The following is a 288,358-nucleotide window of genomic DNA, read 5'->3' on the forward strand; positions in this document are numbered from 1 at the left end:
CTTCCGATCCTGCGATCCCAATCGCTCCATCTCCCCGGTTAACGTACTCATATCGACGAGTTGATTGAAAACTCAACCGTCTCGGAGTAACTACAGAATTGTTTGCTCAGCCAAGAACTGGAAGTGTCCCTATGTCTCGAGCGGCGCGCGCGGCATGGACGAACAGCGCTCATCTTCTGAGCTGGTTTGTGGTAATTCCACGTCACCATGACGAGTGCCAGCACCGCTATACGGCAGCAATTCCACCACTCTTGTAATAACTCAACCACAGTGCGCGCATACTTGTCCACCACAAGCATGCGCGCAGTGGCGTCATCGTTCACGGATCAAGGCTGCAATATTTCCGTTGTCAATTCGACCGCGTGGTTGTAATATTTGTTTTTAAAGGCTTTGCGGGATGGCGGCCGGTGGTAATGGAAGAATAATAACGACGGAATGTGCAACCACAAGAAATGGGGAGGCCCAACGAGCGGACCGAGGCGATGAGTTCATCCCGATTAGCGCGGTTGGCTACGTACGGTGCGAAAGAAGTTCAGCGCACGTACGTACACAGAGCATGTGATTTGGTTGACTCTCGCAGGACAGGAGCTCAAGGAGATGGCGGAAACTTGGGGATGCCCTTCGTCCAGCAGTGGATTGACCCTGGCTAAATGGCGATGATGGCGATGACGAGGATTGAAAGACCTACCGTGCCGCGCGCGCCACGTGGCAGGACACTTAGCGCGCGTGAAGGGTTGAGACGCGGGTGTTGGTTGGCAGGTGGAGACAAGTGTCTCTCTTCCGTGTGCCCGATTAGTGCGCACGAGGTTGGTGACAGTGACGGGCAAACTACGCAGCAGGGAGTCGCGAGGGGGGGGGGGCACGAAGCCGAGAGAGAGAGAGAGAGTCGCGTGGCTGCGCTGTGCGAAACGAAGTCGCGGGCCGAAGGCTCGTCCAGACGTGGGCTCTGCTGCAGAGAGAGAGACAAAGGGGGAGAGAGAGCCGTGACGAGGAAGGACTGCATCTGCTTCGATAGAAGCGAGTTCGTGGTGTTGGCCGCAGGTTCCGTGGCGCCACAGTTCACAATCGCCATCTGCGTTTCATCCTGGAGGAATCCGATGAGCCGTGAAGCTCTTTGTCGCAGACGGCCACGTCCACGAGAGCGGTGGTCTGGGCTCGGGGTTCAGAATGTCCCCGTCGGAAGCGGTGGCCCCCCTAGAGCATGCGCTGGGGTCGCGATCCGGGGTTCAGCCGCACTCTGATCGGATGCACAAATAAAACAACGGCGATGCAAATCGACGGTGCCCTTGGCCGATCGCAGCGGAGCATTTCTAGCGGAGAGAATTTGAACGTTTCGGGTTGTTTGGCTTTCGATGAAGACCACTCCCTGTTGGTCCACACACACACAGAGAGAGAGAGAGAGGTTGCCCAGCGCCCGGTGTGGGATGAAGAGGCGAATGGGAGCGATTATCAAGGAGTTACGCGACGTTTCTGCCCGGGCACAATGTGATGCACTGCTCACTGGAGATTCAGAGTGACCAAGATGCGATTTGTCGCGTGATAACACGACGCCGAAAGAAGGCGACTTATAAAACGTACTCCGACTGTGCAACAATAATCACCTCTCTCCATCAATAGCGTAGCTACCCTCCGTAAAGCATATTATAGACTGTAGGGGGCTTGGGGCAAGTGTTGTACTGTTAGCGAGCACCGATTATGGCTCCCAGGCGCTGATTATTGTAACGGATCGTACCAGCTACTAATTTTAAGGCTGAGTTGACCTAAGAGAGGCAATGTCTCATGACCACAATCACCCCCCACCACCCCCACCGTTTAGCCTCCTCACAGTCTCCCTCCGCTCGCACTCACTACACTCACCACACTCCCTTCTCATCTACCTATGCTCACCACTTCCCCACCTCCTGACCACGCACCCTCTTCTCCTCACCACGCACCCTCTTCTCCTCACCACGTCTCCTCCTCTCCTCACCACCAGGGTTTCTGTCTACAGGAGCGGTCGACACCAGTGGTCATTATCTGAACCGGTCATGGGACTCCTCTAGGTCGACTCAGCCTCAAATGAGTACCCGGTGCGGTGTGCAGTAAATATCGCCACTGGAGAGACAAAGGCGGTCGGGCGTGGTGCTGGCCACCCACCCCCTCGTGTGCCACAGTTGCCGGCCTCCATCATCGCTACTCGCTAACAGCACTTGCCCCTACAGTCTGTTGAGGCTACACGGGGGGATCTTTGCCTTTGGTGGTGTGGGGGTAGTGGTTGGCAGTGACTGGCGGTGAGGAGGGTTAAGAAGGTGGGGGGGAGTAGGTGGAGGGGTGGGGGGAGCTCCGCTAGGTAGCGAAGGGGTTGCGAGTGAAGGGGGAGGAGAGTGAGAGGAGGAGGAGGAGGTGGGTGGGGGGAGGGAGGGAGGGAGGGAGGTGGGTGGGGGGAGGGAGGGAGGGAGGTGAGGGCTGGCTGGGAGAGTCGTGGGTGGGTGGTGGCTGAGATGACTTGGTGTGGCGCTGGGAGGAGTGAGAGGAGGAGGAGGCGGCTGCGTTACACGCGGTGCGAGCTGCGTGCGAAGCGCACACGAGACCCGGAGCGGCGTCCTGGAGCCCAATCCACCCCCAGCACCCCACCCCCCCGGCACCTCGCTCCGACTGACAACCAAGACTACGGACCATCCGTTCCCCTCGGCTCGCTGTGGGACCCGCGTGGGACCCCCCTCTCGTATCCCCTCGACCTCTCCCGGCTCCCACCCGCCGCCCCCTCGACGTGTGTGGCTTCATTCAGTGCGGAGATCTTGAGACAGAGAGAGAGAGGCCGGTCCCAGCTTCCCGTGCCTCCGCTTGGCGCTGCTGCTGCGTTTGTTGCTGTTCCTGCTGGAATATCGAGTTGCATGGACGGTGGCGCGGGCTGGCGGCGTGCGTGGGGTGGAGCTGTGTGAAGGAGAGAATCCGAGGCCAAGGTAGTTAGAGTCGAGAGACAGAGAGAGGAGGAGTGGACCCCGCGGACTCGCCACTGCCGAGGGCTTGAAACTCTCGCGCCGTCTGCGCGACACCGCAGCCTCACTCCACCACCTCCTCGTCCTCCTCGTCGTCAGCAACCTCATCGTCAGTCGGACATCCTCCCCCTGCCACAGCCGACGGACCACGCGCGCTTCCTGTGCCCGACCACCTGTTGGACTCTGCACGCCGCCCAGGTGCCGCCACCGTCGGAATTCCGTCGGTGTGCGACACGGGGAGGAGGCTCTCGGCTCTCCAGCCCCGCGCCCCACGAAGCTTCAGCGGCGAAGAGAGAGGGAGAGAGGGCTCCGTTGGCCGTAGTTCAGTTGCCGCCGGTGGGAGCTGCTGTTGTTGTTGTTGCTGCTGGTGGTGGTTGGTGGTGGTGATGGCGGAAAGGATGCGGTGTGGATGTACGAGCCGGCACCTCCTGCTACTCGCCTTCCTCCTCTTCTCGTCGGCGTGGTCCTCCTCCTCCTCCTCGTCGTCGTCGAGCGGAGGCGCCCACGCCTGCCCCAGTGTGTGCAGCTGCGCCGGCACCACCGTGGACTGCCACGGCCTGGGGCTGCGCGTCGTGCCCAAGGGGATACCCAGGAACGCCGAGCGACTGTGAGTGTCAACCCCCCCCCCCCCTTGTTATCATCACCCCGCCACCTCCCGACCCCCTTTGTATCCCCGTGGCAGTCTGTGACTTTGGCGAAGTTGATTTGCCGCGCCCCACCTTTGCCCCGCCACGCTTACCAATCTTCTGTTTGCTACGTCGAAGTTGAAAGTGGCGACTCCGCTGCACGCGTACCGGTGATTGGTAAACAGGTCCCCGGCTCGGCGGCGTAGATTAGAAGCGAAACGTTAGAGACATCTGCCGGTCTGTACGTGTGGCTCACTTCACCGGAGGAGGAGAGCTCCGATTCAAATTACGATTGTGGGTTACGATTGTGGTCGTGGCGGCTAACGCACTGCGCCACCATGAACATTGTGAATGTATGGGTCGGTTCTGGTCTTCACGGAGGTCGACTCAGTCTCAAATGGGCACCTGGTGCGGTGTGTACAACCTCACCACTGGGGAGACAAAGGCGGCCGGGCGTGGTGCTAGCCACCCACAATCTAGTGTGCCGCTTTAATCTTATTAGGTGTTACTCGCTTACAGCACTTGCCCCAAGTCTGTTAAGGATATAGGGGGATCTCTGTCTTTGCGTACATGTGTGTTCCACAACAACGAGCGGAGCGCCGGGCGGATAAAACGCAGCAATTTGGCAGAATGGGGAGCACAGGTGGTGCATCTGCCAGTTATCTGAGTCGGTAAACCCACGGCACCTGGGTCTGTCCCGTAGCCTCCTTGCCCACAGCTAGCCTTCGACACTTCACGTGGCAACTAAAAGTGCACCTAGCCTGGCACAAGCTCCGTGGTGACGTCACTGCCACGTCGGGACCGAATGGGGGCTGTTGTCGATGGTGTTGCACGTGTCACAGACAGCGATTGGCTATTAACCAATTACTAAATCATCAACCGCACGCAGCGCATAACCGCCTAAATATGTAATTAAACAATCATCATAAATTTTGTGTTTTAAAAAAAAACATTATAACCGCCTCATTCGTGCAAACTGCAACTCTCAACGCCGAACGGAGAAGATGGGGTGTGATCCACACCACGAACACCGCAAAACAACACCATCATCTGACGAATCGCCCACGACCTGCACGGCACCTCTTCACCCCTGGTCGTGTTAGCACGGCGACGTTTGCTCGACGTGGACAACGCGGGACCCCGCGAGTGGCGGCACGTGGGGGCTGCAGTTTGGGAAATTCTGCGCGAACCCAAACACGACGCCCTGAATCTGGATCGAACCCTCGGCGTTGTTACTCATTGGTATTGACAACTCAGGCTACGCCCCCCCCTACCCATCACATTCTCTACCCCCCTCCCCCCTTTTTTATCACCACATCATCTCTATTCCTTTAGTTTCATCCCGCGGGCGGTTATAGGATTTGTAACAGGTGACAGTGAACGTGGGGGTGTGGAGCGGTGGCACAGCGGTTAGCGCACTACGCGTTCTGAATCCGGCTAATTGAGTTCCATTCCTGGGCGGCGCTGGCGTGAGTGTCGAGTTCTTTTTGGGCACCCCACCCTCCTTTACCGATAGGCAATGATTAGCGTGGTGAAGTATGGTTAATAACCCCCCTCCCTCCCTTCCCACGATCCCCACGGCGTGGGTAAGCCCTCATCCAGCAGTGGATTATTGACACATGGGTTGTACATGTATACCGTGTGTGTCGATGATCCCCGCCGGTAGATGCTGGGTAACTTCGGTCTTAAGTTTGAACGACACTGAGTATTCCACTTGCAAGTATTAGACCGTGGGTGTAGTGCTCAGGATTTGAGATTGATTATTCCCGCTGAGTCTTGGCCATGGTGTATGTTTGTTCATATGGGAACGTACGTGGCGTTGTTACAATTTAATGAGGACAGTCGGGAATGGCGGAGACTTAGGGAAACCTTCATCCAGCGATGGATTGATCATTGCTGGTGTTGCTGAAGATGATGATGATGGAGAATATCAGTTGAATGCGTCAATGATCAGTTGAAGTAGATTACAAGCGTGTCGGACTGATTCCACTACCCATGTCAAAATCATATTCCTCCAATAAATAGTTCCGATACAGCGTGGTGAAGTATGGTCAAAAACTCCCCCCCCCCCCCCATGACAGACACGGTGTGAAAAGACCTCAATCCAGCGTTAGATTAGCAGCAGCACAGTATTGATAATGAATGATGATAGGGGTTACAGGTGGCTGGAAATAATCTCTGATTGTTGTGCAAACAGCGTTTTAAGATAGCGGCAATTGCGACTGCCGTGGAGGTGTTTTACTCCAACAGCGGCGACGACCTTTAGTTACCTCGGAAGGCTTTACTGAGTCTCAAGGCTCGTTTGCAGGTGGATGTTGCGACACTGTGAATGTGTTGGTCAATTCTACTCATCAAGAGAGTTTGGCATCGTGCGTGTCGGAGAGAATCTGAGTGAACCTCAGCAACTCACACTATGCGCCCACACACTCCGCGCGCTCAGCACCGATCGATTCAAGAATCCATCGCTCCTGCCGGAATGCCCTGGTGGCCAAGCAGACCGGGCCGCTCGATATTTCTCTCTCTCGACACTACACCTGATGGTTCTCAGGCAGGTTCCAGTCCAAGTGCTAATCAGACCCCAAATCAGACCCAAAATCAGACCTCAAATGAGACTCCAAATCAGACTTCGAATCAGACCCCAGATCAGACCCCAAATCAGACTCCGAATCAGACCCCAAATCAGACCCCAAATCAGACCCCAAATCAGACCCCAAATCAGACCCCAAATCAGACCCCGAAACAGACCCCGAATCAGACCGCGAATCAGACCCCGAATCAGACTCATAAATCAGACTCTAAATTAGACTCCGAATCGCTGCTTAGCTTTCGAGAAGGGGCGCATTGGACGCGATTCTGCTGGCAGTCATTGTACTTGCAGACATACGTGCGCACAGACAGATTAATTGGTAGCGCCTGTATCCGCCCAGGTACAATCATCATCACCACGCAACGTATTTATACAGAAAAAAATCTCGGCGTTTTGAAATGTTTTAATTATTGATTATCATTCAGCATCATCACCACCATTATTGTTGATCCGTGGTCTTATCCACTGCTGGATGAAGGCCTCCACAACGCCGTAGCCACCCCCTCGCGAATCCAGACGCGATGGTTTGAGGTCGTAATTTAAATGAACAGAGGAGAGCGATACACGGAGAGAGAGATAGACGAGGGGGTACGTGCGTGGTTAGTGGTGGTGGGGGGGTACGTGGTATGTGTGCAAGTATCCATTCATCACACGAGCCACACGTGCACACAATGGTGATAACGATGACAACATACGCACGGTGATGGTGATGAATTACGATGACGATGATGATGGTGGTGGTGGCGGCGACTTCCTCGTTCACTACGCATCTGTGCGGCATCACTCAGCCCACGTAACTCCCCCCACGCCCCGGTCTTGTTTACGGAAGATGTCATAGTGTTGTCATCCGTTTGTCCTTGTTTTATGAGCGTGGTGTGCGTGGTGTGCGCATGTACGTACGGGGAGCGGTGGCGCAGCGGTTAGCGCGCTGCGCTACGGAACCCGGCCAGTGACGAGGATATGTTACCGCTCTTGGGTTCCTCCACGAGTTCGACTCGGCCAGCCCTCAAATTGAGTGGGATGCCAAACACATCGCCACGAGGGAGACAAAGGCGGCCGTGCGTGGTGTTGGTCACTCGCCACCTCGTGCGCTGTGTGCGCAATTTGGTAGGTGCTCGCTCAGAGCACTTTCCCCAACAGTCCGGCAAAGGTTGTAGGGGGGATCTGTGAAGGTCACCCCCTACAGCCTTGCCAGCCTGTGGAGGGCAAGCGCTGCTAGCGAGAGCCATCGACGCCGCTGCTGCTGCTGATGATGATGCTGCTTTAGACCCCTCCCAGGTACCTATTTAAGGTTGAGTCGACCTAGGAGTAGGCAAGTGCTTAACGCCACCACCACCACCGCCACCGTCATGCGCTTCTCAGTCTCTCGTAATCTCTCCGAACACACAATGCGCAACACCGACCGCTTCGGCTGCTGATTGAAGGCTGAGTTGATCTAGGGGAAGCCCGGTTCAGATGACCCTCTTAGCCGTGTCGACTGTTGGTGCTGTTAGCAAGCACCCGGCGAAAGAGAGCGACGTATGGCGAACTCCACGCCCGGCCGCCTTTGTCTCCCCAGTTCTTTATGTCCACACACACACACCGCAGCAGATACTCATTTAAGGCCGAGTGGACCTGGGGGAGGGCCCAGCGCGGGTTCAGATTCCGCTCCGCCACGCGATGTGATCCGTGGCCTGCAATCGAACCGCGCGGGTTAGTTGCGTAAGAAACAAAGATCCCCCGTGTCGCCTTAACCGACTGTTGGGGCAAGTGCTCTGAGCGAGTAGCAATTATGAAGGCCTGCCCACGGCGCACGCGGGTGGTCCGGTGGCCAGCACCACGCCCGGCCGCCTTTGTCTCCCTCGTGGCGATGTTTACACGTGGGCAGCGGGTACATAATTTGAGGCCGAGTCGACCTAGGGGAAGCCCAGGACCGGGTTCAGATAATCGTCACGGGGTGTTGGTGGCCGTGGGCGGCGGGGGGAATGGGTTCGTAGCCGCGGCGCGCTCACCGCTCGGCTACCCACAGCACAATTGTCTAAACAGATAGCGCGCTCAGACAAGCCCTGCCTGTGTAATATATGTGCAGAGCAGTGCAGTGTCTCAACATTCGTTCACATCAAAGCATTCTCTTGTGGGGGGCTCAGTTAGGGGGCCGCGGGGGTGGGGGGGGGATGGTGGCCCTAACTTTGAACCCTCGTTTCAGTCTTCTGAGACTCGATTGAAGACGCCGAAACGAGACGGACGGCCGTGATTTGTAGTAAACGCGAAGATCGCGGGTTTCCACCAAAATTGTTGCCTTGTATAGACTGCCTTGTATAGACTGCCTTGTATAGACTGCCTTGTATAGACTGCCTTGTATAGACTGCCTTGTATAGACTGCCTTGTATAGACTGCCTTGTATAGACTGCCTTGTATAGACTGCCTTATATAGACTGCCTTGTATAGACTGCCTTGTATAGACTGCCTTGTATAGACTGCCTTGTATAGACTGCCTTGTATAGACTGCCTTGTATAGACTGCCTTGTATAGACTGCCTTATATAGACTGCCTTATATAGACTGCCTTATATAGACTGCCTTGTATAGACTGCCTTGTATAGACTGCCGTGTATAGACTGCCTTATATAGACTGCCTTGTATAGACTGTCTTCTATAGACGGCCTTGTATAGACTGCCAGTTGCTGTGAGCGGAGTTTGCGAGCGGTAGGCGTAAACAGAACGTTGTCCCGGGCCTCCCCTAGGTCTACTCAGCCTAAAACGAGTAGCCGGCGAGATATACGTGTAGAGGCTAGCTTTGGGGAGACAAAGGCAGCCCCGGACCGCGCCCGCTGCTGGAGGATGTCACCCACTTTCGTGAGCCGTGGTGGCTTCAATCGGTCGGTCATTGCGAATAGCACTTTCCCCAACAGTCTATACAGGCTACACGGGTGATCTTTGTCTTTGTTTGTATTTGCAGGGAGCGGTAGTGCAGCGGTTAGCGCGCTGCGCTACGACCCAGGCCAACATGAGTGACGATTATCTGAACCGGTCCTGGGCCTCCCCTAGGTCGACTTCAGCCTCGACTGAGTATTGAGTGCGGTGTGTAAACATCGTCACTGGAGAGACAAAGGCGGCCGGGCGTGATGCTGGCCACCCACTATCTCGTGTGCCGTGCCGGCCTTCATAGGTGCTCGTTAACAGCACTTGCCCCAACAGTCGGTTTAGGCTATACGGGGGATCTTTGTGTTTGTCTTGTATCTCCGTGTGTGTCTTTGTATGTTTGGTGTCAGTGCGTGTGTCGCTCCGCGTGTCCGCATCGCTCACACGTGCATGCCAAAGACACAGGTCCCCCATGTAGCCTTAACACATCGTTGGGGCAAGTGCTGTTCGCGATCACCTACACCCATTGTTGACCTTGGTGACATGGCAGAGCAGTAACAAGACTAAAATCACATCACATCGCCTATGCTGAATGGACAACATGCACATTGGTCCGAGTCATAGCAACACACACATGTAATTTGGAGCTCTGCAGAAGGGCCATTGCGCGAAACGTCATTTTACATACACATAAAAACAAAATTCTACGTGTTGCATAGGCAGTGAATGATGAATGCGGATAAGTGGGTTTTTAATTCGGGTTTGTGTGCGACTTCAAATGTTTGTGTTTGATGAGATGTGTTAAATAATTGCCTGCCCACTTACCCCTCCCCCCTTATAGTGTGGTCGTGTTCCCAGCGGGTGGGGGGGGGGTGTTGTGGGGTGGGGGGGTGGGGGGGTGGGGCTCAGCGAGGGGGTCGCCTCGACTCCCCCGAGGCACCGAGACCCCCCCCCCTAACAGTGGCACCGATGCAAAGACAAAGGTTCCCCGTATAGCCTTAGCAGACTGTCGGGGGGGAGGCAAGAGCTGTTAGCGAGCATTAGCACCTATGAAGGCCGGCACTTGCGTGCGAGCGAGTGTTGTGGTGAACACCACTGCCCGGTCCGCCTTTGTCTCCCCAGTGCTGATGTTTCCACACCGCACTAAATACTCGGTTGAAGGCTGAGTTAACCTAGGGGAAGCCCAGAACATTCGCCGGGCATGTGAAGTCCCTGGCTGGAGGTTCGTAGCAGAGTGTAAAGCGGCATGTGTATCGATCTGCTTGTATCGATCTGCTTGTATCGATCTGCGTGGACGTATCTGCACGTATCTGTGTGCGTATCTGTGTGAGCTAACAGCACCTGGCCCAACAGTCTGTTAAGGCTCTCGGGAGGATGTTTGTCTTTGTATGTGTGTGTGTCCGTATCTGTGCGTGTATGTTTATGGGTGTATATGTGAATGTCTATGTGAACATACGGATGTGTGTGTGTATATAATTATGGGTATTGGGAGCAGTGGCGCAATAGTTGGCACACTGCGCTGTGAACCCGGCGACCTGCAGTTCGATTCCCGGCCACGGATAACATCGGTGGCGAGTTGATATCTGAACCGGTCCCTTCTCTAGGTCGACTCAGCCTTCAATGAGTACAACGCGCAGTGTGCAAGCGTACGTCCACGTCAGCGCTTGCCCCGATAGACTGCAAGAACGAACGGGGGATCTTCGTTGTCACGAACACACGTTACCCACGTGGAATTCCCTCCGCAGTGCCGTTGCTTCTCTCCTTCAGGGGGAGAGATTTCTATTTGCTGTTTCACAGTCTTGGAACATCAGACCCCCATGGTGGAAACGTGATTCAAAATCTTAAATCACGTGACACAATTTCACCACGAAAGGTCACGCCCCCCTCTCTCATCTCGCCAGTTTCTCGGAAGCTAAGCAGGGGTTGAGCCTGGACATCGCCTGGACGGGTGACCGCCGCGTGTCAAACCGGTTGTCACGTGGTTGGAGAGTAGTAGCAGACAGTAGATGGCAGCAGGACGTATTCGGATATATGCGAAAAAGTGCTTCATAGCTCATCGGATTCCTCCAGGATTCCAAATAAACATTTTCCTGAGATATCATTCGCCACTGACGCATCAGCCGTAGCTGGGGAATCGATCTCTGGTCATCGTGGGGTTCACTGCGCGACGTGCTAACCACTGCGCCACCACTCCCCCGCCCGCAGCCCCCCGCCCCCAAGTGGATATGGATTTGTTTTAATGTTTTAAGGCAGAGTGAATGGCGGAGTGGGTGAGAGTTCTCTTAGTTGTGCTCGTACAATCGTTTTTTAGGGCGATTTTCTTTTTTACCTTTCCTCTACTTTGCACTCTTCTCGTGTTTGTTGTACTGTTTGTTGTTGTAATGTGATGACCCGTCCCGACTGGACATCTGTGATGAAGAGCTTCATAGCTCATCGGAGTCCTCCAGTGTAAATAAACATTCTGCTTCTGACAACACAGCAAGGCACTCGCTGCAAGGGACACCATTAGTCCGCGAGTCCGGAATACTAATTAAACAGATTTCACTTAACGGTACCAACCGAGGTGGCATCACTCCAGTCTCTGATGGCGGTCTCTGAGTGTGGCTCACAACGGTGAGTGAAGTGATAAGCGTTTGAAACGAGTCAATCATTCACTCGAATTTTGCCATTTTAAAGAATAACAATAATAAGATCGATACGACTCAAGATGGTGCTGCTCTACCTTAGGTGGTCCCTACATCTGGCCTGGCCCCTCGACTAATCCCGGGCCCGTGGATTCATCCGTCGATTTCTCGCTGCGTTTAAACAAGCAACCGTGATTCGACGATTGTTTATTACAACAAAAAACTTAATCGGTGTTGTTGATGTATTTTTGTTGCAGCGATTTGAACGCGAACAACATCACGAGGCTTGGCAAGACGGACTTCGCGGGTTTAAGGAACCTCCGTGTTTTGTAAGGGCACGCTCTACGCTCACTCACTCGCTCGCTCACTCACTCACTCACTCGCGTGACTCGCTCACTCACTCATGCGATTAGCTACTCACTCATGCAATTAGCTACTCGCCGACTCACTAATCACCCGTTCATGCGACCCGCTCCTCACTCACGTAATTCGCTCGCTCACTCACCCATCCACTCATGCGACTAGTCATCGATCCCATGTCTGTCCTCGATCTGTCCTTCTGATATAGACATACCACCATTGCCCCCGACTCTAAAGTTTGGCAGCAGACCACTGAAACGAGAGGCTCGATGCTCAGTGATCCTCTCCTAGGGTAGACAAACGTAACCGTGATAATAACTTAGGAGAGACAGAGTTTTTTTTTTGTAATATAAATCTCGGGTCCTCGCGACCTGCACCGCCGCGTGGAGCTCAGCGCGCTAATGTACTTACGTATGTTGAACTTCTTTTGCACAGTACGTAGCCGACCGCGCTGATCGATCTAGCAAACTCACGTAGAGTCGCTCGCGCACTGCGCGCGTTGACCGTGGCGACACAAAGCACCCCCCCCGCCTCCCACGTGTGTTTGCGCCGTCCCCAGCATCTCTCGCCGTTGACCCGCCGCTCCGGGTGTCGACCCCCCCCCTCCCTCCCCGTCGCAGGCACCTGATGGAGAATCAAATCACGACCATCGAGAGGGGCTCATTCAACGACCTGAAGGAGCTGGACAGACTGTGAGTAGCAGAGGCCCTACACGCATCCCCGTTACTCCACCACCCAGACACACAGATGGCCTTTAGCCAATACGTATGTACCGTGGGGGTGGACCGTGGGGGTCGATGGGTCACGCTTTACTGTGCGGGCCCAGCACGGGTCGGGGAAGCTGGGGGGAGCCACGAACGGTTGCCGCTGATGTTAGCCGTGGCTGAGAATCGAACTCATGTCTGCCTGGTTCGTAGTTTGCTGTGGGGCAAATCAAACCACTGCAGCGACGCTGCCCTCCCCCCCATCAGTTTGGCGTGAGCGAGCGGGTGCATGCGTGTGTGCGTGCGTGTGTGCATGCGTGTGCATGCATGATTGCATGCGTGCGTGTGTGCATGCGTGCTTCCGTACGTGCGTGTGTGCGTGCGCGGACGGAGGTTGATGAGAGGGTGAGTAGGTTGTGAATGTGGGGGGAGTGAGGCAGGCCGATGAGTGACAGCACAAGAGACGATGACACTGGGTGGGAAAGGGTCCGGGCCGGGTTCACTCTGCCCATTATTTCTCAGGGTCAGTGAAACGAGTAACACTTTGTTGGGGAAGTCAACAGTGGTTGTCACGTGGATAGACTTGACTCCGCCATATGGACGTGGAATTTCCACCACTGGCAGACTAACTCGGGGCTGTGAAAGAGGAGGAGAGCTCTACCCCAATGGTCAGTTGAGCATTGCGAGCGGCAGTCACAGCTCAGACCCAATGCAGGCCGACGGGAGGAGCAGTGCAGGCAGACAAGATGAGACCTGGGCTCTTAAAATACCACAGGTCAGTCCTGCAGAGCATTCTCCAATTAACCCAGTAATGCAATTAAATAACACAATACAGCATAATTGGTTCATTTGCTTAACATTTTGATTTTGCTCCCAAACTCCATCCTCTCCTTTAAGTCACCACCGCACTCTGCAGCGTTCCCAACTTCTGCCCCGTTGAATTCGGAGCCCCCCCCCGCTCCCCATTACCGCCCCCCCGGCCCCTCCCCCCACCACCAATCAAATGTAAATGAGGACAACATTAGCAGACTTCCCTGGAGAGGCAGGTCACGACGACCTTGGCTGTGCGCTGTCGGCTGGTGCCTTCAAGGGGACGGGGGAACACTGGGACGCACGCTGTCTCTCTGTCCCATTGCAATTTGTCTGCCAGCACCGTGTTTGCTTGAGCTTGCGTGTGTTGCGCAGAGAATGGATACGTTCGAGGGGGGGCCGGGGGGGAGGAAAGCCACGCGTTTACGGCTGGACAGAAAGAGCAGAGTTAGGAAAAAGTGATCGGCCTCGTAAATAATGTGATCTCTACAACGAGGGCCAAATTATTTAAAACACGAATCATCGCGTAGGTGTAATGTAAACCCGAAACCTCAGTTACAAGTTATATAGAATGGCAAGATCTGTAAACATGTCATGCACAGGAACATTCGGGTAATATTAACGCGGGCCGCGTTATACAAGACGGCAATACCTGTAAATGCATAATGCAACATGTGGCTCAGTTTAAACGAGGCACAATTTGAGAGAAAAAAGGAGTAATTTGAGAGAACTTGGCCTTTCCTCTTGAATCGCTACAGAGATAGCAACAACCTTTAAGCCTGGACTCCAACTCAGGGTGCCGGCTCCCCATGTGTGAGTGTTAGTGAGGGGAGTGGTAGTGCAGTGGTTAACGCACTGCGCCAAACACCCAACGACCCGAGTTCGATTCCCGCTCACGGCCACCAACGCCAGCGACGAGTATCTGAACCGGTCCTGGGCCTCCACTCGGTCGGCTCGGCCTTAAACAAGTACCTGGTGCGGTGTGTAAACATCGCCACTGGGGAGACAAAGGCGGCCGGACGTTGCTACTTCCCACGCACCCCCTCGTGTGCCGTGCCGGCTTTCAAAGATGCTGCTCGCTATCAGCACTTGCCCCTACAGTCTGTTGAGGCTATACGGGAAATCAATGGTCTTTAGCCACTTGAGAGACGCCCCTGAAGACGCCAATTGTCTTGCGACGGCAACTGGCCCTGGCTGTACAGCCCTGAAGGCCCAGTCGCAATGGTGAATCGAAGCCGGCGTTATGACGATCCCGACCTTCGGCCGCGACGAACACGCCGACGCTCGCGCGGGATCGGCGCGCCGACGAGAGCCGCGGCGTGCGGCGAGCACCACCGCCGTCGTTACCGCGTTCTACCCCCTCCCTCCTCCGCCGCACCTCCGATTGGCTACGTAGGGTGGTGCGAAAGAAGTTCAACGCACACAGCTCAACGCGGCTCGCCGAGCAGCAGCGAGAGTTTGACGGTAGGGGAAGGCATCTGTGGGGTCTTCCTCAACACCAGCACCCCCCACCCCACCCCAGGACGGCACCGCGATGATGGTGTGTGCTCAGCGCGTGTTCGCGAGCTGACAACGTCAGCGGCCGTGGAATGCAAAACTTTCGCGAAATGAAGAGGGGGGGTGGGGGGGGGGGGATAAGGAGGGGGTGAAAGGAAGACAGAATCCCTGCACCTCCTTCATTCATTTTCTCTCAAACGGAGAGAAAAATCAATTTCCTTTCCAGACCTCCCTCTCTAAACATTTCAACATTCTCTCGCTTGTTCCTGCGGCTGTCGGGAGTCCACAGGTCACGTCGCGTCTTGCGCGGCCTCGCTTATTAAACACCGAATGACCTCCTCCTCCTCCTCCCTTCACAGACGCCCCTCGCTCTCCCTGCACCCCCCCCCCCTCTCTCTCTCTCGTGTCTACACCGACTTCGCATCCCTCTCCTCCCTCTCCCCGGCTCTCCTTTTCTTCCCTCTCTGTTCACTCTCTCTCTCCTCTCTCTTGCCTCTCCCTCTCGCCTCTGTTGCTCCCTCAATAATCTCTCTCCTCCCTCTCCGCTTCTTCTCTCCCTGTTCTCCCTCTCTCCTGGCTTCTCTCTCTCTCTTTTCTTTGTCTCTCCCTCTCTCCACGGTCTCTCCATCGCCTTCCTCTCTCGAACTCTCTTCTTCTCCCTCCCTCTCTCCGGCTCACCACTTTTCTCCCTCCTCTCCCCGACCACCTCTTCTGCTCTCTCCCTGTCTCTCTCCCTCTCTTCCTCCTCTGTCTCTCCCGCACTCGCCTGCCTGCACCTTCTTCCCCTATCCCCCCCCTACCCTCACCCTCTGCTCCCCTTTGCTCTATGTCCCGGAACCCGGTGTTGATAGAGCAGAGAACGTTGCGTGAAATCTACTCTGGTTAAGTTCATTCTTTCGGCTGCCGGTCAGCCAGGTTGTGTGTGCGCGTATATAGGGGTGTGTAGGTAGGTATGTGTAGGGTTGTCTGTGTGTAGTGGTGGAACGCTTCTCTGAATAGGTGCGTGTAGGTAGAGGTGCCACGTACGTTGCGTGTGCGTGCGTATTTGCTGTAGTGTAGCGGTTGGGGCGCTGCGCGACGAACCTGCCGACCAGAGTTCGATCCCGCTCACAGCAAACAGCAGTTACGATTATCTGAACCGGTCCTGAGCCTCCCCTAGGTCGACTCGGACTCAAACGAGCACCTGGTGCGGTGTATAAACATCGCCACTCGGGAAACAAAGGCGGCCGGGCGTGGTGCTGGCCACCCACCCCCTCGTGTGCCGTGCCGGCCTTCATAGGTGCTTGCTAAAGGCACTTGCCCCAACAGTCTGTTCAGGCTAGATGGGGCATCTTTGTCTTTGATCAAAGTGCACCTAGCCTGGTACAAGTGCTGTGAAGACATTGCCGTCGGTGGTGTTATTGGCGGCGGCTGTGTTATTGTTGTGCACCAGTGTGGTCCCTGGTGCAGGGAATAAAATGAACCCCCCCCCCCCCACCATATCCCCCCACAATTTCTTACTCATAGCCCGGGCCCCTCCAGCCCCTAGCCCCTGGTGCAATCGCAGCGCCTGCGCACTCGAGAGCGCGCTGCGCCATTGTCCCAAATCCACTTTCCGTGCGAGCGGTGCGGGATCTCATCTCGGGGTCGAAGCGCCCCCCCACCCACTCACCACTCAACAGCCCAAGCATTTGGCGGCGAGCCAACGCTTGTTATGGAAATTGTTCCTTTCCCTTGCAACATCCTGGAAGCAGTGGGCATTATTAATTAATAATAACAATAATAATTAAAGAAACCCACCCCCACCACCACCCCACCCGTGCATCCCTCTGCACGGCTTCTGCTCGAGTCTGGAGCGTGAGAGCGAGCGGGTGCTGATTTATCTTCCTGCTGCTGAGTGGTCTGCATGTGTTAGAGTGACGATTCCCTCCGCGCTGCGTTCGAGCGTCGCCCCGTTGCTGCGTCCGGCAACCCCAGGGGATTTTCGGCGTGCGGGCGTCTATCGCTTTTGTTTCTTGTCGAGAGGGCGATCCGATGACGACGCCCACCACCCCCCTGTCGCTATCCCCCCCCCACCAGCCCCGCAGGGTCCCGCAAAACTCTCCGAGACGGAACGAGTGGCGCTGGCCACGTTGACCGTGAACCCGAGTTCGCTAAGCCTCGTGCTGACCACGCAGCCCCTCGTGTGCCGTGCCCGACTTCATCGGTGCCCGATAACAGCACTTGCCCCAACAGTCTGTCAAGGCTATGATGGGGGATTCTTTATCTTTGCCATCGCACCGTCGTCGTCGTCGTCATAACCGACGTCGACGACGCTGGCACGGCCACCACGATGGCCCCAGCACCACCGACAGTTGCAGCGAATGAATTCCCTCTTGCCGCGAAACTTGACTTCAGCTGGCACATGGGGCAGCCCCCAGTGGGAGGCACATTTGTTGAACAGGGCGATGTGGAGACCCACGTCTCGACTTCGCCCGAGCTGTTTGACACGTTGGTACGGAATAGCCGCAGTGGCACGAAGCCTCGGGCCTACACTGACCCTGGCTATTTGTAAGTCACGGCAATGGTGCTGTGTTGATGAAGAAGTTATACCAGCAGGTCGGGCCACTTGCCTGTAATGTCAATCTGTGGTAATAACGCCTGTTGTCAGGCAGGGTTCATGTGTGTGGGGCGTGTGGGGGGGGGGGGGGATATCTGCACCGGTTCTCGAACCGTCCCTTCACCAACCCACTCTGACCAGTGCGGTGAAGTATGGTCAAACGACCTCGACGACTCACGGCGTGGGAAGGGCTTTAAAAAAAGTATTTGTTGTATTCCACAAGTTGACTGGCGAAGGGGCCGCACGCACTTATGTAACAACAACGGCAACATGGCAACTCCTGACACTTTCACGTGACGCGAGTATTTTAGAGGCCTTCAGTGCACCACTCGAGTCTGAGACACATTCCACAGTACCATGAACACCACCGCTTTTGATAATCCACGAGGTTAACTCGTGCCCTAAAACACCACATCAATTCCCGAGAAAGGTCATCTGGCTGAAACGTCGAGTCCTGAAAGAGCCTGCCAAAGCGGCAGACGACGGCGTCGCGAGTCTGCGCGTGGCCACTAGAGGGGGCCGTCATTGATTAATGTCACTCGTAGAGACAGCGATGAGGGGAGGGGGGGGGCGGCGGGGCTGACGCATCGACGATTAGTCACGATTATTTAGCTCGCGATGTGGTGAATGAAAAGCACAAAACAATTGGGACGATGACATTTGTTTTTTTAAAGCTCTACAAAACAAATGTCAGAATAATTTCCCCCAAAATTGTACAAATAAATTAGATGGATGTGGCTCTCGTGGTAAAGAAGTTGTGACGGTACGTGCTTTTCAATCTCGAAATTAGAATAAATCGCACCTCGGTGTGTTCTTCTCCGCTCGCGATGCAGCTCGGTAGCTTCACCCCGGGAGCAGGGGTTCTCAACCGGGGCTACGAGGCGGCGGGTACGTGAGGCCATTTATAAATGCGCCTTAAGACTGTCACATTCGTGTGTTTAATGTGCTTACATTATTGACGATCATTACTCGTACATTTATTGATGGGAGCCGCGAGAAACAATTCAATAAGGGGGACAGTCTTCCATATAAATGTTGGGAACCACCGCCCTCGACAATCCTCTTGTTCCCTCTACCACGACCAGCACTGACATCGTCGCTACAAGCCAACGCGCAGGATCGCCAGAAGCAGCGAGGATTTGGCGAGGCCCACGCTACGTCCGGCGGTGGATTGAGCATGGCTGACAATGATGATGATGCTGCTAATGATGAACTTTTCCTCTCAAGTAAAAGTTAGCCCTTTGCTCGCGCGTGGCATTGAGCGAACTAAATCCACTCACTTTGCCCCGTGAAACTTGGGCCACAGTGGATCGTGCATTTTCCTTTTTGTAAATGTGCTAAAAATAATAATTCTTATTATAATGATGTGCAGCTCATTGTGAGTCCACTGTGCCATCAGCACCCAGTACGGCTCACCCCCCTCACCCTCCCCCGCCACCCCCACCCTCGCCCCCCCGCTCAGCCTCATCTCCAGAGCTTCCTATTCTGCACACAAGCGTAAAATGTCACAAAAAGGCGACGTTTATTTTGGCCTGCCACTCGGCCGCGCCCGTTGGCTCGGTGCGAGAAGTGTCACTGTGCCGTCGCCACGCATCACGGTCGTGTGAACATCACAGCGGCCCCCACCCCTGCCCGCCCGCAATGCTCACACACAGACACACACACGCGAGTGCGCGCGTGTGTGTGTCTGTGTGTGCAGGTGATTGTCGCTAATAGGACTTGCCCCTGCAGTCTGTGTAGTCTATATGGGGGATCTTTGTCTCTGTGTTTGTATGTGTGTGTGTGCAATGCCAAACTTCATAGGTGCTACTCATGAACAGCACTTTCCCAGACAGTTTGTTAAGGTTATACGGGGGATTTTTGTACTTGTGTGTATACTTGTGTGTGTGTGTATATGAGTACGTTCCGGCCTTCATAGGTGGTGCTCGCTAACAGCACTTCACCCAAAAGTCTGCCAAGGCTATATGGGGGATCTTTGCCTGTGTGTGTGCTTGTACCTTTCCCCTTGAACTTCTGGAGTTTCTTTATTTTACAGGAAATTAGAGCCGAAGAAAACAGAGGTGAAAAAAATCAGTGGACTTTTTGGACAATATGGTTTTAATATAAATGTATGAAATACCAAAGCTAAACACAGAAGGGCAACAGCAACGGCCTACGGTCACTTTAGTCACGTCTGCAAGACATATGTGCCAGGCTAGGTGCACTTTGTGGCCATGTGCTGTATCGAATAATTGCTGTTATGGGGCACAGCGTGATGGGTTTAACAAACGTGCTGTGATTGGCAGATGGATCAACCGAATTCCCCACGGGCTGCATGTCCGTAACAAGAACAACAACAACCTTCGTTTACCACTTAGTGGTGGTGACGTCGCCGCGGCGCTTGTACCAGGCTAGGTGCACCTCGAGGCCACGTGAAGTGTGGAATGCTCGCCGCTGGCAGGAGGTCACGGGATAGAGCCAGGTCCCGAAGGTTGACTGACTGAGATGACTGACAGTGGCGCCGCCTGTGCCCACCACTGTGCCACACACACTCGCATACAAAGACAAAGATCCCCCCCTCGCACATATAGCCTTGTAGACTGTTGGGGCAAGTGCTATAAGCGAGCACCTCTCAGGCACGCACTCGTTACTCGCGTACGTACGCGTACGCAACGACAGAGCTGCCCGTGCAGCCTCTCAGTCTGCGCACGTACACCGACGCTCCTGCGCTCCACTCACGTGAAGACGAAGCTCTCCCACATCGACGAGGAGACCCGAGCATGGCCAGCACGGCTGGTGTGGCCGTGACCAGCACCACACCCGGCCGCCACTGTCTCCCCAGCGGCCTCCGCTCTTCACAAACTCAACAGCGGCCTGACGCAAACGGGCACCCTGAACATAAAAGCAGCGACGCACACTCATCAAAACGTCATAACCCTGAACGGATACAACAACAACAAAAAACTATTTCTAACGTGCTCCTCCGTCTGCCCCCTCCCCACTGCTGTCGCCCCTCCACCCGGTGACCTCGCAGGCGTTTGAACCGGAATCGGCTTCAGGTTCTGCCGGAGCTGCTCTTCCTGGGCATGGACAAGCTCAACCGACTGTGAGTCACGCGGCTGTCCGGGCACCTTCTTTCGCGTCCGGTCGTGACCTCCTCCTCCTCCTCCTCAATGCTCGTTGGTCGGAGGAAATTCCTCCCGTCCCTTCCCTCCTGCCACCCACGCCCCCCGCCCCCCTCTCGTGCTCGTTCACGCGTCGTTCGTTGTGACGTCGATCGTTCACGCCGTTCGAATCGCCCTCGTGACCCGCGGTGCGGACACCGCACCTCGGCGAGCGCTTGTGCGTACGTACGTCATTTACGGACCCGGTGAGGTCCGCAGAACGCGGCGGGTGGTGCGCGATTGGGATGGGGACCTGCGGCGTTGTGCAGGCGAGACGCGGACTTCCCGTCGTGCCGGGAGGCCCCGTCGCACACCACAGTTCCCACGCTTCCTCGGTTCCCAGCAGCAGAAGCAACAGATGCAGCAGCAGCAGCAGGTGTGGTCTCGACTCTGTCTTGAGGCAGAGCCGTTCGTGTGATAAGATAATGAGCGAGTCACTCTTTGTGCAGCCGAGTTTAAAAAAACAAAAACATATTTTTTCTGTGCCCGCCCGTCCGTCTTTGATAAACACACGCAGAAAAATAGGCGAACTTGAGAAAGTCAATATTTGTGCTCCTGCCGTCATGTTCCCCAGATGCGCGTCTGCATGATGATCGTGATCTCAGGCAGGCTAAAGGACATTACATTCTCTCCTGTCGCTCTGCCCGGCGGGTGATGCTGATGCTGCCCTCATCCTGTGCTCACTGGCTTGTGCCCTCTCTCACCATTGTTTGCTCTTTCGTTGCTCCTGCTATGACCGTCGTTTTCGTGAACTCTTACGCGTGTATGTTGAACTTGTTACGTAGCCAACTTCGCACCTTGCTGCCTCCACCAGCGTCGAGAATTGAGACTGCTCCGTTTCCGCTCTCATCCACGCCACGCACGCAGGTCTAAACGTTCCTCTTCTCTGGAGCTTCTTCTCATCGTCTCTATCCCTCAAGGAATGTGTGTGCCTCCTATCTGCTGCACCATCATCAGTGCCCTCTCTCGCCGGCTTCATCTATTTTCGCCTCCTGTCCAGTCAAGAGGGCACCAACGTTGCGGGCCGATTGGCATTCTAGGGCTACAATAAACTCAAAGGAATTCCATAACCTTTGGAGCATTTGTGTAGAAACACAAACAAATATCCTCAGCACATCGCTCTCCTGCTTGCTCCTTGGCACTGGGACGCTCGGGCGGAAGGGGGTGGTGGGGCGGAGTGGAGCGACGACGACCCTGGGAGCAAGGCGAGGCCTCCTGTGCCGCGTCGGTCGTTATCTGGGCGCTCGCTTGCCTTGCGTCTCAACTCCAAGTTACTCCGCGTGGCCGGTGGCGGGGGGCGGCGCTCGCTCCGCGGCCCCCTTCCCGCGGCGTCGCGGCCACGCAGGCGCACCCTGCGAGCGAACCGTGCGCCTGAATGTTTGCTACCGGCGGTGGGGGCGGTGGCACCTCCGGTTGGCACGGTTGGCTACGTACAGTGCGAACGAAGTCCGACGTGATATATTTTTTCTTGGGTTAGATCGCGAAAATATAAAAATGTGCTGTTAAACCCGCCGCCACCAACCGACACAGCCAACTAGTAAGGGTTGTCATGTAAACAGAACGTGGCCAATTAGTCACGAGTACAGCACACCGGTGTGTTGGAGAGCCAAGCCACAACATTTACAATCTGAGTACGACGTTCTACGTACATACACAGGTCGCTGACCCCACGGGTGGGCGTCTGTCGCATCCCTTGCCCCCCCCCCCCCCCCAGCACACCTTTCGGCGCTTTCATTTCATTTCGAACGCCCACGTGGACCTTCACCAGCGATGTTTGTCCCGTAACATGAAGGAGGGATTCCGCAGAGTCGCACCGTCGGGTGCCGTGCTGAGGGGCGGATGGAGCGAGGTCAGACGCCGGCCGTGGCGCTGGCAGAGGTGGGGGAGGTGGGGTTTGGGATGGAAATTGGCAAGCGGGATTGGCTCATCGTCTCTCTCATCGTCTCGCTCTCTCTCTCTCTGGCCTCGTGCTCTTTGCAACCCCGGCTCGATTCAGAATCTCTATTTGTCCTGGAGCAGGAGGACTACGATACCCGGTGCGTGATGCGTACGAACATCGCCACTGGGGAAACAAAGGTGGCCGGGCGTGGCGCTGGCCAACCGGCCCCCTCGTGTCGCCGTGCGCCGGCCTTCGTAGCTGCTGCTACTCAGCTCGCAGCACTTGCCCCTTACGGTCTGTTGAAGGCTATACGGGGGATCTTTGTCTTTGATGTTTGCAGTGAATCCCCTCGGGGGAGTGTTTGTGTTTTTCGTGACTGTGAGCACACGAGCCACAGAGGGCACCATTTTGCCACTGACCTTTGAGATAAATTTGACATTTTTGGGATTTTACCCGGAAGACCAAACTCCGTTAGTTAAAAAAAATATTATAATAATAACGGCTCAGAAATTTCCTTCCTCGGTTGATTTCGCTTATAAGACCACATGCTGTATATGAGTTGCTTTTTAATTATAAATAGTATACATAAATTATCATTGTTTGCCTCCCTCACAGGCGATGTTTTATACATCGCACCAGGTGCTCATTTGAGGCTGAGTCGACCTAGTGGAGGCCACGGACCAGTTTCAGGTAGTCGACACCAGCGCCGGCCGTGAGCGGGAATCGAACTCGCGTTGCTGGGTTTGTAGCACAGCGTAGAGCGATCCGCTGCACGCACAGAGACACAAACACACACACAGAGACACAAACACACACACAGAGACACAAACACACACACATTCGCATGTGACAAGGAGTAAGGCATAGTACACATCCCAGCCTTTTAAAGTACAGCACTCAACAATATATATATTTTTTAAATTAACTCTTCACCTGTGGAGGTTGTTTCATCTTTATTCTTCATAATAAATATTTTTACTACGATGCAGTGTCTATGCCATTAGACGCCACTGCTGCTGCTGCGTGTGGAGAGAGGGTGGGGGTTGAGAGTGCGGCCCCCCCCCTACCGCCCCCCCTCCCCCACCGCCCCCCCCCTCCCCCCCCCTTCCTCGCTCAACACACGCATGCCACATGTGGTCCCGTCAAGTGGTCCGTGCATTGGCGGCTCGTAAACAAATATTCTTTGGTGGCTGAAATCATCATCATCATGAGCAGCAGCAGCAGCAGCCACGCTCGATCCACTGCTGGATGAAGGCCTCCCCAAACTGCCCGCTGCCCCTCGCGATCCTGCGATGTAACGATGCGCCCAGCGCGCCCGTGCAACGCGTCCCCGAGCATTTCTACCGAGGAGGTGCAGAGTCCATCAGCTGTGTTGAAAGGGGCGCCACGTGTTGAACCCACGTCGTTGTGTTGATCAAGCCGGGAGGTAGCGGCAGAGGACGAGGGAGCCATCGCCCCTTTCCCTAGGCAGGGGGTCGCGAATTCGGGGTCGCTCATTCTCCTCTGCTGCCCCCACAGTCTGGAACTCACTTCCCACCTGCCATCCGTGCTGTCGACTGCCTGTCCCGATTCAAGTCCCCGCTCAAGATCTTCCTTTTGCTCTTTGCCTGACTTCTTCTGTCCCCCATAGGTTCACACAGAGACTAATATACTCAAATAGGGGACCCATACTCACACAGAGACTAATATACTCAAATAGGGGACCCATACTCACACAGAGACTAATATACTCAAATAGGGAACCCATAGACTCACACAAGGGACCCTTCCAGCGATGTGTCCTGCCCAAGGCCACTCGCGAGCACATTTTCTCTCGCTGAATACATTTTCTGTGGGCAACAACACGCGGGTTCGCCCCCGCATCGCCAAAACAAAGGAGCCGAGCCGATGCCTAATGCATCGCGCTCGCCGCTCGCCACTGAGTGCACTTCTCATCGAGCCGTCCCCTCTGATGTTGTAGCCTCGGCTGGGCGCGGGATTTGCATTTTAAAGCGACGCGGTGAAGTGCGGCTGGGGGAGGGGGCTCTCCATGCACGCGCACGTTGCCAAAACGCGCGGAGGCGATCGCCAAAACCGTTAAAGCGAAATGCAGAAATGAAAGCTTCTCGGCGGCGGCGAGTCGTCTCGGCGCGCTTCCACGCCCCTCCCGCTCCCCTGCCTCTCTCCCAGGCTAGTGCGCTACTTCTGCGACTTGGTGGTTTATGAATGAGCGTTTCTTGAAGTTTCAATTTCATAATTTACCGGTGCGTGCGGCTGGGGATCGTCGCGCGACTGTCCAGAGATGGCGACGGCTTGAGGGAGGCATTCATCCAGCAGTGGATCGAGCGTGGCTGCTGCCGCTGCTCGCAAATTTGTATCTTTTCATCTGCGTGGACTTCCGCAAGCCGCAATTGTTACGCTTTAACTCTCCTCGTCGCCTCGTGTTGTTCGGTTCTGCTGTGCAAATCCCCAAAAGTCAAGGGGTGTTAGTGTCATCTTTCCTGTGACCTTGAAGGCCGACCAGAGTGCTTAGCGTCACAAACGCTGCCAGTTACTTGAAGCGCAGCCGTCCGTGCCCACCTCCTCGCCTCCATGGGCACAAGCCTCGGTGTCTTTGAACGCTCTCGTGGCGAGCAAGAGCGCTCGGGGCACAGTACGAGCGATGGGAGGCAGCGCATCTCTTGATGGGTTGGCGCTTCCAATTGGCACGGTTGGCGACGTAGGGTGCGAAAGAAGTTCAACATGCATACGAATTCAGCGAGGTTGTAAGCCACTTGGGGAAAGAGGCGACGGGAGGGAGTCGAGCCTGGTATACAGGAGGTCGTAGGTTCGATCCTGACCCTGATTCCTGTTGTGTATTTGAAGTTTTCATGTCTCTCTCTCCCCTGGTCATGTAGATTTTTTTCTCGTTTCTCTGTTTTTTTCCCCACACATTGAGAATCAACGTGCGTTTAGAGTATGCGGCTGCTATCAATTTCTACACGATGATAAGCAACTTCGTTGAACTATCGTTCGTGATTGCCAAGTCGCTTCTGAAAATAACTATATTGCTTGGTGGGCCTTACCTGGAAAAATAAAAAATTGTTCATAGTTAGGTCCTGCACCACGTTGGTGGTGTCACGCAGCGTGGGCAACATTGAAACGGGGTCAAGACGTGAAGGTCACGGGAACGATCATCGTATTCTGATGGCACGTGAAGTCCTAAGCGACAGAGATCGTACAGCGGGCATAATTAGAGAGGCTCATGGAGGGCAGCCTGAAGCGTCGGGTGAACTGCAGTCGAGTGGCTTTCGAGCAAACCTTACTACGACGTACGGCCAAGCAGCAAGACAAGACGGCGAGAGTGTGAAATCACGATCGCAGAGTCGAGGAGGGCCACTGGTATCGCGACGGTCGCTGCGCACATCCGTCGTGAAACTTAAATACCGCGACGTAGCCAGGAGGCCGAAGTCACCACGGTCCTCCATGATGCAGGCGCTCGAGCCGCGGCTCGCTCACTCCGGCGCGGGGCGCCCGTGCCGCCGTGGCTTCGGCGTCGCTGGCGTCGTCGCTGGCGCTTTGAAGTGCAAACGAGCGGCGGAGATGATGGAGAGCCGGCGGCGGGTCAGGGCGCCACTTGCCGGAGTCCACGTGGGCATGCCCGGCGCGGAGGTCGTGGCGCTCCCGAGCGGGAGAGCGCACGTGCCGTGCTTTTTTGTTTGTTTGTTGATAACTTAATCCGCAGCTGGAGTCCACGGCGGGGGCGGGGGGGCGAGGGGGGGCTGCCTGTCCGAGGGAGTTACCGGTGACGGGCGCCGAGATGGCGATCGCAGTTTCTTTGCGGCGTTACCGAATGCGCGTGGCTGGCGGCGTGTGTGGACGGAGCGACCGGCGGAGCGACGGCAGCAATCCCCCGGTGTGGGTCGAACTCAGGCCGGAGTTCTCGGAGAGCGGGGGGGGGGGGGGGTCAGCGCTGTCTGTGACAAATCAATGGCGACGAGGCAAATCAACATCGAATTTGTCTTGATGTTTGCTCTTTGATAACACTATTGTAACACGATTTTTGTCCCTGGGTAGTAAGTGTTATTTTTTTATTGCTTATGCCTAAAAAGAATAGAAAATCGCTATGATTCCCCACAAACTTTGCTTTTGAGACCAGGACTTTATGTGAAGGAATGACACAAATGCACACTTTTCTGATTGAAAATCTGTACATTTTAAAATATCACTGTCCTGAATTTTTACTTTCGTGACTGCAGGAGGTAGAATAATAATTATTAATAATAATAATTATTTTTCTATCTACGTGACTTTACCGAAAGAACCAAATAATATCACTGTCCTGGTCACAAAAGCAAAGTTTGTGGGGAATAATATAAATTTTTGTACTTTTGAGGCATTAGCAATTAGGAAATAACACTTACTACCCAGGAACAAACAAAAAATGTAGTCACACAGTGTAATTCTAGGCGGATGAAGACGAACATCATTCGCAGGGGATGTTCCGATACTCAGACGGAAGCAGTCGTGTTTTGTGAGTGAGTTAATTGAGGACGAGTTTTTTGATCGGGTGGATTTTGCTGTGAGAGGACGACCACGGAACGGGGAGATGGAGCGATAAAATCAGCTCGTGTGCAAGCACTGAAGGCGGATTGTTACATCAAAGAACCATGAGATATGGCGATGACTTGAAGGGGATTGGGGGGGAGCATGGGGGGGTGGGGCACCCTGCATCCCGCAGTGGATTGATTGTGACTTGCGATGACGATGATGATGATGAGGTTTTGAAAGGTGGATCTCTTAGGGAGGGACAGGAGGACGGGGGGGGGGGGGACGAGATTTATGAGAGAGGAGGAATAAAAAAAATGTATGGCGAATTTTGATGGAACGATTTTCGAGTAGCTCATGTTTCAGAGGGTGGTTTTCACGACGGTTGTGTGTTCTTTTGAAGAGAGACAGAGAGAGACAGAGCGAGCGAGCGACCCTTCTCTGTGCCGCTCCCATTCTGACGGTCGTGTGACCATTCGCCGCTAAATGTCGATCCGCCATAGTTATTGTATCATCATCAACATGGCTGCTGAGCGCAGTTATAATGGGCCAAATCGCCAAGCGGGCTAGCGACGACCAGCACTCCGAGTCAGGTTCAGAGCGTAACGAGCCAATGGACGCGACGGATCGCCGCGGGCGCTGAAGGCACCGAGAACACAGCGGAGCCGTTCGCTAAAAATAACAAAATTCCTGCTTCGTTTACCTCTCGCAGGACGAAACTATAATCCCACAGCGGTGGGGGACACACGTGGAGAAAATAATAGTTTGATTTATAGCATATTCAGTTTATTTATAATTGGAGCGTGGGTGTTTGATTGGCTGCCAAGTATCCTGCGTGGGTTTTAGAGACCTCTCCCGACCGTGTCTCTCGGTTTTTGTTTTCAATCTCGCGTTAATTAATCAAAGTTGATTGCTCCAGGTTAATTTTTTTTTCGTTTGCGCTGCTTAAGTAGCTGGATAATTTGCTCAATTGCCTGGCGGCAAGCGAGCTCAATATTACCAAAACAAGATGTGGAGGTGGCTCTCTTCCCCCCCCCTCCCCCCTGCCCCCCCCCTCTGGCCTCTTGCCCCCCCCCCCCCACTTCAAATCATATTCCAGTTGTGCTGCGGGAGGTGATGGCACTTTCTAAATTCGCAAGTCGAGCGGGAAAGAGTAGGCGCACCCACCACCTTGTGTCCGAGAGAATATCAGCCGCCGACGATGATGCCACAGTTTAACACGTAGCAGAGGGACGCTTTCACGACCAATATTATCCGTAACAGAAGTTTTTTTTTGGGGTTAGATCGTGTGAATATAGATATTTACTTTAAGCCGCCACCATCCGACGCGGCCAATTATTAAGGTGTGTCACGTAAACAAAACATGTTACTAGTTCACTGGTTGTGTGTTGGAGAGAAAACCCTCTGCAACATTTACAATTCGAGTAGGACGTTTCGCCGGTAATTACAACCAGCCTAATCAGGCGGCAGCCTGAATTGTGAACAGAACTACTTCCAAAGTCGCTTCACAAGTTATCCACCAACTAGCGGCGCGTGTTTTGTGTTGCCCTGCAGAGCGGTCCATCGCAAAGCCATCGAAGTGACAATGTCGCACGATAGATACAACACGCACACACTCCCTCCTTCAACACGCACACACAGACATTCCCACGCAAAGCAACTCATGGGAACAGTTGCACACAACAACGGCAACAGGAGCAGCAACAACAGTCGCCGTACACACATGCGCTATCGCACACGCGTGAAAAAATAAATGCGCATAGAATCACTCTAAAACAAATACATTGCTGTGTGCAACTTACCTCGGCCACAGCCCGTCTGAACTCATGGAGCGACGGTGTCACGGTGGCCATGTTACGCAGGGGCCTGATGCAACAACGGCAGCCATGTTGCATCAGGATTGTTTTCCTGGCAGCTGATTGGCTGGAGTAGCGGGAGTGATGACGTAAACCCTAGGGACCACTGACTGCGCGTCCATCTGTTCAATCTGGCTGGGATGCACACGGATACTTCAGGTTTCGCACTCCCGTACCGCGCTGCAGTCTTGGACCCTGTGCGTATCGCTGCCCGCTAGGTTTTTCCGCAGATCTTCTGTACCGAATCATCCAAGTCATCAAAGACGCTACCTCTGAAGAGGGCACTTCGTTGCCCACGGCCTTTTTTTATTCTTTCGTACGGCTGATGTAGATGCAGAACAACATCTAGAATTTCACCTTCGGGCAATCTGGGCTCGGCCACCTCAACGTGACATTGTAGATGTTGTTCTGTGTCTACACCAGCAGCCGTACGAGGGAAGACGACCGTGGGCCATTAGGAGGCTCTCCGAGGTAGCAGCGTGCCCCAGTGCAGGGAGCGGATGTCGTCCGTTAGACCTCACACACTAACCTCGACACCCTCCCTGGGGGGCTCATTACATTAAAGGCGGGGAGGCGGGCCCGAGTGTGATTACAAATAATACTTTTCACTGCAGTGAAAGTTAGTGACCGGGCCAACTCCACATAACACGGCCCCTTTCCAAAACATATTTCACTTCCATAAACATTTTTCTTCCTTTTCATTATTCACTGCCCCCCCCCCCCCCCACCAACATTCACCCCATCACACCCCAGTCCACCCCGATCCTCACGTCACCCACCAACCCAACCCACCAACCACCAATCCCATGCTTTCTCCTGTACATTCCTGGGTGTGATGGATTCAAAGGGGTTGGGGGGGGGGGGATGAACTTCGTGGTAATTTACTGAGAGGCATTTTCCTCGGGCAAAGCGGTTGGTCCCCAATGACGACTCCTTTTGGTGGGGGTAGGTTGTAGCGAGTGGAGTTATAATTAGTTTGTTGTTGTTGTTGTGTCTTGGTATTGGCTGTGCCCGTGGCCATGTATGAACGATTTTTTTTTATTGTTCCAGGTAAGGCCCACTGAGCGAAGTAGCTCTTTAATCAGAAGCGACCTGGCTATCACAATGTACCGCAGCTAAATACTCTAAATGCACGCCGATTCTAAATGTATAGGGAAAAACCAGAGGACTAGGGAGAAAAACCCACGTGACCATGGGGAGAACACGCAAACCTCAAATCTACAGCAGGCATCAGGGTCGGGATCGTACCCACTACCTCCTGTATACCAGGCGAGGTTGTTAACATCTTGCCACTGCGGCACCTCGTAACCACGTGTCTGTCACCGTGAACGTGAGTCACTGCTGCGTCATGTCGTCGCGATTCACCAGCAAGGGCCATTGGGGAGCGGAGAGAGAGAGAAATCCACATCGCCCGCCGCTCACTCAAGTCAAATCCCACCGCGCAGATGTGTAGGCGGTGCACAAATCACGCCCAACGAGGCAGCAGAGCCCACAGCACACACAGCACAGCGTACCGCAAACAAACACTGTACGTACACAGTGCAAGGTGACATCATATGAATGTAGAACTTCTTTAATGCAGCGTTCGTAGCCAACCGTGCTAATTGGAGGTGTGGGGGAAGGACAACAAACGAAACACTGAAAGCAGTTCTAAAAAGATTAGTTTTTTAACTAGATTTTAAAGTGCATATAGCTCCAGTGGCTTCCTAATATCGGGAGGAAGAGCGTTCCAGACGGCCACTAAAGTGCATCTGAAAGCGCCCGATGCAGTGTCCACCTTTGTTCGATGGCTGCCCCTTAAAGGCAAAGCACAGCCGATTAGCATACCACGTACAACGTTTGGGCATGGGTCCTGCCTGGTTTGTGTAAGTACTGTAGTGATACGGGGGGGCGGGGGGAGGGGGTGGCTGCCCCTCACCTGACCGCCCCTCACCTGGCCGCCCCTCACCTGGGAAATTTCCTCACCTGGCCCCCACCTCGCCACCACATTTCATAGCTCGATGAGTGGGGCACCAACCGGAGCCTGGGCCCCCGTGCAGTTGCACCGCCTGCACACTCGACGGCTATGCCCACTGTCTGTCTGTCTCTCTCATCTCCCTCCGTGTACACTCGACCATCCCACACCCAGGGTCAAACTACTTGCACCACGCAGCCGGCCCGCGAGTGCTTTGCAAGGCCACGCATTCCGCTCGGGCACCCTGACACCTGCAACAACACTCCCCCTTTTAATTCGAATCCCTCAGCCAATTTGTGATATACGCACGCGAGCCGCTACACGCACATTTTGCTCGCACACGCACACACATTGTCCGGCCTCTCCCGCTCCGTGCTGAGAAGTGAACACGTTGGCTCGCGGTGTCCGGTTACCCGGCTGCAGCGGCCGCTGTACGTGAGCGGTCGGAGCCTCGGTGCTTCGGCGAGGGCAGAGGCAGAGGCCAGAGAGGCTGCGGTGAGAGTGAAAAGTGGGAGGGGGTGGGGGGGGCAGTTGTGAACTCTCATAGGGGGAGCACGCTAGCCAGCCAGATACTAGCCCTACTCATAGCCGTGATAGCCAGCCAGACACGAGCCCTACTCATAGCCATGATAGCCAGCCAGACACGAGCCCTAATCATAGCCATGATAGCCAGCCACACACGAGCCCTACTCATAGCCATGATAGCCAGCCAGACAGTAGCCCTACTCATAGCCATGATAGCCAGCCACACACGAGCCCTACTCACAGCCATGATAGCCAGCCACACACGAGCTCTACTCATAGCCATGATAGCCAGCCACACACGAGCCCTACTCATAGCCATGATAGCCAGCCACACACGAGCCCTACTCATAGCCATGATAGCCAGCCACACACGAGCTCTACTCATAGCCATGATAGCCAGCCAGACACGAGCCCTACTCATAGCCGTGATAGCCAGCCAGACACGAGCCCTACTCATAGCCATGATAGCCAGCCAGACACGAGCCCTACTCATAGCCATGATAGCCAGCCAGATAGTAGCCCTACTCATAGCCATGATAGCCAGCCAGACACCCTCCCTACTCATAGCCATGATAGTCCAAGTAAATAAATAACAAATCGAATATGTATATTTTTTACGAGTGGTGCAGGTGTTAGCCGTAACGTTTTTTTTCTTGCGGCTAATTTTAGAGCGGCGTGCATTCGCGCACTCGTACATCGGTGTGTAGTTGTCAGCTGCTCACATCTCGGTGCCCCATTGGGTGCTCGTTTAGGCCAAAGCGAGCGAGAGGAAGGCGTCAGGGTGAGGTTGAGACCGGAGCCCTTGCCACCGTTGAAAGCTGTGGCTGGGGATTCGAACTCAGGTGGTTGCTCGCACGTACACAAATACACGCACGTGCTGCACTCACTCACACGCACACAACATAGACGTGCTCGTAAGACGCTTGCACACAAATAAATGCACGCTCATACAAAGACAAAGATCCCCCGTGTAGCCTTAACAGTCTGTTGGGGCAAGTACTGCTAGCGAACACCTATGAAGGCCAGCACTGCACACAAAGGGGGTGAGTGGCCAGCACCACGCCTTGCGGCCTTTGTCTCCCTCGTGGCGATGATTAGACACCGCACCAGGTACTCATTCCTGGCTAAGTCGAGCTAGCGGAGACCGAGGACCGATTCCGATGATCGTCACTGGTGTTGGCCGTGAGCGGGAATCGAACTCGGGTTACCGGGTTAGTGGCGCAAGCGCGCTAACTGTGATACTAACCCATATAGACAGACACACACACACAGACACACGCAGACGCACACGCAGTGTAAACATGGTGGGGACGGTGGGGGTGAAGGTGGATGCCCAATCAAAGCGTTGGCCACATTATGGATTCAATAATTGATGCTTAATGGGAACATCGTAAACCGCGGAGCAGTGGCACTGCGTACCCCGCCCCCCCCCCTGTTCACACCGCACTTGAAACGTCGCATCGCCACAGGGGACGCGGGCGAGTGGCAGCATTAATTGATTTAAATAACAGAATAAATTAACGCGCATTGAATCACCACTCGCGAGGAAAGAGGCTGTGGACGTGGGCGCTCGGGGCAGCCGTGCCGTGGATGTTGCGTGCAGCGACGCGTCATCAATGGCTCGTCGATGTAAGTCGACGCGCGCTCGTTCACGACACATCACGTCGTGAACGCACGCGTCAGAATGGAGTACGTTAGATGGAGCAGCAGCAGCAGCAGCAGAGGTCAGCTACTGTATGTGTAGAGGAGTAGAGGAGAGTGGTGGCGTCGTGTGCGCTGTCCGGTGCGGTGACCTCACGGGACGTGGGGTCGCACGCGCTGGGCAGTGCACGTGACATCACCCCTCCGAGGGTATATAAGGGAGACCCCGTAACGTAAGCGGGGTCACTGGAGGAACGGGGATAGTGGAAGGGGTAAAGAGGGAACCAGGGATAGTGATAAGTGTTAATAAACCCTGGCGGAAGCCCCTAACTCAACCTCCGTCTCCGAGTACCTCCGTCTACGATACAACATATGTAACAGGGGGAGAAAGTTGAGCCACCGAAGAAGCTCGTGGGAGCGAAACGTCGGACATCGTGCCGGATGACACGCGGCGCAACCACTACCCGGGAAAATAAAAAAGAGAACACAGGACGGTTGTTACTTTTGTTTTCCTGAATGAAAACCGCGTTGGCCCCGAATCGCCGCGCCGGTGAATCGGAGCGCGAGAGGGAGAGCGCGCGCCTCGCGAATCCTTCATCGTTCGCACATTCGGTGGCCGGAGGGGTTCGGGGGGGGGGGGTGGCGGGCGTGATTAATTGGAGGGGGGGGCCGCTCGTGTATTGGATGGGGCCTGCAGGGCTTGTTTGTGTAAAAGTAAAAAAACCCGTATAATTCCCCCCACTGATTTAATGCCGTAATGAAAGTATCCCGAGCGAAGTTGCTGAGCGACTGGGGCTGATTTATGCCGGGCCTCTGGCTCCTGGGCCTCGTGCGCTTGAAGTCGTCTCCTGAAAAACGAAATATTTTAATAAACAAAAAAATGTCAAACTTCCTCCACCTAGTTAGCAAACAGTGCCAAGTGCTGCGCTGCACTCTGCTTCTCATCCGGCTGGACGCGCGGGTATTTAACGCGGTTGTGCGAGCCGGTGGGGGGGGGGGGGGTGCTTGAGTTTGTTTTGTTTAATTCCGAGTTCAAGTTGAATCCAGGCTCCTATTGCCGCCGCCGCCGGAAACGTGAACCCGTTTATAATGTACGGGGGCGATCCGTTTGCGGTTACCCCACTAAGATCATGAACCTCAATCCTCATCATTATCAACAATCGTCATCCGCCGTGGTGAGTCCAACGCTGGATGGAGGTTCTCCCCCAAGCTGCCTCCTGTCACGCCTGCTCTATATTTGGAGTTTTGTGGCGTCTCTCTCCACGTGGTCGTGTGGACTTTTCTCCGGGTCCTCCGGTTTTCCCTCCGCATTGAGAACGTCACGCGTTCAGAGTATCTGGTGGCTGTACATTTCCACAATGCTAATCCGCTTCGTTGAGCCATCGTTTGCGATAGCCAGGACGCTTCTGAAAAAAGAGCCGCATAGCTCTTACGAGGTAAAATAAAAACAGAAATAAAAAAGGTACCTCGCCATACTTCACCATTCTGGGCAGTGTGGGTTGGGGAAGGGTTTCGGGAGGCCCCCGTTGCGAGAACGCTTGGCACAGACGGTTGGCTACGGGCCGGAACCGTTGTGCGATTGTGCCAACCACTACGCCACACCGCTGCCCCCGTTCACCAAGCCGCACTGCCCCCAGCCTGGTGAAGTGGGAGAGCGGGGTGGGAGTGGGGGAGGGAATTCATCCAGCAGTGGATTAACAAAGGACCATTCATTAATATGAAGGCGAGTGGACTTCTTTATGAAAGTGCAGGGGGCCGTGATTTTATTTTCCATTTTTAGTTTTCTATTTCACCGCGTGAATATTTTACTGAGAAGTGGAGTGGTAAGGAGTGGACTCCCGGACGCCGTGGGATGCCCTTCTTGCTGCGCGATTTTAAATTGGCTCGCAATCCCGCGGCACACGGAGGGTAATTGATTTCTGCACGCAGAAACGGGCCCGTTAATATCTTTTAATGAAACACACTCGGCTCATCTGGGCCCCCCCGCTCCACCCCCCCCACCCCCCCATTAGTTATCGACCTTTTGCCCGACGGACAATTCCACGGTAACGGAATTACGGTTCGGTGTCACAGGAACGTCGGTCGTGCTGACGTTTTTGGGTGGAGCGAAGCTGATCATCTCAGGATAGATAACAGCGAGGGGGGGGCGGGGGTCGGGGGGTGATTTTATCGTCGCTGTCTGACACCGCACGGCGGCGTTGCTCCTGTAATTCCGTAACCTCGGAGGCGCCCGTGGGGGGTTGTCTGTTCAATAATATTTCGGTGATGCCGTCTCAATTCCGGATGTCAAAATCATTCCGTGTTGTTGTCGTGGTTATTTTAAAGGCGATCATGGTTTTAGAAAATGCGTCGTCACGACCACATCCCAGCGCAGATGACGAGACTGCTCAGTTCATTCGAGTTCGTATGACCTCGTGGGTTGTTGCTTTTCTTTTGAAACCATCATCACCATTTCTCCCTTATCAAGAAAGGTGGACAGATTATTTTACATGTGAACTAACGCCCCTAATTGGTCGACATTACTACGCCCCAGGTAAAAAAAGAAACCCGCCACTTTATAAAAAGCCACTCTCACGCCGTGGAAGTGACGCTGCCTTTGATCCCGAGAGCGGTCGCGTCCTCGCGTCTTTTATTGGTGGTCCTCTCTGACCGCAGTGGGCACGCGTCCCCTCGTGACCTCTCAGTGCCTCGCCTTTTGTGGCTGAACAACCGAGCTCGTGTAACGAGGGGGTTGAGGGGCGGGGGGCAGCTTGGTTGATGCGGTCGGCTGGTGCGGAGGGCAGCGTGGATGCGGAGGCTGGGGGGCAGGGTTGGAAGTTGGGGGGGGGGCCGGGGGCTATAGGAGGTGGGGGAAGAAGGGGGTGATGGTGGTGGGAGCCAGGCCGGGGGCGAGCCGGCTGGACACAGAGGGCCCATGGGCGACCGTCCCCTTGGTGCGCTGTGGACTGGCGTTTGGAGGGCCGCTGGCCGACGGCCAACGGTCCCCTTTGTGTCGACTTCAATTTGAGGCCCGCTCGGATGGACTGTCAAAGGAACTCGCACGTCTCTAAAATAGATAGGCAGATAGACAGGTTTATACACAAGTGATGCTTATGTGACGATTTTTTTAAAGGGAAATTTGGAATAGTATGATAATTTGAAACCTACCAAATATTTATATTTTTTTGGAAAACAAAAAATGGTGATTTGTGCAGTTTTTACAGATGACGGCCCAGTCTAGGAACGGGGCCCTGGCGCGAGGGATGAAATGGGCCCCCATCCGTGCCACAGTGCAGTTGCACCGCCTGCACACTCGACAGCTACACCACTGCCATCACCCCCCCACCCCCCCACCCCCCCCGTGTGCATTTCCCAGCCCCCGCTCTGCTCCTCTGCAAGGCGTGCGGTGGTGACAGCTCTCAGGAAGCTGCGCGCTCGCAATCCGCCATGACGGGCCCGGCACAGCAAAACGAACCTCCGGCCACTTAACTAACGCCCCCCCCCTCCTCCCCCCCCCACCACCACCACTTCCCCTCCTGCCCTCTCTCCGCACGCACTCAGCCTTTGCCGAACAACGGAATATTATCGAAGGGCAGTGGCGTTTTCCTTTTTTTTCTTAATTTTTTTTGTTATTTTTCCACCAAAAAAAAATAGCAAAACAAACGACGGAGGGGGTGGGGGGGAGGTAAAATTATCGGTGCGGCGCTGGGCCTGTGTAAATATTTGACTTTGACATGATGGTGCTTGGTGCACCCCCCTCCTGCCCCCCCCCCACCGACCCCTTCTCTGAGTGGAGTGCGAGTTAAGTGGTGGTAAAATATAATGAAACAAAGCGCGCCAAGCAGGTGTCTGGTCAGCGTCAGCGCGAAAGGCCCCGAGCCAAAAAGATACGCGTCCTCTGGCATCGCTCGATTAGGGGTTCTTGCCAACGCAGACGGGGAGAGGCCGGCTGGAGTGGAATTTGTAAAATGAGAGGTTATGTCAATTAATAACGTTGTTTTTCATGGTAGCGATTACGATAATTGATGGTGTGTAATAATGGCCATCATTTTGATAATTATATTAAAATATGAATTGCGGTCACATTTTCTTCTTCTCTCTCTCCTCAACGTCCTCTTTCTTAATTGCCTCTTGCGACCGCAAAACATTTGCTGGTTCTGCCAGGCACTGGGAAAGATTAAATACCCCACAGAATCTTGGCCGTGGATCTTACATTATTCTTAGCAGGGAGCTCTCGCCGCTGTGAATGGGAATAATGAAGCCCTGGGCTGGGAAGAGAGAAATGAGTAACTTCCTACTACGCGCCAGAAGGAGAAGGCCAAGATATATTCTGCAGCGACTGTTGTATTTACTGGAAAACTTCTCCTAGATTTATTGCATTTTGCCACGCGCGTTTTCCCCCTGAAATTTCCACGCAGTTGTCTTACGACTCTGTTTTTCTTTGTAATCCAGATCCCACCCCCCCCCCCCCCCTTGTAATCGAGATGCCTCCTCTCAACGGCTTCTCACATGGGTCGAACAATAGAACATCTCAGCTGAGCTCGCGCAGTCAGGCCACACAGCGAGAACAGAGACGAAGGGGGCAATGGGCGCGCGAAGCCGAGGTCGGTTGGATCGACGGCCTCGCTATCGACGATGGTGCAGGCGGTGCAATTGCTCCGGTCCCAACTGCGAGCGGGGGAGTGGGGGGAGCATGGGCCGCACCGACCCAGACACCAGGCTACGGAGAAGGGAGAAATTGAGTACGAGGAAGTGGGGTACCCGTTTAATTCCTTTGCAGCGGAGCCCGTGCCAACGCAGCTGAGCGAGCGCACGTGGGAGTTTGAGCGGCGTTCCGCTCGTCCGACTCATCGCCACGGCCCCCTCGTCTGCCTCATCGCCTCACTCCCTCATCTACCTCATCGCCTCGCCCCCTCGTCTGCCTCATGGCCCTCACCCTCTCGTCTGCTTCACCCCTCCCCCCAAACAAGTTGTGGCGGTGGTCACGGCGCTGGCTGGGGGAACATGTGGGAAAACACACAGAGCGGCCCGGACACCCGCGCCGCTGGGCGCCACTCTAAACATTTAACGAAACCCAGAGAGAGAGGGAGAATGAGGATGGAGGTGGGGGGTGGGGGGTGGGAAGGGCAAAAAAAAATTACAGCCGCCCCTCAATCGCTAAACACGGTTTCGAACAAAATAAATTTTAAGAGAGAGAGGAAGGGTCATCCGTTACGGGGCAGAAGCAAACACGCGCGCTTTGGGAAAAGACGCCACGGCCTTCAACTGCCCGCGTGCCGCTCTCCCCGGTCCATTCACGTGGATCGCCATGGCAACTCGCCACCGTACAGGGGGGGGGCCGCCGCTGTGCGACCGTGCGCAGGCCCAACCAGCGGGCCGGCGCGCGAGTCCTGGGGCTTCACTTCTCGCTCGAACATCTCAACGGGGTCGCCAGCAGGCTGGGGTGGGTGGGTGGCTTCGTGACTTGGCAGTGCCCACGGCCAAAACGAGAGGGGTGCCTGGGTGTGGCACTGCCCGGGCACGTAGATAAATTCTGGGTCACCTGCGCAGACAGACGTTGCCTCTTGAGGGATGGTTACGCACACGCATTTTGTGTTGTGTGGCAATGTGTTCATAGCACGTGGTATGTATGTATGTTGAGCTTCTCATGCACCGTACGTAGCCAATCGTGCTAATCGGAGGTGCAGGGGAAGGACAAAAAACTAAACACAAAAAGCGGTTTTAAAGATATTAATTTTCAATCTAGATTTAAAAGTGCATAACTCCCGTGGCTTCCTACTATCAAACGGCTCCAGAAGCGCATCGGAAAGCGAGCGATGCGGTGACCGTCTTTGTTCGATGTCCAGCCAAAAGTTGCTGTTGTGAGGATGACCGGGGTTTTAGTTGTGCGCTGCGAGCAGAAACTGATCAGTTCAACGGTTGCACGCACAAAGGCTGATGGGTACCGAAAGCGATAACTTCAATTGAATGAATCACCGCCCGACAAGATCAAGCTCGGCATCACGCGTGCCCGGGTTTTTGGTGGAAGTAATCCTGGGAACTGACGTCGCCTAATGCTATAATTCATGCGTATATTTTTATAGGGCCGTATTAAACGGTGTGTTTATAGAGATTTAAACAGAATTGTTAAGTGCGCGTTAAGACCTGTCGCGGGCCAAGTGGTTTACGTCTCGGCTCGAGAGAAGCACGTGGCGTGAGGGAGCGCGCCCGATTAATAACGGCCTTCAGTCTCGGAGCTCCACATGGACTTGACTTTTCAAATAATAAAGAAAATAATCATCCAGGATATGCATGGAAACATTAACACATGCAATGTGGTACATATATATAAACACACACGAGGTATTATTAATATTGATGTCATTTTGAGTGTCAAGAAAAGTTAAGTTGGCTTGCTAAGGACTCGTTACGGGAAGGGAACGCGACTGAGATGACGTCCGATGAAGGAGATGGAGCGATGAAATCGGCCTGTGTGCAGGAGCTAGATGGATGGTTGCATTGCCTGGGGAGACCTTCATCCAGAAGTGGATAGATCATTTCCACTCTCTGCGGCATCTCGATTCACGTGCTACGAAGGAGGGCCCTTTCTCGATTATATAATTTTCATTTTTAAGGCCACGGTGTTATTGATGAATGTGTTGAGTTTCGTGGATTAACATTACAATACTTGTATGCTTACGTGCATTAGGGTGCCACTCAACATTCAAGTTTGTTATTTTCAACATCTAGCGTCCTGGTTTTACTCATTTGGCTTTTAAACCGAGCGATCAAAGGAGTTGATAAACGCATTAGAGACTCGTACACACAGAGTCGTCGTAGAGGCAGAGACGAGGAGGGGAGCCGGAGTGAGTCAGTGCGGGAGTGAGTGGGTGGGTGAGTAGGTGAGTGGGTGAGTAGTAGGGTGCCACTCAATACACATTGAGTGGCAGTGTAGAGGCGTAGACACAGAGAAGAGGAGGAGGGAATCTTGATCCCCCTGTGGCTACGAACGGAGTAGATTGAGATCCACAGCTGTTGACTTTTACACCAAAAGTAATAAATCGAGCGGAGGGGAACGATCCCAAAAAACACCGAAACGTCACCCTTCCGTACGCGTGTTGAGTGGCACCGTAACCATGTATTTACCAGATTAAACTTCAACCAGCTCACGGCCATTTTCTGGAGCCGTATCAATGTTACGCCGTCTTTTTTAGGAACGGTGAATCATTGAAACGGCTTTAAAAATAAAAATGGACCTCAAAAGGAGAAAGGAGGGGAGAAGGAGACGGCAGAGAAGGAGGGATGGGAATGGCCGGTGATGGATGCGTCCCGCCGGTGATGGATGTGTCCCGCCGCGCCCGTCGTGTTTGCTCTGCGGCCGCTGCGTTTTGCCGCTCTCTGGCCGGCCTCGCTCGGCCAGCCGCCGCAGATTTATTGGCTGCCTCGGCAATCAATCCGCGATTAACTCGATAAGGGGGCAGGCTTGCTCCCAGCGCGCCATGCGTGAGCCTGTGTGTGAGTTTGTGTGCGAGTCAGTATGTGCGTGTAAGTGCAGGTCGGTGTGTGAATGTGAGTGAAGAGCGCGGTGCTGAGCACGCTGCGCCACCTGAGTTTAATTCCCGCTCACGGCCAACATCGGTGATAAATATCGCAGCCGTTCCAGAGTCTCCCTCCCCCTAGGTCGACTCCGCCTTAAGGCGGCTGGGCATGGTGCTGGCCACCCACCCTCTTGTGCGACGTTCCGGCCTTCGTAGGCGCTCGCTAGTAGCACAATGCTATGTGGGGGGATGTGTGTCTTCGTGTGCTCGTGCGTCTGCGCGTGCGTGTGTGTGTAAGTGTACGGACCACGAGGCTTCTGTTCCAGGCGCAGCGCAACTCCAGGTCGCTGCTTAACTCTCCCTCCCACCAAAACGCCTCTTATCTCTCAAGCTGCAGAACACCAACGTTGCGTGTTCACTGGTACCCCATAACTCTCCGCACCTCCTGCCCGCTCGTTATTCACGTGAGCACTTAGGGCTGCGTGACAGCAGCGCCTCTCTGTGGCGCTTGCCTTACGCGTCGATGTAGCCGGAGCCAAAATATCGCGAGGCAAAAAAAAAGAAAAACCACCTGGAAACGTAAGTTTACGCCGCACAAGTGCTCTATCACCCGGGTAGCCATCTGTGGCTTCTTGAAGGGTTAAAGCAAGTGGCTGGAAACCGCGCGGCACAGAATCATCGCTGGGAGCAGTTGGCGAGCGAAGTTTGCATCATTAAATGTTTACGGCCGCGTGAGCGTGCGAAGGTTTTATGTGGCCACGTGCAACGTCGCCAACGTCCGCGGGCGCCCCGACCCGGCCGCTTCGCTCGTTGGCACCGCTGGCTCAGGGTGGCGACGCGAACCACTCGTACCAACAACGTCTTATGGTCGCCAATTGAAAGAGACAATTTTTCCCAGAACCTTTAACTCAAGCACTTTATCACACGATCCGAATCCCCTTTCTTTAGCCCACGTACAGAAACCGCTAACCCTGAATATGAGGCCCGGAACCGAATGCTGCTCTTGGTGCGTGAAGCAATCATGAATAAGGCTGTGCCAGAGCCCACGGGGCCAGCGCTATGCAAGTAAAATCCACCGTGCGAACGAGGCGGGGTAACACTCAACACCACCGTCCCATGTCCGTACCTCGCAGTCTCACACCTGCAACACGTGGCAAGCCTCGGTGGGGTTACCCATACATCCATTCATCCAGATGCGAACCAGGCTCAACTCCTGGCTTACTTTCTGAGATTTGCCAAGATCGAGCTCATCCGGGGCAATTTGATCGCCGTACAGCGCAGGCGCAAGGTCTTCTGACCGCTAAGCTATCCTGCCGCTAACCAGCCGTGTAATTTCCCCGACTGCCGAGCCCCTCTCCCTTATCTCCCCCGTCTCTGTTATGCGTTCGCGACGCTAATGAGCGGAAATGGCAGACTCTTGTTTACGCGTAAAGTCTCACGTGCGGTTTTGAAAAAAAAAAGTGTTTTAAAGAGGGCGCTCGTTTATTTGCTTTATCTACGGTGCATCTACTAAATGAGTTCCAAGAATACAGTTATCTGCCGCTCGCAGGAGCGGCGCTCACGGCGGCTCCGGGCATCGTGGGGAACGGCGGCGGTGGTAAACAGCTCGGCACTTAGCGTGAAATTGAGCGTCGCTGCATCGTGACTCGCAAAACCACGAGCCGCCCCACTAGCACATTGCTCCCCCTTCGCTGCGTAAGCGAACTCCGCATCTGTTGACCGCGAGAAGTTGGCTGGGTCGCCCGATAGGTCAGTCTCACGGGACAGACTCAGTCCCAAGTCAAGTATCTTCACCTGGGACACGCAAGGCTCGGATAGTTTCTTAGTACGTCTGTATGTATAATGAACTTCTTTTTCCGCACCGTATGTTGCCAACCGTGCTAATCGGAGGTGCGTGAGAAGCACCACAAACTGACAATGCGAGCAGCCCAGAGGGTAATGAGGCAATCGATCGATCGATCGAGTGATTTTTACCGAAACACAACAGAGGAGGCAGCTACGAATATCGACACCCACGACAAAGAGTTAGGGTGGGAGGGGGGGGCAGGCGGGTGGGTGAGGAGCGAGACATGCCAGCCTACATTTTGATAAACGAGACGTTTCGATTACAGCGCCGTCGCTTCGCGTCCAGTGCCGCCACCCCATCGCGGTGACCTCCCGACCCCCGGCTCGGTCCATCACGGTCGTTAAGTGCCGTCAGTCGTTGCCGTAGGTGAGCGTTGCGGCCGCCTCCCTGGGGGGTGGGGGGGGGGGCGGCCGCTAATAGGAGCCAGCGTGGGTCCCGCACACACCATCCATCTCCGCGCCGCTGCGAGCCGTCCCCGCGTCTTCGCTCGCAGCTGGCGACGGTGGCGGCAGCGGCGACGTAAAAAGCTGTTGTTTATTTATTTATTAACGACGTGAGAGAAAGCAAACGAGGCCCCGCGGGGGTGGGGGGGGGGCATAACGATGAGTCGTTAGCGAGGGCCGGACATCGCGCGCTAATTGTCCGACGGCGATTAATGGTGTCGTCTGTTGGTTTTCAGGAATCGCTGCTGTTGTTTATTGTTGCTGGGCGCGAAAAAAGAAGAAAAAAACACCACGCACACACGCACACACGTAACAGCACCGTCGTCGTGATCGCGATTGTTTTGCTTTTGAGAACTAGTTGAGTTGCGTGATGAATGGGGCCTTCATCCATCAGTCACGAGCTCTATTTATAAGCTGGTCAACAGCACGCTCGAGATGCAGACACTTATACAAATAAATGGGATTTGTGTTTTTTAAGGCTACATTTTATACGTGAATGCAGTTGCTCAACAATTAACTCGAGAGGTGACGCCACGTAGCTGTTGAATCGGATCGCAGAAGTGTTTTGTTCTGACTTCGAGGCGGTGCGCATTGGACGTTTGGCCGATCTCGAGAGCGTGGCTCTGCGTGAGAAAACCCACCACGCGTCCGAGGTGGTAACGCTCAAAAGCTCCGCACAAAGATAGGTTCGGGAACACAATCCTGCGCCCGCTGACTGCTGTCCACCTCCCAGTGCGAGGTAGCTGCCTCTGCTCCGGCCCTGCCAGGCCAGGCACGGAGTCCGCAGGCAGCCGGGGGGGGGGGGGGAGGGGGGAGTTTTCAGGTGGCCAGCCAGCACTTTGGGAGTCTCGTCTGGAAAGGTCAAGTCGGTGGGTGGCCATTTGACCCCACTGGGCGCTCCCCTCGGGCACCGCGGCCCATCCTCACCACGGCTGACGATGAAAGTTTATTTCGAGCTCTCTCCCACTCAACCCGCCCGCCCCACAACGACCCCGGGGTCTGCCAACGGTCGGGCGTTGAGCGGTCCCCAGAACCGATCGTGTTCTACCTCATGCGGAAAACAAACGGCAACAGCAGAAACAGAAAAAAAAACTTAAACCTGCCGCCTCCCCCGCCGCGCCGCCCTCTTGCAAATACCCACGTGTGCGTCGTTCAAATAAATACGCGCAGAGTGCTGATCTCAGTCATAATAGGCTGTTGTCGCGCCCGCTGGGGAAGAAAGCTGCAGCGGTGCAAGGCCCGGGTCCCTTGTTTACCCAGGCCGGAACGGTGATAGAATCATTTGTTTTAAAAGTTTTCGTCTATTTTCCTATGTCTGCCTGTGCCATTTTTTTTACTTTTTATGCATCATCAGCAAAACGAGCAACCTGTTTTACTTCTCAAAAACAAACACCTCGTCTGCCCGGGCCGTTTAGACTTATAGTTAATAGTCTTGTGATTTATATACAACTCTGGGTTTTTTGTTGTTGTGTGAAAATAAATGTTGCATGATTCCCACCTGGGATTTAGTCTTGAGACTCTGACTATGATTGAGTCTTGAGACTCTGACGAGTAATGTAGTCTGCGTTATCGGGATCGCTGTTGGGAGGATTGGGGACAGGGAGACCTGAACCGCCGGTTGTTTTCATTTGACCGCACCGTCACCCCCCTGCGCTTCGACCGAACCGCGTCGGACAAACACAAACGACGGTCGCTTAACGATGTCGTTACCTCGTCGATTCTCCCCCCTTCCCCCCCCCCCCCCCCGCTTACTCGACATCGGTGAACGCCGCATTTAAAGGCGAATTATGACCCTGGGACGAAGACGCGTGTTGACAAGCAATAAAGTCGTTAGTCTCCTCGGCTTGGCGGCTCTAACTTTAAGCGAGTAAGCGGTTTGCTCAGCAAACTATCAATATTTTCCTACCGTGTGGATCCAACGATGGTGGGGGGGGCATCTGCATTTGCCAACGTGTCCGTGGGATGGGCACAAAGACAAAGATGCCCCGTGTAACCTTAACAGGCTGTCGGAGCAAGTGCTGTTCGCGAGCACCTAGGAAGGCCAACACGGCACACCAGGGGGTGGGTGGCCAGCATCACGCCCGGCCGCCTTTGCGTCCCCAGTGGCGATGTTTTCACATCGCAGCAGGTATTGATTTGAGGCTGTGTCGACATCGGGGGATGTCCATTACTGGTGCAGATAATCGTCACTTGTTGTTGGTGGCTGTGAGTGTTCATCGAACTCAGGCCACTGGGTTCGTAGCACGGCGTGGCGCTAACCACTGCGCCACTGCTCTGCACCACACACACCTGTCTGCACGAACATCGGAAATGGGAAAAGCTCGCAGCACTGCGGGAGAAAGTCGATCGGTTCACACCTAGACGGATGTTGATGACCCTTTGCAGTCAGCTTTGTCGTCGGGCAGGAAATGGCTTCATTCAGACCAACAATGGGAACGGTCCCGGTCGCTTGTTTTTACCACAATGCAATTTCCCAAATTGTGCCGATTCAGCCTTAAATTACAGCACAGTAGATTGCGAACAGCAGGTGCCCCCAACAGTCTGTTTAGGCTCTACACGATCCGTAACATCACCGCTTCCCATACCCATAAATAGACACACATGCCCATACGTATGTTCAAAGACAAAGATCCCCCGTATAGCCTTAACAGACTTTTGGGGCAAGTGCTGTTCGTGAGTAGCGCCTGTGAAGGCCGGCACGCACACGAGGGGTTGGAGGGTGGCCAGCACCACGCCCGGCCACCTTTGTCTCCACGTTCACGCACGTAAACAGACGCACAGGCGGACACGCCGCTTTGCGAGTGTGGAGCGGTAGTGCAGCGGTCGGTGTGCTGCACCACGAACCCCGCGATGTTAAGTTCCATTCCTGCTGAAGGCCAACGTCGGTGACGAATAGTTGAAGCGGCCCTGGGCCTCCCCAAGCTCACCCTTAAACGATTGCCTGGTGCGGTGTGTAAAACAATAGCACAGGGGAGACAAAGGCTGCCAGGCGTGCCGTCGGCCACCCATCCCCTCGTGCGCTACGTTTGACCTTAATAGGTGCTCGCTGACAGCACTTGCCCCCAACATACTGTTAACGGCTATACGGAGGAAGTTTTGCCTTTGTTTATTCGCTGAACGAGGCACGAGGTTTGAAGGTCCCCGGGGTTTGCGAGGATCATCCCCACAGGAAGTGGGCGCCTTGGCCAACGTGGACAGGCGTCACACTCGACTCACGTGGCCGCACAGCGCGCCGCGGGCCCCTGGGAATCGCCGTGCGGGGCTACGGTCGGGCCGGGGCGGTGGAGTTCGGCGCACACAGTCTGCGACATTCGCGGCCCGGAGCGGGTCGTCCTGATTCGTCTGCGGCGCGTCTCCTCCTCCCCAGATGCTGCTGTCTGCTGTGTGTGGCGGTGTCGTAATCCGGCAATTATGGAGCCGCGTTGTAAACGAGCTCCCCCATCCCCGTCGGGGCTGCACGAGTTGCCCCCGAATAAAGACAAATCTTTCACAAACAAATCAATGACATTGCTGTTCCTGCTGCTGCTGCTTTGAGTGGGGGAATTTCAGTCTATCGGTTGTTCTGAAACACAGCCGTGGGTGTGATAGTCCAGTGACGGATTGAACACAGCGAACATATGCCAAAGATCCCCCGTGTAGCTTTAACAGTCTGTTGGGGCAAGTGCTGCTAGCGAGCACCTATGAAGGCTGGCAAGGCACACGAGGGGGTGGATGGCCAGCACCACGTCCGGCTGCCTTTGCCTCCCCAGTGGCGATGTTTACACATCGCACCATGTACTCATTTTATGCTGAGTTGATCTAGGGGAGGCCCATTACCAGTTACGATAAGCATCACTGGTGTTGATCGTGAGTGGGAATCGAACTCGAGTCGCCTGGTTTGTAGAGCAGCGCACTAACCGTTGCACTACGGCTCCCCACAAGGGAGATACACACACGCAGAGAGAGAGAGAGATAGCGAACTGAATGCCGTTGTTACTCAGAAACAGAGACACGGGAGAGGCATCGGGACAGAGTGAGACAGGTGCGGCAGCAATGCGGCGACGCAGAGGACACGGAGGAGGCGAGCACAAAGAATGTTGCGCGCGTACGGACGACGTGATCTCTCTCCGTGCCACTGTCCAGCAACTCTCCGCAGCGCTTCGCGAGTCCCCGCTGGGTCACCGCTTGCGCGCCGCCAGGCCCGGCAAGCGCTCCGAGCTGGCCTTCTCGTCCCCAGCGGGCGCGACGGGCACTGCGCGTCGCGATTGAAAGCGCCGCAGCGTCGGCCGGGGCGGTCGCCAGCTCCCCGTGCCGGATCTGCCCGTGGGGGGGAAGCGGTTTGTATTTTTTGAGCGCGGGACCGTAATTCGCCTTCGCGGGAGTCGCCGTCTCCGTGGGGAGTTTCTTTCATTCGGCGTCGCGTTCTCAAATCAAGCCGTGCCGCAGACTCGAGGGCCAGCGGGCGGGCCGATCTCCCCTCTCTGACGACGTGCGCCAGGGCCTACGCCTGCCGAGGGAGCCGCAGTGCCCGTGTATGTCTTTGTTTCTCGACTTTAGTGTAAATCCTAAATCGTGGGGTGTTTTTATATATATATTTTATGTTTTTACTACGACTCACAACAACCAGAACAGAAATCGTTTTAAGAAGAAGGAACAAAGCCGGCAGAGCCTGCGGTGAAGCTAATTGATTTTTCGCAGCGAAGGTCTCTGCGTTTTATCACGAAGGAGAGATTTCCAGGGGCTGGCTCCTGGCTCGCAGTTTGGAGACTGCCGTTGGCAGTGACCAACGGAGAAGTCGGCTGTAGCCCAGCCAGGGCCCTTTTTTGTACACCACAATGATCACTCGGAGCCGCGTTTCGGATAAAACGTCGCTCTGCTGTGCTGTACACAAAGTACGCGAGTACGGCACAAATGTGGATTTCACGGGGCGTCTAAATGTGACTGCATCTCGAGACGCTGTACAGGAGCAGCCGACGTGTTTGTTTTATATCGTTCATAAGTCACGAGCAGAGGAAGAGATGGAAGGTCTTTTAAGGCTGGGCTTCAACAGGGCAGGGAGTTGACAGCTCGGATGGCTGGGGGAAAGCGTTTTCAGACTCTAGGGACACCGTGGCGGGATCTCAGCTCTCCCATTTGTAAGGTCATGGGTTCAAACCCCGGCTAGGATTTGACTGAGTGCTCATCATCCCAATGAGGCTGATAATACGAGAACCGCGTTGTGTGAAGTCAACATCGGTTGTAATGTTTACTGACTGGTGCCTGCCATGGGATTGTGGAACTCCCAAGTGCTGGATCAGGGCCGGCAAGAGACGTGAGAATGTATGTTTGTTGAACTTCTTTCGCACCGTACATAGCCGACCGCGCTTGGTTGACTGGGGAGACGCGCACAGAAAAAGACACAAACCATCATTAAGTCAAACAGAAACAACTGCATTTTAGATGATTTAGCTTTGAGGAGAAAAGGCAAATCATCGTTAATTGAACTTTCCACGTTGGGCATCTCCTTTATTCGCAAGTAAACACCGACGCGTTTTTAGGCTTTAATCTTCGTGGAAGAGAAGAAATTCCGGCGGGCGTTGGATCTGGATTCCCAACGCCAGTGATTGACAGCAACAAAGCGAATGGAAAGTGACCGTCAAATAAGACCCCGGCCTCGTAAACAATGGGGTTAACGTGGGAATATGTTCTTCTTTGAGGAGTGTGTTTTTTCTCCCCCTCTTCTCCGTGCTCGCTCTTCCTAGAACCGTTGTCGCCGGTCTGACCAAAGCCTCAAAGGTGCAGCAGACTGCAGGCGGAGTGTGCCATGGATTTGCATCTCGAATTGATGTGCAAAAAATAAACCAAATAAGAACATTCCACTTAACACTTTTATTGGATTTAGGACAAAATCCAAAGTATAGTCGAAGCCTAAGGGATCCTGACCGAAATCCTTTATGTTTAAAATATATATTTATAGGCCTCTGCCATACCCACGTTGGCTGCAACTGGACCCCCTGGCTCCCGTGGGCCTCCCCCACCGGGCCCCCTTCCCTCGCGAGGCCCGGTCAGGTGCGCCCTGGCGGACGGCGCCGCACGGCCTCCACCGGTTCCCACGTTTGTGACGGATGAAGCGATTTGCAGCGTTCCGTTACGACGCCCCCCGCCTCCTCCGCCGCCGCCGCCGTTGTTGCCACGCCGGTTTCATTGCCGTGCCGGCTCTGTTGCCAGTTCTATTGCCGGTTTCGTTGCCACGGTTGACCGTGGTGCACTTTGCTTCTGAGTCACCGCCTCGAAGATCCGTCGCTTCTGTGCCCGGCGGCAATCAGAACCCGAGACACACGGCGGTGTCGCTCGCCGCTCCTTCTCGCTCCCCGTGGGAAGAGCGCCGGGGGGTGGGCGGTGGGGGATGGTGGTGGTGGGGATTACTCCAGGAGAAACCTCGTGGATTAGGAGCTTTGCGCCGCTATGCAGCGCCCCTCGCATGCCGGGATGGGGCGGTGGGCAAAGGTCGGTACGCGAGCGCTTTCGGAATTTCATCGGAGCGCCTATTAATTACCCGCGCTGGCTTCACGAGTTAAAGTTAAAATAAAGGCGTTCATAAGTCCGCTGTTGGCGTCGCGATGGATGTAGCAGTGAGCAGCGCTCGGTTCGTCACAAGTTGCGATTAATAATAATAATCGTAATCGAAAGTAACGGGTGACGCGCAACGTGCCCAAGAATACATCCACTGCGGAGATGGAGCGACGAAATCGGCTCTCGTGCAGGTGCGAGGTTGGATTGTTACAATGCAGGTCCTATGAGGGTTGATGTTAAGGGGTGGAGTGGCCTTCACGCAGAGGTGCATTGACCACGGTTGATGATGTTGACGGAGATTTGCCCAGGAAGATCTCGCTGCGGCTTACCTTCACTCAATAACTCATAGGACACCAAGGGAATTATTATAATTATTCTGATCGTATAAAAGAAAACATGCTCCGTGGTCCTTCGGCTACTGGCGTCCGCCTGTCTTCATCATCATCATTATTGACACTCGCATGACACCCCCACGGTGCTCACCGCACACCCTCATCGCACACCCTCATCGCACACCCTCATCGCACACCCTCACCACACACTCACACACTCACACAAGCTCACACAAGCTCACACATGCTCGCTCTCCACATGCGCACACGCACACACAAGACAAAGATCCGCCGCATAGCCTTAACATACTGTTGGGATAAGTGCTGTTAGCGAGCACCTATGAAGGCCAGAACGGCACTCGAGGGGGTGGGTGGCCAGCACCACGCCCGGCCGCCTTTATCTCGCTAGCGGCGATGTTTACACAGGACCGGTTCAGATGATCGTGACTGATATTGGCCGTGAGTAGAAATCGAACCTGGCTCACCAGGTTTGTAGCGCAGCGCGCTGACCACTACACTACCGCTCCGTACACACACCAACATGCATACGCACACCCACACACATGCACGGGGCCCTCCTTCAATTTCCCCCGGCTCTCGTCCGACAAGGTTATAGACGGAGCATTCCTGTGCCTTGAGAGATACCCGGGAGCAAGGACACGCGGTGTCGGCCGCCCTCCACAATAGTCGCTCCAGCTCCCCCGTGACTCTCCCCTCAGGGAGTGGTGGCCAGGCGTCATCCACCCTCCCCCCACTGAGCCCCTCTCTCTCTCTTGCCACGTCTCTCCCACACCTCTCCCATGTCTCTCTCTCTCTGTAGTCACATGTCTCTTTCTCTCTAGCGATGTCTCTCTCGTGCCACGTTTTTTCTCTGTCTATCTAGCCACATATCTCCCACTTCTCTCTCCTGTGTTCTCCTTCCCGTCCAGTAGACCACTCGTCGCTACGTCCAGTAGACCACTCATCGCTACGTCCAGTAGACCACTCATCGCTATGTCCAGTAGACCACTCGTCACTACGTCCAGTAGACCACTCGTCACTACATCCAGTAGACCACTCATGGCTACGTCCAGTAGACCACTCATCGCTATGTCCAGTAGACCACTCATCGCTACGTCCAGTAGACCACTCATCGCTACGTCCAGTAGACCACTCATCACTACATCCAGTAGACCACTCATCACTACGTCCAGTAGACCACTCATCACTACATCCAGTAGACCACTCATCGCTACGTCCAGTAGACCACTCGTCGCTACGTCCAGTAGACCACTCATCGCTACGTCCAGTAGACCACTCATCGCTACGTCCAGTAGACCACTCATCGCTACGTCCAGTAGACCACTCATCGCTACGTCCAGTAGACCACTCATCGCTACATCCAGTAGACTACTCATCGCTACGTCCAGTAGACCACTCGTCGCTACGTCCAGTAGACCACTCATCGCTACGTCCAGTAGACCACTCGTCACTACGTCCAGTAGACCACTCATCACTACGTCCAGTAGACCACTCGTCGCTACGTCCAGTAGACCACTCGTCGCTACGTCCAGTCGACCACTCGTCGCTCCGTCCAGTAGACCACTCGTCGCTCCGTCCAGTCGACCACTCATCACTACGTCTGTGGCGCACACTACACGTGGCCACCTACTCCAGGCTAAGGGGGACCCGGAAAAAAATATTTGGTGGGAAATGAAGCCCCCCTGTTGTGCGTCAGACTCGCCGGGCACGAGACCCGCGTCACGTCTGTAAGCGAGAGCTTCCGGTAAATGATTTTATTTTTCGAAGGGCATCGGTGTGGTCTCGCCTGCTACGGGGTAGTCAGTGGTCATGTGACCACAGTTGCAAACGTTCAGCAGCAAATTTAAATATTGCATCGGTGTCACTGGGGTTTTGGTGATGCTCCAAAACCTGTCAGAAGAAATGCCACCACGTCCATCAGCTGCAGTGCTGTGGAATGTTTTGCTGCTGTTGCAAATGTCCACGTGCATCTGTATTGTGTTGCAACCCCCCGTCCCTCCCTCCCTCCCTCCCTCCCTCCCTCCCTCCCTCCCTCCCTCCCTCCCTCCCTCCCTCCCTCCCTCCCTCCCTCCCTCCCTCCCTCCCTCCCTCCCTCCCTCCCTCCCTCCCTCCCTCCCTCCCTCCCCTCCATCCCTCCCCTCCCAACTGACCTTTGAGAAAGCATTGAGAGAGCAATCATCCTAAGATGGCTTTCTGCAAATCGGAGCGGGAAAACTTTTCCGACTAAACACTCGCTCGCATAAATCACAAAGACAACGATCTTGATTTGAAGCTTTCGTGACTGCAGGAATCCATGCTCTTTGGTTCTTTCGGTAAAGTCACGTAGGTGGGATAGAGGACGATTGCTTGTGTGGCGATCGAAACGTCATGATCTATTATTATTATTATTTTTTACGTGACTTTACCGAAAGAACCAAAGAGTCAAGCCAACGATCCCGTGTTTTTCATATAACTGTGCAGACTGTTGGTGCGAGCACTGTTACCGAGCTCTTATTAAGCTTACACAGATGAACGAAGGGGTGGTGTGGCTAGCCCCATATCTTGCAGCCTTTGCCTGTCTGGTGCCAATGGCTGCACCCATGCACCATCTAGGGCTGAGTCAACCTAGCGGAAAGCCTAGGACTGGTTTAGGTATATCACTCGCCGCTGATATTTGATGTTGCTGGGAATTTAACTCGGGGAGCCGGCTTTTTCGCACGGTTGCCCTAACCGCTGACCGCATACACACATACACAGGTACGTGCACACTCGCAAACATGCGCTCACACAACACACACGAATACAAACACGCACGCTCACACACATTTCCACCCAAACACGCGCCGCATTCTTACGCTCACATTCACACCTACGTATGCACTCACGCACACTTTGCATGCATTTTTCTTCTTTAAAACGAGTTAAGAAACGCAATATTGTTTACGGCTGCTTCGGCAAACAGCCAATCGTAGGCGCAGCTGAAGTACCCGGCACTCTGCCGTGTTTTGTTAGTGTTTGCCATGGATGCCTGAAATTAAAGGCAGCTGTTTTTGTGATTCCATGAGTCACCAATTTGCTTGATGATTTATGACGTGGTTTAAGTGCCATGGAATCAATATATTCCCCCCGCACACAAACACACACCGAGATGCAAAACGCACCGAGCACACGCTCGCGTGCGTTCTTTGCACAGCCCTCGCGGAGTGAAATTCCTGCCTCTGCTTTAATACGAGGGGGGGGGAGGGTGGGGGGCAGGGGTGGGGGGCCACGGAAGATTTAAATTTCGCCCTAAAAGATTTCTCCCGGCACCGGTACAGAGTGAGAGTGAAACCTCGGCGGGGGCGAGAGGGAGTCGCTTTACTCCCACTCCGTGCGACCTTGCGGTTTCGATTCGGAGAGCGAGCGAGAGTGGAGAGAGAGAGAGCGAGAGTGGAGAGAGAGAGAGCGAGAGTGGAGAGAGAGAGAGCGAGAGTGGAGAGAGAGCGAAAGCGCGATAATGAAAGTGGGAGAGGCGGTGGGGCCTTGGCGAGTGGCTCGCTGGTGTGGGGGGGGGGCGACGTGCCCCGCGCGGCTCTCGGATGGAGCCGCGATCTCGTCTCGCGAAGCGGCACCTGGCGAGATTGTCCTCGCCCTGATGAAACCACTTGGCGAGCCCAGGCCGTTAAGGGAGCCTCCGTTTCGCGGAGCGCATTCGACCCGATTGGGGGCATTCGAACGCTGGGAAAACGAATGGACGTGCAGTGGAAGTTTGGCGCGCAAACCGCACGCCCTTTTTTCTCGCGTTCGAGCGCACGTGCGCTAATCACGCGGGTAGCGTAACCATGATGTTATTTTTATTAGGGAAAAAAACGCGTGTTTGTAACATTTCATTACTGGCTTTGCCCAAAAAAAGGACACAGATGTGGGAATTGGCAACGGTAGGGTTGTATTGTAGCTTCATGGGGATTGCTTTCGGGATTTTGTAGGTTTTTTTTGTTGCAAGAACGTGTGTGAGGTCCTCGGGCGGATGGACGGATAAAGGGTCGGACGGAGCCATTCCCTGGCTCGGCGGTAAGTGGCAGGCCACTTATTGCAAGACAGCGACGTTGAAAAGGGGGCGGGGGGAGGGGATTCAAAGCAGCAAATGAAAATGAATGAGGCGCTAAAATCGCCGTCGCGTGTGCGTGTGTCGTGTCGCGACAGGCACCGTGAGCCCCCTGCCACAGCTAATGAATGAGGTGGCTAATGTGCACACGTTTATAATCGCAAAACGGCCCCTCTGGAGGGAAGCAGCTGTTTCTGGTTGTGTGGCATTTACTGTAAAAGCCACAAAGTGGGGAGTTTTTAAAAATGCATGCAATGATTCATTGCATGCATCAATTACCATCAGTTCTTCGTGAGCTCACCCGCCATACCCGGCATCGGACTCCTGGGCGTAAAGAATCGTTTTGAGGCGAATTTGTTGACTCGCGAACAATGGAATTGGCTGAAGCTAATGAGATAAAAAAAAAACTCATTTAGAAAAGACAGAGCAGTCAGGAAAGCCAGCGTGGAACAATCACAGGAGCGGACCAAGCAGGTCCGCCCTTGGCAAAAAGAATCGGTCACGAGCAAGGTGGCCAACGGAGCGCTGAATGAGCGGACGAGACCTTCTAGGCCGGGGTGGGAACTTTACAAACTGCTGCAAGAATCTGGCAAAATGAAGGAAGCAATGCTGAGGTGCGGAAGCAATGCTGAGGTGCGGAAGCATCACGGCGCCACGGTGAACTCCCGACCTAATGCGACTCGGTCGAGCGGCGTAAAGAGTGGTTCAGCGGCGATGGAGTTGGGTCGGGATGAAGGTCCAAGGAAGAGGGCGGAGGGGGAATCGGAGAGCTGCTCCACGTTAGGGTGTTGGAGTGACTGATGCCCAGGGTGCCGTGCCGTTAATGTTGGCGCATTTTGGGCTGCCCCCCCAGGGCCACGGGGAGAACCGCCGTCACTCACAAAGGGCCCATTCTTCCGCCCCTCGTGAGTTACATGAAAGGGGCGACCACGCACACACTGCGCACGTGCTGTGGGGACTGTATTCCGTTTCATTATTTTTCACTCGACGTGGAAAGGGAACAAGAAAAAAACCCCATGTTCGTGTTTTGCGGACAAACTAAAATTGTATATTAGCCCTCGGCTGTGTACGAAAAGAGAGAGGGCAGAAAATAAGTGGCGTAGGTTAGTAGATAAATAAACAAACTGGAAACGCAGTGGAGAAAAATGGGAAAAAATACCGATGCTCATAATGCATATTCTGAGGTGGTGACGTAACCCTGTTGGCTTGGGCCTTTGTTGCAAGGAATGAAATGGGGGGAACTCCCATTTGATTGCCTCCTCTTCTTCATCATAGCCCTGCAGTTGGGCTCCTCTGGTCCGTGCACCCCCATTGCAGTAGCATCGCCTACACACTCGGTTTCCTTCTCATTTGTCCGAGAGCAGGGCCTTGTGAAGCCCAAGCCCCCCCCCCCCCCTCCTCCACTCCACTTCTGCGTTGTTGTGTTCAAATTAGGCTGCTTTTTTTTTCATTTCTCCTTTCCCCAATGGAGGTCTGAGGAAACCCCATGGACAATCTGAGGAAAACCAATGGCACATGAGGGAAACACAAAGTAAATCTGACGTAAACCCACGGTAAATATGAGGATACCCCGTGGTAAATCTAAGGAAACACCACGGAAAACACGGGGTAAACCCATGGTAAATATGAGTAAAACCCATAGTACATTTTTGGATATCCCATGGCAAATCTAAGGAAAGACTATGATGAATATAAACAAAAACCGATGATAAATCTGAGGTAAACCCACGGTAAATGTTGGTGAGAAAAAAGTACCAAACTGAAATGAGATTCTGACAAAGTTCATGTGGCTGCTATGGTGGCGGCATATCCGTGGGCTCTAAACCTTGGCTCTCCACCCATCGTTCACATCCTCAACCCATCTCCCCCGCCATCCCTCCTCCCACAAAACACGCCAGTCTTCTTCGGCTGAGGGGAGGATTAGCTGCATTGAGAAACCAAACAAACAGTAATTAGAAGCCATTTACTGGAATGCCAGCCTGTAACACCAGCCCAGGACCATGGCTAGTCACTAAATCCTGGCGGTTAAGCCCTCCATGACACCCTTTTAATGCCACTGCATGTCCTGCACAAAGCTTGTTGTGGCTTTTGGTCTTAAAGTTAAGCTCCCTATCGGCTTCTTGCTGCAATAAAACCAGCTGGTGGAACATTGTCCCGAGACGTATAAACTTTTTAACGTGTTCCGCGCGACGTGAAGACAGCAGGCCACGCCGCACTCTGTTTGGACGGCGTAGATTTTGCCACGGAAGATTTTCTTGGGGAGGGTTTTGACGTCTCACGTCCATCGCGGAGATGGAGCGGTGAATCGATGAGCTCTTGGACAAGCGTGAGGTGGATTAACACATCGGAGGACAGTGAGAGGTGGCGACGGTTTAGGGAGGCCATGGTCCAGCAGTGGATAGACCACGGCTGATTATGAACAAATAACAAAATCTTGCTAATAGCCCCCCCACCCATCACCACGGATCTGAGGAAGTTCACTGCTTAGCAATTCCCCCGAAAAACTTGAAGTGTCTTTGCTTGCATTAACAACAACAAAAATCGGGAAACAATTACCGTCAAAACGATTGCATCTGAAGCTTTCCATTGAATATTCACGGTCGTTTGTCAGAGGACGAAAAGCCCCAAATGGTGACAGATTTTCTTACAGCAAAACTGTTGGTGGCCCAAACGATTAAGATTAAGGAAATGTAAAGTGGATAATGGAGCAGATAATCAGGCCCTGGCGAGGCTATATGCTCCTCTTGCACGACGCTTTTCCCGACAGTTAATTGCTCGCGTAAGCCTTGACATATTCCAGAGATGCAGAACTCGCCTAATTACCGCTAAGTGATGGGGCTCCGTCTAAAATTAGTCCTCGCCACCGCATTCCTCCGAGGAGCGACACGCGGCGCTGAGATAATGTTTATCTCGGCGCACTCGCGGCATCTCCGATGTCGGGACGACGGCCTCGGCGAGACGCCTCGACGCAGATCGGAGGCCCGTTCCAATCGCCCCCCCCCCCCCCCGTCCATCCGGCGTTCGAGAGACGCCACTCGCAACCCAGGGACCACGTAGCAACGTCGCTGCGCCTGTCGATTGCCCGCCGACGGGCTCTCCGTGTGCGGCTGTGGGCACACTCCGCGAGTCTTTGGGGTGTGGTGTCTTCGTGAGTCCATGGGTGTCAATGGATGTCTATGGGGTCTCTATGTAAATGCATGCACCTCCACGTAAGTCCACATCGCAAACAATTGGCCACGTGTAGTAAAGCCGCTGTTTGCTTCGATCGTTCCCCTGTGCGAGTCTCTGGGTCTGCGTCTAGAAACCGGTGGCGCGTAGAGTAATGCCGCTACCCATCTTCAATCAGCCGCTGGCAGCGTTCACGATAGTCACCTTGAGGCTGCCCCCTTGAAGCCACCCGTTGGCTCACTCGCCAAACCCTGACACGAGCATAGGAACGTTGCCATGATCTACTCCCCCCCACCCCCCGCTGCACGCAAGAACACCGGCGATCGGTAGGCCGCACGATGTAAACAGGCTTCCTCTCGTCTGACCGACACGGCCTTCACTTTTTCGGAACCTTTTGCCCGCGACTGAAATAGCAGTTGGTGGGTAATGGGGGGGGGGGGCGTGGGACACAGGAGAGCCTCTGTTGAGCCTCTTGCCGAGATTTTGGCCCGACGATGACAGAATGCTTTTAGCTGAATGCCAGGGTTCGCAGAGGGAGCTCATCCCCGCAGCCCGAGCGCCGATACGCTCGGCGTTAACGCAATTAATCGGGAGTGGTGTCGGGACGGTGCCGGGGGCCGGGCGCTCACCGCTCAGCCCCCCAGGGTGTGGCTGAGTGGGCTACTTGAGTGAGCACCTGTTGGGCTCAGGGGTCAGGGACGCTGAGCCGGCACCGTTGAGATCTCTGCGCTTGAATTCGGGTTTCAGCCGCACAAGTGACAAGTGATTAAACCCGGGCTCTCAAGTCGAGTGAGGTGGTGGTGGTGGTGATCTCAGCCCGGTCATCGGTGACTGTGCAAACAAAGCAACAACATAGAATGAAACATGTTTCTTGTGCGATGACTACCATCTACACAGCAGGGCATGTGGGACAGTGCAGTGTTTCGTCGGGTGTGGAAAGAGTTCAGAAGTAGTTCCGTCATGTTTCCTTCCACGGACCGGTCTCCAACAAACTGCTCTGCGATAGTTCCGAGTGGCGAATTCGTCTCACGCCGATGACGCCGATGCGAATACAATTGGGAGGGGGTGGGGGGTGAGATGCGTACACGCACACAGTCAATCTTGATGATACAACACCAGACACGCGTCTTGCGCGCGTCGACCCGCTGATCCACTGCTGGATGAGAGTACACTTTACCACGTTGGTCAGTGCGGGTGGGCCAAGGCAGTGGGGGGAGGGCATCGACGTGGGAGCATCGTACAGAACAACAATGGATATTACAGTGCTGCCCGCAATGTAGCGCCACACACTACAACAACCTTGCTTTGTGCACGGGGTGGTCAGCAATCCGCTGTATATACTCAACTAAACTTTATCCAGGCCCGAATCAGCTTGGCTTCCATGATGTGATGATTTTGGTTGTCATTTACCTGGCCCTGAATAAGGGGGACACGGCTCCCAAAGTACGATGGAACGAGATCATTTGACCAATAGTTGAATGGGGCCTGTGGTACACAAACGTGATAAATAAAGACTCCAACAGCCAGGCAAACACACAAGTGGTCTGTCTCAGTGTGTGTTGGCTGCTGTCTGGGGAGACCCGATGACAAATGATCTGTCCGAATTTTTTTTTTAAATCACAGGCCCTAGGAGTCAAATCTGTTAATTCCACCTTGGTTTTTTTCTTCTATTTTCGAATTTGTAATACAACTTCAGCGCCGTTTTGCGTCGCCAGCCATCAATCCCTCGCGGCGTCGTGTCCTGCACAAGCCCCGCAATCGGTTAGTGGCCTCGCGAGAGCGCGGTAGACGAACGGCGTCTTGGGGGGGAGGCCTTCGTCCAGCAGTGGATAGATCATGGGTGTCGACGATGATGGTGGGTGTACGAGCGTGTGCCAGTTACGTGGCGTTCGTGCTAGCGTATGTGCGCGTGTGCGTGAGCGCACACGCGCACACACACACGTGTGCTAATTGCGTGCTTGCATGTAAGATAATCGCTCGCGTGCATGTCTGTGTGCTTGCGTGTGGGTATGCTAATTGTGTCTTTTCGTGTAAACTAATCGTGTTAATTGTGCGCACATTGTGCTTTTGTTGCGCGTGTGTGTGTGTGTGCCGCTGGAGAAGGAGCCTAATACATTGCGGGACCCGGGCGGGTTGCTCGTTAGCGGTAGAATTAGCGGTCGGTGCAGCCAGCCACCTCCAAATAGGAAACAGTCTTTCATATGGACGAGAAACAGGAAGCCTCATCCATTATCCCTCCCTCCCCCCCGCAGCCACCCCATGAGCCCCTTCAGTGGCTTCTGCTTGACTGTTCCAAGACCGCCCGTGCTTAATTGAAACCCGCTGTTGGCAATCTCTAGCAGTCATTTGTTCTCTTATTCATTTTCCTCTCGTTACTCGTCGTACGCTTGTTTACCCAGGCAAAGCCACGCAGAGTCTCTCAGGCGTATTGTTTCAGGAGCATCCTGCACGGTGTCGTCAGTAGGTGCCCCGATGTTGCTCCGTGGAGAATCCCAGTTGAGGGATTTTTGCAGGTGGTGTCATTTCTCCAACGTTGGAATGTTAGGGTAATGCCAATTGCATCTGGGGATTTTATTTTATTTTATCCAGCCGTTCTTTTGTGTCTGTGCAACAGATATCAACACACAGCCCCCACCCACCCTCAGGTGTGTGGCTACAAGATGAGGTGTTTGTGTTTTTGGGTCACTTGCCCCAGCTTTTAAACTAAAACTATTTTTTTTCTTTGAACCAGCTAAGGCCCTACCCAGCTATATGTAGCTCACAAATTATAGCTGAACGAAGTGGCTTATCACGTGGAAATGTATAGCAGCCAAATACTCTAAACACGTGTCTGTAAAAGCGGAAGGACAAACCGGACGACCAGGAGAAAATTCCATGCGACCATGGGGAGAGAGACAGACAAGCAAACTCCAACTACACAGCAGGCGTCAGGGTCGTGATCGAACCCACGACCTCCTGCCTTACCAGGCGAGGATAGTTAACATCTCATCAGGGTAGGGATCGAACCCACGACCTCCTGCATACCAGGCGAGGTAGTCAACATCTCCTAGCCACAGTGGCGCCCCTTTTGGCCAGGCTCGGCCATCGTCGGCAATAACAGCAGCGGCAGCAGCGGTCACCGCTCACCTCCTGCTGCGCGCACCGTCTTCAATTATCCTGTTCGTTTCATGCACGCATCACCCCCCCCCCCACTCCTCTCCGCAATGATGGTTTCCTCCCTCTCCCCTCCCACCAGTCTCTTGTCAATCAACTTTGCCATCCACTTTCCATAACACGTTAGCGTCGACCCTTCCCGCAGCCTACACCATGTACTCCTCCCCCCCCTCGTTCTCCCCCCTCTGCTGTGACTCTGCCTTCGTCCGCTGTTACGGCATGTGTGGAGGTGAAGTGGGGGGGGGGGGGTTCCTAATGGGAACCTTGTGTCAGAAGGAATGCACGTTATTTGTGAATGTGTGCGTGTGTGGGCGTGTGACATGTAAGCGTATATGCAGCGGCGTGCGTGCACGTGTGTGTGTTTTAAATGTACAGGTAGTTATGTGGGCGTGTGTGTATATATATAAGACAATGCATATGTAATTGTATATCTGTGTGTATGAATGTGTACGTTCGTATGTCGCTATTAGTGTGAGCGTGTAACTTATACGTATGGCGGCGGGGTCGAGGTGCAGCGGTTGGCACACCGCACTACAATGCCGGTCACATGGGTTTGATTCCTGACCAGGGACTACATCAGTGTCAAATCGTACTTGTACCTGTCCCGGGACTCCCCTAGGTCGCCGCAGCCTTAAATGAGTACCTGGTGCGATGTACAAATATCATTGGTGAGGCATTGTCAACTGGGCATTTCGCTGGCCAAATCAACTCCTTCGTGTGCAATGCTGGCCTCAATAGGTGCTTGCTAACAGCACGTGCCCCTGTGGTTCATGCCTAGCAGCGTGGGTAATATTGGCGTGGCTCACACGATGTCAACTTAATTCCTGGATCATCGTTTTTTCACTTCCGACATGAAGCAGGCAACAGAGAGCCAATAAGTGGTTCCTTGTGCGCGTGTTGAGCCTGGGTGTTGTGTTGGGTGTTGTGTTGGGTGTTGCGCCTGGGTGTTGTGTTGGGTGTTGCGCCTGAGTGTTGTGAATGGGGGCTGGTGGAGGCGTCGGGTGGGAGTGTTTGTCATTAGGGGTGAATGGGATGTGGGTGTGTGGTGGGGTGGCTTAAGAAATTCTACTCAGCCACAATTTTTTTGACAAAATCTACCCCGATATTATTCACGAGACCACATCCACCCCATTACTGAGGTCCCCTCCACTGGCTCCCAGTTGAGTAATGAACCAACTGCGGAATCACCTTCACCATCGTCAATGTCCTCCATAGAATTGCCACTGCTGATCTCTCACTCTCCTACCTCTCCCCTCTCATCTCACTCCACTCCCCTCCACGCACTCCCCTTCCTCTCCCCTCTCATCTCACTCCACTCCCCTCCACACACTCCCCTACCTCTCCCCTCTCATCTCACTCCACTCCCCTCCGCGCACTCCCCTACCTCTCCCCTCTCATCTCACTCCACTCCCCTCCATGCACTCCCCTACCTCTCCCCTCTATTCTCACTCTCACTGTGCTTTCTGGCAAAGCAGCCCCCAGGTTGAGCCTCCTCCTTCTCTATTGCCCCCAGTCTGGTATTCCGAGCTATCGGCTAATCACACTCTCGACTCCACGCCTCTGTTCAATCCAGCCTCAAGTCCTCCGTCTCGACCTTCGCCTCCTCTACCGACGACAGGCTGCCTTGTAATTGACGAGGTGTCCCGCTGTTTTTGAGAAGTAGCGTCGTCGAGATGCGGCCGTCGCGTTAAGCCACGACGCACGACTCCAACATGGAAATGTCTCGAACCGTGAATCAGAATTGAGAATCTTCATTTATCCTGGAGCAATCTAACGAGCTACGAAGCTCTGTCTCACAGATGTCCACCGTCAGAATCAAAAGTGTCTCGACCAGACAGAGAGAGAGAACCATGTGGCCGCCAATCGAAGCGCGGGCCAATCCCGACCCAACCGTTGCCGCACGAGAGCAAAAGAGCGAGCGAGTGAGCGAGCGAGCAAGGCACTTAACGGATAATCCTGTGGAGCTTCTGACTGAAACATGAGCGCTGCCCGTTTTAGGCTGTCAGCTTAGCGCACGTGTAAAGGCCCCTCCGTGGCAGCGCATTTAAAGAGCCAGGGAGATCTATGTCTGGCTTAAGCCCGGTAATGCCGCGTGATGTAGCCGAGCGCCTGTCTCGGGAGCGCTCTCCACCGCCGCGCCGTCATTTGTATAAATAACGCGGCCACCGCCGCTGCCGCCGCTGCAGCCGTAGCAGCAGCAGCGGCAGCAGCGGCAGCAGCGGCCACGCTACTGAGGAATGAGGCGTCGGGGGCTGCCACCATTGGCAGCTGACATTAGCGGGAAAATATTTATCAGCCTAACGTCTCGGATAACTGTTTAACGACGACATTTCCCCGACCCGGATTAATGCGCGGCTGCTGCCCACGCGCGCGCGCCAGCGTGTGCTCCATGCGCGATCACGCTCTCCGCCTGCCGTCGACTTTGTTTGCGACCCGGCAGCGCGGCCGTGAGTCCGTGAGGCCAGCGTGGGCAGGGGCGTCGTGAGCGGGCTCCCGTCTCGGAGGCCGCTCGGCAGAGTACGGCGACGGTCCTCTGTGGGTGTCGGCGTTGGGCAGGACCAGCCTCGTGAATTTTTCAGCGACAATCAGGTTAGGGAACTAATTACAATGCAGCTCGAGTCGTGGTGACCAATGGGCTTGCACTGGTTTAATGACTGGGATTTTTGTAAAGGGTAGGCGATATGGTAGAATGTTACTTGCTGGAGAAACTAAACTAAACTATTAAACTTTTTTTTCCAGGTAAGGCCCACTGAGCTATGAAAACTTTTTTTTCAGAAGCGACTTGGCTATCACAAATGAAAGCGCAACGAAAGTGGCTTATCATCACGTGGACATTCATATCAGCCAAATACTCCAAACGCACGTTTATAAAGGTGTGGCAAGAAAGTTGCAACCTCTGGGTTTGGGAGTGGGGGGGGCTTGTATAGGGGGGTAGCGAGTGGGGGGCCACGGCACAATGAGTACCGGTGGGAAGTTTGGAGCCGGTGGGGGGTTGCGGTGGTCAGCTTGTCGGTTACTTTATCTCCAGCTGTACAATGGCAGGTAGTTTGAGAGAGGAGGAGTTCACGCACCTGAGGTCAGGGCCACGTCCTGCCGGCCGCTGCCGCCACCGAATGAAAGGGCTCTCACTCGTCGCTCACGCTCAGTTTGCGGTATTTTATTTTATTTGTTTGCTCGCCGGTACCCACGTGGCCGATATCGGAGCGTGGGAGGAGAGGGAGAGAGTGGTGTATGGACCTGCTGAGACGCCCTCTCTCTCTTTATTTATTTAATTAATTGCACGTGCAATGTGTCCAAATGATTCCGGCATTCGCACGATCACGAGCACGCTGATGCGCGGTGACACCACCACCTACCGCGCACCACCACCCACGGGCTAGGTCATCCGCCACCCATCCCCCAACTCTCCCCGTGCCCTTCGTTTCGATGACCCAAGCGTCATCCCAGAATACTGTGCATTCTCTTGCGGAGAGGAACCCCGTTGCAACGCGTCTGGTAAACTCACCGCTGCCTGCCGAAGACCTTCGCCTTCTGGTTGGTGGGGGGGGGGAAAGGGCACGGGGATATTGTGCCGTGAGCGGTAGCAGAGAAGGCAGGAATTACATTTCCTCGGAATCGAATCCGTCGCATGACCGACGGCGATCGTACATGACGATTCTGACCTCACCCCGCTCATAAACACACTCTGCGTGGAATTGAACACGAGTTCAGCTTTTTTTTTTGTGCTAGTGGCAGCAAAGTCTCGAATTCGTGAGAAATTTGAAACGCTCAAATGAACTTTCTCAGGTAAATTGAAAAATGTTGCCGGCAGAATTGTAGAGTGGGATTGTTTGACAGGGTGGGAGGGAGTCATGGGGGGTTGGGGGGAAGGGGGGCGGCTGAGGTGGGAGAGTGGTGGCTGCGGTGGTGGATGTGGGGGGGGGGGCAAGCCAAGTTCAATTTGTGCGGTTGCGCTCCCCAGCCCTCCCTCCCGCCCCTCCCCCCTCCTTTATACACGGGTGACGGTTCCCCGTATTGGCATGTGACTCTACCCTTTGGCCTGTACACAAAGCCAGTACGAGGGCAGCGTTCATACAATCGCAGAGCCTATCGACCTCGGAACACTGTGACACGAAACAGCCGGCATTTGAATCCAGAATCCTGTTTCCGTGCTGCGTGGCTGCAGATTTTCTCCATAATAGAGGTTTTTGGGTTAGATCGCGTAAATATATAAATGTGTCGTTAAAACCCGCGACCACCCGACGAATTGGCACGTTCTGTTAACGTGACAACCCTTACTAGTTGGCTGTGTCGGGTGGTGGCGGATTTTAATGACACATTTATATATTTACACAATCTAACCCAAAAACCTCTATTATGGATGATATTGGTCGCGAAAGCCTACTTCCATTTTGTTGTTGATGTATAAATACGTAGCGTGGCCTGTCAAGGGCCCAGTTGAAAGGAATCAAATCGGTCCTCTTCTTGTGAAATCCCCCCCCCCCTCTCTTCGTATAGCCCAGCCCCTGGGCACCTCCTGGCCCATGGGTCTCGATGCAGTTGCACAGCGATAGCTACACCACTGAAGTTGAGACTAAATTGCAAATGATATGCAAATGGTGACCTTAAGTCTTAGTCAAATAAGTTGCACGTTCTATTTCTCACAATTCAAAAGAGAAGCCCAGTGCGCCGGAGTGGTCAATGGACACACTTCTGCCACTTCTGGGACTCCGCCAAGCTGTGCATATTCGCATCCAAGTGCCGACAACCAATCTGTTCCAAGCTATCTGCTGGACACGTGGTGTGTGCTGCTACACCCACCCAACCACCCACCCACCCACCCGTGCTGTGTGCTGCTACACCCACCCAACCACCCACCCACCCACCCGTGCTGTGTGCTGATACAACCACCCAACCACCCACCCACCCACCCGTGCTGTGTGCTGATACAACCACCCAACCACCCACCCACCCACCCGTGCTGTGTGCTGATACAACCACACAACCACCACCCACCCACCCACTCGTGGTGGGTGCCGGTCCACTCCATTGTCAATTGTCGCCATCTTCAGCTTCTGCGCACAGAGGTCCATCACCCTGGAACTCACCTACCCACTCACTCACCTACTCATGCACCCACTCACCTACCTACTCACGCACCCACTCACCTACCTACTCACGCACCCACTCACCTACCTACTCACCTATCCACTCACTCACCTACTCACGCACCCACTCACCTACCTACTCACGCACCCACTCACCTACCCACTCACTCACCTACTCACCCACTCGGCTAGTCCATTGGGCCCGAACTCACCCACCCACTCACCTACTCAGCGGTCCATTGGCCTGGAACTCACGCTGCGCGATGTTTGAGACTCTTCACAGACATCGTCTTGGTACTTCCGGTAAAGTCACGTAGAAGGGAAGTAATAAAATAATAAAAATAAAACATAATAAAATAATTCACACGACGTTTCGGCCACAACGCAAGCAGCCGTCCTCAGGTAAAGACCAGGTGACAGCTGTCTCCCCGACAGACTTGGTCTTCACCTGAGGACGGCTGTTTGCGTTGTGGCCAAAACGTCGTGTGAATTATTTTATTATGTTTTATTTTTATTATTTTATTATTTCCCTTCTACGTGACTTTACCGAAAGAACCAAGAAGATGAATCCCTGCAGTCACGAAAGCTTTAAATCGAAATCTTCACAGACATTTAACCAGTTCACTAGAAAATGCAAGACAGGACTGTTTAATATAGATTGAAGCTCGTGATTATTGCGCACTCGTGATAACCTAGCTTATAAGAGTTGCGTGCTTATAAACGTACTAACTTACTTACCAAACCTCACCCTCCATAAATCCCCTGCCCAATGCCCCCCCCACCCCCTCTGCCCCCACCCCCACGCATGCGGGGGTGTCATTAAGGGGTGGCATCATTGTAATGTAGGAATGTTGTGGCTTCTCCCGGACCTGGCAACAAAGGTGGCCTTAGCAGAGGAACCTGCGGTGCACGGAGCGAGCACCGTCGCCGCTGTTTGGGGCCGCGCCGACGGCTTCGATGGAAACCACCGCCGGAGGGTAAAGGGCTAAGGGGCCGTCCATAAATGACGTCACGCACCTAGGGGAAGGGGGGTCAGACATTTGGGACGATGTGTGACGGGGGGGGGGGGGTGAGAAATGTGACGTCACATCAAAATGCGCAACTTTAAATAAATATAGACAACACGTTCTACTTAATTAAATATACTTTTTCATAAATGTTTTCTCCTACAACATCAGAGTGCATCGCCACATTAAATACGCACTACAATGACATTAGTTTAACGCGATTTGAAGCTTGTTTTATTTTTTGGGGGGGGGAGGGCAAAGCTTTGTGACGTCATATTTGAGGGGGGTCTGACTCTTTGTGACCCCATGTGACGAAGGGGGGGGGGGTCAAAAATCGTCCAAAATCGCCCAAAATCGCGTGACGTCATTTATGGACGGCCCCTAAGCTGGGGAGGGGGGGGGGGGGCGTCACAGGGACTCGGCCGAAGCGTCGGTCGCTGCACGGAGAGAGCGGGTCAGGGCGTGTTCGCTTCGTCCCTCCTGCGGTGTGGCCACCGTGAAAACAAACAAACACCGCCACGTGAACGAGCGAGAATGTGCTTATGTGTGAGGGCAAGACATCCGCAGAGGGCAAGGGGAGGGAGGGAGAGAGCGAGCGAGTGAGCAGAGGGGTAGCGGCAACGAGATTGGGAGAACTCGTGACGCTGATTTTGGACGTTTGAAGTTAAATTTGAAAAAAGGGGGATGAGGTGGCGCTGAGGAGCAGGTGGCTGAGATGCACGGGATTTACACGCACACACAAAGACAAAGATACCCCCCGTGTAGCCTTCACAGACTGTTGGGGCAAGTCCTGTTGCCCAGCGGTTATGAAGGCCGGCACGGCACACGTGGGGGTGGATGGCCAGCACCATGCCCGGCCGCCTTTGTATTCCTAGTGGCGATGTTAACACACTGCACCAGGTACTCATTTGATGCTGAGTCGACATAGAGGAGGCCCAGAACCGGTTCAGCAGGAATCAAACTCGCGTCGCCTGGTTCATAGCGCAGCGCGCTAATCGCTACACTACCGCTCGCCATGTGCACAAGAGAAAGGGACACACACATACACACACACGCATGCATGCACACGTACACACTCGCGAACACACGCACACAGCACTGGGAGATGTTCAGTGGAGATTTGAAGCGGTCCATGTCGCAGATCGCAAACTTTCCGCGGTGCCTCTGCAACCCCCCCCCCCCCCCCCCCAATTACGAGTGACCTGAAAACCTTCCCGGCGACCTCCCACGGACAGCGAGAGTTGTTCCCCTGAACCCGCCGATGTTGGGAACGGACCTTTTGGGCCACGCTCCCTCGTGGGGAAGGCCGCTGCCCCGGTCCTAATTTCGAGCTCGTATTCTGTACGGTGGCCAGAGGTGGCCTCGAAGACACCGAAGACCTGAGGCCCTCTCCGACTCTCCCCCATGCTGGCCAAACACGACGAAAATCAGAATAGGTGTTTACCCTTTCTGGCAAATAAAACAGGAGGTGTTAAGATGTTCGAACACCAAAGAGAAACCTTTTGCAATTAACCACACGCAGTGCTTGTGGTCAGCATGCAAACAAACATGCGCTGATAATATATGCATCGTCTTTGAAAATGACAGCCTTCTTTATGGCCTAGCCTCACCAGTGTCAGACCAGAGAACGGCAAAGCCGAACAGTACAAGGCACTATCACAGCATTTGTAGCTCGGGGTGAGCAGCTATATTATCAGAGCATGTTTGTTTGCATGTTCACCGCAAGTAAGTGTGGTTAACGCAGACTTGATTCCTTGCAAAAGGTTTCCATTTGGTGTTTGAACATCTTACCTCCGGTTTTATTGCCAGAAAGGGTAAAACCTCGTCTTATTGTTCATACAACTGATACTGGCACAAAAGGTCCCGTGACACGACTGCATTTGTGTGTCCCGAGAGCGGGGCGAGCGGCGCGCGTGGGTCGAGGAGGGGCGATGTTCACCGAGGGAAATGTGTTTGGTGTTTTCTTAGGGACAAAGGTTTTTAAATTTGCGTCTCAGCTGAATAATTACGTGGGGGGGAAAAAATGAGAAGGAAAAGGAAAATAGGCCACGGTTTCTACTAAATGCCATCCCCCAGTGAGTGTTATCGCCATCCCACTTAAATTTATGTTTTTCTTATTTTTGAGCAATTTAGTTTTTCGCTAAAACAACTTTGTCTCGATCAGTAATTCCCAGCACTGGATTTTTTGTTAGTTTAAATGAAGCCATACAAGCGGAGCTGTTTTTCATTTTTCTAAAAATGCCCTTAATTTACCCAGGAAAGCCAGCCCGGGTCCTGCATCGTGGCGCTTGGAGAGTTAAATTATCATCGTTGTCATCATCATCGGCGGCAGCCGTGATCACTCCACTGTTAGATGTCGTCTCTGTCCTCAACACAGCTTCCACACTGAAGGTGGCTGGTGGATCACGCAATGGAAATGTGCTCTTCACCGAGGGCAAAGCTAATTACGGTCTAAACCAAGAGAGATCAAATGAATACAAATTTAGGCCAGCGGGTATCTAATTTTAGATCATCTCGAAGCAACGGATTCCACCTTCCATTAACAATGACATTAAAACCTTCGGCATAGTTGCAGCTCACGGCCTTGAGTGATGGCGATCGCTTGGAAAGGCCTTAGTCCGTCCGTGCATCGTGCATGGCTGATGACAATGACTTCGTCGTAGTTCAACTCGCGCGCCACCCTGGCCTCCTCCCTGCGTCCTCTCATTGCCGCTGTGATGCTGCGCCCACTGGCCGGGCGTGATCCGAAAGTGGGGGCCGTTGGATCCGACGCTGCCCGTCTGAGCTGGCCAGCCAAGCGCGATCGAACTACGTGCCTCTGATGGCAGCGTGGCCGTAGATATTGGTGCGAAGATGCTGGTGGCGGCGGTGTGTCACAGATGTCGGTGTGACGGTGCCGTTTGTGTTCCACGAGTGATCGCGTGTCATTGATGTTTGCGTGCCACTGATCCTGTGCCACCGGTCTTGGGGTGCCGCTGTAGTTCGCGTATCGTAGATGTTGGTCTGACGGCGCTGTTGGGTTTGTCACCTGCGCTCTAGTTTGTCATCGATTTCAGCCTGCCACTCATCTTAAGTGTGCCACTGACAATTCGTCATTGATGTTAGCGCAATGAGACCTTCATCCAGCAGTGGATTGACAAAGGGCTGTAGGCCACCATTATTACGACATTATAACCTGTCCACCGTTTGCGAGACTCTCCTTTCAAACGGCTCGCTAAATAACACACCGCCTCCCCTGCCCTCGCACGTACCCTCTCATCACCCGCCCTCTCATCACCCGTTCCTCCGGGCAATCCCTTGCCGCGGCTCGGCTCCTCCTCCCCTTAATCAGTTTTAATCGGCGGTCGCGCGCACGGCCGCAGTCAACAACAACGGAGCGGGCAGCGGGGGGCGGGCGGGCGGCGCCCTCGCCCTCCCGCAAAGGAATCGACGGAGGGGCACCGTCGTTCTCACCTCGAGGGCGCCACTTAACGCGCCGTGTGCCGCGCCGGCCCACTGCCCAAGGAAGGGGCGGCCGGTCGGCACGTCGCCTTCAAAAACGGTCCGTGCGATAATTGCACACGTTTGTTTGATGCTGTGGCTGCTACGCTGTGGCGGGGCGGGTAGACACACGGAGATGGCTGTCCACAGGTCAGGCGCGTGATGCCAGTAATGAGAAGCGCCGGCAGGTTTTTGAGCGATGGATCTTGGGAACTTAGTGGAATCTGCCGCGAGTTTAAACGTTTTTTAGTTTATTTTTGTTTTGCTGCTCGGTCGTCCATCCCTTGGGGGGAGGCGGGGCGAGGGGGGAGTTCTCTGGTCACCAGCGGCATCGTGACTCCTCTGATGTTCCCCCTTGGCGTTGTAGTTAAACAAAAAAACGTCGGCCTGCAAAAGCCATCAGAGCCCTTTACGCGTGCCTTAGAGTGCGACTCTGCGGCGTGCGAGAAGGAATTCGGAGGCTTTTCACTCACAATCGAGGACAGGAGCGTGAAATTGCATCAGTGAGTTGGCGCGAGTGAAAAGAGGGTCGCCCGTTGTCCCCCCCCCCCACCTTGGTCCACCGACGGGTCCCGGTTGGTTTGGCAAATAGATTTGGAGAGCGGGCGGCTCCGTTGTCCTCGGCACATTGCGGGGTTAACACACACCCACACCACCCCCACCACGACAGCCCCCCCCTCTCCACCAACCGCTTTGATGTGGTGGCCGCACCGCCACTAATTTCATTAACAGTCGCTCCGTGCAGCCGGTCGTGGATGGAGCCGCTCCTCCGGCACTGTGGGAGCGCTCTCGCGTCGTCGCGTTTCTTTGCGCCCGCTACGAACGCAGCCGCTCGGCAATAATAATGATGATGGCTTCATTTTTTCCAATTGATGGCAGCGTGTCCTGCGTAAAGGACGCGTATTTTAACGTGCGCTTAATTACTATTGAAACCATATGAGCGCGACGCGTGAGTGTGCGCGAGGCGACTACCAGAGCGGGTCGCGGGGCCTTGCGAGCGATAAGTGCAGGCGTTGCTTTCCGGTTAGCTAATTTATGAGTTATTATTGGGCTATTTAGAAACGTTGCTATTTTGTCAGCGGTTTTGCAGTTCTTGGGGGTTATTTATTTTTTTACTTTAAATTCTACAGCAACTACAGCAATATTCCACTCCGATGCACCGCTTTTAACCCAACATCCAGCCCTCCCTCGCTCAATATACCGCGTGCCTGCGTTTTCACCCTGCCCTCAGCCTCATGCGTTCTTCTTTCGGTGTTCGGCAGAGTGCTGAGTGCGTTTGAAAGTGTGTATATGTGTGTGAGTGAGCATGTGGGCATGCGTGTGCTTTGCCGGCCATAGGTGCTCGCTAACAACACTTGCCCCAAACGTCTGTTAATGCTGTACGGGGGATCTTTGTCTTTGTGCGTATGCGTGTGATCTTGTTGCGCGCGTGTGTGTGTACACGAGCACGTGTGTGTCTGTATTGGTACACATACTAGAGAGTAATGGCACAGTAGCAGTTGGCACACACCGCTTCAAGCTTGGTCGCCTGGGTTCGATTCGCAGCCGTGCACAGCATCAGTGCCGAATCGCACTCAGACTCATCCTGAGCCTGCACGAGATCAACGCGGCCTTTACGGCGTACCGGTGCATCGTATAAACATCATCGTACGAGAGACAAAGACAGCCAAATGGGGTGATGGCCTCACCACAATCCTTGACAGGTGCTTGCTAATGACACTCGCCTCTGCAGTCTTGCATCAGGGACATCTGTCAATATTGCATATACCGTGTATATGCGTGTGCACGTGCACATAGCGTGTATACACTTGTGTTCAGTCTGCGCAGTCCACAAATCCTGCCGGTGGGTTTCCCCATCCGGTGCTCAAGGCTGTCGCCCTAATGCTGCTCCGGTTGCCATTACGGATGGCTCGCTAGACTCCCCTTCTGTCACTCCTCGTTAGCGTAAGCTTGCACGCTAATGTCGACAAATGCCAAAGATATTGACGAACGCAGTATGCACGGAGCCGCGGCCAAGGAAATGCGGAATGGATTACACGGACGCGGAGGGTTTGTTTAGAACGTTGCTTCTGCGTGGAACACGGTCTTTTGAACGCTGCCCGGTCCGTGTCGTGATCCGGTCCAGGTTTCCGCACGGATATGCGGAGCCTCGCCCTGTGCAGGGCCCCATGTGGCGGTGAGTGTGTGATATGCGCTCTTCTGCGCCTCTTGGAGAAATTATTTTGACAACGTGGGTTTGGTTCATTTGTGCCGTCTTAAAAAGCACCACTTTCCTTCCCCCGTAGCGACAGGGAGCGCGCAGAATCGGGGGTCTGTAAAGATAGAAAACGCGCAGAGTTGGCGGGGGGGGGGGGGGTCTATTAAGAGCTGCAAAAATTGAAATGGATGCTGGTAGCGAGGTGGCAGGGAAAAACAAATCCCATAATACATCCGCAGCTCCACTGATGGGCATCCAAGAGAGAGAGATGGAGCGATGGAATCGGCTTGCGAGCAGGTGCTCTATTGAGGAGGAACGTCCCGTCGGGGTATCGCGAATTGGCGTGACGGGGAGGGCTCCATCCAACACTGGATTGATCCGGGCTGATGATGATGACAACGACGACGACGTGCAAAGAATAATCGCCACCCCTGTGCTTCATGAATGCCACATGCCGCCTCTGCCACAATGGGAGAACATACGGCGAAGGATTAACATTTGACGCGTGCGGCGTTAATGGTATAAGGCAGGAATGTGGCTCTTTTCGGCTATTTCCTTTTCGGCCATGACCTTCTCCGCCGCAGGATCCCACTGTTCGCGCTGCTCGTGTTGACACAGAGTAGGAAATGTGCTGCTGTGTACTAACGCCGGCCATGCCGTCTGGTGAAGTCGTAGCATATTTCCCGTTTTGGCATCGCTTTAACGCACGGGGCATCGCGTCTCCTCCACTCCTCGGCACCTCGCTCGGCATTCTGGGAAACTGTCGTCCCGTTTGGCGTAACGTCACGAGTTAGGGAATCCGCTTGGATTTCGCAGTAGTGCAACACCGTCACGTGAGGGAACGGATATCACGGAGCTGACTCAAAGTGTCCTCTTCTCCCCAGGATCTCGGCGGTGCCACCTCAGCGAAAATGGTGCCGAACTTGCTCGGCATCCTGGGAAGCTGATGCCCTTCGCGCTTTGCATTCTGAGATTGTGGCAGCAGCGTTCCGTGATAAATGTAGCTCTGGCAAAACTGCGAGGTCAGACAGCCGTGGCATGCTAACAAAGCAGTGCTTAGACATTGGCAGTGCGAACTGTGGAAAGCTGCCACTGCAGTGGAGTGAGCCGGTGGCAGGTATCTTCGTGCGGATGTCAGGTTCGCCGATTGGCTTCCCTCTCGCGTGGAGCACTCACTAAAACTATTACTTCTACGAGTTATTTTCTACTTGTGCTGTCAGAATCGTGTTTTGAGACGGAGGCGTTTTTAAATGGAACTCTCCCAGAGAGCAATGTACCACCTTGTGGCAGATAATGGCCCTGGAAGTTGTCAGAACTATTTCTTGAGTTCCCTAAAGATACCTCTCCACACTCGTGACAAACGTCTTGTATGCCCTGCAAGGAGTGTTCGATGCATGGTAATCAAACTAGAATGTCATCAACCACAATCTATCCACTGCTGGATGAAGGCCTCTCCAAGTTGCAAAATTAGATCATAAAATTCCATCAAATTAGGTAACGGACCAATCAATCATCGCCAGGCTTGAATTTCAAGATTATTCAACGGTTTCCCAGCACCTGGATTCGAACCCAGGCTCTTGGCAGTGCTGGCTCGGCGTCTCGGGTACGATACGGTGTGAGCCGTCTGAGTTCTCCAGCCGCGTCCTCACAATTCTCAACGTTTCCCACGGTGCGGAGTCTCGCCAGGTGTGGCCAATCGGGCTAATCGAGGTTCTGAGCGTGCACGCTGCTCTCACCTTAACTCAATTGGCCACTCTTGCCATGGGAAATGTGTAAAAGCTATGTCGTCTGCTCTCACCGCTTCACCATCTGGTGGTGGGAATGTCGCCTGGCCAATGGGGCCACCCTGCAGCGACGATTTACGGACTAGTTTCTCCATGCTCCTTGCTCTGTTATTTTTTTTCTTTTTTTAGCAAATTGATTTAAAAAGAAAATTCTTCCCCCCCCCTCTCCAATTATATTGCAACTAGCAGCGCTTCATTTCTCACCGATTATTTTACGAGTCGCTAGTTTGTGATCAGTAGCCACAGCGAGAGATATATTGGGCGTGATGTACTTGGCGCGTAAAATATGCAGATTCGGGACGACCTGCAAAGAGGGTTTGATGCTTGCCAATCCAACTGTGGTTTCTTCTTCAAAAAATTACAACTTTGGTGAACTTAAGATGGTAATGTCGTGGCTTTTATCGTGCCGTCACTGGCGAACCAGGCAGCTGACCTCAATCCGCTTGGAGCGAGGTCAGCCGCACAACTGAAGCTCGGATTCGAACCCAGGTGTTCAGCGGCGCCGGCTGAGCACCTCTGACTCTGTGAACCGCCCGGCCACGTCGCGCCCACCGCTCTCGTGAGCCGCGCGCAATCCAGCCGACCGTTCAGAAGCCGTGGAACCACCAGAGGCTACTTACTGCTCCTATTTCTATTATTCTGCTGCTGCTGCTGTTTGATCTCGATGGGAGACATAACAGGAAGTGCCAAAGTACATCCCACACTGCCACCCGCTCAGACGTTAAAATGAACGGATTGTTGTTTTTCCGTTCTTTTTTTTGTATTCCCTCTGCCCCTCCCGCAGCTTTTTAATTTTCCCCATTCAGGGAGGTAATTGTCATTTTTTTTTGTTGCTCTTTGTTAGGCTCGCCCTGTAAACAGAGTGTGTGGTAGGGTCCCTGGCACGCGGTGAATTGGAATTGTTGTGTATGTGTGGGCCCCAAGCAGGAATGCGAGAGACGACTGGCAAATGCTAATGACTTATTGCCCCTTTTTTCTCGAGCATTGGAGCCTTTATCTTGTTATCTGCCGGGTCTGGAGAAAATTCCGCACGCTTAGATTGTGAAACAGAAGCTTATGTATTTCAGCGCGTAATGTGGAATGCACATTTTATGTATTTCTGAAGTACTGTAATTATATTTTGAGTCAGCTCTGCGTTATTTATAATATATTTTTTGTGAAGATTTTTTTGCAAAAAGCACTCGCCCCAACAGTCTGTTCAGGCTATACAGGGGGTCTTTGTCTTTGTGTGTGTATGACCGACAGGGTGCCCTCGCAGGAGAACATGCGGCTCGCAATCAGAAGGTTGTGAGTTCAAATCCCAGTCAGGGGTCGACTTAGCCCATCGTACATCCGCAGTCAATAAAATGAGTTCCACTTTGGTCAAAGTCAGCCGTGGTTTGCCCTTTAGATTGCATCACCGTCCACCCCCTCTTCCCCCCACAGTGAATGTGGAATTTCCCCCAGTGCTCAGGCCTGCGAACTGGATCGATTGAACAGAAGGCCGCTTTGACTTTCGCGTTGACCGAGTAGGCGTGTTCATCGTCGTTGCCTGCCACGCTCTATCCACTGCTGGATGAAGCGCTGCGCAAGCCGTCACCAGCTCGGGGCCGGAGACGCGGCCCCAGCGGTGGCGCGTCCGTCGCTTCGATCCCGGCGGCCGCCCTGGCGATCGCGGGTGGTACAACGATAAAGATCCTCGTTGGAGTCGTTCGTAAAACGAGGCCACTGCGTGTCAGTGGAATTACGTGCGTTGAACTTCTTTCGCACGGTACACAGCAAACTGTGCTAGGCGGAGGAGGTGCGGTGCCACGGTCAAAATTGGTCAATTTGTCAAATTGCACGTCAAGTTGCTCAATTGGGATGATAGAAGGGGATCACTGCCCCCGACCGACAGGCATGCAAATGAGACTCATCTTGGTCTCCAGAGCTCTCACCTGGTTAAACAAACTCAATGTGCAATGCTGATCTGTTGTCGTCTCGTCATGCAACGATCCATCTCACTCCTTTGGATGAGATTATCTCATCACTCCATCTCTGTGGTGGTCTTCCTCTTGGGCAAACTCAGTGAGTGGGCTTAGGGAGTGAGTGGGCTTAGACAGGACACGTAGCCAGAGGGCCATAGGAGGGGTAGGGGGGTTAGGGTTGTCGCGTGTGATAAGGGCGTATATGATTAAATACCCACAAATCCAATTGTTGTCATCTTCATCTCATGAATAACGGAATGTGTGTGGTGCAAGCACGCGTTGTTACAAATATTAATATTAAACTGTAGAATACAGATCTGGTACAAACTGACTTGAAGACCCCCCGCTGTAAAACCCCATTAATCACACGGCTAATGTGTTTCACGCTGCGTGTCACAGTAAACACATGCGGTTAAACACAGATGTTGATTTTTTTTCCATCAATAACCAAATGAAGGACCACATCCTCCAGGGCTTGGCAAGAGAGATGCAGGCACCGGGATTCCTTCGTTAAATATGAATGGGATTTTTCTTGTCTATATTCTTAGGTTTTTTCAGTAAAGTCACATAGGTAAAAAATGTAAATTAATCAAAGTAAAATACCTGAAGACGGGAAGCTTGTGTTGCCTCCGAAACGTCGCGATTTTTTATTTATTTTACTTTCATTAATTATAATTTTTTACCTACGTGACTTTACCGAAAAAACCTAAGAATATGAATCCTTGCAGTCACGAAAGCTTCAAATCTAGATTTTTTTTTTGTCTCTTGTTGGAGAGGGATGCCATTCCGAAATCCGGTCCCCATGTTTTTTTTTTATTTCGCCGTTCTGGGCGGCAGCAATGGATCCATTGCTGCGCTGCCGTGTTTTGTTTGCTGGCTGTGTGGTTCAAAGAGGTCAGAGCGTTGAGCGGGCACAGCTGAGATCCTGGGCTTGAATCGAGGCAAGCTGCCTGTGACTGAACCGAGTTCTCAAGTTTTGTGAGACAATGATTAGTCTCAGCCCAGTCAGCATTGACTGAGCACATGGAATCATTTGAAGCTTTAGTCTGTCACTTTAATGAGGCTAAATATCAGATTTGAGAGGGTCAGCCACTGAACTTTATTCGAGCAGGTGGGGAAAGTGCTGCCCTTCTGAAGTGTGGATCAAGAGGTCACTTCACAAGTAGTTCTGTGATATCTAGTTCCACGGACTCTTCTCTAACACAGGGAGAAGGGGCGGGGGAGGTGTGATCTGAGCGATAACAGTACATCAAAAGAAAAAAAACAAATACATTTTTTTTTTTTTTACAAATTAAATACAATTTAAATTTAAATGAGGTAAGAAATAATGGTGAGATGCGACGCAAATTTCCTCCGAGAGAGCGAGAGAAAAAGATGCGTGTTATGATCTTTATATATTATATAATCAGCGAAGCAGGGCCCACTGGGACAAGATCTCTCTATTGAGGAGGGGGGTGGGGGGGGGGACACTTTTGCCAGAATGATTTCTGAATTCAGCAATCCCGGACGTGTTGAAAACCGAACAAACACGGGGAAAAACATAATTACAACGATGTACAAAAACAATTAACAAATAATAAACACGTACGAAGGAACAAGACGTTACACATATATTTGAAACATATTAAAACGTGAAATATTAACCCGTGCGATGTGTTTTCGGGGTGGTAGCTGCGCGTTGTGCGGCACGAACTGCTGCTTGCTGTTGTGCTTAGTGTTGTTGTCCTTCCCCGCACCTCCGATTAGTGCGGTTGGCTACGTACGTTGCGAAATAAGTTCAACATGCATACGTACGATGTCCGACGTTTCGCTCCACGTGCTGTGGGAGGCCTCGTTATTTACCATTGGAGAGCTGTACAGAAACAACCGCTATCCCTAGTCACCAGTGTGAAATATCAAGTAATCAGAGGGCAGCCAGTCCTATGGACTCGTGGCCTGGGAACCTGACTCCCACCCCCTACGCTTGGGTAGCTGTCATTTTACAACTTACTATTTACCATTTTCGTCATAAATTACCAATCAGTTACTCCTAACGTCAGTGTAATTTCCAAACAATTATGAAAAAAGTCACATTGTTAACGATTCGTGTTGTTTTTGTCACTGAGCAGTTTGTTGCGGCCACCGGTGTTGCTTTCATACTTTAGTCAAGGTCCCAATCAGAAGTCTGAAATGTGAATGCTGCGGCCGGCGCTCATTTCCGTGGACCACCTGAGGTCAGCGGCAGAAATTCCACATTTCCGTGGCAGGAGTATTATCTGATATAGCACCTGAATTGAAGGCGCTTTACAACAATTCAAAAATTGTACCAAAGATCATGGTGGTGTTAAATAACGAGTGTGATTATTGCAAGTGGTCATGGAGTTATGGTGACAGTTAGAACAGGTGGGAGTGATTAAGGAGGGGTGGGGTAGTGATAGGGGTCGGGGTAGGCCTGGTCATCGCTGCGGAGCAGGGGCAGGGAGATGCATGTAGCAGTCGGATGATGTGTGGCAAGGGAGAAGAGATGAGGGTTGTTTTCAGGGAGGAACAGAAGCAGGTTAGCGAAGATCATTGTTTTTTTTTGCTTGCGTCGCTACGTACATGGCATTTGAAACGTGGGGGGAGGGCGGGAAAGGGTCATTTTCTCCGAACGCGTTTCTATCAAGTCGGTGACGCGTCCTGCGCTGGCGTTACATTGCTGGACTCGCGCAATGTTCCCCTTTCATTTGCCGCAGCTTTCGTTGAGCTCGTCAACTGGAAACCTGCAAAGCCTGAAAGCAAAGGGGCCAAATTGCTCGCAGATGTTAAACGCGCGGGTCCCCTTCGCCAGCAATATGCCTCACCGCCCGCGCAATGACCTGCCAATAAAACTTTAATTTCCAAGGTGGGTAGTGGCAAAGCGACGCGACAATGGTTTTTTTTTTGGTATGATTGGCGGCGCGTTTTGAAGGATCCTAATTTGCCCTCGTCGACGGAGGAGGGAGGGGTTTAGATGGGATGCGAAACCAGGCGTTGATGTTGGCAAAACGACCACTGTCTTTTATTTATTTGCTGCACTTTTCTAATCCGATTGTGGTCGTGCCTTTCGGACGTTGTTTCTTCTCAAGCTCTGCCCGCCGGCCATCCCCCAGCAGGCTTGTGGAGGCATCGCAAACTCTCAGTGCTTTATTGCACCTGTGAGCACGCGACAATATATTGATGAATCAATACACTGGTCAATGTATTAATCAATGTATGGATCGATGAATCAATGTTTTCATGAATCGATCAACATCGATTCCTGTGCTTGCGTTTAATTGCACGCATGCGAAATGCTTAATAAATATATTTTTTATTTATCCAAATTATATTCTCACGGATTTAAGGTAGAACAATTAATTGACCACCCGGCGATTCCATGACTTAATGCAATACATTTTGGTGAACAATGCAGCGAACCTTACTACCGTCAGTGGCCGCAGAGGTGACATGAACACATTCCACACCTCCTACCAAGTAAAACATAATTAACATCCATCTTTACACAAGCCATCCAATGCATGTATTGCGAGCTGAATAATCGATATCCATCGGTGCATCGTTCTCTGCCTACTCGTGCTTCATTTTGGCGAACGCAGCCAACGCAACTCGTGCAAACTGCTCGGCACAAACCCAATGCGATGCAAACGAGACGGTGAAAACGGCACGTGACCGCTCGTCGCTTAAAATCAAATTGAAACTTGTATTCGTTGCCGCAAAGACGGCGCTGTCCTGCATTCACGGTGTGCGGTAGCAGCGGTGGCGGGATCACAGCGAAGGGCCGAGTGAGAGGGGGGGGACGTGTGATTGTGTGTGTTTCTGCACTCCCTAAGCTCTTTCTTTCGGGAGCCCGGACGATAATTTATGAGCCTCCAGTGGTTTGTGGTAGTTTGCAGGTTATTCAGAAGCAACGGCTATTTCCCACTTGCCCGCTACGTCCTCTGCCCACTGCACGTGGAGATAAAAGCCCTTTGGCGAGATGCGCCATGTGGAAGGCATTAGGGGTTCTGTAAACTGGCACAGATTTGTGGCCTTTAAAACGAACGAAGAAGAAAGCTCGCCCCCTCCTCCTCGTCCTCCCCAGTGGCCACCTCGAACCTTCGTTTTATCATTCCCCCCCCCGCACCCCCCCCCTCTCCCCGCTTGTAAGAGGCGGGACGCGCGGCTCCCAGGGCAGATGTTTTACTCGTTCTACCCCGGCGCGATCTCGCATGGGTTCGTTCCGGTCTCATCTGGAGCGGCGCGAGAGCTGTGACACGTGTGATTTGCCGTGCCAGGCGCTTCTTTGCCACCGCCGCCGCCGCTGCCCGCCTGCTTTGGTAAAAAAAAAAATCGCCTTTTTAAAAACCCAGCCATGATTCCCGCAACCCGCGGAATCTGTTTGCACGTGCGGCGCACGACGGTGCACAGGCGCTTGCGAATAAGTGAACGTGCCCGGCCTCTGCGGTCTGAGGTTTCTCTCAAAAGTGTCTGCATTGTCAAAACGGTGCGTGTGGCATGCCTGTGGTGGTGGGGATGGGGGGTTGCGGGGTGAGTGGTGGGGGAGGGTGAGACGTGAATCAAAGGGAAGCTGCGTTGCCTTCCTGTGGGGTCACTTGTTCGGAATGAGCCGCTCGTTTGCGGACACTGACGACGCGATCGTCACGCTTCGCGCTCAGCGGCACGGATTTCGCCCGGGTGCCAAATCGCGATGGCGCGCCCGAGGTTGTATAACCACTTTCCAAGCGAGGTTGAAAGCGTTTCATGCATTAGTTCTTCTGTCCGTCCGTCTGTCTGTTGTGGTTGATTGGGGGCATGGGAGAGGGCATGGGGAGAGGGGCAGGATAGCGCTCGTACAGATGATTCAACACGGATGAAACTTTAATGTAAAGTTGTGCTGCTATTTGGGACTCGCCATAAAGAAAACCGGCCACGTCAATCATGTGCTGCCCCCCCCACCCCACCGTGCCCTCCGGCAGAGCCGCTATCCGAGCGAGCTTTACTATCTCATCGCGCCTGACGCAACAACGTCCACCATGATTATTAGTATTAGTATAAGGATCATCGCAAATGAAATAACAGCAAGCGCACGCGCACATTGGAACGCGATTTGTCCTCCTTCGCGTTCGTCGTCGTCAATATTTTTTAACCGGCTCCTTCTTTTGTCGCCGAGGCCGAGATAAGTTGTGGGACGCGCGTGATGACAGCGCAGAGTTGGGAAGCGTCTCGGCTTCGCTCGGAGCGGCCGGGGGGTTTGGGGATGGGGGGGTTTGGGGATGGGGCAGTCCGCACCGAGACACCGCTTCGCCCGCTCGCCCTCCCTGGCATGCGCCTCCAATTACATGGAGGAGCCTTGCGCTTAAATTCGCGTTCAATAAAAGATGAGCTCTGCGGCGCTTTGATTCGAGGAATTTAGCGATACATCGCAACGTGCTTTTTAATATTAAGAAGAAGAAAAGTCTTTGCCACAGGTATCCTCTTTGGCAAATTAAAGCCACGTCGATTTGCAATAGAAATTAAAGCTTGGGTCTGGAAGATGTTAAATGAATATGAACAGGTTATTAGAAACTACCACGACCGATGCCTCTGCAGGAAAAACGCCGTCGTACTGATACAATTTTGATTGTCCTTTCAATAAATCTATTGATTGATAGCAATGTAGACAGACATATGAAGGTGGGTCGGTACACATAGATACACCATTAGATCAATAAAGTATGTAGCTACTGTTGCTACTTGCTAGACATTGGATAGATATTTAAATGTAGATAGGTGTAGAGATAGATTACCTTTATTCAGAGGAGGTGTGTCTTTAACATTTTTAGTTTTAGAAAATATATATTTAAAAATAGTATTTGGCCAGGAGATCTCAACACAAAAGGCAAATCTCCAAAGATAACGCGCTGGCTTACTCCGTCATTAAATTTCGGCTGAACAAAAATGTCAATAACAAAAATCTGGCCGAGCACATACGGTACAGCACCGGGTGGGGGGGTGGTTTCGTCTTTTCTCTCCACCTATTTTTCCGAGGCTTAATCATCTCGCTCGACCAGCGAGCGCCGGCCACGAGTCAGCGGCTGCCAAGGACAAGAGGGGGTGGGGGGCTTTGCGGGGTGGGGTGGGAGGGATGGCAGGATAGGCCGCATGCCCGTGAGACGTGGGCGGTTTTTCTAAATACCTCCCCTCCGTGCTCCGCGCGTGTCTTTGCAAAAAACTAAACTCTTGTTTATTTGAACAGGTAAGACAACACTGAGCTATTCTAGATTTGAAGTTTATGTAGCTCTTTCTTCAGAAGCGACAGGGCTATCGCAAATGATAGCTAAACGAAGTGGCTTATCGCGTGGAATTTTATAGCAGCCAAATACTCCGAAAGCGTGTTTCTGAGTGGAGGGAAAACCCGGAGGACCCGGAGAAAAATCCACGCGACCACGGGGAGAACGTGAAGACTCCAAATATACAGCAGGCGCCAGGGTCGGGATTGAATCCACGACCTCCTGTATACCAGGCGAGGTAGTTAACATTTCGCCACCGAGGAAGGAAATTGTCCGCCCCTAACCCCCCCACCCCAATTCCGAACCCGGCAAGCCCCCACCGCGTTGCTTCTGTCGAGTCACTCGCGGGGTGGGTGACAGGCGGGCACCACGTGCCTCCACCCCGACCCTACGCACCCCGACCCTACCCACCCCGACCCTACCCACTCCGACCCTACCCACATGCGACCCTACCCACCCCCACCCCTACCCACCCTGACCCTACCCACCCTGACCCTACCCACCCAGACCCTACGCACCCCGACCCTACCCACCCTGACCCTACCCACCCCGACCCTACGCACCCTGACCCTACCCACCCCGACCCTACCCACCCCGACCCTACCCACCCCGACCCTACGCACCCCTCCGCCTTGGCGGTCGCTTCGATCTTCGTCGAGAAGTCGGGGATTGGAGTCGAGGTCCTCGCCGCGCGTTTGTGGGTGACGGCCGGCGGGGGGCGGGGGAAAGGGCATCGACTCCCGAGCGGGAGGGAGAGCGCAATGACATACTGGGGTTCGTTGTTGTTGTTACGGTGATGATTGTTTGCTTGGTATGGTTGGGGCGTTTTGTTAATGATAATGATTATGGTTAAATATTTGAGCAGAGGAGGCTGAACGGCGTGATTAAATTGCTGTACGTGTTTTATTTGTGATTGATTTTATATGAGCTTTCGGACGTTTCAATGTTCTCATGAGGAAGCAAATTGTAAATTATAGATGCGCGAGCACATAAACAAAGACAAATGTCCCCCGTATAGCCTCAACAGACTGTTGGGGCAAGTGCTGTTAGAGAGCTCCTACGAAGGCTGGAATGGCACACGAGGGGATGAGTGGCCAGCACCACGCCCGGCCGCCTTTGTCTCCCGAATTGATATCAATGGCTACTGATGTAACTTATGAACTGAGGTCACTGGATCCATAGTGCAGTATGCTAACCACCACACCACCATGTATTATAAAGACACAGGCACACATGTTCATGCAGACAAAGACCCCCCGTGTTGCCCTTTCACCAGGTGTGGAGGTAAGTTCTGTTTAGTGAGCGCCCATGAATGCCGACACGGCACACGAAGGAGATGAGCGGACAACACCACGCCTATCCACCTTTGTCCTCCCAGTACCGACGTTTACACACTGCACCAGATACTTATTTGAGGCTGAGTCGACCTAGGCGAGGTCCAGGATCCGTTAAAATATTCGCCACTGCTATTGGTCGTGAATGAGAATCGGACTCGGGTCGCCGGCATCGTAGCGCAGTGCCGCTACTAACCCCTGCACTTTCCTGGATATTTATTTTGCTAGAAGCCAAGCGCCGAAATTAAATTAACTAGCTTTTTAATAAAATAATAATTTCGGAGTCCAATTTCATTTGGACTCCCTGTTGTCGTCTCAGGAGTGAAGCTTAATTGCCTCGTGATGTCCGCTTCTTCGTCGCGTGCCCGTCAATGCAAAGAGCACGCAGTTGAACTGTAAGGGAACTCTTCCTCGTCCCAATGCAGAAGAATCACAGAGCGCAGCTGGTTGTAGAAAAGAGTCCAGCGTCGCTGGAAAGCTTTTATGGATTGCCTGGCACACACAGAACTGCATGTGTTTTCAGGACATGTTATATGCTTAGGAAAAAAGGGTTTTAATTTACGAGTGCATTGCTCGTATGCATATATTTTTCTCTCTCTCCACTGGTCTTCAGCTAAGTGCACGTGAAAAAGGATGTTTTTAAAGTGTGTAATATTCGAGGAGGTAGAGAGGGCGGGAGGAGGGAGCGAGCTGAGCAGAGAGAAGACTCATTGCCTTATATTCCTAGCACCCACTCACTGTCCCACCCACCAATCCACCCCACTCACCCACCGAACCACCCACACAGAACCTCATCTCTGGCCAAGGTAAGCATGGTACATAGCCAGAAATTAAGTTAAAGACCCAAACCTATTAATTTTTACATTTTAAAGGAATTTATATTTTCTGCCAGTAATTTTTTTTTCTTTACAGACAAGTGTATGTGAAAAAATATTTGCAAATTGAATTTTACAACACCATTTAAATTGTTAAAAAATACACCGCAACGAAATAATGCTGCTTTATTATCCACCGAAGCTTGGCTGATCGCTCAACATTACTTTCAAATGTGTCCTGCAACGTTGCGATGTTTAACCAATTCCTGTTTCGTGGAGTGCTTTGCTCGCAATTCACCTTCATAGCGATGCCGTTGACTTACCCACGAAGGCTCATCCACGGAGTCTCAAGGCTCGCTTGCAAGGAGGGACCCTGCTCCATGAGGATGTTTGAGTGATCCTTTAATAAGTGATTGACATGTGGGGGGGGGGGGGGGGGGAGGAACCGACATTCCAGGATAAAAAAAACCCCGCAAAGCATGTAGGAAGTGACATTGAAAGCAACTTTACACAGATGGATTTAAGAATCCATTGCTGGACTGCCATAATCTCCTGATCACCTCGCAGCAAAAGCATGTCTGAGATATATTTTATGCCAGTATGTGTGTATGTTGAACTTCTTTCACACCTTACGTCGCCAACCGTGCTGATCGGAGGTGCAGAAGAGGGATCTGGTTATCCCTGAAACAGCCTCGCATCAGAGGACGAAGCAGGCTGACACCGGCTTGGCTTCCAATGTTGGGCCTCAATGGAGAGCGGTCCGCCGGCGGGGTCAACCTTTCCTGCACCTCATCGCCTGGCTGCGTTAACGCGTGCGGCGTCACGAGTCCGGACGCGAACGACGCAATGGAAATTCGCTCCTTCTCAGAAAATCGAATCCCCTTTCTCCCACGGTGGTTCTAGGGGAGACGGGGGTAAACGAACGCACGACTTCCCCACCCTCCCACTCCCCACTACCCCCCCCACCACCCCACCCCCCCCCCCCCCGGCGTTTTGTTTGCGCTCCGGCGAGCCTCCCTGGGAAGAAACGGCGCGCGAGAACCTCGAGGTGGACTTGGCCACAGAGAGAAGGATGATGATTTCCGCAATCGCGAACCCCGACACTCCGGAGTCTTGAGAATGACGTTTATGAGCAAACCTGACGAGAGTGAGCGGCGGAGTGCCAGTGAAAACAGCGACTCAAATTAGCTTATTTTCGCTTCAGCTGTGACTTTCTTTTTTGCACAGCGTATATGTTTTGTAAAAAAAAAGTGTTTTTTATATATATAGAGAGAAAAACGCCAACGCCGCGCGCGTTTATTTTGGCATATTTCAGGGTGAGCCACACATCAAGGTGCAGGTTACAGCGATCGCGTCTCGAGCAGCCACGCGGACGACCGTCGCCAAGCGGGTGGTGTTTTAACGCAACGGTGAGCACCGCATAATCCGGACGTCGTTATTTCAATATAACTTCGTAACAAACAAAAATGATCCTCTTACTGTTTTTGCGAGAGAGGTCGTTACGGATGAGGTCGCGGCGGTGTTCATAGGAAGGTGGCGGTTTTGAGTTCATCATCATAAATATCAACATCATCATCATCATAAATACCATCATCATCAGCCACGATCTATCCACTGCTGGATGAAAGACCCCCCAAAAGCTCTGTTGGCTGAAGCCAGAATGTTGGGTTTAGCCCCCCGTGTTTGAGCCGCTGGGTTATCACACGGCCGGGTCCGTACGCGGATGTTTCAGATCTGCGGCAGGGCAACCCAGCACGGCGGGGAGCATCTGGTGGTTGCCTTGGTGCGACCAACGATGCCACCGATTGTCCCGGGGGGGGGCGGCGGGGGTGTGGTTAGGGAAACTTCGGAGTTCCTCTTCGGTTTGCGAAACGAGGTGGCGGCCTCTTCGACGCATCGTCGCACGCACGCACGCACGGATTATTGGCGGCGCGTAAAATACGAACGCTTAGCCCCGACAGCGCCTGCGGGAGCCAGCCAGCCAGTCTAACCCCTGCGCTCGGCTCGCTGCTCCTCTCCCGTGAAAACCGCAAACTCTGGGGAGACTTTCCAAGTCGCAGCAATTACCGCAGAGCCGACCGCTATCGTTACGGGAAGAGAGTTACAAGCAGATAAGAGGAAACGGGACACCACCGCTACCGTGGAGCGGGGGAGGGGAGTTCACCCTGTACTTGTGCTGTAGTCCTAGGAGCAGCAGCGGCCGCCCGGGTGGCCGTATTTAGTTTAATTGTTTGGGTTACTAACGGCGGTGCGTGTGTGGTTTTTTTTTACGTGTATAATATCTCAATTTTTAAAAGGGGGACAAAATTGTGATTTCACATCAAGAGCGCAATTTTCTTAGCATGCTAAAAAGCAATTCTGTCGGGCAGAAATTTGATTAGGCTAAAATGCTTTGGAGATTAAAATCCAATTTTTGCCCGGTTAAATGAAATTCATCTCGCGTTATATAATGAGTCTCAAAAATGTTCTCCAACATTTTCGCTGTTAATTAGGCGAAGCTAAAGCTACGCGGGGCACGTCGCTATGGGTCCCTTTTTCACGGTCTCGGGCCTACCCCCACGCCGTGTTGGTCTGGGGGGGGGGGGTGTATGTTTGACTATACTTCACCACCGGTCAGGATTAGTCTGGGGAGAAGGGGGACTCAGCCGGGAATGGGTTCAGATATTACTGGCCACGTGTCATCATCCGAGGCCAGCAGAAATCGAACTCAGGTCGCCGGTTGTACAACGAACTCAGTGCTCGCTCGACCGCTCGGGAGTAAAAAACAAACGATTGCGACATCTTATCCATGAGAGGTTTGTTGTTGGGTTAGATCGCGTAGCTATAAATGTTGTCGTTAAACCCGTCACCACCCGACATCTTACTTCGCGCCAACGCCGCCCGGCTTTAACCCTCCTTCGTTTCCTTGCGCTCGGTCGTAAGCGACCGGCTAAGGTGAAACATTGCTGGCAAATGTAACACAAAACCTTCCGGGCAGGCTGCTGCCGTCATACACAATTCTCCTCCCGCTGTGTTCTAAACATCGCGGGCCGCGTTAACCACCGCTCCCCCGTGCCGTGCCGTGCCCCCCTCCCCTCCCCTCCCCGCCTAGGGTCGTAGCTGCTTCCGATGCGTTGAGCGCGCTCTTAATTTATCTCTCGCATTCCGCTTGATGCGAAGCTACTGCTGGACGCCCGGGCGCCTGCCCGCTCGCTCACCCGCACGCCGAGAGAGTGGCAGAGAAACTAAACGGCATCGAAAGTTAATTACGGCAGCCCGGAGCGTACGACGGAGGGGCGGAGGAGTGGGTGTCAGCGGTTCTCTGTGTGTGTGTGGAGGTGTCTGTGTGCTGCTTGCCGTGTGTGTCTGTGTGCTGCTCGCTGTTAGGGAGCACAAAGGCAAAAATCACCCGTATAGACTGACCAGATTGTTGGGCCAAGTGCTGTTAGCGAGTAGCACCCTGTGAAAGCCGGCGCGACACACGAGGGGGTGGTTGGCCAGCACCACGCCCTGCATGTACACACACACGTGTGCATGCAGGGCTGGTTCATGAAATTGTCACCCGTGTTGTTATATATTAGCATGTTGGAGCTTCTTTCGCACCGTGCGTAGCCAACCGGAGGCGCGGCGTTGGCCGTGAGCGGGAATCGAACTCAGGTGGCCGGCTTCGTGGTGCATGCGCCACCGCCTCCGCACGTTTCGCGGCGCGCAACACCCGCAGCCCTGGCGGGTGCACGGCCTCCTGCCGCTGCCTCCTGCCACGCTACCGGTTTTTCCCGTTCGTGTGGGAGCGCGAGGCGCCGCAGCCTCATGATGGGCCGTCACTCGACCAATGCTTTTGCACTTTAAATGTTTTTTTTCTTTCAAATATATTTTTAAACCCAGTTGGGTTTCCCGCGGCTATTCCGCTCTCGAAAGTGGATTTTTTTCCCCCTTTCAGGAATTAAGACTGAACCCCTGCTGCGAAACCTCAGGACCGCCTTGGCCTGGTTCTGTGAGCCTCTGGTATTAAGACTGAACGCAAAAAAAAATCCTAAGGGTGCCTAGGTCTGGCAATATGAGTTTTTTTTACATTAACACTGAGCCCTATAAGAATTCCAGTGGTGCCTTAGTCTGGCTGTCTGTCTGGCTGTGTGCGCGCGTGTGTGTACATTAACAGTATGTGAGGGGAGGGGTCGTGTAATGGTTAGCGACCTGCGCTCATTGTTAATAACGCTATAAAATATCTGAGCCGGTCCTGCGCCTCCCATAGATTGATTCAGCCTTTTAATAAGTACCTGGTGCGGTGCGGAAACATGAGCATTGGAGAGGTAAGGGCGGTCGGGCGTGGTGCTGGCCACCCAACCCCTCGTGTGCCGTGCCGGCCTTCATAGGTGCTACTCGCTAACAGCACTTGCCCCCACAATCTGTTACGGCTACACGGGGGATCTTTGTCTTTGTACAGCACATACGTACGTTGACCGCTCGTGCCCACGTACTCATGTCCGTATGATTATTAAAAACGAGACAATGTTGAACTAAGATGAATGATGACGAGCCGTGATACATGCGGGACGTTGTGACGTCACGCGACGCCGAGAGCGAGGGCCGTCGTTTCGCCGCACGACACCTGACCAACTTTAGCGGCGGAGGAGACCGCTCCTCCCCCCCCGTCGTCACCTCGTCACACCTCGTCACACCGCATCTCGTAAAAATGTGTTTGTGTTACACATCACCGCCGCCGGTAACGATCGCGCGCCGCCCGTAGCTCTCCTGGGAGCGAGCGTCGCGAGCGTCTCCCCGCGCCTCGTGTCCGCCGCAGATCCCCCGGCACCTTGACGCGTGGTCGTTCTAAGTTTGCATTGCCGGCTCTCACCAACCCGCATGTGGGCCGCCGGGCGCGGTGGACGCGAATCCCACCACGCTCACCCCCCCTCCCCTCCACCCCGACTGCCGCTGCGTCGAATCGCCCGCTCGCTCGCCCGCTCGGTGCCCACTTTGAAGCGCATACCTAAGCTGCTGCGAGTGGAGCCCCAATTAGTCGAGATTCCAGGCAGGACAATTAAAGGGGATTAGATGGGGGGGGGGGGGGCAGAGTGGAGTGGGCGAGAGGGAGAGCGGAGGAGAGGAGCGGGTCCGGCCTGGCGTCTCGCTGGCGAGACGCCGACAACAAATTTATTGTCCCCTTAAGAAAGGGAGCGAGCAAAGATCATTGGCGTGCGGAGCTGGCGGGGATGAGGGGGGTAGGGAGAGAGGGCCCTCGATCGTAAAGGGATGCTTTTCTGAGAAAAAGGATGCTTAATCCGAGCGTAATTCGCGCTCACAAGCAGCGGCTGTGTACGGCGTCGGTGAGATTCTCGTTCGCGGGGTTCCATCCCCGCTCCCGTGGCCGAAGCCGACGCGGCGGCAAGGACCGCACCGCGGGGCCTTGCGGGGCCTCGCGGGGCCTCGTGGGGCCTCGTGGGGCCTCGTGGCCCCGCCACGCGAAACACAGTCGGTGAAAGCGCGGCGGCCGTGGCCAGCGGGGATTTGGTGAGGCGGTTTTTATTTTATTTGAAGGTTTTCGAAAAATAATAACGAACACACAATCGTCTAATTCTTCGTAACTTCAGAGCAATTCCTACGAGACCTCCGTGCGAGCCAAGCAGCTGCTCTCCGCGAGTGAGAGGGTCCGCTGTAACGGGATCCACTCCACTTTCGCCACTTGGCGAGGTGCGGGATCCCCTGATCAAGACCACGCGCGCTCCCTCGCTCACTCACTCAATCGCTCCTTAGCCCCCTTACTCAATCCCTAACTCCCTCACTTTATCGCTCACTTGCTCGCTCACTCCCTCAGTTGCTCCCTCGCTCACTCACTCAATCGCTCCTTAGCCCCCTTACTCAATCCCTAACTCCCTCACTTTATCGCTCACTTCCTCACTCACTCCCTCAGTTGCTCCCTCGCTCACTCACTCAATCGCTCCTTAGCCCCCTTACTCGATCCCTAACTCCCTCACTTTATCGCTCACTTGCTCGCTCACTCCCTCAGTTGCTCCCTCGCTCACTCACTCGCTCGCTCGCTCACTCGCCTGCTCCCTCGCTCAATCGCCCGCTCACTCCTCACATTCGTCCGTCCGTGCGTCCGTCAGTGAGGAGTCGCTGGCGCGTGTGTGTCGCCTTCGATCGGGTGCCGGCTCGAGTGCCGAGGGGTGCGTATTGTCGGAGCCGCTGAGATGCCGTACGAGGAGAGAGGCAAGTGCATCGTTATTGTGTGGCAGGTGAAGGGTTTATTTTTCATGGAATAATTAGGGAGGGAGGGAGCGAGGGAAGGGTGAGTGGAAAAGATGACTTGTGGCCCGCAAATAGGGCAAACGGAATACACGGAAACGTTCACTCACGGACAGGGGAGGAAGAGGCACGGCGATCTTAAGCCTGCACGTGAACAGAGGGATGGGGTCAGCGAGTGGTGGTGGGGGGAAGTTCCAGTGGAGAAGCAAGCGACTTCCCGTTGAGTGGGCGTTGAAAGGGGGTCTCTTGACCGAAGTCAACGGAGGACTCGTGTGGGTCGACGAGCGCGGTGCGACGAAGTTTTGTCTGTCGGCCGCTGCTTCGAACGTGCCCCAAACCGTCACCGTCCGCTGCCATGCGTTCGCGCGCAACCGGTAAGGAACGGCGATAATTGCAGCGGACGGCAGCTCTGTTTCGCTCGTCGAGCTGAATGAGGCACGAGGCGTTCGGTGGGATTCTGAGGCTTTGGGTGGGGGGGGGGGGCGGCATGAAAGGAGCAAAGATATAGATCCCCCGTGTAGCCTCATCGGACTGTTAGAGCAAGTGATGTTAGCGAGCACGGCGCACGAGAGGGTGGGTGGCCAATATCACGGCCGCCCGCCTTTATCTTCCCAGTGCTGGCTGATGTTTACACACCGCACCACGTACTCATTTATGGTTGAGTCAACTTAAGGGAGGCCTCGTGCCGGTTCCAGATTTTTCACAGATTTTCGGATTGCCGTGACTCGTATAGACGCGCGCTAACCACTGCACTACCCCCCCCCCAACACACGCACTAAATGGCGGTGACATCACGGCGCTTGTGCCAGGCTAGGTGCACTTTGAGGCCACGTGAAGTGTCGAAGGCTCGCTGGCAGGAGGTCACGGGACAGACCCAGGTGTCATGGGTTGACCGACTGAGATGACTGGCAGATGCCAACTTGCTGCGTTTCAGCCACCCGGTGCTCCACTCATAATTGTGAGCATCGCTCCTCTGCCCGCCGTTGTTGCTAGAGGGCGACTACCTCCAAGTGCCCAGTTGCGTTCTTCGCGAGCCTCCTCGACAGAGACCGATTTTGATACAGCTGGTACCAGTCATCGGGAAGTCCACTCAACTCCAAATCCTCCTGTAGCACTTCCATCCATCTCTTATTGAGCCTGTGCCACGCTCATTTAGTCCCCTCTATCTGGCCAAACAAAAGCTGTTTGGGCATGGGATCGCTGGGCATTCGGACTACATGACCCAGCCAAAGCAGCCTTGCCTGCCGAAAGAGCTCACCGATGGGACTGTGTTCAGATTTTTCAGGGATTTGTGAGCTCCGCACACAATCCAGCCTGGTTAAACCCAGGATCGATCTCAGGCAGGGCCAGCCTTAATGACTCTTACCAGCACAGATGTTCCATTCGGGGGGGGGGGGGGGTCCACGTTTCACAAGCATAGAGAAGGGAGGGCATGGCCGTGGCTGAGAGGACCCAAAGCTTAGACACACACATGCACACACACGTGGTTTTCTCATTCCCAAAATCCCAGGCGGCTCCGTGCCAACTGCACACAGGGTATCGCAGGACAAGCGGGAGATGTAGAGAATGCTGCTGTGATTACACGCGTCTCCGCAACAAGGCTCCGATTCACCACGCATCTTCACTGGAGAACACTATCAGCACATATGTGTTGAGCAGACGGTGTTATTACGGCCACCATCTTCATGTCGATCAATATTTTGTGGTCTGCAAAACGAGTACCATTTCCTGGCAAGTCAACAGTGAATATTATATGCTTGTACTGGGCCCTGTCACATGAACGCGGAATTTCCGGTGATGGCTCAGGGAATGTTCAGAGAGAGCGGTTACAATTCGTAGATTTCACGATTAATATCGATTCTTAAGCTCACAAAATAAGTTCACCGAATCGCAGCCACTGGAGGCGCTACAATTGATATTCCTTATCATCAGCATTCATGATCAATCCACTGCTGGATGAAGGCTACCCCAAGCCACTCACGATCTCCCGTGATGTAAAAATCTGCCCAACGCCTGCACTGACTGGCGCAAGAGCCAATCCTAATCGCTACGCCTCATCGGATATCAAATGAAATCACAACCCCCCCTGTGATTTAATTCAATGACCGATCCATCAAATGTTCCAGGGGGGGGGAGGTGATGGCGAAAGGAGGCGAATCGGCTCCAACAGCAATGTGTATTTTTGACGGAAGCTGACATTTACTCCGCCATCGTCGTCCAAGGCGCGTCGTCTACGGAGCGGGATTACTCGGAGCGAGAGCCGTCAGCGTTACACAAATCCACCTTCAAGAGGATCCCCTCCCGACCCACCACCCCCCAACCTTTCCTCTCTGGTTTTCCTGGAAGCTCGGGCCCTCCGATGTCGCGACAAGTCCGCGCAGCGGCCGAGCTAATTGAGTGGCGCTCAAAGGCTGCTGCCCGACCGTCCTCTGGGCGTGACGCCGAGGTGGTTCCCGGTCCCGCCGTGGTCGGCGGTGGCCAAATCGGGGCAGACCTCTGCTCCGCCGATCCGCCCTCGTTGTGACCACGGTGATCGTCTTTGGAGGCCTGCTCGAGGCCCCTGTGAGGTTTGATAAGCGTCCAGGTATTGGGAGGTAGGGGATCCGCCTTTGAAAAAAATGCACGCATTGTTTTACTCAGTTGTTGTTGTTCTATGGATAGTTATGATTTGTAAAAATTACATATGTATACGAATTGTAAAGCAATTACACCGGTCGCGTTGATCACAATACTTCAGATTATGGCAGCAAGGTCAGAATCAGACTTTATACTGGTAGGAACCTCCTGGTTACACCAGCCCACAGGGGATTATTGTGTCCGTCCGTCGTGCAGGGAGGGGCTGGGTGGGGAGGGAGGGGCTGGGTGGGGAGGGGAAGGTGGAGAGGGGCTGGGTGGGGAGGGTGGGACTGGGTGGGGAGGGGCTGGTCACCCCTTGGTGCCCTTATAAAACTCAACGTTTAACCTACTCACGTCGGCTTGTGCCCTCCCTCACAGTCGGGCATATTTGCGGAATACACCACGCCGCCGTTGACCCTGGCCATTGACCGAGCAACCCAACGTTCCTACCAGCTCCCTCCGCAGGAGGAATGTGTTTTAGACTGCAGGAGAAATCTGATGAGCTGTGAAGCTCTTTCCTCACAGGGCTGCTGCCCTCTCCGTATCTCCTGCGCTGGCCGCGGTCACGCAACGGGATGGGAGGTCAATGCAGGGGCAGTGGGGTGGGAGGTCAAGGCAGGGCAGCGGGGTGGGAGGTCAAGGCAAGGGCAGCGGCCGAGCGATCGTCTCCGGAGGATCTTCGGTCGTTGCGCGGAAGGGGGAGCTGGGGGGGGGTGCACGCATAAGTCTCGGAGAGAAGGGATAAAAGGTCGTACCTCGGCTGTTAAATTATCCCAACGTATAAATCTCTTAGTTTTATTTACACTGGAAAGGCACACTGAGTTCTCAAGACTTTCTCTTTTCATCTATTTTTGTTGTTGTTGTAATTTTTGTTTTTATTCAGCGTGATCCTGCTTGGGATGTTCGCCAAATTGCATTGCTTCAGTTATTTTTCACGTCGGAAGACACAAGAGTAGCCAGAGGAAACACACGCGCGCGCACGAGATAAAATACTTCTTCTCACGCTGTGTCGGTCAGGGAGATTGCTTTGACCATACACGCTGGTCAGTGCAGGTTGGCGGAGTGTGGAGCTCCCAGGGTCGTTTTCCGATACCACTCGCCACAGCCCGCGATCATCAAATTAATCGCGCAGCGCACTAACCACTCTTCCACCGCTCCAACCCACCCCACCCACTTGCTGTACTACCTGCTGAAGGCGCCACGATGGTGTCCCTACTGCAGGTGTGGGGAGGGGGCACCTTCTTCACTCGACACGTCACCCTTGCTGACTTCCAAGTCCCCGCTCCGCAGCTTTGCAGCCGTGCCGTGCCGCGCCGCGCGGCGAAGCCGGTGGTTATTTGGACGGTCCGTACGCGGTATTAATCATTGCGGGGGGGTAGCGGCGTTGATGGAGGTGCATGTTTACACGCGCCCGGCCCTGTCTCATTGCTCAGAGGCGCTCGGCCGCTGTATGGCGCTTTGATGTGCGCGGCGTCGGAGGAGGCCTCGGTAACGATTTGCGCAGCCCCCCCCCCCCCCGAAACGTTCTGATCAAAGCGGCCCGCGAGCCTCCGAGCGTCGTGTTTTTCGGAGGGGGGGGGCGGCCGTCGAACTTGAGCGATGACGACCGCCTCTTTGTGCGTGCGTTGAATAAATAAATAAATAACGGCGCGGGGCTGTTTGCTTTGGACGGGGCCAAGCGACGGCGCGGACGCAAATTAAAAAGTTTTCACATTTATTTATTCTCCGCCGGCTTATTGTTGTAAATTACGTGCGAGACACTTGGCGGGAACGTCTGCCAGCGTAACAAAATACACTCCGCGCCGAATCCCCATTCTGCCAGACTCGGTCAGACTCTCCGTGCGGATTGTGGGGTTTTAGCTGGAGGCGGGGGGGGGGGTCTCTTCCCGCCCTGGGGGTCTCTGCCTGCAGTCACGAGCGTCTCACGCGCGCTGGCGAAGACGGCGCACGCGGTTCTTTGCCGGTTGTTGTATTCCCGTCGCGCTGTCGGAGCCGCGTCACGAGACGGCAGGCGTTTCAATCGTTTGGAGCTCTCCCAGAAAGAAGTGCACCTCCTTGTGCACTGGAAAGGGAAATGACGTCACAGACAGTGCTTCTGAAGCCACAAGGGGTGACACCTCGCCCACCACAGCGTCTGTTGACATGCCAATCGGACGGACGTCACTATCACAGCTGGAATGACCAAAATGTTTGTTTTGATTTCACGAGTCTTGATGTGTACAAAGGTTATGGCCAACCGGCCTCGGAGCCTGGTTTAATCGTGGGGGTCCTAACACGAGGATTCGAACCCAGAATCTTAATCCGTTGCTGCGGCTCGCGCGATGATACGGCGCTAGCTGTGTGTCCGTAGATAGTCTCGAGGTGCGTGCAAACCTTTGACGTGTCGATGTCGCCTGGAGTTGAATCGCCGTGGGCGGTTCAGTACGAGCTCCCCGGTGAGACCGGCCACCTCGGTGTCTGCGTTTGGTAAACGTCTCACCCGGCTCACGACTTCATCATGGGGACTACGGCTCTTCTTCTCCTTTGTCTTCCTCGAGTTGCGGATCGGGGGTGCGCCCCTCCCCTCCCCTGCCCCCCACGCACCCCCACGCGACGCTCTGCTGCCGTGCGGCCGGAAGCTAAACGGTGCGAAGATTCTAAATTGACGCTCGGAGAATAATTCGGCGAGCGCTCCTTTCTACGCCGTATAAATAAAGTGGTGGTGGTGGTGGCGCCGTGAGCAGTGCCCCCCCCCACCTTCACCCCCCTCGCCCCCACCCCCTCCCCTTCTCTACCGAGATGCCCGTAGCCAGGCCGGTGCACGCTCACGACAGGGAAACCGTCGTCACCGAGCCCACATTGGGCTTGGCAGCTCATTACCGACGGGGATGCATGAGCCGCCTCTGCCGCCTCGCCATCCTCCACGGTCATTCGGCTTCGTTTGCAAAACGGAGGAACGCACGGCGGCTCCCCGACATTTATTGACGACACATGGACACATATATTACGCCTGGGATTTAAAGGGAGGGGGGCAAGTGGTCATGTGCTTTGCTATGCGTGCAGCGCCTTTTTCTTTCTTCCTGGTGTGTGTGTGGGTTAGTGTTGGGTACGTAGGGGTGGAGAGGTGGTGGAGCGGTAGTGTAGTGGTTTGCCCGCTCCACTGCGCCTCGAACCCGGCGACTGGAGTTCAAATCCCGCTCACGGTCACCACCAGTTGAGTTCCTGGTGCGGTGTGTAATCATCGCCACTAGGAAGACAAAGACGGCCGGGCGTCGTGTTGGCCACCCACCCCCTCGCGCGCTGTTGCCGGCCTGAATAGGTGCTCGCTAACAGCGTTTGCCCCCCCAACGGCGCTCTATGGAGGATCTTTGTGTTTTTGTGTGTATGGGGCATGGTGGCCGTGGTTCCCACACTGCCCGATGAACCTGGTGACCCGACTTTGATTCCCGGCAACGGCTAACATCGGCAGCGAGCGTTATCGGCAATATGTCAGCTTAACATCTGAAACCCAGCATGTGATTGCTGTTGGCCAAACATCCCAACGATGCAGGACCCTCCTGAAAATTAGTCTATAGACTCCGTGTGGCTTTCCTGGGTAAATAAATAATAATAAAGATTATACTACAAGGAAGGATTTTTTGTTGTTGCTGCTCGATTCCGAGAGCTGGGAAGCCCCAACCCCCCCCCCCCCCCCCCCTCGTACATTCAGAAACATTAAACGATGGTCCATAGGCACACACATGGAAGCACGCGCGCGCGCACGCACGCACGCAATCAGCTCCATGCCTCGGCCAGGTGCTCGCATCAGAAGTGCACATCCAGCCCCTGGAAAATATTCTCCGTGAAAATAAATAGCGTTTACAAAAATAATTTCAAGAGAAGGCCACGTCGCAGACATTTGAAATACTCCGCGCGGCTTCTCGTCGGTCCGTCGGTCCGTCCGTTCACCCGGCAGTGAGCGCCACTCCGTCGTCACTAGTCTCGCTTTGCCTCGGCGGCAGTGGCACAGAGGGGGGTGGAGGGGGGGTGGAGGGGGGGTTCGGACGAAATATCGCGGATTGGGGAAGCTCGCCAAGAGAATTTGCTGCATAGCTGCACGGCACGCAAACGCATTCACGACGGACGTGTTTGACATCTATCGCGCTCGTACTTTTCCACGCGTACAGTTCAGCTTGTGCACACACACGCTGGTGTCATGTTAATGATATTTGATTATTTACCCAGGAGAACTTCGCTTTTTCAAGAGGGTTTCTGCTTTTGGGATTTTTTTGGCCTTTTCCATGAACGACTGGTTTGGTCTGTTGGAGGAAACCGGAGTGATCTTCATCGTCAGTCATGATGTATCCACTGCTGGATGAAGGCCTGCCGAAACCGAGCCAGCTAACCGTTTTCATGTATCGGATTCCTGGAAATACTGTTGAGTCTGGAGTTCCCGGAAAAAACCACCCACTACTCGTACGAGCGGACGTCATTCCACAACGCCGTCTCCTGCTAACACCTTGTAGCCCCATCGCTAACCAGGTGGTCGCCCAATTGGTTTATCGACCATGCTTAAAAACCTTGCTCAGCTTCCGAGTGCACGGAGGGAGACGGAGCATGATTCTGGTTCAAATCGTCACGCGAGCGGACACACCGTCAGAATCGACAGCGCGCAGCGCTGTCGGCCTTTAAGATAAGAATCCTTATTGTCGGGTTCTGATGGGAGGCGTCTCGTGCGATGTACGTGTTTGTTGAGAATGAAATGCTCACAGGTTAAAAATAAGAGGTGCGGCCTTGCAATTGCCTACTCACTCCAATGCTGGTGGAAGGGGTCTCCACTTGCAGGAAACTCTAGAGGGACCTTCTAGAGAGAGATCGTTTGGCCTGCTCTTCCACAGTGGCCAGACGTCTTGGAAGAGGTGGGAGTATCCCACACTTTACGCCAACCACACTTAACCCGTCGACCGACTGACCAACCCACTGATCAATTAATTAAATATTGTTACCCATTAAAATTGGACACGTTCGTGGGTTACGTAGGGACGGACGCAACGGGCGGAATGCGTGCAGGAGGAATGACGCCGCTCGGGAGGTTACCCCTGCCCGCCTATCATCTCCCGGTGTCTGCTGACCTCGTGATCAATGCCCGAGGGATCGATATCAAATACAGAAATGAAGCTCAGTCAAATCCTGCAGGGGCGTGTGAACTCAAAACACATTCCTGCACCCGGACAGTGGTTTGGCAGCAGCAGCAGCAGTACCGTTAAATATTTTCATTTTATTTTAGCGCTATTTTTATTCTTCTTTCCTTTCGCCATCTCTTTACGTGCGGAAACGTTAACGCTGGACAGATGAAAATTGTTATTGACCATTCATAGCTGCATGTGGATTTTAGGCTCCGTTCCAGTTCCCCCTCCCCATCTTCGTCCGAAAAACAGCGATGCTATCGACCCAGCTTGTGGTAATTTCGCGTAATGGGTTTTGAAAAAAAGAAGAGATATTATTTTATTTTAAAAAATCTTTCCGCACGGCGACGCGCTGCGGTTCACGTGGACGTCTGCTTCTGATGAACGTCCGTCGAATGTCGTGAGGAAATTCTTAAAAGGACCCTCCGCTATGAATTCCTCCAACGTTCAAAGCAGGAGGAAGTAATACACACGACACGGTGCATTTAAATTACATTTAATTCATCATTAATTGGTGCACCGTAAATCCGCTGCTGGATGACAGCCTCCCCGCATGTCGTGTCCTCCCGTGGGAGTTGGCGAACTTCTGGGGGGCCTGTTCAGACATTATCCGTTGCCACTGATGTTAGCACAGTGCTAACCACTTGTGCCACCACTGCACACTGTTACGATGTGCCCTCATAACGATAATGATGCATCTAATTACGTATCTCGTCAAGACGCTGCATGAGGGAGCAAGGAGTCGTGGAGACACAGCGAGAAGATGAGGGGGTCACCCGCACAGTCAACGGGGGTGGAGGGGTTGGGGGGGGGGTTCCTTCACGTCGGAGACCTCGCGATGATTTCACGCAGCGCTCTTTAAACAAAAATAAAATAAAAGAGAAAACGCTCAAAAGCTCCGCGACGTCTCTCTAACACGCCGTTTCCTCCCCCGCGGATACGACAAACACTTAACCCCGGGCGGAAAATTCACGAAAGCAAACGCGGACGCAATTCGATTTCCCCGAGCGTGGCGAACAAAGGGAGCGGAGGACTCACGCGCAAAATCCTCTCTGCCCCCCCCCCCCCTTCTGCAAAGCATCGCTGCCGGCGCTGTTCACGATGAATCGGGGGGACTTGGCCCAGACAAGGCCTCGGTTGCTTGGTGGCGGCGAGGGGGGCGGTGGGGAGAGTGGTGGTTGGGCCGGGGGGGTGGGAGCGTAGTGCATGGACCCGTATCCATGGTTGCCACGGGGACAATGCGGTGGCACGGGGCGAGTGGTGGCGGCAGGACGAGGAGGAGGAGGAGAAGGAGAGGGGGTGTCCGGCGGGAGCCTTGGGCTGACGGCCACGCAGCTTCCCGGCTGTCGCCGCTGACGGGCGCTCGCTTCCCTGCCGTGCAGAACCGGCTCGGCGTGACCCTCGATCCTGGCCGTGCCGGGGGTTTAGGCGCGCGAGGGGGCAGGAGCGGTGTTCCTAGTTCGCTCCCTGCGTAGGGCCTGTGGTTGTGCCTACACCGGAGAACATGTCGGCGTTAAGTTGTGGCTGATGTACCATGGCTGGAGAGCGAGGGGATTTGTAATTGACGCTAAAGTCTTTGAGAGAGTAAGCCGTTATGTACCACCTGCCGCGGATGCGATGTTAATAAAATACTACATTGGGGATTTTTCGTGAGGATTTACAAATGTATGCCTATATATGACGGTTGCTGAGCACTATAGCGCGAAGCAGCCAGCGATGGAGGGCGCTGATGATAGCGCGGCAGATAACGCCTAACACATTTCTTGACTTGAGCAAGGTTACTGAAAGACGGCAAAAGAGACGATGGGAGGGAATTCCAAAGCCTGCAACAGATAGCGTTGATGATAGCGCGGCAGATAAGACCTGACACGCTTCTTGCATTTAGCAACACGGTTACAGCAAGGGAGCTCAAAAGTAGAAAGGTGCAAAGAGAGGGCAAGCAGTGGCTTGTCGTGTCATTCGGTAGAGGAGCATTCTGTCTCCTTAAATAACAAGGCCTTCACTTTGGCGGGAATATCAAGGTGTGATGACCCAGCCACTATTGATTGACTTTTACCCCCGATCACCGCTCGGAACAGTTTGTATTTAAAAACGAGCCTATTGACTTACACAGTGATCATCTACGCGCGTAGGGGTGGAAATTCTGTGACAAGACCCCCCGAAAGCCGCTCGCGTATTCACGTAATTACTCATCAAGCGTCGTCATCGTTCGAGAATTTCGAGGCCACTTTTCCCACCGAGCACCGATAACTCAGAAGGGGAGCGAGAGAGGGTGGGCGGGGATGGGGGGTAGCCCACTTGAGCCGAGAGTTGCAAATCTCAACGTTAATCACCGGCCATTCAAGAAGGGCACAAAGCAAATGCGAGGAGCATCGGGCGAGCACGCCTGGACGCGAACGCCGCTGCCCCGCAGACATGCGCTCACTCTCTCCGAGCGAGTCTATTTAGCGAATTGACAACTGGCCTTTAACATCGCCGTTGCCGCGGCTACGGCCCCGCAAGTTAAACTTTCACGCGGGGGGCCGTTGCCGGGCCCGGCTGTCCGCCGCCGCTCGAGCTGGTGGGAGTGAAAGCGCCACGTCAGTCACGCGGATAGGCGCACAATGGCGCGGGGAACGAGCGGCGCTTGAGAAAGGTCAAATTGGCTGCTGCTGCTGCTGCTGCTGAGAGCCAGGAGCTGGGCGATGGGAGATGGACCGGTCCCGGTAGTGATGATGAGATGGTCGTGGGACACTGCGGCAGAGAGGGGTGGAGTGGGGGGGGCGCAAGGGAGACGGGAGGACTGGTTGGAGGTAGGTCAGATGCCACGGCGGTTTGTGAAGGGAATGACTGATCAATGAATGCATTGGTTTATGTGTTGATTGCTAACCATGGAATTGTGAGAGCAATACCTCCTCCACACAAACTGCCACCATCACCATCCTTGCCACCACCATAACATTGTCACCACCATCACCATCACCACCATCACCACCACGACTATCGCCACCGTCACCACCACCACCATCGCCACCACCTTCGCCACCACCACCACCGTCGCCGCCACTACCACCAACATCGTCGCCACTACTATGATCATCACCACCACCCCCCTGCCCCACCGTGTCTGAGAGGTACACAAATATGCACAAATGCGTCTAAAATGCTTTGTATGCAGTCATGGACAAGCTTCCTTGACATTCAGGATGCAGTAGAGGTTTGAGGTCAAAAGAGAGAGAGAGAGAAAAACCCTCAAGGTGCCATTCCCACTTGGCTCGGCAGTGGCTGCTGCCAATTGCGCTCGTGTCGAGAGCGAGATGGTGCCGCGTGATGGAGATGACGGGGACAGATCAGGGGCCACGTCTGACGCTCGCTGGGAGGAGAGGGCAAAGACAAAGATGCCCCGTGTAGTCTCCACGGCCCGTCGGGGCACTTTGCTGTGAGCGAGCAGCTGTGAAGGCCGAGCGCGTTGGTGCGGCCAGCGCCACACTCGGCCGCCTTTGTCTCCACACTGCCGTTGTTTACACACCGCACTGGGAACTCGTTTAAGGCTGAGTCGAACTCGGGTATGGCTCGGGACCCTTTCAAATACTCATTGTTGTTCATGAGCGGCAATCAGACTCCGGTCACCATCGGGTTCGAAGCATCATGCGCTCTAACCTTCGCGCCACCGCTCCTCACACTCAGACACGCGCACACACGCACGCACACGGCTATACACTCGGTTCCTTCTGGGGGGGTTCAAGGACCCTTGCTGCTGACCGCAGCCGCCCGCGTCCTCCACTCGAAGGCTCGACGGCCCTCCCAGCGCCATTCCTCCCTGCCCTCCCGCGCCGGTAATTGAGACGCTGATGGGTTATCTTCTGGCGGGCAGCGGGCGCCGCCGTGATGATTGGGGCGTCCTGCCGATGGGATCACGCGCCGCTTGCTGCTCTTTGTTTATCGCCCCCTTGGAGCGAGGAGGGCTCTCGGCTTGTTTGCCACGGTAACAACAAAAGAACCGGCCCTGCCGCTGGGAAAAAAAAGGTGCGCGTCCTTAGTCCGGGGCTTCCAACGCACTTTACATGTATTTTTTTACTTCTCGTAATGAGTGCCACTTTCTTCGATGAGAAGTAGTTTGAAGCGGCGATAGGACGGGTAACAAAAGAAGATGCATATATGTACGCGTCCTTACAAAAAAACGTACACGCTCGGACGGGATCGGGAAATTGCTGTCCCTTTTATGTCGTCGCTTAAATGCGCCGAGGTCGCAGGGAATGAGTTTTGAGTCGAAATTATTCACTGAAGCCACGGGCTCAGACGACCAGCTCACTGTGCACTTGGGAGAAGCTGGTTAAAATCACAGGTGGCCGAAACCCAGATTCCACGGCACTTTATTCTCAAACGTTTTCTCATTTATTCCGTAGCTTTATTACAATTATTATTACGATTCATAATTGTTAAATTTTTATGTTTGGCGGGAGATCGCGCAAGTATAAATACAAGTGGTGTCATTCACCCTCCTCCACCCGACACTGCCAAACAAACAAATTGTCACTTACTTTAACAAAACCGGTCTGTCGAAAGACAACCCACGCAAAATGTGGCAATCTTTTTTTTTTCTACGTCGGGTGGAGGATGGTAGAGGACACCGCTCGGTCTTACACTCAAGCGATCTACCACAGGGAAAAAAAAAATAATTACACATCATTATCTCTGCGTCCGTGCTCGTTATCATTTCAGTATTCCCTGGGTACAAATGCAAAATATTGTGCCCCGCTGCTCTGTAAATGTTTCAGAGCTGCATTGCACAATGCTTTCAATCAGGGATATTGACGTGAGCTCATTGTTTTTTTAAAGTAGGGGGGGGGAAGGCGGAGAAATAAAATGTTTATTGCTTCACGTTTGATTGACATGAGCGGCTGACAGCGCCCGCCTGAATCGGGTTGACGCCAAACTGTGGAGCGCGACAGCGCCGGCACCTCGGCGTTATTTGTAGAGCGCTCGCATCGAAAACTGCGACACGGACACCGCTTCTGTCACAGGCAAAAGACGTTTTAAACAAAAAATTCTGCCTCAATGGTATTATTGTTATTATTATTGAGGAAAAAGTGCAACTTCTGCTGAACTTGCTGCTATTTTTTTTCTTATAATGTTGTGAAATGTCTTTATATGTATGCACAAGTTAAATAATCGAGCCTGTATTTCTGTTAAGTGGGACTAACCCCATGTTTCTTCAGATAATTTGCGAAATAATAATAATAATATGGGAATAAAGTTTGTTTATCCAGGAAAGCACCACTTAGTCTCAAGATTCTTTATCAGGAGGGTCCTGCGTTGGGATGCCTGGCCAAGCCTGCTCCTTGCAATGTTATCATTAACTCCCTCAACATTGTATGCTTGCATAAAAGTAGGGGTTCTTTTGCTTGCATATCTGTAATTTGATGAAGACAACAATTGTTGTCTTAAAAATATTAATTTTTATTTCATTTTTTACCTACGTGACTTTACCGAAAAAACTAAGAGTACGCTTTCAAAAAATTTCAAAAACAGAACTCATTCGCCCCTCATTCTCCTGCACGGCCGTGCCCGCTTGCTGCAATGTCCGGCGTGTTGAGCAGCAGTCGGATTTGGACGCTCTCGAGATTCCAGTTGTAATTGTACGTCTCGTGCACATCTATGATTTTCACCCAGTGAGTGCATCGGTGGAAGCGATTGTGGTGTTCCATCAGGGCTAGAATTATGAAACTTGCCACAGACACAGTTGAGTGAATGCTACTGAACAACTAAACAACTACCTCCGTGGAATCAATATGAATACAAACATTTTGCACAGAAGTGACAGCCGAGTGTGTTCCGTCGCTCTGTCTCAAGCTCACCACCACTCGGTCACAATCCCAATCTCCACCATCAGTGAACCGAGTAATTCGCCCCCCGTGGAGCACGTGTGACACTACAGCCAATAGAGAGAGAACAGGCGAAGGCAATCACCTGCGACCAGCGTACGAGCGTGAGTCGTCCGCACCAGCTACTCATTTAAGGCTGATTCGACCTAGGGAGCGGGGCGGGCACCCAGGGCCGGTTCGACTAATCGTCGCCGGTATTGGTGGCCGTGAGCGGGAATCGAACTCGGTTAGCGGTGCGCTGACCGCTGTGCCACCGCTCCCCAGGTAAGCGCACGTGGTGCTGTGTGGCACCGAGCACGTGACATACGGATGCTCTCCGGGAGGGGACAGGAGAGGTCGCACCCTTGGAGGGACCTCTCTCTGTCTCTCTGCACGTGTGTCTGTGTGTGAGCGTGTATGTGTGTGTGCCCTTTACTCTTAAGGAGCGGTGGTGCAGCGGTTAGCGCCCTGCGTTGTGAATCCTGCGACCCGAGTTCGATTCTCGCTCGTGATCAACTCCAGTGACGAATATCTCAATCGGTACTGGGCTTCCTGTAGGTCGACTCGGCCTTAAACGAGTACCTGGTGCGGTGCGTAAACTTTAGAAGCGAGAAGACAAACGCGGCCGGGCGTGGTGATGGCCACCCACCTCCCACGTAGGCGCTGTCAAAGAGCACTTGCCCCGACAGTCTGTAAGGATACATACATGGGGGAGTTCTTTGTCTTTATCTTTATTACTCAGTGTGCGTCTCCTCCGTGTGTGTGTTTCGCCACGCCATCGCTCCCGCCTTGCCATCTGTCTCTTCACGATGTGTAAACACTGGGAGCTGCTTTTCGCCTTCCAGAGTCGTCGTCGTGGACCACGCTCTGAGCCAGTGTAGCAGACCCCTGCTTGCACCACCCCCCCCCCCCCAGACTTCCCCCCCACCGCCACCCCCCACCCACTCACCCTCCAAAAACACCACCCCTTGTCACGGCTTTTATCCATGATTGAGGTCTAAGCATCACCGCCCAGTGAAATATCTTGCCTGCCTGTCATGTGGAGCCAAACACGGCTCCTTAACGGTCTCCACGCTTCCACAAAGATCGGATCGTTTTTTGTTGTTGTTGCTGCTGTTGTGCCACCGGAGGCGCGCAGCGTAGCGTCGGTGCCGCGTGTTTGCCAGCGCGCGTGCGCTCACGTGGCTTGCCGACTGCGAGGAATGAAATGTTTGCGAGAGGGTGCGCGGGTGCCGAGTTGTACCCCAAAACAGTTTTTTTTTTCTTCGAGCGGGCGCTGATCGCGACGAAGGGAGTTGGGAGGGGGGGGGGACGCGGCCGCTCGTCGTGGAGGTTCCGTTCGAGCCGTGCCGGAGCCCGTGGGCACGTGCTTTTATTCGCGCGGCGATTGCGCGTTTTCATATGTACGTGCTGAAACCGTTGCTTGCCGTGGCCTTCATCAGTCGCTCCTGCTCTTGTTGGCGCCGTCGTCGTCAGGGCGTGATCGTGCAGCCACCGCGGAGGGTCCGCGAGTGAGGGCGCCCTTCGTTTTGGGAGGCGCTCTATGGAGCCACTGTGTGCGCTCCCTCATTGCCGCATTCCTCTTACCTGCCCAAATGTGAACGGATAAATAAAGAATTAAAACTTGAATGCGTCGAGCCAGGCTCTGATTAATACCGTCGTGATAATGGCGGCTCGCTTGTTTAAATTAACGCAGTGGACCAGTGGAGGCTCTCCGCTTCGCCCATCGGAGGTTAAAACAATCGACAGAGGTCACAAAGTCACTCTGCTGCTGAGTGCGGTTTATTGTACGAGGAGTGGGAGCGGGAGCATAGTGGTTACCATCGTGATGTCATCATCGTCATTATAGCAATTGTCATTGTTATCATCATCGTCATCATCGTAAATTGTCATCATTCTTGTTTTTATCATCGTGGCTTTGTCAACATCATTATAATCATGGTTGTCATTGTTGCCTTCATTAAACTCTGTCATCATTATCATCATCATTGTTGCGATCATCATCTTAATCTGTATCAATTGCTATCTTTGCCACTGTCATCATCATCACCGTCATTGTCACTTTTGCCACCATCATCTTCATCATAATCCATCGTCTCTCCATCCTCCCCACACCTGTTCCATCCTGCGATGCAACAGTCCGTCAGTGGGCCTCGCATTGTGAAACAAAACCATCACTTCCTCTCAGTTCCCTGACTTGATATAGCCGTCTTGGATAAATAAATAAACCAACGAAAACACACGCACGCACGCAAGCACGCACGCGTGCAATTTTTAAGCCGAAAATAATCAATCGCACTTCTCGCCCGCCGTTTCATCTTTCCGCCGGCCCGGGCCACCTCCGTATCGCGTTCGCCGTAAATCCGCTCCAAATGTGCACCGGGGGTTGCCGGAGCCCCCGCCGGGCCCCTCGGCGTTGCCGTGTCAAACCGGGGGGCGGGGGGGGGGGGCGGTGGCAGCGGCTGCCCTGGAAAATTAATAACGGCCTAAGCCCACCGCCTCTCACGTTTCACCGATCAGACGGAGCGAGCGCCCGTCCCGCTGCATTCGGGCAGCGGCGGCGGCTGCCGGCTGGAATTTTCGATGGATCCGCTCTTTTGGCGCTCCGAATTCGTATCGCTGCCGATGTTCGCACTCCGCCGCTCCACGATTTTGTAATGAAATGAGTAAGCACTCAGTGCCTCGGCGAACGAGTGTGCAGGAGGTGCTACTGCCTAGAGGGGACACCGGCTCATGAAGAGGGGTAGAGAGGACAAGGGTGCCCCATGTACCTCGTTGCACCGGGGCCCATGCAACGCGATCCGTTGCTACGCCATTGCGACCCATGGACTGACAAAGTGACCCATAGACTCACGTGTAGACCCATAGACTCACATAGAGACCCACTGACTTACATAGAAACCCACAGATTGCCATGTTGACCCAGCCCTCTTGCCCCATCTCTCTTCCTCTCTGCCGATCAGATGCCTTGGTCGTAATTGAAGGTGATTAAACTCAATCCGGGCATGTGTTCCCAACTCCAAAGTGCTGGCAGAGCCCTTCACAAACAGGGAATTTTTGAGTCAGCAATCACTTCGTGCGTGCATGCAAGCGTGCCAGCGAGCATGTGCACGCGCACGCAAATGCGCGCAATCACGCATGCGTGCGTCGTGACCGGCAGGCAGAGACGGCGACAAAGCGCCGCGTGCAAAGACGGGGCAGCGCCGAGTCGATCCTTCGCCGTATTTGCCCCTCGGAATCATCGGGGGACGGGCTCTTCAGGAGAGGATTGCTCAGCTGCCCTGAACGCTCCTCCTCTGGCAGTTTTTCCGCGATCTCCCGGCGGATTTGTTGGTTTTTGAGCTTGGCTTCTAAGGCTCGGCTGAGCAAAGCAGCTCCGTGGTTAACCCTCCCCCCCACGCCGCATTGCATGCCTCCCCGCGGCGTGGGGTCGTGGGGACGCAGTCGTTCTCAGATTCTCCGACGGCGTCGGTCCGCCGCCGCGCAGCCGACGATCGACCAACGTCAAACGCAAGCAGTCGGTCTCGTGAGATCGGAGAGGCTCAGCAGGTTCCGAGCCTGACTTGGTGACCGAGTTAACGACGGCCTGGGAAGACGAGACGTTGCATCGGCTTGCGCCGCGTGGTGGCCCCATGTCTGTACAGCGGTGAATGCTTGAGTTTAGGTGACTGAGCCAGTGCTGGAAGTTCCACATTTCCATGCCAGGTGCCACCCAGTTTACATATTAATTACTACATTATTACGATCGATACACGATGTTAAGGGCCTATTGGGACCTGAATTATGTTGTGCAAGGGAGAGCTGAGCTGAGTCAAAATATGTAAAGGTTTGAATGCAACCCAATTCATTATCAGCTGAAAATGCCATGAATGCCAAATGCTTTTCATGCAGAATTATATTGACATGTATTTCTCTCTGCTTTGGTGCGATAAATTCGGCATACGTTTGGCAAGAAAATCCAATTATAACAATTTCAAATAGTTACTTGCAATGCACGCACAAGTCATCGGCAGTTGTACAGAGATGTTACACTTTGGCCTCGTGATATTTTAGAAAAGCGAAGAAGGGGGGGGGGGAAATAATTCGCCAGCAATTGCCTCGAAAATGTGATTACAATTATTATTATAAGGCCGTGATGGAAAATCACGACACTTTGTTGCGATTGTAAAATTGCCGCAAAATTAGGGCGCTAATTGACGACAAAGTTACGAGCGCGCGAATGCCGATCCCACCCCCACACACCCCCCGCCATCGCCGCCTCGGCCGTTTCCCCATCGTCTCTCGTGCGGTTTCACTCTCGGAACATCTGCTCGGACTTTTTGATTCCAGTGGCCGGCGATTTTCGAGCTGCGAATGCTTTTTGTCCTTAAACTCAAAATAAATACGCCGCTCGCACCACGTGCCCGTTAGAGATGTATAGTCGTGCGTGGACACGCGCGCCTAAGTAGATTGTTTATTTTCAATAAATTTCGCACGCTTTATTTATAGAAGTTCGCGAGAGCCATTGAAGACGATGCCGTGAACGATGAATGCGTTGTTCAAAATGACAGGACCCCGACAGAATGGATGGTTTCCATTATTAATAGAGAGTTGAGGAGCTATTCTTAAACGCGGCTCCACAACCCTTTGGCTCCTTCTTCCCACGCCAACTCGTCTGATGGACACCTCATTTCAGGCTTTGTGAACATCTGCACGCAAAGAAACATTTAGCTTGATCAAATGTTCAACTTTTTGCCTTTGGTCAAAATTATACTCCCCAATTGTACTTTGTGAATCATAGTGGGCAGTGGACCTCCTTCAGATTGAGTGAGTTTTTTTTTTAACACCGTGCCTTTTAGTTCAGCCGCTACACTTCAGCACCCAGTTCAATCACAACTTCACTTCGTGTGCGTCCTTGCGTCTCTTTTGTCCTACGCGAGTGCGTGGGGTCTCTATATAAGTCCGTTGTCACAGTGCCGAGCCCGGGCGATGCATCTGCCCGTCTTCCCAGTCGGTCAACCCATCCCACCTGGGTCTGTCCAGTGAGCCTTCGATGCTTCACGCGGGGCAAGGGGCGGTGAGCTCGGAGTGAAGATGTCCAACTCGCCGATGCCACCATAACTCCCCGAACTGTTGCACCTACTCTCCGTGGCGCTCACGGTGCCACTTATTATTTTTTCAATCCGGCGACTTTCGTCGTGGGCAGCGCGAGCTGTTGGGTGTTTGTCACCGTAGTCGTGAGGGTGCCCGCACTCACCGCAGGTTCAACGAAGCGTTGCCAACAGGCCACCCTGAACACGCCCAGTCATGTCGGGATCTTGGAATCTAAGCAGGTTGGGGTTGGTTACTACTTGGATAAGAGACCGCCTGGGAATAATCGAGTACTGCAGGCTTTGGCTGCGATGGCCAGGAGATGGTGGTAGAGCAATTGATTATTGAATCTATCTGTGTGGAGCTTTTCAGTGTTGAGCCTTCGTATGCCGGACCCGCCTGAACGAGAGTCTTGGCAACTCGGTGAGAATTTAGTGGTGAAATCAAGGAGACAATTTTGTGTTTGTTTGACCTCGCTTCGAAATTGAATTTAAATTGATACGCCATCTGATCAGTCATCATTATCAATGATCGAAACATGAGAATCATCTGCCACCCTACACCGACCGCATGCTTATCTGGTCTCACCGTTTAGCATTATTAGACATAAATGGAATTGTGTTAGCTTTAAGCTTCACCACTGTCTAGGAGCGGGACAGCCTCAGCCTGAGCTGTTTCCTCTGCGATGGCGTTGTGCCAGCCAAAGCAATTAACGAGCTTCTCTTTGTCACGGCTTTCGGGTGATTTTTTTTATTTTGAATTCCATCTTTGTATTATATCCACCCTCGTGTAAGAATATTATTTTCAGACGAACAATTTTGCACCAAAAAGTGAAATTTGCACGTTGTATTGCTCCGTGTTTGTTGAAGCGTTGGCCGTTCAAACGGGCCCGTTGTGTATTTTTCTTTCTCCGTTTCATTTTTAAAATATAATTCCAGAGCACTCGCGCTAACACAGAGACACGTAGTAGTAGCGGTAGTAATAATGATGAAGAGGGATAAACGCCGGGCCCGGGAGTGACGCCCACGCACTCCGTCAGCTCGGAGCTCACGCCGTTCTGCGTTCTCCGTCCATCTATATTTATTTGGACCTCTCGTTACCCATCCTCACGGAGGCCAAGGCACGGGAAATAAAAGGAAAACAGACGAAGGCGCTGGCTCGTGTCGCGTCTCAAACAAATATCCACGATGAAAATGTATCGTATTATAATAATAACAATACTCTTCTTGATAATTGGTTCTTTACCCTTCTATCTGGCAACAAAACTGACACCTTTTTGCAAGGAGTCATGTTTGCATAGACCGCAATACCTGCAGTCATAATACAAACAAAAGAACATAACTCTGATAATGTGCACTGTCCTTGAAGTTGATTGGTCCACACCCGAGACAGCTTTCCTTCGAGCCTAGTCTCATATGGGTTGGACCAGATGACCAATCAACTTCAAGGACAGTGCACATTATCAGAGTTATGTTCTTTTGTTTGTATTATGACTGCAGGTATTGCGGTCTATGCAAACATGACTCCTTGCAAAAAGGTGTCAGTTTTGTTGCCAGATAGAAGGGTAAAGAACCAATTATCATATTTTTACTGGCAAATGAGGTCCCCATAGTGTAAATACTCTTCTTGGTTCTTTCGGTAAAGTCACGTAGAAGGGAAATAATAAAATAATAAAAATACAACATTAAATACAATTCTCACGACGTTTTGGCCACAACGCAAAAACAGGTCTGTCTTTCCGACAGACCTGTTTTTCACCTGAGGACGGCTGCTTGCGTTGTGGCTGAAACGTCGTGAGAATTGTATTTTATTATGTTTTATTTCTATTATTTTATTATTTCCCTTCTACGTGACTTTACCAAAAGAAAGCTTTAAATCGAAAAATAACAATACTACTAATAATTATAATAATTATAATCACTGCCCGGGAAGTGATCGGCGAGATCCGTGCCCGCCGTACCTCGGCGCCCAGAATCCCTCCGTTCCGGTGCCGCCCTCCCACCCAACTCCACTGAACCCTCCCGCCCCCCGCCCCCTGCCCCCCTTGACCCTCTTCCCGCCCACCCACCCCCCGCCACATCGGGCAGCCGGCCGGGGAGAAGAGAAAGGTCGTCCCGGTCGTTGAACTGAGACGTGGGAATTAAGACGTTGGGGTGAGCGGTGCATGGCGAGGAAAGAACATGTCGGGGGGCAGCGGCGGCGGCGGGGGGGGGGGGGAAACTCTCCCAAGTGACTTTTCATCCTTCCCAGACTTGGTGAACCCACCTGACGTCTCCCTCCTCCCAACCCCCCCCCCCCCTCCTTCAGACATTAAAGTAACGGCCGCTTCTCCTACGCAGCGCAGGTGTAAAGGGCATCTCTTAGACGCAGCTCCGTCTGGAACAAAACAAAAATTTCTTGCGTGTGGTTTCTTTTGAAAGGGATAGCAAATTGGGCGACGAAACAAAAGCAGCAGCCATTCGCCACCAAGTGGCGGTGACGTCACCACAGCGCTTGTACCAGGTTAGGTGCATGCGCGTACAAAAGTAAAACAAAGATAAAAATCCTCCGCATAGCCTTAACAGACAGTTGGGGCAAGTGCTGTTAGCGAACACTTATAGAGCCTGCACGGCACACGAGGGAGTGGTTGGCCAGCACCACGCCCGGCCGCCTTTGTCTCCCCAATGTTTACACACCGCACCAGGTACTCATTTGACGTTGAGTCGACCTAGGGGAGGCCCAGGATCGATTCAGATAATCGTCACCGGTGTTGGCCGTGAGCTGGAATCTAACTCGGCTTGCCGGGTTCGTAGCGCGATGCGCTAACCGCTGCACCACCGCTCCCCACATACAGAAACGTACACGCACGCACACACAGGCGCGCCGCAGCGTGAGATTCGTGCTCGAGATGGACACTCCGACGCGATCAACAAGAGGACGTCGCTGCCGCAGCGGCCGAGATGGAATCTCCGCTGCCAATTTCCCCGAGGGTGACCCGCACGCCAGGTGCGGGTGCAATTTCATTCGGCGCGGTGCGGCGAGCGGGGCGGTCGGGGGGGGGGGGGTGGAGGAGATGGCGGAGTAGCATCCTGGTACCTTGGTTGCCTGTGTGGTCAATTGGAGCTCTCTCTCCTCCCCCGCCCAGGAGAAAGAATCCCATTTCCTCATCAATCTGTAGCCTGGCCCTGAAGTCATCTTTTATCCGTGCCCCCCTTCTCCCGCTGCCCGCGTGATGGATGCCGAGCTCCCCTGCCCCTCGCGACGCCGCCGCCGCCTCGTTCGGCGAGATTGATATCGTGGCGCGTGCGGCGGGCTGAAGCGCGCCTGGCCTCCTCGCGTCCGCTCCAGCGACGGAGCTGTCGATGGTGCAGGCGGTGCAACTGCATCGCAGGAAGGGGCCCCGTGACGGCCAGACGGCCCCTTTCCCCACCACCACCACCATCGTTTCGTGACTTGCACCAGGACTTGTGCCGGCCACGCCGCTCTTCTTTCTCTCTTTGTATTGCAGTGCGATTTGGATTCACGGGGCATCCACGTGGAACTGCGGCAATCTCTTTTCAACTGAAAAGCATCTCTGAGATGTGGTCACATGTAGTTGCAGTGACAAAATGCATTTGGATGAACGTCAATCATCGGGAATAATAGGTATTTTATAGATGGAGAAATAAATAAAGTAATGAATGGAATAAATTGAAGAGTGGTGGCAAAGTTCACCGGGGTGTGATCAAGCTCCAAGGAGCACTTGGAACTTAACACAGCCTCAGTTATCCGTTCTCAGCATGCCTCAGCGTGTGCCACCTTGCAGTGAATGCCACCGCCGTGCCTCTTCTCGTGCGGAGTTTGCTCGGTCGCCTGACGCTGCGGTCGCCGTGCCGCACGGCGCAGAAGCGAATCCTCACTGGCGTCTCGATTCCGCCGTTTGGAATCGGCGTCGATGTGCGTCGAGTTTTTTTACTTCTTTGCGCCCCTTTCCGTAGAGAAGCGTTTAACGACCGCTGCGGGGAGAGCGCCCGTGGTGTGCGCGGACAAAAGGGAAGATTGTTTTCTTACCTTCCACCCATCGCTTCATTTTCTAATTTACGATTTTTCTTAACCTGAGCGTACATCGAGCCGCACGACAGGAGGCCCCATTCCTGCGTGAAGCGACACAGACACACACGAATGCCATGGCTCACTGATTCCCCCCCCCCTCTCCGCCCGCTTGGATGAGGGGGCCGCCACCATTCATTGGGCGCCCTCGGCGATGTGAAATGTCAACGGCGCTGCGTAGGAAGACCCAGAAGTATTTCTTCCTCGTCGGCCAACAATGAAAAAAAAAAAACTTCGGAGTGGAAAACAAAAAAAAATGTTTCACCCCTCTCCGCTGGAATCCCGTTGCCCTGCCCGGGGTTAAGTAGCGTCCGCCCGGCTCGCCGGTTGGCCCCGACGGTTTACAAAAAGCAAACTTTTTTTTCTCCCCCCCCCCCCCCCCCCCCATCGAGTCGTGTTTGCTTTAGCGGCCTGGTGGAGCACCCGGGCAAATAGGCGGGCGCATGGCCGTGCGCGCCGGCTCCTCTTCCCCGACTCTCTTTGACGACGGTGAAAAGGGAGCTAAAGGCGAAGAAGAAAAGGGTCGGGGCTTCCCCCCCCCCTTCTACTTCTTCTTATACTTGGCGTGTGTTGTTTGTTAAAGTGCTGCCGACCCTGCGGCGTGTGATTGATTGTGCCGATGAAGGTGAAGCATTGGCGGAGTGGGCCCCCCCCCCCCCCCACCATGTCCTCTAGCCGTGCCGGGCACCGCCGGCGCTTTGCCGAGACGGAGAGAGTGCCGCCGCCGCCGCCGTCGTCTTTAACGCCGTCGAGTGAACTTGCGGTCGGGGCTTTACTTTTCGCCCGGTCTGTCTGGGTCAGCGACCCGGAAAAGCATTTCTGTGCCCGGCGCACCACATCCAGTAAATACCTCTCTCTCTGGCTATGGCTGCGTGGCTGCTGGTCTTGTGCCACCTACTCTCGTCTACCGCCCGGACGGTGTTTCAGTTGAGAATTCAATCTCCGACTGCGACCCTCGGCTCGGCGGTCCGCAGAGGACGTGTTGACGTGAAATGCGACGATCGTTTGCGTCCAACAGAGAGTCGCACGCGGCGGCACCACCCCATGAGCTGAGCAGATGTCCTCGCTTTCGTCCTGTGGTTTGCCCAGTGGGCTTTCTCATTCTCCACTCCCTCACTACATCTCTTTCACTTGCTCTCACTTTTCTTGCATTTTATTCCACCCCCTCCCACCTCTCTGTCTTCTCTCCATTTCTCTCCCTCCTTCGACTGCTCTCGCTCCTTCACTCGCTCTCTCGCGACCCTTTTTCCGCCGCCGTTGCAATAAGCCGCAGATGTCTCAAGAAGATGGCAGTTTTGGCGTGCCTCCCGATCGATTCGGCGCCGTTGGAATGGGGTGGCGAGCGAACGCCGGGCACGGACGTGACCTGACAATCGCATTGCCCACGCGCGCGCAGACTGCAAACACGGGGGGCCGGGCGTCCGTCTCACGTCCGCGCTGACACGCCGCGAGCCCCTGCCCGACGACCCCACGCTTCGCAGCGGAATGTGACGGGCGATTCGTGTTTGCGCATCGCCCGGGCGCAACAAGAGATAATCGAGGCGCTCTGCGGAAACGGCGGGCGTGTTTATTTTTGCCAAGAGAAAGAGAGAGAAAGAGAGAGAAACGGGGCAGACCGTTGTGAGGCAAGGGGGGACAAACGTGGGGAAGGTCTCGCGTTCGGCCGGACCTTCAAACAACAGGCGACAGTGGATGGTTCCGTTGAAAGGGAGTTTGCTGCCGATGGCGGGAGGCAGTAGGGGAGAAGGGAGTGACACCTCCCGCCCATCCACGCGTTCACAGAAACGTGCCGACGCACGCAGCCTCCGCGGCGCAATGCCAGCTCGGAACGGAAATCGTACGCTTTGCACAGAATGAGAGATGTGAATTAATTACCCGTAGCTTAGTCCAATATCCTCTCGCACGTGTCTACGTATGTATGTTGAACTTCTTTCGCACCGTATGTAGCCAACCGTGCTAATCGGAGGTGCGGGCGAAGGACAACAAAAAAAATGCAAAAAGCATTTTTTAAGAATTGAGTTTTAATTCTAGATTGAAAAGTGCATACCTCAAGTGGCTTCCTAATATCAGAAGGAAGAGCGTTCCAGACGGCCGTGGAAGCTCATCCGAACACGCGCAATGCAGTGACCATCTTTGTTCGATGGCTAGCCAAAAGTCTGTTCTGCATGAGAGCATTACTGCTTAAAAAATTCCATTCGACGGAATGGCAATGAAACCCACGTGGCGAGTAGAATGCACGGCGACGAGATGAGCTCGTCCATTGCGGTGACCGTGCGAGGTGCAGCGTACGTATCAGCATGTCCTGCTAAGCAGAGTTGAGCCTGGTCAGCACTTGGATGGGAGATTTCCGTGGAATCGACCGGTGATATGGACTTGGGCTGCGAGGTGGTGGCCAGGAGACGGCAGTACGGCGATGGATTCTTGAACCAATCCGCATGGCGCTTTCAGCGTTACCTCCTCGCACGCCCGGTTCATGGTTTGGTCTCCAAGTACTCCGGTTTCTTCCCACGTGGAGCCAAACGCATATGACGTGGAATTGGCCCAGCATCCTCAATTGAGGACCCTTAATGACAAAAGACTTCAGACTAATCGAGGCTGTTGTGGGTCAACAAAGGGCATTGCTGTTGTCATTCTTGTTATGAAACTGGAGAAATGCACCGGCTCGCAAATTTTGCCCGATTCTCGGCCGTGGAAGCGCTGTGGCACTTTTTGACAACCCCCCCCCCCCCCCCCAAAGCAAGCAACAGACGCCAAGATGCCAATCGGACTCAATACGTTGCGGTACACCGCTCGCACGCACGAGCACACACTCCGATCTATTACCTTCCAAAACAAAACAAGGCGCAAAACAAACACGTGCACACGCGCGCACGTGCACACGCACGTGTGCACGTTCGGACACAAGCACACGGACGCACGCACGCCAGCATAAGCGGGCACACTCGCATGCCTGGTGGTCTGAGTGATCTGTAGCCAAGCAGCGTTTGGTGCTAATTAAGATCCTTCACTCGGCAAAGCCCTGTCCATCTCCCTCGGCCAAAAAATCCGGCATGCCTCAGGAATGTGGCACATGAAAAGAGCCCCAAATCCGGAGCGGTGCATTATAAGGAAAGCAATTATCTCCTCTGCCCAAAATGCGTCGTGCCTGCTTCCCGACCGCAGCCGCGAGCCCTGCCCTCACCGATTGACGGGGCGGGGGAGGGGCGGTGGGCGGAAGGTGGCCCGGCACATGTGGACAACCGGAGGGGCTCTCCGGCCCTCTCGGCCTCTCCGCTTCCGATAAAAAAAAAGTTGCCAAATTTCCCATTTCCTCCTCCGAACGATGTCGGGGGCGAAACACCGCTCGTCCAGGTGTGCTCGCACACTCCTCTACTGGGTCCCACGGAGGCAGACGGGGCAGGCAGGCGGGCAGTTAGGTGGCTAGACAGGCAGGCAGGCTGGCACAGAGTAATGGACAGACAGACAAACAGGTAGATGGGCAGGCAGGCAGCCAAGGCAGTAAGGCAGAGACTCAGACAAGTATCTGAGCATACAAGACAGGCAGGCAGACAGCAGTACAGAGCAGACAAATAGACAGATAGATGGACAGGATGGACAGGCAAGCAGGCAGACAGGCAGGCATATATGCATGTTGGAAGTCATAGGCACAGACATGGACAAATAGACAGACATACAGACAGGCATATACAGAAAGGATTGGCAGGTGGCAGGCTGTCAGACTGACAAACAAGCATACAAGCAGGCATGCATACATTCACGTAGGAATACAGAGGCACAGAGACATTTATACACAGAGGAGACAGGCAAGAGATCGTTGTCATCTTTTATAGGCACTAATTATGTTTTATTCACTGGCACTTTTTAGATGAAACAAAATAATAAACGGGCTCGGTGTCATGATTTTGAGAGGGGAAAAAAAGCAGTTCAATAAAAATAAACAACGTGCTTCAGGCGAGTTGTTTTTGGAATATGACATCGGAAAATTAATATTTTTAATCTCATTTTGCACGAATGCGTTCATCACGCCGGTCATAATTTTTTTAAAGATGGTTTACGTTAAAAAGAAAGTACTTTGGAATCAAAAACACGGAACAGCGGCGAGGAGTATCGAACGAAAGCGACGAAAGCGCGCACAGAAGCGCAGAGAGATCCACGCTTGAGAACTCCGCCGAGGGATAGAGAGAGTGAGAGAGAGGGAGGGAGGGAGGGAGGAGAGAACACGGATCAGCGAAACGATCACAAGTTGAACGATGAGAGTAATCGGGCTTGGGCAGAACGCACCCCCGGGAGCGACGACGAGAGCCCGCGGGCGGAAAGTGACGCCCAGCGGAGAGATGGAGCGATGGAATCGGTGAGCGTGGAGCGGGGGTCGTCGCGGCGGTGCGGGGAGGCGGCTCGGTGGAGATTTAATTTGATCGTGACGGAACTCTTGCAATGGGAAGTGAACAGTGATGAGAATCTTGAACGTTGGACAAGTGCTGATGACGATCTTCTTCTTCGTTCGTACAGCGGCTGATGTCGATCCAGAGCAACAACGACAATTTCACATTGAGGTGGTCAAGCGAGTTAACCGCATCAGGAGTAAGCGGATTGGTGCCTCATCGCTGTGATGTCTCCTTCGTATTTGTGGATCGGGCATTGCGTCTTTAGATGCTGTATGGTCTGTTCCGGATGAGCACGGTCGCACGCTGGAAAGTTTTTAATTTTTCATTTGTGCGTCAGGTATCCGCATTTCCTGCCATGGTTTGTGCAGTGGATGCGGTTTATGCTTCGCGGAAGATGATGAAGATGATGATGATCGTGATCGTGACATGTTACGAATCTTGCCAAGTATGCGGAGGGTCCTTTGGTAAGGGGTGTCGCAAACTCCAGAATCACGATGGACCTAACCACGTTTACCTGATTTTCTATTCAAATACCAGACACACTGCACGCACCTGATGATTGGTAAACACCAATAGTGGCCGACGAATTGCGCTTTTCTTTCGTACGGTCGCTTTCCCATTGTTTACTTCTTTTTATTATTTGCACGATTTAGCTTTTACGTAACTGCTGTATTGGGATTCTGGTATTCCATAATAAACTATAGGGGTTTACTGCAAGCTGTAATGAAATTCTGCCTACATATGGATAAGCTCTGCTGTTAAATAAATAGCAGGCGTGTTATTTATATCCGATTTGCAGCAAGCTTCCGAGGAATGCAATAGTAATTACATTCAATAAACATTTAACGGCGTATTTAAACATCGTCCCGTTGCCGTATAAGCGCTTTTAGATTAATCAAAATATAGGATTTTCAAACAATTACATTATCCGTGGTGTGTCCATTCGATGACCGCGGAGTGGCGGCGCAGCGGTTAGCGCACTGCGTCCGCTGAGCAACGTGCCCGACCTTTGGGTTCGAGTCCCAGCCGCCGTTCACATCGATCACAAACCCACGGTGATCAGCAGATTATAGTGTCATCCTCTAAACACTGTGACTGACACTGCGTGGGCAAGCCTACATACAGCGGTAGCCAAGCAGAGGTGTGTACATAATAAATTAAACTAATCTAACCAGGTCCGTGGCTACACGGACGTTTTTCTAATGCAAAGGTATTTTTTAATGTTAACCACAGGAAGCGGAGGGAGAGGGGGGAAGGGTTTGGGGTGGGAGAGTAGAAATTGAGGGACAGGATAAACGGCTGACGACAGGGGTGGGACCACTGGGTTTGCGGGGATACAACTTGGCCTAGTTTTGCTCGGTTGAGTTCAAATTCGGGCTCCTGGCACGATTGCTCGTGGTAACACGAGTCGACCGTGGCTGAGAGTACGCCCATCGCGGGGAAATGGAGCGGTGGAATTGGCTCGTGCGTTTGCAGGGCCCCCGCGAGAGAGATTGGCCGTGACCCGGGGGAGGGAGGAGGCCGTCAGTCAGCAGTGGATTGATCATAGCCGTGGATGATGATGATGATGATGAACATGGGTTGACAGATCGCGGGAGCACTTCACGGCCATGCAGCCATCGGGCCTGATTGTGTGATGACCCTCGGCTGTATCTTGGGTGAGAATCAAGCCTGGTTTAAATTGGAAAGCGTTGCCAAAAAGGAAATCAAATTTGGCCCAGTCTTTCTCTTTCACTTTTCGCTGTCGTTTGCCATTCATCTCGGCTTTTATTTATTTATTACTCCACAGACCCCTGCTGTTATAACCAGACGTCGCTAAGAATTTGCCGGATATTCTGAATTTGGCGTTATTTTTATTGTTACTTTTCAACTGATGCATTGTAAAATATTTGTCGGCACATTTCCAAAATCTCAGGACATGCCACGTCAAAAGGAATCGGGAATTTATGTTCGCGGGATATTTTATTTCTCTGTAAGTAACACGCATACATGCAACACATTTTATTTATAACCGGGTGATGGTGTATTTAAGACAAGATGTATTTTTTTGAAGGGAAACTTTGGGTGCAAACAAATAATGTACGGAACAGAAATATTTATATGCTAATAAACGAAAGTAATTTTACACAAATAAGGATAAGGATGAACAGACTTAAAGCGATTCACCAATTTATCGATTCAAATATATTCTCAATGATCTACTATTAAAAGAAACACATGTATTCTACGGAACTCTTAAATGTTGGTGAATGGGGCGAAACAACTCTGTACGAACGAGACGGGAGAATCCGCAAACGCGACCGAAGAGAATTAGATTCTCGAATCAAATCACGGCCGCGAATCGTCACAACCTCGTCCATCTCCACGGTGGTGGTGGTGGTTGGGGGGGGGGGGGATCAACTCCTCTTTGTAAACAAACAAACAAATGAAGAGCCCACCCTCCTCTCACGGCGTTGGCTCGATCGTGCGTCGTCTCTCTCCTCCGAGCGGCCGCGGATTCCCCAGCGGCCCCTTCCGCGCTCGCACTTGGCCCGGCGGCGTGACTGGCGGAGTGAGATTTTCTCGTTGAGCAGGCAGGCGCAGGGCGGCCGCGCGCTCTCTCTCTCTCTCGCGCGCGTTCCTTATTTATAAACCTGTGAATGGTTTCCGCGCCCCGTGGCCGAGTCCAAGCTGATTGATGGCTCGCTCGGAGAAGTGCAGTTTCTGGAGCGCACGCGCAAGAGGTTACGATGGAGGCAAAATGTTTCTTTTTCTTTGTCTCTCTTTATTATTGTTCTTCTTCTTATTTTAGCCCCGATGTGCTTCTGCTGCTGCTGTCTTCCCACTCTTGCTATCCACCGTCCATTGCCTCTGCTTCTGCCCCATCAGTGGAGGCCTCCACCCCCACAATGCTTTGTGTGCAAGAAGGGACTGACTCTGGCAGGGTTCACGGGGTCCCTGCTTAGTCGAGGCTGATGTCCATTCATTCCACCTTCCTTCTCCCTCCACGGACCCTTTGAGCGCTCCTCCTGGACAGGTGTAAAGCGCACATTATTGTTATCGCAAGGGTACCACCGTCGTCATCAACACTGCCTTGTAACACAAACACACGTGTCCTGGGATTACGAAAATCATAAACGCAACGATTACCACGCGTGCATTACGAGTAGTTGTTCGATTGGGAACCCAGAGGCTCGAAATCTGAACAGGTGAGCCTGCAACGGCACTCCTTGCGGGAATGATTTAACAAAGGTGCTCGTGTTTTCTAAAAACGGGAATAATAGCCGTTGCCAAAAATGATTTTGCCCATTATATATTTGAGATTTTTTTTTATGTTATAAGGCAGCAGAAATGCGTAGATTCTCAACCGCGCGCGTCGATTCGATCGTTGAGCGTCGTGGCGATGGTTCGAGCCCAGCACGCCGCTCGCTCTCCGCACTCCGTTGGAAGAGTGCGAGGTTTTGGCGACCGCTGAAAAGTGATTCTTCGCGGGCAAGAAAAAATGAGTTCGACTTTTATCTCATTTCTCCTGCCTCGTTTATTTTGTCTCGTGATTTACATCGCATTTGCCTTGCTCCGGTTTGCTCAATTACCACAAACGTAACATATCGTTGTGTAAAGAGGAAGTAATTGATTCACATTTGCGCAAGTTGATGCACGTATCCCGAGGTGGAAGGATTCCATTGGCAACGATAGATTTTAGCAATTGTGACGCATTTCATCACTTTTTGTTTTTCATCACTTTTTGTTTTATTTGTTGCTGCGTGTTAAAGTTCCCAATTTGTTTTAAGTTAGCCGCAATAATTAATTCGTGAATGTAAACGCTTTCACCGCGATTGTGTGGACGAGCCTGTAGGTTGAACTTTACTTTGCATTGGATCAACCCGGCCAAAAATACTTTCGAAATTAAATGAAAGTGAAACGAGCCTCAACCGCACCGCAGTGAGGAGAGACTTCATAAAAGGTTGCTTTAGGGTTGTAGGGGTAGTAGGGGTAGTATGGGTAGAAGGGGTAGGGGAGGGGTATGAGGGGCAGGAGGCTGGCAGGGTTGCCGTGGGAGGCGATCGTCGTTCCGAGGAGGTGGGAGGGAGAGGGGCGGCAGGAGGATGGGGGCAGGCGGGTTTGGCGGAATTGCGCCTCATCCAAAAAAAAACTTCTTCATTGACTGCCAGCAAAAAAAACACACCACGGAGTTGAGAAGGCTTTTGGTGGGCATTAGAAGAACTTGACCCTTCAAAAAACTAATTATTTCCTTCGCCCGGCCGGAGTCGCGTTTCAAACGCGGACCGTTGCCATGGCCCTCCGGGACATGAAAGGCTGCTATGCGGCGCGGGCGACGCATAGCGGCGCACAAAGCGGCCGCTGGCAGCGGCTGCCCTGGCCGGGGGCCCCGCAGCGTGAAAGGAGCATTGCGAGCGGCGGGTTTCTCTCTGTGCGCCGTGAATGCCGCCGTTAATTACCGCCCCAATTATGGCACTCCTCCAGGGGTCCAGTTGGGCATCGCTCCCTCGCCCGCCCGCCCGCCCGAGCGTGTGTCGGGGCCCCGGGCTGCACCGGCCGGGCTGGTAGGAGGCGCAGTGCTTTTTGCCGGGAGGCCTCGTGGAGGCGAGGGGCTTGATGGGGCTGGCGGGGTCGGCGGGGCGGGGTGGGGTGGGTCGTCGGTCGGGGGTGAGTCGTGAGGGTCGTCTTTTGAGTTTGTTTTTTTAAATGCCACCCCTCGCTCCCTCGTCTGCAATTAGACGCAAATGGCTTGTTATTCCTCGAAACATCGTGGGACCGTGGCCTATAACCCAAGGGCTGCCTCCTGCGCCGGTTCGAGATGACCCGCGCTCTGCACCCCCGCTTGAGTGAGATGGATGGATCCGCATTCATTCGCTTTCAGTTGACAAGCGTTCCACGGCACGGTCATTCGTTTTGGTGTCCTTCGTATAATCAGTCGCAATCATTGCAGATGACAGCCGTTTGTCAATCCACTGCTGGATTACGGCCTCCCTGCACCTTGCTGGTCATGGGGGTAGTTGGGCCCTTCCGTGAGTCTCAAGACTCTGCTGCTGTTGCTGCTGCAGGAGGAGTCTGCTGAATTGGGCTGCTTGGCCAATTACATAAATGGCTTCATGTGGGAGGAAACCAGAGTATCCGGAGAGAAAACTCCTCGTGCATTCGAGATACAATCTTGCAAAGTTCCACGCAGAAAGCTTTAATAATTTATCACTGTACTGCCCTATCGTAGACACCACACAGGAAAAACCAAAAACCCCGTAACTATGAGTTGTTCATTGTCTCTCATTGTAAAGGAGACATGAGCAACGTTGTAGTGAAATGGAATTTTAAAAAACATTCCCTGTGGAATATAACTCTTGATGCACAATCGAAAATACGATTTCAAACTGCGTCGCAGGATCGTACATGTTGACATCACAGCAGAGGATGGTAATTTCCTGCAGGAATTTCTGAGCATTGTAGGTAAGTAGTCGAATAACCGGCTACAGGATAACGTGGATCCCCATATCCAACGACGAGGAAATAAATAATAATTTTTTATTTTATAGTTTAAGATTTTGGGAAGAGGCTCGGAGCGTAAGCAAGGCGGCACGAAAGCGCTTCGTTCTTATTCGAAGTGTTGCTCAGAGGAGCGTGATGCGATGCGGCGCGATTTGCCGCCGTGCTCTCGGACGGAATGAGCTGACCTCGGCAGAAGCCGAGCGCATGCAGCGGACACGTGCGTCTGCTTTCGCTTAAGCGGCGCGATGCCACGATTACCTGTGCCACAAACCGTTGCAGATGTGAAACCGAGTGGGAGTTGAAGGTGCCTTTCGCTCACCCGCCACGCTCCCCTCCACATCTCGCGGTGGCGAGATGTTAACTTACCTTGCCTGGTATACAGGAGGTCGTGGGATCGATCTTTTGATGCCTGTATATTTGGAGTTTGCGTGTCTCTCTCCCCCCGTGGTTGCGTGGATTTGTCTCCAGGTCCTTCAGTTTTTCCCTCCACATTTAAAATCGACGTGTGTTTCGAGTATTTGGCTGCTTTAAATTTCCACGTGTTAAGCTACTTTGTTGGGCTATCACTTGTGGCCAGGTCGCCTCTATAAAAGCGCCGTATAGCTCAGTGGCCGTTTACCTGGTAATATAAAAACTGTTTAGTTTCATAGTTAAGTTTACATCTCCTCGCGTCCACTTGCCCCTCTCTCGTGCCGCGTTCCCACAAGCGCGTCATAGCTGGCTGGCCCCCGGGTCGTGAGCCGGGTGGTCGGACCAAGCCTCGATTCCTGTGGCAGTCTCAGCAGGCCAAGTGGGCTGTACGCGAGTCCACGTCACCGGGCTGAGTAGATCGCTCTGCCCAGGGAGAGGAGCTGCCCATTTGTTGCCGGGCTGACCTCAGAAACGGGTCGTTGGGTCGGTGTGGAAGTGGCCGGACGCTGATAACGGCGTCTCTCGCAGAGGTCAACCCCAGGTCCTCATTTACATTTTTAGTTTTTTTGGCAAAATTACAAAGATAGTAGATGTTAGCTTGGGGAAAACGTAAGCTAACCCGAGAATATGGTAAACCTTATTTGTCTATCCCAATACGTTAATGATGCATGGGGCATTGATTATCCCCGTTTTGCATGCACTAATCGTAACTCGAGGGGGAGAGTATTTTTAATCTGGCAACATATTTCATATTTTAGCTTGTCACTACAAGCACCTCTAGCAATGACAGACGTAACTGGCACGTGTGTGCATGTCTGTGTATGTCATCTCAGTCAGCCAACCAGTGGCGAACCTTCGACATTTCACACGGGCGTGGAGTGCACCTGGCCTGGCACAAGCGCCGTGGTGACGTCACTCTACCTTAGTGGCATGTGACGGGTATTGCTATTAGTATGTCCACGCGTGTGTTAACGTGTGTGGGGGGGGGGGGGGCAGTGGTGCGGCGGTTAGCGCTACGCTGCGCTACGAACCCGGAGACCTCGAGTTCCATTCCCGCTCACGGCCAACACCGGTGACGATTATGTGAACTGCACCTGGGCCTCCCCCCTAGGTCGACTCGGCCTCAAATGAGTATCTGGTGCAGCGTATAAATATCGCCACTGGAGAGACAAAGGCGGTCGGGCGTGTACCATATGTATGTTAATTTGTATGTATATTTAACTTATTTTGCGCTGTACATACCCAACCGTGCTAATCGGAGGTGCTTCATTGATGCTTGCTCACAGCACTTGCTCCGACATTCTGTTATAAGGCTATAAGAGGGACCTTTTGTCTTGTTTGTGAACGTGTGGGTGCCCGACAAAAGCGTTTCGATGGTCCTGTTCAGCGCTCAGTCAGGGAGAGGTTCCTCACCCTCATCGATCTCGGGGCTCCCTCGCCCACTCCATCATCACCCCCTGAGTAGCGCGGTGACAACCTAAGGGCCTCTGCCCCCCCACCCCCCCTGCGAGCCTTTATTTCCCACCTCGCTCGGTTTCCAAGTTATTCCACGGGAGAGAAACGAGAAGTTGTTTTCCTTAACGAGGTGCGACCGCTGCCCCGGGAAGCGGAGATGGGTTCAAAGGGGTCCACCGGAGTTCCCTGCGCTGCTAGGTGCTAGATCTTGATCGGCTCGGCGGATCCTTCGCGAGGCACTGCCGCCGCCACCGCCATCGCCGCCGGCATTTTCTCGCTCTCCTCCCCCTCTCTCTCTCGTGCCTGACGGGGGGGGGGGGGACCCCGCCAAGCCACGGAGAAGGGGGGCAAAGCAAAAAGAGCCGACCTGAACGCGGAATTGGCGCGGCGAAATGCCACGGCCATTCACCTTGCGCTGATTGAGTTAGAGACTTCGGCCTTCGATTGCCACAAATGAGATTAGTTTGCGAGCAGCAGTTCGGCTCCTTGAGTTTCACGTAACAAAGGAAATTCTATTTTGTCAAGAAAGGGCGGAATTGGCCCGAATCTCGCGTTCGTGCAATTGTGTGTGTGTTTTTGTTTAAACCAGACAGTCTCTGTTAATCCCGATCAGTCACAACCAACACAGCTGGAAGCCATTTCTTAAGGAGGAAAAAAAACACTCCTTTGTGCCAATGTATGAATATGCATCGTGAATAACTTTTAAATTGCTTTCGCAAAGTTGCACAAGTAACATGTACATATATTTTTCCTTGCAGTCGTTTTCTCCTTGAAATGTTCCCTTGACTTTGGTTATTTGTCGTGAGCGTCAGCTGCGTTCATGGGTTGAGTTGGCTATCGCTCACACGAGCGTTGATTTTTATGCCACTGGCTCACCCCAGCCGCCAGCCTTGTGCATCAAACAGTTATCTAAAAAAAACACAACATTATTTTACTCTAATGGGACGCACATCTTGTTGCGAGGTTGAAATGTCCATGTATGTTTACACACCACACAGGGCACTCGTTTCATGGGAGGGCCCAGGGTAGGTTCGGGAATCACTTTGACACTGATGTTCACCATTATTATTCGCTGGAATTGAACCCACCTTGCCATCATCAACAACAACAGCAGCCACCATTCGCCACTAAGGGGCTGTGACGTCACCACGCTGCTTGTGCCAGACCAGGTGGGCACTCCACGCCCACGTGAAATGTCGAAGGATTGCTGACAGGAGGTCACGGGACAGATCTAGGTGCCATGGGTTGTCTGACTAAGATGACTGGCAGATGCACCAACTGTGCCCCCATTATGCAAACTTGCTGCATTTTAGCTGCCCGGCGCTCCGCTCGTTGTTGTGAGTGTCGCTCCTCTGCCCTCCGCTGTCATTGGAGGGCGACTGCCTCCAACTGCCCAGCAGCATCCTTCACGAGCCTCCGTCATAGAAGCCGATCTTGACACCGCTGGTACCGGTCATCGGCAGGTCCGCTCAGCTGCACATCCTCCACACCGCCACTGTTACAAACGCTGCCCCTGCAGCGATGTTTAGCTTTGAGCTCCCTGTGTGTTACGTTGCCTCCACCTGCATGCCCGTCAGTGGCAGCTTTATTAAACAGCGCAGGTGTTGGCACCGATCTTCAAAGCGTTCTGATTCGCTAATGGCTCTTTGCTATCGAGGCCCCAGTCGCCCCTTTCTGTCGGGCCATGTGTTGGCCGCGTGCCGCTATTACACGCGACCCCCGCCAACGGAGCGACGCCACTGCGGTCACGGCGGCAGGTGCCACCGGATGCCGCTGAGATGGAAAATATCACCCGCGGTGACACTCGCTCGCTCGTGCGTGCGTGCGTGAGTGCGTGTGTGCGTGTGTGTGGGTGTACGGGGAGCGGTGGTGTAGCGGTTAGCGCGCTACACGACGAACCTGTCGATCTGAGTTCGATACCCGCTCACGGGCCAACACCAGTGACGATTATCTGAACGGGTCCTGGGCATCCCCTAGGTCGACTCAGCCTCAAATGAGTACCTGGTGCAGTGTGCAGTAAAACATCGCCACTGGGAAGACAAAGGCGGCCGGGCGTTGTGATGCCCACCCACCTCATCGTGTGCCGTGCCGGCCTTCACAGGTGCTCGCTAACAGCACTTGCTCCTCCAGTCTGGTAAAGCAACACGGGGGATCTTTGTCTTTGTGTGTGGAATGACTTTATCCCGTGATTACTGTGTATGCTTTGCTAAAATTCCTATTATCCGCGCTGTTCTTCTTTCCATTGCCCACGAATTCCGCCCACCAGAAAATGAGCAGTGACTATTTCGCCGTTAGCCGTCGTGGCTAATTTTATCCGCGATATCGGTTCGCTGTGTTTAATGCGGATGAGAGGAGTTCTCTGTACATTAATCGTCGTCGTCGTCGTCACAATAACGCACTGAGAACAACAGCATCATCGGCGACGAATCTCCGCAGGTGCGAATGACGCAGACGACATCGGCAAAGCCATCCTCATGCCAGCGGGGTGAAGAGCTCGCAGGCGCTCTGCAGGGGGGTAGGTGGGGGTGGAGATTTCCATTTCATTTAGAAGCCTCTAGAGTTCTCGCGCCGCATTAGTCGTGACCGCTCCCCCATGAGTCTTGGGTTCCAGCGCGAGCACCGCCGGTTTTGTTTCAGCTGGGGGGGGGGGGGGGCGACGACTGGGTGGGGAGGGGGGGGGCACAACAGCGCGGCACAGAACCTGCAGGAATTTCCCCACGGGAGAGGGAAATTAAGAAAAATATAACGCCCCGTGGAAAATTGGAAAGCGATGATGTGTGTGTGTAGATGTGCGTGTGTGTATGCTGCGTGAGTGGATGTTGTGTACGTGACGTGTGTGTGTGTAGGTGTTTGCTGATGACCCACCCTCCTCGTGTACCGTGCCGGCATTCGTAGGTGCTCGCTAACAGCACTTTCCCCTACAGTCTGTAAAGGCTATACGGGTGATATTTATCTTTGATAGCTGTGTCTTTAGCAGTGCTGATGCCATTCACAAAGAGGAGTGGTGGTGCAGTGGTTCGTGAACTGCATTATGAGCCTGGCGACCTGAGTTTGATTCCCAACAATGGTTATACATCAGTGGCGAGTGATTTCTGAATCGGTACTGTGCCTCCCCTAGGTCGGCTCGGTCTAATATAATTACACAGTGCATCCTTGTCCTTATGTGGATGGAAGGCGACAGGGTGTGATGTTGACCAACCACTCCCTCGTGCCCCGTGCTGGCCTTCATTGGTGCTCGCTAACAGCACTTGCTGTGTCGGCTACATGAGGGATATTTGTCTTGTGTACATGTGTGTGTGTGTGTATTGGGGAAATGCGATACATCTGCCTTTCGACAACGTGATTAATTAACCCTTGCAACCGACCAAGGTCCATTTCCTGATTTCCAATATTTTTTCTGATTTCCAATATTTTTTCAGATTTTCAATATTTTTTATGATTTCTAATACTTTTTTTCTGACTTACAATATCATATTCTTAGGTTTTTTCGGTAAAGTCACGACGAAACGTCGTGATTTTTATTTTATTTTACTTTTTTAATGTTTTTACCTACGTGACTTTACCGAAAAAACCTAAGAATATGAATCATTGCAGTCACGAAAGCTTCAAATCTAGAATTACAATATCATTTCTTATTTCCAATAGTTTTCCTAATTTCCAATATTTTCCCTCATTTTAAATATTTTTCCTGATTTCCAATAATGAAGTCCGTACACACTGCACGCACCTGATGATTATTAATTTACGAGAAACCTCGACCATCGGGGGCATGGTCGGGAAGACGGGTTTAGAAATGCTGTGTTAACCCGGAACGCCGGGGTCTCTACTTTTTTGACCAGCCAAGCCGGCAGCAATTGAAACCGCCTCTGCTTTATCCTCCAAGTGCACCTAGCCTGGCACAGACACCGGGGGTAGATCGCCACCGCCTGGTGCGCAGGGTGGGGGGGGGGGAAGAACACAAGCGAAGCTGCATGTTCATTTATTAATACCAAATTGCAGCAGAAGCATTTTCTCAATGCTTCTCATCTCATCTATGAATGAATGGAGGGAGTTGTAATTTATTAATGCAAATGCGCGGCTCTGCAGTCATTTGCTGAGTCTGCTGAATCTCGGGGGTGTGTGTGTGGAGGGGTGGGGGGGCGTGGGTTGTGGGGGGTGCAGATGAGTGGAGGTGGCCTGCGCTGCAGAAACAGAAGAGAGAGTAAAAAAACATCTCACAATCTGCTGGGGGACTGTAATTCCAACCACTATCCACACACGTGTGTCTTCCTGGCGGCGTTGGTAGCGGTGGTGGCGGCTCTGCCTCTGGCCATAGCCGTAACCGGTGGTCACGACGACGGCGGCTACGAGAGTTGTGCCTCTGATCTGGCGAGCGCGCCGGAGAGCAGCATCTTCATCCCATTAGACACACGGTCGCGCCGGGACCCCGCGGAGCAGCGGGGGGCTGTAGGGGGGGGGGCCCATCGGTCAAAACGTCATCACGTCCCATCGCGTCACGCCACATCGCTCGCCGCTGGACGCAAACGAAGCGCCGGGGGTCTCTGGCGAGGGCGAGGAATGCGGCCACGGCGGCTGCTGTTGCCGGCTCAGTAAGTAGCCAGCGCCGTTCCCCAACGGAGTCGCCGTTCCCACCCCGAAGGGTCGTTAGCGTTATTGTTCATCGGCCGTGTGCAGCCTCGTTTTACAAGGGGAAACCTGGATTTGGATCAATCGCAACACGGAAAGAAAAAAACCGTAATAGCGATTTTTACACCACCCTCGCGCCGATTCGTTGCCGGGTAGAGATCCGCTCTGCGCAGCGTCGGTCGAGTGGGTGGTTTGGCCATACTTCACCGCGCTGGTTCAGGTCGCTGGATACAGTGCGGTCCCCTCTGTCGCTTCGTGACCTCCAGGGGCACCTTTGCCACGTCTCGCTCTTTTGCAGCCACGCCTGCACGACGTTGTCCATTCGCCGCGGTGGATGGACGATGTGCAGTACGAATGCAGTGCGTTTACCACTCTCCTTCACCTTGTCCGAAATGGGCGCTGTGCCACACTGCTTGCTATTCACTCAATATCTTATCTAATTCTCTATCGCTTTGGCACTCGCAGATGGCAGTGAGGCGGTGGTCGCTGAGCTCTTAGTTCTCTACATCCTGGTGTTTTTCCCTCTCTCGAGGTCAGGTCATGCCCTCTTAAGAAACAAACTTTCACTCTAGACAGTCCGATTGTTTAACATGATGTTTGATGTATTGCTCATCTCGAGATATAAATGAAATGACGGACGTACGCACGAATATCTTTTACCAGATCAAAAGTAGTCCGATGAGTATTTACTTTGGCATAGTGCTGCCCAAATGCATCACCCTCTCCCATCGCTTCTCCATCACTTGCTCCATCTCTACTCCCCGCTCCTGGCAGGGCCAGGGAGAAAGCTTTCACGTACCCATCGCGCAATGTGCACGTGTCATACCCCCGGCAAACAACAACATACACACTACACACACACACGCATAACAGACATACACACATGTTGAAAGCGTGTTTTCCATTATGGGACATTCCGGGGGGGTGGGGGGGGGGCGCAGGGGGGGGGGGGGTTAAGAAGGACGGCATGCACCACGCGTATCTGATAAATGTTTGCTTACTGTGGCAAGCCACAAGCGGCAGGCTCAATTAAGAGGCACTGGGGGCATTCGGCTTGAATGGGCAGATGCTCCGAACCCCTTTGGGTAGTTGAAAGCAGTGGGCGGTCACAGAAGCACCCGAGCAATTGATTCGTTGCCTAATTGGGTCACGTGCAGGAGAGGACGCATGCAAGGCCCCCCCCCCTCAGCCCCCGCCCTGCCCGAGCAGCCACCCCAAACTGCTTCGCTTGCAGATTCACCAAACAAGAAGCCGAAGCGAAGTCGTGCGAGTGAAATTTTTACACTTTGCGCTCTTCGCTAAAGCGCGCAATTATAATGCGGCACGGGCGGCTGTGTGCGGTGCGTTAGCTTCAGCCAGGGTCCCCTTTTTTCTGACGGAGCATGATTTATTCATCTTAGTGTTTGACGCCGTTAACAAAAGTTGCTACTTTGTTGAACAAAAAAAATTTTTAAATGAATGTCTTTGGAAAACGGACGCGACGGCTGTGAAATTTTAAATCGGTGGCTTTGACAAAGAAAAAATAAAGCGCACGAACCTACGAGCGCGTGGGGTTTTCGCGGCGGTGTGCGGTAAAAGCGTTCCGATGAGTCTTTGGGTTTTCACCGCTGGTGTTTCTCGGCGCGATGTCTGAAGTTTCGCTCTCTGGTTCTCGGAAAAGAAGTGGTGGCAGTAGCACATGTGCTGCACCACTTTGCGAGTTCCCAAATGGATTCGAGTGGACGTTGTACAGAACAACAGAGAGAGGCAGAGCAATGGAGAAGGAGAGAGCTCAAAACGCTTCTATTCTGGACTCGAACGATGACCCAGAATTGTGGCAATTCACCGAACTTCTAGTGTTGGGGTAGGGAAGTACATCGCCGATGCCTCTGGCAGCTTTGTGGAGCGTGAGCGGCATCGGCTCCATTCCCTCGGTTCTCCCGGTGGCTCGCTCGGCCCCCCCCCCCCCCCCCCCGGGCGTCCGGAGCGAGTTGCTCAGCTTAATGCGGCGGCTCCTCCCGGCTCCTCCGCCGCGGGGAGGAGCGCTCTTTGGAAGCGAGCGAGGCTTCGAATTCCACGGCAATGTCTGGGGTCGAGCGTGAAGTGGGTGTCTTGCGCCAGGCTCGCCCTGCATTTGTGTCGAGACGGTCTATTCACGCTGCTCCCCGAGCGCCGTCTGGGAGCTGTTGAGTGGTGGGGCAAGTCGGGGGTTGGTGGGGGGGGGGCATCTTTAGAGGAAGCGAGAGATGAGGGACGTGACTGCTGACTTCGTGCGGCACTAAGCTCAAGAGGCAGAGACGTTCCCGATTGTGTGCGGGACAAAGTCGTCGGAGTGCCACGTTGTTGGCTGGGCTTTGTCCGAACTGGAAGGTGGTGGCAGTGTTATCCCGAAGCGGACTTCACTCAAGGGCGCTCTAGAGGGCCCCTCTGGAGCGGACATTGTTGGTCTACTTTTACCTGCTGGCCGAACACCTGCCAAGGCATGGGAGTACCCACACCTCACTCAACTGGACGCAAACCTGTCAATTAACTGTGCTGTGCTCATCCCGCTGGGTGAACATAGGCAGTCAGGGAGGGGGGGTGGTGGATTTAAGAAACTCGCCCAACTCTTGCAACTGCCTGCACGAAGGAGATCGATCCGGTGACCTGTTGAATCCGCGCCCATTGCACCGACCGGCATGCCCCTTCAGTCGCACTCGATCGAAAATCCAGAGAGGCTTCCGTCAGCAGGATTGGATTGTGAGCGCCGATGCGATGCTCGCACGGGGAGGCAGAGAGTGGCTCGGGGAGGCGGCATCGGAGGGGATGGTGGACAAAGTGGGTTCAGGGAAACTTTTTTTAAATAATTTTTTTTTATTTCAGCAGGTAAGACCCATTGAGCTACGTAGCTCTTTGTCAGAAGCGACCTGGCCACAAATGACAGCTCTACGAAGTGGCTTATCACGTGGATATTTATAGCAGTCAAATACTCTAAACGCGTGCTTTTTAAATGTGGAGGGATGAAACCGGAGGACCCAGAGAGGAAAGTAGCTGCTTGGGGGAGGGGGGGGGCGGGGATCGGTGGCTGGAGTTAGGATGTTGGTTGGGGGGGCTGTGGTGGGGCTCAGGCACCGGCGTGGCGGACCGTGGGATGGTCGTTCGGAATCCACGTGTCTCCAATTGTGCGTCTCGTCCTCTCGGTGGAGGGGCGGCGCGGGCGGGGGGGGGGGGTGGGAGAGCGAGGGGTGACGTGGCCGACGAGACGCGCGCTCTCGGCGTGCGCGGAGAAACGCGGTGTTGTTGAGCCGGGCGTCCTACGAGATGCGCAGGCGCGAGGAGGAAAAGGCATGTCCCGCGAAGCGTGACTGAGGGATATTATTTTGGTTCTCGCCTCAGCTGAATTGTACAATCCCCGGACAGCTCATAACGGTCTTTAATTTTTTTTTTATATATATAGGAGGAGGTGGGGGGAAACCCCCACACAAAACAAAACCGCATTCCAAAACAAGCTCACGCGCTGGCCCAGAGTGATATTTGGTTGGATTGCTTTGACACGGCGGTACGATTCGAGCCAGGGCTGCTTGACTGATGCCTCATTTCCGTGACCTCTGGGAACTGCGGACTCCAGCCAGATCGGGAACAACGGCCCAGTTCCGGCCAAGGAGCTGTGCCGGTGGGCCAGGGTCAGCGTGAACCATGGGGCTCCACCGATGTGGAAGGAATTGCATTAGCGTCCGCTGAATCGGTAAACCCCCAGTGCTTGTCTTGGTAACCTGCCCTCCTGCTTCCAGAACACGTGTCTTTGACCTATCCATCACAAACGGTTTCACAATACGCTCCTAACGTCGTTCCAGTCGCTTACCCTGTCCTCCGTGAAATTCCGAGCACCCTCTGATCACCTCCTGCGCAGCATTCCGATGCCAGAAGCTCCTTTTGTCAATGCTTTGTTAAAATCAAACTTTGTACGATACAATATAATTCGGATGTATACAGCGTCTAAATCTGCCTCAAGATGCCGTATGCAAACAGTGGGCATATACATTTATAAATGTATATATTTGTATATTCTACAGAGGCGGGTCAGTCATAGGCAGAATAATAAATAAAGGTTTTGAGCCTAGACTCGGGCAGGGAGTTAACAGCACAGACGACTGCGGGCCAAGGGGTTTCTAAGGGAGCTCGGGTTGTCACCCGTCCTGGTTTTCCTAGGGTTGCCCTCTGGTTGAAGTCACTGTTTTTGGCAATTACGGAGATACAAATCCCAGTTATGAGGACAACAAAAACAATAATAATACACTACTCAAGTCGATCCATCGACACGCAGTTCCATCCCTCTGGCGGTATTGCGAGATGCTCTTCATCTTTCTCCCGTGACATGGTCCGATTTTTTTTTATTGTGCCTCTAGAGGTGGCAACCCCTCGGCGGGAACGTGCGCGGGCCGAAAGGTCGGTAAGCGTCGTCCGCCGGGGATTAGCACGCAGGCTGATGCGCTCCTCTCCCTCGTGGATGGGAAATTAAGGAAATTAAAGCCACGGGATGCGTGGAGAACCGTAGGCACTCGCAGTGACCCGAGAGTAAACCCACTCTCATCTGCACCCCTTCGACGGAGTGGCGGGAACAGCAGCAAAACGACACGAACTCTCTCCCGAGGCCATCCCCGTCGGCTTTGGCGTCTCGCTCCTGAACCCACCGCAAGGCGAGAATAGCGTGCGGGTGACGCGCGCCTTACGCGTGCTCACCCGCCGCCGTCGCTCACGCTCGGACCGTTTTGCTCCGACCGTCGATCGTCTCTGAGACGAGCAGCCCAGGGTGGCGGAGGCAGAGCAGCAGCAGCAGCAGCAGCGCCGCGAGACGGGGAGCGAGCGAGCGAGCGACGGAGCGCGACTCGGTGAGCCGCGCGACGCGAGAGAGAAGGAGGGCGTCTGCGGATCTCGGGAAGCGCTGTAAAGATGATTTAATGGGGGGGGGGGGGGGCGGTAATTCCCTGCATAGTCATTTGGCGCTTTATGCGGCGTGAACGATCGCCGCGCGTCGCAACATCTCGGGTGCGAAGGATATCATTTAGATGAAGTGCGCATGCATAATTCATGGTGAACAGTAAACAGGGAGGAGAGAGTCTGTGCGGGTGGGGGGCCAAGGTGGCCCTTCTGCTCGCCGCTGCGTCCGTCGCGGTCGAGGCGAGGAGGTTGAGTGGCGAGCACGGCTCCATCGTCGCCGATTTCTCACGAGTTATCTGGTCGCTTGGATTTGGCTGTTTATATTCGTGCAGTAGACTTGGCAGCCTGTTAGCTTTTGAAAGTGCGTTTTGTCTTTTTTTGTGTGTTTCGGAAGAGGTATTATTATTAGAACGCAGTAGGTTTATTCACTTTGGAGTGGAGAATGAACTAAGATAGTCAAAATAATGTTATATATATTTGGATAGCAGATAGGGGAAAGAGGTGTGAATTGTGCTTGTGAATGAGGTTGACACATGCGTACGTGCGAATACCCAGATACGAGCACCCGCACGCATAGGTACATGCGGATCCCCCCGTACATCATTTACCAGACTGTTGGGACAAGTGCTGTGACCAAGCAAGCACTTAGGCCGGCACAACTGGCCATTGTCACAAACCATGTGAGGCTGAGTGGACCTAAGCTAGGCCCAGGACCGGTTCAAATAATCGTCACTGCTGTCAGCAGTGAGCGGGAATCGACCTGGGGTCGCTGGGTTCGTAGCGCAGCTTGTTAACCGCTGGCACTGCCGCTCCCCACTGACACACACGCAGCAGCTTGCAAACTATAATGCGATGCAGCAGTCGTTTCTCGGTAGCTAAATGCGTCATCTCAGTAATACAGGCACACAGTTCAGCTGCGTGCACACGATCGCACAGCGGGAGTTTACGACCGAATGCCACACACGCCACTGCTATTGCATTCCAACCCTCTGCGCGTGTTTTAATATCCAGCGCCGCGTGTAATGGGGTCTCGGCGTTGGCGCGTGCTCCTGTAATCGGCCAATACTCTCGTTGCGCTAACAAAGGTTAATTTTGTCCGATTCAATCAAGGTCACGATTCAATATCGTAATTGTTATTGTCGCAGTATTTGTTTGACCGCAGGTCTCGTAGCAGACGATTTTATTCACAAGAGAAAATTTTAGTGTGGGAAAAAAGTACCTTTAGCCGCGCTAGACAATAAGGAGTTCTTGAACAGCCTCCTCCTCCCCCTCCTCCTCCTCTGCCCCCTCCTCTTCCCTCTCCTCCTCCTCCTCCCCCTCCTCCGCCCCCTCCTCATTCTACTCCTCCTCCGTCTGATAGCCCTGTGCTTTCTCAGAGCACTCAGGAGTAAAAATGCATCATGAACCACTTCTGCCGCTGCCTGCTGCTGTGGCTCGCTCAGTGTTCCCGTTTGCGCGTGGGAGCGCGTGCGAGGTGCGTGTGGGAGCGCGTGCGAGGTGCGTGCGCTCGAACTCGCGTCGTCCCGCGCTCGCCCTTCAGGCCTCGGGGCCCGTTGATCCGTCCCCGATCGCCGATGCTCGGCCGAGCTGGCGATTGACGAACGCTCGGCCACTCGTTAAGGGGACGCCCGTAATGGGGAGCAGATGGCCGCTGCCCATTTACCGAGCTGAGAGACCCGGCCACCGGGTGGGCAGCCACTTCACACGGCACGCTTTATTATTGCACCGGTTTCATCATCATCATCATCTTCATCACGAGCAGCAGCAGCAGCAGCTCCCATGATCTATCCACAAAGTATACTCGGCCACCGCTCATCACACCGCATCTAGCACACAACCATGTGTAGACACACACACAGCTAATAATTTAATAACGTGGCGACGTCGCTGATTGAGCCGCGGTTGGGTTTCTCTTGAGCGCCGACACCGACCCGTGCCAGTTCAAAGTCTCGGGGCGGAGACGGGAAAGCTGTGGGGGTGCGTGGCCAGGTGCGAGTCCGCACGGCACGAGACGCTCACCTCGCACGTCCGGGGAAATTTCACGGGAGTTTTCGAGAATTCTGTTAAAAAATCACCCGCTTCGGTTTCGCCCCAGCGAGTGCTTAATTGAGCACGAATGCTCGAGCCTTTGCGCACCGATCGCTCATCAGAGGCGGCCGAAATCAGCGAACGCCCCCGTCCACGAGGTAGCGTCAGGTAAACGAAGCCGTCGCCGGCCGTTACACGGCGCGGGCAACTTTCCGAGACGCAAAATTTTTTTTAGCAGCTGCGAATGCCGATTTCGCCCGCTCCTGGCAGTAAGCGGTTGGCGTCTCTGTCCAGCATGCAGGCGGTGCAACTGCACTGAGGCCCACGGGCCGGAACGACCCAGGTGCCAGGGCTACGCAGAGGCAAGAAAGACAAATCAAGAGGGGAGGGGGCGGGGGTAACATTTGAATCTCTCGTAGCAGGGCCCCTGCCAGCCCCGTACACGCCGCTGGTCGTCGGTGAGCGCTCACTTGGCCGCGGCGGCGAAGCCTCAAATAGAGGCACGGTTCTCATCGGGGTCATATTTTGCGTCGTTGCTTTTTAGTTCTGCGCTGCTTCGTTGGCGTGCCTCTGGCTCGCTGCTTCATGGCCCAGATGGTTTAGTCGTCGCTGCCGAGCGATGAGCGAATTTCCGCGGAGGATTCTCATGAGTGAAGAAGAAGTCCACCCGCCTTGTGCCAGAGAGCGTCTCCGTAGGATGACGTCGCAGACGACTCCTGAAGTCGCTTTTGAATTCGCGACCACGGGGCACGGCTTTATATGGCTTGGTGAAGAATTGACATGGTCATCACGCTGAAGATGTTAATTCTCTGAGCCGCAATTGTCCCGAGTGAATCAAAGGCCACATTTAATATGATGGCGTTTTTGTTGTTGTTGTGCGCAGTCGTAAGTGATCAGACCTTGTGAAGCATCATCTGGCTCCCCTTGAGAACTTGGTTTAATGAAAGGCAGTTGAAACCCAGTATCTCAGCAGTGGCAGTTCAGTGTCTCTCGCAGTCTCATCTCACCGCGAGACGCCTGGGCAACCTTCTGTTCTCATCCTTAAGTTGTCTCACGTGTTGCGGTACAATAGGAATTTGAAATTTCTGGCCCATCCCCTCTGTTCCGTATGATTGTAACGACTCGGAGGGGTGGGGGAGGGGGGTCTTGTGGGCGGGTTGGTCCGAGATGATGGGTGGGGTGGAGGGGGGTGATCGGTCTTTTGCGAGCCCTTTAATTTATCTCGGGGGCAGAGCGGTTAAATTCCCCCGTGACACATTCTTATGACTCCATCCCCTCCAGGTCTCCTGTTTCATTTGCGGTAATTTCCTCGAAGATCGCGTGGGTTGGTTGAAATGTAGTGCCCCTTAGCATTTCAATTCCGAGGGATCACAATGGTTTTACAATTTGATAGCCGGGGGGGGGGGGGTGAGGTTCAGCATTTTTTTTATTATTAGATAGGTTTTATATTGATATATTCAAAGAGGAATGGTCTACTTTTATCAAAAGAATAAAGGTACTTCCTTGGTGGTGGTGGTGCACAAGCATAACTTAGTAAAAATGTATTCACAATATTCATCATTAACGCTTCCCTACAACGGCTAACATCAGTGGCGAGTGGTATCTGAACTGTGTTCTGGGCTCTCATCAGCCCGCACTGACCAACACGGCAAAGTAATGGTCAAACAACAACGCGAGCGAGCGACACGGCATGGGCAAGAGGCCTTCATCCAGCCGAAAATGTCGACCAAAGTGGCTGCACATGCGTAACGGAAAAATATCATCGAGAAAACTGGAAAATGTTTCCTCAACGTCGACTAAGAAATCTGCGAATCCTCCAGTGCTGGCTTTGCGCCAAGCAGCAGCCCCCGGGGCCCGCAGCACGAGGAGACCCCTATTGTGTGCCCCTCCCCCTTGCCAGTCATCATGTTGATCGCGGGCGAGTCTCGTTAGCGGGACGATTCCTCGGCCCGTCCTTTATGCCTGTCCGCCGACCGTGAATGGTCAGCGCGCGGCGAGAGAGAGAGAGCCATTCGTCACGCGTTCCTCGCCGTCCCGGCGGGGTTCCCGAGGATAAGCGCGTGACGCACGCACGTGTTGCCCGCCATAGCATTTCACGAAGCCGGCGGACGAAGAGCCACTCCCGTTGAGCTTTGAAGCGGCTTAACCTCGGTGGCGGCGGCGGTGGAGGTGCGGGGAGCGGGAGGGTAGCGGGGGAGGGGCGGTGAGGAGGGTGGGGGGGGGAGTCCGTTCCACGTGGAATGATTTGTTTATGTAGCCCCAGGGTAATGTGGTTAAGTTCCCATGCCTCGCGCAGGTGTTAGAGTGTGCGCGCCGCCACCGCCGCTGGGGTGTGGTCCGTGAAATGTTTGACAAGGCGCGCGCCGGGGTTCCTGATGCTGCCACGGGTTCCTGATGCTGCCACGGGTTCCTGATGCTGCCACGGGTCCCTGACGCTGCCACGGGTTCCTGATGCTGCCACGGGTTCCTGACGCTGCCACGGGTTCCTGACGCTGCCACGGGTTCCTGACGCTGCCACGGGTTCCTGACGCTGCCACGGGTTCCTGATGCTGCCACGGGTTCCTGACGCTGCCACAGGTCCCTGACGCTGCCACGGGTTCCTGACGCTGCCACGCGAGTCGATCCTGACAGCCAGCGCCACGCTGCCCCCCCCCCTCCAGCTCCACACTGCCCCCCCCCCCAAGTGTCGCGCTGCCCCCCACCTCCAGCTCCAAGCTGCCCCCCAGCTCCACGCTGCCCATCCTCAGGACCACTGTCTCCTGCAAATAATAATCTGGCCTCGTCTCCGTGAAGATGTCTTTAGTGCTTTTCTTTCTCTGATTCTTGCCAATTCGTGAGCTGACTGTCTCTCTCTGGAAGCTGGCATAATTTTTTGCCGGGTTAAAAAAAACATCGAAAGAAGAAACGTTCTTGTGGATATGCGCAACGGAAAAAAATGTCCACAGTGGTATAGGGGAATGGCGGGGGGGCGCTAGGGGGGTCGCGATGGAGGTGTTTGACAGATGCCCGCACGGAGTGCCGCGAGGCGGAGGAGCGGCGCCACGTCGGGAATTAATTAATCGGAGGCGCGGGAGGCGCGTCGTCGTCGTCTGCGTCGCGAGCGTCACGTGTGATGGGCTGCCAGAATCCCAGCTCTGGGCTGGCAGGTGATCGAGCACGCCGGCTCTTCGCAAGGAGCCACGTGGGAGCCCGTGTCCATTGCGTCATCAAATATATCCCATATACAGCGGTGTTGGTGGTGGTAATGGCAAGGACTATGTAAATATAGCTTGTGTCTTTTTTTCTTTAAATTACATTTGAATCGTGATAATGATGATGGCCATCATATGATAGCTCCATATAGCATTTCATAATTTCATTTAAAAAATATTACCTGAAAATACGTTTCAGAAGAGTGTGCTGTACTTTTTAGTATGCGTTTTGAATACTGATTGCTGTGTTAGAGCACAGGGTTATCAGTATGTGAGGGGTAACTATCAATGCTCCGCACAGATGGATTCAATAATCTAAATGTGTTTTTTGTGCTTTTTCTGTATCGCCTTCAGGGATCTGAGTGAGAATGCAATCCGAGGAATCCCAAGGAAAGGCTTCCGAGGCATCCCAGAGGTCAAGAACCTGTGAGTATCTCTCCAGACAACCCATGGGCTGAATTATGTCTCACTCTCTGTCTCTCTCCGATGGGCGCCGCGGTGGCGAGATGTTAACAACATCGCCTGGTATGCAGGAGGTTGTGGTTTCGACCCCGACCCTGACGCCTGCTGTATATTTGAGATTGCATGTTCTCCCCGTGGATTTTTATCCGGGTCCTCTGGTTTTTTCCCCTCCACATTTAGAAACGTGCGTGAAGAATATGGCTGCTATACATTTGCACGCGATAAGCCACTTCGTTGAGCTATCATTTGTGGCCTGGTCGCTTCTGAAAAAGAGCTATGTAGGTCAGTGGGCCTTACCTGATAACATAAGTAGTTGAAAGTGTTTTCTTTTACATGCACGGACAGACACTTTACTGCGTACTGGCATAACAGTAACGTGCCTCAGCAGAGTCACGCCGCTTATAAGAACATTTACGATGCCCTATATCCGGGGAAATCTCACCGTGTCTAAATACTCTTCTTTCAGGAGGGTGTGTCTACATTGGGATGATTGGCCAATTCCGTTGTGAGAATTTTGGCTTCATGCGAGAACAAACCAGGGCACGCGGAGGGGATGTTTACATGAAGCTTTCCACGGAAAGCTTCGAGCATGTTTGCCTTGATGGCATCTCCTGTCCAAGCCTAAGGCACCTGGTATTCCCAGGCAGTCGGCCATCCCGAGTGCTAATCAAGCTCAACTCTGCTAAAGCGCAGGAAGTCTGATGAGATCTGGCATATATTCAGGGTGATTTGATACCAAGGCTAAATCACCCTAGAGCAATGACTAGGGTCAAATCCTGGTCAGGTATCAAACTATGAACTCGTCATCCATTTAGTGTAACTCTTCATGGGCAAGTCAGCTGCGGTCGTTCTATGGAGGGACTGGAAGCCCTCCATGGGAATGTGGAGGATTATTATTTTGGCGTTGTCACGGCTAGCCGAGGTCGGCTAACGGAGGCGAGCGGCCATGTCATGAACTGCCTCTGTTTGAGGAGGGCTGCACTCTGACTCTCTAAGTGGGAAGCTGCGAGCGCTGTCCCCCCCCACCTCCAAACACCACCTCACCTTCAGGCGCGTACGTTTCAAAACCTCAGCTGTTATTAAAAAAAAAATTACTTGAAACCTCAAATGCTCGTTAAGCTTTCCCCGTCTGTTGTGGCAGCCGGTGTTGAGGATGGTACGACAGGGGAATCTCAGAGCAGTTGGGATTTCTTTTTTATTTTTGTTGTTGTCGAGATACGCGTTATCGCGGGGTCGGCGGGTAGCGTGTTTTGTATCGGGGAGGAGTGTGTGCGCGGGGCTTTGAGCGATGATTACATTTTGTGAGAGCAGAGGTCCGGAGATTAATATGCCTGCTGGGACAGCCATCTCGAGAAATTAATCTGTTAAAAACGGCGAATGCGATTGGCTGGAGCGCAGTGTGCGAAGGGCGAGTGTGAAAACGTAAACCGAGAGAGAAAAAATCAAATGTATCCCTGTCGCCAGCACACGGCTCGGAGCTCGCTCAGCGTGATCAAGCGAGGTGCCAAATGATTACCTGGCTTTTAAATTGTCACCTCAAGAAAGGCGCATTTCAAAGTGTGTGCGTGATTGCGAGCGAGTTATGTTGTCAATTTTGTTGCATCTGCATTCGTGCTCCTTTCAGTATGAAAAATATATTATCAGAGCATATTTCTTTGCATGCTCACCACAAGTACTGTGTGGTTAATGCAGACATGGTTCCTTGCCAAAAGTTTCTATTTGGTGTTTTAAACATCTTAACAATTGTTGTATTGCCAGAAAGGGTAAAATCTGTTCTTATTTTTTCATACTTTGATCCTGGCAAAAAAGGTCCCATTTTTGTTTGGTTTATCCCTGCATTTAAGCTAAGACATGAGTCCGCTCGTAAAACAAATATCAGGCCTAAGTGATTTTAAATGTATATTTTTTATAAAAAAAATGTTATTATCTTACTCTTTGGCATTATGTGCATATAATTACAGCTTATTCTCTGGCATTATTACCAACTGATGAGGGTGGTTGGCACAGGGCCAATATGTGTACATGTACCTGCGTGTTGTTTTGTTCGCATGTGCTTGTGTATGCGGTTGCGCGTGTGTGTGTGTGCACGTGTGTGTGCGTGCGTGTGTGCGTGTGTGTGTGTGCGCGTGTGTGTGTGCGCGTATGTGTGCGCGTATGTGTGCGCGTATGTGTGCGTGTGTGCGTGCGTGTGTGCGCGTATGTGTGCGTGTGTGTGCATGTGTGCGTGTGTGTGCATGTGTGTGTGTGTGTGTGCGTGTGTGCGTGTGTGTGCATGTGTGTGTGCGTGTATGTGCACGCGCCTTTACCCTTTGCTTGCATTTGTGTCGTGCACCGGCCGTGTCAAAACATGAGAAATGTGCCCAATAAAGGGGTCACGCGCCTTTCTCACTCTCGGAAAAATGCACCAGGGGGCAAGGCTTGGGCGAGAAACAATAATGAAGTTTAAATAACAGCCTAAACGGTGATAACAGGTGCGACTGTCAGCATAATCAGGGTGGATAAGATTATGTTTCAGTCGAAGACAACCCCGAGAAGTTGTTTTATTTGACTAAACAACAACAACAAATATCGACCTTTTTGTTTAAGCCAACCAAACATTTGGTGTCTCTGCCCTGCCTCCCGGAAAAAAAAATCCTTTAAATTTTGATAAATAAGATTAAGCATGTTTTGGGGCCAGGCCTGAACTATTCTGGCCGTTGTTGATGGCAACGGAGGGCACGGCCTTGCGCGAGGCCTGAGCCACAGGCGCTCCCTCGCTCCCTCGCTCGCCTCACTGCCCGGCAGACGTTCGTGCCGATGTTGATGAATGTTGGGCTGTAGAGTTGCGACGTTTAACATGTTGCAGGTGCTGTGCTCAAGGGTGCGAGTGACCCGGTGAAGGGAGGCGTTTAGGAGATGGACACAGACCCGTGCAGCGGCGGTGGGAGCAGCGCTCTTTGCTGATTGGTCGGCGTGCGGAGTCGACTTGCCTCAGAGCCGTTCCGCTTTTGCATTTGTTTGTTGGGGTGTTTTTTTTTCTTCTTTAGTTTTTTTTATTTGCGCTTTTTACCGCGCTCTAAAATATGGCGAAGGCTCTCCGGCCTTTTGCGGTGACGTGTGCGAGACGAACAAGCCAACAAAAATAGTGATTAGCCTCTGATCCAAGCTCCTCTTGTTTGCGTGAAGAAGAGGCATTACCTGGAAGCGGTGGCAAGTTCAATCTTTTGTCGGAAGCTTCGTACGGATGAGTCATTTGGAATTGGCCGCCCGGAATTGTTAAAGCCATCCCATTATCCGAGTCTTTGCTGGGGTAAGAGGAGGAGCTGGGACGTTGTGCCAAATGCACCCTGTTATCAACATCTGCACGAGTGGCTCAAATTTGGTGGCGGCAAATTTCATACAATCGGTGGCTTGTGCGAATTAACACGGATAGTAAATTTCGTCCCGACAGTGCCAACCGCCCCCCACCCCCCCCTTCCTGCTGAAACGGATAAAGAGGCTAGCTTCACCGCATGCGTGTGCGGTCGTAGACCGGCCCCACGTGTCGCGTCGCTAACGACTCACGCTTGATGGCACCGATTATATTATCAGGTCGAGTGAGCCATCGGCTTCTGAACGACCGATAGCGGCCGGCGGGGGTCCTGGCAGCTTCCAAAGCTTTTTGATAACTTTCAAAGGTTTGGTGCAGTGCGGCTTTACCCTAAACGAGAAAAAAAATAAACCACCCCCTCCCACCACACTCAACCCCGCACTGAGCAGCAACGCCAGACAATCAAATCCCCCAGAAAATGAAAGTGGAGCCCTTGCCCTTCTCTTAAGTGCGAGTGAAAGCGTCAAATGTTGCGAGCGAGGCAAGGCATCGGAATGCAAGATGCCTTCTTGCTGTGTCTGCAGTCTCCGCCGACTCGCGTGTTGGGGTGGGTGGGTAGGTGGTGCAGTTTTGGGCGGTTCTGAGCCACGTTCAGGTTGCTGATGCTGCCTGCTGCTCCGTCAGAACAAAAGCGGAGTGGGGAGAACAAAAAAAATAGAACAAATTAAATAAATAAACCCCGGAGGTGCATTAGCGGAATTGCTTTCTATTGTAGAGGCGTAAAAATGGATTTTATGGGTAGAGTGAATTAAGATAATGAAATGAGCACTGTGGCCAGAGCTGGAATGATTAAGCTCTCCGCTTTACTGAGAAGCAGCAAAGAGGAGTCTGGGTGGGTGGTGGGGGGGGGGAGGGTGGTAGGATGCACAGCTGATTCACGGCCGCTGGTGATGTAGTGCCATGTGACTGGAACGCGATGTTGCAGGAATATAAAACTGATGCGCAATAAAAACGACGGCCGTTCCCGCGCTCAGATAAAAAGGCTGCGCGAGCGCGAGCGTGGCCCTCGTCACGCAGGGGGGCTGCTCACAGCGACGGCGCAGCGAAGCGGAACGATGGGTGGAGGGGGTGACGGGAGTGGCGGCGGCGGACAGTGGGGTGGAGAGGTTCGTGGGTGGAACCGCTCGTCCCGGCTCCGACCTCCGGACCTCACCACCTGGGCCACTGCCGCCGCTTGACGCGGAGACGCTCGCTCGCACGTGCCTGACGCGTGCGTGCTAGCCGGCGTCTGCGCGTGCGCCTGCGCGCACGTATTCCGACCGTGGGCGGGTGAGCGAGCGCGTGAGCGGCGCGCGCGCGAGCGAGCGTGGTGCCGTGCGTGCGATCGACGTGTTTCCGCAGCGTGCATCTCTCTGTCGGCGGCGGTCGCAGTGGCAGCGGTGGCGGTGACGATTGCGGCACAGTGATCTCTCGATTTCAGATTTTTGTTTTCCTGCTTTTAATCTCTCTCTCTCTCCTTCTCATCATTATCTGCTGTCCTCCAGGCATCTGGATAACAACCAGATCAGCTGCATCGAAGATGGGGCGTTCCGAGCGCTGCGAGACCTGGAAGTGCTGTGAGTAGCGGCGCGTTCGTTCCGCGGGCGCACAAGCGCACTTGTTCGCGCGGTCACACGACGCGGTTGTGCTGTCGTCGCGGGTGTGCTGCCGCGGTTGTGCCGTTGCGAAATTTTCCAAAAACGATGTGTGGCGGTGGCACGACCGCTGTGTCTGGCGACGAGGAGCGGGAAGCGCATCGTCGTCCTGCTCTGCCCGTGCTTGAGACACCTTGGTTGCACGTTCACGTTGTATCTGTACGTATTATATCGTTATTCATAACACCGCAATGTGGCAGACGCCTAAGGTGGTATCTTCATCCGGAGTGAAGTCTTTGGCAGAGACGATGGTGGAGGGTGCAGGAGGGCACGTACTGTTGACGTGACTGCTGCGGAAAAAGTGGCCCCTAGATGTTTCGTGAACTCCCACCGAGCGCCATTGCTTGGGTTATGATTATCGTCTGTGTGCTCCACGTTTGTCGAAGTTTGCCGAGCACGGGTATAGAGTGCGACGAGCTCACGGACATTTATTCGGCATCAAAGGCGGCCGCCCGCAAATTACACACGACATGGGCGGGGGTTCGCGGGCGGCAAGGACGTGCTTTAGATCAGCAGACAGATGCGAGCGCACCCCTGCTGCTGTAGGGCCAATTTGCATCGACGACTGGTGAATTCCAAGTGTCCGCTTTGAAAGGTGGAGATATCTCGCACGGAGATATCCAGGAAGGCAACGGTTGTAATGCACCGGGCCCGACGTCGAAGGGACCAGAATGAGGGAGAAGCGTTCGAGCGATCGAGCCAGTGACGGCGCCGGTCGTGAAGAATTGCCAATCGGGATCTTTACTTATCCTGGAGGAATCCGATGAGCTATAAAGCTCTTTTTCACAATTGTGTTCATTTGGTTGGACATTTGAAAGCTACAACAACAAACAGTAGAAAAAACACGATATGAGTGCAAAGTATAGGAAAGGTAAGTAAATCACAATAAAAATGTGAACGAAATTTTTACATTTTTTTATATTTTAGCAGGTGAAGCCCACTGGAGCTATATTAGCTTATTTTTCAGAAGCGACCTGGCCACGATTGATAGCTCAGCAGAGTGGCTGATCGTCATGTGGGAATGTACAGCGGTGGGTGATGAACGTGGAGATGCCCCCTGACTCTGTGTCATCCCTCCACCAACGCAAGCTCAAGTTGTGCCAATGCGGTGGCCCATGGCCACTAAGCGTGGGCCCCCACGCGCTTGTTATTGGCGCCGTGCGGTCGAAAACACAAGCTTCGTGTCGCTCCGAAGCGTGGCGCCTTCATAACCCTTTAAGTGCATTAGTAAATAAGCATTCGGTTAAATGAATAAGTGAACAGGTTTTAAATTAAATTACTCTTTACCCTTGAAACATTACTTGTGGCCGCTGACACGTGTCCACACGGCTTCCTCGTGCGCTGTGCTGGCCCTAATAGGCGCTTGCTAACAACACTCGCCCCCGTACGGTAATTATACCCCGAAATAGGGAGATGTTATAATTTATGTATATAAGTGAAAATGCGTTTCTTACGTACGTATGATTTATTCATCTGGGATTTTAACTCGGTTGGTAGAGCAACAGGGCTCTCGATCATCAATTTGTACATTCACATCCCTGCCAGGGTCATCGCAGCCCATTTTATCGACAAGCATTCACCATTTACATGTTTTAGTCATCATCATAAATTCATCTATATGGCCATCATCTTGTCCATCATTATCATAATCAGAAGCATTGGCTAATTATTATCATAATCATCACTATAATCTGTAAATCATCATAAGCAGCAGCACGATTTGTCAAACATCATCATTGCACTGTCTGGAGAGCACCAATTGATGGGAAATCAGTGGCAGATGTCCCGTGAAATTACCTTTCCTCATCATACGAATGTGGAATTTCCACCGCTGGCTCAGGACCGTGAATGGAGACAAGCGCCAAATGAGCGCTCCAGCTCAGGGCAGACTTACGCTGCTACGCGTTCCGTTGTTATTATTTGTTTATTTATCTTTCTTTCTCCCCGCCACCCCGATCCCTCGTGCCTCTAGCACCCTCAATAACAACAACGTCACGGCGCTCTCCGTGGAGAGCTTCAACAGCATGCCCAAGCTGCGCACCTTGTGAGTACACGCGGGCCGCTCAGTCAACGTGGCTCCATCGCTCTGTGTGGCCTGGCCAGCGTGGCTCTGTCGGTCTATGTGGCCTGCCCAGCGTGATTCTATCGGTCTGTGTGGCTCTGTCGGCCAGCACTGTTCTGTCGATCCGTCCGCGCATGGGGCTCGGCCTGCTCCATCACTCCCCCTCTCTTCCTGCAAATGTCACAAAAAAAAGGAAATTTTATTATTTTGTGGAGTAAGCTGCGCGCGTTTTTTTTTTTTGGCTGATGTGTGATGATGGCGATGATAATGATGATGATATTGTTGATGAATTGACTGATGATGATAATTATTCATTGACTGATGATGATGATGAGGACTGTAAATTCATGATCATTATAATCACGTGGTGGTAATTATGATGATGATGATGATGGTGATGATAATGACGAGATTGTTTTAATCCTGATGAAAATGGTATTAGTGTTGATGATGTTGACTGGTTCATGTAAGTTTTTTTCATGATGATGATCGTGATGAAGATCATGATGATCATGATAAAAATTATGAATGAGATGATGATAGCGGCAATGACTGTCACGACACAGAGACACACCGACCTACTGAAAGGGAAGCGACATCAGTGCATTACAGCACGCTCCTGCACGCTTTCCACATTTGCACACACGCCTCCCACCCCTCCAGCTCGGTGAACCCTTGCACAGGGACGCTCGCTCACGTCGCTCACACAGCTCATGACGGCCGCTTCCAGCGAATCAGAGCCAGGGCCTGGGGGGGGGGGGGGGGCAGGGGGGTAGGAGCAGGCCCGAGGATTTATCCGCCAAACGAATGCAAAGAAACTCAGTGGCATGCCACGATGCACGGGTGGGGCAGGGGGGCGGAGGTGACATTTATCAAGCGGGCACCAACAGGAGATGTCCTTTACCTGTCCGTGGCGTGCGACGCCGCGGTGCCGCTCGCGAGATAAAGCGCCGTCCTCATGACCGCTGGTGCCACGTGATTGGAATTTCCGATGCCGCCTCTCTCTCTCCTCTCTCGAGCTCCTCTCGGAACGTCGCAAATTAAAAGGCAAAGTGACGTAAATTGATTTGACACGCCTAATACGCCGATATGTATTGTGGCCGCGTTGTTCGGCGAGCTTTCGCCGACGGAGGGAGAGGAGCGGGCCCCGCTGTTAAATGAGAACCACCTAGACGCGCCGAACTTCTACACCCGCGCACGCAAAGGTTAGGGAGGCATGTATTATTCATCGCATGTCTTACAATCTCGGGGAAAACATTGGGTGCAAGTGGCAGCAACATATTGTTTTCGCAGCAAGAATTTGGAACAATCCATAACCTGACTTTTAATATCCTAAAAGCCTCGTACAAGGCCCGGGCTGCCTCCCCATTGGCCGCCCTCCACCGATGCGGCCACTTCCATTGCTCGTTGCCACCCCTCATCCGCCCAACCAATCATCCCGCCGTGTCAACATTGTCAGGGTTTGAAAAGCGAGGAATTAAGAGGAACGCGGAATCGTTTTGCAAAACAATGCGTTCGGAAGCCAGAGGCAGTTGAGATTGGATTGCTGGAGATTTGATTTATGATATGGTTCTATCTTGCAAGTCCAATTCACCTCCCTCCTCACGGTCCCACAGAGATCCTAGCCCTGCCCCCACCACCATTGCGCTCCCAAAGACAAATATTCCCTGTGTAGTCTCAACAGACTGTTGGGGCAAGGGCTGTTAGCGAGCACCTATGACAGCTGGAACGGCACACGAGGGGGTGGGTGGCCAGCACCATGCCTGGCCGCCTTTGTCTCCCAAGTGGCGATGTTTACACATCGCACCAGGTACTCATTTGAGGTTTAGTCGACCTAGGACTGGTTCAGATGTTTGTCATCGATGTTGGTCGTGAGTGGGAATTGAACTCGGGTCGCCGGATTTGTAACGCGGCACACTAACTGCAACACTACCCCCACCCACACCACCACCGCGGCCCCCACACGCGCACTGACACACGTCAAAGCCCAGAGCAGAATATTTAAAGCTGCTAAATATATATTAATGCGCGCAGGCGAGTGTTAGCCGCTGAGCTTGATTGGGGAAAATTTAGCGGTGCATTTGCATATAAATTTTGCAATTTAGTTCATGACAACGTTTTGTATTGTGATGAATACTCTGTTAAAATTGCGGATGTTTTAAAAATGTATGCAGACGCACGTTGGCGGTTGAGTAGCTTCATTGCGTGTGAAAAGGTTACAGCCTTAACCCTTTCCCTCACCCCTTCGTCCTTCCCTTTCCCTACCCTCTCCTCCTCCTTCCACCGCCGCCGCCGCCACTCCAGCCGCCTGCACTCAAACAACCTGCACTGCGACTGCCGCCTCTCCTGGCTCTCTGATTGGCTGCGTCTCAGGCCGCGCCTCGGCCTCTTCACCCAGTGCATGGGCCCCGTGCACCTCCGCGGACTCAACGTCGCTGAGGTTCAGAAAAAGGAGTTCACCTGCGCCGGTCAGTTTCCCGCTTCTCTCTATGACCCCCCGACTCCCGCCTCCCACTCCTCGACCCCTGATCTCCGTCGCTCCGTGAACTTCATAACACGTTCCTTTTTGGTCACCGCATCATTGAGCGTCGATCAAAGTGAGGTGTTTCTGGTGAACTTTGATATCGGTGGTCCCAGGAGGAGGCCGGCTGCTTCCAAGGAATTCTGGAGTTTCCACAATTGGCTTCTCAAGGTTGGCAACAGAGATGGCCACTGGCCCATAGTTCAATATTTTTCGTCCCAAAATGTATTCCAATTGTATTCTCTGTGTTACTGTGTGAGACAAGCTATTCCATTCAGAACTCTTACAGAACAGACGCATCGCACCTTGTCAGAGAAGAGCCCTCAGAAGTAGACATCACAGAACTAACCCCTGAGATCCCTTCAATCGCAGTGCTGCACTTTTCCACGAGCCCCTAGAGAAAAAAAAAATCTTACGCGGCAAGCCAAATTGAACGTTGATTATTTTTTTGTGCGGTCATTGCAGGCGAGGCAGAGACCATCAACTCTCCACACTTGGCTTAATCATTTCGCAACTGACCACCAGGATTTGAAACCAGCGCTTAATTTCCTCACTAGACCTGAATGTTATCTAAAAACTCGACACCGTGACCTTGAGACGAAAAATATAGAATCGATGACCTTTCCCCACGGCACATGTGCCCCATGGACCTGTGCATGAGGAAGAACCATTGCCCAGAAACGTCACCTATGACATATTTTTTCCTATTAAGGCCACGGGTGTTGCTGACTGACGTGTTAGGTGTCTCGTTAGTCATGCTCGTGCACCACTGCCAACGCACCGTCGCCCGAGCCGTTTGCGTATTGTCAATCGAGGACCCGTTCAGGCACGAAAACCACAGGGGTCTTTGCGTCGCCCGATTCGCTGCGATGGAGTAGAGATTCGTGTCTTCGTGGAACTCTGCTCGTCTCGATTGAGGTGCAAAGAAGTGCCCGGTGCTGCCTTTGGACCAAGCATGGCGACGGAATCGGGGTATTCGTCTATTGAAACTCTCCGCTGGCAAAGCACAGCGATGCTCAAGTCCCACCCGTCTGTTGGCAATCCCATCAGCCTCGTTCCCTGACGGCCAGAGCATTTAGAAATGTTTGGTAAAAAACCCGCTGAGTCATTTATTGATTACATAATTCTGTCTGCAGTCGTTTGCTGAAATAGAGCTACGTGAGGTGCTTTCGTCCCAGACATTTCCCTGGGACGATGCGACACGCAACTCATGCGCAAATTGATTGCCTGTAAAATTACGGAGCGCGCAGGGAATTTGCGAGAACGTTTTGCTCACTCTGTCTTTGTTCGTTTTGAGATTTTAAGGTTTTTGGGAGTCAGGTGCAGTGTTGGGGGGTATGTGTTGTGAGGAGGAGGTTTGCGTGCACGCGCGTGTGCACGTGTACACATTGAATGACGACCTGATTTAATCCTCCATACTTTCACCCACCCCGTCAATTATTCTCTCGTCACCTTCAGTGTATTTTTGTAACGGCTCCCAAATGCACGTAGTTGCCGTGCCGTGAGTGCAATTTCCGTAGATGCAGATGGCTTAACATCTACAGTGCTGGCAATGCCACATGGGGCAATGTGTTAACATGTTGGTGACATGTTGGGAACGTTTTTGCATTCGTGTCCACGGTAAGCACTGGCACGTCTCAGACAACCGTGTGAATGCCACGTTTTAGTGGCGCAGGGGAAAATAAAGATGCATTGATTGGACGACGCATCTTCGGAGGTGTCACGGTGATGATTAAAGGGTGCGGTCGCGAGACTGAGCCACCAACCACTGACACGCCAGGTTCAACTCTGGGTTTCAGTCACCCAAGCTTAAACCCCGATTCTAAAGTGCGCTGAGTTGATGGTTTCAGCCCAGTTGCCAATTGCTGTGCAAAAAACATTGTAATATGAAATTTGGTTTTGCCACCAAATTTAGCTTATTCTTGCTCTGCAAAATTAATATTCCCTTTTTATGGCCGCGCGATGAATATTCTTTGCAGGGCATGCAAAAATAGTTACCACCGAGCGCGATCAACAATTCCACTGAAGGGAATTCCAGATATATTATCCTGTTGATATAGAAGTAATTCTATAATTGCTGGGCATGCATGCAACGACACATTTAATACGGGCAGAAAAAAATATTGCCACTTAATATACAACCATGTGGTGGGTGGGGGGGGGGTAGTGGGTGGTAAATCCTTACATGCCCGATAATTGGGGTTAAAAACCAACAAATGGAATAATTGATGGCACTGGGGCTCAGAGTTTGGCACCTGCTCGGAGAATACCGCACCCCACGGGTGAGCGGGGGGGGGGTGCGCCGTATCACCGCGTCACCCGCCACGGTGGCACAGGCATATCCGTGTGTTCCTTGGCATGCCCGGTGTTTCACCAGAGGGGATTGAGAGGTCGGGCTTTGCAAGCGAACATCGGGGTGGGTGGTTGACAGTTCTGGAGAGGGGGGGGGGAGGTTGCGGACAGGGCGGGGGGGAGGGGCTGGTAGGTGGGCACGTTTAGTGATCATTTTTCCGTCGTACATTCCGCCCAAGCCTCGGGCTGTTAAAGAGAACAAGGCAGTGAATGAGCGAGCGGGTGAGAAAGCAAGAGCGAAAGACTGGAATTAAACCTCTCCGGGACAGTGTATTATTTTACCCGGGGAAGAATGGGTAGTCATGTACAGCGCAGAACACTAATTTTCCGCCACCGCTACTTATTGAAATGCAGGGTCCGTAACCACCACTCTGCAGCCATCTGCAAGGAGGCTGTAACAGCACTTAACCCTTGCGGGCCCACGGTGCCTCTTTCCTTCCCTCGCATTCGGCGCGCCAACCCGCCCGCTCTCTCCGCCAGCCCCGTGGGTCACGGGACGCCTTTTCGAGCGGCTAGAACGCAAGCGTGCTCTGATTGTGCGAACGCGACGGCCGCTCGATCTCCCTCGGGGAGGGGGGAGGGGGAGGCGGGGTCATCTTGGGAGCGACGGTCGCCGTCGTGGGGGCGTTGGGCGGGCGAGAGACGCGACGGCCTCAGCCGCGCGGGATGGGGTGCGCTCGATGGACGGTTAAACTCTTCCCTCGAGCTGCCGCGCTGCAAATTCGCCGCAGCGAAAAAAAAAACCTTCCCTCCGCGCGCCTCCGTTTGCCGCGCAAGTCCGCGAGAACGGCGCTACGATCATCGTGAGGTTAAAGAGGAAGTATTAAGTTTGGTGACTGAAAAAATTGGGGGGGGGGGGGGGCGAACGGGACAAAAGCGTCCAATTAGGCGTGCGTTAATTAATTCGACAAAATAAGGGAAGCCGGCCCCATTGTGCTCGCAATCCCCCCGCATTTTCGAGTCGATTCATGGAACGCATCGCGTATTCGGCGCACGTGCGGGACGCATAAAGACCGCGTGCCACTTCATCATTTCATCTGCAGCTCTAAAAAAAAGAAACGCCTTTGAAAAGAAGGGAAAAGGTACACACACACAGAGCGAGACAAAACCTCCGCGCGTCGGCAAAGTAAAAAAAAAAGGGGTTATTGAAACCGCGGTTAATGTGCTCCGCAATTAAGCCCCGGGCTAATTTAGCGGGCCCCACACTCTTGCGACGGGTGAAAGATTGCCGTGGAGACTGCGTAATTAAAAGGCTGCTCTTGGAGATAAATACGACGAGATGGAGCGTTGACTTTTGTGTGTTAAACCCCTGCCCTCTCCACGCACAACTCACCCGCTCGACGCACCCCCCCCCCCCACCAACCCACCCACCCCCCATCAGCTCCCATGTTTCTCCCTTTTCATCTTCGTCCGGCTCTCTCTCTCTTGCGTGTGCGTGTGTGCCCTCTCCTTTCACCTCGTTCAAGGAGGCCCACTTGAGCGACGACGGGAGAAAATCGGCTTACTGTTTAGGCATGGGCCTCGCAAGATTCCTCGCCGGTGATTTAACGGGGCCTGCAAATGTTCCACAGTTCCCATGCCCCCCACCCCCCAACTCCCCCCCCACCCCCCCAGCTGGTCGGAGGCCACCCGTCCCTGATCAGTGTGGGGAGGAGACATTTGAGATGCAATGCCCCAGGAACCTCGGAGCTACTTTCACTCCTTGCATTGCCCATCACCTGCGTCATTCAACGCAAGCCGTTGTCCCGAGGAACCTGTGAGCCAGAATTGAATGTCTTTGAAGCACGAGGCTGTTGTGTGTGCGTGCGTGCGTGCGCGAGTGATCTGGGTCCATATTTTCTTCAATTTGAAGGGCGTGGAGTATCCCGCATTGCACCCGAACGCCGTCCCATCTTCCTCCGGGACCCCTCCCCCTGCCCCCCGCCCCCCCCCCCCCTTTCAACTGAATTCTCACTAGAAAAAAATGCGTTAACAAGTTCGAAACGCTGGCGGCGTATATATAACGAATGACGGGTCTCGGCTCTCGTTTAAGTGACTCGAGTATTTGTTTAATCGCCGGCGGAATGTGGCGCAGTTGCAAAGTGAAGGAAATGCCGCTAGTTGTCAGAGCGCGGCCTAATTGGGCATGCACACATATAAATGCAAATCCTCAATCTTACGCAGACACACGAAAGGCGAAGGTCCCCCCCCCCACCCCCCGCCACCCTCGTTTAGACCGCCAGGCCGCACGATGGCACGCAGCGGCAAACGACGGGCGGCACGTCGCACGGCGCGCGCTGCGGACAGCGCCGGCGCTTGGTCGCGTTCATCTCTCATCGCCTGTGCCGATCCGAGCACGCGTATTTAAGGCTGAGTCGACCTAGAGGGGAGGGTGGGGCGTGGGGGGGGGGGGAGCCCCACGACAACTTTCGGATATCGCTTACCGGCGACGTCAGCCACGACTTTAAATCGATCTTCCCCAGACACCCGGACGCGCGCTCACACGCTCGCGCGCTCACACGAAAATCTTTCGCGGCTGTGTTCCGTAATTGGCATAAAATCATCCGTGTCGAGTTGTGGCGCGAATCAATAAAAGCGAGGAGTCTAAAACCGCCTCAGTCCGCTCGCGGAGAGCCTCGGCGAGATGACCACAGAGAGCATGGCCACCTGAACTCCCCCCTAGCCCCCCCCCCCACCGCCCCTGCCCCCACCGTCCACTGATGAGAAAATTAATGCAGCAGTCGACATCGTAACCGCTTGCCTCCCCCAGCTCGCCACCAGCCAGGTGTGTGCGCTAATAGCGGCCGCTCCTCCCTTTATTGCCCGTTAAGCTCGTATTATAATCACCAAGTCTTTGTGCGCTTTTATGGCGTTTAGATTTCCCATGCAGATTCGGTCCCTTCAGACTAATTACGCGTGCACAATTTATTTACTCGCTCTGCCTATTTCTTGGTAATTATTGCGGCCGGGCGTGGCGTGTGGCCCACCCACCCCCTCGTGTGCCGTGCCAGCCTTGGTAGGTACTCAGCACTTGCCCTAACAGTCTGGTAAAGGTTATCTGGGGATCTTTGTATCTGTCTATGTTTTTTAACTGCTTTCACGGACGGCTCTAACCAGAGTGACGTCGCGGCGTCCGGAGGAACGTCCTTTTGCCCGTGCGACTTTGGTCGCACTCTGCTGCCGACTTGAAATGTTGGCGTTTGTCCTGCAATTGCACAGTTGGGCTGAGCGTTCAGCTCGACGATGTGCAAGCAACGTGGTCCACGTGCATCTGCGCACGTGCGCGGGTGTTTGTGGGGAGCGGGCACGTAGTGATGAGCGCACTGCGCTACGAAGCCCTGACGACCCCAGTTTAATCCCGGTCCCGCGACCAATAAATAGCGGTGAATATTTGAACCTGTCCTGGGCCTTCCCTTGGTCGACTTGCCACGGCGCGTGTAAACATCAGCACCGGGGAGACAAAGGTGGTCCGGCCGTTGGTTCTGGCCACACCGTCCCCTCGTGCGCCGTACCGGCCTTATAATAGGTGCTCGCTAACAGCAGCTGCCCCAACAGGCTGCGTAGGCTACTCGCTGCGTCGGGAGATCTTTGTGTGTGTTGGCTTGCACGCCCTGTCGTAGGTGTGTGCTCCAGCACGGTTCGATGGTTCCTTGGCCGGCGTGTGAACACGCGTGTTGTTCCGGGGACCCTTGCCAGGGAGCTTGTCCGGTGCTTAATTTTTGTCAGGTTTGCGTTAAAATCTCCACTAAGGTCAATTAATTCACACGGAGCAGTGAATTCACTCTCACCGCCAACACAGGCCGAAGAGAGAGAGAGAGAGAAAAAACAACCCCGAGATAAAAAAAATAACCGAGTGCAGAAATAATAATGATGATAAGCTCGTTAACTAAAAGCAAAACACAACGTAAAAAACACAAAGAACTCTTATCTTATAGCCACACATTTGGGACTTATATCTTGGGCTGTCCGACGTGCGTTTTCCGCTTTGTGAGCGAGAACTTTGGCTTTAAATGAAAATGTCGCTGCAGCTTGATTGCCGTAATGTTTCAGACGTCACCGTGGCCACGTCTCTGGAGCTTGGCCTGAACGCCAATTCCACTCCTCTTTTTCATTGACGTCGATTTAAAGATGAGTCGGGCGGCTTGAGACACACGGAAGACAACCTGCGTAACCATGATTGTAACTAAGATCTGTACCGTATAACAGCTGTACCATCGCAGTGCGCTCGTGAAAGACAGCCTCGAAGCTTATTGGGCCCTTCCTGCTGGAAATAAATAAAATCTATCTATAGCCATCTGTCTGGATTAGACATCTCGGTTATTCAGATCTCACTTATGCGGTAAAGCTCCGTGCAGTTACCTCTGTAGCGAGAGCATTGAAATAACAGTTCTCGGCTGATCGCCATTCTATATCATGCGAACATGTTCATAGAGTTTATATATAATCTTGTTTTGAATAATTTTTTTTATAAATGTTAAGTTTTTATTACTTTTTTTAATTCATCTTGAGCTTTGTTTTAAAAAGCTGGGCAACGGCAATGGGACGATGCGGCCGATCGCCAGCGGCCGTGCAGCGCGCGCGTCACGGGGAACATTCATCGACGCGCCAACTGCGGATCTGCCCGCGCGAACAACTGAACTTGGCACGCCTCAAATTTCAGATGTTGTGGTTATTACGGTTTGCGATCGAGCACGCTCGGCAAAAAATTGGAACATCCTGTCCCAGGAACGTACTCCGCCGTTCAAGCAAATTTGCTCCGTCGCATTTAATGCACCGCATTAAACCAAACGTGCGTGTGTGTGTGGCATAACAGTAATAACATAAATAAGCAGCTGAACTCGAACATTTAATTTCAAGGCTGTATATTTATTTATTTACAAACTGGGTGCAGTTAAAATTGTAGTCGTGCACTGGTGCACGTGTGGATCCTGTTGACGTTGACACCGTGATCGCTATGTGTGTCATTCATATGGTTTGTGTTTAAACATTGTGGTGGATGCAGAGATGATGGTGAAATCCTTGACACACAAGATCTACACACAATCTGTTCATACTCACGGCGGTTCAACGCACGTATCGCGAGCGTAGGAATCGATCTTAATCGATGGATAGATTAATCATCGTCCGATGCATAAACATCCGTGCCGCGGTGTCTCATTCGCCATCGTGCTAACGCAAAGTAGATCGATGCTCCCTCTTTGGCCATCACTTATCTCACACGGACGTCTCGGGGTCTGCCCTTGCCGGCCAGCGTCTCCATTAACCAGATGCGTCCGTCGCCACGAAAGCCAGCGGGCGTGCAGGGGGCAATTGACGTCGCAATGCGCAGCGGATGTAAGCATCGTCGCCTACGCTCGGATTGAGTGTTCATGCTTGAGTCTCAGAGAACCAGGCTGTGGAGGCCCCTTTAGGATCGTTGGAGTTCACTGTTAATCCTCGAGGCTAGGATAGCCAGGCCTGAGGCACCTTTGTGAGCCTTAAGAGTAGCGAAGGAACCTAAGAGACACAAAGCACTTTCGCGATGTTTAAAGTTCGGCGTTAATTGTCGACGCTCGTGGGGGGATTCACCGATAGAGTTCACTGTCGATGTCCAAGGGTTCACGGGGTCAGGTTCAGGGACGTGAATCCCTGAGTGCCTCTGGAGGGATGTGACCGTGCGTGCGTGTGTGTGTGTGCTGCAGACTACTCACGGGGCCAGTCGTGCAGCGCGTTCGGCAGCTCGTGCCCGTCCGTGTGCACGTGCAGCAACAACGTGGTCGACTGCCGCGGCAAGAGCCTCTCCAGCATCCCCCACAATCTGCCCAACGCCATCACCGAGCTGTGAGCACCGCCGGCCGGGAGGGGTGGGGGGTGGAGAAGGGGGATGCGGGACGGGGGCCTGGGGGTGGGGGGAGAGGGGGGGATGAGCACCCTCCTCTTGCGTGGCTCTCAGATGCGATTGATGCTCCTGACCACCGCACCCCACTGCCACCTCTCTACCAAGTCACCAGCTCCACCACCGTTGCCACCAGCCATCACCACCACCTCTACCAATCACCACCAATTATCAACACTATTATCACCACCGCTATCAATCACCACCACCACCGCCAATCATCGCCACCACAACTGCCACCAATCATTACCACCACCACCGCCATCAATCATCACCACCACCGCCGCCACCCCAATGCCGACTTCATGAGAAGCGTCCGCTGTAAGAGACTGGCCCGTGTCTCGCTGATGCGGCGCCACGTGGCGACGTCAAGCTGAGCTCTCGACGCGATGAACACACGCAGCGGGGATAGTAATCATAATTTACACTTCGACGGACTGGAGCGTGTTTGTGTTGAGACGTCGCATTGCGGCGGCGGAACGCTCTGCGCCTTAAAGGTGTTGTTTGTTTGTTTGTTTTCCATTAATGAACATAACACGCAGATGTTTTGTTTCTGCAAAACAGAGCGCATTCGGTCTAGGAAATTAAAACAGATGAACTAAATTATCCGCTCTAATTAACAACTGCAAAACGACAAACACAAAGCCCTAACGCAGGCAAGAACATTGCTGTAATTTTCCACAGCATCAACAATAAAAAGTAAATATACGCCCGAACATTGTAATAAATATACGTGGAGATAAATCAATAAAATCAAGCGAGATGTTTTCCCCTTGGCAAAGACAAAGCTGTAATTTTCGATTCCACCCTTAAGAGCACGGCAAAGCAGGCGAGGATTTCCTGTCCAATTTTCACGCTCACCCCGTCATTCCTGCCAGAGCCATCCATCGGAACATCGTTGAACCTTTTCCCCGCATAGCCCCCACCCCTCCCTCAATGAACGCACACCCCAGCAGCTGCGTGACAACCCATGCGCTGTGAAATTTTGAAAAAACGTATGAATTGATAACGGTGACAATAATCGTACGGCGTGGTTGTGGGGAAACGTACCGAGTATTTTACGCACTGACGCTGCTGCTGCTGCTGCTGCTGCTGCTCAGAGTTGGGCCGCTCTCGCCGGAGAATTTTTTCCGAACGACTCGAAAGCCAAGCCAGGCGGTCGTCGGCAAAAACGTGGCCAACTCCCGCGGAGAGACGCCACGCTAATGAAACAAACAAATTTGCTTTCAGCTTCATCGTTTTTTTTTTCTTCTTCCAAAGCCGGTGCCGTAGGTGGCCAAGCTCCAAAAAAAAAAACGTAGGAGAGAAACGAATGCCTCGGGTGCAAGGGTTAAGGTAAATGGATTCTGACAGTGTCCCCCGCTTTACCCGAGGAGTAATTAGAAGCATCAGTGGCGGGGATTGCAGGTTCCTCCCTGGGCGATAGCATTTAGCAGATGTGATGTGGCCTCGTTTTCGTACGGATCTTTGGCCAAACCCAGCCAGATGAGACGGATTGACTCGAGGGAGCGCTTAAGCTGCAATTGACCCTGTAATAGAAAGGAATGGAGAGAAAAAATTGACAAAAAATAAGGGTTGATTAAAAGAAACACTGAAAGAAAAAAAGAGGATTATATTATTAAAGCATTTCATAAAAAAGCACATTTATGTTCGAAATCCTCTGGCCGTCAAAGATGCATCTCTGCGTAATTATCTAATCCAATATTCCTCTGAGCCGGGTACATCGCAGATCCTGTTAAGGAAATACGTGGACTTAGGGCCATTCAATCGCGTACGGTTCTCAGCCTTCTCTGTGTGGCAGGGTCTCTACATGGCAGGGTCTCTACGTGGCAGGGTCTCTGTGAGTCTCTACGTGGCAGGGTCGCTGTGAGGAATGGTTTCTATGTGGCCGGGTCTCTACGAGTCTCTGTGAGGCAGGGAAGATGCACATGCACGCGCTATAACCCGCTCAGCCGAGAAGGGGCCACCTGCGCCAGCGCACCGTTAACTTTTCATCGGCCTGAGAGCTTTTTATTAAGTTACCGGCCCCTTCATCATCTCATTTTTAATGCACGTACTGTTTTATTTAAACCGTGCTATAAATAGAGAGAGAGGGGGCAGAGAGGGAGGGAGGGAGGGAGAGAGGCAGGCAGAGGCAGAGAGCCCCCGCAGGGGACTTTGCTTCGACGGGCAGCAGCTTCTCTTTATTCTTGGCCTGGAAGACGAGGTCGTGGGTGGCCGGCACCCCCTTTCCAGGTGACCTTTCCCTTCCTCGGGCGCGCCCAGACGTAGCTCTCATTCGACCGGCGGGAGGTTCACGCCGGCTACGAGAGAACCACGTGGGATGGGGGAGGGGGGGGGGGGCCCGCTCACGACCCAGATCCGATTAACCGGAATGGAATTCGGCTCCGTCGTGCTCAGATGCTCACGGCTCTCTCGCCCGGTGCTGAATGATTAAATGAGTGGGCTCGGAGCAGCGGCTCGGTGGTTAGCGCGCACCGCCGCTTCGAGCCCGGAGGAAAGCCGACTTCGATGCATGGCCGCGGCTCGCCGCATTGGCGTGTGATGTTACGATCGGTCAAGGCCACCTCCGTTCCACGACGGAGGCACGGCCATCATGCTGTGCTACGGTCGAACAACGGCCGTGACTCTGTACAAATGGTAAATAATCGATCATTGCTTGCACGACGGGATCGATTGATCGTGAGAGCGTGTAATTTGTACGAGCTAAATTAGTACTGCGTCGCTCGTCCGCAATTCCGTCCGCTCCACGGCAAATCCTTCAGGAACGGACAAAGCACGGGGCCGAGGGGGCAACTTTTGACGAGACAGCCTTTTGTGACTGGGCGTGGGCTTTGGGAATTTTGCAGGCGAGCGGAGTCGCTGCGAGTGCACCGGGGGGCATGCGCCGCAGGGTCCCAGGCACCAGGCGGCAAAGAGGAGGAGGAGAAGGAATTGAACAAGGGGGAGATGGGGGAAGGGGTGCGGCCCTCACATTTAATTCCTTGCATCAGGGCCAATGCCAACCATGCCCTACCACCACCGCAGCAGCAGCAGCCTCCGTTCCAGCGACACGCATCTGCGATCGAGCGAACGCGGTGACCGCGTGCGTCGTGTTATTTTTTTCCGCATCTCTCCCAGGCGCCTGGAACAGAACTCCATCAAGATGATCCCTCCCGGAGCCTTCAGCCCCTACAAGAAACTGCGCAGGATGTAAGTGCCCGTTGTTTTAACGGTTTGTTTAATCTCTCCGCTCCCGCAGCAGCACAGCGCAGAAATACGCGGTGGCGGTAACAAAGGGGCATCCACCTTTTTAGTTTCACCCCCCCACCCCATACTACCACCCCCCCCCCCGCCCACCGACCGTGAGCATCGATTTTAAGCTTCTGCTTGAACGGCCGCCACGCCGTTAATCACGGGCGCTGGAACGGTGACCCAGCGAGGAGGAGGGAGAAACGGCTGCTGAGCTTGCCGAGCTGTTGAACGTGAAAAAACATCAGGGAACGACTTTTAATGGCCAAGAGGCCGAGGATCGATCATCGCGCCGTCTTTTCCTGCGGTGGATCGCGCCGCAGTCTCCGTGTGCTTTTTTTCATGCTTTGAGAACGAGATGGTTTCAATCGCGCTCGCACGGCTTTCGTAGGACGTCTCAGTTCTTCGCGGCATCGGTTCAGACATTTTATTTATGCTAGGGTGAGGTTTTTAATAGTGCATGCCCTTGCAAGATTTACAAGCAAATAAACATCTTTTACATTTCATGCATCAGGCCAAAATGAAGCTGTTTAATCCCTCCAGAGGGTCAAAATAAATAAACTATAAAGAAGTGTAATACACATGTTTACTGTAATAATTTACGGTGCTTTGTCAGTCCGCTGCTGGATGAGGGCCTCCTCCATGTGGGTTGTGATGGCTGTTTCACCATACCTCATCGGATTGGAGCAGTGCGGGTTGGTGAAGGTGGGGTTGGGGGGTGACTCGTCACTGACGTTAACCCCAGCTGGGAATAGACCTCAGGCTGTCCGGGTTCATCGTCCCCCCCGCCACCTCCCCATGCTCACATCCTCACGCTCACCTTTCGTGTTCATCCGTCGCACCATCACCCCTCCCCCTCGCTCCTCTGTCCCCTAACACCCTGCTTGCATCTCCTCCCGTTTTGTGTTTTTCTTTCCTTTTTTTTTGCTTTGCAGAGATTTGAGCAACAACCAGATCACCGAGATCGCTGCCGACGCCTTCCAGGGCCTGCGGTTCCTCAACTCCCTGTGAGTTACCGCCGACAACGTCTGTCTCGTCGCGTCGTTTGTTTGGTGTGCAAGCACAAAGACAGAGATCCCCCCCCCCCACCGTGTAACCTTTCACACACACAAATGCACACACAAACGCACAGTGCAATACACGCACGGCATGCATACAAACTATCATGAAGACAACAAAAATTCCCCGTGTAGCCTTTAACAGACTGTTGGGGCAAGTGCTGCTAGCGAGCACCTATAAAAGCCGGCACGGCACACGAGGGGGTGGGTGGCCAACACCACTCCCGGCCGCCTTTGTCTCCCCAGTGGCGATGTTTACACTTTTCACCGGGTACTCATTTGAGGCTGAGTCGACGTAGGGGAGGCACAAGACCGGTTCAAAATATCGTCACTGGTGTTCGCTGTGAGCGGGAATCGAACCCGGGTCGCCAAGTTCGTAGCGCAGTGCGTTAATCGCTACACCACCGTTCCCCACACTATATACACATTCAGACATATTGAATACATGGCTGCATGCACACACGCACACATAAGCACACTCAACAAGCATGTGATGCAAGCCACCCGTTTAATTAATAGCTTAAATATTCCGTCTAATTTTTCATGCTTCGAAAAAGTCAGGCCCTTGCCAAGAGCGGAATTATATCCCTCTCGTTTATTGATTAATTTTCTCAGCTGTAAGAAGCCTTTCTGTGAGTGCCTGTAGACACTCTATCCATGTACGCACTGAGTTGGAATGTTGCTACTTCAGCGACCACACAAATAACGCAACTTTTATGTTACCTTTAATATACACGCTTAGAGTAAGAGAGAGAGAGAGAAACATGACATTTTAAGCAGCTGCCATTATTCGGGAAACAACAATTGTATTTTCCTGCATTCGGAAAGGAAATGATTAAATTCCATATTTTTTTTATTTATACTTAACTCCGCTCCTCGGTGTGTGGAATTGAACGTGCCCGAGAGGACGTCCATTGGAGGGAGATGGAGCAACGAAGTTAACTCGCGCGCAGGCAGGCGCTACAGTGGATTTATCACTCTGTCCAGACATTGTGTGATGGTGACGGCTTTGGGGCGGGAATGCCTTCATCCAGCAGCGGATAGGCCACGGCTGACGATGACAACAGCGCTAATCCTTTACCAACGTGTAGAGACACGCGCGTACACAGACGAGCACGCGTGTCGGCATGCGTGCGATGTTGTAATAAAGTCCAGACCGCTCTTTTCCTGATCTAATGTAATTCTCACCGAAAGCAGCATGTGTCTAGGAAAGTGCATTTCTCTCGCCGATGTCTATCAGGCCAGGTCACGTCAATCTTCTGTCGCCGTGTTGCCCACGATTTACATCTCGGCTTTGGTTAGCCTCCTATCGCCCCTGCTGCTGGAGCCGCTGGGTGGTCACGCACCTGAGTTGACGCTGCCTGGCAGGTCCGGGCGGGGGGGGGGGGGGGCCTTATCCCGAGATCACGAGCGGCGAGCGGTTAAACATTCCCTTTTATTATTTATGCCACTTTTCATGGCACGGGGCAGATCAAGGCGATTTGATTTGCTGCCAGTTAGACTGTGAGCTTGGAGAGAATGAACGAAGGAAAGAATATGAAAGGATCATTCTTTTGCCAATGAGGTGCATTTTTACAATTCAAAAAATGGGGTTTTGTTTTTTGTTATTTTACCCCAGAGTTCTCCAGGATCTCTGCGATAGCAAACAGGATTTTATTTTGTCGTGTTGCTCAATCCATGAATATGTTCATCACCATCCGCACACTCTGTAGAACGTGCCAATGTGCGAATCGTCGTGGAGCTGGTCCTTGTTACATTCCTTGGGGCGGCTCCAATCTTTTAACAAGTCTGTGTGTGGGGGGGGGGGGGGGGGGGTGAGGCACGGTTGGGGCATGATACAGAGAAAGAGGTTAGAGGATAGGAGGCGAGGTTGAGGTGACACCTCAGACATTCGTGGGATTAAGCAGAACGCTGTTGCCTCGATGGGAGCAGTGGTTTGGTGGGAGAGCAGTGATTTTGTAGGAGCAGTGGTTTTGTGGGAGCAGTGGTTTTGTGGGAGCTGTGGGTTTGTGGGAGAACAGTGATTTTGTAGGAGCAGTGATTTTGTAGGAGCAGTGGTTTTGTGGGAGCAGTGGTTTGGTGGGAGAGCGGTGGTTTTGTGGGAGCAGTGGTTTTGTGGGAGCAGTGGTTTTGTGGGAGCAGTGGTTTTGTGGGAGATCCAAGCAGCCTCGACCTCCCCGAGGCACATGTCAGCAGTCGTGGCCACGGGGCTCACTGTGCGCCGCGACTCAGACCCCTACAGACCCCCACGCCACTGTTTCTCGATAGTGGGCCATTGTACGCACGTCGGTGCCCTACCCCACGTCTCAGGGCACACCTGAAACCAATAGAGGCCACTTACCGTTAGGGTCACTGGCGTGTCCTACACGAGGGAGGCGTTGTCACTCGGTCAGCCCTCACCTGCGTGCAAGTGGGGGAAATTGAATTAAATGGAATGAAATTGAATGAAATTTAATGATCTTGCATAATTCGGCAACTGCGATGCAGTGGCAGTGGACGTGTCGAGAAGGAGCTGCCGCGCTCTGTCGGATTCCGAGTATCGCCGTGCCCTATGCTAGGCCCCGACGCGGCTACGTGTGTAATTGTTTAAACAAATACAATTGTGATGCTGCGTTGGTAGCAGTGCACAGGGCGTGGTAATGTCAATGACACACGAGGTGGTGCACCGCTCGCTGTTTAAGTGAAAATCCAGTGTTTTATTTGTGCAGTCTCCAGTGACCAGGCTAAGGCTCTCATCTCGCTAGCACTTGCGAGCCTGGTACCATCACGGGTGGCTCGAACCCAGACTCGAACCCAGGGTCTCAGCGGTTCTGGTCTGGTCCAGTGTCCGCTGGCAGCAGCATTAACCTCCTGAGCCACCCGGTCACTTCTCCGCGAATTAAGTTTTGAAATTGTCACCGAATTCCCACATGACCGCCACCGCTAGCAGTGCCACCACCACCGCCACGATAGTTGCTCTCAGTGAGCAGCCGCCCGGAGCTTCGGTTCCGCATGCGCCACGCACATTTTTTTTTTATTTTGACTAATTCCAGACAAATTAGACAATCCTGACTCACGCGGTTCCGATTACATTTACCAGGAGCCAATTGAAGATGGAAGTGGAGTTGAGGGAAGAAAAGGGCAAGGGTGGTGTGGGGGGTGGGGAAGGTTTGGGGTGGGGGGGGGCATGAGGGCATCGTGTGGGAAGTCGGCTCGTGTAGTAGAGAGGTGAAAAGACTGACAACTCCAACTAAGAGTGGGTTTTTTTTGGTGCCAAAGTCAAGTGTTCAATTTTTTGTCCCTTTGGCTCCTTAGCTCATTTCCTACCACCATGGGGTACGGAGTTTGCCGATCGCTGGGCTCCCGGCGAGGCTCGGGTCACGCAAGGAGCAATCCCGAGAGCTACTGCCGTGTATCCCTCGTCGTTAGGCCGCAAAAGAAATGTACAAATCGGTGCGGCGGCAAGCGGAGAAAAGGAGGGAAATTGAGAAAGTGGGAATAAAGAGGGCGGTTAGACTGTTTGTAGACAAACAACAAAAAAGATCGTTTAAAATGCTTAAATTGAATAACGTAAAAATGGGACAAACAGGGAAATGGTGGCGCAATTATGGGAATGAAAGACAAAGCAGCGTAAGAGGAAAAGAAAAGAGAGCTTAGAAGGATAATCGCTAACAAATGAAAAAATAAGAGGACGAATTAAACATTTGCAGAAAAAAACGTGGACGAGCTGAAAGAAGAAAGGGAAGAAAGTGAAGGGGTAGGGGGAGAGGGTGGGGAGGGGAGGGGGGCTGTGGGGAGAAAGGCAAACATAATGAGACGTTGTTATACATCTCATGGCACCCCCACTGAGTGCCAGGCCCCCCCTCGCAAACAAGCGGCGATATACGTTCCAGCTGGCCCCAGGAATGCTAATGCGGCGGTGGCGGCGGGGGCAAGGCCACGTCCCCACCGTTAGCGACGCCGGCACCCAGCGCGGCACGGCCCCGGTCTCCCCGTGGCAGACCGCCGTCTGCCCACGTGTGCACGAGGGTTGACCATCGTGCGTTCTAATTAACTATTGGTTGCGATCATCGTCGCGGTCGTGATTATTATTTTGATTGTTAATAACTTTTTACTTCGACCACGTGGCGAGCGCGGCCTCGCAGTCCGGGGGATTTGAGGGGTTCAAAGCCTGTTTCACGGGGGTTTAGTTAAAAACCATCAACCCCTCTTGGGGTCGATAAAACGAGTACTGCTTTGTGGCGAAGTCAACAGTGGTTTTCCCATTGAGACACGCCGCCCCCTCTCCGCCCCCCCCCTCTGCCCCCGCTATCGGAATTTTGAATTTTCACCACTTGCTTAGGGCCGTAAACAATGCTCATTTAGGCAAGAAATCACTTGTGCTCGACCTTTACCTTATGTTATTGTTATCACCATTCTTATTGTTGTCCTTCGCAGGGTGTAGTGTTACTCGGAGGGAATGTATGCGATTTGTAATTATTGTTGAGTAGGTGTGCCATGACGCATGGGGTTGTAGCCTAAACTCGATTGTAATGCTCATGATGCATGGATGCAATCGCGCTTTTGGGAATCCACTTGTTTATGATTGATGAAAATTGTATGCCGACTTTGCATTGGCATTTAATTTGAATAATGCCTGCTGGCATTGTTTCCCGATGACGACGTTACCGTTGAGAGTATTCGTGGCCTGCACCGGATCGCCGTGTCGAAGGAAGCACTCCAGAAGATGTTACGGATCTACTTCTGAAGCCAGTTCGTTTCTTTCGTTCACAGTGGAGGAACGCCGTTCACACACTCCGCAACGAGTGTCCATTGCATGTCAACGGGACAGATGGTATTAAATCCGAGTCTCAATTGGGACCTTTCAATTAAGCCTCAGTTGGGCGGCCCTGACACCACAGGAGGACACGGAGTTCGATCATCTAAACAGCCGACCCCACGCCAAAATGGAATCAATGATTTGGCGATGCTGCTGCTGCTGCTGCTGCGTTGGCAGTGGTGCACAAGCATAGACTCGACCCCAATTCGTCCACAACACTGTGGCATTAAACGGAAACAAATACATATTTTAGTGGTGGCGTTTCAAACAATTGCCCTTTACTTGTGTGCTATGAAGAATGGCAATTGCTCAAAAATATTTTGGCCACTGATGTATAATTTTTTTAAGGCCGCAGTTTTATTCACGAATGTGATGAGTCATGTTGTTAATTATGCCATTACGAGACTTTTGTCTTCGAAGTATGAAAAAAAATGAAGTCTCGCAACTGCAACGAGTGAAATAAATTCAACACGGTTATATTTTAAGCGGCCATTGGTGACCAGGCTGGCACCGCCAACTTTCTCCGCCTGAGGTCCCATTTTGACGACGTGCAGCTGAAGCCAGGGATTCAAAACCCAGACTCTCATCGGTGCCGGTTCAGCGTCTCTGATGCGGCATCAGCCAACGTCTCCATAATTCACCCTGCGATCCTCCTACTCCTGCCCCCCCTCCTCCTGCTCCTCCTCCCCCCCTCCTCTATGCAGTGCCCATCCCTAACCCTCCCCCCCAACCCCACCGCTGTGCTGGGTGAAGTACAGGGCTTCTGGGCTTCTGCGCCGTGCGAGAGAGGGCATCTCTGCATGGATTGTCCTTGTCACCCACCTGCCGCACGCGGTGACCCCGGTGGCTTCACGCTGGCAACGCGAGCGAGGAGGAGAGGGGCGGTTTACAACACCGCCTGTGACCGGGTCGGTCGCCACCTGGTTCTGTTCCTCTGTGCCGAGATTCACGGTGGCTGGGCTGTTGTCTCCCTCCGCAGGGTCCTGTACGGGAACAAGATCACCGACCTGCCGAAGGGCCTGTTCAGCGGACTCTACTCCCTCCAGCTCCTGTGAGTAGCGGCGCGCTGCATTGATCTCACAGCAGTAAATGGTAACGGAGTGTGAAGAATTGCTGCATCCTGTGAATGCGTATCACGTGCATGTTACAGGACTTTGGAGCCATTGGCCGAAGGAGGCATCCTCATCCTGTGTCAGTTATTGAGGGCTGTTTAATCATACTTCACCACGCTGCTCAGTGTGGGTTGGTGAAGGGGTGGTGGTGGGTGGAGGGCCTCAGGATGCGTTGAGATATTCCCTACTGATGTTAGTCATGATCTGAAATGATATGCAGGCTGCCGAGTCCATAGTGCAGTGCGCTAACCACGGTGCCACCGCTTCACCCAAATACACAATGCGTGACAGGTTCATTGATAATAATATCAGCTGTGGTTTTTTTTCACTGTCACTGAGAAGGAAGAAAGAAAGATCTTGACTTTCTGGCCCACTGGCCCTGTTCAGGGAATTATAAAATAGAAATAAATAATCTAAATTATTACTTATTATTACTACGAACAATGTGAAGTACAATCACGAAGTAATGTTCAAAATTGTATTCTTTGTCTTGAATGTTCCTCCCAGGCTGTAATTATCGTTGTGTTTGTGCAGCAAGGGCTCTCTTCTTGAGTCTCAAGATAAACGCCTGAATTGTAATTGGGCCGCGTGCGCGCGGCACGCAGATTAGAGAGCCAAAGAACAAAAGGAAATGCAGAGGGGGGCATGTGAGTTCATATTTGAAATAACGCGCCTAATTGTTCTGCAAACGCGTGGGTAATCGTACCCCGCGGTCGTTGCGTGGACGACCGTGCTTGCCGCCTCACCCGTATTTGGGACCGGCGAATTTAATATTTTAATATTTTTTAATCAAATTAAATACTTTTTAAAAATGCTTTGACTTGCGGGGCCAAGTGCGTCTGGGGGGGGGGGGGGCATGAGTTGGTTGGGGGGCGAGTGACGAGAGGGCAAAGGTCGCCCTTCGTGGTCACGAGCAACTGTCGTGGGCGACTGCGGGCACCCATTAAAGTTCCGTCGTGAGGCTCGAGAGGGCAGCCGGTGACGTGCCACCTTGACCACCTTTGTCTTCTCAGAATCGCTGTAGCTCGCACTAATGCACGAGGTAGTAACATTAGACTGAGTCGAGCGAGCATTGGCACAGGTCACATTTCAATACCAATTGCCATTGGTGATGTGCAAGGACAGGAATTGAACCCAAAGTTGCTAGAATTATAGTGAAGTGCATAAAGTAGTATACATCCATTTACCACAAAGATAAAGATGCCCTGTATGGCTACAGGGACTGTTGAGGCAAATATTGTTGGTGAGCACCTATAAATACCAAGATGACACGGGTCGGGATGGTGTGCCTCGTACCACCGCTCCGCGTCGTCGTTTTGAGGCCGCGTCGACTTCAGGGAATCTCAGGACCGGTTCAGATATCACTCATCAATCATATTAGCCTTGGCTGCAGATCAGACTTAGGTCGCCTGGCTCGTATCGCAGTGCACTAAGCAATGCACCACCACTCTCTGCATTCCGTTAGCGCACTCGCACAATGCGAACGCGAAAGCACTCACACACGCACAAGCTCTTGCACATGCGCACACAATCCACTGAGATAAACACAGCATACTTTTGCCACACACGAAGTGTAACCGAAGTATAAACACAGAAAACCGATATGTCTCTTTTAACCAATTATTCACGTGTGTATGTTTACATTCATATAAAGCCGCACACATACACACGCCGTGCCGCACCATCAGGAAATTTGAAGAAAAAAATGGCTCTTATCGTCGTATCTAGAACATCGCTGGGACCCAGCACGCATGGGGAATATGTATTTGTTTGCAGAGGGCTTTTTTTAATTTGAAGAAAAAATGAAATGTCATGCAAAAATATGACTTTTTTTCAAGAGTAACATTAAATCAGCTATGTTGTTTTGTTATTGGATGTCCGTTGAAATGATTTTAGCTGCCAAGAGCAGGCAGAAAAAAACTATAGAATTGAATGTTAATGTCGGTTTGGTGACGTCATTATGAACGCCCGTGTTTACGTCTTTGACGGATCAACTTGTGAACGGCCATAGCAACGCTACGAATCTGTTTTCGAACCTTTCATAACCGAACCTTGGCAGTACATGATACACTGATTCACATCGGCCCTTAGCCTCACGACACGTCCCATCAAATTGCACGTGGCTTGAAAGTCAATGAGGTTTGATTTGGTGCACGCGTTGAACGCCACGTGTCCGCAGAGCTCTCTCCAACCGAGGGAAGTTGCTGCAATTCATCACGATGTAAACAAAAGAGAATTGATTCCTGAATTGAATCACAACCTCGAATCATGACAATTATATCGTAGGGATGTCAATCGTGTGAATTGCAATACCCCTAACAAGTAGACCAGGCCCCATGATCAAGCAAGGCAATATATATCAATAGCCAGTTCTCTGTCACTTGTACGAACTGTGCTGTTGGTTAAATAAACACTGCGGCTTTTAGGAGTCCACTATTTTGGCCATTTTACTTGGACAAAACCAGCTGCCTTCACCTTTGCGGGGGGCCAGAAGCCCTTCTGTGGAGCAAGACAAGCCATCGGGTTTGTCAACACGTGAGTGGAGGCTTGGAGATCAAAGCCATCGCATCCTTTCCCAGATCGCGGGGTCACGAGTGGTGTCGACGCACGCACGCACGCACCCACGAACACGCACGCACGTCTCACTTGGCTCGAGGTCTGTAATAGAGTCTTGTTGGGGAACAGCCCGGATGGTCTGTCCCCGCACCCCCCTGCCGGACACTTAGAGGTGCATCACCTCCTGATGAATGCACTCCTGTTTGTTGGGTCTAACTTAAAAATGAATTGTGCTGCGTCCTATTCCAAATGTGTTTCCAACTGCGCTGTCCACGTCATTTCGGAACTTTCATCGAATCGTGTTAGAGAATGGCCCATGGAAGAAGATTTCACAGAACTACTTCTGGGGTCTCGTCTGGTATGAGAACCTATGAGTTGTCGCACATGCCCTTCTACGGAGAAATGATCATCACATGGCAGTCCAACCAATATTTATATTTTTTTTATTTTCAAACCTGAAATTTAGTGGAAAAATTCTGAGAAAAACTAAACTTTTTCCCAGTTCAGACATTGGCAACCAGGTGTAGATCATGAACTCTCCCGCACTTCAGATGGAATACGGTGTAATCACCGGGCATGTAAATCTCACATTCGGTTGGGCGGTTCCACCTGGCTCAGCGCTCCGACCCCTCAGCTGCCCGGCCATCTCTGTGTTTACTTTTTTTTTAATGCTCTGCTCCCCCCCCCCCCCCATTCTTTCGCTGTGAAAGGGGGGGGGGGCACTGGAAGCGCCTGGCGGATGGCACAGTGCCACGCTTCTCGGCTTCGCAGTCCGCCAGCCCGGCGCGTCGTAAGAGCCGGTTCATGTCGCACAACGGCCTTTCATGTCGAGAGAGAGAGAGCGAGCGAGCTGCGTGGAGTGGAGGCTCTGTAGTGACCAGGCCCCACGTGCTCACTCAGCCGCCCCCACCGTGAGCGATAGCATCTCACTTTACAGCTTTGAAGTCCCCTCGGCCACTTCCCCCAAAAGGTCCCCCCTTGCCCCCCCCCCTCTGCCCCCCCCCGCCCCCCTCTCCCCGGCCCCCATCCAGTGTTTCCTCTCCTCCTCCTCTCGACAGCTCGCTCAACGCGCAGCCCAAGCATAGGAACGTAGGGGGTCGTCTCATAATTGAAAGTATTTAGATTAGAGTTGAGGCTCGGTGTTCATTTCATTTTCATTTCTTTCTTTCAGATTTTTTTGTCTCTCTCTAAAGCTTTTTTTTTCTCTTTCGGCTTTAACTTTTTTCCCCCCTCCACGAGCCCGCTCTTGACGAACATGCCTGGAGCTTTTAGCCGCGTTCTGATCCTGCCCCTGGGAAGGCCCTGACCGATACCAAAAGGCGTTCGGCTGCATTATTTGAAGTTGCGAGCGAGCGGGTGGAGAGGTGGGGGGGGGGGGTGGCTGGCGAGAGCCTGGGCCACGCTGCTAATGAACTAATGATCCCCACCCCGGCTGTGTAATTGTCGGTAAGAACGCGCGGCCTCTGCACCCGCGAGGCTTCACGGAGAATGCCCGCGATTAGAGGCGAAGCGGCAGCCAGCGTGGGGGCATCGTTGTTGCGGGCGGCAGCTGCGGATGACCGGCCAGCAGTCTGGCTGCTTGTGTGAGAACGCGCAGTTCCCCGCCCCCCCCCCCCCCCCGGTTCCGTTTTGAAAAAGTAAAAAAAATATCTCTCTCTGAGTTAATCAAATCAGTGCAAGTAAAACAGAAACAATTTTTTTTTCCAACTTTTCCTATCTCCCCATTATTTTACACACATACGCCTCGCTGCTAACCTGGCGGGTTCTGTTTACAGTTCCTGGCCAGTGTTTGCCTTACAGACAGACTGGATCCTGCCCATAGGAATGTGGAATTTCTTCCTGTGGGTCAGATACTTTCCGGCTGGTCGCGCACACGTTAGGTTTCAATGTCGGGCGGCTGTCTAAAGTGGTTGTTCTATGGAGAGACTTGATCCTGCCATCAGAACGTGGAATTTATGCTGCTGTCTCAAGGCTGCCAATGGAAATGGACCCCATTCCAAGACCTCTTTAAGCAGAGAGATTACGCAGAAGCCATCACCAGCTGACCGGCAGTGACTCCTCAAAGTAATGCGGACGGCAAATGGGAGAACATTTAGTGATGACGGGGATGACGACGTTATACCACCGTGGGTTTCAAAGCTCCATTAATGATGCAAAAGACTTTCAAGTCACAGCCAGACACTCTGTCATGGCGCTGTAGGGACATCACTGCATTGATAATTGTATTCATCAGCGTGGGTATGCCGTCACAGTGACATCGCTCGAGCGCCATAAATGATGACCCACCCCACGAACTCTTTGACTCTCCAAGTTGATTTCCTCAATAACGAAGCTTGAGACTAAATTTGGCAGGACACGTCGCTAGACAACGACCCGATGGTCACGGATACCGATGGTTTGGGCAACCGAGCAGTGAGATTGAGCAATGAAATCATCGATACATTGTGAGCGATGGCAACGGTTCATGTAGGGCCACGTCCAGCGGTGGATTGATAACGGCTGATGACGACGACGATGAGAAGAAGCTAAGAAACTCTCGCGAAGCTGCCTAGGACAGGACGTGCAGCCCAGGCATGCATTTACGAGATAAGAGCTGTTTGTTCTGTTGGATTGCGTGTCGCTTTAATCAAACAACATTAATAGGATGGCAGTGGGTGGCACGGAGCAAAGATCTTGGTCAATCTTCGGCCCTAACACCTCATCACGATAAGCAGATAGAGTCAGATTATGCTGCACTGGAGCGGTAATCCCCTGGTTTCCGCAAGCCACTTGCCCGCGTAATTCAATGCACGGAGTTTGTTTAACCAGGTGAGACCCCGTTGAGTGGGAGGCAATCAGATCAAATATTAAGGGGAGCACAATGGGCAGCTGTGCGCATCCACGTAAGCGCAGAGACTCTCTCCACTTTCATCATCAACGCCGCCTTATGCGCACGTGCGGCCCTTTCAGTCAGTCCACTGCTGGCTGGGGGCCTCCCCATGCCGTCCTGCGCCCGGCTTTGGGGGTTGTTTGATCTTGCCGGTTAGTTGGCAGTGGGCAGCGCAGGCCGTGGAGCACAGATGTATACGGTACGACAGTGGAGTCTGCTGTATCCACTCGGCTGTCCATTGCGTGCCTTGCCCACTCACCCCTGGTCAGTGGCGGTTGGAGAAGCGAGGGGTGGACCAACCGTCGTCGTGTGAATAGTCATTGAAGAAACGCACAATGGCGCCAAAGGCGTCTCTGTCGCGCTGTGGACGTTTCGGTGTCACTCGGAGTGGCCGAATTCGAGGTGTTCGCGTTTTTGAGTTCGTCTGCTCGGGCGTCGCTTCATGTGAAGGGGTCCCCCACGATCCGGAAAGCGTGGTCGCCGTGCATTTTCAGTTGGGATCACGCAACATTGAGGCCGAGACCACCACCACCACCACGTAACATCGAGACCACCACCATCACCACCACGTAACATCGAGACCACCACCATCACCACCACGTAACATCGAGACCACCACCATCACCACCACGTAACATCGAGACCACCACCATCACCACCACGTAACATCGAGACCACCACCATCACCACCACGTAACATCGAGACCACCACCATCACCACCACGTATCATCAAGACCACCACCACCACCACGAGTGGATATCACTCGCTACTGATGTTAGTCGTGGCTGGGAATTTAACTCAGACGCATGGGTGCATAGCGCAAAACGTTAATAACTTCAGCACTGCCTCCACGATTTGTAATTAATATCTTGTGTTCCACTTTATGTATGTGAATTTTAATTTATACAGCCGCGGTTTTTAATTTGTATCCCTGTCTAGATTCTGTGTCCGCTGACGTTCAACTCGGCATTTTTTTAATTCGTTGAGCTGAGGAATCTCCCGCTGCGATGGCGTTGGCTGTTGGGTAACGTCTAATGTGGGGTTTTTAATTTGTCCACGAGCACGGCGTCGTCTCTCGCACTCCGGATCGTGTTCGCCGTTCCGTTTGCTGCTCAATTCCGCATTTAGAATTGAACGTGTCTCTTCTCTTCTGAGACGACCATTTGTCCCAGGTGTCTATCTTGAAAAAGAGGATTTCTCTTCTCGACAAGCCCTTCTTACCCCGTGTCGGATTTCACGGCATACAGCAGGAGACCTGACTTACCCCTCCCTTTAAATTGAGGTCGCCCATAGAGCCCAGACAACTTGACACCTTTTCCTTCCCTGCGTGTGTGTATGTGGGCGTACGTGAATGGGGAGCGGTGGCCTAGCGGTTAACGCACTGGGCTACGAACCGGGCGACCCGAGTTTGATTCCCGCTGAACCAGTTCTGGACCTGCCCTATGTCGACTCGGCCTCAAATGACTACCCTGGTGCAGTGTGTAAACATCGCCACGAGGGAGAGAAAGGCAGCCGGGCGTGGTGCTGGTCACCCATCCCCTCGTGCACCATGCCGGCCTTTCTAGGTTCTCGCTAACGGCACTATACGGGGGTCTTTGTCTTTGTGCGGCTCTCAGGCTCCTCAACGCCAACAAGATCACGTGCATCCGCGTCGACGCCTTCCAGGACCTGCAGAACCTGCAGCTGCTGTCGCTCTACGACAACAAGCTGCAGACGCTGGGCAAGGGCACGTTCACACCTCTCCGCCAAGTCAAAACGCTGTGAGTGGTGGCTCAAGAGGCCACGATAACACACATACACGCACACACGCACACACATGCACGCACACACATGCACGCACAGAAGCACGTACGCACGCGCACACACACACGCACAGACACACATACGTGCACATGCATGCACACAAAGACAAAGACGGAGATCCTCTGTATAGCCTTAACAGACTGTTGGGGCAAGTGCTGTTAGCGAGCACCCAATGACGGCCGGCACAGCAGGACCTCGCCCGACCGCCTTTGTCTCCCTGTAGTGCCGATATTTGCACACCACACCAGGGTACTCATTTGAGGCTAAGTCGACCTAGGGGCGGCCCAGGACTGGTTCAGATAATCGTCACTGGTGTTGGCCGTGAGCGGGGATCGTAGCGCAGCGAGCTAACCGCTACACTACCATTCCCCACATACAGACACGCAAGCATTACACACACTAACATACTCTCACACGCACACGTGTGCAGCATAATCACAGGCACACATGTGTAAGTACACACTCATGCGCGCACATACACCAGATGCACACACCCACCCATAAGCAGTTCCAGGAATGACAAACACGCACGTATAGATATGTAAAACGAGCTGTTTTTATCATGGAAAATAATAGCCATATGCATATGATTCTCGTGAATGTTTGCGATCTTCAGCGATAACATGAAACAGCCGCACCGTTTTTATAAACGTTTTTCTGCACAATCTCCGGAGAATCATAATTCTGACTTTCTGCATTTCTGCTCGCTGTGCGCCCCCCCCACCCCCCCCTCGTGAATGCTGTACATGACTGTGGCCTTGCCTACACACACGCACACTCACACGCATGTACCTACTTCCGTACAACCTGCACGCCACGCTTATACACACTCACGCACACTCACGCACGCACAAAACGCACGCACGATCCCCATGCCCGCGGGCTCGCTTCCCCACCACGAAGCCACCTGGCCCAGAACCCCTTCATCTGCGACTGCCACCTCAAGTGGCTGGCCGACTACCTCCACGCCAACCCCATCGAGACGAGCGGCGCCCGTTGCGCCAGCCCCCGCCGCCTCGCCAACAAGCGCATCGGTCAGATCAAGAGCAAGAAGCTGCGCTGCTCCGGTACGCGACCCGCAGACACCCGCGGCACCGGCGGTCTCCCTCACGGTGGATTTCTCTGCCGAGCGCAGTCACGGGGAGGGGGGTGGGGGTGCAGCCATGCGGAGGCCCTCTCCTGTCAGCCGGGCGCGCTCACGCGCGGGGGTGAACGCACGGCACGTTCAACGCCTGGGGGTGAACGCACGGCACGTTCGGCGCACGGGGCTGAACGCACGGCACGTTCGGCGCACGCCATGCTCGGCGGCGTGGCACGTTCTGGAGTGTGGCCATCGAGCAAACAGGCCAGAGCCATTCCCCTGGGTAACGGGCGAATTTGGGAGACCGCCCTGAGCCCCGCACTTTGGGGGGCCCCCTCACTTTGGTATCACACCGTCAAGTGTGATCCTTACGGTTGAGTTTGAAGGCATAGGGCATGGGGGGGGGCCCATGCGGTGTGATTTGCCCTGGGTCCCTGTGCCCCCCCACATGGATGGCCCTGGTGCAGGCGGTGGCAATGTCGCGTGTAGGAATTGAAGCGGCGTCTTATGAAGTGCGACGTGACGTTTTGATGTCCGGGCACCAGAGCTTCGAGGAAATGCGGAGCGAATTTCAGAGATGCAGACTTGCAAAGAGACCCAGAGGACTAGCGTGGAGACCCGTCAACTCGCATATGATAATAATGATGATGTAGACATGAATAGCCGTGGGTTACAGTACAATGTTAAGTTTTGATACCCGGCCAAGATCTTCAGGATATGCGGAATGAATTTCAGGGACATTTTCCAGGGAATGGGTAACAGTGGACAGGTGTTCACTCGCCTCTCGATCGCTGGAAGCTGCTCACCACATTCACACTCGGAAGGTCTCTCCGAGTCTCCTCGAGTGACCGAGGTATCCGCAGCGACCCGTGTGACGTTCCTGGTGCGTGTGCAGGCGGTGCAACTGCACGGGGTGCGTAGATGGCAGGCAATGAAGAGGGAGGCCGACTGGGGTTTGGGGGGTGGAATTGGAACGAGATTGGCGCAGTTTAATTCCTTGCACCAGGGCCCCATACGATGTACGCTGCGCCGTTGTTACGACTCTCGATAGAAAAGTGGCTAAATAAAATTAATGACGCAAAAGTTTTATAAAAGATCCCGACTGTGGACACAGCTGCTCCCTGGCACCTAGCCCTTGCACGTAGGTGATTTCGCATGAGCTGTGCGAAGCGATAAGTTAATCGCTAAACTTAAAAATAATGTAAACGTGTAAGTGCTTTAAGTTTCCTGTTTGTATTGACTGCTGGGAGTAATATTCATAGGTCGTTGTTGTTGTTTTTTTCAGGTTCTTTTTTCCAGTTAGGGTTGCGTTTGGTGCAGGGCCGATCGATTTTAAGGGAATATTAACGCTGAGGGCAGGGCTATGTCGTTTGTTATTCTTGTTAGTACACGGCAGCGCAGTGTCGCGGGATACACAGCAACAGTCCCAGGTTACACAGTCGTATAAGCAGCTGAGGTTACCGGTCATATTTTATTCCTGACCATTTGCAGATTTAACACCGATCAAAGTCGAGTTTAACACTCACGGCCATCTTGGTTGACACAAAAATTTTCAATAGGCATTGGTTGAGTGGACTTCACAGTTATTGCTACTTTTCTAAACATGTGAATGTTTGTTAATGCGATGCTCCTAAATTGGTAATGATCCCTATATGGCAGTGCTTACAAATCTGTTCGATACATTTATAGCCGTTAAGCTTCACCTCAGTTGGGGTGCCTTTCAATGCTACCAAGAGGCCATTTCATACAAGTTAAAATGGAACAAACATTTACAAAGACAACACTCACAGAATAAAAAACACTCATAGAGACGGAACAACGAGAAAAAGGGTAAAATAATTAAACGGTGCCAGAATAAAATCAGGAGGGCTCAAGTATAGAAATAGGCCTCAAGCCTTCATTTTAAAGTAGCCAGTGTGGGCGTAAGTAGCTCTGACGCGATCGGGAAGAGAGTTCCATAATCGCGGAGCCCAAACATAAAAACCCAGCGCTGAGCGTGAACGCATAGCAGGGCCTGCCACCGTCAGCTGACTGCAGTGCACGCCGAGGCTGATGGGGAGGCAATATGCCTCTGGCAAGTGAACGGGTGCCATTCCGTTTTGTGCTTTAAACGTCAGTCGTGGAATAAAAAAAAATCAATTCTAATTAATCTCACGACCCATGCATCAAAACCCGTGGATAAAAATTGATGGGGTTTTTTTTCTTTTATTTGTAGTTGTATGGAGTGGGCTCACAGCAAATTCCCACAGCCACTAGAGGCACTGCTACTTTTCACAATGTTAAAACAAAAAAAAGATCTGTTTAATCGACTCGCGATGCTGAATGCTACAATTCACAGCATCGCCTCGGGGGGGGGGATGGGGGATGGGGGTGTGTGGGCCGGGTGGGTGAGAGTGAATCATTCCCACCACTCCTCCGTCTCACTCTATGTACGTGAGCATTATACCACCGCGCGCGCACGCGTGTGTGTGTGTGTGTGTATGCGAAACCCAAATGATGTACAACCACAGTGGGCAGTAACGCACTTAGGCTCACAACCGGCAATTAGACCGTGGAGTCGGAATTGGAAACACATTGCAGCTCGTGCCTCTGCGCTTTCCGTTCTGATTTTTATTTTAAAGTAAAAAGACGGCCTTTGACTTTGTCCGGCAATAACTCGATGGGAAAAAAAAGCATTACGGTGCGCTAAGAAGAGAAAAAAATATAAATAATTGTCGACTGGGTTTTTTTGTTGTTCTTTTTTAACACAATTTGTCACGTGCATTGGACTCGGAGAGCACGCGAGAGAACCGAAAGAAGGCAGTGCTCTCCCCTCCTAGCCTCCAATCTCAACTGCCGTCTTTGTGTGGCCTCAGCCCCACGACGGGCTGCGTTGAAATCCACGCTGCGTTTGTGTTGCAAAAGAGGCAGGCAAGCTCGAAGCCAATTGATGACAGCTCCACTGAGACAAAGGAAACGTGCGATGCAGGACACGTATAACGTCATGAAGGTGTTACATTGCAGGGCCGTGAGAGACGGCCCTGATGATGATGATGATGTTGGGTGCCATGGTAGCGAAACGTTAACTACCTCGCCTGGTATACAGGAGGTCGTCGTTTCGATCCCGACCCTGGCGATGCCTGCTGCTGTATATTTGGAGATGGCATGTTCTCCCTGGAGTCGCGTGGATTTCTCTCTGGGTCCTCCGGTTTTTCCCTCCACAGTTAGAAACATGCGTTTAGAGTATTTGGCTGCTATAAATTGCCCACATGATAAGCCACTTCATTGGGATATCATTTGTGACCAGGTAACTTCTATAAAGAGCTGTAGAGCTCAGTGGGCCTTACCTGGTAAAATAAAAATAAATGTTCGTAGTTCATGATGTAACTAAATTCAAACTGACATCATACATAATATTAAGTAGAACAGAATGCCTGAAATGAATATGCAACCCAAAAATAACATTTGAAAAAATGTGTTTTAAACAGCAAAAGTACAAGAGAAAGTCTGAGCATTCCATGTATGCCAAGATGATGGCACTTTTGTTGCATATGTTGAGAGCTCACGGAGCCTGTGATGGTGGCAGCTCGAGAGAACAGAAAGGGTAGCCTTTGTAAATCTGAACAACAATAACATTGGAACAATGAGGTTTCACCCTTTTTGTGAATCACTCACACAATATTATGTATCATTGCCTAAACTGCCAGCGGTTATTTGACATAAAGTTAACAGATAAGCGTGTACTAATGTAAGCGTACAAAAAAGCTTACAAAATGAAGGGAGATACCAGTTGGGAACTGAGGTTTGCGCTGGAGTTTAAAAGCACTCTTGTCGAAACATTGTCCTGTACAGCGGCCTGGGAAGGAGTCGTTTTTGAACATAAGGAAGATGCGGTGCTGTTCAATGTGCGTTTGGATGCCGCCTGCTGTTAACGAGTTAACCGCCGTTAACGGGTCATCTCGGTACCAGCTTCAACTCCGCCGCTCTTGCATCTGATCGCCCTTCTCCTCGTGCGCCCTCAACCCGTTCCGGCTGAACACGCCACCGCCACAAACGGGCCCCGCACCCATGGCTACAACCACCGCCGGCCACCGCAGCCGCCGCCACCACCAAATCTGTGCCGCGACTCTTCTCCTGCTCCTCCTGCTCCTCCTGGATCCCCGCGCGGTTTTCCGTTGTGCTTGATCTAACCATGCGATGGGGAGCTACGGTAACACCATGGTTCTGTCAAGCACCACGGGACGCCGCACATGAGAGCTCCGCTAAACCGACCGCCGGCACGGCCACTGCACGTGCCACTGCACGGCACAGCGCACCGCCTCACCCCCGCGCCCTGTCCCCCCCCCCCCCCCCCCCCGCGTGTGTTCCCTCTCCGGCTCCTGCACCCCCGCCTGCCACTGTGCCCACTCTTCCTCCGAAGCCCTGGTTGGCCCAAAAGTGTCCAGCAAGGAGCCTTAGACGTGGCTCACTTGTTGTGGAGCGCCAGGAGGGGGAGGATCGCTTGCCACGTGGTGTCGTGCAGCAAAAGAGTTTTGAAAAACACCGGCAGCTGGCTGATGGCGACTGTTCGTTTGGACTTTCATATTTAGCGCATGATGCCACACCAGATGTTTCACTTGCCGGCACCACCCAGGTGGCGTATCTTAAGTGGTTTCCAATATTCGTGAATTATGTGATTACCTGTGGCATTGAGTTGGGTTATCAGATAATTCACTTGTGTGACTGTGGTGCCAACTTCTGCTGTGGCCCATTGGCTACTTGTTTTTTGACCCAGCCTCATGCGCTGACAACTCGTTTCACAGCTTGGATTTGAGGCCCCTTGCCTTGAGGCGCTGGCTGTCCTGATTAAATAAGAGTTCGTTGTTGTCGAGGTGTCGTGTGAAGAGGTTATAAAGGTTGCTCAAGGATTTACTGTTGACATTCACTGACGATCGATAGCTCTAGACGTGTTCAGATAGCTCGGGGGGGAGGATAATAATACAAGATCGGACGACTGAGCTGGCACTGCTGAGATCCTGGGTTCAATTCCAAGCAGCCGTCCGTGTTTTAATCAAGTTCTCATGCACAGAGCCAGAGGTCTCAGCCCGGTTACTGATGACTGCACAAAAAGTGAATTAAATTAGGTTTAGTTATTAATTTCATGCATCTCTCGGCCAAATATTTTCAGGTTGACACGCGACAAAAAGTTGTGCCCTGAGTGTGCATGTGTGCATCTGTGCATGTGTGTACACCCCGAATTATGGGTATATGTGTGTGTACGTATATGTCTGTATACATGCGGTTATCTCGCAGTTATCTCGCTGTGCTACAAACCCGGCGAGCCGAGTTCAATTCCCGCTCACGGAAATACCTGCAACATTTATCCCAACCATTTATGGGCCTCAAATGAGTACCTGGTGCGTCGTGCTGGCCCCCCACCCCCATCATAGGTGCTGCTTGCAAACAGCACTTGCCCCAACGGCCCTGTTTAGGCTATGCGTGGGATCTTTGTCTTTTGTGTGTGTGTGTGCGTGCGCGTGCGTGCACACGTGCGCAGGCACGGAGGACCACAGGGGCAAGCCCGGCGGGGAGTGCTTCATGGACATGATGTGCCCAGACAAGTGCCGCTGCGACGGCACCGTGGTCGACTGCTCCAACCAGAAGCTGGCGCGCATCCCCGCGCACATCCCGCAGTACGCCACCGAGCTGTACGTGCCCCCCCTTCGTCCCCCCTCCCCCCCTTCCCCCTCCCCCCACCCCGCCGGACACAACGCTGCGCCAGACACGTGCCGCACCACTCGTCGCAAAACCGACGGAGCCTTGAGTGTAATTGGGCGATGATGATGATGATGATACCACACAATGTGTGTGTGTGTGTTGGATAATTTTGGAAAACACCGTGGGGAGTGGTAGTGTAGGGGTTAGCCCGCTGCGATACCAGCCCGGCGACCCGAGTTCGAATCCTGCTCACAGCCAACACCAGTGATGAATATCTGAACTGGTCCTGGGCCTCCTCTAGGTTGACTCAGTCTCAAATGAGTACCTGGTGCGTTGTGTAAACATCACCTTCAGAGGTGCTCGCTAACAGCACTTACCCCAACACTCTGTTTAGGCTATTTGGGGGTTATTTGTCTCTGTTGTATAAGCCAGCTTTGGGAGCCGTGAGACTGGCACATTCAGAAGATTGTGGAGTTCAATTGTTGATCGTGGAATCCTTCAGAGTTATTCATTCCTCAGTCCATCTTCCCTCATGGAATTTCCTCTCACCCGCTCTACGGCTATAAGGAGAGGGCTTTGTGTGTGTGTGTGTATATATTCGTTGTCAACTCTGCCTTGAATGAATACCTGGTATGGCATGTAAACATCAGCACTGGGAGAGCTAAGGCGTGGCGCTGGGCACACCGGGTTTTCTCGGTGCTCCACAAGTCGTATGTGGGCCATACAGAGTATCTTGTGTGAATATATATATAAAGCTCCAGTTCTTCTTGGCCACAGCTATGCTCCCTCTTTTCTCTGCTTGCAAAACATGGACCCCTTTGAGAGGAACATCGGCGCTATTTTTAAACACTCAGGCTGGCCAGATTACGATCCTTCCTGAATTTCAAACCAGACTGGATTGTGCGAGGAGCTCACAGATCCTTGAAAGATCTGGACTCAGTCCCCATCGTCAGTGAGCTCCTGACAAATGTTGGACTTAAAGATGATGTACCCAGATGGGTTCAAATCCTGAGCAAAATGGGCAAAGCTCTTCCGCTCGGCAATATGTCCCACCACTGGTGAAAGAGCCATCGGCCATCGGCTCATTTTTGCCAAAAACGCGAACAAAATGAAACATTCGCCAAGTCAACAAATCAGGCCCTCCGTGTGTACAAAACAAGGTACGCTTCACCACGCGTGTACTCCACAACACATCAAAGCACATTCAGAAGTGTGTGTGCATATATATGTATATAAATACATATTTATATAAAGCTACACGTACATTATAACGGTGTATTCTGGCACACATTACGAAGCCCGTAATATTTTTTTTGCTTCTTTCGCAACTGCCAAGAAAAACGCAACATCCTTCAACGCGCCGCACACGCACGCGCGTCAACGCGGAGCTTGCTCGGGGCTCGCCAGTGAGCTGAGCGTGACCCAGAATTCCCTCGCCTGCCCCCCCCTCCCCGCCCCCCACTCCCCCCGGCTGTTTGCACGATAGTTTGTGCATGACGCCATGCGGGTGATAGAGCGGGCGACCCACCCGTGTGCCAGAGAGGGCAGCGCGAGTGCCCCCCCCTCACCCCCCCTCTGCTCCCCCCCCCCCCCCCCCACTTTTCTTTGGTGCCCTTGGAGTTTGAGCGGCGACCGTGGCCCACGACGCATCGGCGCGACGTGACAACATCGTCGTCGGTGGTTTTTCCCTGAGCACGTCGCGCCCGGGTCCCTGTTGTGCGACGATTTCCCAAAATTCCTCGCTGCAAATTGCGCGGGCAGCCATTTACAGAAAGAGCAAAAACACAAACACGGGGGAAATTATTATTTTATTTTCTCTCTCCGGTTACAGGACACGCCCCCCACCCCACACACGAGATACGAGTCCCAGGTCATGGGGAGTTGAGATTCACATCCTTGGGATTTGAGAATCGGTGGAAAAACAGAGCGCTATTTACCCAGTGCAACCATGCAGGTCAGCTGATGGAGACGCAACCCCAGACGGGTCAGGGTACGACGCAGAGAGGCAGCGGCGTCCAATCCCAGGGCGACCGCCGACGCGCACCCTCCCCCCCCCCTCCCCTCGTCGCGGGAAAGCAAAACTGCTCCGAACTCTCTCAATTTCACGCACTTTACCCACTCGGCGACGTTTGCGCGGTTTTGACGGAGCTGCCTTTTAAAGGCCGGTGATTCGTCACGCGAGTCGGCCCGGGCCATTGGCTAGCGTCGGTCTGGCGATGCTGGGCCTGACAAGCCTCGCGCCCGGACCGCGTGGGGAACCTTTCGTTCACAACGCGGCGGAACGACATCGCGAGCCGTCAGACGCGACGGGAAAATGAATGAACGCGCTGACCGATAGGAATGTTTATTTGTAACCAGGTGAGAGCACCGTTGAGGCAACAGGCATTTTACTTTGGAAGGGAGATCTGGATTTTAGAGAGCGGGTATACGGCAAAGAAAGAGTTCCACTAAATTGCAAAGCAAAACTCCAAACTGTGTCCAGTGCTTTAAATTAACTCTAGGATGTGACACCTGTTCAAGTATTTTAACAGTGAAATATATTTACGCAAATGAGTAATACAAAGAAACGGTAAGACTAGGCGAGGTGCAGTGACGTTTCAAATCAGATTGACCGAGCAACGGATCAAGTTAATCGTGGGAAACCGATTGAGAGAGAAAGCTTGTCACGTGTAGAAGAGACACATCATATTCTTACACGTTTCTTATGCAGCACAATTCAATGTGACTGTATCATCACCATACTCTCTGGTTATTTCGGTAAAGTCACGTAAATCGAAAAAATTATAAAAGAAAACACGATGTTTCGGTCGCAACGCAAGCATCCGTCTTCAGGTGAGAAACGGATCCGCTGTTGTATGGATTCCTGCAGTCACAAAAGCTTTAAATGAAGACTGTATCATCACCGTCATCGTCGGCCATGGTTACTCCGCTGCTCGGTGAAGTCCTGCCCAAGCCATCGCCATCTCTCACGATCCTGTCATGTGATGACCCACCCTACAACTACGCCGATTTCATAGCTCCATCTCCTCGGCGAGCCGTCGCCCCTTCTCCAGGACGCGCTCCGTTCCTTTGGCTGCCACTTTTTCTTGACCCTCGGCCCTGCCCAAGCCCATTTGCCTTTCGTAACGGATTGAGTGATGTAATTTACCTGCGCGTGTTCGCTAATCCAAGATGTTAAGTCGTTCGAGGGGCTTTGCGCGGCATCAATCCGAGCGGTTATTCACGTTCCGCAGTTGAATCGAAGCGAGCGTTGACGGAACTGTTTGGCTTGCTAATTTATCGCATGTGCGCATTTTGGCCTGCACGGCTTTTAGGGAACACCTGGATGCACACTCTCTGCATTTGCAGCAGTATTTGCGTTTCCCCCGACCGCGGTCCATTGACCTGACCGCGGTTCGCACCTCCAATGTGCACGGTCGACTACGTACGGTGTGAAAGAAGTTCAAGATATGTACATACGCACCTGCAATGCGTGGAGAATCAATATTAATTACGTGCCCTGGTCAATAATCCAAATTGGATTTTTGGAACGTTTTAGATTTTAAGTCCTTCTGTTATCGTTGGCCATGACAATTCTAAACGCATTCCTCGGCACTGCTTAACACATTCTCATTACTTTAATTGGCATCTTGGTGGGTTATTTATTTTGACTTCTTGTTATTTCATTCATGTATTTGATCGTGATATATCATCGTCAGCCACGATCAATCCACCGCTAGATGAAGGCCTTCCCCAAGACGTTGCCGTCATACGCGGACCTGAAACGCGACGATCCGTTTAGCACCGTCTCATCCTTCCACCTCATCAGTCGACGTCCTCTTGGGTGCGTTCCCTCCTTTAGCTGCCACTCTATCGTTAGTCTCGACCACCGGCCTTCGTCCCTTCTGGCGAGGCGTCCTCAGCGAGCCCACTTTTATTTTGTGCCTTTTTTCGTTGCCCTTCGCCCCGCACCTCCAATGAGCACGGTTGGCTACGTAGGGTGCAGAAGAAGTTCACCACACATACATACAACGTACCTGGACAGCCCGAGCAATGTATTTAGTCGTGTTGCGTTCACGGTAACAGCAATTGGATTGTGATACAGCAATGTCCACGCCCTTTATTCATTTGTTTTTTGTCTCTTTTCTCAGTTCCTTTAATCGCGCTCAGGTCGAGTAACTTGCTCACTGTATTCTTTACCTGCTCTACTCTTACTGCTCTTACCTGCTCTACTCTTTACCTGCTGTATTTTTATCAGCTGTGCTCTTACTACTCTTACCTGTTGTATTCTTCACCTGCTCTACTCTTAGCTGCTGTACTCTTACCTGCTGTACTCTTAACCTACAGTACTCTTACCTGCTAGGCTAATATTAGTCCCCCTTTCTGTTGCTGGATAATTTGGGCAATGAGACGATGGGCCATGTGCTCAGCACGTGCGATAAACAAAAAAGGAAAGAAAGCTACGCCAATATACAACCGCAAGATGCTTTCTTGTTATCGATGTGCCGAGTCCTGCGCTCTGTTTCCACAGCCGGCTGAACAACAACGAGCTCAGCGTGCTGGAGGCGACGGGAATCTTCAAGAAGCTGCCGCATCTGCAGCGCATGTGAGAGAGAGCGCACGCGTGCACGACCTCGCCTCGACCAAACGTGTCGCGCCCCTGTCACGGACGACGATTGCCCGCGCGGCGCCCCCGATTCGCCGTTAGCCCACTCCGATAAGCACGGTTGGCAACGCACGGTGCGAAAGACGTACGTACGTACGCGCATATTTATTGTCCTCACGATCTCACGATGCCTGGAATCGAGGGGTCGTGCGGATTGGTTATCGGATGATTTCTCCAAATTACGTGTGACTGATGGGGTAATGTCACATGGAGGCTTGCGGAGCGTGTGCAACTTGAGTAATCGAGACGGGGGGTGGGGAGCAATGCTAATGAACCGTGACTCCTGTATGGAGACAATTCGTCAGATTACCGTTGGGTGAATTCATGAATACCGATAAATTAACGTGTTGAACTCTTTACAGGAGCAATCGTGGTGTTAACACGACCATGCCTAGCGACGTGCTCATACCATTCATCGTGACCAACCTCATTATCCACATTGTCTTCATTACACAGCTGCTGTAGTCTATTGGCTGTCTGATGGCAAATTGTATAATCATCATCATCATCAATACTCCCATCATATCACCAGCATTATTAAGCTCCATCATCATCATCCACCAAATGTCCACGAACAACCTCACGTATGTCTTGAAAGAAAACCCAGGCGTCCACCCACTTGCGGTCTCCTCTTCCTGCCCTCGCTCGATGACCGATCGCGACGCCCGGCTCACGGCGACAGCCGGGCCCCCGCACGGTAACTTGGCGAACCCGACCAAGCGGCTCCCCCCCCCTCACCCACCCCCGCGATCTCATCGACATCGTCCCCACTTTCTCGTTTTTCGCCAGAAACCTGAGCAATAACAAGATCGCCGACATCGAGGCGGGCGCCTTCGAGGGCGCCGCGGGCGTCAACGAGCTGCAGCTGAGCGCCAACCGCCTCGAGAACGTGAACGGGGCTATGTTCCGTGGCCTGCAGCACCTCAAGACGCTGTAAGTTACGCGGCCGCTGTCGCCGTGCCAGCCCCCCCCCGCCACCCCGCCCCCCCACCGTGGCCTCCGTGTCCGGCCAAGCGATACCGTTGCCATGCCACGCCCTGCCACATTACACTGCGCCAGATCAGCCGATGCTGCACCGGGGTACATCACGTTATGCCAGGCCAATGTCATGCCATGTGACCGTATGACCGCAACCGCTATGGTACAACTTTGTCTCACGACACTATGCGCCATGCTATGCCACGCTTCTAGATACCACGCGACACACACCTGCTCGATGCCATGCCCAGCCAAACTCTGCCACAAGCTACGGTAGCCCAGGCCGCACCAGGCAATAGCAACGGCAACAAATGCCTCCCCACGCGAGCCCGATCCGCTCTACACAGCACAGCACACCGCGCTGTGTCACGGCGCGCTTCACGGCGTCGCGTTTACTGCGGCTGCGTGCAGCGGTAAACGTGGATTCCCTCACCAAGGCCTCCCTCCCTCCCCCTTCAGTCCCCTCCCCTTCCCCCCTTACCCTGACAGCTGGCTCCCAGATAATTAATGCGACAGGATGATTACACGATGAAGTGCGTGATGAGCGTGCGCGTATTATGAGATAATATGATAATGCAAATTAAAGGCAAGAATTATTGTGTTTAAACATTTATGAAGGTTTCTAAGTGATCGCTTAAATGAAACGCAACATGTAATTTTAAACGCCTCTGAAAGGTCCGCTTTGACGCGCCGCATGCTAAATCATCGCCGTCCGAGCCCTCATTGTCGAATTACAAACGGATGAGAGCGCACCCCGATGTAATTCGGCACTCGCAGAAAAGCCATCGTGTGGATGCGTGCGCACGACTTACAATCTCCAGATAATTTGCGGAACCCCGCCACCGTCCGTGTCTCTCTCTCTGTCGAGCGTCTCTGTGTCACCAGACTCATCATCTCCTAACTCATCTCTCCACCGTCTCCGCCCCGCCCCGCCCCCCCCTCGTGTTGTGTGTAGGATGCTGCGCACCAACAAGTTGACCTGCATCAACAACGAGTCGTTCACGGGCCTGGGCTCCGTGCGCCTCCTCTCGCTCTACGACAACCAGATCACGACCATCTCCCTGGGGGCCTTCGGAACGCTTCACTCCCTGTCCACGCTGTGAGCAGCACCAACGAATGTCACGCTCGGGGGTGGGGGGATGAAATGTTGCGGTGCAGAGGGGGGGGGGGGCAGCATTTTCATCACAAAACCGGCGCATCCTAAGCGGTGGTGGTGCTGTTCTCCGAGTCGCGAAGGGAACTTGGCACGGGCAGGAGAGCAACGCCTGGGACGCCCTTCCCTGTTACGGACAATTCAAGGAATGCGCAGCTTTAGAACTGACTTCCCGTAGATTGCATTCACTGGTCGATCGTTCGATCAACCGAAATCGATTTTCACGCTCGCGATGCACGCGTCGACCTGCGAGAGTGCGAGAGCCGTTTGTTTTAAATCCGTCGGGATGTCGATTGTATCGCACGCTACGACTTCACACGACCCCTGCTGCGGCCGCGAGGGGCGTTAAATTCACCACAGTAGAGCATTCTAATAATTACAACAATCATTTTCATTGATTCTCGAGTTTGAATAGCGACCCCAATATGGCGACATTTCTTGCTTTAGTCGAAATGCTTGGCTGAGCGTCGCCCGCCTTACATAGCGAGCTTTTACAGCCCTTACGGATGAACAGGGGGCAGGGGGGGTGGGGAGTTTTGGTTTAAATTCGAATGATTTCAGTCCTTGCAGGGGCTGTGGTTGCTGGCTGCGTTTGAAGCGTCGCTGCTTCGCGGAGCACGCGATTAATAATGAGCACGCGATGAATAACGAGCGGTTCGCCGTGGTTCGTTGTCTCTGATTGCAGAGACAACAGACAGAGGGAATGGAGGGCGGCACGCCGGGCGAGGTTAAGGGTTGTTTGTTATTTCAGGGCAGAGGTCAGAGCCAGAGGAAAGTCTACGAGCTACCGTTTTTGCGTGACGATTCGACTGGAGCAGGCAGACTTACGCGCGTGACAAAGAAAGTATTTACGCTCACAAAGACACGTTTTGTAAACACGACGTTCTCCGCAAGTTACACAGCATGTATGAAGCTTACATTTTTGTTCCAAGTCTTAATATACAATGTATTTCAAAATAAATATGCCCTTCACACACATATATATGTGTGTGTGGGAGGCATATGGACCTCCATCGTGATGTCCAAAGTTTCCAGGCAATGGCGCGAATTGATGAATGCACATCGTAAGCCTGGAAGATAGGTAGGGTACGGTCAGAGATTGAAATGTAATTATGCGGAGACACCTGGGGTGCTCTCGTCATGTGTACGGTTAGCACGCGGCGTTGTTCTCACAGCACGGCAGTTGAAACGGCAGTGTGCAGGTTTATTTCATCCCGTCCACTCCTCAAGTCCGACCAGGACAATGAATGGGTGACACCGCAGGGTGACACCGCAGTGAGTGAGTGTGGGTACACCCACCTCTCCCAGCATGCTAGAGGAGACCAAGGTACCTTCGGGAATGATCTCTACAGAGATCCCTCGAGCGGAGGCCCTTCCGCCAACAGTGGCATGAGCACGAAATGTTCAGGTCTGCGCCTTTACCCAGAACGTTTGCACTGTGCTGCACACAGAGGTGTTTACGCTGTTGGAAAACTTTTGTCTGGAATGGCCCCCACTGCCCAACCCCCCCTCCCCCACCCAGGTCGCCTGACGGATAGAAATAAAACGTTATTTTTGTTGTTATTTTTGTTGTTTTTCTCTTCACGAGCAACGGTAAACGCTGATAGAAAGCCCCCGCTGCCGTTCACGGGAACGACACGCAAGCGACCACCACAAGCGGTGATGTGATTGGGCTCACCGTAACCCACCCCTCCGCTGTGGCGGCTACGCGTGTGTGTGTGTGTGTGCGTGTATGTGTGCGCGTGTGCGTGTGTGTGCGTGTGCGTGTGTGCGTGTGTGCGTGTGTGCGTGTGCGCGTGTGCAGCAACCTCCTTGCCAACCCCTTCAACTGCAACTGCCACCTGGCGTGGCTGGGCGAGTGGCTGCGGCGGCGGCGCATCGTGACGGGGAACCCGCGCTGCCAGAAGCCGTACTTCCTCAAGGAGATCCCCGTGCTCGACGTCGCCGCCCAGGACTTCTCGTGCGACGGTAACGAGAGAGGCCGCGTGACGGGCACCGGGCAGCCACGACGGCGCGCGACGGTAACGAGAGAGGCCGCGTGACGGGCACCAGGCAGCCACCACGGCGTGGGACGGTAACGAGAGAGGCCGCGTGACGGGCACCGGGCAGCCACCACGGCGCGCGACGCTAACGAGAGAGGCCGCGTGACGGGCACCGGGCAGCCACCACGGCGCGCGACGCTAACGAGAGAGGCAGCATGACGGGCACCGGGCAGCCACCACGGCGCGCGACGCTAACGAGAGAGGCCGCGTGACGGGCACCGGGCAGCCACCACGGCGCGCGACGCTAACGAGAGAGGCCGCGTGACGGGCACCGGGCAGCCACCACGGTGTGCGACGCTAACGAGAGAGCGCGGTTGCGGTGCCGACCGCCAGCACGGCGGCGAGGAGATGTTAACTACCTCGCCTGGTCCCCCTCCCCGTGTACACTTCCATCTTCTCACCCGACGCGGTGTCCTCCTCACGCTTGGATGGGGCAGTGGGGGGCCGGCTCCCTCTCCCCACCTTTGACCCTCCCCCCTCTATCTGGGTTTGGGTGTATCGGGACCTGGTCTCCGTGAGAATTGTGACACCCGGTTATGCGAGCCGTGCGGCGTGCTGTACCGGGCGCACGTTTTGTTACAACAACAACAAAAACTACCTCGTCTGGTATACGGGAGGTCGTGGGTACGATCCCGACCTTGACGCATGTTGTATATTAGGAGTCTATCTCTCTCCGTGGTCGGGTGGATTATTCTACGGGTATTCCGTTTTTTCCCTCCACATTTAGAATCCACGTGCGTTTCCAGTATTTGGCCACTGCTATAAATTTGGACATGATAAGCCACTTTGTTGAACTATCATTTGTGGACGGGTCGCTTCTGAAAAAGAGCTTTTGTTTGTCTTTTTTGTCTATCTGTTGGTCTGTTTCACGTGCCTGGTTGTCTGTGTTTCTGTTTCTCTCCGTGTGTCTATCAACGTCTCTTCTAATTGTCTTCCATCTTAGTATGGATCAGTCTGTCCATCTGTGAGCTTGATTGTTGTTTCTCAATGCAGCAAGCAATATGTCTATCCCTGTCAATTTGTCCGTCCATTCATCATCTTTCTGCCTGTATATATGTATGTGTGTCTGTGTCAGTGTATGGGGAGTGGTGGTGCAGCGGTTAGCGCGCTGCGCTACGAACCCGGCGACCGGAGTTCGATTCCCGCTCACGGCCAACACCAGTGACGATTTTCTGAACCGGTCTTGAGCTTCCCCTGGATCACCATAGTCTCAAAATGAGTACCTGGTGCGGTGTTTAAACGTTGCCACTAGAGAGACAAAGGTGGCCGGGCCGGCCTTCATAGGTGCTTGCTAACAGCACTTGCCCCAACAGTGTATTAAAGGCTATACGGGGGGTCTTTGCCTTTGTTTTTTGTGTAGTTTTTCTCATTCTCAGTTTCTCCCTTTGCCTGCCGTTCTGTCCTGTCCATCTGTCTATCAGCTTTATACATCTCTCTATAATGCTCCCTGTGTCCATCCGTCCTTCTGCCTGTCGATGTGAGTGTATTTGTTTCTTTCTCTCCGTTCCCTTTCAATTGTCTTTATATTCATGTAATCTCTGTGCCATCTATCTGTGTGCACAAACGTTTATCCGTATCAGTCTCCCCTGCCTGTCTGTTTGTCTGTCTGCCTGGCGTCTGCCTCTCCATCTAAACATCCCTCCATCACCCTCCCTGGGTGCGGTCTCTTCGTCTGCGCTCCTTCGCGTATCATTCGTCGCTCAATCCTCCACGAAGCCGGATCGAAGGTTCTCTTGCGGAATCGGAGGTGGGGCGGCGGGGAGGGGCGGTGAGGGGGGCTGGGGGCCAGTGGCTGTGGGCCGGCGGGTTGGGGCGAAGTGATGCCAGACCACGTTTCCACAGTAGCAGCAGAAAGTTCCTTCTGCTGCCGCGTTCACAAGACAAACATCGGGCTCGTAATCCATCCCAATCGCTGGGATGGCGGTGGTGGGGGGGGGGGGGGTGAGCAGCATCGCGGGCGCAGACAGTCCCACGGGGCCGGGTGAAGTCTGCAGACCTCTTCCACCGGGGTCAGCGGCGACGCGCAGAAGAGCGGCGGATCCTGGCTAATGCAAGCCGTGTTTGTCTCCTGCCGAGTTAAAGAACCCAGCCACGCAGCAGGATTTGTGGGGAGGCGGATGGGGGTGGACGGGGTGGGGAGGGAAAAAAAGCTAACAAGCTGGCAAGCCAGCCCGTCAACGGAGCTTCTCCGTTTTGTCACGCGAAGCTGCCGCACGGGGATCGCGTGCGCACGAGCACACGTGCAGGCGGACCGTGCGCGTCGTGCAAGCATTGGTAACCACGGTGCGTCGCGAAGGCTGGAGTTTAGGAAATGGTAAAAAAAACGAATGGACTATCTTGCTCGTAATGTGCGGCATCTAGATCGGGGGAAATGGCATCGGCAAGCTCCGTGCTAAAGCCTTTCGTTGCAATCGCCCGAAAGGGCTTTGTGGAGTGCACGCGATGCCTCCCTCAGCGGACGGACAGACTGATGGACGTAATATTTCCCAGGCACGGCAAATAAGTAGCCTTGTGGCTGCCGTAAAAACAGCGAGAGAGGACGAGATGGAGACGAAGAGAGAGTTAATGGCAGCGCGCAGAGACAGATAAGAAGTGGAATAACACGCAGCATTTATTATTTTCTCCTTGGCCTATTGTGTAAGAAAACAAAGTCGTTTTAAGCCAGGCCCTTGATATTCAGCAGAGCATCCAGCTGTGGAGGAATGCGTAATAAGCCCTGACACACACACACACGAGCCCGCTGCTGTCCACGCCAACGATAGCATCTGCTCGTGTCTGTTTTCTTTTGCTTGAAAGGGTTTATGAGCAGTGCACACCTCTCGTGTGGCTGTTGCTTCTTTTCCTCGGTAGTCGGGGGGTGGGGTCGGGGGGGAGCGGGGGGGCGGGGGGGCTCTTTTCTTGCTGAGACGTCGCCGCGACGGGGGGTCTAAAGGTTCTGACCGGATCTCCAGGGACAGTCGCGTGACGAGCGCCGATTGCGATCGGCTGCTGATTGTCGTGAGGCTGCTGGGGTGGCGGGGGTGGGGGGGAGGATGTGCAAGTTGCAGTCCCCCACTCAGCCGTGGGCCCTAAGTGAGACCTCGAGGGTCGCCCGGTTCACTGCACTCTCAAGGCAGCTCCTCGATGATGAATTACTCAACAGGTTGGCGATAACCTTTTCTCCTTTTGTTTTCGAAAAGACGCGTCGGCGACGCAAGCCGAAGTGGGTCCCCCACGGGAATTGAGCGTGGGACGGTGGGAATTTTCTATTTATACTTTTGAGGGACTGGTGGCGGGAAATTCCACATTGCCTTGGTGGAGACGTGAGACTGCATAATGAGGGAGGACATTTACTGCGGGTTTCCAACAAAGTTGTACCCAGTTTTATCAACCGCAGCGAGATGATTGGCTGGCATGACCCCGTGACCGAGATTTGAACTCGCAGCATTCCGATTCTGAGCAGTGCGCTCACCACTGCAGCGATGGCGGCGGCGCCTGATATATTTATTCGTGGAACAAATATGTGAACTCCGTTAAATAAACTGTAACAATGTAAGACTCGTCTCTCTCTGTATATAACTCTGCTTAGTCAGTTCTCACATTACACCGGAGACAATCGATGACAATGCTGCTTAAAACAGAACAGACGAATATCAGGCAGACACACTAACCAGTACAATCAAGGAGCGTTGACAAAGACGCGTGCGCGTGGAATTAGGCTGAGAGACACGAAGACGGACACGTGAACTCGAACGCAGATTTTTTTTCTCCGGGAACTCCGGTTTTTCTCCTCCGCATTTCGTATCGACGTGCGTTTAGAGTTGTTTGGCTGCTATAAATTGCCACGTGATGATAAGCCACTGCGTTGAGCTAGCATTTGTGCTGGCCGGTCGCTTCTGAAAAACAGTTACATAGCTCAGTGGGCCTAAGCTGGTAAAATAAAGACAGTTTTCGTTTAGTCCGTTGGACCTCTCAGTTGCGTGTCTTCATTTGTCATTGGTCCATCTGTTTGTTTGTCGTTTTACCTGCCTGGTTGATCTGTGTTTCTGTTTCTCTCTTTACCTGTCTGTGTGTCCGTCAAAGTCTCTTCTAATTGTCTTCTATCTACGTGTGCATCGGTCTGTCTGTCTGCGGGTTCGAGTTGCTGTTTCTCTCCGCAGCTAGCTATACGTAAATCCACCTGTCCGTTTGTCCATCCATTCATCTTTCTGTGCATACGTATGCGTGTGTCCGTGTGAGCTATATAGCTCGGTGGGCCTTAGCTGGTGAAATAAAAACATCGTTTGGAGTTTAAAACCCCCCGTTTGTGGACCGTGGTGCAGGCAACGAGGAGAACAGCTGTCTCCCGGCGGCGCGCTGCCCCGCGGAGTGCACCTGCCTGGACACGGTGGTGCGGTGCAGCAACCACGACCTCAACGCCCTGCCCAAGGGCATCCCCCGCGACCTCACCGAGATGTGAGAGCCCTCGCCAACACGCGAGCGGGCAGAGCGCACCGCCGACGCCGTGATTAGCGTCGTCGTCGTCGTCGTCGTCAGCGGAATTGTGATCGTCATCATCATTATCAACGTGATCATTTATGAGTAGCACCAGAACTATAGTCAGCCCTTCAAGCGAGCATGTTCATCATGATTGTAATGATCGTCATCATCATCATTGCAATCAGCCCTTTAATCATCCACTATCACCATCATCTTTGTTCTTTTCTCCTCAGTAAACACGCAGCAATAACAAGAATCACATACCGAAGTAAAGTTTTTCACGCTCAAATACAATCCGATTAAATATATTTACCTTAAAAATCACAACTGTTCTATTATCCCAAGCTGCGCTACTCTGAAGGATTTCTTGTTTTTCTACCATCCGTTGTGACAACATCGAAGGCCTGCTTTCACTTCCCCCCCTATTAGCTCCTGCCATAGAATCAACAGCAGTGAATTGGGCTCAGGCTTTGGACTGATCATGGATCCGGCGTCGCTCGTTTTCCTGCTTCATCACGAACGCAAACAACTCCCTTTCCTGCGATTTTAGGTTTCAAAGCGGAGGTGTTTGTATTTGTTATTGTGTTGTTGAGTAGCCACCAGGCAGCATCGCTGTTTTGTTCACGGTGCATTGCCCGCATGTGCGTGTACACGTCCGTACGTAGGGCCATGCGTGCTCGTTCATTCATTTGAATTGGCCCTGGGCCCACCCCTAGGTCGACTCAGCTTTAAATTAGTACCGAGTGCGCATTAGGGAAAGAGACAGCCGAGCCCTCATGTTGGCCACCAACCGGCCATCGTGTGACGTGCTATCACAGGTGCTCCCTTAACAGCACTTGCCCCAACAGTCTGTTAAAGCTATATGGGGGATCTTTGTATATATATGTATATAGCTTATTTCACACCGTACATAGCCAACTGTGGTCATCGGAGGTGCGCTTGTGTGTGTTCATTTTGTAAACTACCACTGTCGTCAGCGCACTGAAATTGTTTAGGCGCTTTCGCTGTCTCTCCGTTATGTTGCGTAATTATTACAATTAAATGAAATTAATAAAAACTGTCTTAACAATTGTGTGTGCCTGTGCGCGTGCGCATGCTTGTGCGTGTGCCTGCGTGCTTATGTATGTGGATCGTGTGTGCGAGTGTGTTCGTGCGCACGTGTGCGTGTGCACGTGTGTGTGTGTGCATGTGTGTGTGTGCATGCATTTGTGTGTGCATGTGTGTGTGCATGCGTGTGTGTGTGCGTGTGTCTGTGTGCACGTGTGTGTGTGCGTGCGTGTGTGCATGAATTGTGTGTGTGTGCGTATGCATGTGTGTGTGTGCACGTGTGTGTGCACGTGTGTGTGTACGTGTGTGTGTGCATGTGTGTGTGCATGTGTGCGTGTGTGTGTGTGTGTGCGTGTGTGTACGTGTGTGTGTGCGTATGCATGCGTGTGTGTGTGTGTGCGTACATGTGTGTATGTGCATGTGTGTGTGTGCACGTGTGTGTGTACATGTGTGTGTGTGCATTCATGTGTGTGTGTGCGTATGCGTGTGTGTGTGTGCACGTGTGTGTGTGTGCACGTGCCGTCTACAGATACCTTGATGGGAACCAGCTGACCATGGTCCCGCGGGAGCTGGCCAACTTCAAGAACCTGAAACTCATGTGGGTCCTGCTGCACAATCACAGCGGCACTCACAGCTCGCACCCTGCCGCGTCTCTGTCAGCTCCGCTAACCGCCATAGTGGGGGGGCGCTGGAGGGGGTGGTGGTGGAGGCTGTCGGTGCAGTGGATTTATTTGCGATCATTTTTTAAGTGCCATCCGACCAAAACGTTTGACTGAAGCTTCATACCGACGACGCAGGAAAACGCTTCCTACTGATAACACGGTGCACTGTGGGTCATCACCTATACAAAATATATAAATCAATTGTGTCATCAGTCGTCAGTGCGTGGGACAGTTTGACATCAATCCTAGGAATCCTAGGTTTGAGGATAAATGCTTGAGGCTCATAGAGCCACACTAATGCATTGTTCGGATTCCTCGGATTCAGAGTTAATGTCTTAAGGCTCCCCGCAAAACCTGATTAAGGCAAATCTTGACTCAAAGCTTTCGTGACTGCAGGAATTCATATTCTTGGGTCTTTCGGTAAAGTCACGTAGATAGGTTCAACCAATCTACGTGACTTTACTGAAAGACTGATTAATGCAACTTGAGTATTCCTATGGTCCATTATAGTAACGTGTGAAGCTCATAGAGTCTGATTAAGGCATGTTTAGGATTCCTAGGGATCGGTGTTAATCGCTGTCAATACCAGGAGGGAGAATCGCCTAGTTTTGACATTTTGCCTTGTCGCCCACTCTGGTCCTTCCTCCAACCTCGTTACCGTCCCGACATGTGAACACGCACACACGCACACACGCACACACGCACACACGCACACGTCAAGGAGCCACTACCCGTTAGCAACCATGGGAAGTCGTTCTCATAGGCCAGAGTGAAATTCTGCACCCGCTGGAAAACATTAGTTAAACTGTCAGAGTCGATAAATCATTTTATCTCTTAGCAATTGTTTTTTTTCTCTCCATGCTTTCTTATTTTTATTTGTGAGTGGCAGCGAGCAAAATCGTTTATGTGTGAGAGGTGGGGGTGGTGGTAGTGGTGGTCGTGGGTTGGGGTGATGGTGGTGGTGGGTAGTGGTAGTCGTGCTGGAAGTGGTGGTGGTATTGTTGGTGGTAGTGGTGGTAGTAGTGGTGGAAGTGGTGGTGGTGATAGTAGTGGTAGTGTTGGTGGTAGCAGTGGTGGTGGTAGTGTTGGTGGTAGTGGTGGTAGTGGGTTGCTTGCTTTACGAGTCTGAGAGAGAGAGAGAGAAAAAGGCACGCGTCAAGATAAAAATTGTTCCTGACTTCTTTTATTTTACTGTTTCGCACGCATATTTCATGCGGAACGCGCGTTTTAAATATTTCCAAGTACACCTTGGGCTTGTTTAATTCCGAGAAGAAAATAATAATAGCGCTCATAACATTATGAACAAAATGGGTTTACCCGAGTTCCTTGTTTTGTATTTTTCCATTCTTACAGAGACCTGAGTAACAACAGGATCAGCACCATCGCCAACTTCTCATTCGCCAACATGAGTCAGCTGTCTACCCTGTGAGTGAGGCAGCTGTTTCCCTCTTAAATGCACACACACACACGTGCACGCGCGGGCGCGCACTCAGCGCTGTGAATTAAAAATGTGATTAAACCACTCTTGTGTATTAATTCCACCACGTAGACAAATATCCCCCCGATCGCCATATACCGCACATTGTCGTGGCAAGTTATGTTAGTAAGTACCTATTTATATAAATATTTTTACATATGCACTTGGTGATGCTGCTGCTGCGTTGGCAGTGGCGTGCAAACAACTAAAAGAAACTCAACACACATCAAAGTTGCTTGCGACGACGCGTTACGAATCAAGGTGTTGAGTTTTCTATTCCGGCCTGGAATGACACACGCGGGAGTGACAAGGCGAGCGGCAAGCCCCATCCACCTCTGTCACTCCAGTGCTGATGGAAAGTTGTACGCTGCAGCAGCTACTTATTTAGGGTTGAGTCGACTCAGGGGAAGTCCTGGAACATGTTCAGATACCACTTGCCATGAATATTATTTGAGGCCAAGAAATTATTCTACTTTCCTGGGTTGCAGAGCACAGTGCACTATCCACACTGCGCAACTGCTCAATATTTAACACACGCACGCATATGTACAAACTAAATGACAAAGATTCCCCATATAGCCTCTAGCAGGCTGTGGGGGCAAGTGCTATTAGCGATCACACACACACAAAGTTGTGCTTAAACAGACAACAGCAGATGCAGACAGTTGTTCACCTTCACCATTAGCATCTCCTCCTTCTAGCTCAGATAAACAAGCCCCTCACAATTCCATCCATGCTACATACAGTTTTAAGACATTGTATACATTTTCAATCATGATTATAATAATAAAAGCATGTTAAAACAATCATTGCAATTTTAATCCTTACACGAACCACAACTCCTCAAGGCAACTCGACCTTAATACCGTAACGAAATAGCTTTTTCGGAACGGCTAAAAATGTAAAAACAAAATTTAACTGCGACATCCGCAGATTCTTATCGATCTGTGCATAGCCATTGCGGAGGCACCAGGGTTCGCTTTCCAACGTAGCCCGCGACGTGACGCTGATTGCAGGTGGCACCCCATTAAACCGGTGCTGCCGCAGCAGACTCGCGAATAGGAGCCGCTAATGCGTCGGCGTGGTTGCCGAGCGTTGCCTGCCACAGGCTTTAAGTGGTGCCGGCGTGCATGCGGGCGGGAACGGTGAGATGGCAGCGGTGAGCCAGGCACACCAAGTCGACATTTTTCCACAATTATATTTACGACGGTGCTCTCGGTGCGGTGTCATTAGACGATGACATTCCCATTCGGCAATTAGCACCGGTCCGCGGAAGACAACGTCAGAGAACTACTTCCCATAGACGATGTCGCAGAAGACGATGTCGCAGAAGACTATGTCGCAGAACTACTTACCAAAGACGATGTCGCAGAACTACTACTTCCAAAAATCACTTCAAGGGGCCCCTCGTTGTGCGTCGCTTTTATATGTCGCAGCGTTGGAATTGAACCATTACGTTGGGAGAAAAAAAAAACCCCCACATTTAATTGTGATGGGGTTTTTTTGCGTGCGTGTAGCTGTCGGTGACCGGGTCTAAAACCATCAACTTGCTGCGCTCGAGAAGCCAGATTAATCGCAGGTGTCTACCCGGATTCAAACAAACAGATCTCAGTTGGCGCCAGCTGATGTTTAATTTCTCGTGTTTAATGCGTGATTGTCTTTGGCATTTCGCAGGATTCTCAGCTTTAACCGGCTGAGGTGCGTTCCACAAAAGGCCTTCATGGGGCTGAAGTCACTCCGAGTACTGTAAGTTTTAAAAGTATATCTGTCAAATGTCTAAGATATTCAGTGAAAAACGAAATAATTATACGTGTACCTATACAACCATTTATGTCTGTCGACTATCGTATGAGGGCCTCCACACTGTGCATTTGACCATACTTCACCACGCTGGTCAGTGCAGCTTAATGAACGGCGGGGCACACGGGAGCATATAAGTACGGTACAATAATAGATTTTACTGCACTGCCCTCAGCTTTCCACGATGTATCAACTCTGACAGTCAATCTACGAGGTGACCAACATGTTGCAGTACAGCATTGGATTCTCGAATCCATCTGTGCAGAGCTTCGAGTGTGTAGCTACCCTCATCTGTTTGGTGGGTTTTCTCCACGTTCTCTTGGTTCTTCCCAATCGAATTGGAATTGGCCAAGCAGACTCTTAAGGACACCCCCCTCTCTATGGAATCTCATTGCCTTCCCCACGGCACACACGAGGGGGTGGGTGGCCAGCATCATGCCCGGCGGCCTTTGTCTCCCCAGTGGCGAAGTTTTTGCACATTTGAGGTTGAGTCGACCTAGGGGAGGTCCAGGACCAGTTCAGATAATTGTCACTGGTGTTGCCCTGAGCGGGAATCAAACTTGAGTCGGCCGGGTTCTGAGTGAAGTGCGCTAACCACTGCACTGCCGCTCCCCGCACACACACACACACACGTGCACGTGTGCACATGCCATGGCGTGCGATAACGCGCACATGCCTGCGTGTTCTCTGCCACAGATCCCTGCATGGGAACGACATCTCCATGGTGCCGGATGGAGCCTTTGGCGACCTGACCTCGCTCTCACACCTGTGAGTACTGCCACGCCAACCCCCCTGAAGCAGACATTCACACCCTGCGTGTGCGTGCGGGCGTACGTACGTGTGTGTGCGATGAATGATCAGATCCACCTGTGCAGAGCTGTGAGTGTGTTAACCCCTACCCACCCGCCCGGGCCCTCTCCTTCACATGCGTGATAGGTTTTCTCCAGGTATTCCAGATTCTTCCCACATGACAAACGCTCCGAGTCTTGAGGATCCTATAGAATGCAATGGGACACGTGCGTGCATTAGTGTGTGTGTGCATGGGGAGTGGTGGTATAGTGGTCGGCGCACTGCGCGACAAACCTAATGACGCGAGTTCGATTCACCGCCGCCATGCATCGCTCGCCACTGACGTTAGCCATGGCCTGGAATCGAACTCAGGCGGCGTGCTCGTGCCTGCCACTTGCACCGCGTTGCCATTTCTGACGGTGACGTTGGCTCTTCGTTTTCACCGCAGGGCGCTCGGCGCCAACCCGCTGTACTGCGACTGCGCCCTGCGCTGGCTCTCCGACTGGGTCAAGGTGGGGTACAAGGAGCCGGGGATCGCTCAGTGCATCGGCCCCAGCGAGATGGAGGGCAAACTCTTGCTCACGACGCCCTCCAAGCTCTTCGTCTGCCAAGGTATGTCTGTCTGTCTGTCTGTCTGTCTGTATGCTGAGCTTCTTTCGCGCCGCCGTACGTAGCCAACCGCGCTAATCGGAGGTGCGATTGAAGGACGGCGCAAAAAGCAGTTCTCAAGAAATGAGTTTTTCATTTAGCTTTAAAGGTGCATAGCTCCAGTGGCTTCTAAATATGTTGTCCCGTAGTGTGTGAATGTTTGCCGCTTTTTGTTCCTCCGAAAGTGGAGCAACTGTGTGAAACGTAAACGAACCGACGGAATAACGAACGAATGAAAGGAATAGCGCACGGACAAACAAACCAACAATAGTGCCAGCCACGGCAAACAGCCACACCAACATGCAAATAACGAAACCCACAGACACGTGGTAAACACAAACACATGTGGACATACGCAAGCACGCTGCAGAATTAAATTCGTGAACAAATAAGCGTTGGACATGTGTGTGGGTTCGATTTGCCTGCCTTGGTCACCCTGCCGGCAGGAAAACGACTTGGCAAATCCCAGGCAGGGCCATCCTCAAAATCAGTCCTGGATAAGTAAAAAACTTGTTTGGCGATGCTGCGATGGCGATTGTGCAATTTTTTAAAATAATATAATAATAATTACATACAATCTATATATAGGGCCATTTCTAGAAACATCACCTTTTATGTTTCGTGTAAATATGTATTTCCTTTTAAGGCCACAGTGTTATGGACGAATACGTTGAGTTTCTGGGTTCATAAAGGATTATGATGTCACATATAAATGAACAGAAAGGAATTTAATAAAAATGCCACCAACAGAGGCGAGCACACAAACAGACGCACCAACAAATGAACGCGCACGGGCACACGCGGTCCGCCCGGGAATAGGAACGCTCGGCATAACCGGCCGCCCCTGTTATTGAGCGAGGCATTTCGACCACAGGAGGAAGATTGCAGTCCTCATCAGTTCTGAGACTCGCCTCGCTCACTGTTGGCCCAAATAGACCGGCAGTCCATCAGCGGCAGTCGGCTGTGCCTGGAGGCAGGATTGAGGTGGACGGTTGTGTCGACATGTATACGGGCGGAGTGTGCGCCTGTGTATGTGGGTGCGTGACTGTGCATGTTGGGAGAGGCAGTGTAGCGGATAGCGTGCTGTGCTACGAACACAGCGACCCAAGTTCAATTTGCCACTCGTGAACCAGTCCCCCCTCGGTCGACTCAGCCTCAAATGAGTACCTGGTGCAGTGTGCAAAAAACATCGCCACTGGGGAGACAAAGGCGGTCTGGCGTGGTGCTGCTCACCCACCCACTTCGCGTGCTGTGCCGGCCTTCAATGGTTCTCACTAACAGTACTTGCCCCTACAGTGTGTTAAGGCTATACGGGGGATCTTTGTCTTGTGGGCAATGCTAGCAAGGTAGTAACGCCCTGCGCTAAGAACCCGGCTAAGGCTATCATCAGTGGCGAGTGACATCTAAACTTGTTCAGCCTTACATGAGTACCTGGTACGGTGTAAAAACATTGCCACTGGGGATACAGAGGTGGCCGGGCATGGTCCTGGCCACACCACCAGATGTGCCACGCTGAATTCGCAGGACTTACGACTGCAGGGGCATCTTTGTCTCGGTGTGTGGTTTGTCCCTTTCTGGGAACAAACAGGCCGAAAAACAAGGAAATGCTCCTGCAAAAGTGTATTTACCCTTTGTGTGAATTCCTCATTTTGGTAGCCAGCGTTGCCATAGTGAATTGCCGAGCGGGCGAGCGCGTGTGTGTGTGTGTGGCACCGTGCCGGCCAGCCGAAGTATGGACAATCAAAAATGACATCAAGCAAAGTAATTTGCTGTGGGAATGATTATTTTTCTATGATGACACAAAAAACGAAAATACGGGACTGGAAAATAGAATAAAAATGTAGAAACGCAATTGTGTACGCGTGCACGCGCGAGCCAGAGATAGATAGATATTTATTTAAACTGAAATGGGGGATTGGATTTGCTTTCACACACTCAGATCTGTAGCCCACGCTGTGTACAATGTCAGGTCCTCTCGATCAATGCTTTAATCAGGCCCTGCCTCACAGCTCTTGCCAAGGGCCGGTTACGAAGACCGGCTGCTGTGTCCACAGCAGCGCTCTTACAAAGCGCACACCGCTACGTCATGTTTTAGATCATTCTTGAGAGATGGGTTTTATAGCATTGAAGAGATGTAAAGTTAATGAATCTAATTAATGAAACAAAAAAAGAGTTGGGACACGGATTATTATGAATAATGGGACATAGAAATTTGCACTTTTACAGCAATATCTAATTACAGTGCCATTTATTTACAATGGGCACTCCGGTGTTGTGTCTGCATCCGATGCTGTGGTGCGGCGAGCACCACGGCCACACGTGGTGCTCAGCCACATCGCCGCAGTGACGGCCTTAGTCGGCGCTCGCCAGCGGCGCTCGCCCAGATGGTCTCGAGTGGACGCTACGCGCGGCGGTGGGTGGGTGGTGACCTTTGTCTCTGGTGCAGGGCCTCCACCGGACGTGGCCATCCTGGCCAAGTGCAGCCCGTGCCTGTCGGAGCCCTGCAAGAACAAAGGCATGTGCAGCGCAGACCCCGTCGACTACTACCGCTGCACCTGCCCCTACGGATACAAGGTACGGCGGCTCGCCGCAGCCAACGCTCCGTCTTTGCCGGGTGCGTCCGCCCCGGCCGGGGGTCGTGGCGACACGGGAGAGAGAATTCCCACGGCCGGCACACGCGCCGCGTCCGGCGTCGAACGGAAACGCGCGCGTGACGTCGCCTAGCGTCGTTGGGGCGCGATGCAACGAGCGGAGAGGGCAAAACTAAAAAAACTGTCAATGCGTTCGTCGAGATGGGACGCGCACGAGGTGATGGGCGACGCTGCGGGTCAAAGGCCCCTCGTTTCGTAGCAGAGCGGCCGGAGGGGCCGAGTGCGTCACACGTCATCACGCGGCAGTCACGCGGCATCACGTGGCAATCGTGAGCGGTACGAGAGAGACTTGTGGTTCATCACCTCTGGCGTGGCTGTAGCTCAGAGCCACAGCCACGCGCGGTGGCGGCAGGAAGCTCGTGGGGAACCCCCGCAAGTCGACGTCGAGGTGTGCGCGTGCTCCAGCATCGCGCGGCTACGCCGAGTCACCGACTCTCCGTGTAATCCCAGTACCCCCTCACTCGTACCCCTCACTATTACCCCTCACTGTGCTTCTCTCCATGTCAATTGATGCACTGCTCGGATTTTGTTCTGTAGCCGCCACATCGATAAGTTGCCGGCGATTCGGGAATTATTTTTTTCCAAAAAGAACTACATCCTCATCTGAATTTCATTGAACTCTTTTTGCTACCAATATGCACGTGTGTGTTAGGACAGTGTACAGGGACCAGTTGCAGAGTGGTTCGTGCGCCATGCTACGAAACCGAGAGCCCGAGTTTGAGTCCGGGCTATGACTAAAATGCGTAGCTAGTGATATCTGTGGACCGCACTGTGAGCCTGGAGACCTGAGTTCCACTCTTGGCCATGGCAAGCATCAGTGACGAGCAAAGTCTGCACCCTTCCTGGGCCTAAACCTCGCCACCAACCTGCGCTGACCAGCGTGGTGAAGTATGGTCAAACGACCCTCATAAACCAACACGGTGTGAAGAGAACTTTGTCCAACAGTGGATTGACAAAAAGCTGTCAACTATTATTGCTTCGCATCTCGCCACGGTGGCTAGGAGATGTTAACTACCTTGCCTGGTATGCAGGATGTCGTGGATTCGATCCTGATCCTGATGCCTGTATATTTGAAGTCTGAATGTTCTCTCTGCCCGTGGTGGTGTGGATTTTTCTCCGGGTCCTCCTGTTTTTCCCTCCACATTTAGAATCAACATCACGCGTTCAGAGTATTTGGCTGCTATAAATTTCCACTTTGTTGAGCTGTCATTTGTGGCCGGGTCGCTTCTGAAAAAGAGGCGTACAGCTCAGTGAGCCTTACCTGGTTAAATAAAAAATAAATAGTTTAGTTTAGTTTAAAGCATATTACACGTGCGCCCTATGAAGAAACCCAATCTTTGTTTAAAGTAACCCTGTCTGTGTGAGCACCTTTTCGCCTGCTGACCTCATATCCTTCATGAACAAAGAGACCCCCCCCCTCACCCTGCCCCTCCCTCTTTTCAGGTACGGTGCTCACACAGACAGGTACTGAAAAGAGGGAGCAAACACACACACACGCACACAATGCAGGTACATGAAACAACCAAAAACATTCCGGTACACGCAAAATACAAAAGCGAGGGCCAAAAACGCCACCGAGCGACGTGAATGGGGGCTGTTGTCACGCGCGTTTATTATCCGGCAGCGGCGGTGGCGGTAGCGGCGGCCGCCGTGGCATCCTGCGCCGCTCTTTTGATTTACGACGCCTCCCGCGCGTCGTTCCGGTCGGGCCGCTCGCGTTTGGCCGTGTTGGAGCCGCGGGGAACTCCGTGCCGTCGCTGCCGCCCGTTGGCGGTAATGCGGGGAGGAGGAATCCGACTCGCCTGACCCGGCCCGCTCTGAAAGGTGCGGCCGGCTAATGGAGCACCCTGGGAACGCGTTGGGGGCCCCTCGGTGGGTACTGTTGGCCGTGGGGGGTTTTTGTCGCCCCAGGTTTGTTGGGGGGGGGGCGATTTTCGATCGGCCGATTTGAGTTTCACGCGGTCGACGAGGTGTCGGAGGTCTCGCTTGAGCCCAGGAAGCAGTTTTTTCTGTTCGCCCTCCCCCCAGGGAATGGCTCTCCTAAAATAGAAGAAATATTTAAATAATATCATTGCCCATTGATAAGAGGTGTTGGTAACAATCTGCTTGATTTTTTTTTCTGTCCATCTACGTGCGCTTGTTTCCTTGTTTCTCTCTGTGCGCTGTAATGCCTTGGTATCGTACCTTCTTTAGGTTTTGTGTGTCTATCTTATCTGTATGTCGCTGTCTTCATTTGTCTCGCTCGGTGTCTTTCTCTCTCCATGTGTCTCCCTCCCTGTCTGCCTACATCTCTCTCTCTCCATGTCCATCTCTGTCTGTCTCCATGTCTCTCGCTGTTCTGGAGCCCAACTCCATTTTCTTGATAAAGTCACACTCGTTTCTACGTGGCTTCACCGAAAGAACCGAAGAGTGAACCACAATATCTTGCTGTACCTCATCATGGACCATAAACAATCACGCAAACTCCGGTCATCCTTGCAGCAGCAGCTCTTGGCTAGCCATCGAACAAAGATGGTCACCACATCGCACGCTTTCAGATGCGCTTCTGCGGCTGTCTGGAACGATCTTCTTCCGATATTATGAAGCCACTGGAGCTGTGCACTTTTAAATCATCTAGATTTAAAACTAATTTCTATGGAACTGCTTTTTGTGTTTAGTTTGTTGTCCTTCCCCCGCACCTCCGATCAGCACGGTTGACTACGTACGGTGCGACAGAAGTTCAACAGACATACATTAGCCGACCCTGAGCCTAGCACCCATTTTGCCCTGACGTTTTTTCTCATTACCAAAGCCACAAACTCCTGTTTGAAACAAACAGCCCAGAACGTGCAGCCTGGGCACACACAATCCTAGGTACGCATTTAGTGTCTATGAGTTAAGAACTATTTGTGTCGATTACATCTTCTGTTGAGGTGTATTTAAGTAATCTTTTTTTCCCGCTGGCTTTAACGGCCAAAGTGCCATGGCTGAGGAAGCGCACGGCAATCAGTCGCGTCCCGTCGCGGTCTGCGCCGGCACCGTCGGGAGAGGTCAACAGCTGATCGGTGGATAATTGCCTGGTCGCGGTCGCGGACGTGGTTTCGATTGTTGTGTTTCCCTCCCCGGAGTCTTCCCCGGCCACGTTGATGACTCGCACGGGCCGAGGCCTTTAATGACCCAGCCGCCCCGATCCCAGCCTCCCAGCATACCCCGGGACCGCACGCCGTTGCGCCGAAGCGATCGATGCGACAATTAGAATCGGTGCATACTGCTCGTTGAATGCTTGTTCTGCGAACTGCATACACGCTTAGTGTCAATTATTCTTCGATGCGTGCAGATTTTATATTTAGGCTAACGGATGAAGCCAAACCCCATGTATAAAACAAAGGAGACCGAAATGGCCACGAATTTTGCCTCGAGAGTTGGTGGACTAAAACAAGGCTACGTATGGTGACGTCACGAGCCACGCGGATTAGGAGGACTGATCTTCACATTCGTGCCGTTCGCTGCCGATAAATCACCTTTTTGGGTGTAACATTACTCTCACTTTGTAACCGCTGATGTACGCGCACCGTACACACAACACAGGGTTGGGAAAGTTGCTTTTAGCGCTGTGATGATTGATTGCGGGGAGTAGCTGACTTCACCCGGCTCTCCGTTTCCGAGTCTCACTCAGCGCTTTTGACCCGACCGGGTGAATGAGGAGGGTGAGCTGTTTTTCCCGTGAGTTCGGCGGCGTCGAGAGCGCCTCTCTCCCCTTCAGCTGCGAGCATCGTGGATCGCGCAACTTTTGATTCAGCGCTCATTCACACAGCGGCACGGCGACCGGCTCGGGTAAATAAAAAAACACACCGGCGAGCCAGTATGTTGCATTTATTAAATTGTTGAGCCCGCTGGCCAGGATTGGGCAAAAAAAAGTATCACGTGACCATGCTCAAGAAATGTTCACACGTGCAGAAACGCGCGTACACACGTGCGTACAGACGTCTGTGTGTACGCGTTCGGGGCAAGCACGAACACCTGCACTGCTCGTGTTGTAACAAACATGCGGCAGTCACGCTGGTGCGTAGAATTTTCTAATTATAATGTTTTATTAAAAGCGCATTTTCATTGTATTTCAGTGTCAATATTTCCCCGGAATCTTAGCAGATATGGGCATTACCATTAATGAGCTCCGTGGTACTTGTTTGTTTTATCCGGCCAGGTGGCTCAGCGGTAGAGTGAGCGGCTCGCAATCGGATGTTTGCGAGTTCAAGTCCTGCGATTGACAGTTGATTAAGCCCATTAACTCTAATGGGGTTGATAAAAACGACTACCACTTTGTGGAGAATTCGACACTGGTCGTCTTGCGGATGAACTCTCCCCACCGTCACAGGAATGTGGAATTTCCCCCTGACCGGCTCAGGGCTGTAAACAGGAGATGTGCACTGCCTCGATGCGCATTAGAGCAAGAAAATCACCGTGACTCGACTCGTGGGTACGTTTAGGTGGTCATTGGTTTTGGGGGTTTTGTAGTGTCGGCTCGGCCAGACGAACACGTGGACAGACTTGCCGACGTAACATTTCCTGAGTGTAGCAAAAAGGAGCCACCGAGTAACCAATCGACTGCCTTAAGGTGGAATAATAAACTTCTGACTGCAGCACGACTGCGATCATAAAACAAAAAAAAACTCATCACCGCTTTGGAAGTGGCCCTCCAGATGGAAGCGGGTTTGAAAGCGGCAGAAACGTTATCCTGGCGGCCGTAGCGAAGCATCGGTCGCAATTACGGCTCTTATTAGCGAGCGCCAGCGGAAGGATATTGTGTTGCGCTTGCGCCGCATTAGCGTTTAAATGGCCCGGTTGATGGCTGGCAATTTGTTCAACCGTTTCAGGGGTCGCAGATCCTAAAAGGGCACTGATCATCAACGAAACCCTAAACCTATTCATGTCGCGTTACGCGATCCCGGAGCCCCCCTTTGGCTTGGTGTAATTTCCAATGGCGAGGCTCATGGCCGCGCCGGTGCCCCTTTCGTCCTGTAATGCGCGTATGTACATAAGTACGTATGTTGACCTTCTTTTTCACCGTACGTAGCCAACCGTGCTAATTGGAGGTGCATAATGAGGCACCGCGCGTCGCAATCGGGGGATGGGTCATACCCCCGTTTACGTTTTTTTTGTTGTCAAAGTTGTCGCGGGCATTAATGGGACGTTGAAAATCGCCCGACAGCGGACTGCGGTGCGATTCACGTGTCTGCGAGGGTGCCTTCTTGTTGAAGTAATGCTGGTGAACGTGGTTGCAAACATTGGTTGCATATTGCCAAGGTGGTGGTGTGTTTTGGCCATTTAATTAAAAGCCTGGGCCTACATCTGTTTAAGTCTGCGATGATCTCGAGAACTTCGTGTTGAGGGAAACCTCTGCGTGGTCCTACTTTGCATGCCAGCGGTGAGGTTTAGAGTTGCCACCTGTCCTGATTTTCCAGGGATCGTCCTCTTGTTGAGGTAACTGCGGGGGACATGGAGAGTAACAATGTGTGTCAGCTGCGTAGCAATACACACCTCAATACATTGCATTTCACGTGCAGTTCTCCCCCTCTCCTGCTATTGTGAAATATTATCCTGAACTCCGCAATATCCCCCGACGTTTTGCACATCAGAGGTGGCAACGCCAGGCGGGGTGCGTAGGTCCCACCACTAACTGGGGCATCACATGGAGGCCAAAGCTTGGCGGTGGTGGGGGGGATGGGATGGGGTAGAGAGCCGGGGCCAGAGGTCGCGACATGGGAAGTGTTTATTTGACAGCGGGCGGTTGGCGGCACTTCCTCCCACGTTACCACCACTCAAAGGTCGGGGGGGGGGGGGCGCTTTTGTTCCACCAATCAACGCCGACCGCTGAGAGGTTTCTTCTCATTTTTTTTTGTTCAACTAAAAACGATGACGGACAACAAAAATGGTCACGTTCGGGGGCACTAGATCTCGTACGGCGAATCGCGAGCTAGGCAGATCGTACCGGCGTGGAATACGGGCAAGCGATGCTGGACACATGCGCTCGAAACAAGATGCGTGTTTGCATACATAGCCACTCGTGCTTATCGGAGGAAATCCTGTGTCCCCCCCCCCCCCCACTTCGTTTGCCTCACAGGGTCAGGACTGCGACACGCCGATCAACGCGTGCGTCACCGGACCCTGTCACAACGGGGGCACCTGCAACCTGCAGGACGGGCGAGACGACCGATTCTGGTGAGAGACGGGGCCTCACCCGCAGGGAGGACTCCCGCTGCCAGTGGCTTGTCCGTTGCTCGAGAAGTAGGAGGCAAATCTCACCGCTTAATTCGAAAGCGGAATGCAGCCGTGCGTGTTGAGCGGCTTTGCATTTTACCTCAATTTAATTGCAATTTTTTTTATCCTGCGTTAAACTATTAGCATTTCCTTTTTATTTTACCAGGTAAGGCCCACTGAGCTCTTAGCGCTTTTTCAGAAGCGACCTGGCCACAAATTATGGCTCAACCAAGTGTCTTATCGTGTGGACATGTATAGCTGCCAAATGCTCTAAGCACATGTTTATAAATGGGGAGGGAAAAGCCGGAGGACGCGGAGAAAAATCCACCGCGACCACAGGGAGAACATGAAAACTCTATATATACAGGGTGCTTAAAAACAATGTTAACACTTCCGAGAATTTGCAACAATACCACAAGATTTACCACGTTTCTGGGAGGCTCAACTGGACCACGTGTCAGCCCTGCCCACTCCTCACTAGCCACGACCCACACCCAACCACTATTCCTGCCCACACTGCGAATGGCACATTTTTTTTCTTCACACGTGCGAGTCTGATCTATAGTGCCCCATCTGCATATCGTGTGAGCCTCATTTGAATATCGAGCATGGGGAACAGCCAAACCTGTTGTGCAGCTGCTTCTGGGCTGTTCCAGAGCTAGCAGAGAGCCCATTTGGTGGTGGTGGAAACAAGGCATTAACCTCTGGCCCCCGGCACGACCCCGGAATATTGACCCCAACGTCAGCACAGAACCCACCCATAACGCCAATTCTAACCGTAACCCAAACATGAACCCTCGCGATCATCTAAACGCAGCCTAGCCATAGCCCCATGCCTCGCCCTCCTGAGTCTTGCCAAACTTCCAAGTCAAATCGTGTCATGCACAATCGTACTTGTGGCCCCATAACCTTCACTTAGAACTTTGGAAGTGCCATCTAAGTACGCTCCTAACCCCACTCCTAACTCCTAACCCTAGCACCATGCACGGCACTGCATCTAACCCCGGGCTCAAAAGCAATCCCGATTATTTTCCTTCCCTCCCCCCCCAGCCGCCAGCCGTAATCCTAACTCTTACACCAGCAGCTTTCTGTCTCCGGGTAATCCCCCTGCGATTTGTGAGTTCAGCGAGTAGGTGAGGGGGGCACCTATCGAGCGCTGCTGCAAGGGCAGGCGCTCGCGCGCTTTAAATCTGGCAGCCGTGCGCGCAACAAGCGGCGATCCATTCCCATTGTAATTTTTTTTTCACACCTGGCTAAAACCTTTTTTTTTATCGGCAGCGTCGCCCATCGCGGTAAAAACAAATTCCTCGCACGAAAAAAAAATCGACTTTGAAACCCGATAGCAATTGTATCGACTTGCACGTTTGTTGATGTTTACGGAAGAAGCCACTTGAAAGGTCCTCGACGGGGATCGTCGCGGGGGGGGGGGGAGGTGTTGATGCGCCGCCGATTGGCGGCGAGAGTGCCACTATGCTGGTGGCAGTGGAAGCAGCACCTGCCAAGTTAGGCCGGGTACCACGGTGGCGAGATGTTAACTGCCTCGTATACAGGAAGTCGTTGGTTCGATCCTCACCCTGACGTCTGTATTTTTGGAGTCTTCGTGTCTTTCTCACCGTGGTCACGTGGATTTTTCTCCGGGTTCCCCGGTTTTTCCCAGCACATTTCAAAGAATGCATTTAACTTTAAGCAGTATTTTACTGCTTTAAATGTCCACGTGATAATCCACTTAATTGAGCGATCATTTGTAGCCAGGTCGCTTCTGAAAAAGTTCAGTGGGCCTTACCTGACAAAATAGTTTAGTTTAAACTCCCCCCCCAACCCACCACCTGCAGCTCTCCATCCCACCATGACCACTTCCACCACCACTTCCGTATTGCCATCACCATTATCATAATGATCACCGCCACCACCACCAGCATCAGGCACTACAATTCTCATCGTCCCGACCACTGATATGCCACCACCATCACCGCCACTGCTATTATCACCACCAACACCACCACCACAACCGCCACCGCTACAACAACCACCACCTAAAGATATCACCAATGCCACCACAGCCACTATTATCACCACTTTTATCATCATCATCGCGACCGCCACCACTACCACCACCGCCTCCGCCACTCCCCGCAGACTCCCCCTCCTCCGCCCTGACCCGCTTGCCCTCTGCTGCCAGGTGCGCTTGTGCCGACGGCTTTGAGGGAGACCGGTGCGAGGTGAACATCGACGACTGTGAAGACAACGACTGTGAGAACAACTCCACCTGTGTGGACGGCATCAACAACTACACCTGCCTGTGCACGCACGAGTACACAGGTGAGCGTGGGGTGGGGGGGCGGAGGCGGAGAGTGGAGTGACGAGACGTGAATGCGATTGTGCGCGCTAACAATCCCGTGCGAGAGACACAGCAAAGACAAAGTTCCCCCGTGTAGCCTTGACTGACTGTCGGGACAAGTGCTGTCAGCGAGCACCCAGACGTACGCGCACACGGGCGGTGACGCGTTTCGTCGCTTGCTGCAGAGGTTCGCAATGCAATTAATGCTGCGCTGGTGTGGTGTTAGCTGTAAAACAAACACCGCGTGCCGTCCGCTTCGCGCGCAGTGGGACGTTCAAAGATCCCCGCGACGTCACTCGCGCAGGGCAGGCCACTGCGTGTGCCGGCGTCGGAACCCAAACATAGCAAAGTTGATCAATTAAGCGGCAAATCATCCATTGGTAATCTCCGTAGCAACGCAAATGTGGCAGGACCCTCCTTTAAAAAGATTCGCGAGACTCGGTGAGGCTTTTGTGCGTAAACACGTGAAATAAAAAAAAACAACATGTAAATACACAAACACCTATCGCACACGTAAATACATATACTCGCACGTAATTATATACTCTACACACGTAATATGTATAAAATATAAGCGTAAGCACCCTAATGCTGACACAAAAAATACTTAAGCCGTGGAACAAGAACACAGTTGCACTCACACTGGGAGGTGCAGCCCAATGCAATTGCATACATTGCGGGGAGCTTCAGACATGCGGATTGTATCGTCGGTAATTTAAAAAGAAAATCAAATCAGGTCGACAAGCTTTACCGCAAACACACACATCAATCGGTCCACGAGCATCGGCATAATCACGTGAGCTGGCAACTCGTCGCTAGCAGACTAAATTTTATTATTTTAAAAACGAAACTATTTTTATTTTACCAGGTAAGGCCCACTGAGCTATATAGATATTTTTCAGAAGTGACCTGGCGATCACAAATGATGGCGCAACGGAAGTGGCTTACGTGGAAATTTAAAGCAGCCAAATACTGTAAACGCATGTTTCTAATCATGGGAGGGAAAAACCACAGGACCCGGAGAAAAATTCACGTGACAACAGAGAGAGAGACACGCAAACTCCAAATATACAGGCATCCTCCTACATACCAGTTGAGGCGGTATGGGACGCATGGTGGCAGCGGGAAGGAGGTGGGCGATGTCGTGTTATGGCCAGCGCTCGTGACCCCCACGACCGCATGAAAGGACGTGACGTTTTAATGCGCTTACGGAATGCCAATTAGCCCTCGCTCTCGTGCCTCGCGGTCAAGACGGGGCCGGCATCTTGAGCCGCGTCGAGATTTTCCTGAGCGTGTGAGCGGGAGGGACTTGTTTCCCCTGATCCCTTCGGCGTGAGTTGCGGGGGCTAGTGGCGGGGTGCGGTGGGTGGGTGTCATTCGTGATAGCTGAGATTATCGGCATAATTTTTTTTAATCATTTAAATTGTTGCGATTGTGCAATTGGCGCTATGGCTCGAGACGAAGAGTCTATTCGGAACTTTTACAGAAGGGTGGATAGAGAATGACCTGTGGAATAATATACGGTGGAACTAATTAGTAGATCCCTTTTAAGTTTTATTCGCAACTCAGGAGCGCATTTTCCCATGCACCGTGTTAGAGAATCGTCCGTCGCCTGGCAGTAAATCCAATACATGTTTTTTTTATTCTCAATGCTGGATTTTTGCCAGACAAAGTGAAAAAACTAATTTAACGTGAGACACATGTCTTTTTTACAGTCACCATCGGTGACCAGGCCGAGACCGACCATCAACGCACTTGAGAACCCGGTTTAAAGACAAGGAGCCGAAACATGGATCCCAATCCAGGCTCAGTTTTTCCTCTGTACACGTCCGGTTAGCGCGGTTGGCTACGTGCGGTGCGAAAGAAGTTCAACGCACGTACGTGCGTAACACCGAGCCGCCCGTTCACCTCGCGTTTTACAGCTTTCGTTTAGTCAGCGTTCGACACCTTATTCTGGAAACGAGGTGGACCCCTTGCTGGGCTGTTATGACGAAACGCATTAGCAGCTTGTTTAGCGAGTCGCTCCTGTTCGCCCGACGCTTATTTACGCGCCGATGTATGAACTTAACCTTCAGATTTTTTGCGGGGGGGGGGGGGGTAGTGGATTTCGCATTTTTTTTTCTCTCCCCTCTCTTTTCATGCGTGAAAAAAAACATCGTTTTCCTCACGTCCGAAATCGTCGCGCTGGGCTTGCACCTGCCATGGTTTCCGAGCGGGACGTAAAACAATTTTTTATTGTGAGGTAACAAAAAAAATCTTCACGGGACTTCCCCCCCCCCCCCCCGTGGATTTGGCCGCTTGCGCCGTTCCGTTTAGCCTCGAGGCTGTGCGAGCAAAAGGTGCTCCAAGCGGGCACCAGGGGTGGGCGAATGTTTAGCCAAAACACACAGTTTAACAAAACACAACAATTAAAATGTTTCTTTTTAGAACCTTTCCACTGCACGCAGCTGTTTCGAGTGCGGTGGTTTGCGAGTCTAAAGACGTTTGTAATGCAAAAAATGCGCGCGCCCCGAATGCGTGCACGCGGGTATTTGTTTAGAATATTATACACGAGACGTAACCTCATTATCGTATCGGATTGGCTTTAAAGAAGTCTCAGGGCGGCTCAATCGTTGCTCGAATGTATTTTAGATATCAAATGAAGGGACTGTCAAGCGAGTGTATCTTGAGAAAGCGTAATTATGGCAAATTTAGCGCAGATTCATGAAATTTCATGCCTTGGTTGTCAGGTGCCACGGCACATTGCGCACCATTCCCATACTGCCAGGAACCGCCGCCGGGAGGAGGCGTTCGCTATCACGCTCTTTCTCCACCCACTCTCTCTCCACCCACTCTCTCTCAACCCGCTCTCTCCCCACCCGCTCTCTCTCCCACCCGCTCTCTCTCCCACCCGCTCTCTCTCCACCCGCTCTCTCTCCCACCCGCTCTCTCTCCACCCGCTCTCTCTCCACCCGCTCTCTCCACCCGCTCTCTCTCCACCCACTCTCTCTCCACCCGCTCTCTCTCCACCCGTTCTCTCCCCACCCGCTCTCTCTCCACCCGTTCTCTGTCCACCCGCTCTCTCTCCCACCCGCTCTCTCTCCACCCGCTCTCTCTCCCACCCGCTCTCTCTCCCACCCGCTCTCTCCACCCGCTCTCTCTCCACCCGCTCTCTCTCCCACCCGCTCTCTCTCCACCCACTCTCTCCCCACCCGCTCTCTCCACCCGCTCTCTCCACCCACTCTCTCTCCACCCGCTCTCTCTCCCACCCGCTCTCTCTCCACCCGTTCTCTGTCCACCCGCTCTCTCTCCCACCCGCTCTCTCTCCACCCGCTCTCTCTCCACCCGCTCTCTCTCACCCGCTCTTCTCCCACCGCTCTCTCACCCGCTCTCTCCACCCACTCTCTCCACCGCTCTCTCTCCACCCGCTCTCCCCACCCGCTCTCTCTCCCACGCTCTCTCTCCCACCGCTCTCTCTCCACCCGCTCTCTCTCCCACCCGCTCTCTCTCCACCCACTCTCTCCACCCGCTCTCTCTCCACCCGCTCTCTCTCCCACCCGCTCTCCTCCACCCGCTCTCTCTCCACCCGTCTCTCTCCCCACCCGCTCTCTCCACCCACTCTCTCTACCCGCTCTTCTCCACCGCTCTCTCTCCACCGCTCTCTCTCCCACCCGCTCTCTCTCCCGCTCTCTCTCCACCCGCTCTCTCTCCACCCGCTCTCTCCCACCCGCTCTCTCTCCCACCCGCTCTCTTCCCCACCCGCTCTCTCCCACCCACTCTCTTCCCACCCGCTCTCCCCACCCGCTCTCTCCCCACCCGCTCTCTCCCCACCCGCTCTCTCCCCACCCGCTCACTCCCCACCCGCTCTCTCTCCACCCGCTCTCTCTCCACCCGCTCTCTCTCCACCCGCTCTCTCTCTCCCGCTCTCTCTCCACCCGCTCTCTCTCCACCCGCTCTCTCTCCACCCGCTCTATTTTTTTTACGATCAGTGGAAACAAGAAGATGCTCGGTGTATTCGGCACTCTGTTTCGTTCATCATTTCGTAAAATGTTTTTTTTTATAATAAACGGGGCTTTATGTAACCCTCGCTCTCGCTCGCCCGCCCGCTCTCTTTCCCACTCAGCCGCCCGCTCTCTCTCCCACTCGCTCGCCTGCCCACCCACTCTCTCCAACTCTCCCACTCGGCTGCTCACTCTCTCCCGCTCGCCCACTCTCTCCCACTCGGCCGCCCGCTCTCTCTCCCACTCGCTCGACTGCCCACCCACTCTCTCCCACTCTCCCACTCGGCTGCTCACTCTCTCCCACTCGGCTGCCCGCTCTCTCTCCTACCCGCTCACTCGCCCACCCGCTAACTCACTCACGCACGATTGCTGGCTGCTCAGCTGTATCAACACAATCGTCGTGCATGGGCTATTGGACTATTGGACTCGCATGCGCGCCGTCTTTGCTGCCGCTGCTTCCGCACACACGCACGCACGCACAGCCCACGGCGCATGCAGCGCACGTGGGGGGGCCGCATCGCGCCCCAAGATGTTTCTGTTCATCCGCGTTCCGCGCTCCTATTTCTAGACCTAACAGCTGTCGGTTCACGATAATATTTGTTTTACGGTCAAAGGTGCCTTCGCCGCCAAGTGCGTAAATTTATTGACGCATTAAACCGGATTGGAGCTCCCTTAGAAACGTCGATCCGCATTTTTACGCTACCCCTCTAGAAACGGTTAATGGCAGTGATTTTTTAAACAAACATGAATAGTGTAAAGTTTTTTGTGCTTATAACTTGGCCAAACCCCCCCCCCCCCCCCCTCCATTTAGATGTTTTTGTAACATTTTTTCAATCAGGAGATGAAATAAACTGCACGGAGGTGCGTGAAACGGCATTGCCTCTTTTGCAAAGGCGATGTTTTAAAAACACTTCAAATATAGACAAAAAAAATGTGCGATTCATACAATGCAGCGTGAATAAGGCAGGAAAAAGAAAAAGCTTAAATATCTTAAAATTAGACATCTATGAAACGTGCAATATAACTTTAGGAATTAGAAAGTGACCAAATTAAGCAAGTAGAGGAAATAGTAGAAAATTGTACAAATTGTGGGATAGAAATAACCCACTGGCTGTGGCCATCGGGAAACCTTAAAGCAAACAGAGCCAATCAAAACATTTACAGACGTTGACACGGAGCTTGGGCATGGTCGGGGATACATTCACTCTGTACCTCGTAAATTTAGTGACGTTTGCTACTTTGCCGCGAGAAAAAGTCGTCCCCAACGGTCCCTGAATCCTGCTGCTTGAACTGCATGAGGCGGCCAGCGTGGCCGCCGCTGCATCCAGAGCTGCTGCCTTGAACTGTGCAAGTTCGATTCCCGACCACACTTAAGATCTGCTGCCAAGTGATATCTGAAGCTGTCTCTAAAATCCTCCCTTCATCAGCAGCCACTGCCCAGAATGCCAAAGTATTGTCAAAGAATAACCGCTCGTGACTGACACCACGTGGGAGGTTCTCCATCCAGCAGTGGATTGACGTGGGTGTTAATCATTATTATGATTATAATGAAGTATACGATGTAGACGCACATCATTACCACACGCGTCATCGTTCATCTTTTCCCCGTGCAGTCACGATCCCTCTGCTGTGCGTCGCTGACGCGGCTGACGCGATGCACGCCGTGGTGGTTTGTGTGTAGCGTAAGTATCGCGGATTCCTACGCACGTGATTCTGCGCTAAATGCAGTGGTTGTTTTCCTTCTTTATCCCAAGCCAGCCAGGCCGTGCGATCGCCACGAGTGGAATGTACAAACGTTCGTAAAATGTATTTAGACCAGGTGAGGGCTCACTGAGACGACAACACATGTCTTTTTTTAAATATTTTTTCGCGAAGGGAGAGAGAAATATGGTGGGGGATGGGGGGATGGGTGGACATGCATGGAGGATTGCTGGTGCTGAGACACCGAGGGAATCGATCTGACCACGGTGTAGATCGTAACCCCGCGTATGGCACAAAGCTCTCGTCGCGTTCATCATCTCCCCGTGACCTCCCTGGTGAACCCAAATCACGTGCAGATTAAAAAATGCGTCCCGCGTTTGCCATTGGCGCTGCATCAAAACATAAGAAATGCGTGCGTTGGCCAAGAGTTTTGGCAGTGGCGTTTCACATTGTGTCTCGTTAATTAGCAGAGTAAGGGTAGCCAGCCAGCCGGGCTGCTAGCTGTCAATATGCAATTGGATTTTGCATATTTTCAAAAAAGTAATTTTTCCTCCGATTTGGTCCAACAAGTTTTGGGGCAACCCTGAGATGAATTTGGCCTGGCTTTCAATAGGGTGAGTCCCTTATAGCAACGCCACTAAAGTCCCATTCATATTGCGTCATCTTCGCGGCGAGAGGGAGTGCATTTCAGGCGGACGGACGGACAGCGCTAACGCATTATTGCCTTCAACCTGGGCTGAAAAGCGTTAATAAAAGAGATACACCTCCACCCCTCCTCCCCAACCCCCCCCCGCCCCGCTCCACTTCGCTCCAAACTCATCGGCTCATCACGGGAGCGGAACAGGGGCCTCGGGAGGGCCTGGCGTGGTGAAGCGACCGGTCAGCGGTGAAACGGGTGGGGTTGAGCGGAGGTTGCCGGCGCATTAGCGGGTGTCAGCAGGTGCTTGCCTCCCACGTGAGTGCCCAGCCACGCCAGAGCTTAATTGGCTAAGCCTGAGTGATGAAATCCTGGCAGGGGGGCCTCGCCGTTTCAGCCCCTCCCTCCCTACCTCAATGGCTTCCTTGTCCAAAACACGGGGGGGCCGAGTTGCCGATGGCGGGAGGGAGGGGGCGGCGGTGGTCGTTGGCAAGCCCAGGGATTTGAGCGAGAGTAACGGCGGGAGGTGGAACGGAGTGGTGGGGGGGGGGGACGAGCTGGTGTGGAGAGGACGTTGGTGGGCTGTGGGACGGGGGGGGGGGCAGCAGAAATTGCAGAGAAATTGGAAGGGGGTGGGAGGGGGGCACGGTGCGGAGTGGGGTCCGCCGCCCCTGAGTCTCGGCACATTTTCCCAGCGCGTGGCCTCGATGCTCTTGCTATACCCACTGAGTACCATTTAGTCGCCACTGCTCCGGCAGCCCGTTCTAATTTGCCATTTATTTTTCTTTCGGGTTCTCAATCCTTACGGTTAGACCATCTTGACCCGCGGCCCTGTTTTTTGTAACGGAAAGCGGCAGAAATAATTCGGGCAGCCTGCGCGCTTCGCACGCATGCACGCACGCATACACAAAGACAAAGATCCCCCATGCAGCCTTTAACAGACTGCTGGTGCAAGGGCTGTTAGTGTGCACCTCTGAAAGCCATTACCACTTCCCGAGTGGTGATGTTTACACATCACGCCAGGTACTCAGTTGAGACTTAGCCGGCCCGGTGGAGGTCCAGGACCGGCTTAGATAATTGTCACTGTTGGTGGTCGTGAGCGGGAATCGAACTCGGGTTGACGGTTTTGCAGCACCGCGTGCTAACCACTACACCACCGCACATGCACACACGTGCACAGAGACGCACACACACACCCACACACATACACGTGCACACACACACAGGAGCACAACCACTCCAGGCATCTGCAATCTCACTGCAATTGCTCTAAACGTCTTGCCTTGTTGTTTATTGTTTGTGTTTCTCTCCCCGCTGCAAACGGCAGACATAAATGAGGTGGAGGAAGGTCAGTGTGCCGCCGTCGTGTTTCCGTGCGATGTGGATGTTAAACGCGAGTTTTGTATTCGAAGGGACACAAATAAGAATTTGTCATTGTTGCTCCAGCTGAAAGCGTGGAGTTGCTGCGCCGTGCACCCTGCATGCGCGTTGTCACAGGATCCGTCTGCTGTGTACGACCGTGTGCATGTGTGTGTATGCGTGTGCGCACTTGCCCCAAAAGTCGGTTAAGGCTATACGGGGGATCTTTGTCTTTGGTGTATGCATGCACGTGTGTGTGTGTACGTGTGCGCATGTTGCACGCATGTTGTGCCATGTTTGTATGTGTGTAAACTTGGCATGTGCACACACACGCCAGGTTATAAAAGGTGAATTCTTTAATTTGCACCTCCGTTTAACACGGTTGGGTACATACGTTGTGAAAGAAGTTCAACGTGCATACCATGCGTACGTATGTACGTACAAATAAACGAATCGATCCCCGAATCAAATTTGCAACCCTGGATTGTGCGAAATCGTCGAATCGCTCTGTGGGCGAATCTTTACAGCCCCAACCGATGGCGCGCTCACCTTAAACGTAATCCCTCCCACGTCCATCACCGCGTCTAATCCTCCTTCCCCATGATCCCTCTGGGTGAGCAATAAGCTCGAGTAAACAGGGGAGACCGGCGAGGTGGCGTGGCGGTCAGCGAGTGCCCTCACCATCTTGGCAACTTCACGAGAGTTCAAATCCCGGTCGTAGATCGACTTGGGCCCCCCCCCCCATCATTCCTCCGAGGAGGGACGCTAAAGAATTAAGCGGCGCTCCATGAGGAAACCAACAGCGGCTGGTTCGACAGATCGACTCACTCGCCCCACCGTGGCAATGGGACGTTTGTACCACATTTTCAAAGGGGGCTATTGATCAATTGAAATGGAGCACCGCCTTGACCTTGCTCACTTGAGCCGGCACAGCCGCGAGCCCTCTCCCCGTGGGAACATCTTCTGCGGCGTGGCACGCGAGGGCTGCATCACCTTCCCTCGAGGCACGTGTGAGGAGTTGTCGCCGCTTGTCGTCGTTTTTCATTTTGTCGCTCGCTAGCTCGCCACCGCAGGGGGGGGGGCCGCTTTTCTTCACTGCGATGTGGCGCTCACAGGTGCAGCCCCTCGCTCGCCACGTGGCAGGCCTCCCCTGTCGATATTTTGTACCCACAACTCCTACCCCCGCCCCTCCCCCCCCCCAAATTATTTACAGTTCGTGTCATTCTCAATTTGTGGGGTCGTTCAGGCATCACGTCTCCGCAGTTCCCCGAGTATTTGGTTATTTTGTCGAGGACGCCCCTTTGCGTAATCATTTGTATCTTGTTTCACGCGCTCGTTGTGAGCTGATCGTCGTTTATTCGGAGGCAGAGAGACAACCCTGTTAGTCGGCGTGTACCGTGCGCCGTGTTTAAGTGGCGGGTAAGCTCTCTCTGTTCGTATATTTGCTGAGCGGACGTGGTTGGTGGGAACTGCACTCTGGTGGCACGCTTCAACTGTAATGTTTATTACAGCCAGACGTGTGCAGCTTACTAAGGCCCCGCACTGTGGCACCGTCAGATTAATGTGTTTGCTTTACGGACCTCTTTAAACATTTTTTTTTATGAGGCACCAGAAAAATTAAAACGTTTTTAAAAAGATAAACACACTCGTGTCAGTGCCGCTTAGAACCCACCAGAAATGAAAAACTCCCAAAAACCCTCGCTAAGAATTTTTCAAAAAAATGTGTAATCTGATGCTAGGCCGACTTGTTCTCCCTTGCGCTGTCTGTCCGTGTCTGTCTCTCTCTCTCTCTCTGTGTAATTGTGAGGCAAAATAACTCGGAGCAATGTGCGCAGCTGCCGAGGTGCAAGGGTCTATTACGATCTTTGACCCCGAACACCTAAACTGCAGCTGTGGCAGCGCTGCCGTGGCGGCTATGAGAGTGTAAACTCAAAGTGTAAACTTGGGAGGGAGAAGGTACGAGCCACCCCAAGCACCCCAGTGTGACTCGTTTCTTCTCACACATCTGACCGCCAGTGAGACGGCGACGTCACTGGGCCTCTGGCATACAAGTGCCGCCCCCCCCCGCTCCCATGCCTCGCAAATCTAAAGCTCGCTGGATTTTATTTCGTGGTCCAGTTGCTTTCTCCGTACGTTTGCTTTAGGTTTTTTTTTTTCAGACGGCCGTGGAGTGAGGTTTTACAGATTTTTTGGTTTGCGTTCTATCATCGCAGAAGTTTTTCGTCGGACTTGGCTTTGTTTTTGTTCCATGCCTTGCCGACGAAAATGATTAAATGGATTTTTGTAAAATGGAGAGAAAGAAAATAATTGTGCCAGCTATATCAAAGGGCTTATTCAGTACCGGGTCACTAGCACAGCTGCGTTTTTTGTTGTTGCGGTATGCTGGAAGCATGCCCTGGAATACTTTATTGTTTTAAGACTACATCTGTGTGACTTTACAAGTGTAAAGGCACACAGATGGGTGCAATGGCACAGCAGTGGTGGAAAATGTAATATATCTGAACCTTGCCTGGGCTTCCCTTAGATCAAGACGGCCAAATAATGAGTACCCGGCTCATCAGCATTGGCAGCTGGGGTGTGCATGGTGCTGGCCACGCCGCCGCTCCTTCTGTACTCATTGGAGTTGTTTGGCAGGCGTGTAACCATTAATCTATTCGGCGATTTAAATCGGTCTTAATGCTCACGATACGTGCATAGAATCGTGTGTGTGTGTGTTCGCGTGTAAGCAGCAAAGATTGACAACAAGTACAATTCGTACGCAAATGTTACCGTTGCTCTCATGGCCACGACATACGAAACAAACCCTCGTCGGCGACAATTTAAATATAAAGGAGGCAGAACAAACGAGACCAAAGAGAATTAACTATTCTACTCTGACCCCAGAATTCGTGCCAAATCATGGGAGAGTAGAGGTTGAACCTGTCATTTCATAATCAATAGGCGCTCGCTAACAACAGTCGCCCCAACAGTCTACAGCAACTAAACTTGGCCTTGGCGTGTTAGCGTGTGCGCGCGCGTGTGTGTGCGCGTGTGTGGGTGTGTGCGGGTGTGTGTGTGTGCGTGTGTGTGCATGCGTGTGTGTGTGTGTGCATGCGTGTGTTTGCACGCCTTCAACTCCGTTCTCACCTCGCCTTTGTCTCCCTCCCGACGTTGCAGGTGACCTCTGCGAAGACCGCGTGAACTTCTGCACGCCCGACTTGAACCCGTGCCAGCACGACTCCAAGTGCATCATGACACTTAAGGGATACAAGTGAGTGTTAGTGTGGGTGCCATGTCTTTGTGTGCGTGTTTGGAAGCTGTAGCGTAGCGGTTGGCGGACCGCACTACGAACCCGGCGAGCCGCGTTCGATTCCCACTCTTGACAGCATCAGTGATGCGTATCTTAACTGGTCCAGGGCCTTCCCTAGGTCGACTCGACCATAACCGTGTACCTGGTGCGGTGTGTAAAACATCAGCATTGGGGAGACGAAGCCGGCCGGGCGTGGTACTGGCCACCCACCCCCTCGTGCGATGTGCCGGTCTTAATAGGTGCTCGCTAACAGAGCTTGCCCCAACAGTCAGTTCGGGGCTGTGTGGCGGTTCTGCTTTCTAGCGGGGGGCCATAAACCCCCAGCGCTATCACCCGTGGCTACAATCGTGGCCACAGTAGGTCGGATCTGATCCAGAGCAAGCGGTCCTACGACCCCACGCCACCGTAAATTCATTATCTGTGACCCCGGCAGAGGTTTCAGGGAGGCCCCTAATGCTAAACTAATTGGTGATTTATACGAAACTGACTGCACGGGTGCCTTTGGGGGGTTCGCTCTGTGCATGTCAGGATGTTCCGTCATCTCCGCAGCTGAAAAGTTGCACTGTTGGGATTTCCCATTCAGTGACTTATGTTTTGCAATTAGCAATTTGTGTTTATTGATTTGCATTTTCGTTGAGCCGTTTGTCATGAGCCGCGATTCCTTGTTTGCGGATTAGGATTCAGCATCGTGTGACGTTGCGTTCTAAAGTTCGCAAATTTGCATTCGACGTTTTTTTGTCACGCGCTCGCTTAGCACTTTTGCGGCATATTGTGCACTGCCCGTATATAAAGATTTCTCCGCTGGTGCGTGCTCGTTTTGCACGCACCGTGCGCCGGTCGGCACGGCAATGTCCGACGTTTCCCCTTCCGCCGCACTGCGGCAGCTTCCACCGTGAAACGTTGGACTTTTATTGCAATTTCATCCTCGTGATTCTACCCCCGCCCCCTCCCCCGGCCTCGCCACTCGAGGTGCGAGTGCGCCCCGGGCTACGTGGGCGACCACTGCGAGGTCGACTACGACGACTGCCAGGGCAGCAAGTGCCAGAACGGTGCTCCCTGCGTGGACGCCGTCAACGGCTACACCTGCAACTGCCCGCAAGCCTACAGGTGTGCCACGGCGTGTCCCTTCATCATCACGGTGCCTCGGAGATGTTAACTACCTCGCCTGGTCTACAGGAGATTGTGGGTTCGATCAGGACCCTGACGCCTGCTGTATATTTGGAGTTTGAGTGTTTTCTCTCTCTCCTCTCTCCCTGTGGTCGTGTGGATCAGTCTCCGGGTCCTCCAGTTTTTCCCTCCACATTTATAGTATTTGGCGATTATTATAAATGTCCACGTGGCCAGGTCACACGTGAAAAAGAGCTATATAGATCAGTGGGCCTTACCTGGTAAAATAAAAAAAAATAGTTTCATGGTTTTAGTTTGAGTTTGAATGCCCAGACAGTCTGCTTCCTTGTAAAGTTAAGGATTGCTTGCGGTCGGGCGTGGGAAGAGTTTGCTACGAGGGTTCATGAGCGCCGGCTTTCTCGACTGCCCCAGACTCCATCCTCCTCATAGCCCAGCGGTTTAGCAGTTTGACAGTCCTCAATGTATACTGGCTGTATTACTGCCAGCGCGTGACACCTGAAGCATGAACGTCTAGTTTGTTCTCCTTCCCCCCGCACCTCCGACTAGCACGCTTGGCTACGTACGGCGTGAAATAAGTTCAACGTACACGAACACGCTTGGTAAAAGCACTTTGGGTGCCGCGAGACGCCCTGTAAATAACGACGACGATTTAAACGTTTCTCTCTGAACACCGCCGCACTCCCTCCTCTCTGCCCCTTCTCCTGTGCCCGTCCCCCCCACGCCCCCCACCCCCCCCGGTAACCCCCCTCACACCCCCCCCCCCCCGCTTGCCGTCGTCCGGCACTGCCTCCCCAGCGGCCTGTTCTGCGAGGTGCCCCCGATGGTGCTTCCCCGCGCCAGCGTGTGCCTGCAGCACGACTGCCAGAACGGCGCCGAGTGCATCGAGCAGCACGCGTCGCCCGTGTGCCAGTGCCTGCCGGGCTTCGAGGGCGAGCGCTGCGAGAAGCTCGTGGGCGTCAACTTCGTGCAGCGCGACGCCTACCTGCAGCTGCCCTCGCCGCGCAACCGCCTGCACACCAACATCAGCCTGCAGGTGAGGCGGGGGCGGCGGGCGGGCGGGCGCCGATGAGGCCGCCGCGGTACGGACGACGGCGCGGACTCGTTGTCCGACAGCGACGTATCGTCTTTGCGTGTGACGCCGGTGTACTCCACGTGGGAGTTTGCCCGTCAAGAAGAACGAATGCTGTAGTTAGGTGCGTGGTGTTTGAGGAGGAGGAGGAAGGTGGAAGGGCGGAGGTTGCTCTTTTTCGCGCTTCCCCCTTACGCTGTTCCCAAGCTCCACAAAACGTCCTTCGTCATAGCGGCGTAGTGACATCACTTGCATTGAAGTATTAAAGCATAATGTTCTACGAAATGTCATCGCTAAAATCACGTTTCCCGTCCCTGTCCCACTGCCCCACTCCGCTCAGGTGGCGACGGACGAGGATAACGGGATGCTGCTGTACAACGGGGAGGGAGACCACGTGGCCGTGGAGCTGTACAGGGGCCGCGTGCGAGTCACCTACGACGGGGGCAGCTCCCCCACCAGCACGCTGTACAGGTGAGGGTGATGGTGTCCAGGTGAGGGAGATGATGTCCAGGTGAGGGCAGGGGCGGGCAGGCAGGGCCGGGACGTTGGAGGTTTGTGGCAGCCCTCAGAAGGAACGGTAGCGGTGATCGCAGCAGACGGCGCTCGTCTGCTCGAGGAAAGAGAAACGGCTCACAGAGAGGGAGGGGGGGGGGCGGTGGACGGGTTCTGGCTCACCGTCAAGCCAGATTATGATTTTTGAACACGTGGCCACGTTTAGTCACGTAGCGCTGCATTACATCAAACTCCGTGCAGGATACAAAATATTCAGTTTAGAAATTACTGCCTACGTCTGGCCCCCCCTGCCACCACCCCCCCCCCCCCCCCCCCACATGGCTCTCCGCGCAAAGAAGTACGGGAGACGAGGCGCACGCACGCTCTGAGTTAAACTGAGAGGCAGGAGGAGGAGCGCGAGGATCAGGGAACAAACGCAAGTCAGAGAGAGAGAGAGAAAGACGTCAAATTGACTGGAGAGAGAGAGTAATGATGGCTTGGGCAGCATCCACCACGAGAGGGACTGATGGCCACTGGACGGGACTGACGCGTTAGCCAATGGAAAAAGGAGAGAATTCGCCAAAGAGGACGACCATCGCAAGAGATGGAGCGACGAGATCGGTTCATGTGCAGGAATGAGACGGATCGTAGCATCCGAGGAACGTGAGGGAAGCAGCAGCATGGGGAGCCCTCCATCCAGCAGTGGATAAACCATGGCTCGTGGTGATGACGAATGCGAGCATTGCATGCGATGTAAGGACATTCTCTGATTATTTATATATATATAAAGGCACGCAAATTAAAAGGGCCGAACATGTGTTAATAAGATTTTAGCAATTTCCATCTGCACACCACTTAGAACATTGCATGCGGGGCATTTATCTTTTTAAATTCAAATTCCCCAATCTCACCGGGTAGAGCTTTTTTGTGCGACGTACCAACCGGCTGCTGCCGTGTGTTGCCCCCGCCGAGCGAGCCACACCAGGGCACTCCTCTTACATTCACTTCAAAGGGTCCTTTCATTTATGCCCTGCCATTTTTGTAATGGAGCTCTTTTTCGTGGCCATCAGAATTCTCGGTCGGATTGTTAGATCTCATTTAAGCACCCCCCCCCCCCCCCCCGCGTTTTACGTCTGTAATTTGCATACTCATTGATTTCATTGTAATCTTTACGTAGATATATATAGAGATAGATGGATGGCCCTTTATACTAAACTAAACAATTTTTTTATTTTACCAGGCAAGGTGCACCGAGCTATACAACTCTTTTTCAGAAGCGACCGGGTCACAAATGATAGCTTAAAGAAGTGGTGTATCACGTGGACATTTATAGCAGCCAAATACTCCAAACGCGTGTTGATTTTTAATGTGGAGGGAAAACCGGAGGACCCGGAGAAAAATTCACGTGACCACGGGGAGAATCGAATCCACGACCTCCTGTATACCAGGCGAAGTAGTTAACATATCCTAGCCACCATGATGATGATGAGAAAGAGACACGCAAACTCCCAATGTACAATAGGCGTCAAAGGTCAGGATCGAACCCACCATATCATGCGAGGTAGTTTTATATTCCCTAGCCACCGTGATGAAGATGATGAGAGACATGCAAACTCAAAATATACAGAAGTCAGGGTTGGGGTTGGGATCGAACCCTCGATGTCCTGCATTCCAGGCAAGGTAGTTAACATCTCTCCACTGTGTAACCCAGCCATGGTGAAGTATGGTCAAACACACCCCTTACCAGTCTAGTGGGTGGAGATCTCCATCCAGCAGTGGTTTGACAAGGGCTGAAATAAATAACAATTGAAAACTGGAAATCTCATTTTTAGGGGAGACGTAGGATTAAACAATTACAGAAAAACTACATCACTCAAACACTTTTATTTTCCGTGGCTGTACAAAACACAAATAATGATCATTAGAGTCATTGTGGAGAAAATAAGTAACTAAATAAATAAAGAGACAATATTCCTCCGTCAGTACGTCTCTCCATGTATTTTTTCTTTACCCAACCCAGTATGTGAGCATGTATATTTGTACATTATATAAGTTATGTTTTACTATGTAATTTTGCGTCAAACCAGGACACATATCTTAAAAAGAGAGGGCCCTTGCCTGTAATATTGGCAGTTTACCAGCATGGATTCAAGCAAGGCTGTCTCTGCTGATGAGACACCGTGTCAAAACTAACCCAGAGTTTGCTGGTTATGGATCAGTGCCATTGAAATCATACACTTCCAGAAGGCCGTAGGGTTATTGAGTTGGATAAAAAAAAGCTTATTTTTGTGTGGAGACAGATACATGGAGACATTGTCTGCTTAGATAATTTATAGTTTTAAATAAACTTGTATAGATGCCTCTCTACGCTAAAACAGAAACTCTTAGACTTACATGAAGATACCAGCTCTTAAATTAACTTCCATAGAGTGCCATTGATTTACGTACAATCTCATTACATTCATCGAGTCCCTTATGTGCTATCTAGCCAGGGAGAGTTCAGGAGACCATTGAAGGATCTCAGGATTAGTTCTCTCATATCCACTTTCACGGACCGTTGTCAAACACAGGGTGAAAACCACTTCACCGGGAGAGTTCCTAAATAATGTTTCGTCTTTTCAGACGAACGTGTGTTGAACTTATTTCGCACCGTTCGTAGCCAACTGTGTGAATTGGAGGTTTAGAGAGCTCAGTGGGGACCAAATCGCGTGAAAGCAAACAAAGGATTGCACCGTCAAAAGCACGCAAGAGTGAGCGCGGCTAAACTGTCTCGTGCCGTCCCAGCCTGGAGACGATAAACGACGGGCAGTTCCACACGGTGGAGCTGGTGACGCTGGATCAGAGCCTGAAGCTGTCGGTGGACGGAGGAGTCCCCAAGAGCATCCCCGGGGCCAGCAAGCCGTCGCCCATCGCCATGCACAGCCCCCTCTACCTGGGCGGTGAGCTTTCGCTACGTCGGTAGCGCCGTCACGGCCGGCCTTTACGCGACGGCGCGGCAGCGGCGTCATAGTGGCGTTGGTCCCCTGTTGGGATCAACGCTTTGACAAAGGGGCTTGTGAATGCGAACCATCGTCCAGCATCATCGCCATCGTTGTTATCGGCCCATGACCTTTCCTGGTGGCTCCACGATGCCACGATCTAATTTGGCTCCTGCGCACGAGCGGCTTTCCTCGCTCCATCTCCGTGGCGATCGTGCTCTTCGGGGGAGCGTTCACACCTCTGGGTGCCCATTCCATTACTGGTTTTGTCCATTGCCCATGTTGCGCACTGAATAATCTGAAATTGTAATGAAGTTACTTTAAGCACGAATAATCATAGAATGAAATCATCTGAATTTCTGTTTGTGTGACTTCACACCTCTCATGCTTACACACTCGCACTCACATGCACACACACGCTCATACACACCCACCCACTCACACACCCACCCACCTACCCACACACTCGCACACCCACCCACACACTCACACACACCCACCCACTCACACACCCACCCACACACCCACCCACTCACATACCCACCCATCCACACACACCCGCACCCACCCACCCACCCACACACTCGCACACCCACTCACACTCACAACAGGCATGCCCAACGACATCGCGGTGGCGGCCCTCATGCAGTCGGCGGTGCACAACGGCACCGGCAGCTTCCGCGGCTGCCTGCGCCGCCTCTACATCAACAGCGAGCTGCAGGACCTGGGCGAGGGGCGCGCCGGGGGCAGCGGGGGCGGCGTGCTGCCCGGCTGCCAGGCGTGCCAGCGTGCCGCCTGCCAGCACGGCACGTGCCGCCCATCCGAGGCGCACCCGCTGGGCTACGTGTGCGACTGCCAGCCCGGCTGGGCGAGCGAGCGGTGCGACCGGCGCGTTTCGGAGCCCTGCGCGGGACACAAGTGAGAGTTCCCGTCACTGCCCCCCCGTCCGTCTGTCTGTACGCTCGTTCCGTCCATCCAAGTGTGTCTGTGTCCGCCCAGCTGCCTGTCTGTTCTCACCGTTTTGTCCGTCTGCTGATTGTTTCAGATCCCTTTGCAGGGGTTACCCGCAGATCAATAAATTATAATATAAACATACGCAATGCTGATTGGGCTAGCCCACGGAACGATCTGGTCATTAGTTGTGATGATCGTTCTCACCAACTTACCAGTGGGCGAGCGGAAACGGCAATAACTGGCACGTAGTTCAACGCTTGTACACCGCGTGCCAATATAAGTAATTTGGCTATGTCGGCTGGTGGAGGGTTACACAACGAACACATTTGGACGGCCTCACCCCACACACACACACAACAACAAAAACAATCCTCAATCACGACTTTGCCTTCTTGAGACAGACATTAACTCTGCCCCCCCCCCCCATCTCCGCACACCTCTCGGCACGCGGACACACAGGTGCGTGCACGGGACGTGCGTGCCCACCGACACGCACTCCTACAGCTGCCGCTGCGAGCCGGGATACTCCGGGGTCCTGTGCTCGCAGCCCGACCCCGAAGAGGGCGGCGTCGTCGTCGTCGCCGGGGTCGGGGTGGCGGGGGACGAGCTGCACAACCCGTGCCGCGCGCTGCGCTGCAAGCACGGCCGCTGCCGCCTCTCCCCGCCCGGCAAGCCGGTCTGCGAGTGCGCCAGCGGCTACACGGGCGAGCACTGTGACCGAGGTACGCGCCGCCGTCGGCCGGTACCGTGGTGCGGCCGTGCCGTGCTTGACGTGTAACTCGTACGGTGGGGGGGAGGGGGTGGGGGGGGTGTGAGGAGAGGGTGGGGTTTGGTTAATGTTCTTATGAGTTGACTTTTTTTTTTTAAATCGTCCGCATGGAAAAAAATGCACAAATGCTTGCGGGAGTGTTGTTTGCAGCATGCGTCTGCGTGAATGTGACTGCATGTGTGTGAATACGTGAGTCGCAACTGGGGCGACAAAGGCGGCCGGGCGTGGCGCTGCAACCCACCCCCCTCCTGTTGCCGTGCTGGCCTTCGTAGGTGCTCACCAACAGCACTTGCCCCAACAGTCTGTTAAGGCTACGCGGGGGATCTTTGTTTGTGCTGGTGCGCATGTGTGTGTTCGTTTCGGAAAACGGCAGCTGTGGTCAGCGCACTGGAATATAGTTGGCTCTTCTCGTTGTCGCTACGTTATGTAAGGCACAACTGTTGTTCGTTTATTGCAATAATAGTTTCAGGGTATTTTTCTTAACAACAAAGGGTAACCAGTGGAACTTTTTGCGTGCCTGGTTTGCGATGGGCTCCATCTGATCAGACAAAACCCTCTTGGATTTGCTGGGGGCATTCGCTGTGCTTGACTCAAATCCACCTTTATTTGCATGGAAGCCTCTGATTGTCTGTCTCTCTGTTTTGTTTCTGTTTGTTTGTTTTTGTTGTTATTTCTTTTGTTCTCCCCCCTGTTTTGTTTATACGTGTTTCCTTGCACTGTTATTTTGTTGTCTACGCCTCTCCTTCCTGAAGCCAAAGTGAATAAGAGCCAGGCTAACAGCACGGACGGTCTCTCTGCCGCTAACGCCACCGCTAGCGCTAGGCCTGACACTAACCGTAGCTCTGCCTCCCTACAGGTGAGATGGGGTGGAGGGGGCCGCGGCAGCGTCGGTCGCAAAAGCTCGCGACGGTTTCCCATCAGCGTAGACAGAAGGAGAAACGGATAACAAAAAAATAAGATAATCGACACCAAACTTGTTCCGCCACTCAAAGCGAGCGTTTAGGCTCAGCTCGTTCCCATCAGCGGGGGCCCTAAACAAGCGGTGGAATTTCCATATTCTCATGGCCGAGTGCAGTATCACCATAGGAGAACCGATTGTCGACTTTAAACAAAATGGTGTATACATATTTATCGGCCCCAGGAGAAGCACTGATTGGATGAGGTTACCACCGACCTGGATGTTTGAACGGTGTCTTTCCGGCTCGATATAAACCACATTTAAAATGCGTTCCCGTTAACCCCTTCTCTTACGCTCCGTTTGTCGCTTCTTTCGTGGCTGTATTCGTGTATCTTCTGAGACACGGTCAGCTCGGAAAGTTGAGCTGGGAACTAAGATTGTGCTCGCGTTTGGATGATCGGCCATGATGCAGGGTCACAGTTCTATTGCGACCTTTAGAATCGACCTTAATCGAATCCTTATGCTCGCCGTGTGTATTTTTTTTTACCTGCGGAAACCGTCGTCAGTTTTTGCTGCAAGCGTCTCACTTTTAACATTTGAACTCTGTCCACTAACAGCATAAACCTCTAACCCCCCCCCCCCCCGGATGTGTTTTCCCCGATTCTCTTTGCCCCCATTGCTTGCGTAGGTTTCATTCCCCCCTTTAGCACTAACGCACGCTAGTGGTGTTAGACCCTACCGTTGAGTCGGAGGCCGGCATGTTTCACGAAATGCATGATTTATTTCAAAAGTAGCAGGAGCTCATATTCCCTTGAGCGAGCCAGCGCACGTTCATTATTCATGCTGTGATGTCACACCGCATCGTGAACTTTCTGAAAGGTCAACAATGTTTTAATTTTAATTTGCATATTTAGAACTGAAGTGTTTTCATGCTCGCTCTGAAGTGACCCTTTGCAGGAATTAAAAGCTCAAATTCTAAAGCCGCTCTTGTAAATTGGGTGGGGAATTGACAACGAGAAGGGAGCGATGGCAAGGCGTGGGGGCATGCTGACCTCTTGACCTTGATTGCAAAAGCACGTCATGGTCTATGAAATAAATAAATGTCAGAGACCATGCAGTGATGAGTCATGGAAGTGGCCAACCATCCCAGTTGAAGGGTCCTCCCGATGAAGTCTTGAGACTCAATGAGGCTTTCCTGGAAAGGTTAATGACGAGAACACATGATGACACGCAGTATGTACAAGTCACATATCCTCAAATGTCAACTGTTTTTTTGTATTAATGTCATATAAGTTTGGGTTACCCAGGTCTCCAATGCAAAGCTCAGTAGGATCTCAACGTGTCCATTACTGGGCATACCAATGGCACCGAGTTGGATTTAAATAGAATAGTAATCCAATGGAATAGTAATCCAGTGGAATAGTAATCCAACGGAATAATAATCCAACGGAATAGTAATCCAGTGGAATAGTAATTCAATTGAATAGTAATCCAGTGGAATAGTAATCCAAAGAGGGGTCATTGCCTGACACATTGGACTGTCACACAAAGGGTGTTTTAATAACTAAGAGACTAATGAGACATATGTTATTTTTCAGAGAACATTTCTTAGCATCATTATCAAGACAGACTCTATTTATGACCCTAGTCAACCCCACTAAACACACACACACACACGCACACCCGCACACACGTGTCCCATTGTTCCCCGGAGCTTTGTATGGCCAGCAGCACAATTTTCCTTTTCCTAGTCTTTAAAGCTACGATGATGTCACCACTGCTTTCACAGCCTCATCACTATCGACTGCCTGCCACGTAGGGGCTTCTCTCAGAGGTCTGCGCAGATGAGTCCCAAGGGGCAGGGCTCTCTGGGCTGGATTATCGAATAATCCACTGAATAAATTAATTTTCTATGAACACACTTAATCTCTATGACCGCTAACATGTGCTTCAACTATATTATGAACTCAACTATTTTTATTTTAGCAGGTAAGGCCCACACTGAGCCATATAGTTCTTTTTCAGAAGCCACCTGGCCACAGATGATAACTCAACAAAGCAGCTTATCACGTGTTAATGTATAGCAGCACAATACTCAAGAATATGTTAATTCGAAATTTGGAGGGTAAAACAGGAGGACACGGAGAAAAAAATCCACACGATCACGGACAGAGAGAAACGTAAACTCCAAATTATACAGCAACCGTCAGGATCGGAATCAAACACACGACGTCCCATATACCAGGCGAGGTAGTTAACATCTCACCACAGTGGCGCCCAGTAGCCCAAATTCCTCATTCGTGTGGCTTTCGAGCGACACTGAGCTTGGCTTCCCGCCTCAGAATCGTGGGCATTTATGTCCATGAAGCATTGTGTGCATTATCAATTGCATTAAAACTTTTAATTACGACTCGCCTCTCGTAAAAAAAAATCTGCCTTTCAATATGCGCGACCTTGGCTGGAGTGAAAGCGACAAATCTCCTCCTACTTCTGTCATCATCATAAACATGCTTACGCTCTGATTTATGGCTTTCCATCCATTTTGTGATTGTTGACATGCTTCATACTGTCGTAACTGTAATACATTTTCATTATGTAATACACTTCAGTGGTATGTACACCCCTAGAGGAAAAACACGTGAATAACAGCTCTGTGCTCTTCTAAAGTGCAGTCGTGCAAGGGTGCCACTGTTTGATCGTGCAATACATCTGCCATCTAGTGGTAAGATCTGGAAAGAAAAAAGATGCACTTGAGTATCACGCGGCTATCGGAGCCGTGCCCAATTTCTTACGACAAACGTTACAGAACTATTAGAAGTCCCTTCACTTACTGAAACTCTCTCCTACGTTCCGTTACGATCTAGCGTGAACAAGCCCTTTACATTCGCCATTTGCGGGTGCGCTCCCTCGACCTCCCCCCTCACCCGCCGCCGCTCTCTCCCTTTCTTTCACCGTCACCTCCGCAGAGAGCCCTTGCAAGGAGGAGCGAGTCCGAGACTACATCCAGAAACAGCGGGGCTACGCAGCCTGCCGCTCCGAGCGCAAGGTCGGGCGAATAGAGTGCCGCGGGGCTTGCACGGGTGCCACCGGCGGCGCGCGCTGCTGCAGCGCGCTGCGCGTCAAGCGCCAGAAGTACGCGTTCCACTGCTCCGACGGCTCCTCCTTCCTCGACGAGGTCGAGAGGGTCCTCAAGTGCGGCTGCGCGCCGTGCGGGGCGTAGGTGCCGGGCGCCGGGCGATCCACGCGTGCCCCCCCCCCCCACCCGCCCCCCCCCCTCGTTCGTCATCGCCGCCACCGCCTCCCCTGCTTCCCCTCGACTCCCACACCCCCCACCGGCCCCGTGCATCACCCACCACCCGCCCGGTAGCCTGCCTGCCGCCACCGATCTGACCCCCGTGACCCCACGTGTGACCCAGCTGTACCGGCGCAGAGAAGTCCGGTCGAGATTGCGGCGCCCGTCCGCGGGTCCGTCCGTTTGTCCTCCTGGGAGCCCGGCGATGCCACGCACGCCCCCATCACCACCACCCCTCCCCGCCCCCCAACGGGAGCCACGGGGAGGATCTGCCGTCGCCGGTCACCGTAAAAAAAAAAAGTTTTTGTCGTGCTGTTCCTCGTCGTCAGCCTCGTCCCTGCGCCTCCCCGCACCCGACCACCCTGCCTCTCGAACCCTTCCTTCGTCGTTTGTGTCATAGAAATATATATTTTAAATTGTATTGTGAGATTATTTTTTAAGGACTTGTTCTCAGTATGGTAGTCGCATAGCAAAAAAACAAACGGCAGCAGCAGCAGCAGTGGCGGCGGCGGTAAAGAGGAGTGCTGTGACGACGACCCTGGAGACAGAAGGCAGTGAAATTGTGAGCCAGCAGGTGTTTCCTCGACATGTCAAATATAAGTTTAACGGTTGGCTATAACAATAATATTAATAACATTAATAATAATAACACGGTTAAGAGTACGAAGAAGAAAGGAATAAATGCTTGGAAATGTTCATCAATTTTTTTCGTAATTCTTTTTGGTATGCCCCCCCGCCTGCCCGCCCGCCCGCCCGCCCGCCTGCCCCATCAACCCCGTTCCTCCTGCTTCAAGATGTCGTCGTTTCGTGACGTCCTTTCACTTCGAAGTGTTTTGGCGTTTTGAGCATCTCGGGCCCTGGGGGCATGCGTATCGGAGGGGGGGGGGAATGTGTGCCGCCGTTGTCCTTGAGTCGCGTGTGCCGTAGTTTCTTCCCTCGATGTCGGCGCGACCGCCGTGCGCTGTTTTGCTGCTGCCTCGCTGGCGGTGAGGACATTGGGCCCTGTGGAAGCGAAGCGGGGGGGGGGAGGGGGGTAAGGTGGGGGGGGGGACCCAGGCAGCCACACGCGAGTATTCTCAACGATTGTGGGGGGTGGATTTGACGTGGGGTGAGGTGGGGAGTTCGTTTAATTTTACATGTACGACATTTTATTTTATGTTAACATTTTGGCTATTAAAGTGAACTCGTTGCATTAGACATGCGTTAATGATACAGCAAGAACAAATTAGCAAGGAAAGTTCTGGTTTGTTGCCAAAATAACGTTAAGTGACATTTGAGTCGATGAGGCAACGAGGCTCCTGGATGATGGCTTTCCTGCTGCGTTTGTTGAAGCAGGAAAACCACGGCTCGGGTTTGACCTCTCTGAGTCTCATCAGCATGCTGCGGCTTTTTGAGCGTGTTGCTGGACAACGGTGGTCCGTGAGCCATTGGTTCACAAGGCTAATTGGTTGGCAGGCTTGAATTGTATTTCATAATAAAGACAGACGCAGTTACATCGAATTGATATTTTGATATGGAAGTGGAAATTGTTCATTCAACCCACAAAGAATTCTAAAGTAGAAGGAAACTTCCCCCCGATGCATACATTATCACTGCCTTAAAAGTATAGAATGGGCTAATACTTCATGACATGCTTCTCCTTCAGGGTTACCGAGAGGCCCTTAAAAGCTTTGAAGAAGGTTGACCTAAACAGTTTAGAAGTCACATTTATGAACAATGTATCTGATCGCAGATCTAGAGCAGCACAACCACGTTTCACAACAACTTTCTGCACAGTTGTTTTTTATTGTATGCGACACCGCCGTGTAAACGCGATCTCCAGCTACAGGTTAGACCAGGGGTCGGCAACCAAAATAACAAGAAGGGGCATCTTTCGAATTTGGTAAAACACTCACTATTTCAAGAGCCGCCGCAGTGCATACGAGAGCCGGTGATGCTCCTTAACGAATGACGTCACGAAGCAGCTCCTGAAGAGGAGCCGCACGCGGCCAGTGCCGGATTAAGCTAGTGCGGGGCCTGCAGTATATGATGTTATAAAGGGGCCCTAAATAAAATAAAAACACATAAATATTAAAACACAATTTTTTTACTTGCATAGTAAAGTAAGTGTATTTTTTCATTTGTCATACAGCCGGATAATACGACAAATCGCTAACCTTAAACACCCAGTCGTTTATAAAACTTGAAGGCGGTATAGTACTATAGTAATAGAGCAAGCGCAGAATCACTGAACCTGAATTGACAGCTTGAAAGCATTTAGCGCGGGGCCCTTGAAAGTGCGGGGCCCGTAGCTACTACATATGTAGCAACTACATAGCATATGATGTTATAAATGTTGTAGCAGCTACATGTGTAGCTACTTTTGCTACGAGGATAATCCGGCACTGCGTGTGACTCTAGAGCAGCAGTTTGCCGACCCCCGGGTGGTTAGAGGATGCCTGCCAAGCCTTGGCTCTGAAGAAGGGGCCAACCCTTGTCAATGTTTGTCTGTGCTAAGGCGGTGTTTGTGTCGAATGCGCTGGAGCCTCTGATTTGCGTACCGCTGCCAAAGCAGTTGCCGATTATTCAAAAATGCAATGCGGACAATTGACCCCCCGGAAAGCCTCATTGGGCCTCGAGACTTTCTGTCGAGAGGGTTCCGCTCGCTGTTTTTTGGAGAGTTTGGCCAAATCTGTCCCACGAGTGTGCGTGCATTCGTGCGGGAGGAAATTTCAGAAGCTGCGACGAACCCCCCTTCCCCCCCGCAGTTCTCCATACTCAGGGGGTGACACTCGGCAGCGTCACACCATCGCCTGGTCACAGCCCGAAGAGCCGCGCTGAGAACATCGTCCGGCAACGTCCCTGGGCTGGTGCACACCAAATCTAAAGCAGCTCGCCCAGCTTTACAAAAACCCCCGTTAGGGCTGGGTGCACGGCAGGGTGGCCGAGTTGGTTGCGTTTGAAAATGAAGAATGCTCTCGCATGTAGGGGCTGCCTGCTGGTCGATCCACAGGGCTCCCAAAGGTTTATCCTCTGCGCCAGCGACGATCTGCATTCATATCCTCGACATGCTTACAGTTGTACCATAGGTTAAAGAAGTAACACTGTTTTCAGTATTAATTTTGTAATATATATTTTTTTGGGGGAATTAAATGTTGTTAGAGATAATTAACAAAAAAATATCAAAATACACGAACAAAAAAAACGAAAAAAAAGAAAATACTTAACCTTTGTTATCGTCGACGATATTTGATATAATTGCTCTATATTGTGGGGGAAAATATACAGTACATGAGTTCAGTATTCAGAATATTATTACGTGCTAAACAAAAAAATATTTATTTACAGTAAGTGCTTGTATCTAACTGTGCTAATCCTTCTTCTACTCTGGCCCATTTGCCTTGTGTTGTAAAATATAATTTATTTCATGTCCGTATTGTTTTAGACTGGCTAGTGCCGTATTTAGGACATTTGGGATTAACTAACACAGTGCATGGACCTCATTAAATTTCCTTCTTTCCTTAGCCACGGACTCCCATCTCCTCCCTCGTTTCTTGTTTTCTCAGTGTCGTTGTTTGTGCACACACGCACACACACGCACACACACATACACGCACACACGCACACAGAAGATACACACACACGCACACACGCACACACGCGCGCACACACACACACAGAAGATCCCCCGTGTAGCATTTAACAGACTGTTGGGGCGTTTGCTGTTAGCGAGCACCGATGAAGGCCGGCACGGCACACGGGTGGTCAACGCCACGCCCGGCCACCTTTGTCTCCCCAGTGACGATGTTTACACACTGCACCAGGTACTCATTTGATGCTGAGTCGACCTAGATAAGGCCCAGGACCGATTGAGATAATAGTCACTGGTGTTGGCCTTGAGCAGAAATCGAACTCGAGTCATCGGGTTTGTAGCGCCGCGCGCTAACCGCTGCACCACCGCTCCACACACACGCACTATTAATTGACTCACGCTGCTAAATATAAAAGGTTTCTATCAGAGATGCATTTCGGATTCAGAGTTGTAGGACTTTCAGATTTTTGAATTCCGAATAAATAATGTAGGATTTTTAAAAAAGGACAAATTTGTATATTTTTTCAGATTTTCGTATACTTTACGTACGATGCAATCATTTAACGTGGTCTTCGTGCCACCAAAATGAGAAACGTGCAGACTGTGTAAAAAAAAATACCTTCTGATTGGTCCGAAACGAGAAATATTTTCTTCCAATATCTTTATAATCTTTGGCTAGATTATCATATTATAATAAAAAAAAAATCAGATTCATCTTAAGGTCAGGAACGCATCCCTCGTGTGATTCACGTCTCTGGCTGGGTCGCCTGTTTGTGCCCTCCCCCCCCCCCCCGTGACCGCTGCAGCTACCATCTGCTGCCAAGTCGAGGTCCTACAGTTGACCCTCTCTCCCGCGCTGGTAACGGCCACGCTTTTGTCGCAATCCGGGATCACGATTGGGTTCGGGAATTATAAAATAATTTATTATCGTGGCGAATGTAGCGCCCACTGGCGCCCGCATGGCATCACACACAACCCATGACATGCAACATGCAACGTGGTGCCTTTTGTCAGTCAACTGCTGGATGCGTGCCGTGCGGGGAATGAGGATTATTTGACCGTATTTCGCCATACTGGTCAGTGCAGGTTGGTGAAGTTGGACAACACGAACGTGGGAGCAAAGAAGTAGAGTACAACAATGAATGTTGCAAAGACAACCCCGCCCCAAAAATGTCAAAAGGAACGTGTTGTGTCTGAGGACGACAACTCTGACAACACAACAAGTGGGGCTGACCACGTGGTTTACTGAAGCAAACAACGAGTGCAAGACTGGGGAGGCATTGCATCCCTAGACTCACAGAGTGGCCACCTCTGAGACACAAAAAGAACTGTGGCATACCATGGGAAGAATAGGCAGCCTGATATCGCACAATACAGGAAGAGTGGAGAACTGCATGCACATTCGTGATATTGAGTGGGTGTGTTCCTGTAGTGCAACATGGGACCTTTCCTGTCAGTATCAAGGTCGAAGAATAGGTTTCATCCTTTCTGGCAATAAAACAGGTGTGACGATGTTCAAACACCAAACAGCACACTTTTGCAAGAAACCGTGTCTGCGTTAGCCACACATACTTCTTGGTTTTTTCGGTAAAGTCACGTAGAATGGAAATAATAAAATAATACAAGTAAAACATAATAAAATAATTCTCACGACGTTTCGGCCACAACGCCTTGACAAAATAATTTGCATGCGCCCTTCCCCCCTCCATCCCAACTTAAATAGTCGCTCCAAGCCTGGAGTGTGTCATTCATACTCTGTCTTCTCGACAGACCTGTTCTTCACCTGAGGACGGCTGCTTGCGTTGTGGCCGAAACGTCGTGAGAATTATTTTATTATGTTTTATTTTTATTATTTTATTATTTCCATTCTACGTGACTTTACCGAAAGAACCAAGAAGATGAATCCCTGCAGTCACGAAAGCTTTAAATTGAAACCACACATAGTTGTGGTGAACATGTATACAAAAACATGCTCTGGTAATATATACATTGTCAGTGAATCCGTTTCAATGTACACATTACCAGAGCATGTTTTTGTTTGCATGTTCGCCGCAAGCACGTGTGGTTAATGCAGTACGTGATTCCTTCCAAAAGGTTTCTGCTTGGTGTTTGATCATCTTAACACAACTGTTTTATTGCCAGAAAGGGCAAACCCTATTCTTAGTCCTGTATTACATAACTAACCAAAACCCCGGGTCTGTTCATGTTCCTTTGGAAGATTTACATATTTCCCAGGCCAGCCACGATTCGGGCATCGGCCGTCTTGATAACGGCAGGACAGGTGGCAACCCGACTCACAGACGAGACGCGGCCTGTCGCTCACACGCGTGATATTTGTATCCAGCGGATCTCTGCTGGCACAGTGAATAATAATGGCATTACACATTACACACGTAATGCAGACAACGCAGACACACGCACAGTTTTCGCCAGAGCACACGACTAGTTGGCACAAGGTTGCGAATTCAAAAGCCCTCTAGGTGATTCATTCGGAGCACATCGAATGAATACCAATCAGTGGGAAGCCAATCGTTGGTAGTCCCGTGAATGTAACTCGCCGCCTGTTATAGGAAAATGGAATTTCCACCACTCGCTTGATGACTGTGAGCGTGAGATGAGAACCACTGAAAACCCACGTTTATGCGGTAAAAGCACCTCGGAATCACTCCACACAATGGATATCACCACCGGCCACGCTCTATCTACTGCTAAGTGAGAGACTAGCCAAGCCGTCGTGATCCCGCTTTCTAATTATAATCATTAATTATCGAACCTTGCATCTGTGACGTGGCCCAGCGGTTGCGCGTTCTCCCATTCGGAATCGTTATTTAGACTCCCAGGTGACCGCCAATCAGCAAGTTGCATTCTCCGCTTGTTGTCGCATAGGGTTCACGGTTCGAACTCAAGAGGCCGCCCTGATTAATACCACGGTGGGCTGTTAAACCACAGCGCGCCTTGAATATCCCGTGACGTCGCTCACAAGAGTGAGGCCACTGAGCCGCCGTCACGGTCCAACATTTTGCAACTTCGAAACTGACCCTCAGATTACTCAGTGGGGTCATACATCGCAATCGTCGCGCCCAATTGCGAAAACTTGGCAAGACCCTCCTAAAATACATATAAAAAAACATATTCAGTGAAAAAGAGCTTCATAGCTCATCGGATTGCTCCAGTCTAAATACAGATTCTGAACTCAAATCAGAGTATTGAGACTTGGTGAAGCGTGTTCTGGGTAAACGAGCAGAATAATCGGCACTTCGGGAGCTGACTAAATAGCTCCGTGTGCTGGACGGACGTCCTCTCTCTCTCAGATGCCTTCCTCAGATGCCTTCCTCAAATGCGATGAGCATCCACAGCTTGATGGAGTTTCTGTGGACGTGTCCGAGTGTACGAACAATGTCGCGTCGCTGCTCACGTTCCCTGTGGTCGTCCACGGATCACGCGGGTGTGGTGCCGCACGAGTTTATTAAAAGTAAAAGAAAATGGTGAAAAACGCGGACCTGGAAGACTGTGGCCAAAGTAGATGTTTTTAGACCTCTAAAATTAGAAGCTTAAACGACTATATAACTATAATACAGTATTGTATGTGCTTTATCTCACAGTAAACGTTTGTATGAAGGGGACATTAAAATCCCAATTTGAATAGAACCAGTCAAACATTAAATTCAGGACCCTCCCGATAAAGAAAATTGAGGTTCCTTGATTCAATTGTGACCCTTACATTTCAGGTGTTTCCACCCAGTCCTCAGGCCAATTGCATCTTAATCAATTGGTTATTATTTTTACGAACGTTCGATGCAGATTTTCACAGTAACTCTTGACGTTTGTTTAAACCTGGTATCTGTGGACTATATGCAGTTCTGTAGATCTGGCAATAAAAATATTCTTGGTTTAAAACGCACTCAAAATACGTGGCGTCCCAGTTTTCGCCTTCGAGTAAACGACTCGACTTCTATACTTGGTAGAAGTAAATTAACTGAGACATTTCTCTCCACGTAATGTTTTGGTCGGGCAGTCTCTTAGGCCTGCGGATTTCTATAATCCTGTTATTGATCAACATTTCCGACTTGAACTCCGAGCCGGGAGGAATAACTCCGCTTATATCGGAAGAGGTGAGTGTTTCTATAATCAATGGTGAAGTCCGTCATTACTTTCATTTAGGTGGAGAGAGGAGTGAACGATTGCCCGCGCGTCGAGGTGTCCGCAGTAATAACAACAATACGCGATCAATTAGAATGATCAATCCACTGCTGGGCAAAGGCTTCCCTCCTCCCACGCCGTGTCGGTCATGAGGCTAAATTGGCCATACTTCACGACGCTGCTCAATGTTTTCGTGAAGTGGGTGAGAGGCCAGGACCGGTTTGGATATCACTCACCACGGATGTGAGCCGTGGCCGGGAATGGAACTTTAGCCGCCGGCCGAATTAATCGAGTGGAGTGCGCTCTTCGCTGCAGCCCAGAGGCGTTCTCTCTGCAAGGAGCTGACCGCCCACAGACGCTGGGATTGAGAGCGAGGTAAGCAGAGGCACGGAATGAACAGCTGCAGAACGACTCATTTCATTATCTGCCTCCTTCATGATTGAACCTTCCTCGGGCATGTAATGCGTTCTTCATGTATACTATGTTCCTGCTGCTCATATTTTTGCGTTTGCTGATGTTGATGCTGCTGATGGTGGTGAAGAATTTGGGATATTGCAGGCGACAACGTTCTTAATCGTGATTATTTCTGCTGCTGATTATTCGGTGATGCTGATGCCCGGCCTCCGTTGTTCCCCACGTGCTGGTATTTAAACAACGGCACCACGTCCTCATTTAAGAGCTCGCCTAGCGGAGACACACGACCGCTTAATATATTCGTTGCTGATGCGTGCCGCGCCTGTGAATAAAATTCTACTTAGTGGGCACGTCGAGGATTGACGCTAACCGCTCGGCCACCACTCCCGGTGTCTCCCTCTCTCTCTCTCTCACGCGGTCACTGGAACAACAACAACAGCAGGTGTATGTTTCGCACCTGGATGAGCTCGTTAGTGCGTCCCCCAGGTGGTGCACAGGTGAGACAAATAATCGGCGAGGTTCAATCTGGCCTTCAGGGGAGATGACCGTCGCGGTAGGGCCCAGTGTTCCACAAGTTGTAAACAATCACACTTTGATAGTTTTTTTTAATTTTCTCTACAGCGATGCCGCCTTTTCTCCTGTGGGAAAGTCGCCCTGAATGCGCCTATCTCTTGATATTTCATAAGCTAAGCAGAGGTTTGAGCCTGGTGTGATCCTTGGATGGGTAGACTGCCTGGGAATAACTAGGTGGTTGTCGAGAGGCTTTGGCTGCGAGGTACAGGTAGGGGATGCCAGTACAGCAGTTGATTCTTGAATCAATCTGTGCGGAGCTTTGAGCGTGTTACCGCCTCGTGCGCGCTGTGGTTTAGTCCACGGGAAGCCAAAAAACTCGACTGGATTTTTCAGGACTCTTCTGAAAGGAGTTTTGAGATTCAGCGAATATTATAAAGATAAAGAACACCGTGTAAGATTTCAGTATTCATCCAGCAGCAGATAGAGGAAGAATAATGAAAATAATTATGCTGATGGTGCTACTAGTTGTGGCTGCATTGATAGAAAATGTTTGGCCGTTGAAAAATCTGGTCTGAGATTATTATTTTTTAATGTCGCAAGTTTTCGCACAAGAATGTATGTTTGTAACGGTCTAATTGCATCGTGAAGGATGGAAGAAAAATGATGAAACTTACCACGCGCGCACGCAGGGAACCCTCGCAAGTACACACATGGATGCGTGCGTGGCAGTGCACTTCATGAGCATGCACGCATGAATACTAATGCACTACAATTGTAACGCAATATTTTCCCTCCCTCGGTTTATTTTGACCACGTCAATGTCGAGCTCAGCTCGGCCGCGATGTTTGGGCTTTGTGGGTGGCAACAGCCAAGCGAGCGGGCGCCTCGGAGGGGGAGCCCCGACAAAAAAATAAAAATCCCCAACTGCTCTAACTCTGAAAGCGCTGTGCCCTGTTAAGCATTTACTCGGCAATGCTCCCTACACCATCTGCAGAGGGGTTTTTTGTTGTTGCTTAACATGAGTGTTTGCATGGAACCTCGGATCACTGCGAGGCACGCCGTCTGCAATTTGCAGCCTGCAGCGCGTTGCCCCCTTGCTGCGCGTCAAAGAAGGTTTACAACGTTTTGGATTGAGGTGGACCAGATGCTGGGCCGCTGCAAATCCGTACATTTCAAGGAGCGACCCTCGGCGACCGTGAGCTCGTTATTCAAATCCAATCAGCGAAATAATTGCGGTCTGAAAGCCGGCTGTTGAGGAATGTGAGAAATCTGTTCAAGCGACCACAGGACGATGATAATTAGTCGTGCTGGCCACCCGCAAATGAAGCCCCATTTTATTTTTTTAAACAGACCGTAGCCTTGACGTCAAGCGGCTTCGAGGATGCAAAACGCCACTTTGAAAACTCAACAAAAGCAGCGGCGTGCGGCAGAGAAACGCAGATCTTGCTACACATGCATGCGGCGGGATGCATCGTGATGTTTATATGAAGCATTAATCCATGAAACATTATCCGCCATGATCAATCCAAAGCTGGATGAAGGTCTCCACCCCCCGCCAGCACCTCCAACCAAGCCGTCGCCAACTCTCACGACCTTGCGAAACAACAATCCGTGTTAAAATACAAATATAACAAAATAAATCAGGTAAATAACGCATGCATTTTCGCTTCCTGCCCCTTCGGCAAAATTGCTCCGCAGGTGTTAAGTTTTACCGAACGAGTCTCGTGGCCGGCAGAAACACAAAGAGGAGGGGGGGGGGTCGATGTGGCTCGTTCGAGGGTGTTTCATCCATACCGTGGAGAATTTCTCGTTAAAATTATTAAATTCGCCCCCCCCCCACCTCCAACAAAAAATTTTTTTGTTATCCGTGGTCATTTGAACCCCCTTGAAAGGCGGAGAAGCGCCCTTCCTATTTGTGCCGTGTAATTGCTGCCATGCCACTCCACACCACGCCACGTGTGCCTGAGGATTCTTTCTATAAAGTATAACGACCAATGAATATCTAAATATATATACACACACGCGAGGCACTCCGTTGGCCTATTTTCTACCATGTGTTTTCTTCTCCTTTCTCCTGTGTTTAATAAATGTAATTCTCGAGCATTCTCCGCAGCTGTGCTAGTTTAGACTATATAGGCAGTGTTGCCATGCGCTTTGAATAACACCAAAAACAACAAAACAAATGGATACAAGAGTTGTGAACTTACCGTAACATCATCATTTTCAGCCCTCTGTCAACCCGCTGCTGGATGAAGGCCTCCCAGCACCATGTATCAGTCACTGGAGTTCATCTTCTTGGTTCTTTCGGTAAAGTCACGTAGAAGAGAAATAATAAAATAATGAAAATAAAACATTTGATTATGTAAAATAGAAGAGAAATAATAAAATAATAAAAATTCGACATTTTATTATGTTTTATTTTTATTATTTCTCTTCTACGTGACTTTACCGAAAGAACCAAGAAGATGAATCCCTGCAGTCACGAAAGCTTTAAATCGAAAAAAGTCACTGGAGTTGTTTAAATACTAAACACTAAACCGAACAATTGTATTTCGCCAGGCAAAGTCCACTGAGCTATTAGCACTTTTTCAGAGGCGACCTGGCCACACGTGACGGCTCATCGAAGTAGTTTATCTCATCAGCACACGTGGGAATTCATAGCCGCATCCAAAGAATCTACGTGACTTCGTAGCGCATTACGCGAAATACCGTGCCAACATTCCACCAAGTGATTCCAAGCTTGTTTCCGCACACAGTATCGGCTATAATAGAACACGGTCTGGATGTTAATTCTGAACTGTTTTTCCTTTAAGTAACCATTCTGTAGAGCGTAATTTCTTACTCATTGTCAACAATTTGTCTGCTCTCTGCTCTAAAGTTGTATCGTGAGGTATATTTTTTAACCTTCATGAGGCCATGTTCATGTTAAAAGTTGTGTGTGGGGGATTATATTAGTTGTCCTCTTCCGTCAACGTATCAAATAATCTCCAAACCTTGCTTACTACTAATCATACATTCAACTTATAACGAGCACAGTACTAAGTGTGCGCGATGGTGTAGAATGAATTTGGACTTCCATGAATAGACAAACTGCTTTGTGGAGAGACATCAGGGGCTGTCCTATGGAGAGGGCACTCGGCCACACGCAATAACCGTCAGCAGTTCCTGCAGAGCTGAACTCTGACCCTCTTGTCTTTAGGTTATCATTAAAATCGCTTGGAGCAAATGCGACCGACGGACGGGCGGCAGTGAGACACGGAGACGACTGTAGATTGGCTTCGTCCTCTTTACGACTCATCAATACAGTGTCGTCACGAATGCCCACTGTTATTTCTGCAAAGCAGTGTTGCCAATCCCCACTTCTGCACTCTGAGACCCATCAGCGTGGCTAATGGCAACTATAAACGGTCGTCTCACGATCTCACTGCAGCTGCCAGTCAGTCACATCTGCTCAAATTGATTTCGATTGTCACCGAAGACGAGAGGACCACAATGCAGTTCTTCAAGAACTGCTGACGGTTTTTGCGTGACAAACAAAAAGAGGCTTTGAATATTTTTGTTGCAGACGTCTCTGCGCGTTGTTTTCAAACTTTTTGTTTTCTGGCCTCCGCCAATTTTTATTCTGTTATTGATGGCTTTTACAGAATTGGCTACGGGGAGATTAGCCCAAACCATAGGAATGTGGAATTAACATGGCCTGAGCACCACGGAGAGAAACGCTTCGACTTGGCTCGGAGGGCTGCTCTAATACTGAGGGCAAACCATCTGGGATGCAGACGACTGTGGAAGCTAAGCAGATTTGTGCCTGGATAGTGGATGAGTAATCACGACGGTAAGCGGCTGTTGAGAGGTTGCGGAGGAGCTATGCAGTGGGGCAGCAGGGGGCAGGGCAGCAAATTAAATGTGTGTCCTTGCCTCTATGCTCCCCACTTTCACCAATGTACCCGCGCTTGCTTCACCAGCGTGGTGAAGTATGGTCAAGGGACCGCCACAACCCGCGCCACGGAGATAAACTGTCCTCCAGCAGTGAATTGACCACGAACGGGCTCTATACAATATCTTTCCGTACGTGCTGTGCTCGCGGCCTCAAAGAATGGTAACAAAAAAAAGATCTAAGTCGCCACCCAGGCTGGCCTGCTTGCCATTTGTTACAAGTCTTATTGTTTATGCGGTAAGGCAGTGATACACTAGGGAATTTTTTTTGGGCCAATTTTCGCCGGCATTAATCACTGGCTATGGTCTCTGAATCCGCTCCTCTGGTAAATAACCCAAATGGCCCAAATATGGAACTTCCATGGGCAGCTGCTCTCCCTGAGGTGGGCAAATCTGGATGGAAACGTCGAATCAGGATCGTAGACAAGAGGTCACATGACTTAGCGAGGCAGTGTGCTATGTATTGTAGATCTATCGTTGTTGCCATCAAAGTCGCTTTTCAACATTGGCAATGCCCGGCTCCATTGCTCGATGCCATGGTTGTTTAGGGTCAATCACAGTTTGACGCATATCTGTTCATTGTTTTACAGAAACTTCACTTTGCAATTTTTGTGTCTTTACATAGTCGTACAATACGTTTTTTTGCAACTTAATTTTGTAATTGTGCTATGATCAGTCTAAGCACGGTCGACCCAAGCCCACTGGACATTTTGTTAAAAAGAGCTTCATAGCTCATTGGATGCCTCCAGTATAAAATAAATATTCTGGTTCTGACTCGTGCTGCGGGGACTTTGTTGTTTAACGTTGCTTTATGTTTGTGCACTACTTTAGATGAGCTCATGCGACGTAGTTGCTTTTGCGCTGATTTCTATTTTGTTTCATTGTGAAAGGAAGCTCAACATACCCACACTACGCGTATCCCATGTGCGTCGCTCTTGTAACCCACGTGCCTCGTTGTAAATGAGACCCATCCTCCTCTCGTGGGTCCTCACCTGCACGGTTAAACAAAAAAAGAATAAAAACCTTGAACTTCAAGGGAAATACTTTGCCAGTTATGGATTGGCGGCATGGATTTCCATAAGAGTGACCTTATTATATCGTGACTTTCAAGGGTACTGGCTTGCCTTAACAGAGACTCCGCTTGCAAACATAGAGGGGGGGGGGGGGGGTGGGGCGATTCTCATGTTGTTAGCAGCGCCCCGGCGTCTTCATTACCGAGTAGTGCGGGGCAAGTTTCCATTGCGATGCGTTCCAGCCGTGTCGTTGAATGCCACTGTCCCCCCTCCCCCCACCTCTATACAACGGACGCCAGAGGTTTTCCACTGCAGAACCCTGACCGTGCCGCGGACGTCACAAGCAATGATATAGTCGATTCACCCCGCCCCCAGACCCTGCTTGGCCTTGGGCCAGATTCAGATGCTTACAATTTGGTTCTGGCTCGGCTCGGCTCGGCACATATTCAGTGGAAAACTACCTGTATGGTGCTGTGGTGGGGCCCGGGTGCTGGCACGGCTCGGATCAACAAGGGCTGCCAGGGACGATGGCAAAAAAAAACGGTTGACCATGACGTGCAGTGTTTGTTATTGGAATAACCAATTGTGAAATGCTAAAAAGTGTAATTTTTTTAAACAATTTTATTATTGTTATAATTACAGTACACAAAAAAACAAAACCCCGAGTTGGTGGGCCCGTGGCGAGCGCTAAGGAGTTTTTGTTGGATGTTTCCGAGGGCCCCAGAGAGGATGTGCTTTTGTGCGTACGCGCGTGATTAAAGGATCGGAGGACCGCGCGCATCCGCAGCGCTTCCAAAACAGGGCCCCGTTTATTTTTTAAGAGTTTTTGGGAAATAAATGTGTGGCCCGCTACGCGTACATCCGCGTGAGTAATGATAGGTGGCAAGCACAGGAAGCAAAGATTTGACCGAGCACCGTTCGCTGTGAAGAAATGCAAAGAATCCCTGTGGCTTAATTCACACTCTGCTGGCGGCTGAGACCCACGTGGATCGTGGCACTGCACTATGAACCTGGAATCCTGAGTTGGATTCTCAGCAACGGCGAACATCGGCTGTGAGTGATATCAGCACCGAATCTGGACCACAATTCTTTACGAGCCCGCACTGACCAGCATGGTGAAGTATGGTCAAACAACCTCAATGACCGATACGGTGTGGGGTAATCCTTAATCGAGCAGTGGATGAAAGGGGCTGTGAGTAACATCGCACTCTGCGTGCTGCTGATGCTGCTGCCGAGTTGCGTGTTACGCAAGTTGGTGAGTGAATGCGAGCGATAGGTTCCTCGTCCAACAGTGCCACATCTGGCAGGACAGAGCAAGCGACTTGGAAGTTGACCACGAGAGGCCACAGCAGATGCGTGGGACGCGATGTGCAGGTCGGTGGAGGAGGGCGGGCGACCGAGAGGGGGGCATTGCAGTGCCACCCCAGAGGTCGACAACCAAGACCTCGACCCAGATGGTGGGATGCTGTAAACAGCTGACCTTCCGGAGGTGGTCAGGTGTGAACTTTGCAGCTCCTGCGGAAGGAATGAATCAATAGTGCGGCTTGGTGCCGTAGACGACGTTTTATGGCTGCGATCACATCTGACTTGGCATTGACCTCGCCGGCGCGGACTCACGAGGAATGAAAGATGCACCCCCTACGGTGTAACCTATGTGCCTCGTTGTAAATGAGACTCATTCTCCTCTCGTGGGTCCTCACCTGCACGGTTAAACAAAAAAAATAAAAACAAAGCTGACGGCGTCGGTGGAAGGCCATGACGATGAAGATGACACCCACAACCAAGTACCAACGCTGGTGTCTCACGAAGCTTCCCTGCTTATTGGCTTGTTCCTTGTATTTCCCCAGACTTACACTACTATGGCGTTTTCCGTAGATTTGTGCGAGTGTGGTGGTTGCTGCTTGTGGTGGTGGGTGGCGTCAGTACATGGTGGTGGTGGTGGTTGTTAATGTTATCGGGCGTGGTGGTGCTGGTGGTGGTGTTGGTTGTGGTGGTGATGCGAGTAGTGGTGCTGGGTGGAATCGGCCGTGCGTGCGTGGTCGTGGTGGTAGGCGTCTTTGCTAGTGGTGGCGGTGGCTCTGGGTGGTGACGGCGGTGGTGTAGAGTGGTGGTGGTGTAGAGCGGTGGTGGTGATGGTGCTAGGAGTATTTGCTAGTGGTGACGGCTATGAGTTGTGACGGCGGTGGTGTAGAGTGGTGGTGGTGTAGAATGGTGGTGGTGGTGTAGAGTGGTGGTGGTGTAGAGTGGTGGTGGTGTAGAGTGGTAGTGGTGGTGTAGAGTGGTGGTGGTGGTGTAGAGTGGTGGTGGTGGTGTAGAGTGGTGGTGGTGGTGTAGAGTGGTGGTGGTGGTGTAGAGTGGTGGTGGTGGTGTAGAGTGGTGGTGGTGTAGAGTGGTGGTGGTGGTGTAGAGTGGTGGTGGTGGTGTAGAGTGGTGGTGGTGGTGGTGTAGAGTGGTGGTGGTGGTGGTGTAGAGTGGTGGTGGTGGTGGTGTAGAGTGGTGGTGGTGGTGTAGAGTGGTGGTGGTGGTGTAGAGTGGTGGTGGTGGTGGTGTAGAGTGGTGGTGGTGGTGTAGAGTGGTGGTGGTGGTGGTGGTGTAGAGTGGTGGTGGTGGTGTAGAGTGGTGGTGGTAGTGGTGTAGAGTGGTGGTGGTGTAGAGTGGTGGTGGTGTAGAGTGGTGGTGGTGTAGAGTGGTGGTGCTGTTATTGTTGCAGTGCACATGAGGAACATCAGTTTTGCGTTTGTCTTCTCACGGTAGAGACTTTTACCGCGTGTGAGTTACGCGTTGCGACGCCTCGTTGCCTCGTCCAAAGAAAGCAGCTTTGAATGACTCAAAGTGCCCGTTTCCCGTAAAGCACTTTTAAAAAAATGCAATATTTCAAAAACACAGGGGGACTAAATGTTGAACAGAGGACGACGATGTGTGTTAGGGGAGAGGGCGTGGGGGGTTTTTTGTTGGCCCTGAGAGGAGGGAGAGAACAAAAAGAGGCAAAATGAAAGAAAACGGTTTTGGGAATCGATGTACAATCGCGGCGCGTGTGTGCACGCGTAATGTGGGTGTCGTGATGTGGGTGTCGTGATGTGGGTGTCGTGATGTGGGTGTCGTGATGTGGGTGTCGTGATGTGGGTGTCGTGATGTGAGTGTCGTGATGTGGGTGTCGTGATGATGATGTGAGTGTCGTGATGTGAGTGTCGTGATGATGATGTGAGTGTCGCGATGTGAGTGTCGCGATGAATTTCGCGTACGGCCTCCACCCCCCCCCCTCTTCACAACGCGGGCGCCAGCCAATACCTGGGCCCGCACAAACCACGCTAGTGCATCGCAGTCGGCATCATCATCATCGGCATCATCATCATCCGCATCATCATCCGCATCATCATTGGCATCATCGGCATCGGCATCATCATCATCGGCATCATCATCATCATCGGCATCATCATCATCATCGGCATCATCGCCATCGGCATCATCGCCATCATCATCATCGGCATCATCATCATCATTGGCATCATCGGCATCATCATCATCGGCATCATCATCATCGGCATCATCATCGGCATCGGCATCGGCATCATCGGCATCGGCATCATCGCCATCATCATCATTATCATCGGCATCATCATCATTATCATCGGCATCATCATCATTATCATCGGACGCGTAAGCCACCGAGAGAAACGCCGCGCGTCTCGCAACGACCCCGCGTGTTGCTCTGCCTCGCGCGCACGGACCCCGCGGTGTGGTGGCCAAAGCCTCCCCCCTCCCCTCCCCCCTCCCCTTCCTCCTCCCCTCCCCTCCTCCTCCCCTCCCCTCCCCTCCCCTCCCCCTCCCATCCCCCTCCCCCCTCCCCCTCCCCTTCCCCCTCCCCCTCCCCCTCCCCTCCCCTCCCCCTCCCCTCCCCTCCCCCTCCCCTCCCCCTCCCCTCCCCTCCCCTCCCCCTCCCCTCCCCTCCCCTCCCCCTCCCCCTCCCCTCCCCTCCCCCTCCCCTCCCCTCCCCTCCCCCTCGCCCCTCGCCCCTCCCCTCCCCTCCCGCCTCCTCCTCGTGCTCGCTGCACGACGTTCGCGTCGACACTTTCCCCGCAATGAAGATGCCCAGGCAATGCACGTGACGGGGGACGCCCGCCACGGCTTGCGAGCGCCGTGGCGTCGCCTTTGACGGCGCTCACGCCGACACAACCGACCCCCCCCCTCGTGCGGGCGCGAGAGGGGGGGGTGTTGCCAAGTCCAATGGCTTCCTTGCCCGCCCCGCCTCCTCTCCACCACCAGCACTCAGCCCGTGTGGACCGTTTAGCCCCGAGGCTACAGGGCAGCGGGGGGAAGGAAGAGGGGGGCATGGGGCGGAGTGGGTCTGTGCCCCAGTGACAGTCGAGCTGAATCGCCTTGGCCCAGAAATTCTTCGCAAAGAGTGTAAATCCAGGAAAAACAGAGACACTGAAAGCCTGGGTCAGCACCCCCCCCCATCCCCCACTCCGTCGCTCTCTCATGGGAAATTGTGTCAAGCATTTAATAGAATATACATTTTTGTAGGGGGAGGGTGAGTAGTGTGTGGTGGGGGGGTTGCAAGCATTGTTTATATATTTAATTGCTTTACTACAAAGGTCACGCAGTAAAGCCAGCTGTTCTTTTCATATGCATGCGGTATAAAGAGTTGCAATGTCTCGTGTCGCTACGAGTAGAAAATGACACGCATGCCCTGTGCCGTGAGTCTTTCGCAGTGTTATATTATACTGTAATCCTACTCTTTATTGAATGTTTAAGCTGTCAGAACAAATAATTAGTTTCTGTTTTATATTTGGGCTTTTGTAGTAGTAGTAGTAATAAAATAACTGAACGTAATATGTTGAGAACGGCTCTCAGAATAAAATGCACGAGTGAAATTTGCAAGGGTGGAAGGAAGGGCTACGTGGCTCAGCATTGTGAACAGAACGGAGCGAAAGAGTGCCTTGTGGTTTCGCAAGATGTTATCAATAATGATCACACCCACCACAACTATCGCCCTCTCATGAGGACCTATATCCATACTCTTTGGTTCTTTCGGTAAAGTCACGTAGGTAGAAAAATAAAAAATAAAAATAAAATAAAAAATAATATACTCTCTGGTTTTTTCGGTAAAGTCACGTAGGTATAAAATAAATGAAAACAATTAAATTAAATCACGACGTTTCGGGCGCAACACAAGCGTCCTTCTTCAGGTAGGGACAACGTCGCGAAAACACAACCGCTTAACCACTTAACCGCTTAACCACTTAAGCGTTTGTGCTTTCGCTACGTCGTCCCCACCTGAAGAAGGACGCTTGTGTTGCGCCCGAAACGTCGTGATTTAATTTAGCTGTTTCATTTATTTAATTTTTTACCTACGTGACTTTACCGAAAAAAACAAAGAGTATGAATCCTTGCAGTCACGAAAGCTTCAAATCTAAAAAAAAATTACATATCACGACGTTTCGACTGCAACACAAGCGGTCGTCCTCGGGTGGAAAAAAAAGCTGATGGAATAAGTTATTCGTGCCAAGTGGTAATTGATGGAATCCTGAGACTCATCGAGGCTTTCCTCGGTAAAGGGCGTGATTATTTATTAGCATCATCATCAGCCTTGACCAATCCACTGCTAGATGCAGGCCTACCCAACCTGTTGCCATCTATCACGGTTCTGCTCGTGCACACGTGCTGATTTCATCGCTCCATCTCCACCACAGACATGCTCTTTTTATGAAGATTACTGAATTTAGAATATATGTCTATTTATAATATATGAAACAGACATTGTACACCGTGATGTTATCTTGTGGGTAATTAATTAATACAGTTAGAGATACGAAGACATGTACTCTGTGTCAACATTACGATTAGAATAAACTTCAGTCCACCATAATTTACGAGCCTATGATGGTCTAAAATGTTTTTTTCTGGAAAGAATATTAACGTATCGGCTGAAAAATTCTCTAATTTCAGGAGAGTAATGGCTTTTAGTTTTTATTGATTCTGGTGTGGCACAGATGTCTGCTCGCAATTGTGCCTTTGTAACCACGAGGCAGAACCTCCGAATTACATCCCTAATTCGCATTTTCTGCATTTCAATCGTTATTTCTTTGGCCAGCGGTGGATATACGCTGAAAATAATAATCTCGCCCCGCCTCCCTCTCTCCCACCCACTTAAAAAAAACACACACACGCGCACGAAAAAGCTGGTTTGTGTTTTCATTCTCATTTTCTCGTCGTGTGTTGTACAATTCAATTAGGCCGAGGCTTTCGGCCAGTTTTTCGCGTGGGCCACATGGCTACGGAGTAGGAACGAAGTCGGGCAGAGCAATTAGGCGGCGCGCGTGTACGAGAGGAGGGAACCGCGTGACATGAAACATGTAAGCACTCATGTCTGGCGCACACAGGCCTCCGGTTTGCCTTGGGGCTCCGCCAACCCTCGGAGTCCGCGCGTTTGTGTCGCACGCTCACCCCTACAACCCCAAACCACATCCACCACTGCCACCACCGCAACAACTCTTGCCACTACTGCCACCGCCGCATCACAACCACCACCACCGCGCCACAACCACCATCACCACACCGCAACCATAACTGCTGCCACCACCGCCGCAACCACTGTTGACCCCACTGCCAATGCCACCACCACCACCGCCGCCACTGCTGCTGTCACCCACACTACCGTTGACACCAACATCACCACGGTCGCTGCTGCTGTCACCACGAACACCCACCACACGTTCCCAGAGTCCGCCGCCACAGACAACGAGTCGTTTCCGTCACCGTCAAAGACGCTCGCCACAACATCCACTATCCCTCTCGCTCTGCGGCCATGGCAGTGGCCACGAATCATCGGAGACCCAGACACATATTCGGTGAGAAAAACATTAAACCCTGATGACACATATCTCTCTTGCTATCGCTCGCGTGTTATTAACTTCGAGCTTAGAGAGTTTGTGAGGTTTGTTTCTTCTTCTTAGTCTTCTTCTTCAGAGCCCGTGTGATTCACCAACGCCCTGTGCTGGCAGAGCGCCGGATCACAGAGACGTTGTGGAGACGTTTGCGGTCTCCCCCCCCCACCACGCCCGACTCAGTCGAATCATCGAATCGACTCCACGACGCTTCCGCTGCCGTTTTAACCACCGTCGGTAACGTGGAACCTGTGGAACCTGTTGACCTGTGGATTTCTGGAAAACAAAAACAATAATCGTGGCTTGCAACGGTGTGTGCCGAGTGTGTGTGTGTATAGGGGGGGGCGTGGGAGTTGTTGCGTCCTGCGGAGGGGGGTATGCGGGAGGCTTCCTGGACCCCGACAAGGGCAAAGCTCATTAATTAATGACATGGAATGACCCAAGCGCAGAGAGGAATGCCCCCAAGGCCCCCCCGGACTCGGGCACACAAAGGCAGCGGTGGCAGATGAGGTCACCGGGGCCACTGTGCATGTGACAATGTAAATTCCACTCTCGCGCAAACCGGCTCACAAGTGGGGCTTTTTTGGGTTGGGTCTGTTGTGTAATTTGTACCAAATGTAAAAATACCGGGGGTTTATTTGCGTAGAATGATTATGTTTTTTTTTACGTTAAAAAAAGAGAGAGCGCTTGCGAAATTGCAGCTGCTGTCACGTTTTTTTCCGGAAACGTACCGACGACGACAACAAAAAGGAATTATTTTTGGAAATGTGTCTTCAAATAGTTGCGTGTGTGTGCGCGCGAGTGCGTTTGTTGTTGTTGATGTTGTTACTTAATTTAAAAATAAATGCTCACGTTGCTAATTCAAGCAGACGGAGCGCAGATGTTGCATTGAGGCATGAACGAAAAACATGTTTCTCATTTTGTTCGGCATCTGAATGGATATTAAATATAATGTCCAATTCATCCCTCGCATAATCAACGAGATACGGTCCACCGATCTAAACAGCTGCGCATCCCATTTCACAACATCCCATACCCAACCCGCATGGGCTCTTTGCGAGCATATTAACATTGAAATGACGCAGTGATTGATAACGAATAAGAAATAACATTTAGATTTAAAGCTTTCGTGACTGCAGGGATTCATATTCTTGGTTCTTCGGTAAAGTCACGTAGAAGGGAAATAATAAATAATAAATAATAAAACAATAACATTCTCACGACGTTTCGATTGCAACACAAGCAATCATCATCAGGTGTGAAAACCACAGCAATAAAATGTTCGTGTCGTGAGAATTGTATTGTTTGATTTTCATTATTTTATTATTTCCCATCTACGTGACTTTACCGAAAGAACCAAGAATACGAAAGAACATCTTCGCTGGATTTGCCCCCCCTCCCCCGTCTCGTGAACACCGGGGAGGGAGATCCCGACGGACGCATTAGTCGGCAAGCCCGAGGGGAAGGAGTGAGGCGAAGGGAGACCACCGCGCTAGCCGGGATACCCACGCGAGCTTGAGCTCGCTCGCGACAACAAAAATCACGCGCGTTTGTCTCGGATGGGTCATGCTCTTCGCTCCAAGAGCGTGAGCAGCGACAACCACAACGACGGCGACGAGAATGTGATGAACGCCGCGCAGGACCTCCGAGGCTATAATAACGGCGATAGGAGGAGGAGGAGGAAAAGGCCGACGACTCCTGCAATGATTTATGCCGACGAGCGTTCAAATTGCGTAACGGCCTCTGTAGTCGTGGCGTATTCGTCATTATAATTGGCGATAGTAATCGTTCATCTGTACCCGCGGCGTCGCGCGCTGCAGGACAAACTGTGGACGAATGCCAAAGACAAACACCGCCGATGCACTCTACCTGCAGTTGTACCACTCAGTCGGAAATGTGCCAGGACATGTCCAGGTCGCTCCGGACTCAGGTGTGCTGCTCAACTGAACGAATTACTTAGCAGCTGCACCTTGGAATATACCTCGTGGCATTTCGTGTGGTGTTTAAAATTGGGTAGGGGAAACTGTAGCCATGGGGGGGGGGCATGTGGACAAGCCAAGGGGGTCCATGAAGGCGTGTTACGTGAGCGGGCATTACTCGGGGCTTACCGATCGTCATGATAGATTTCGTCAAGGAGCATAAACCATCACGCGAACTCCGATCATGCTCGCAGTAGCAGCGGCTTTTGGCAAATCATCGAACAAAGACGGCCACCGCATCGCGCGCTTTCAGATGCGCTTCCGCGGCCGTCTGGAACGCTTTCCCTTTCGATATCAGGAAGCCACTGGAGCTATGCATTTTTAAATCATCTAGATTGAAAACGTATTTCTTTAGATCTGCTTTCTATGTTGTCCTTCCGCCGCACCTCCGATTATCACGGTTTGTTACGTGCGGTGCGATCAAAGTCCAACATGCATACGTGAGCATTTGTGCGACATCTAAATGCAACTGTGTCTCAAGATGCCGTGCAGACTCAGTGGGCAGTTTTGTGTTTCTAGAGAGAGGGGCGGTCAGCCATAGGTAGAGGTCAAAAGGCAGGTCTTGTGCCTGGCCTTGAACACATGCAGGGAGTGGACAGCACAGTTGAGTGCAAGCTTCAATAGAACACCTTGGTGGTAATTGGTTTGGAGAGTGCATGGAGGTGAGTAGAGTGAGGTTGAGACGGACGAGGTAGGCAGGGGACTAATATGAGGAGGGCATTACATCTGTGCGATCTCGAAATTGACCCGGGATATGGACTGGAAGCCCGAGGTGAGATTTCAGTATTTGCGGCGATGCGGTCTCATTCGCGGTGGTGTGGGTGAACAAGCCTGGCAAGTGGCTGTGAAAGGGGCCCAAGTCGCCGTGACTCTCTTCCCCGCGAGTCACGGCGCCGTTAGAGGACCCTCGTCATCCCGCCCTGGGCGGGGGGTGGGACACTCCGTCTCGGTGCGTTCCGATCGATGTTGGAACAAAAAAAATCGCGCCGGAGCCTCGGAAACCCGGAGGCCTCGGCGCGGAGCTGAGTACCTGCAGAGTTCGTCTCCCCCCCCCCACCACTCGGTGCCCGTCGGCATTCCTTCCGTCGAGCGCGACCGGAGCGGCGATGATCGCGCGACGCTTCCTCCGCACTCGCGCCTCGAGCGCTCGCGTGCGCGGTGACGGCGGCTGCCCGCGTGCTCGCTGCGGTGGCTGCGGCCGTTGATTGATGAGCGACGGTGGTGGTGGTGGTGATGATGACGGTGGTGGAGGTGGTTGTGATGGCAGCTGCAGTGGTGGTGGGAGGCCAGGGCCCGGGGGGAGGGGGTGGTGGTGAGTTCAAATCATCGGCGGTGGCAGAAGACGATGGGGGGAGGGCTCGCGGGGTTGAAGTCGCTCACCCTCATCAAGGCGATGCACCGCAGCGACTACTTCGAGTTTCCGCAGTGGCGCGTGATGAATCCCAGTGCAGCCCACAATCCACGTGTCCCCCCTCCCTCCCTCCCTCACCCCACTATCCAACCGCCGCGTCCATCCCGCATTGGAATAATAACAGATAATCCCCGTGATGACAGATCCAGATAAGAACAGCTATTAAGTGTGATCTGTACACATCCCACACAGGGCCCTCTCTCCTCCTGGCTCCCCCCTCTCCTCCTCTGCCCTTTCTCCTCTCCAGCTATGTCTGGCTCACCCTCCCTCCTCTCGCCTGGCACAGGCTACGTGGGTGGGGGGGGGGGGGCGTTTGCACTCTCACTTCATTACGGGACAATTTGTCCCATTACTTCCAGCTGATTAATTACTGTCAGCTGGCCTTTCTCTGAAATCCTCGCAAGAGAAAACGAGAGCCCTTTGGATTTCTTTACGACCGCTGCTTGTTTACAGATTCACGACACTCTCACCAATATAATAAGAGAAGCTCTCGGGTTATTTTTGTTTCCAAGAAAAAAAACAATCCAAGCATCCCACTTGTTGTTGTCGTTGTTGTTGTTTTATTGATTTATTTTATTTTTGTTTGATTGCATTCGGATAAAACCTATCTTGGAAGAAAATCTTCGGGGCAAAGAATTTTTTTTTTCTCAGCCGTGCCCGGAGAATAATAGAGCTGTCAGGTTCTCTTAACGTCTCCTGTTTCATCTCAGAAGCATAAAAGAGTCGAAGCTATACTTGTGCGTGTCGTGCCTGCATCGTACATTCCTGAATACAGCTTTTTTTGTCCGTGTGCGCGTGCGCGTGTCTATAAATCACTGCAGGCCGAAACGTTCCAAACGTGTGGCCTAGTTTGAGGGCCCATCTCTGTATAAAGAACAACTAACATTGCATGGATATTTGGTCCAACTATCGCACATTTCAGGGGTGTGTATAGCGGCAGCACCGTGGTTAGCACACCCCACTATAAAGCTAGCGAGCTGTGTTTGATTCTTACCGATGCTGGATTCCCCTTTCACCGACCCGCACTGACCGGCGTGGTGAAGTATGGTCAAACAATCTCCCACGACCGGCACAGCATTGGGAAGGTCTTCATCCAGCAGTGAAGTTACAAAAAGTTGTAAAGTTATTTATTGGCATAACGATGGCATGAAAATATTCATAACACGAGTACATGTTTTGTTTTTAAAGTAACACGTACATAATGTGTTATCACACCCAGATGTGTAGTGTGTGTGTTGGTGATGCAGTGTGGGTCGCGGTATTGCAGCGGTTAGCGCGCGGTGATACAAACCCGACGACCTAAGTTCGATTCTCGCTCATGGCCAACACCTATGACGATTATCTGAATTGATCCTGGGTCTCCCCTAGGTTGACTCTGCCTCAAATGAGTGCCTGGTGCGATGCGTAAATCATCGTCACTAGGAAGGCAAAGGTGGCCGGGTGTGGTGCTGGCCACCCACCGCCTCATAGGTGGTCACTAAGAACACTTGCCCCTACAGTCTATGAAGGCTATACGGGGTATCTTTTTACTTGTATGTGTGTGATGCAGTGGACCGAGTTCAATCGATTCGTGGCGAGTGTTGTCATAGCATCCGGGCCTTCGCGAGCTTGACTCGGCCTTAAATGGATACCTGATGCGGTGTGTCAACATTAGTACCGGGGAGACAAAGATGGCCAGGCGTGTCGCTATCCACAACATCGTGTGCTCGCTAACAGCACCCACCCCATGAACCTGCACGGCTGATTGAGGTATAGTTGTGTGTGTTTGTGTGTGTGTGGGGGGGGGGGGGTTGCGAGTGCGTATGGAAACCTGAAATTCATACTGCCTTGTCTGCCATGCGCGAGACCATTTCCGAGTTTGAACCTCAAGGACAATGCCAATTTATAGAACGCACAAAACGGCTTGACGGGCAATTTCAAGACGTTATCGTGTTGCCGGGGAACTCATTACCGCGAAATTTCTCGACCGTAACTGCATGCAGCAGGACTCCCGTGATGTTTATTTTCTCAAATGTCAGACCATCTCAGCCCGCTTGACAGGTGCGCGCTCGGAACTACATTTGTTTTTTTTGTCTCTGCGAATCGACGCGGCCACCACGGCGCACGGCTGTAACGTTAACGCACACACGCACACGCGTCGGGCTCGCCTTGCCACACCGGGTAAAAAAAAAGTTTAAATTCCTCCGCCCGGCCGTGGGGCATCAACAAAATCGGGCGCTCGCCACACTCGAGAGGACGCCGGCGTCTTTGAGCGGCGCGCGTTGTTGGCTGGGTGAGAAGCCGCCCGCGAGTGGCACTGCCCCAAGGTGGGTGGGATGAACCCGACATCCTGGCGGTGTTTGCTCACCGCCCATAGACACGCGCGCCGACGCGGTGGTTTCCCGTGGTTGCCTTTGCCACGACGAACGTCGCAGATTTCTGGGTTCGCCAATCTCGGTGGGTGGGTGGATGGGTGGGTGGGTGAGTGGGTGAGCGGGTGGGTGAGTGAGTGAGTGGGTGAGTGGGTGGGTAAGTGAGTGGGTGAGTGGGTGAGTGGATGGGTGGGTGGGTGGATGGGTGGGTGGGTGAGTGGCTGAGTGAGTGAGTGGGTGAGTGGGTGAGTGAGTGAGTGGGTGAGTGGGTGGGTGGGTGGGTGGGTGAGTAAGTGGGTGGGTGAGTGGGTGAGTGAGTGAGTGTGTGGGTGAGTGGGTGAGTGAGTGAGTGGGTGGAGGAGTGAGTGAGTGGGTGGGTGGATTAGTGGGTGAGTAAGTGAGTGGGTGGGTGAGTGAGAGAGTGGGTGGGTGGGTGAGTGGGTGGGTGGGTGAGTGGGTGAGCGAGTGGGTGGGTGGGTAAGTGAGAGAGTGGGTGGGTGGGTGAGTGGGTGGGTGGGTGGGTGAGTGGGTGAGTAGGTGGATGAGTGGTTGGGTGAGTGGGTGAGTGGGTGAGTGAGTGAGTGGGTGAGTGGTTGGGTGGGTGGGTGAGTGGGTGGGTGGGTGGGTGGGTGGGTGAGTGAGTGAGTGGGTGGGTGGGTGGGTGAGTGGGTGGGTGGGTGAGTGAGTGGGTGGGTGGGTGAGTGGGTGGGTGAGTGGTTGGGTGGGTGGGTGAGTGGGTGGGTGGATGAGTGGGTGAGTGAGTGGGTGGGTGAGTGAGTGGGTGGGTGAGTGGGTGGGTGATTTGTTGACTCCCCCAGCGGTGTTCCTGGCCCATTGGGTGGGCCTGAAGTAGAAACTTTTTTTAGGGCACTCCCCATTTCGATTCAGAATATCCTATCGATTGTGGTGTAGAATACATATGGACAACATATATCGATAAGGTTAGATAAGAGACAAAAACAGAGAGATGAAGTGAGATGACAAAAGAGATACAGACAGGATGAAGATGCGAGAGATTGATTGGCTTTGACATTGTTAATCAGCTCCGTGTTTATTAGGAACGAAATTTGTTTCAAAATCGACGAATCCCTCGACCACCACCACCAGTGTGACGTCCATAACTGCTCCTTAACTGTTGCACCACGTGCTCCTCAGAACACCCGCCATCTGGTTTTCCCAGGTGCAGTCGCGATGTGTATATATATGTTTATGTTTTCCCGTTAACTTAACACGAGCACACAAAGATCAAGGCGCGCGTGGTTCAGTGGCGCTGGTGAGGTGTGACGGGGTGTGGGGGTTCTTTTATCTCCACGTGAGACGCAACAATTTGTGCCGATAGATTGGGTCGCGCAAATGAAAGTTGCCCGTCCGAACTTGGTCCGCGGCTGCTCGAGATCAAGGCCACCTGGTCACACTCGGATGTCGAGTCGTTGTTGTTTTTTCTGCAGCCCACGCTCAGCTCTGAGATGTGGCCACGATAGCTCCGAGGTCTCCGGCGTCGATGGAAGATCGAGTGATGTCGTTGACGACGCGACCGCGCTCACCAATCTTAAACCACCGAGTTAGACACGGACCCGCCGGCAGCTTTGCAGACATTCATTCACGAAGCTGAGCCTGGAGCCAATCCGCTTGGCTCACTCTCCAACCTCCACAGTGAGTGAGTGAGTGTGGTTGGAGAGTGAGCGTGGAGAGTAATCTCCACACTCACTCTCCAACCACACTCACTCACTTTCCACACTCACTCTCCAACCTCCACACTCACTCTCCAACCTCCACACTCACTCTTCAACCTCCACACTCACTCTCCAGCCTCCACACTCACTCTCCAACCTCCACACTCACTCTCCAGCCACACTCACTCACTTTCCACACTCACTCTCCAACCTCCACACTCACTCTCCAACCTCCACACTCACTCTCCAACCACACTCACTCACTTTCCACACTCACTCTCCAACCTCCACACTCACTCTCCAGCCTCCACACTCACTCTCCAACCTCCACACTCACTCTCCAACCTCCACACTCACTCTCCAGCCACACTCACTCACTTTCCACACTCACTCTCCAACCTCCACACTCACTCTCCAACCACACTCACTCACTTTCCACACTCACTCTCCAACCTCCACACTCACTCTCCAGCCACACTCACTCACTTTCCACACTCACTCTCCAACCTCCACACTCACTCTCCAGCCTCCACACTCACTCTCCAACCTCCACACTCACTCTCCAACCTCCACACTCACTCTCCAGCCACACTCACTCACTTTCCACACTCACTCTCCAACCTCCACACTCACTCTCCAACCTCCACACTCACTCTCCAGCCACACTCACTCACTTTCCACACTCACTCTCCAACCTCCACACTCACTCTCCAACCTCCACACTCACTCTCCAACCTCCACACTCACTCTCCAACCACACTCACTCACTTTCCACACTCACTCTCCAACCTCCACACTCACTCTCCAACCACACTCACTCACTTTCCACACTCACTCTCCAGCCTCCACACTCACTCTCCAACCTCCACACTCACTCTCCAACCTCCACACTCACTCTCCAGCCACACTCACTCTCCAGCCACACTCACTCACTTTCCACACTCACTCTCCAACCTCCACACTCACTCTCCAACCTCCACACTCACTCTCCAGCCACACTCACTCTCCAGCCACACTCACTCACTTTCCACACTCACTCTCCAACCTCCACACTCACTCTCCAACCTCCACACTCACTCTCCAACCTCCACACTCACTCTCCAGCCACACTCACTCACTTTCCACACTCACTCTCCAACCTCCACACTCACTCTCCAACCACACTCACTCACTTTCCACACTCACTCTCCAGCCTCCACACTCACTCTCCAACCTCCACACTCACTCTCCAGCCTCCACACTCACTCTCCAACCTCCACACTCACTCTCCAGCCTCCACACTCACTCTCCAACCTCCACACTCACTCTCCAACCTCCACACTCACTCTCCAGCCACACTCACTCACTTTCCACACTCACTCTCCAATCTTCACACGGACGCGTGAAAACTGTCGCTGATCAACTTCGCCACAATCGGAAAGGGCACGACGCGGATAGCACAGAGAGCAGCGCTGAGTCCGCTCTCCACGTTTACGACGAACAATTAAAGTTGCCTCCCGCTAGGCCTGAAGGTGGCCGCTGGGGTTTGGCAAAAAAGAAAAAAACGAAGAATGGCACCGCCCGTGTGCGTTCATGACAACAAAGGAGGACAATCGATGGGGGTGTTTATTTTGAACATTAAAACATGTCTACGTGATCTTTGGAAAAGTCAAAATTGAAAGGCTGCACAACATTGATTTTTGGAGCTTCGTGTAACTCGTTCTTACGGACTCGCCGATTAAATAACTCCCGGTGAGCACCTATGCGTGTCACTTGTCATCCTCATCAACATCGGCCATTGGCTATCCACTGCTAGATGAAGGCTCCCCTCCGCCGTCTCCACCCCTCCGCTGTTTCCGCCGTGCCGCAAGTCTCTCGCACTCTTGCGCAACAGCCGATTTGCCCGCTCCATCTCAGTGGCGGCCGTGCCCTCGGGAGTATTCCTCCTTGTGCCTGATATTCCATCACCAGTCTCATCCATTCCACCGCCACGCGTCGTCCTACCCAAGCCCGCTCGTCTTTTCTCAGCGACGATGTGCGAATTGCTTTTGCTTCCTGATTAATGCTCTCCGCGCTCTCTCTCTCTCTCTCGCTCTCCCCACCTCCTTCTCGTGTTCCTTTGCGCACCTTTGAGCTTTTCATTAAATGTTTTTGTCACGTGACAAATCCCGTACTAATTGGCTGTGTCGGGTGGTGGAGGGTTACGACACGTTTATACTTACGCGATCTAACCTCAAAAAAAACTTTATTTCGAATAATAATGGTCGTGAAAGCCTACGCGTTAAACTGTCTTTGTCGATGTTTTCCATGCATATCTCCTAACACGGCTGCACATTCGTGCACTAATTGAAGACTTTTCTTCCTTTTGGCGCGCTGGTATGCGACAAACCAAGTCGGCATGTGAGAGCAGGTCCGAGTTATTTCGGAAGAAAAAAAACTGAACTTGATCATGATGGATCGATGTGAGTTTGTAAAAGGTTTACCCCCACGCCCTCCACACCCCCTCCCCCTCTCTCCCCGGGGGTATTCCATAAACTTCGACAATTGAGGGGTCACAAATTTACAAAGACATTTTCTTAAACAGCATTGAACCCGTTGCGTGTAAAAAAAACTGTAGGTACGTTTCCTGCGAACATGTAACGAAAAATGAGCAAAGGAAATCAATTATATTCTCAACAACTTAATTTAAGCGGTAATGGCCAAAAACGAGAAGAGCTTTGCGTTTGGCGGAATAATAGGATGACGTTCGTTATCTCGGTTGGAAAACCGGTGGTGTTTTTCTGGAATCGATTACTCATTGCGAAAGTTAAGGAGCGGTGTTCGAAACTGGTGGAGTTTTTTTATCGGAATTGGTGGGAGCGTGGACCCATACTTTACTCCCTAGCACCTCACCCGACCTGCCGATCGACCTAACCGTGATGTCCTGCTGGATGGACAGGCGGAGTGGGCAGGAGGGGGTGGTCTGACATCTGTGAAAAAGAGCTTGATGGCTCATCGGATTCCTCCAGTGTAAAAATAAAGATTGTGATTTTTTAAAAACCTACCGCATTGTTTCAGCCGCGAGGTTGAATCTAACCGGTGGCCCCTCTAGATTACACATGCAATGTGTTAACCATTTACACCCGCACGGCAACCCCCGCCATGTCTAATATAACAACGTAAACAATGCTAAGTTCATCGCAATACATTCCCATATGTGCGGCAAAAACCAGCAACCACAATTTCTTTCAGGTTTTTTTTAAATAATTATTCAACTCTACCGTGCGATTTACCGGTAATGCAACAAACAACAAACTGATGTGAACGAACCCGAGTTCACGTAGGCATTGTCTGTGCGCTGTCGGTGACGAATCCCAGCCCCCAAATTGTGGAATCACACGAGGAGGAGGCGGCGGCGGCGGCTTTAAGCCTCCAACCACCTTGCGCGCAGCACGACGCGTGTGGGAGCCATCAGCGCTCGCCGCAGATGACAGCCGGGAACGCTCGCGCGAGAGAAACAGCAGCAGCAGCCTACACCACAGCCCCCGCACCGCCCCCCCACACACACCCCACACACCCCACACACACACACACCCCGCACACACACACCCCACACACACACACCCCGCACACAGACACACCCCACACACACCCCGCGCCCAGACACACCCCACACACACACACCGCACACACATACCCCACACACACACACCCCACACACCCCCCCCCCCCACACACACACCGCACACACACCCCACACACACAGACCGCACACACACCCACACCCTGCACACACACCCACACCCCGCACACACACACACACCCCACACACACACACCGCACACACACACCGCACACACACACCGCACACCCCCCCCCCCAGACACACACACACCGCACACACACCCACCCCCCGCACACACACACAAACACACCGCACACATACACATCGCACACACACACCGCACACTCACACCGCACCTTCGATTTACGCGCACCTCCCGCTTAGCACGGCTGGCTATGCACGGTGTGAAAGAAGTTCAACATACAGTACATACATGTTGAGTAAAAGACAAAATGCCAAAAACTAAAATACGTTTTAAAGACATTAGTTTTTCAAATCTAAAATATGCATACATGTTTAGATTATTGGGATTGTGTTGCTGCTATAAATGTCCACGTGATAAGCCACTTCGTTCAGCTATCGTTTGTGGCCAGGTCGCTTCTGAAAAAGAAGCTAAATAGTTCAGTGGGCCTTACCTGGAATTAGAAAAAAACACAGTGAGTTGTATTTGTATATTTTTGTAGGTGATTTGTTTACCTTTCCTAGTATCCGTTCGCACTCCAATCGTGTTTTGTATTGTTTGTTGTTGTAAGGTTCTGACCTGCTCCTCCTGGTCACCTGTAACAAAGAGCTTTATAGCTCATCGGATTCCTCCGGTATAAATACATTTTTCTGACATACCCCCCCCCCCCCCGCTGTTTGTCGCTCACACTCGCCCACACGCTCACATTCGCCCACATTCGCTCACACTCTCCCACACTCACCCACCCTCGCTCACACTCACCCACACTCGCCCACATTCGCCCACACTCGCTTACGATGATCACGCGCCTCGGTTGTCCGGCGTTGAGAAGCTTCGCTCGCCAGGCACGGGTTGGCTTCACAAAGACGGCGTCCCGACGCCCGCCAGCTTTGTTTTGTCAGGATCATCATGCACCGTACGGAGAAGTTCTTTCGCACCATACGTAGCCGACCGCGCCAATCAGAGGTGCGGGGGAAGGACAACAAAATAATCAAGAAAAAATCAGTTCTGAAGAAATGAGTGTTCAATCTCGAGCATGATTTAAAAGTGCGAAGCATCGGCGGCTTCCTAACATCGGAAGGAAGAGCGTTCCAGACGGCCGCAGAAGCGCATCTGAAAGCGCGCGATGCGGTGGCCGCCGTTATTCGACGGCCAGCTCTTAACTGTGTTAAACTTTCGTTTGGGTTTGGAGTCATCTCGACGGCACTGTCTTGCGGAAGTCTTGACTCCAGACATAACCCAGGGATGTGTAAGCCGGCAACGTCTGCTTTGAGGCATTGCCGTGTCGATGCCACGCGCTGCGTTGCTGTCTAACAATTGGTCACGCTTGCTGCTAAGCTGCTGCTGCTGCTGCTGCCTGACTCACGTGCAGCAGCAGCTGACCGGCAAAATGCTGTCACATTCGAGCATCGGACGTATCGATACAATGCGATACCATGTAGGATGTAGATACAGTACCGTATGTGGGCATGTTTCAGAATCACAATATGTATTTCTACTGGAGGAATCCGATGAGCGTTGAAGCTCTTTTTCACAGATGTCAAGCAGGGGCGGGTCAGAACGTTACAACAACGAACAATGCAAAACACGATAGTCGCGCAAAGTACAAGAAAGGCGATCAAATCACCCGAACACTCACAAAGACAACTAAACCATCCCCATCATCTTCTTGGTTCTTTCGGTAAAGTCACGTAGAATGGAAAAAATAAAATAATAAAAAATAAAACATAATAAAATAATTATCACGACGTTTCGGCCACAACGCAAGAAGCCGTCTTCAGGTGGAGAACAAGTCTGTCGAGAAGACAGTCTGTTTTATTTTTATTATTTTATTATTTCCATTCTACGTGACTTTATCGAAAGAACCAAGAAGATGAATCCCTGCAGTCACGAAAGCTTTAAATCGAAACATCCCCGTTGTGTAGGCAGAGAGGAGAAACAGTCGGTCACGGGTAGAGAAATCCGAGGAAGCCCATGCACAGGGGCAGGGAGTCGGCAGCACGAATCTCTGTGGGAAGGGAGTTCCAGACCTTTAGGAGCGGCGCAACAGAATGAGCCACATCAGACTGATCTTGACTGAGCGCTTCGACTGACGGCCTTGGTTTGTTGACGCGGAGGGTACGTGGAGGGGAACAGAGCGAGGTGAGGGCGGAGATGTAGGAGAGGGCGTGGGAGTGATTTGAGGGAGAATGTATAGGCAGAGTCCATTGAGACTTTCGAAGTGTGACTTTAAAATCGATCTTGGATTAAAATGTGAGTCGGTGGAGGGATTCGAGTATCGGAATGAAGGCGGTCTCGTTGCGTGCATGGGGTGAGAAGTCTTGCAGCAGCATTGTTTGGAGTTTGAAGCAGTGGGACGGCGGTGGGGGAAAGGGCGTGATCACTCGCTCTCATCCACGCGTTACTCTTCTATCAATTCCAAGCATGTACCTCCACGTGCCTTTTTTGTAACCGTTTTTTTTCCATTTCCATGCTTCTGATTCAAATGTCATAGCAAATCACGGTTACCAATTGAAAACACTCTCCTGAAGGCACGTTCCTCGGTATGTTTATTTTAATTATTAAGCTCAGTTTTCCAAAATCACTCCGACCCGCTCTTATGTATTTAATAACTGCCCTCGGTGGCAGACACACACAGACACTCTGAAGTTGTTTTCCAGCTGTGCCCCTCCAAACAATATTATAAATCGTTGAGTGAGCTTGTGGCTCATGATTCTGTCTTTCCAGTATTTGTCTTGAGTCCCACTTGTGCAGCCTTGGTGCTCGATGGGTCGCATTGCATCGCACGATCGTGAGCGATGGCAACCGCTTGGATAAGGCTTTCGCCCAACAGTGGATAAATCATGCCTGATCATGACAATGACATAGTTAATTAATTCCTCATAAACTATCTTAGTCGTTGTATCTCAGTGGAGTCGCCTCCACGTGCCAGATAGCTGTGCTCTGATTGGTGCGATAGCAGTCAAGCAGGCACAACTGTTGCCACGTGGTGTACTGAGAGGGTGGGGCCACGTGGTGTACTGAGAGGGTGAGGCCAGGTGGTGTACTGGGAGGGTGGGGCCATGTGGTGTACTGGGAGGGTGGGGCCACGTGGTGTACTGGGAGGGTGGGGCCACGTGGTGTACTGGGAGGGTGGGGCCACGTGGTGTACTGGGAGGGTGGGGCCACGTGGTGTACTGGGAGGGTGAGGCCACGTGGTGCACTGGGAGGGCGAGGCCACGTGGGGCACTGGGTGAGGCCACGTGGTGCATTTGGGAGGGTGAGGCCACGTGGTGCATTTGGGAGGGTGAGGCCACGTGGTGCATTTGGGAGGGTGAGGCCACGTGGTGCCCTGGGAGGGTGGACATTGAGGGGGGGGGGCATCGGGGGGAGCTGTTGGTGAAACCGTGGCATGAATATTCGCGCGGAGACGCGAGTTGCGTTTCCCATGCCCATTACCGCGCTCCCCTATCAGACGGCCGTGTGTAATTGCCGACATTAAGTTAGAGCACTCGAAGCAAGATTCTGTATCTGTGTTCCTGTTGCTCTCCAAAAATGTCGCCGCTGCCAATCGCCCCTCGCTACCCCCTCCTCTCCCCTCCGAACAAACAAACGCGCCAAGTGTAACGTGTCGACCCACGCACGACAGGTCCGTGGAACTCTCTCCCTCTCTCTGCTTTCGGTGAGAAAAAATGTGGAATTTAATTGCGTGTTACATTTATTTATTTAGTGTGGGTATAAAATACCAAACAATAAAAAAACACTCTCACGAATACGATGAAGCTTCGGGGGGTTTTTTTGTTAAAGACCTCGCCCTCATGCGACAGTGACATCTCACACGTCCGCGTGGACGGCTGACGCCGCTTTTGTAGCGGCCCTTCGTCGATCCACCGCTGGATGAGGGCCTCCTTACGCCGTGTCGGTCCTCGGGGTTATGTGACCATACTTCACCACACTGGCCGCCAGTGCGGGTCGAGCACTTGCCCTCTGCTTCCCATAATTAACAACGCAAGTATTCATTCACTTATGCAACTCCCAAGCATGCGTCGCACGAGACTGGATCACTTAAAGTGGACGTAACATCGTGCCTTGCATGCACGTCACGTGACCACCACATTGCATGTACAATGCTGTCGGCCTTCCCGAGACCACCAACTCAAAGGAGCTGAACGTGTGGTCTTCCCTTCGGGCAGCAGCGAAACAAACGACTCTCTCGTCGGTTTCGCTCACACGAGGACTCGCCGATAAAGAGGATGCAGCCACTCATGTCCACTGCGCAGGGCGTCTTCCCGCATTATTAGGAATTCCTCGTCATTTACTGAAAATATTCGATGCGGAACACTCGAGCGGGTGCGTCTCTTGTTCGCCTCCTCCGCACCTGGAGCCCGCGAGCCTTCCCTCGGCTCAGCGTGACGGCGAGGGACAGCGTGGGGTGATGGGTAGAGGGCGGCTTCCTTCCTCCTCCGGGCAGCCTTCAGAAGCCGCCCTCCCCACGTGGTTTTAGAAAAATCGTTAGCGCGTGTTTTCGATGGCTCACGACTTAATCATTTGTTTGCGTTTCGTTTTTGTGTTTTTAACCAAAATTTAGTTTCATGTTCTTACCCGCCCCCCGGCCCCCTACCACCCACCACCCCGATGTCACACACAATTATTTTACGAAGTGAATGTTGCCGTAGTCGTTAGTAGAGTTGCGCGGTGCTTTGGGCGGTCAGTCCAAACGGAACAAAAAAACGTTAAAATTACAAATAACTGAAAGAAAAAACACAACGCGGTGAGGAATGGGAGTTTAAATCTTCACAAGGGTGAACGGCAAATCCTTCCAGCCAGGATTTTGCGGGGGGGGGGGGGGAAGGAAGCAATTACGCAGTTACGTTTGTCCAAATAAGCTGATAAGCAGACCCCACCGCGCACTGGCACAGCGCTGCTGACCTTAAGGCCCCACAAAACGCCGAGAGTGCCTCCTCCTGCATCAATTACACACCGCTTGCCTGCGAACTTGCACAGGAGGGGGAAGCACACAAAACACATACACACATAATATACACTCACATAGTACACACATACACAGACATAATACACACGCAAAACACAAACACACTCACAAAGGAAAACAAACAAACACACACACAAACACACCATCGGCTCTGCATGGGCTGCAAAAACTGAATTGCCATATCCTCCCTCCGTTGGGTTTGACAGCGTGCCACTGCTGCCGGCACCGTCCCACTCGTGCTGCCCCCCGCCACCCGGCGCGCCACACCCACTGCCCCTCCTCCGACTGGCTTCTTCTCTGAGCGCCCTTGACCTCAAACAGGCTCGCCTGCGAATCAAGTCGGGTTTACGTGGAAGCCCAATGTCACTCTGGCATCGCGTTAGTTCTGGGCGAGTGTATGAATCATAATAATGATACTATAAATAATAGTATTATTGGTATTTTTGTTGTTGTTGTGAGTGGTGTCACAGGCTGTGCTTTATAGGAGACGATGTTGGCGTCTACCAGAGGAGGTTATTGACATTTGAGAATCAAATTCGAGAGCGAACTCTTTAAATGACGAGGATGGAAAAGGTCGTGGCTTTGGATTAAGTTCACAGGTATGTGTATTTTTACTTGCAGCCAAATATTTTTTTTTACTTTTAAAGGCCTTGCATGGCACACGCACGCATGAAGTTGCACGCTCATGCGCCGTCAAACCAAAACATAGATCCAAGCGTGAAGTGGTAGAGACTGTCATGGCAAGTGCAGTTAGCGAGCACCTATTTAGGGCGGGCATGGCACACGGAGGGAGTGGTGTGGTCAAGACCACGCCTGACCGCCTTTGTCTCCCCAGTGTTGATGTTCACACAGCACACCAAGGTACTTATTTAAGGCTGAGTGAGCCGACCTCGGGAAGGTCAGTAACCGGTGGTGATATCTTTCACCACTGGTATTAAGCCTTGGCTCAGAATTGAACTCGGACCACCAGGCTTTGCAAGGCAATGCGCTCACAACAACTACAACAAGGCTACCATGCGTTCGCACGCGCGCGCGTCTCTTTGTGTAGAACGAGATGCACGTACGCGCGCGCGCACACGCACACACACACACTGTAATTGTACAGACTCCCACCTGTATCACGCAGTATTTTCGTAATGAAATTTCAAAGGCCAAATTCCAAGCCAACAATGCATCAAGCGCATTACGTCTCACGGTGGTGGTGGTGGTGGCGGAGGGGATTTTTTCCCGTCAGGCACAGAAGAACAGTGAGAAGGTTTCATTATTTTTTAGTTGAAATGAACCACAAGCTTTCTTTGTTGGCTTGTAATTGTTTGTGTGCAATTTTTCTATTCTCTGAAATGATTTTTTTTCTTTAAACCGGCAGTTAAAAATACATCGTGGCTTTCTCAACATCTGCAGGCTTCCCCCGTCCCGTAATAAAGGAAAGCAATAAATGGCTAGGCACAAAAAAACCCCGGTGTCCGATTATTAAACACATCAGGGCAAGAGCTGGCTTTAAAAAGAAATGCTCCCAGCAATATTTCGGTCCGACTGTTTAGGCTGGAAATCCTTTAGCCGCTAATCATATTATGCTCCAGAAGAATGCCTGCAATGCACTCTCGCGCCACATAGCTGTGGTCAAGGTGAGCTAAGTTCAAAAGGTTTTTTTTTTTGGGAAGGGTAGAGTGGACGGAGCGGAGGCTTTGGAGGTTGTAATCGCTAGGCTCGTCCAAACAAGGGCAAATGTTGGCTTTTTGAGTCAGCGCTTGAAACAAAAACGATAAAACATGTTAATGTGCTTCGAAATAAAATGCATGGCATGAAGAGCTGTGTGCAATTACGCTACTGTTGTTGGAGGAAGGGGGACGAGGAGTGTAATTCTGCAATGTACTGCACACATGGCTAAGCACTCACTTAGCCCTGCTTGTTGAGTCACTTTCTGACTTCAAAGCCGATGTCTTGACAGACCGTGTAATGTGCCAAAACGATTCGACGGGGACAAAGCGTGGGCAGAGGTGGGAAGGAAGAGGAGGAGTGAAGCTTCCTCCTCTCGCCCCTGTCTTGTCACAACTCACAGCCGGATCACTCCAAGAGCAGCCACAACAGACGTTTTTGGGTTAGATTGCGTAAATATATAAATGCGTCGTTAAACCCGCCACCACCCGACACAGCCAACTAGTAAGGGTTGTCACGTAAACAGAACGTGCCAATTCGTCACTAGTACAGCACACCGGTGTGTTGGAGAGTCCATCCACGACATTTACAATTCGAGTACGACGTTTCGCCAGTAATTACAACGAGCATCATCAGGCGACAACCAGATTTGTGTAGAAATCCTCCTGCTTCGTTCTTAAACAGACGGATGATTGTGATGTCGTCACTTCCCTATTACGGATAATATTGGTCTCGAAACCCTACCTGCTAAACTTTCTATGAGCAAGTCAGTCCGTGCATAGCCACAGACTGTGCTCCACCGACTCTTACAACAACAACAACGACAAATTCACGCAAACAAGTTGCGTCACCGACCGTAGCTGGCATCGAGTAAACAATCCGGGACATGCCGCTCCAGTAGGACAGCCTCCATTCCGTGAGCGGAGCCGACCGTGCCGACGTCTCCATGTCAGAACGCACGCACACTGAGCCAGCCGGCACGGTGCATAGCGATCTTACTCGTTTACAATACGAGGCGCACATTACATAAGTGTCGAGCGGGGTTCGTGCATCATGCGCACGTCACGTCTCTCCCCTGCCACCCACTATCCAGCACAGCTGCGGATCCCACGCGAATGTGAGGCTCTTGATTCATTTTTAAATTGTATTTCTATGTATTTTTTTATGCGTTATTTAATATAGCAGTCATGGCCAAAAACGTACGCAGATCCGGACATTGGCACTGGCGAGCCGTGTGGCGGGTGTCGTGGTGGCTGGTCTAGGGGTTGTTTTTTGTAGTTTTCGTGAAAGCCGAAGAAAAAGTCCCCCAGACGGACCGAGACGGAGGCAATGCAGGGCGATCCATGTACAGACGCCCCACTGATTCATCACGGCCCTCTTCTCGACACGCGATTAAACATGGATTGAAAGCGACGGATTTGTCTCGCGGAAGAATCATTATGAGTGTTACCACTACGCTCGTTGTAGTCAGAACAGTCTCACGGAGTCTCACGACTCGTTTTCAGGAGGGTCCTGCCAAGTTTGCACAGCAGTTGGCGATGCCGCTGCTGCTGCTGCTGTGCGTAACCCCAATGGAGCAATTTGCAGGTAATATTTTAGCATTGTGAGGTTCGGCCAATACCAGATACATTGTATATTATTCTTTATGTTTAGCTTTTTGGGGCAACCGGAGAACCCAGAGGAAATCCGTGCAGATCATTACAAACTCCACACACAAGGGAGTGCAAGTTGGGAATCGAACCCAGGCCCTTGTTGCTGTGAGGCAAGGCGGTGGGATGGAGTTTTGCGGATCTGCTTCCTCTATAATTTCTTCCAATTATTCTAGCGGGGGTATCTGTAAATGCATCACGCTGGTATGTCACCAGGCAGGGCAATAAGCAGCCTCTCGACTCCCTTGCACACACACACAAAATAATAAGTTAAAACGCATTCATTACATTTAGCAGTGAAAATTAACCCCCAAATGTATACGTCCGATAATTAAGATAAACGTTGAGGAATGTGCTTTTGCTACGAGTGCGGACGGCGTTCGATTAGAGACGCGTGCGGGCGGGCGGGCGGGCGCGAGAGTGGTTTCGCGCGCGGCTGGTGAGGTCCTCCACCTGGCCTGCTCCTTCCATCCCCCTGGAGAGGAGCTGAGCTCGTGGGCGATGACGACCCTCAAGCCCCACGGCCCCGTCGCCAATCGCCAGGCACGTCACCGGGGTTAAAGCGAACGCGGTAACAAAACAAAAGAGCAGGGGTGGGTGGGGGGGGGGAGGTTGTTGTTTTTCTTTAAGTTTCGTTTTTTAAGAAGAAGAAGCAGAAAAAAAAGGAATTACTGTTGGCTCGTTTGATGTGCTTAGCCACGTGGCGCCTGGGATTAGGGCATTTTGACAGTGTTTAGGAAACGGCTGGCAGCTCTGTCCCACCGCCCCGACCTTCTCTGGAAATGAACGAGAGGCGGTTTACTTTGAGGACAAGCCACGATTCGTGGCAGGGAACAGCGGTAAAAAAAAAAAAACCCAGAAGCTTTTGGGGGTTGTTTTTAGTTTTCTCAAACCTTTCGGAGCTTGAGCAGAAAACGCCGTGGCTGCGGCCGCCGCCGCGGGTGCCATCGCGAGCGGGGCGGACACCCGCCGTGGGTTCGGATGCGGCCAAAGCGACAACCGCGACCGTTACTTTTTTGGAGAGGGTAAAAAACAAAATCGCAGCGTTATTTGCGTTCGCGGTTTTTTTTTTGTGTCCGCAAACAACGCGACGTCAATTACGATTGGGCCGATTACATGGGAATCTTTACCAATCCGCAGTAGCGGCGCCAACAGTAGGTTCGGTACTGAGTCGGAAGCGAGTAGCTAAAGCAGCATAACTACGGTACCGTTTATTATTGATCAGGCTTACATACGAACGACATTATAAAATGGCTGACCTGTGTTCAATGAAGTTGCAATGAATCTACTTTTTACATCCCTAAGCCAGTGTGGAAATTCCACATTTCCATGAAAGCGGGCGGTGGGTGGGGGGGTGTGGAGAGGATGAGAGGTAGTCCTTCCACGGAACAACCGCTGCTGACACATCTCCCAAAAGTGGTGGCTATTTTAGTGACCACATCGCTGTGACGATCTGTGTCGACACTCAGCCAGGATTTGACCTCACACTTTTCCTATTTTATGGTGCCACGCTGTCTAACCGCTGTGCCATCCGCCTGCGCAGATTATTGGCCAATGTATCTCGCGTCCAATCCAAACTCTGCCATCGATTCTGCTGCTGCTGGAGGTCGAAGTGAGGGGGGAAGGGAGCCTGGCTGGGAGGTTTTATCAGTTCAAGGGCTATTACAGGCCTGGGTTGTGACCAATTTAAAGGAGGTTTTAGCTGAGGTGGGGGGGGGGCTGTATGGTCAAAATTATGAAAGTGTGGTGGGGGGAGGGGGCAGCGGGGGGAGGAGTGGGGTGATTGGGGAAGGGGACGCGAATTATCTCAAAAGCCCCCAATTCCATAAGTACCATAACAAGATATTTCTCGGAAACAATTAAATTAAAATTACATGCAAATTCGAGCCCTTTATCTGTTGCATTCTATTTTCTGATTACTCGTGAAAATAATCCCAGACGCTAATTGTATTTAAAACCATTTAAGTGGAGAACGCGGGGGGGAGATGGGTAGGGAACACGAACAACAGCAAAAAAAAACCTGACCTCCCGAAATTAGAAATTAGGGTTGAAACTTAACAAATTTCCTCTTTGACTTCAAAGTGAGAAGAGAGAGAGAGAACCCCCCCTCCCCCCCCGTTACCCCTTTCACAAACGGACTCGTGTTGCAGCGTTAAATGCTTCAGCTCCTAAACGGAGGCGATTGTGGATAGGGAGCTGCGGCGAATCCGATACCCACCGCTGGCTGCATCTGTTGTCTATTTGAGACGGGGGCCGTCGTGCGAGCGACTGAAGCGGCCTCGGCGCGGCGGCGGTGCCGTCACCCGAGATGGCAGAGATTTTCTCCCCTCCCTCCCCTCCCTCCCTCCCCTCCGTCTCCCAGCGGAACCAGATGTCGGCGCTGGTTAATTGGGACACTCGGATCTGTCTGCGAGGTTCTCTCCCTGTGCCCCGAGGGGAGGTGGCCGCATGCAGGTGTGAATTACCGCCTGGTGCTGGGAAATGCGGTGGAGGTAACGCGAGGGGTGACGAGCAGGGAAGGAAGGGGTTTAAAGAAAGACAGGCGCAAGGAGAGAGAGGGGGGGGGGGCAGGGAGGGAAGCGGAGAGGGAGGGAGGGAGGGAGGGAGGGAGGGAAGAAGAGGAGGCAAAGGGAGAGGAAGAGAGAGAGAGACGGAGGAAAACGAGAAAGAAAGAACCAGACGGAGGGAATTGAGAGCAGGTGTGAGCGCAGGTCACATTAGCGGTCGTGTTTAGAACTGTGGTAATTGTTATAATGACGGCAAAAGCTTCCCGGCACTCACGGCTTTAAACGGGTGATGAACCGCAGGAACCCCGAAGGCAACTTCATTCCCTGGATCGGGTTGAGGGTGAAGCTCGGGATTTTGAAAAAAAAATTGATTATCTGACCCCCCCTCCCACCCTGCTTACCCCCTCCCCCTTTTCCCTTCCTTTCCATTTTCGTCTCTTGGACACGTGTCGGAGATAGGCGGAGAGCCGCCTGCGTGGGAAGCTAAACAGGCGCCGTTCCTTCACTCGCTCGCTCGCTCGCGGCAGACAACAACAACAAAATCCAAAACTCATCTGCAAGATCGCGCTCCAACTCGCGTGGCAACACGAGTCGCTCCAAGGTTCATAGCGGAGCGGGTCGCACGCAACAGCAACGCACCTGCTGCTGCCCGTTCGCAGGTGTGCGGGGGTTTGGTCGTTGCAGTTTGGGCGGGGAGGGCAGGGGGCAGGAAAGGGATGAATTGGAGGTACGGACGAGCGGCAGAGGACCACGGAGAAGAGAACAGAACATAAACTATGAAACTAAATAGTATAAACCATTATTATTTTATTTTGCCAGGCAAGGCTCACTGAGCTGTACAGCTCTTTTTCAGGAGCGACCAGGTCACAAATGATAGCTCAACGAGCACGCGGAGAGGGAACAAATATACAGCAGGTGTCAGAGTCGGGATCGAACCCATGTCCCCCTGTACACCAGGCGAGGTAGTTAACAGCTCGCCACCGCGGCGCCGAACATTCAGAAGCAGCAGCAGCAGTCACGGGGAACGAGGAGTGAGTGAGTGAGTGGCAGCACCAGCAGCAGCAGCGTGGCGGTGTTACCTTCACTCCCTGACGGCTGCCAGTGAATTTCCAGAGGCGGGCATCTGGATTCGAGTATAAACTGGGAAAGCGGTCTCCGAAATTCCTCCTCTGAGAAAATTGAAGGCATAAACGCCACGGCACCACGCAGATTTGGGGTGGGGTAGTGGGGGGGGGGGGTGAGATGGTTTCGATGTACTTACGGAAAATCGTTCCCCACGTTTTGTACCAAATGTGATATCGGTGTCACGCCGTGAGACTCGGTTACAGTTTAGAATTCCCGCAGCTCGGCAGTGTCAGAGGATGATCCCAGAAGTTGAAATTGCAGAACTACTTTAATTAGCAAAATGTAATTAATATTATAATAATGGTAATTGCTAAACTGCCATAACATGGCACGTCATTGCAAGGTCATGGAAATTATAGCGCGCATTTATTAATAATAATCTTAGTCTAATGACGGCTAAATACTTAATACGTCATGTGTACCTGTCACCCTGATGTTATTTACCATCACCGTGTTTTTTACTTTTCTATTCATTAATTTTCCTTCTCTCTTTCCTTTCGCTCGTTCCTCTCTTGTTCTCCAGATCACAAACAAGAGAGTTCACCCTATTCTTAGGTTTTTTCGGTAAAGTCACGTAGGTAAAACATCAAAATTAATAAAAATAAAATAAAATAAAGATCACGACGTTTCGGAGGCAACACAAGTCTCCGTCATCAGGTTGGACCGTCACAGCCAGATTAGCTGCATCAAGTGAGGCAATGATTCAAGATGTAATCCCTTAAAAGCGAGTTGAGGGGGGAGGAGAGGGGGGGGGGGCTCATCAGAATGTGGTAGCCAATGAATGGAATGTATCGGGAGGGAGGGGGGCCTTGTGTTGCCTCCGAAACGTCGTGATCTTTATTTTATTTTTTATTAATTTTGATGTTTTACCTACGTGACTTTACCGAAAAAACCTAAGAATATGAATCCTTGCAGTCACGAAAGCTTCAAATCTAGAAGAGAGTTCACCCCCTACCGTTCACGTCACTCGTTCGGATGCCCTGGGTCTTGTGCCACCCTGTGTTTGTCTTGTGGGAAATAAAAATATATTTTTTTTTAATGGGTAAAAAATTAACCCGTAAAAATAAAGTTTTTCACTATAAATCCTTTATATGCGTGTTCAATGGGCCACAATCCAGCCCACATTGGTCTTTGAAACGGGCGGCTAGAGTCCTCTCGTCCTCTGGCTTGAGATGGCTGCCACCTATGGGTCAGATGATTGCCTGCCACCATTAAGCAATTGGTAATTAAATATAAAAAAATGTACCTAAAAAGTGTAACATTTTGGGAAAACATTTTCACGAAAAGAAATTGTCACGCACAACGAGTCTGTGTGCAAAATGTCAGCTCGATTGGATCACGGGAAGTGGGTTAAAAAACGACCGAAATATTTGCACGGTCGTAAGCGCGCAAGCAAGCAAGTGAACTTAATATAAAGGATTTAAAAACGAGCCGTGAGCATGTGAGCCTCCACACTGTGATTCATCCCACCTGCTCCGATCAACAATATTATTCAAGTTTTTTTTATATTTATAATACGATACCTTATGTCCCATAATTTTTACAACCAACAAATTCGTTACGAGTACAACACACTCTGGTGAATTGGCACGTTCTGTATACATGACAAATCTTATTATTTGGCTGTGTCGGGTGGTGGCGGGTTTAACGACACATTCATATATTTACCCCAAAACTTATATTATCAATAATTTCGGGTCGGGAAAGCCTACAACGTGTTAAATCAACTTAAAATGTGTTTATCACAGCCTCAACAACAACAACAAAACTCTCACTCCACTCCGTTTACATCTTAATAATAATAAATAACTTCACCAGCCGGCTTGCGAGGCTCACGCGTGCAGGCCAAACCAAACAAAAAGGGAGGGGGGGGTGCTGGTGGTGTCCTCCGCATCTCCATCGAGCAAAGAAAGGGAGCCTCTCCTGAACAAGCTCCGAGCACTTTTCCCCAATCAATCCCCTCGAGGCTTTTACTTGAACCCTGCACAGCGCAGCAGCGGCCGCGAGGGCGATGAGGACCACCTAATTCTCTTCTCTCCCCCCACCCCCACCCCCCCCTAAGCGCTCACCCCCCACCCCCTGCCCACTCCTTGCCATCCGTCGCGGGAATAAGAAAAAAAGCAGGGACCCATTTTCCTCGTCTCTAAGGCTTGGGAAATTTTTAATTACCACCGGCAGTGAGTTCACAATGCTCAAGTGTTGTGGGGGCGATCTGGTGGGAGAGGTTTTTTTTTGTATTTTAATTCCAAGACGGAGGGAGAGAGGGAGAGGCGCTGGTGGTGGCAGTGGCGACGGTGGTGGCGGTGGTGCAGCGGTTAGCGCGCTGCGCTGAACCCGGCGACCCGAGTTTGGTTCCCGCTCACGGCCAACACCAGCGACGGTTAATTGAACCCGTCCTGAGCCTTCCCTAGGTCTACTCAGCCTCAAAGGAGTACCTAGTCCGGTGTGTAAACATCATCACTGGGGAGACAAAGGCGGTCGGGCGTGGTGCTGGCCACCCACCCCCTCGTGTACCGTTCTGGCCTTCATAGGTGCTCGCTAACAGCACTTGCTCCAACAGTTTGTAGGCTATACGGGGGATCTTTGTCTTTGTTTTTTGGCAGCAGTGGTGGTAGTGCCACCCGTGTGAGGTGGGAAACATTCATTGGCCAAACAAACCACGCAGCTCCTTCGTCTAATCCACTGCTGGATGATGGCCTCCCCACACCGTGCGGGTTGGTTGGGTTATTTGACCACGGAGGCAGGGGTAGGAGCGGTGGGCACAGACGTAGGAACATAGAAGGTGCAGTACAACTATGGATGTTTCTACAACGCCTTCTGCTGCCCACCACATAGCCCTACAGCCAGCCGCCTATAACAACCTGGTGTGAGTTCGGGTCACCCAATCAAGCACTCTCCATGAGGCTCAAGACTGCTTCGCTTCTGACGGTCAGGGCATTCTGGGTTATTTGATCAAAGGGCAACAGTACAAGAGTTTATATAGATGTGAAAATCAAAGTCTAAGTGATCTCCGACTCAATTGAGCTCGCGGTTAGATTCCACATTAGTGTGACAGGGATGAGTCGTTACACAAAGTATCGTCAAGTTTTACCTTCACCAGCAAGTGGGACTGGCATTATTGACCCGAGAGAGATGAACGTATATTCAGTTGCGACCTCTGGACAGGATGCAAACTCGAAACCTTCTCATGAAACACGAGGAAGGCGCTGGAAGCCAAGTGTGCCGAGTGAGGGATTTCTCCGAATTTGACTCCAGTTTTCTTTGCTATTTTATCCAGATTTTCTCGGTTTTACCAAATTTTCTCATCCCCCCCCCACCCATTTCACACGCGCACAATACGATTCCAAACACCTGTAAAAAAATGTACAAAAGCCATACATTTTGCAAGCCTTTCTTTCCAAATAATCTACTTTTATCTAAACGTTAACCTTTTGTCGTGAGCACAACTTCCATTGTGCCAAAAACCTTTCAATCGCCTCCTTCGGGCTTTCGTGCGCGCGTTTAAATAAGCACCGAGGCTTGCGGAGTAACTGCCGTTGTAATGCATGAAGCGGGGGGTGGGGGGGGGGTGAGAACGCGCAGATCTGTTCGTGTCGAAGAAGAAGAAAAGAGAAAAAAAAACGACTGTATCGCTTTAAAAAAAAAACACACCGCGCTTTGTGGAGGCAGTCCGGGGTCAGTGGCTGCCGCTGATTGCTGAAAGCCCAGGCTTGTGGAGGTGTTGAGAGGGACTTGTGTTCAATGTCACAGCCTTTCATTCCCCCATCCCCACCCCCCACGCCCACCGGGCTGTGCCTGCATTGTGCGGGTTGCACGGCATCGTAATTGAGGTGGGCCCCGTGTGGCTCACGCTGGGGCTAGAACCGTGACAGAGACACGAAGCCGGCACCTTTGAGATTCCAAGTTCGAAACCTGGCCTCGGGCACGTGTGATTTAAACCACATTCTCCGGTGTAGCGAGGCGATGGGTCCAAGGCCTGCAATAAGTTTAGTAAAATTATTTTGCTTTTTTTTTGTTTCCACTGTTGAGAAATATAAGTTTTGGTTTGAGTGGCGTGCGATGAACTCTTTTGTTGCTAGGCTTTATATTAATAATAACGACAAAGAAAGGCGTCCTGACGCCACTCAAAGCGGCGTTTAGCCGCCACTACGCGAGCGGTTCTGCGATGTCGTCACCGAAACGTGACGCGTATGGCGACGACACAATTGGAATTTAATCCGGAAAAGAAATATTCAAGAGTTACTTTTTTATAATCGAAAACCATACTATTGGGATTATAAGGTGCATCCACCACCCCCCCCCCCCCCCGTGTGTTGCATAGTTAGAGTTGTAGATGCGTTGTGTAACCTGGAAAGGGTAGTTGTGTGTGTATGTGTGAGACCAGATTTGTCTAACTTTTTAGTCACGGTCACATCCTTTTGGATTCGTCTTACTTTCTGGAGGAGTATCGTACAATGCGACGAATGCTCTCACGATGATGATGATGCTGCTGCTGTACTCAGCGTGAGTGTGGAGCAGGCTGATTTGCCACTGCACTTTGTCGCGAATGTGAGGACGATCTAAGCCCCTGTCGTGGGGAAAAAAACAAGCCAAGTGCTTCGTGTGAAGTGGTTCAAAAATCGATGTTCTTAGGCTGAAGGTTACATATATTATAAAAAAAGGTTCATTCATGGAACGATGTTTTTTTTTATTTCATAAAATGAACACAACTCATAAAGCCCAACGTTTCGCAAACACACCACCAAAATAATACGGTTTACATAAGCAACAAATATTCCCCCATACACAGACATTTTTATACCGTTTTCTCGCTGGATTTGTCTCACGATGTTTTATTACCCTTCTGCAAAATGCCACGTTGCGTTTGCCAATTCCAATTTTTTACATATCCTTGTTTGTCTTATATCCTGCTTTGGATCCTCGGTTTTCCCCCTCACTCTCCCTCCGGTCTCTGTGGCAAAAAAATTTGTATTTTTCATTGTATTAATATCTCACCTGGTTATAAATCAATTTATTTGTGTTGTTTTGAAATCCGTTTCTACGATTGCACCGCGGATTAAATGCTTGGTTTGAAAAGTTAGTCCCCGGGGAATTGTTAGCGATCGAGTGAGCAGTGGAATGCCTCTCGCGCCCGTCGTGCTAGCGACTCTCAGGGCCCCCCACCTCTCCCCCCCACCTCTCCCCCCCCCCACCTCTCCTCCACCCCCCGAACATCAGATGTTGCCAGCGGATTTAATGCGTGCTGCATGGAAAGCCATCAATCATTCCATTAAATGTATTGGACGCACCTGCTGTGCCCCGGCTGCTTGGAAAACCCGGAGTGGCTGAGCTTGGCTTCTTGCCACGGAGTGGAAAGATGAATCTTCCCCAGCTCGGAGCCGAGGGCCGAGTTGCATGGAACGTCTTTTCCATGAAGTAGAAAAAATAAACCTAAAATATCAACTTTGCTAAGTTGCACAGTTGAGTCGTGCGGCGATGGTTATGGCGCGGTGACATCACCGGGGCCGGCGTGCCTTAGCACATTTGCATTGCAACGTTTCAGTGTTTCGGTGTTAAAAATGGTATGCCGTAGTAACAAATAGATGTGAGGTTAAATAGACTAGAGCATGAAATACAATTAAAAATCACCGTCGTCTCCCGCACGTAGCGATTTGTTACGAAAGCGTTAAAGAAGAGAAAATGCTGAATCTCGCTATTCGGGAGCCTTGCTGGGAGCGTGGGGGTTTTTTTGTTGTTATCGAGCTGCAGTCAGCAGTTTCATTCGACTGGTAAATTAATCGCTTGTGAATGAATGTTTTGATTGAGAGGACAATACAGTCGATTTTCAAATGAATAAAACCACTCGTCTTGCTGTAGACGGATGGATGTTCTGTCGCTGTCGAGCTGAGCGAGATAATTAATGAGAGCACAGTCCTCGTGGTGCACTCACCCGTGAGCTGAAAACCTTGCGAAGATGCACAGATCTTATACGTTTGGCATTACACGCAGAGACAAAAAGAAGAACGAACACATGGATCACAGTGCATACGGAGGTTAGGCACATCGAATTTACTATGAAGAAAAGTAATCTGGCTGGCTCAGGACACAGTCGCTGTATGGATGCACGTCGAACTTCTTTCAACCGCGCTAATTGGAGGTGCGGGGGAAGGAAAACAAACCAAACACAAAACGCAGTTATCAAGAAATTAGTTTTAAATCGAGATTTAAAAGTGCACAGTTGCAGTGGCTTCCTAATATCGGAAGGGAGATCGTTCCAGATAGCCGCAGAAGCGCATCTGAGAGCGCGCGATGCGGTCGCCGTCTTTGTTCGATGGCGAGCCAATATCCGCTGCAGCGAGGATGACCGGAGTTTGCGTGATGGTTTATTCTCCGTGATGGGGACCAGCAAGGTAATGCGATTCATTTGTATAAAAGCTGAGGGCCGGTGGTTGAGACCAAGCACGGAGGGAGCCGCCGCAGGAATGAACACACCGAAGAGGCCGTCCGGCACAGAGATGGATCAACCGAATCAGCGGATGTGCACGAGCTTGACGGATCGTTGCATCACGAGAACGTAAGGGGGTGGCAATGGCTTTGGAAGACCTTCCTCCTGGCTACAGACAACAATGATGATGGATTTGATTGTTTTTACTTTTACATATATGCGCGTTTTTCACGGATGCCAGCTGTGCAAATTAATAACTTGGTCTCCGCCTCTGCTCGATTAACCTTCAGAGATGGGTTTAATTGGGTGCAACAAAATAGCTTAAATTTATTACATTTTTTTAAAGCGTTAATTATTCATAGAGATGAGAAAAACGTTTTACTGCGTATCATGGAATTCAAAAAAACATGTAAAAAATCAGGTTTCATTTCAGGGAGGAGTTGGGGTTTCAACCCAGCATGTCCTCGCTGATGTCTTGGTACTGGCATGAAATATTTTCAGGATCGCCGACCCAGATGAACTTCAGACACTCATGAGCCGCTCAGACACTCATGAGCCGCTTCTGTAGATAGTTGTCTATGGTGGCGACACGGCCCAGCGGTAGCACGTTCACCACTTATTTGCAGAGGCTTGCGGTTCGAATCCAGTGGCCGCCCTGATTAACACTGCGCTGTGTATATTAACCGTGACAATATACGCGCCGTCCGCTTCAGAGTGGACGTTCAAAAACACCGTGACGTCGTTCGCGAGGGCAGGCCCTCGTGTGCCGACGGCGGCGTGGTCTAAATTTGGCAAGTTATAAAATGACCCGTAAATTACTCAATTGGGATTAAACGTAGCAATCATCGCCCCCTACTGCAAACAACGACAAAAAACTTGGCAAGACCCAACCTGAACGGAGACTCGGCGAGGCTTTCCTGGGTCAACACGCGGAATAATAAAGTTTCTCAAAAGGCGTCGTGGTGACAGACACCGTAGTCGCGGACTCCTCCAGACCAGGACTCGCCCACACCTGAAGACCTCTCAGGCCTCAAGCGGGGAATTCTTTGCGAGCACACACACACATGCACGTCAAGTGCATTTCTAGCCGCTTGTATTTTAGCAATAAAAAAATATATTTTTTCTCTCTTGCATTTCTTGCAAACGTCGTGAGGTTTAAATTGATAACATTCACCCTCATACCAAAGTCCGTGAACGTCAACGGCTCTCGGACCCAATGCTCTGGAGGCGCTCTGCGTTAGATTTACATCAACGTCAGAATGTTACCGTGTTTGCTTTGAAAAGCTCGCGGCTGTTGGTATAAGAGAATGAAATAAAAAGGTTTAAAAAGTACATTATATAAATACTATGTGTAATAAAAATAACATGCTCACTCAATACATTAAAACACAAATGAATATTGCATTAGACTCACATTTAGCCAAACCGTGAACTTTTGAACGATCGTAACATTTTTTTACTCCAACCCACAACGTAAAAGTGAAGCCACTTTCCTCGCACGAAAGGCCTTGCGGACTTTGCGGGCCAACGTGATGGGTTTCGCTAACTTATTAACTTCTCACAGTTTCATCTTCTTGGTTCTTTCGGTAAAGTCACGTAGAATGGAAATAATAAAATAAAAATAAAACATAATAAAATAATTATCACGACGTTTCGGCCACAACGCAAGCAGCAGAAGAACAGGTCTGTCGAGAAGACAGACCTGTTCTTCACCTGAGGACTGCTACTTGCGTTGTGGCCGAAACGTCGGGAGAATAATTTTATTATGTTTTATTTTTATTATTTTATTATTTCCATTCTACGTGACTTTACCGAAATAACCAAGAAGATGAATCCCTGCAGCCACGAAAGCTTTCAATCGAAATTCTCACAGTTTGGCACGTGGTGGAGAGGGGAGCGGGGGGGGGGTAGCGGCGAGGGGGGGGGCAGCACAGCGCTGACTCGAAGGAAACCTGCGTGACGTTGTTTGGGACGTGGCACTTTCAAATCCCCGATCATTTCGCACCGGCGGGGAAGTCGTCCTCAATCGTGACTTTTTTTGCGGGACTGCGAAAGGACGAAAACAAACTTGCGATGGTCAAGGGAGTTTGGGAGGTCAGGAGGAATGGGATTCACGTCACGCGTTGCGTGATGTCCGCAGCGGACATCGGCGGGAGGACTTCTGGGTGTACCTCGCCGCAGAGAGCAGAGGCCTCGATTGAGCCTTAAAGCAATACATGTTGGGCCACGAGTGGAGGAGATTTCGCTCCCAGATTAAACAAACACAAGCGGCGCTCGCTCGGTTCGCTGAGGCCACGCGAAAAATCCAAGTTCCCTCCTGCGACTCTGCTCGGGACAAGAAAACATCCAGGGTTTGGAAGTTGAATTGTGTTCCGTGGGGTTCATGGGACACCGCGTCAGCGTTGTGTGTTGTGCCTCGGCAGTGAGTGAGTGTTGAGTCGGTGCAGCAGGCAGAGCCCGCCCTCTGTGCATGCAGAGAATTCTGCAGACAGGCAGATAGGCAAATAGATGGCAGATAGACAAATAGTTTCAGTTTCATTTATTAGGATTTACCCTTGAGCCATTCGGCTCTTGATTTGGTCGTTATGCACCAGGTAAGAACTCATTGAGATGAGGTTAATGGTTTTTTTTAAGGAGGCTTGGTTTTAAATAAAAACAGCACGGCATTACAGAGACCCATCGACTTGAATATCGATCATAGTGCACCCTTCTCTGCCGGCACCTGACTCGGTATCTCTATAAAGCCTCTTCTGTTTGAACTTCATCGTCTCTGGCGTGTAACGTTCACATCCAATTCCCTGGGAAGGAACAAAAATCCTGACTTATTGAAACTCGATGAAAGAAATATTCCCCTCCTATCTGTGTAGGATTTTGAGATGCGGCAGTAGTCACGGCACAGCATGCAATCCAAGTTGTTGTGTCGTCGTGCCATTAGTACGGTTGGCTACGTACGGTGCGAAAGAAATACATAAACAATTTATCTACAG

At 52.3% G+C, this 288,358-nt stretch overlaps 1 protein-coding gene across 3 annotated transcripts; it reads left to right on the forward strand.

The window, feature by feature from the left end:
• Positions 1-2,543: 2,543 nt before the first annotated feature.
• On the forward strand, positions 2,544-238,906 carry LOC133345492 (slit homolog 2 protein-like). Of its 3 annotated transcripts, XM_061556266.1 has the most exons (38): positions 2,544-3,585; positions 11,913-11,984; positions 12,636-12,707; positions 20,618-20,689; positions 139,853-139,924; positions 144,794-144,865; positions 146,916-146,987; positions 149,310-149,473; positions 157,539-157,677; positions 160,853-160,924; positions 161,899-161,970; positions 167,799-167,870; positions 174,975-175,118; positions 176,065-176,228; positions 181,758-181,908; positions 186,429-186,503; positions 187,353-187,496; positions 188,497-188,640; positions 190,499-190,662; positions 195,038-195,170; positions 196,771-196,839; positions 198,257-198,328; positions 200,055-200,126; positions 200,877-200,948; positions 201,418-201,581; positions 204,064-204,191; positions 210,369-210,466; positions 212,685-212,824; positions 220,489-220,509; positions 223,677-223,770; positions 224,779-224,916; positions 225,733-225,970; positions 226,347-226,477; positions 229,283-229,437; positions 230,088-230,394; positions 230,890-231,152; positions 231,952-232,055; positions 235,064-235,328. In XM_061556266.1, the coding sequence occupies exons 1-38, from the start codon at positions 3,365-3,367 to the stop codon at positions 235,154-235,156; spliced, it is 4,650 nt and encodes a 1,549-aa protein (XP_061412250.1). In that variant the 5' UTR covers positions 2,544-3,364; the 3' UTR covers positions 235,157-235,328. The 3 variants fall into 3 exon arrangements, with proteins under 3 accessions (XP_061412250.1, XP_061412248.1, XP_061412249.1); XM_061556264.1 differs by lacking the exon at positions 231,952-232,055 and having other exon boundaries at positions 2,546-3,585; positions 235,064-238,906; XM_061556265.1 differs by lacking the exons at positions 220,489-220,509; positions 231,952-232,055 and having other exon boundaries at positions 2,547-3,585; positions 235,064-238,906.
• Positions 238,907-288,358: the final 49,452 nt, after the last annotated feature.

This window comes from Lethenteron reissneri, chromosome 22 (genome assembly GCF_015708825.2).
Source record: "Lethenteron reissneri isolate LAM-NWPU_2019-01 chromosome 22, ASM1570882v1, whole genome shotgun sequence".
NCBI classification, from domain to species: domain Eukaryota; kingdom Metazoa; phylum Chordata; class Hyperoartia; order Petromyzontiformes; family Petromyzontidae; genus Lethenteron; species Lethenteron reissneri.

Bases quoted from the DNA above. Each gene is read 5' to 3' on its own strand.
- LOC133345492 (XM_061556264.1), top strand. From the start codon at position 3,365: ATGGCGGAAAGGATGCGGTGTGGATGTACGAGCCGGCACCTCCTGCTA. The intron at 160,925-161,898 runs GTAAGTGCCCGT...TTTGCTTTGCAG, and splicing joins TACAAGAAACTGCGCAGGAT to AGATTTGAGCAACAACCAGA. The intron at 176,229-181,757 runs GTACGCGACCCG...ACACGTGCGCAG, and splicing joins CAAGAAGCTGCGCTGCTCCG to GCACGGAGGACCACAGGGGC.